The sequence below is a fragment of the Ptychodera flava genome, chromosome 3 (genome assembly GCF_041260155.1).
Source record: "Ptychodera flava strain L36383 chromosome 3, AS_Pfla_20210202, whole genome shotgun sequence".
Taxonomy (NCBI): domain Eukaryota; kingdom Metazoa; phylum Hemichordata; class Enteropneusta; family Ptychoderidae; genus Ptychodera; species Ptychodera flava.
Window position 1 is genome coordinate 18742089 of NC_091930.1, and position 288358 is coordinate 19030446.

Sequence of the window (288358 nt, forward strand, 5' to 3'; positions counted from 1 at the left end):
AATATTTACAAAAACATTTATTATTACACTTTGCACTTCTCGTTATTAGCACATGATACCGGATATTTGAATGAACACATCATTTGTTATGATCCGTGTGTTTTTCACAAATTTAACTGGTTTACATGATATCAACATAATTACGTACATGAAAAATAAAGTAAAAATAAAATATTTTAGGACAGAAATGCCTTAAAGTATGGAAACAAACTGAAAGGTCTGCTCGGAGAATGGCAGAAAAACACAAACTTCTACTACAGAACATACAGGACAACTTGCGTCTTCTACGTCACTAAACACATCGCATAATTCTTGGTTTCATGGGAACACCTACAATGTGACTAAAGTCGAGAATCGGACGGAAAGATAAACCATGCTGCATTGCAGCATTTTGGCTTGTTGTAAATATTGTTACAAAGTCAAAAAGTAGACAGCTGTCTTCCTACAGCAACTTGGATGACTGATTTCGCTATTCAAATGTTTACGAAAACTGAATCAGATAATCGACGCATGCAAATTTAAACGTCTGTTCATCACACTTCTTCTTTGGAGCTTTTGTCGCTGGACATACAAGCAGTGCGCATGCCTAAAGTCTACATGAAGGAGCTCGATGGCGGTCATTTTGTGAAGTGAACAATTTACTCCTATAGTGACGACATAAACGCAAAAATGTCGTATCCATGTTATAAAACTCACATACACCTTTCTTGGTATAAAAGTACAGCAACATGACCAACTCTTATAAATTAAAGTCTTTGATAACTATAACGGATTTGACTGTTAGGTGACAACCTTCCCATAAAAAATATTTCACAAAGTTTTGGAAGAATGAAACAAAGTTTGACAGATTGCGAAGGATACTGAAATGTATACATACAATACTCTGTACCATGGGTGCGTGAAGACTTTGTACAAAATATTACAGCCAGATCATCTTGTAAATCACGTGACTAATTAATATTGTGTGTGGTACTCTGAAACACTGCGGTGACACCTGCTGTAATGTGCATACTATCTACAATATTGGTTATTTACATATCACTTACATATCATTTACATATGATTTACATACAGCTCAGATACAGCCTATATTATTGTACAGCAATAACAGCAACAGCAGTTGTGTGGATATTTGGGGAAGTACACCTTGTGCTCGTAGCCATAGACCCAAAATTTTCCAGGCTTTTCTTTCCATGTGTAGGAAGCCTCAGACACTGGAACTCCGCGGAGGGCATGTTTCTGTAAAAAAAAATATATATATATATGTAATAAATATTTGTTGAAAAGGTTTAATAGTGTTATATTTTACAAATTTCTTCTTTTAACAGTTGATCTTGGTGTTAATAATGTTGTTTTTAGATTTGATTTTTGTTGCCAGATAGCAGAAACTAGTGTCCCCATGGCGTTTTCCGTCATGGGGAGCGCCCTCAGGCGACAAGTGATATGTATACGCAGACTATGAATACAAGGGAATGGTTTTACAAATGTCACTGGGTGAGTCCGGATTTTATCATGTAACCATGGTTTTTGATGGGACACGGAGCTCGATCTCCCATCAAATTAGAGTGATTCGACATCGGACGTACAAACTCAAGTTCAACTACACAATGGTGCATACCTGTTTCAGTATACGTTCACTGGTCCATTTCGTTCTGTGTTTCTCCACCAACTTTCGTGATATGTCGTTGATGTCTTGTACAGGGAACGTCGTGATGGGATTGACCTGTAAGATAAAAAACACACCCAGGGATGGTTTGTTGGCATATTTTTTTCAATTGAAGATCACATTTCTGCTCATATTTCAACCTTTGCATGAGAGAGAGAGAGAGAGAGAGAGAGAGAGAGAGAGAGAGAGAGAGAGAGAGAGAGAGAGGTGCGTCTTACGATAAGCATGGACATACTTGTCGTAGAACCATACATTATAATGTTCCAGTGTGTTTTGCAGTTGACAGAGTACATGAATATTCAAGATTGATACAGAATCATTTGCATAAATTTTAATACCTACTCAATGATGATCAATATAATTTGCTAAAATTATGAAGGATGGAGCTTTTGAGCATCGGAGCTATTTGAAGGAAATCATCTGTAAAATTACAAGGCTGTCAACAGACTATATCACATCACACTCACCATATCACCCTCAATGCTGTACAGATTTTCTCCTTCGACGTCACGGACCAGGTTGTTTGGTAAAGCCGTTTTGCCTTCGATTTGGTCATCGTTGTGCACGATACTGCAAAACAAAACAATATTCCCTTAGAAAACGTGTAACCTAGACTCATTTCACATCTCTAAAATATGTCGTCGTCAATGATCTTTAATGTTTGCTCTCAGCTCTCAGTTAATGTGACGTTTAGCATTTGAATTTTTTACAACGTACAAGACGCACTCACACACAACGGTAAGAGAGAGAGAGAGAGAGAGAGAGAGAGAGAGAGGTGCGTCTTACGATAAGCATGGAATGGCTTTTTGTTTGATTCTAGAGCATCTTGTAATGTCAACACACATGATCAGTATAATATCGACAAACGAAAACTTACTATTTTGATTTGACGACAATGTAAAATCTGAGTGGTTTGTAGCCTTCACAGACTGAGCATGTGATCACCGCGTGACCATTACAGCGAAAACATCTGTTGAATGCAAAAGACAACACAAATTCAGCAACAGTGTTTATGAAACACACCGTACTTACCATGATAGAGGTTAACGAATGACATAGTATAGGGTTATTCACAAAATACTGGGATCAATATCCGGGTACGTCGTGTAGCGAAGCGTACGATGTACAAGGACATCAATCCCAACATTTTGTGAACCTTTTTATTCGAATTTTACCATAAAAATATCTAAATTAAAGACCGGGGTTTTTTAGGATGCCCGTCAATCACTGCACTGAGCGGAATGAGGACAAAAAAAACCCACTTCAACACACACAGCGCAGTGCACATTATATAAATCGTAGTTCATCAGGATAATTTCACTCAAATTCACTGGTTTAGACTGACCATACTGCGTAATGCACTGAATATTTAGATGTATATTTATTGTGGAAAATGTTAAATTGCCTTTTCTTTTCCTCATGTTCCAAGTAACGATGCTATGAGGTACAGGTCAAATAGATTCAAATAACACCAAATTATTGTACTCCGCGTCCTTTGATACCGACTCGGAAACTCACTGTACGACAAACTCCATAGGTTACAGACGCCGAATCTGAGTTCTGTGCTTCAATATTATAGATTGGGAACTTTTCGTCTCATACGTTTAAAAAGAACGTTGACATACAATTCTTAATTATTTGAGCCCTGTCAGGTGATTTGTTCATGACGTCCATATAAGGAAATATGTAAATGATCTCATCTAAAATTCTCACATTCGTTTTCCCTTGCCACTGCAGTGTTGACAAGTCTCTTTCTTCTTCATATTGCTGCCTTTACACTTTTTACATCTGACTTTTCCCAGTCCCTTGCATCGGTAACATTTGCAAAAACCGCGGCCGTTGCAGCCATGGCATACCTTAAAGATAAACAAGTCAGTAGAACCAATCAGAAAAAATGAAATTTCATACATCTTTAAAATGATATACGATTAATGGCGATTTCCGTAGTGTAACTAAGACACACTTTGGAGTAGCATTCGTCAGTTCGAACACGAGGCATGCTGAAAGATATGTCGACATGCTCACAGAATGAATGTTTACATCTGAATTTTTTGTTGTACAATACTTTTAATTTAGATATCTTTCGAGTTGCCTCTATTAAATTTGTATGCAGTATATTCGCACAGACAGTACAGACAGAGTCTCAACTGTGTTTGATATTCAGCGATGTTCGACTCGGAGCCCGTCTTTCAAACGTTTGTTGACCCTCTGGATAAGGCTCTTTTATCTTATAGACAATATGTCATAACTATTGTTCGGTGAATGGGGACAAATCCACGTATTTTTTAAGGTCTGCGTTACAGATATTACCTCTCAATTTTTACTGACATCTCAAAGTTTAATGCAGAGATAATACTTTCTTTCGCACACAATTCGCATTAAAGTTTAGTTCGCATATCTGAGTTGAAAGTTTTAAAATTCGGCACAAGTTTTCGTAAGGAAATTTCTGCGCCATTCTCTTTTATAATCAAGAATAAAATTAGGAGGAATCGTGTGATTTTGTGAAAACAGAATTACCTACAGTTTACCGATATGAGAAAAAAAATCAGTTTTCGATTTTCTAAAAAACAAGATTGGTTTGTAAAAAAAACTTCTTTCATTCCACGGCCCTCAAACGGAAGACAAGAAATATATTGTAAAAAATCGCAAAAGTTTGAAAAAAAACAGTCCCCGGTGAGTATTCCACCTTAATATTCAGTATTGAGAGAGTGATGACTTGACTTACATCCACAGTTGAAGTGTAAGGCACATTGACGACTTTCTCGTGTTCATAGAACATGCTATCTGGCGGTATATCCAGGTTCCATACGGCTGGAGGTCCGACAGTGCCAGCTCTCTCGATGTCCTCCCCTGAAATAGATTATTAGATCGTGAAGGAGACGAAAGAAAGTCTGGATATGAACGATAGAGGACTCGCTACTACCTCCGTGGTCTGTGGCACGGGAGTTCATCGGAACATGGCGTCAGTCGAGCTTGGTGAGGGTAAACTGACACAAAATTTCAATGTCCAAAATTAAAATGCTAATGGCAAAATATACAATGATTGAGTCGACAGGATGAACTACAAAGAACAGACCAAGAAAATGTTGATGGGTTACACTGGTAAAGGAATTACGGTAAAAATGCAAAATGTTCAAGTATCAACTTTGTATTTTATCTAGATTTATCGAAACGAAGAGTTGTCCGCTGTTCTGAGAACGTAGAAATAGTGTACTGAAAGAAAAATGTTGAGGAAGGTGAGTGGCATTGAATTATTCCCAATTATTGCTATTTAGACCCTCCCTCCCTCCATACCTCCCCTTCATGGCAGTGCTACTTTGCCATGCCTATATCTTAAGTTTCTACCAAAACTTAGTTAAGCGTTCAATTTGCAATCAGTTGTATATGAACACGTAAATTTTCAGTGACATATTTGTTCATTCGAATCTGTGCTTTGTACATTTATACCAGAACTGCTAACATATGAGGTAGAATCGAAGATTGAAATTTGGATGGAATCAATACATGGTGCAGGCATTACACGACTGCATGATATGAGGCTCACCATGATTGGGTAAAACTGGCAGAACCTCTCTCTCTGATTGGTTCAAAGTTTAACGATGGTCCAATGTAATTGAGTAATAGCCGAGTAACAGGAAAAAACGACTTACATGATACGCTGATGACGGTACAACAGATTCTATCGTCATCTCCTTGGCTGGTTTTTTGCCATAGCAACAGTGACTTTTCACGTGCTTTATCAACGCATCTTTTGCAGAATCGTCGTCAATATCTGTCACCCTGAAAAATCGTAGAAACAGTGTTAATTTAAGTCTTGGAGCGGAACGGCCACACACAATCTCCGACTCGTGTACAGGAAGTGTACTCCAGTTTGATGTGGCTACTCCCGTGTTGATGTCTTTATGGGTAGTTTCATTTCTAAGAAAGACAAAGTTATCGCGTATGCTCCTTGAAAATAATTTGATTTCAAGATAAAGATAGTTACACTTACGAGGTAAAGTTTTCCGGAGCAGTCTTTACGAAGGCGTTTGGAGCCGGCGGGACGACCGGTTTACCTGTGAAAATATTACATTATAGTGTTATTGTGAATATCATACACGGTATTGCCACTTTAGGAAAAATACCGGTACGTTCTCCGTTAAGGTAGAAAGTGCCACGAAAATTACAGTTTGACACTACTATCAAACTCTCCTCTGGCTGAACTTTAAAAAACTCTCTTTCAAAATTAAGAATAAAATCTGCGGTTACCGTCCAATGTTCCAGAATCTTCACGTTGAGTCCGCATAGACATCAGGCCAGCAAATAATTGATAAAAAATCGAGTCATAATATTTGTACTATTCCTTGGTCGAATTCTACCTAGCGAATACATAGGAATAACTAATTAGTGTCGGTCCCTTTTAAAAATTATCATATGCCATAACAATGCGTATTAAAATGATGAAAAGCTTATGTATGCAAGTCAAATACACTAAAAAACTCAAACATACAAACTTGAAACACATAATTTTTGTCAAACTTTTAGATGTAACGAAAATCTGGTCCGACATCCAGAACTTCACTCACCACAAACTTTGTTGCGGACATGCGCAGACCAAGTGCAGGTAACAGTTTAAAATCTCATCTGCATATAAGCATTTTAATGACATCTTAGATAAAGCCTGCAGTGGAATTTTCAATAGACAAAAGCAGAGAAAGAAAAATTTAAAGAGAAAGAAATCAAAATGGTTTGACAAAAATGTGATGCAGCAAAAAGGGACCTAATAGCAACAGCTAAACTATTAAATAAAGCTCCATATGACAGTCAGTTAAAAATGATCTATTATACAAAGAAAAAGAAGTTTAAAAAACTTGTTAAAAATAAGAAATTGCAATTCTGGCAAAGCAACTTAGACAAACTAAACAGTCTACATGCTAACAATTCACATGATATGTGGAAATTGATCAAGTACTTAAAAAATAATGATAAAGATAATAATACTGGAGATTGTGTCTCAGCAGCAACATGGATGGATTTTACAAAAATTCTTGCTCAATTGAAAATGACAGGTATAATGATTTCCAACAGCAAATTATTGATAGTTTAACATCTGAAGAAACTAAGAATCAGGCTAATCAGCAGCTGGATAAGTCAATAACAACTAATGAAGTGTTATCAGCAATTATATTTAAAAAGTAAAAAAGCAGCAGGGATTGATGGGTTTTGTATAGAGTTGTTAAAACATGGTTCCTCCTTTCTCTGTAAACCCTTAGCTAAATTATTTAATGCAGTTCTAGACACATCCAACTTTCCAGACATCTGGAATACAAGCATTATGACACACTTATTTAAAAAAGGAGATAAATATGACCCAAAAAATTATAGTGGCATTTCTGTTGGAAGTTGTGTAGGAAAAGTTTTCTCTTACATTCTAAATGAAAGGCTAAATAGTTTTTTAGATGACAATCATATTATACATAATAATCAAGCTGGATTTCGCAAAAACCATCGCACAATAGATCACATATTTACCCTGAAGACAATAATACATAAATATATTAACAATAAGCAGAACATTTATGTTTGTTTTGTTGACTTTGCTAAGGCTTTCGACTGGGTATGGAGAGTTGGTCTTTTTCATAAACTTCTCAAAAATAACATTAATGGCAAATTATACAGACTTATAAAACACATGTACACCAACACAAAAATACACATCAAAACAAATAATTTTATCTCGCCCAGCCTGAAAGTTGAAAAAGGAGTAAAACAGGGCTGTGTTTTAAGTCCTAGTCTGTTCAATTATATGTCAATGACTTGAAAACAAATCTAGACAAAGTAGATACTCAACCACCAGTGTTGAATAATACCCCAGTTAACTCATTATTTTACGCTGATGACCTTGTTAATCTCTACTTCAAAAGAAGGTTTGCAGAGGGAGTTAAATACACTACACACATTTTGCTCCAATTGGAAACTTGATGTTAATTTACAGAAAACCCAAGCAATTAATTTTAGTAAATCTCCTTTGATAGATATACACTTATTTAACTATGGTAGTACATGCATCAAATCTGTTAAGAGCTATACATACTTAGGACTGACAATTAAATCAAATGGCAGTTTTAGTGACACAATTACAAATTTGGCTGATAAAGCAGCAAAATCTTTGTATAGTTTAAAAAGGGTTTTATTGCACAACAAAAAGATAAAATTTTCCCTACATCTATTCAATGTTTTCATTAAACCTGTTTTACTGTATGGCTCAGAGATTTGGGGACAAGATTTCATGGATTACAAGAAGTGGGATAAATCAGCAATTGAAAAAACTCACCTCAAATTTTGTAAGAACATTTTACAGTATAATAGACAAGCTTGTAATGCCGCTGTGAGGGGTGAACTAGGACAATTCCCACTTCTACTTGAGATCAAACTTAATATTGTTAAACACTGGCTTCATATCGTACAACTGCCACATTATAATCTCGCTAAAGAAGCTTTTCTGGAGCAAATGGTAAACAACACTAACAATAGATCCTGGTTTAACTGTTTAAGTGCTTTAATTAAAGACAATGGAATGGACTTTCTCCTTGATAAAGCTCCATCACTTAAACACCACAAAGTTATAACTGGATTAATGAAAACAAATTTAACAAACAATTATGAGGTCTTTTGGAAAAAATTGATCACTGATGAAAATAGTAAACTAAGAATGTATGCCAAAATAAAGCATAATTTTAGATTAGAACCCTACTTAACACAGTTACAAGGTGAGAAAAGAAAATTACTCACCAAACTTCGCATTAGCAATCATGATCTAGCAATTGAAAAAGGAAGACACACTGTTCCAAAAACCCCAATTACTGAAAGATACTGCAATCAGTGTAACACCAACAGTATTGAAGATGAAACACACTTTTTATTAGTCTGTCAGAAATACAAAGTCCAAAGAAAGAACTTTTTCAGTAAAATCAACTTCCCAAACGACAATACTGAAAATCAGCTTATTTCTCTACTAACAAAACAAGAGTTATCTTTTAATGAACAACTTGCAGATTATATTTTTACTTTATATAAACAAAGAAATACCTAGCTATATTTATTATTAGCTACTATTATTATACTGTAATACTTTATCTTTATTGAAGAAAATTTTAACTTATTTTTGTATCACACTTTTATTGCCACAAATGTGATGTAAATCCTATATTTACAAGCAAGCAATAAAATATTATTATTATTATATAAGAGAACTCACTTTCTTTGACTGAGCTAAACTCACATCCGGGTATCGACTGCAAAGCCTGGTTCATCGGATAAGATGGTTCAATAGCATTCTCGTTGTCTTAAACCTCGGTATCAGGAGCGTCAGCTCAGTTGAAACTCGGGGTTTTTCGGTTCTGCACCTGGGCGCTGCCACGCTGTAATGATAGCGAGGACAGAGTCATTCAGATCGCATCGCCGTAAAACGCAGCGATTTATCATTGACGTATATATAGTACATATATAGTATAGTTTTCCAACTTTTGCAATACCTCGCAGTCTTTTTGCGGTCGCGTATATTACTAGGCACTACCTAACGTAAGCTTACATAGTATACATGATATACTGCATTTTTAGTCAAAATTTAGGCCTAATGGAACAAATTGTGCGTTTTTAAACAAATGCACGAAGGGATGACTTGTCGAAATCGAGGTCTGGTGTCGGGTTTTTATCTGAGACATGAGAAGACGACATAAAGTAAAAGATACGTCCATCGTGCGATGTCACTGAAAATTATGATAAAAAATAGAGAATACAAACAAAAAAAACCCCACAAAATGTATATATATGTCAAAACCCACGCCGTTTTATTCTTTGTATTTTTCACTTACGTTCTGGCTGCTTTGAGGGCGCCATGTCGGGCGTGGCTGATGTGTTTTGCAGCGTTTGCCAGTCACCTTGTGGATTTAGGGTCGTTCCATTATAAGCAGAGGTTGGAGGAGGCGCCTTCGGTGGGGTGAAGTCGTCTGCGCTGTATCCGTCACGTACCTGTAAAGAAGAGATTACAAAATATTATTTTAGTTTATCATCAGGAGGCAATGTTTGTTGTTTTCTTCCCCAAATTCTTATAACTGAAATGCAATTTCATGGGATTTTGAAAGACTGTCGATCGTACAGAGAGAATGGGGCCTATGGAATGGCAAATACTTTGTACTTTAGAAAGACAACCGATGTAGGCCTAACTTTTGATATTTTCAATATTTGTGTTCTATACTGAACCGATTGCATTTTAAATTTTGCTGCTTACGCTATGTGGGAATGTTATAATACACCGTTTACAATACGTTCATGCCAACATATGTATTCTAGTCCGGACCAGAATCCATTCAGCAACAATAATTCTAGACGTTATATACGTAAGGCAGTGGTTGGCAAGCTTGTCATGGGACATTTCGACGTTATCTGGGGGACAGCAGATCAACTTGTATGAGAGAGCGTGTGTGTCAGAGATGGAGCAAAAGTTTAGAAAACGTATCGGCTGATGGCGCTTTTCAAAACCCTATGTTAAGGGAAAAGTATAGGGAAATGCATATTATTGGACCAAATAATGAAACTATTATCAAGAATTGCACTTATTGTCTGGAAGGCAACCAATTTTCTTCAAGAAAGCATGTGACACTAACTCAAATCGCTTCTCAAATTGAATTTATTTGTTTCTAACAATATTAACATTTTGATAATGAATGTAAAATATTGCTTTAAGTTATTGTAGTGTGTAACTAAAACGGAGAGAGAGAGAGAGAGAGAGAGAGAGAGAGAGAGAGAGAGAGAGAGAGAGAGAGAGAGAGAGAGAGAGAGAGAGAGCGTTATTTAGAATTTTACAGTAATCTGAAAGTTTTAGATTTGTGATGTAGCTGTTTACCTCCCGATGTTAATGCATGAATATTGTTCGAAATATAAAGTCACAGTTTCTTGAATTTTGCAAATGGTTATTTTCAAGAATATTATGATCTTTGTCATGTACTTTAGCTCAGTAATATTCATTATTACACCCTTAGTATAGAGAATACAACGACGTGTGGCGTTTCGAACCAGGAAATTTTATCATGGCGACATTTGAATAGTTACGTCACAGAGATCATCTTGCAGAGTCACTGTCACAAATGACTTCAGTGAAGAGAGAAAATGATCAGACATCAAAATGGAAACAAAATGGTAGTAGACTTTCCTGTAACCTTTTTTGCGAAAAATGGCCACTCAAAAATTATTATGAGGTTAGAGTTCGGAATTTTGCCGAATATTTCGAAAGCCAACTTCCCTACAAAGCGAGTTGCTACCGGTGTCAAGATCGAATCCGAAAGAATATTTACAAAATTTAAAACAAGAATGAGGGCGTCATTTCGAAGCGTGTCCACACACAGGATGAAAGAACAGTTAATAATTAATGTGACCATGTGACAACTCAAACTGACACATAAATACTGTTTTTGCTGAGTACCAGAGTTCAGATCCGCTTCACAAGCGCAACGACTCACTGCCAATACGTTGGGACAATATAAGTAATGACGTTGTAGTCATATGCAGACACAATAAACCAGACTCAGCTTGGTACACTGAACCCAAGATACAATTCTGAACTTCAAGGAACACTTGGAACCATTTAAGTCGTGTCAACAGCCAGTGTTGCAGGTATGTTGTATTCTAACCAATTAAATGATCGAAGTCTCTATGTTTAGATGAAAGCCAGTGTGATACATAGACATAGAGCATTCTATAAAAGGCATGGATTTTACGTGTATTGCTCTGTACTTTGATTGAACTACTACTAATAATATTTTTGAGTAAACGATAGTTTAGACACGTGTGTGAAGACCTACACATAACCGTCAACATACATAGTTTCACAAAACAGCTGAATGACATTAACTATTTTCTTAATTTAGAACATTATTTCAGTTTTAATTTTAATATTTTTGTTCATGTGAATTAAAAATAGCGGGCAGGATTACTTCATCTGTCTCCTCTGCGCCATTTCTTTCTTATTCGAATGATGGAACAATCTTTTGAATTTAAATTTTATTTTACACTTCACGGAAATCTTCCACCAAACCTATCTTGTGCGTTTTCTTGATCAACATGCTCATGACTTAAATAAAGTTATTCGTATAAACATGATAGAAATGAATTATGTCACATCAACATTTATTGTTCAGAGTGAAAAAAGATAATATTAGAATATTAGTAGTTAAATGTTTAAGCCAGGCTTTTGTTCAATGAGAAACGGTGCATAGTGGCTCATCTAAAGCTCAACACAGTTACGAAATAATTTTGGAATTACCTGAAATCAAACTATTTCAACTTTGTTTTTGTTGATACCTAAATGTGCACATCTTGATAACCGAAGAGATATTGTCCATGTCCAACTACATGAACATAGTGATCAAAGAGGTTGAATGAAGTCATAACGGGAAGGGTTGATCTCGCTGAGTTGTTTGCGTTTAGCCACTAAGTCTTGTACATTTTTTGTTTCTGTCTTGTGTTTCTCCTGGTCTCTTCTAAGAATTTTTAATTGACGAGATTTTGATCAGAGAACAGCTGGTTTTTATCTGATTGGCCACACTAGATGTTACCTCAGTCCCTCCACACACCGGTTGGGAAACGCCTGGGTCCCTATTCTTAAGATGCGCCGTATTGTTTGATAAGATATCTGTGTTTGTAATTGTAGGGCTTTATTTTGGTTTGAATACAATCCATCCCACAACAAAATAAACACCACATTTCATGTGATACCTGTCGTTAAAGTTTATTATCAGGCACAATTTAGACTTGGGTCACGCATTGAAATACAGGCGAGCTACCGTAACCGCCATTTTGTTTTACGGAAACAAAACAACAAAACCAAATGTCCGACCTCTCCAAACCTAATCGATTGTTCATTTTTTGAAATGGTTGATACAGGCTTCACATATTAGAATAAATATCAGTCGTTCTCGGTAACAAATGTTCGAAAAAAGGACGCGACAAAAGTGATTATGAAATATGGATTCCAAACCGGTGTGTGGAGGGACTGTGATGTAAACGTTGTTGTGAAGTTAGCGATGAATTTATTTGAAAGACTTAAGTAGGTAAAGGGGCGTGTAACTCCTGTCTTTGTAATGGTTTACCATATCCATGGCGAGTAGGATTTGTTTGCGTCCACACTTTCATACTTCATGGTCGATAAAGCCTTTTCTCTGTCTCACAACACATATGGATGTATGTCACACTGATAAGTGTCACTAGGACGATATTGAAGATATGTGTCATCATATATCAGAGAATCAAAATATTTTATACAAGAAAGTATGCATAGCTGTTCGCCAATACACAAACCTCTGGTTAAGGGTAGAATGCACCTCAAGGACACATAATTTGGCTCTTAAACTTTTCCAGTTCTTTTCTGACCTACTAATATTGTGGGGGTTAATTTTAAAGCGCTTGGTGTAAGAAAACGTTTCACCGTCTTAATTTCTCAAAAACAGAAAATATTATTATTGTCCACAGAGTTAACACATGGATGGCTGCCATTTTGAATTTCAAATATCGTTAAATCTTTGGTAATTTGTTTAGTACCAAATTTTGCACGGTTACCCCCGATTTTTATTCTTGCCTTTGAAAAAAAAATTGTTGAAGGCTTTCTTGGGGAAATTTTAAGCAAAAATTTAAGTCTTTCACTTCCGAGGTGCATACTACATTAAGTGGTCAAAACGTGTGAACACTTTAGATTATGACATTATTTCAGACAACGAGCTCTTTGTTCTATTCAAGCACCTGAAACGTTGCCAGCATTTTATTGGGAGACAAATATTCTGCAGTGACAAACATATCGTCACAGGTTCTAATGTACATGTCTGCACGATTGTGATAAGTGGCCTGGGGGCTCTGGCTACCAATAGTTGTTCACTGCTCTTGGGAGCATAGGCATCGCGTGACATATGGTACACTGATTGTGATTGGTTTAACTGACTAACGATGTTCAGTGAGTTTTTTGGAGGTAAAATCTTGGACATAGTAAAACAGTAGTGTAGTCATTACATTTCATAACCGTTATTGCACGTACCCTCACCTTTGACCATCCTTGTGAACATTACATTGACTTTGGGTAATATAGATTCTACAAATGCCATAACAAGGCAGTACACTAAGACACACAGACAACTTAAGGTAAGACACAAAAGAAACGGGCCAAAGGAATGTCACGGGGAAAATATAACTTATCTTAATTTCCATCTCAGTTTCTTATTCAGCCCAGTAGGTAGTTAGTAAAACCATAGGGGGTCCAATCTCCGATGATGACGATGATGATGATTAAATATTTAAAAATGAAGATAAATAAACATATATTTGGACTCAGTAAATTTGTGTTATTGTTGTTGTTATTGTTGTTGTCGTTGTTGATACTATTTGCAGAAAAGAACAAAGTATGCGCTGCAAATTTCAACACAGCCTAACTATACATGTGCGTCGCAAATTCAATACAGCCTAACTATACATGTGCGTTGCAAATTCAATACAGCCTAACTATACATGTGCGTTGCAAATTCAATACAGCCTAACTATACATGTGCGTTGCTGCCTAACTATACATGTGCGTTGCAAATTCAATACAGCCTAACATTACCCAAGGGGTGTCACTTCATTGCCACACACTTTTTTTCGATCGCCAAAAATGCACCTAGCATGCATCGAAATCGGTAAAATTCGACGTAGGGTCAAAGCACATTAGTCCTTCTCAATAATACTCCAACATTTTTACCTCTTACCGATGAAAAGTCGAGAAATCAGCAAGTTTTTCAGCGTATCTGGACGTCTCTTACATTTCAGATTTAAAAGGCGCGGCAGTGTATTGAGTCACGTGGGCGCTTTTCAAATCGAACCAATAGCAGAGCTCGCCAAAATGCACCAAGCAAGCATCGAGAGCGGTAAAATTCGATGTAGGGTCAGAGCCCGTACTGAACGAATGGGCCCAGCGTGAAAACCCGGCAGTAACGTAAGTTTCTCACGTCTTTGGAAGACTATGGGTGACACTGTCTGCGTGCGTCTGCATACGAAATTCTGGTAACTTTAACAGTTCCAGTTCACCCGCAGCAAGAGATCGTTCTTTCCAAAGATGTGAAAAACTTACGTTGCCTCCGGGTTTTCACGCTGGTCCATTCAGCTCTGCTATTGGTTCGATTTGAAAAGCGCCCACGTGACTCAATACACTGCCGCGCCTTTTAAATCTGAAATGTAAGAGACGTCCAGATACGCTGAAAAACTTGCTGATTTCTCGACTTTTCATCGGTAAGAGGTAAAAATGTTGGAGTATTATTGAGAAGGACTAATGTGCTTTGACCCTACGTCGAATTTTACCGATTTCGATGCATGCTAGGTGCATTTTTGGCGATCGAAAAAAAGTGTGTGGCAATGAAGTGACACCCCTTGGGTAATGTTAGGCTGTATTGAATTTGCAACGCACATGTATAGTTAGGCAGCAACGCACATGTATAGTTAGGCTGTATTGAATTTGCAACGCACATGTATAGTTAGGCAGCAACGCACATGTATAGTTAGGCTGTATTGAATTTGCAACGCACATGTATAGTTAGGCTGTATTGAATTTGCGACGCACATGTATAGTTAGGCTGTGTTGAAATTTGCAGCGCATACTTTGTTCTTTTCTGCAAATAGTATCAACAACGACAACAACAATAACAACAACAATAACAACAAATTTACTGAGTCCAAATATATGTTTATTTATCTTCATTTTTAAATATTTAATCATCATCATCGTCATCATCGGAGATTGGATCCCCTATGGTAAAACCAGTCACCATGGAAGCTAGAAGATTATCAGGGTTAAAGTAAATCTTTACCAGTGTGTGTATGTTGGCTATGATGTGGTTATAACGTCCTTGTCGTAAGAATAAAATGAAATATGGCCGAGTCGACCCTGGTTTCAGTCACAAATGACCGATTTACTTTATGACAGACATGGTTGGCAAATTAGTATGGTTAGGGTTGGTCTTTGTTCAATTTAGTCTCAGTGAGAGTTGATCTTGACCGTGTTGATTTTGGTCGAGTTGGTTTTTGGTCAAGTTGACCGTGGATGTTCGGAACCTTGCGCATTATGGTCATTACCCGCATGGAGGGCATAAATATCTCATTACTTCAGCCACTCGCGAACAAAATGGATTGGGATTAGCTTAAGATCATGAGCTCTGCCGGACCAAGTGTATCAACTTGACTTAACTCTTGTATAGATAGAGTATCCAAGGGACACATGGACCTTGAAAGGTAATTAGTTCGTATCACGAAATTACTATTTATTTTACTCTACATCGAATCAAAATCATATATGGATGTAAAACCATCAAAGACTTCTTCCACACGGACATAATAGTATGTTTATAACAAAACTAATGACTTTGGCTATGTCATCTACACGTGAATGATTGTGTGACAATCAAAGGCAAAAATACACAAACGGGAAATCTCAATTACTGTAACATTTTAGATAGGCTTCAGGGCTGGAAATTTATTTTACGTGAGGAGAGAGCGTCGTCTTAAATGCCACTTTTTAATTTTAGGTGGCAAAAGATATGACTAGTCATGCTGTAAGGGCCTGACCTTGTGGCTACCTAGCTAAAGAGTGTACAATGGTACTAGCTATATCTACATATCGAAGTACGTTTAGAAATGAGGTGATACAGTGTTTGTTCTAGGTCAACTCTTGGTTTACCGGAGTCACTTCTGGGTAGTAACAACCTTTATTTTGAGTATTCAATTGTCAGGACATAGAAAAAATTATGTACATTTGAATTATCGCCCCAATTTTGCAAATGCAACCAAGCTTCGTGAGACCTTTGACAAACAAGAAAAAATGATTGGTCGATCCGGATGTTATAACTTGACCTGAAATTCTTTTTGTTGGAGAAACGCGTTTTTCTCGTTCATCCTTTCTTGACCACGTATTGTGAAAGTTCAAGAAAAAATCTACTTAACCTATTCACTCTTCAAATATTAATGTTGTTATCTTAGCCAAGGATTTGGTCTACTCACAGACTGAGGTTCAATAATGCAGTATGATTGAATACTGACGGTGTCTTGACTAGCCGAAGTGTAATGTTTTGTAGAAAGGAGGTAAACGGTTTTTATACCTTGCAAATTTGTTCATTACTTTCGGTGTAATTACTTATTCGATGCGAATTTCTTCTTCGTCATTTGCAAGGTAATATTTCAGCGGCAATTCCTGACTTTCACTAAAATGTAAACTGACGATTGATTTGTCGCTTCGTCACAAATCGTACGTCAAGCGCGGCTACTTGTCGCATAAATAAAGTGGGCCTCAGGCCGATTTTAATCGCATTCTGCGAAAGTGATGACCACAAGCATGAACATCAGTCATTCAATTTTAAGAATGGCACAATTGGTTTCAAGTAAGCGGTCTCTTATAATGACCCAGGATGCCCACCTAACAAGTTCTTCTAACACTCCGTAAAAATTGCCTAACTTTTCTTGAAAAAGATGTCCTCACATAATCTTACAGTAGAAGATGATAAATTTTTTTGGAGAAAAATACACGATATGCTAAGCTGTGCTTTTAAACTTACAGAAAGCCCACTTTTCTCTGGTCTTTCCCATGAGCCTCGCACACACGATAAGCCTCCCCCCCCCCCAGTGCACCATAGACAAAACCGCTGATTGCTGCGCGCAGTTTCATTTCCGAAAACAGCCTATTTTTAATTCAAAATCGTGATCGATCCTAGTTTTCGAGCATGCTCATCTTGTTTAGATACACAATGTGCTAAGCTGCGTTTTTAGACTTATGGGAACATTTCGCTTCTGGCATTGTGAATCTCGTTCGATACATAGCGGCCGCCGCGTGGTATGCATAGAAAAGTAGGCATACCACGCGGCGGCCGCTATGTATCAGAACACACGGAACTCTGCATTAACACTGCCCTGCTCCTCAGAGCTAGGTCTAGAATGGGATGTGAAGTTGTCAGTGAAAGAGAATTCGGAATAGAATGTTGAGTTGTGAAATGAAATTCAGAATCGAATGTGGACTTGTCAAATGAAATTCAGATTGGCATAGAGAATTGTGGAATAGAAAACGGAATAGCATGTTGTGTTGTGTTGTGAAATGAAATTCAGAATCGAATGTGGACTTGTATAATGAAATTCAGAATAGCATAGAGAATTGTGAAATAGGATTCGGAGTTGCATGTCAAGTTGTAAAATCAAAGTAGTATTTTTTGCATGGACTGGACACCATAACCTGTGGTTTGGGACAACCAGCTATAAAAGTCGTCAGGGATTTTCCGGCCACTTATAACTGAACAGAAATCAGGCATCCTACAAATGGTGACAGTCGTAACTCATATCTGTTGCAACTTCGGGGTCGGAGGAAACAGCTGGAGGGTGAGGCTGGTCATTTACCAATGGCCAGTCTGAGATAAATTGCACCCATATTGCCTACCGAGCTATGAAACAGTGAATTCAATCTCCTACTGAACACAAGCCTGTCAACATACTCTTTTCGATTGTGCTATTTGATCTTGCTGATACAGACACTGTAAGGGAACCTGTGAAGGGTTTAGTGAATAAAATAAAACATGAATAGTATGAAACCGTCATTGACCAATTTATTGTTACGATAGCAAATTCCTCAACTCTTATTTTTAAGACGAGAATGGAATTTTAGTATGTTTATGGTGCAATTTGGTTCAGGAGGGGGTGTGTGCTTTCCGCCTTGAGATATTGCTGTTTTTAATTACGAGTAGTGTCAACCAAGCATTTGCCAAATCATAACTGTTGCTGAAGCCAATTTTTCAATTTTAATTTGAAGACGAAAGCTGTATTTACGCATTGTGAATTATGTTCTTGGGGAGATGTATTCTCTCCTCATTTAGATATGGCTGTTTTCAATTTCAAGGGACGCCAAGAAACTCGATTGTTAACGGACCAGTGTAAGTGCAAGAAGAAAAATTCAGTGAAATGATTCAAGGGTATAAATGGAATAGCAAATCAATTCTACTGACAGAAATATTAATTCCGCCGGACTTCGGTTCAATAAGGAAATAGAACTTTATGCTGCTCAACATTTTATCTGAATAAAATGTTTTCTATATTTGATAAAATCATTCTTGAAATTGTAACTTGTAAAGGAAAGCATAAATCCGGCAAACATTTTATTACTTCTGCATGTTTCTTGTGAGACGATATTCAGTATGAACACATCTTTGAATATTATTCATTTTATTGCAAGGGTAACGTGCTTTATCTACGACCACCTTTACAAATTAGGTTTGACTAGCAGTCAAGTTGAAAGTAGAAGATATAACTGTGTCGAACTTCTACATTAGGTGAAAGCGTTTCACCTATATAAATTTTGTTACTCTACGAACATCTGATATGACGAAATATCAATGCGGTACACCCACCTGTAAATTTACCAAGTTCACAAAATCTAAATAATTGTACTATAGGTTATAAAACACAAAGTCATTAAACAGCGGGCATTAAATTTGCGGTTTTTATTAATCGGCTATATGATGCAGCTGTCACGCGGCTTGTCCGAAGCCAAGTCTCATGAACTCTTCCCATCAACTGCCTGTTTGCAACACCTTTTCTCCACCGACACTTTTTCCGCCTGAAAAATACCAGCTTGTGCTCAAAACCTCGATTTACCTTGACTGCTCCGGAATTTCCAACAAAATAGTTGCCACGATGCAATACCACGTTACCATATGGCGTAACATCATGCTCCAGTATGATACTTCAAACAAATTGCATCATGGCTCCAGACATGAAAGACATGTAGCTCCATGAAAAGGCAAAATACAGACAAATTCACACTAATAAGTTGACTGTATTATAGAATAATACACGTGAATTCATGTGAATCCACATGAATACGGGCTTACTGAATACAAACAATGGATTATTGACTGTATTCATCTGTATATGCACTCTTCAGCTAAAATACAGGCAATAATCCATGCAAATATATAAGTATTATTGGGTTTTCATGCAGTGAGACATGTAGCTCCATGTCCATCTCACAGCTATATTCGGTCGAAAAAATATTAATCGGCGTATCAGTTCTCAGTTCAATGATGTAATGCCCCTGTATAAAGTAAAATGAAATCATTGCAGACATGAATGTGTAACTCTTGATATGAAACTTTTCATATCTGTTCTCAAGTTATGTTTAATTGCCATTGTAAGTCTGGACAGCTTTGCAAACGCTATGCACTATTCGTACCAATTGTACAGTTCAAGCATAGTGAGGGATGGAGGGACTACGATTCAGTGTAAAAATCACCTGGTCACGACTTTTGGCGTACAATGCACAAAGCCTGATACCTATCTCCTAACGCTGCAATCACAATGTTGCAATAAGGAATAAGTAATATGTATATTACTAAGTTAAAAATAAAAAAATTAGCAGACGATGATTCGACAGAATTCCATACATGTGAAAACACGCTAAGAGGAACAGGTGTGCTGATTATTATCATGCTTGGTTGACACGACATATATCCTTTACTAAGTTAGAATGTTTGTTTTCCCCGATGTCAATTCAGGTCATCAGATATTGGCGCAGTCACTGACTGTAAACAGTCGCTGAGCAAACAATCAATATTTGCTTATCAAGGTATGTAAGAAATGTATTGATTGAATATATGCAGTGCTGGTTACCTGCATTCTTCGTCAGAACTAGAAGGTCATACTGAGATTGATATAATTATGTTAAGGTTTTTTTTATGTTAAGATAAATACTTCTAGGTTTCAATCATAATTTGCAATGCAAACATAGGAAATGTTGCTTTGTAAATTTTATGTTCCTGAACAAACCAATTTTAGGAGGCTATCATTACAACATGTGTTACACCTGTGGCCACTTTACTATTGCTAGCCTACTTGATACAGTCAGAACTTCTGTTTGTATAAAGACAAATCAGACCCTGCCAAGGGTTGTAAATGACAGCTAACGATTGACACCCTGTGTTTAACATTGAGACACACGATATCGCTTCCATTCATGAAAGCCTCTATGCGATAATTCGTTTATTGAGGCAACACACTTTTATGAAATCACTGCACAAAGCCAAATACCTATGTCCTAGCACTACAATCACAATGATCCAATGCAGACAGTGTGTCTGGGGAAATTGAAATCGACTGCACTGGTTTTCATACTAACTTGTCTGAACAAGACTTGTACATGGACCCGTGCACGGTAAATGTTATATTGTACCTCAATCTTGAACACAGGGTGCCAAACGTAAATGCTCATTTACAACCCCAGCCTGTTTTGCTTTTTTACAAACAAAATTTCTGACTGCATCAAGTGCAATTTTGAACAATTCTATAGCATCACATATGAGCGTGCACTACGTATATGCAAAGTATAGCCGAAACGTCTAAAACACCTTGAATATTTTCCTGCAATCAAATCAAAAACTCTGTTAGGCGTAGAAGTTTGTAAGTCTTACAAATAGCTTTAAAAAGCTTAGTGAACAGGATTCTTCGCCAGCTGCAGGAAACTTGAACATTGATAAGACATCAATTACGGTTAGAGACATATGCCATATGTGTTGTGGTAAGGTGTCTGTCAGAATTTATTCTTCGTGAATTCTATTTCTAAGATTATTTGCATTTGCATTCCCTACAAAGCTATGCATCAGCGATGTTCATCACTTACTGAATCGCTGCCCGCCAACAAACGTTTATCTGTTCATTTAACCTCACTGAGGTAGACACTTTATCTGAAGCATTGTAAACTGTACAAGTCATTTAACCTCCCTGAGGTAGACACTTTATCTGTAGCATTGTAAACTGTACAAGTCATTTACCTCCCTGAGGTAGACACTTTGTCTGTAGCTTTGCAAACAGTGTGTGAAATTAACTTGAAATGCATGCTGGTCCGAAGGACCAATAGCCAAGGGAATCTGCTGGTCCTTCTTGATGTATGTTGGTCCAACAAAAAAACTGTCAAAAAACCCTTCAAAAATGTACTTTCAATATAAAATAGCTGATAACATGGTACATTATCAGTCTCTCCTACTCTGGTGTTGTTATATAACATTGATACAACTAAATTAACAAATATAAATACATTTTTTTGCTTAATAATATATGCCATGACCACTGTAGGTATCACCAGAGCCAGATCTCTATGGGAAAAGGTTTTTATAGTTCATCCCAAAATTAACATGGGGAAAAAGTCTTTCAGTTTTTATTCCAAATTAATATGAAAAAAATTCTTTCAGTCCTCATTTCCAATTAACATGGGAAATAGTCTCAGTTTTCATTTCAAAATAAACATGGGGAAAGTCTTTCAGTTTGCATCTCATATCTCTACTAAGAACAAGTCTTCAGTTTTCATTTACACCATCAGCTATTTCAAACAGATCATGGCATCATCATTCTCAATATAGCTAGTCTTTAAACTCAAAGTCAGATTCATATTCTAATTCTACATAAGTGTCCTGATAAGCACACTCAGTAGCAACTGCATTGTAGCATCTGCCTCCATTTGCACGGTTTCCTGTTCCTGAGTAGATGTAGATGCAGTCACTGTCACAGCATCTGTCAGCACAGGCGCTCCTTAGCTGGGTAGTCTGCTAAGTAGATGGATTTTCGGATCGATCTATTGATCCCGTAGTCGATATGCCCGCCACTGTAGTGAGTATTTAGGTTGCAGTGGCGGGCATATCGACTACGGGATCAACAGATCGATCCGAAAATCGATCTACTTAGCAGACTACCCAGCTAAGGAGCGCCTGTGTCTGTCAGCAACTCCTTTTTGACGTCGAGTGAAGCCATCCAGACAAAATCTTTTTGTGGACGGTTATTCATACATATGGCAGGGGCATTACGGAAGACCGCACTATTCATTTTTTACAGTTTTACCTCAGCTGTGGCGGTTTGCGGTTCTTAGCGTGTTCCACGGTGATGTTATGAACCTCTGACTGACTGTGCGAGGCTAAATTCGAGTGTCTAAAGTTGTTAGTGCCAACCACAAACTGACCCTTAGAATAAGTTGAGCAAGCAGACCGACAAGATATGCGGCTACCTTATGGGCAGAGAGATCGCCGTATGCTCATCGGCATGGCTCTATCAATTAACAACCAGTCGCGGAACTCATTCTGCCATGCATGCTGAAAAGATCGCGGTTTTTGTCTTTCTCGATGAGGCAAAAAAAGTAAATTCTGCTGTTCCGATAAAATGGTTTTCAAAAACAGGGTAGGTAGGACGGTAGGGATTTTTTTCCAAAACATTTTCATTTTAAAATATGCAATTTTCAGGGGTTCGGGGCGATCAAACACTGGCCACAACATTTCCAGAAAAACGTATCATACATATAAAAGGAATAAAAACATAAGAGACACCCTCGTTCAAGCAAAACTCAAGTGCCAGGTAACGAACATGTTATTTTACGGGTTTTTTCTTTCTCATTTTTGCTTCCGTGTTTACGTAGCTCTAAAAAGTTTAGGGTCGGCAGGCAAAAAATAGGGTAGGTCGGGTAATCGGGACAGCACAATTTTTTTCTTTGGCCTCATATTCCCTTCGTGCCTGTTGCTTCTCCTCGTCGTTTGTTTTTGTATTCTTCTTTGGGGGCTAACATCTTTCAAAAAACGCCACATATTGGTAGGGCGATCTGCAACAGCGTAGTCACTGTAGTCAGGTCGCGCACGTGTGACAGCAGACTTGCGAGACCTATGACCTTTCTAACAAACTTTGTCAGTATCAAGAATTGTGATTGGTCAAAATAACAGCCTGCCTTTGAAATCGGCCAATTACGTGCGTTATTTTAAAAATGTTTTAAGCTGTCGCGGCTGTCGTTCTCTGTCCGAAGAGTTTGTAATTTGTTGCGTATTGCAGTAGCAAAACTTGGAAAAACACTCATGCAAGAGGGGTTCGGACCGACAAATAGTTGGATATATATAGGCAAACAAATTCGGTTTTCAAAATTATTATGTGAATTTTGCGCTGGTCCAAAGGACCAGTGGTCTGGAAAAACTGCTGGTCCGTCGGGAATTCTGTTGGTCTCGGACCAGCGGACCAGCGTTAATTTCGCACGCTGATTGTAAACTGTACAAGTCATTTAACCTCCCTGAGGTAGACACTTTGTCTGTAGCATTGTAAACTGTACAAGTCATTTAACCTCCCTGAGGTAGACACTTTATCTGTAGCATTGGTAAACTGTACAAGTCATTTAACCTCCCTGAGGTAGACACTTCATCTGTAGCATTGTAAACTGTGCAAGTCATTTAACCTCCCTGAGGTAGACACTTATCTATAGCAGTGTAAACTGTGCAAGTCATTTAACCACTTTATCTGTAGCATTGTAAACTGTGCAAGTCATTTAACCTCCCTGAGGTAGACACTTTATCTGTAGCATTGTAAACTGTGCAAGTCATTTAACCTCCCTGAGGTAGACACTTTATCTGTAGCATTGTAAACTGTGCAAGTCATTTAACCTCCCTGAGGTAGACACTTTATCTGTAGCATTGTAAACTGTGCAAGTCATTTAACCTCCCTGAGGTAGACACTTTGTCTGTAGCATTGTAAACTGTGCAAGTCATTTAACCTCCCTGAGGTAGACACTTTATCTGTAGCATTGTAAACTGTGCAAGTCATTTAACCTCCCTGAGGTAGACACTTTGTCTGTAGCATTGTAAACTGTGCAAGTCATTTAACCTCCCTGAGGTTGACACTTTGTCTGTAGCATTGTAAACTGTGCAAGTCATTTAACCTTCCTGAGGTAGACACTTTATCTGTAGCATTGTAAACTGTACAAGTCATTTAACCTCCCTGAGGTAGACACTTTGTCTGTAGCATTGTAAACTGTGCAAGTCATTTAACCTCCCTGAGGTAGACACTTTATCTGTAGCATTGTAAACTGTGCAAGTCATTTAACCTCCCTGAGGTAGACACTTCATCTGTTGCATTGTAAACTGTGCAAGTCATTTAACATCCCTGGGGTAGACACTTTATCTATAGCAGTGTAAACTGTGCAAGTCATTTAACCACTTTATCTGTAGCATTGTAAACTGTGCAAGTCATTTAACCTCCCTGAGGTAGACACTTTATCTGTAGCATTGTAAACTGTGCAAGTCATTTAACCTCCCTGAGGTAGACACTTTATCTGTAGCATTGTAAACTGTGCAAGTCATTTAACCTCCCTGAGGTAGACACTTTATCTGTAGCATTGTAAACTGTGCAAGTCATTTAACATCCCTGAGGTAGACACTTTATCTTTAGCAGTGTAAACTGTGCATGTCATTTAACACTTTATCTGTAGCATTGTAAACTGTGCAAGTCATTTAACCTCCTGAGGTAGACACTTTATCTGTAGCATTGTAAACTGTGCAAGTCATTTAACCTCCCTGAGGTAGACACTTTGTCTGTAGCATTGTAAACTGTACAAGTCATTTAACCTCCCTGAGGTAGACACTTTATCTGTAGCATTGTAAACTGTGCAAGTCATTTAACCTCCCTGAGGTTGACACTTTATCTGTAGCATTGTAAACTGTGCAAGTACCAAATAACACCGATAGATAACACAATATTTGGATTTGATTTACCTAACATGTGGTGCTTCCACAGTAAAAACTGTAATATTATCGTATAGTGACGTCTTACAGCTTGACAGGTGCATGTGGGTCTAACTTTTTGTAGAAGGGAGGTAGAAGGTTCCTATACATGTAAACTCGTCCATTAGCTTTTGGTGCAACTACTTCTTTGATGCCAACTTCCTTAAATCGCAGGCTAGACAATCTTCCATAGGCAATTCCTGAATTTTGACATGTAGTAAGCTTCAAAGAAATTATATTTTGAGTCTAATCATAATTCGAAAGCGTAGCTACTTGCTGTTAACAATTCACCATATGCCCATTTTATTCGCATTTAGCGAGTGTGAACACAACTTGCATCAACATCGCTACTCCATATTAATTCTACACATGAAAAGTATTTGACAATTATTTTCAATAAATTGTCCACTTGCATAATAACCGTGGACGACCACTACACTAGTAAATTCATCTTCCACTCCGTAAAACGCTGTCTATTCAAAAACATTGGTGTCCTGATGAACGGTCCGGGGAAGATGAAGAATTTCCCATGGGTCAGTTTCGTTAATTGTGTTATTTAATTTTGTTTAAGCTAAATTGTCTACAAATTTCTGTTTATCTTTTCTCTATTACTGTTCTGTGTTACGATGTGTATCGATATAATGTGTAGGTATATTTCATATAGAATTTTAATTTATCAAAGCTGAGTGTTAGCATGATTGCATAAAAGCTTGGCCCGATGGTCATTTCAGGGCCACTGGATATTGACCAAGTCTCTGAGTGTAAGCGATTGCTCAATGCAACACTCAATTTAGTGATAAATATAAAATACCAGTCGCCTGCATTCTTCATCAGCTGTAAAGTCAGACTGACTTTAGGTGTAGATGGTTAGTGTGTCGCTCTGTTTTAAGAGGAGATACCCTTTAAAATTGCGCGCAATAGATTTCAGCTGACTTGTTCACAGAACAATCCACAACCCCACAAAAAATCTTCACAACTTATCAGTTTCGAAACGCGCTTTGATTAATGGGGTGTGACTCTCAACTTAAGTTTCACTCACCAACACTTCCGTTTTCGAGATACGCACTCGTCAAAGACCAAGAAAGTAGACCATACAACAAAATGTATCTTTCCCAGAAGAAACTTCTCATTTTTTCAAATCCTGAAGGTGTGGTTGAGAAAAGAGAGCAAAGGCGCCTGGACATGATATTTTAAGCTTAGAATCAAAGTTTACTTCTCCCTGAAACTAGGAAATTGCCGATTAATGACAAAATCCTCCCTAAGTCGACTTAGTATATTTTATATCTGACAGCGTTTTATTGTCAGCATATTAATGTGTAAACTTTGCAGCCTTCTGAATACGTAAACTTGACTTTCGCGTTCCCCCATAGTAAAATGGTGTTCAAGCTTAAGAGCTCCTTGTCCACGCAATTGATTGTGAACAAGTAGAGTGATCCACCATCGGGTACTAAACTGACGTCCTTCCATTAACTTGCACGGTAAAGACATTTTGAATGATTTGTGGTGATATTTGTGGCTCGGGTCAACTAGCTATGGAAGGTCTCCAGGGACTTGCCAGCGGTTGATAACTGAAGAGTGATAAAGCATCGGAAACACAATCAGAGTGATAAGCAATACCTGTTTTCAACTTCGGGGTCAGAGGGCGTGTTCATTTATCAATGCCCAGTCTGGGATAAATTATACTGTATTGCCTGTCTACCGAGCTATGCAACGGTCGACGAAATCTTGTCGATCGTGTACCTATATCTTGCTGACACAGATACTGTATCGTAAGATTATAAATCTATAGTAAATGGCATAAGAATTATCAATGTGAACCGTCATTTAATACCAAATCTTTGTTGCAACTCTATAAAAGTTTAGGTGATATTTTAGTCCAGTGACATCTGTGTCTGTGTATGCATTTCTCATAGAAATATTGCCCTTTTCAGTTGGTGAGTGACGCTGTGAAAATCCACTAAACTTAACATTCACAGTCGGGCATTTTCCACTGACTGGTAACCGTGCAAGCCTAGACAAAGAAGAGCACTTCAGTGGTAAAATATTTAAAATGCATAAAATGTGCAGCAAATCACTTCGACGGCATAAACATTAATGCCGCCAGACTTTCGGTTACAAGCACGAAATAAAACTTTATATTGCTGAAAATTTTATCCATCTTTTTTACAAAGCCGAGAAGGGTTTGTAATAGTTGCACACAAAGTTTTACGTGTTTGATAAATTTTTTACACGGATTGGAATTTGTAAAGAAAATTGTATTCCTTGCAAACATGTTATGATATCTGCATGTTTCATTTTCATACGATTTTTAAAGTGATCACTTTTGGAAATATTTTTCCCTTCATTACATAAGAAACATGCTTGCTGAATTACCACCTTTACGAATTGGCTTCGGTTATTAGTAAAATTGTTTGTAAAATTGTAATTTTGGACGACCTTCGACATTAGATGAAAGCGTTTCACCGGTGTAAACTTTGTGCTACTCTACAAACATCTTATATGTGTAACATCGCTTGTAACATCGCTTCAAGACACGACTTTGGCGAACATATACACACTCAACTCAACACATATATCTACACACTATGATCACTATGAGGAAAACAACTTTATAAGGAATCAGTAAGCGTAAGTTACCAAGTTATAGATAAAGTTTAGCAACTGATGATTCGACAAGACACATGACATGTGAAAACGCGTTAAGAAGAACAGGTATGCTTGTCGTTACTTGGCTTGGTAGACATGACATGTAACCAAGCTCAGGTTAGAATTCCCAGCGTCAATTCAGGTCGTCGGATATTGGTACAGCGCTAGCCACTGACTGTGAACAGTTCCCCGAGTAAACAATCAATGTTTGCTTATCAAGGCATGTCAGAAGAGTATTGATTTAATACACAGTGATGGTTACCGGTATTCGTCGTCAATACTCACATTGGTATGATGTTTAGACTGTTAGGTTTGAATCTCAATTCACATGAGCATAAAAACTGTCACTTTGTATCATTTACGTTTCCTAAACTTCCCTAATTAGTAGAAATCTTCAACCAATCTCAGATGTGTAAAAGGAGGATATGATTTGGACACGTGTCTGTGTTTTTTTTCCATCCATCCATCCATCCAAATTAAAAGAAGATGTTTCGACTATCTGCAACTTTTGACAATTTTTCTCGGTATTATTGTTCGTGTATCAACTATAGTACGTTAATCTACTTCATATGGAATTTTGTTTTAATAAAGCTGAGTATTAGTACGCTTTCCGAGTTCGCTCTGTTGACATCATGAAAGCTTTGCTCGATGGTCACTTCAGGGCCACTAAACGTCAGTTTCGTACCAAATGATGGATCCTCTAGTACGAAACTGACGTCCTTCCATCAAATCGTTTGGCGAAGGCATTTGGAATTAACGGGATGTATATTTGTGGCTCGAGTCAACTAGCCAGGAAAAGTCTCCAAGTACTTGTCAGCTGTTGATAACTGAACAGTGATTAGGCATCGGACAAACAGTCAGAGTGATAAGTCATATCTGTTGCAACTTCGGGGTCAGAGGGGGTGGTCATTTATCAATGCTGAGTCTCAGATAAATTACACCTGTATTGCCTACCGAGCTATGCAACAGTCGACGAACTCTTCTCGATCGTACTATTTGACCTTGCTGATAAAGATACTGTAATGTAACGCGGTGAAGGTTTAGTAAATGGAAAAAGAATTTAACAGCACGAACCCGCTTTTTACCAATTTATTTTTCCAGAAGGAATTTCCTCAACCCTTATTTCAAACTTTGAAACTTTGGTGTGATATTTCAGTCCAGTTGGCATGTGGCTTGGGTTGGATGTATGTCTTCCTCATAGAAATATTGCTGTTCTAAGTTGTAAAATGACGCTGAGAAATTCGATTATACGTACACTGAATACTTTTCAAAAGACTTGTGAACGCGCAAGGCAAGACAAAGAAAGACACTTCAAGGGTGAAATGTTTCATAGGTATAAAGTGTACGGCAAATCAGTTCTTATGGCATAAACATTCCGACCGGCCTTTCAGTTACTTTATCAAGAAAGAAAACTCCACGTTGTTAAAGATTTTATATATCCTTTCATACAGCTGAGAACGATTAACTGAATCAGTTAAATACAAACTTTGAAATCTTTGATAAAAGTATTATACAGTTTGTAATTTGCAAGGGAGTGTGTAGCTGGCAAACATATGTATATCCACATGTTTAGTTGTCATACAATTTTTAACATCAATACGTCTGGAAATATTATTTCTCTCATTGCAAAGAACATGCTTATCACTTTACAAAGTAGGTTCGGTTATCAGTAAAAATATGAGTAATTTAATTTTAGACGGACTTCAACATTAGATGAGAGCGTTCCAATGATACGAACTTTGTAGTACCGCTACGAAAGTTTATGTGAAGCAATATCAGTACGGTATTGTAGCTGGTAAACTTACTTATACCAAAATATCTAAATACTTTGATGTTGTATAGACATTTTGAGCACAAACTGAGTGAAGGCTCGAGACAACTTCGAACAAAACGGTTGCCATGAGGACATGTCCAAGGTTTCACGTTGCCGTCCCAGTCCATACTTCAAAGAACTTGCATTATGGCTCAAAATACAAATAAAGTGTTGCAAAATTCCTATCTTTCGACTATTTTTGAGAGCAATAATAACAAATTAATTGGCATATTTGTTCAATAATGTGAATGAAATCATTGCCGACATGTAGGTCTAAGTGACTCTGAATATAAATCTTTTGATATCTACTTGCAAGTAATGTTATGTTGTAAGCCTGTACAAAGCTGTTCGGACACTGTTCGAAGAAGTGTAACGCAATGCAGATGGCACAGTTCATGACAAGCACAGTATAAGGTAGCTCTGGAAACGCAGCTATCTGTTGGCGGGGTAGCGTGCGTCGCTATGCGGGTCAAAGGTCATCCCCGTCACGGGGTTGACCTTTGACCCGCATAGCGACGCACGCTACCCGGCCAACAGATAGCTGCGTTTCCACAGCTAAGTGTAAGGTGAAGAGACTGTGGCTCACAGTAATATCGCTAAGAAGTGACTTTCGGCGGACATGCGCGCGCACATACAGCCCGATAGATATGTCCCCACACTGCGATCACAATGATGAAATAAATGTTTATTAGAGATTAGTAGCTTGTAAGTTTCCAGGTTAAAAATAATGCTACTAACCTATGATTTGACAGAATTTGATACATAGTAAGAATGTAAGAACACGTTAACAGACGCAGGTGTGGTTGTCTTTATCAGGTTTGGTTGACACGACATGTCACCTTGGCTAGGGTAGAATGTTTATTTATTCCCCAGGTCAATTCAGGTCATCAGATATCGGCTCAGTCGCTTACTATAAACAGTTACCCAGGCCAACAATCAATGTTTGCTTATCAAAGCATGACTTGTCAGGAATACTAATTTACTGTAGAATACGCCTCAAGGACAAAATAATATTCTTGCATATAGTCTAAGGTACACATCAAATTACTATGTTGCCCAGGGCAATATGAAATATTGTCCAACATATTGCTCATGGCTAATTTCAGCTCTCTACAATATATCTTTGTACTATATAAACTAATATACGCATTTACAAGCACAGCTTCAAAAATGTTCATTATACGCAAGAAGTCATGCTTGATAAGTGCACTACCTCGTTGTACTCTACAATTACAGCAGAAATTACTGTTACTACTCCTTCAGAGCTAAGAAGTATCTATGCACAGATTTCCTCCAACCACCCATGCGTCATTCTCGCTTCAATTTCGTGTAGTTGCCAACCAGAGAGCGATCTAAACAAACATCCCAGGGCCCAGCTGGTTGTCGATGACCCGTCAGGTGATCGGTCAGAGCGATAATACAACCGCTTTGTCCATGAGTGGCTCGTTGAATCTACATCTAGCTTGCCTACAAAATTATTTGGTAAACATTATGCTTCCATTAAGTGAGACCCAGCGACAAAATCTGATTAGTATCTACACAGATAAACGTTGAATATTAAACGGATAACATGTACTTTAGGCTGCGTTCAATAAAAATGGTAAAGGGGGCCTGGATAAATCACGATGGGAATCTTTTTTTTCAGATCCCTCCTAATACCCTAAAAATTTTCATGTCCCCGTCTGTATGATCAAAAATGTTTTAAATCCCCCAATTATGCATATAGTCACATATTCATTAGGAATGCACGCAGAGTTAAAATAAACATATATCACATGTGTGATTTCACTCATTTTTTATTTAGTAGAGAAAAAGTAACTTTCATATGTTGTCAGACAATTTCTACACGTATGATTGAGTGAATGTGTTTTGTGCACTCAGTACACTTACACAATAATAAAATGATTGTTCGGAAGATACGCGATGTTATATTGCTGGAGATATAGACTCTATAAATCTTCGTTCCTTTGGATGGAGACGATGAATTCGAGAACATTTTGCTGGTCTTGTGCGGTAGCCAGCAAACAGAACACTAGCCAAGAAAGTTTGAGCGGCTAAACGCCAGTGATTGGCGGGCTATGACGTATATGTCACATGTCTGGTGACGTAAAAAGCAGCTCGAAGACGGCATGGGGCCGGACGCGACTTGTGTACAGTCGAATTTCAAACTTTCTGTTCCGACGTTGTGAACGTCGGAACTGACTCAACCATCACACCGTCTAGTACGGGTGAGACTCAGGAACATTTAGAGAACATTCATATGTGGTAAGAGAGACAATTTCTGACAGAACGATCCATCGAGCCCGACCACGTGTGGGCGAGTGACGTAGCTACGAGTGAAAGGACAGACCGGAAGCTTCGGCGCGAGTGGGAACTCACCAGCCTGTATATGGAACTTCTATGCACCTTCAACGCTACGCCGCGCTACCGGACCGGACGTCAGGAACAGTAACGATCAGGTTTAGTAGATATACACGCTTGTAGGACAACAAAGATTCTCGTCCTTCGAACTGTGTAAACTTTGCCTACAAATCCGAGCTTTCGGCGGAATCGAAATCGTGCTTTAATAATCACACACACACGAGTGTAAGTCGATTTTGTATGAGTGATTCTTTGCCGCTTGGAGGGACGTTTATAGTTTGGATCGTGGGTGAAATTGGTTCGAAAAGTGGGCGATTGTTATTTCCCTACAAGAAGGCTTAGAATAGTATGAGTGTTTGTACAAGTTGTCTGACACTGAAATACTGTTGTATTAGTTTGATAGAACTACAACTGAGTTCAGGTTGACGTTTAGTGTTTACTGAATTTTACTGAACTGTTGCATTGTTCGAGTATCAGTTTAGAGTTAAAGCCTCACTGCTATAGGCTACTTTTATTTTCTGTACACTTGTAAAATTACTACAGTGTGTTAAAACTTTGAGATAACTTTTATTTGCCATAGTGACCGAAATACTGTAGAGTTGTCACTATAACATTGCTGACTTTTGTGAGTGTGCACCATATGAACAGAGAACTGGTGTATTTCTATGTGTTATGAGTAAAGCCAGTTTAAAGACATTAAGGCGTACTAGCACATAGCTATCATATTTTCAGTGTTATTCAAGCAAATTGTGACATCACGGAAACAATTTCTTTGGTGTGTTACTGTCAGTCTTTGCTATACTTGTTAGCGAGTTGTCAATCATTGTACAATACGGGGGTATCTGCGAATACCCGCTGTTGTTGTTGATTTATTCTTGGGTAATAAATATTGTTGTTGGCGGAACTGTTGTGCCAACTGATATGATTGTGAGATCGCTTGTATTGTACATTTAGAAGTAAATACCACCTATCTGAGCGAACTATCGCGACCAGGTTAAGAGGTCTCAGTGGAACGAAAGTGAGGAACATTTTAATTGTCAGTTTAGGCACAGACTTTCATGCTGTTTGACAATATACTTTTCTTATAGTCACGCCTAGCACAACTCAAACAAATTTTTGTCAACTCTCAGGTGTGACATATAAATGGCGCCCAACGTGGGGCATTAACTAACAAAAAGGTTGTGCCCAGTATCCAGATCAGGTGGTAAACAGTTGATAAGAGAATTATTCAACCAGCTTTGTCTGTTGTTAAGAATATTGAAATTTCATAGCATTATCAAGTGTATAGTATTACATAAGTTTCAAAGTAATTTACTGTAAGTTGCATGCTCTGTATGTCACTGTGCGTGTGGCTTGTATTTGCAACTGTGATTTGCACAACGACTAGAATGGCATCGGATGAAACAACCCCTCGTTCGTTGGGCATGGCTGGCCGGGGAGTGAGGCGCTTGCCAGGAGTGTCGTCCGTCTCTTCAGCAGATACAGCAGTCGGTAGGAGAGCTGGCGAGCCACAAGACTTAACAAACATAGAGAGAGAGATTTCACTCAGGCTGGAGCAAGAGAAACAAAGATGGAGAGCTGAAGAGAGTGAACGGTTAAACCAGGCAAAGGAGCAATGGTTGTCGGACGAAAGACAAGCAAGAGAGGTTTGGAAGACAGCCATACGGGAAGAAGTAGAAGAGAGGTATAGAAAACAGGAAATTGAACGGCGTGATTGGGAGCATAGAGAACAGTACAGGTGTGTGAAGGAAAACTGGGATGCTGATGATGGAATCGGTGGTGGGGTAGGAGGAGCTAGTGAGGCTCAGAGTGCGCCTGCGCGACCAGACCGATCCAGATCGCCCAATTTCACGCCTGCTACAGGAGAGACTCCGCGCTCCAAATTAACAAGGCCAAGTAGAGAGTACAATATACCCACCTCTTCACGTCAAGACTTGTTTGAAGACGAAATTGCTCGCCTGGACAGTGCATTAGAGAAGGAGAAGATGACCATGGGCCCGTATGGTAAAAAGTGGCAAACTTCTGACGCTACCCCTGCGACTTACAGAGACAGCGATGGTAATTATACAGCGGTGTACTTGGGGGACAAACACAAGTTAAGTACATTTTCTGGTGATGTAAACCGCAAGTCTGATGTAGACTTCCAGACATGGGAGGGGGAAGTCATGACGTACATACATGGAAATAAAGAGTCTGCCATGTCGATGTTACGAACTATCAGAGCGTCGTTGAAAGGCGGTGCGGTCCGACTAGTTGATGGAATGGGACCTACAGTCACATTTGACCAAATGTTGAGAAAGTTACGCAAACGTTATGGTAATGTGCAATCAGCAGAAACGCTGCTAGCGAACTTTTATAGTAAGGGTCTTCAAAGAGACAATGAGAGTATAGCCGACTTCGCTAACCGCTTGGAGGAGGAATTGAATAAGGTACAGCGAAAGGGTGGTATACCCAAGTCAGCGATGGATGAACGGCTGAGAAGCACATTCTGGAGAGGTTTGCGAGACGAAGGCGTTAGAGACAGTATTCGTCATCGCGTAAGCCAAGTTAATGATTTTGACGAGATGGTAGGGCTTGCACGAGAGGCTGAGGAAGAAGTCCGCGAGCGAAGACAGCCCCGTCCTTCGACATCGCGTTCGAGATCAGCTGCTACCCACCAAATGATTGCCGATGAAGAAGAGGAGATGGCAGACAACTCAAAGAGGACACTGCTTTCTGAAGAGGACATCGTAGACAGTGCAGCTAGAGAGTTTGCCCGACAACTTGAGCCATCTCTGAATTCGGTTGTGCAACGCTTGGGACATGTTAGAGACGAAAGTTAGTTCTACTTCGGGGTATGGCACACAGGGTCCAAGCTCTGCTAGCAACGCCAACCAACCCAGACTTAAGCAACAAAAGGATAGACAGTATGCGGCTAGCCCCAGGACGCCTCGACGCTGTTTCGGATGTGGCAATGTTGGCCACCTGGTACGAGACTGTCCAAACCCCAAGCAACAGAACTCAACATGCTACCGCTGTGGAGAGGAAGGACACTTCTCCAGGCACTGCCCACAAAATACAAAAGACAGCCCTAAAGAAACATCGTCAGCATCTGGCAAGTCAAGTAAACAAGGCCCAAAAGTCAAACAAAAATGTTCGACCAGAACATGACCACGTGCTAGGTATCACCGCAGGCGGTTACAACGTAGAAAATGGTATCATGCATCAAACGGAGATGACAGAACGACACCGTCGGATGTAGACACAACTGACCAAACCCTGCGGATGATGCAGACAGATATACGCCGCAGAGTGGTTGGACCAGCATATGAAGAGGCGATTGTAGTGGATGGCCATGATGCCCGCTGCCTCATGGACACAGGTTCGCAAGTTACTACTTTGAGCAAGTGGTTTTATGACAAACACTTTTCGGACCGCCCACTGGAAGCATCAGCTGATGATTTGCGTATACTTGGAGCCGGTGACCAGGCAGTTCCAGTATTAGGGATCCTGGAAGTACAGGTGAGACTGCCGTCAGCGATATATGGCGTAGAACAGACGATGGACGCCCTGGTGATAGTTGTCCCCGACACCGAGTATGGAGACCGGATACCCATAACACTTGGCACGAATGTGTTAGAACCATGTATGCGAGCTGCGGCAGTCATCAGAAAATCAAATCACAATAAAGTTGACAAGATGTCCGTCCCAGGAAGACGAGCGTATGACAGAATTCAGTCCAGGTACCGTTTTGCTGGCAAGGATGGCCATGTGGGGTCGGCACGTGCTCTTCTGAAGAGACCAGTTACGATTCGCCCGGAAAGTAGCGTAATCGTGACCGGCAAATTGTCAGGCGCAACTGCGAATGATGAGTACATGGTCAGCGTTGAACCAGCATTGTCACCCAGCTGTGCAGCAACGGCCAGTCCAGTTGTTACAGCGATGCGTTGCCAAGTGGATCAGTCTACAGTTCCTGTCAGGTTATACAACGGTAACAACCACAACATAACAATCAGACCTGGCAGTGTTATCGCGGAAATCAACGCAGTAACAACTGTAGAGAGTGTCCCTATGAGTAGACTTGATGCAACCGTTAACAGTATACAGGCTGATACCAACAGTGACTCATGTGATGATATTAAAGGCACTACTATAAAGGGTGTCAAGTTTGACCTAGACCCAGTATTGTTGTCCAAAGAACGTCTTGGAGTGGTGCGTGATTTGTTTCGTCGGAATTTGTGTACATTTTCTACTGGCGACACAGACCTCGGGAAGTGTGACCTAGTGAAACATCGCATTAGACTCACAGACGACATACCCACACGAGAAAGACATCGTCGATTGCCGCCAGCAAAGTACGCGGAGCTTCGCCGATTGATACAAGACATGATGGATTGTGGCGTCATAAGGGAGTCCAACTCGCCGTACGCAGCGCCGATTGTCTTAGTTGGGAAGAGAGACGGGACAACCCGGCTGTGCATTGATTATAGACGTCTGAACAGCAAGACAATCCGGGACGCCTACGCGCTTCCAAGGATCGAGGAAAGTATGGAATGCTTGAAGGAGCCGACTGGTTTTCCACAGTTGACCTCAAGTCGTCCTACTGGCAACTATTGATGCACGAAGATGATATCGAGAAAACAGCCTTCGTGACTCCGGTTGGGCATTACGAATGTCTCCGTTTACCCATGGGGCTGTGTAACAGCGCTAGAGCTTTCAGCGTGCAATGGAGAAGTGCCTTGGAGACTTGGTTAACCGCTCGTGTATAGTCTACCTTGATGATATTGTGATATTTGCTTCAACGTTTGAGGAGCACTGCCAGCGTCTTGATGAGGTACTCAAGCGGTTGAAGAAGCATGGGTTGAAAGTGAAGGCTTCTAAGTGCCAGTTTTTCCGGCGAGAGGTAAGCTTCTTGGGACACATTGTGTCACATGAGGGGGTGAAGACCGACCCAGCGAAGACTGAAGCGATTAAGACCTGGCCTGTACCCCGCAGTGCTAAAGAAGTCAAAGTTTTCCTTGGAGTGTGTGGCTATTACCGCAGATTCGTAGAAGGCTTCTCCAAAATCGCAAAGCCCCTGAATGACTTGACCACAGGACTCTACGTAAAACACAGGACGAAGGGCGGGAAGATGGTACGACAGAAGCCACCAGAATTTGTGTGGACAGAGAAGTGTCAGGTGGCATTCGACACCTTAGTTGAGCGTCTCACAAACCCACCCGTCCTCGCATATCCTGATTACTCACTGCCTTTCGAGCTGCACACTGACGCGAGCCTACTCGGGCTTGGAGCAGCACTATACCAGGTACACGAGGGAAATGTAAAGAGAGTGGTGGCATATGCCAGTCGTGGGCTCTCGAAAAGTGAGAGGAAATACCCAGCCCACAAGCTGGAGTTTTTAGCGCTAAAGTGGGCTGTGACGGATAAGTTCTCTGACATGCTGCTAGGCCGCCATTTCCTGGTATTGACTGACAACAATCCCCTCGTGTACGTTACCACCAGTGCCAAGCTAGATGCTACTGGACATCGTTGGATGGCAAGGTTGGCAGATTATGACTTTCGGATTGAATACCGGCGTGGAGCACTCAACAGAGACGCAGACGCGCTCTCTAGGAAACCACAGTCGGGATACTCAACAGATGCAGAAGGATGTCCTCACTGGCTCGATTGGGTCCCTCCAACCCCTCAAGAAACGACAGTAATGAGCAGCCAGATGGTTGTGGCAATTCTTGAAAGTAAACTTGTCCCCATGGTACCAGCCATGGAAATTATCGGCAAAATTCCTAGATGTAATGTCCAGACGTTAGCTGACATGGTTCCAGAAGGTACTGCAACATTACCCACCATTAGTCGTGCTGAATGGAAGGATCTACAACTGGCAGATCCGACGATCGGCGTGATATACAACTATGTCCAAAGAGGTGAACCACCTGACCGTCAGCAACGTGCGTCAGAGACTCGCCAAGTGTCTGCAGCATTGCGAGAATGGAAGAAGTATCGGTTACGTAATGGTGTGCTCTACAGGCAAAGAACAGAAAAGAGCGGTAGGACAGTGTACCAGCTATACTTACCACCCAGCCAAAGAGAGACTGCCATAGATGCATTACATGACGAGATGGGTCATCTGGGCCAAGAACGTAGTATAGAACTGATGATGAGGTCACGATTTTACTGGCCAGGTATGACAGATGACATCATCAATAGAATCTGTCGATGTGAGAGGTGCACACGCCGGAAGATTGCAGCTGGAGGTCGTGTAGTTGCTCCCTTGGTGCCGATATTGACAACGATGCCCTTAGAGTTACTGTGCATAGACTTCCTCTCCCTTGAGCGATCAAAAGGAGGATACCAGGATATCTTGGTCATGACGGACCATTTTACTAAATATGCCATAGCAGTGCCGACTAGAAACCAAACTGCCAAGACAACTGCGAAAGTCTTGATGGACACATTCTTGCAGGAAGTCGGCATCCCAAATAGGATCCACTCCGATCAAGGGAGGAATGTCGAGAGTCGGTTGATTGCTCACCTTTGCACATTGTTGGGCGTGAAGAAGTCGCGTTCGTCCCCATACCACCCTCGAGGCGCGGGAATTGTGGAACGCTTCAATCAGACGTTACTAGGCATGTTAGGTACGTTGCAGCCAGAACAGAAACAGAATTGGGCTCAACAAGTCAAAATGCTGACTCATGCATATAACTGCACAACGCATGAGGTCACAGGTTATTCCCCCTGGTATCTGATGCATGGACAACACCCGAAATTGCCGATAGACTTATACCTTGGGTTAGAGCCTACTGATGAAGCAGAGGGGACATATGACCAGTACGTGGAGAAGCTGCGAAAGGACTTGCAAATGGCCTACAGGATAGCGGGCAGCAGAATGGCAAACAAGGCACAGAAGAATAAGTACCTGTATGACAAGAAAGCAAAAGAAGCTGAATTGGAACCAGGTGATCGTGTGTTGGTGCGCAACGTGTCTATCCGAGGCAAACAGAAGCTTGCTGACAAGTGGGAACACAGTCCTTATCTAGTCGTGAAAAGGGTGAACCCTAACATCCCAGTGTACGTACTGAAGCCAGAGTTTGGAGGGAAGCGTAAGACAGTCCATCGTAATCTACTGATGCCCTGCTACGCACTACCAGCAATTCCTCCAGACCGCCCTATGCGCATACCAAGGAGACAACCCTCTAGGCCATATACCCGCATACAGAATCCGACTAGACATACAGATAGAGCAGCTGCAGAACCGAGCGACGCAGAAAGTGAAAGTTCTTCCAGTGATGGAGATTGGGCTCAGAGAATAAGAGTACGACGAAGTAGTCCAACAAGACCCACAGAAGTACAGATACCAGAAGTCAATTCACCCGCACAAGAGTCACATTCTGATGGTGAAATAGAAGGCATCAGTCCACCTCACGATCAGCAACAGAACGAGTCAACATCGTCAGACAACAACCTAAACAGCGAAGTGATGCTACCTACCCCACCTGGTGATGATGTGGGAATGGCAGTTACAGACGTTCAACCAGACAGTGCAGCTGTGATGTCGTGTGGTACTGACAACGACAAGAGTGCTGAGTCTACAGATATGCCAGACACCCAAATCAGCAATCCAACTGTGAATACGACTGCCCAGAGTGATGCAGTGAGTTCCGTGCACTGCGAAGAAGATGTGGTGCATGTTACCAGTCAGGCGTCGGAACCAAGTCAACATGGTAAGGATGTACCTGATTCCCCTAGCGTCAAGGTTGGAACGGAAGTAGCAAATGACACAGCTACAGAACGGCGGTATCCAGCAAGAAATCGACAGAAACCACAGTATTATGGCTACAGTAATACAAGATATGTCGTCGACCAAGGGTTGAATGCAGAAGCACCAGTGTTTGTGCCAAACAATGAATTAGTGGGATGCGAACCACTTCAGATGCCTTGCTACCCTGTGGTCCAAGGGATTAGAACGAGAATAGAGTTACCTGGTCTGAGAAACAGAGAAGTGTACAGTCATCAGCTTTTTGCGAGAAAGCTGGCTGCCATGAGAAATTCTGAGAGAAAGCCAAGTTATGTTGGAGTCTGCAAGAGGGATGAGATTCGTCGCATGCCGACTTCACAGCCAAAGCCACCTATTTTGGGAAACAGTCCATATCTATCAGACTGGCGATATATACCATTACCGACAGTCAGCCATGGACGACTATAGAGCTATGTTACCAAACAATTTTAAGTTATGTGTGTGTAACCATAGACAATTTTTATTTTTTTATTTTCTTTTCTGATTGTATATATATACTGTATACAGGTACTATACGTACCTACCTAACATGAATGAGTAACCTGTGTTGCGAGAGTGGGTACAGCGCCACCAGTGTCAGACCTTCACTGCTGAGAATCTCGCGATATCTGGCGAGATTCATTAAAGAGTTTGACTTGCAGACAAACTGCACATTTTCTGTGTCTGCCTCATTGATATTTCTTTTCAAGCTTTTGACAGCAGTGAACGTTGTGGTCGAGTAAACTGTAGATGTATACTCTCCTTTATTTTAACAGGTATGTTTGGTATAATATTTCAGTGATTTTGCCGAGTTTTGCTCAGTTGAAAGTTTGGGATGAGATCGCCGCCCATGAGGAGACGCGCCATGTGTTTCATGAGCTATTTTTAGCCACTGTGCAAGTGAACTGATGATGTGTCGATCGATGCGTCTAAAAGACTTATATATAGTTCTCAGTCATTGAAACGGGACAAGTGGCTCCGGCGATAGATGTAAACAAATCGTCTCCAGTGTTGTTAAAGAATCATAGCTCATTTCTGTTTGTTATTGAGAAAAGGCCTTGTAGTTTAGTGTAGTATAGTGAACGTCGATTCTGATCAGCTGTTCGTTTTTCATGCATGTGTTGAAACAGTACGCCAAAGTTTTCATGGCGTTGCCTTGTTGTAAGAGATCGATGATTTTAGAGATTCATTAAAGAGTTTGACTTGCAGACAACTGCACATTTTCTGTGTCTGCCTCATTGATATTTCTTTTCAAGCTTTTGACAGCAGTGAACGTTGTGGTCGAGTAAACTGTAGATGTATACTCTCCTTTATTTTAACAGGGTTTCCCCTTACACTGGCTACATAATTTGGCGCCCAACGTGGGGCTCCGTTGCAAAAGTGTTGCAGTACACAGGCATATGGTGCCCTATGAAGTTTATTATCTCCATGGTAACTCCTGTCAACTATTAAAGTGAACCACAAGTTATACGTCGCTGAAGAGAAATAAAGAGGTTTGAACTGAACTGTTGCTGTGCTAGTTGAAAGTACAAGAGAGACTCTGTATACTGTATATATTTTGTTTTCTTCTACGATAAATACCTGCTCAATATCTGATTGACATACTTGTGTTTTTACAAGCAATGATGGATACCCCTCCACATACCTGTACACCCAGCGAATTTAGAGCCCTGTTGGACCATACGGTTTATATTAAGGGCATTGCAGGGAGTGCTACATGTGAGGAGTTGAGTGATTTCCTGTCATCTGTTGGTACAGTCAGCCATATTGTCTGGCCAGTCGACCCAGAGTCAGTTAGTCGTAGTGACCATGCTTTCTGCCAGTTTGCTGACAAGGCCACAGCTCAAGAAGCAATTGTGAAACTTAATGGCCGACTGTTCCTGGGTAGCAAGTTGACAATTACTAGGGTGCCGGTCAGTTTGTATGATAGACTCCGATATGAGGCTACACCATCAGCATCTAACACCATACCCAAGACAATGAGCAGCAATATGACATCAAATCCAGTTGTCACGCCAACCAGGTACACACCCTGTCAAAAGTTGCAGTACGAGAGTGAAGTAACCAATGCCGTTGAAGTCGACCAGGCCGAATTAAACCGCATGATCAAAGTTCTGCGTAAAGCTGGACATGAAGTAACCCCTGTCAGTCGGCAACCTGGTATAGGAGTCAAACCAAAGTACGGTAGCCCAGCGGTGTCATGTCCAGTTACAACTGACAAGTCTACAGTCATGCTACCAGCTGCATTGTTTCAACCGCCAAGAATTTCAACTTTTTCTGGTGACCCAAAGAATAAAGGTGACTCAGACTTTGAGTCATGGAAATACGAAATTGAGTGTTTGCAGAGAGATGGAACACATAGCAGGGAGACGCTGGCCACAGCAGTTAGGAAGTCACTGCGCGGAGATGCAGGTAGAGTTGTGATGCACATGGGGTTAGATGTAACCATTGAGGCTATCCTGGAAAAGTTGAGTGGGATATATGGTGTGGTTGAAACTGGTGCTACTCTACTACAGCAATTTTATAACAGCAAACAGGAAGAGAAGGAGACAGTGGCTGGATATGGATGTCGCCTTGAACTGGCAATTAACAAGGCCAAGGAGAGAGGTGGTATAGCAGCAGTGGCGGTGGATGAAGCTCTCAGAACTGTATTTTGGAAGGGTTTGCGTGATGAACGAGTGAAAAATATTGCCAGACATCGCTATGATAAGGCAACATCGTTTGATGAGTTGCTCCGCATCGCCCGCCTAGCAGAACAAGAAGTGAAGGAAACATTTGCGTATGCCAAACCTGCACGTGCTGGTATCTCCAATCAGACCATTGTCCCTGAAAAGGCAAATGCTGTGAAGGAGGACTCAGTAGTAAAGGAAATTCAGCAGCACATGCAGTCTTTGTCAGCCAGACTTGACAGGATGGAGGGTAATGGTACGAGTTCAGACGCTAACCCTCAAGACATGCCCTCACAGCAGGGTCGTGGTAGAGGTAGGCAAAGAGAAAGAAATCTGCCTGAACAAAATGCTGGCACAAGAAGGAGAGGTAGAAGTCCAGAAGGTACTGGCCGCATCCGGGGACCTGTAATTTGTTACAGATGTGGTCAGGAGGGACACATAGCCAGAGGTTGCCGAAATCCCAAGATGGTGGACAACGCCCCTTCTGTTCCGGAGCAATCTGGTCAGTTAAACTCCCAGCTGCCTCCACCGGCGGGCGGGTGGTAGGCAGAACCAATGGGCAAGCCCAAGCAAACGTCATCGTTCACCGTCAATCAGTACTCAACCGCATTGTGGGTGATCCTAATGAAGAAAATGCATTCATTAATGGGGTGTGCTGCCGCAGTTTAATTGACACTGGTTCTCAGGTAACGACGGTCGGTGAATCATTCTACAAGAACAATTTGTCGTCATGCAAGGTACATCCCATTGAAGAGCTGTTAACCATAACTGGAGCACAAGGTCAGGTGGTGGAATTCCTGGGATACATAGAGGCTGAGATCTCTTTCCAAGAGATGTCTTTGGTACTGATGAGACTTACAGTGTGCTGGTGCTGGTTGTATTGGATACAGCTTACAACCAAGAAGTACCATTGTGTGTTGGCACCAACCTCATTAACTTGTACAGGAAGAGTTCCAGGTTGTGCAAACAAAAGCCTTCATCTGTCCAAAGTTTGAGGATATCAGCTGCTGTCCAGGATGATTACAATCACCTTGATGCCAGGGACAATTTCTGTGGTGAAGATGGTAATCTTGGTGTGGTGAGAGCCCAGCTGCGGTGCCCAGTTAGAGTTGAGCCTAACAGCGTTATCAACATTATGGGTAAACTAAATCGGGCCCTCAGGGAGACGAATACATTGTTACTGTCGAACCCAGAGGGACGAGGCAGTTTCCAGGTGGTCTTGTTGTCAACCCATCAGCCCTAACTATGAAGTGTACCGGAAAGAAATGTAGGATACCTGTGCAATTGCAGAACTTTTCTAACAAGACAGTAACTGTGAGGCCAGGGAATGTGATTGGTGAAGTTCATGCTGTTACGTGGGCCGGATCACCTTCACAATACCAGCTTGGGATTCAGCAACAGATGACGGCCGCCAGACAGGATAGTAATTGTAGTGATCACCTGGGTGCTAATGTATCACTGGGCAGCAATATAGACTTACACCACTTGAGTGCTACTCAATATCAGCTGGCCCAAGAGCTACTAGCGAGGAAGTCTGATGTATTCTCAAAACATGACAATGATCTTGGTTATTGTACAGCTGTACAACATGAGATACCACTCAGTGAGACCCATCCTATTCGTGAAAGACATCGCCGCATACCCCCTGCCATGTATGATGAAGTGAGGTCCCTCCTCCAGGGTATGTTGGCAAGTGGGGCCATACGCGAGTCAAGTAGCCCATGGGCAGCCCCCATTGTGCTTGTCAAGAAGAAAGAGGGGTCAATTCGCCTATGTGTTGATTACAGAAGGTTGAACGCCAGGACCGTCAAGGACTCCTATGCCATGCCAAGAATAGAGGAGAGTATGGATGCCTTGAAAGGAGCCAAGTGGTTTTCAACAATCGATTTGAAGAGCGGCTATTGGCAGATTGGAATGGCGGACAAAGATAGACCAAAGACGGCCTTTACCACACCCTTTGGATTCTACGAGTGCAAACCGTATGCCATTCGGGTTGACCAATGCTCCAAGCACGTTTCAGAGGCTCATGGAAAAGTGTATGGGAGACTATAATCTAAAGATATGCCTTGTGTATCTGGACGATATAATCATATTCTCATCCACTTTTGAAGAACACCTTCAGCGGCTTGAGGCAGTCTTTGATCGTCTCCAAGAGTATGGGCTGAAGGTAAAGGCATCCAAATGCCAACTTTTCAAGAGTCAAGTAAGTACCTTGGGCATGTGGTTTCAGGAGATGGAGTAGAGACTGATCCGGACAAGGTTGAGGCCCTGAAGACATGGCCTGTTCCGAGGAGTGTCCACGAGGTCAAGTCTTTCTTAGGTTTTGCCGGTTACTATCGTAGGTTCGTCCCAGGTTTTTCAAAGATAGTGAAGCCATTGAATGATTTGACAGCTGGACTCCCAAGCAAGCGCAAGGACCGAAGAAGAACCAAACACCCATCACTGCCTGAGTTTGTGTGGACAGACCAATGCCAGACTGCTTTCAATGACATCATCCACAGGTTATCAAACCCACCTGTACTTGCTTATGCTGACTATGGCATCCCATTTGAGCTCCACACAGATGCGAGCCTTAATGGTCTAGGTGCTGCTCTATATCAAGAACAAGATGGCAGGAAGAGAGTTGTTGCATATGCGAGTAGGGGTTTGTCTCCAAGTGAAAGAAACTACCCAGCTCATAAGCTTGAGTTTCTAGCCTTAAAGTGGGCAGTAACTGACAAGTTCCACGATTACCTGTATGGGAACTCATTCAAGGTAGTTACTGACAACAACCCTTTAACCTATGTAACAACCAGTGCAAAGTTAGATGCCACTGGTCATCGATGGCTTGCCGCACTTTCAACGTATAACTTCAGTCTTGCTTACCGACCAGGAACAAGAAATGCTGATGCTGATGGCCTATCTCGCCGACCTCACACTCCTAACCAAGAGACCGACTCTGACTCACTTCAAGATACCCTCAGTCGCTATGAGACAGGAGGGAGTGAAGTGCCATGTGAATCGGTAGAGGCTGTGTGTCAGTCTTATATGACTGCAAGGATCCCCTTGGTAGAGATGGTTGGTTGTTCAAATACAGCAGTACCCGAGACCATAGATTGTCCCCCAACACTGCCAGGAAGTGAATCTTTACCCACACTGACTAGGGATGAGTGGGTGGCTGCACAGCAAAGAGACCCCGCCATTCAACGCATCGTCATCCTCAAGGAGAGTGGGAAACTTCCAACCAGAACAAAACGGAAGACTGAGAGTTCAGAAGTTCAGCGCTATCTCAATGAATGGCAGAGACTCAGTTTCAAGAGCGGTGTTTTGTACAGGAGTCGTATTACAGGTGATGGCAACAAGGTGCATCAACTAGTACTCCCTAGACAGTACAGAGCCATGGTCCTCAGAGGTCTGCATGATGATGTTGGACACCTTGGTAAGGACAGAACACTAGACTTGGTGAGATCTCGCTTCTTCTGGCCTTACATGGCACATGACGTTGAGACTAAGATCAAGTCATGTGAAAGATGTGTGAGAAGGAAGATGCCCCCAGGCGCAAGATCAGTTGCTCCATTGGTGAACATCCAGACCAGTCAGCCAATGGAATTAGTATGCATGGACTATCTGACCCTAGAAGAATCAAAGGGAGGTATATCTAACATTCTGGTGATCACCGATCACTTCACACGCTATGCAGTCGCAATCCCAACCCAGAACCAGACCGCACAGACTACAGCTAGGCATCTTTTCAACAGCTTCATGGTGCATTATGGGTTTCCAGCCCGGTTACATTCAGACCAGGGAAGAAACTTTGAGTCTGAGGTCATTCGACAACTTTGCCAAATAACAGGAGTCCAGAAGTCAAGAACAACCCCATACCACCCTATGGGTAATGGACAGACAGAGCGTTTTAACCGTACATTGCTTGACATGCTTGGCACCTTGGAGGAGCACCAGAAGAAGGACTGGAAATCATATGTAGGTCCACTTGTGCATGCATACAACTGTACTACCAACGATTCCACTGGCTATGCCCCCTATTATCTCATGTTCGGACGCCATCCCAGATTACCTATCGACGTGTACCTTGGATTGGAACCTGAGGGCGATTCGCCAAATACATATGGTGAATATGCTCAGGACCTCAGAGACCGACTGGATTGTGCATACACGATTGCATCAAAGGCAGCTGCAAAGAAGTCCTCATACAACAAGAAGAGGTATGACATTAGGGCAAGGGGAGCTGTGTTGGAGCATGGTGACCGGGTTTTGGTGAAGAATGTAAGCATACGAGGGAAACACAAGATTGCTGACCGATGGGAGAGAGATGTGTATGTAGTGGTTTGCAAGACCAATCCTGACCTCCCTGTGTATGCAGTCCGGCCGGAGTCTGGGGTTGGAAGAGAGAGAACTCTCCACCGCAACCTACTGTTACCATGCTTCTCATTGCCCTGCCCATCTGAGAATCAAAGAGCAAAACCCAAGGAGACTGTTGATTATATGAGATCAACAAACAAGGCAGAAGAATCACAGGATCATGGTACAGTTTCGTCAGACTCGGATGGTGATCAGGATGTTCATTTCGTCCCAGTCTATCATGCACCACAGGAGAGGGTACTCGAACCTGAAGAGGCATCAGACCCAGATAATGTTCCCCAAGAGGAGAAACAGGCCATGGTTGGGAAAAAGCCCACATCAGTGGTTAGTGGTGTCAGTCCACAAGGGACTACTTCAGATACACTTCCGATTGAGAATCCCTCACTACCAGATGTACAATGTGTTGTTGAGAACGAAGTGAGCGGAAGTTTGGAGCCATCAAATGACCCGAGTCTACAGGAGGATGCTGAGCCACACAAGGAATTTGAAATTCAGGAGGAAGTACACTTCGAACCCATGCAAGAAGTAGAAGGGGAACCCTTAAGGAGATCAAAGCGGACAATACGACCACCAGATCGCCTGAATCTTACTCAGGTTTGCAGTAAGCCAGAGTGGATGGTCAAAGCAGATTACCTCACATCTGTGAAGTTTAATGCCCAAGGTGACTCTGCAGAACGTCTTTGTGCCGCGTTGATTGACATTGTATCGAACGGTTAATCCCTGACTGAATTTTCTTGTGAATATCGGGACGATATTCCAGAAAGCAGGGGAGTGTGTAACCATAGACAATTTTTATTTTTTTATTTTCTTTTCTGATTGTATATATATACTGTATACAGGTACTATACGTACCTACCTAACATGAATGAGTAACCTGTTAGCGAGAGTGGGTACAGCGCCACCAGTGTCAGACCTTCACTGCTGAGAATCTCGCGATATCTGGCGAGATTCATTAAAGAGTTTGACTTGCAGACAACTGCACATTTTCTGTGTCTGCCTCATTGATATTTCTTTTCAAGCTTTTGACAGCAGTGAACGTTGTGGTCGAGTAAACTGTAGATGTATACTCTCCTTTATTTTAACAGGTATGTTTGGTATAATATTTCAGTGATTTTGCCGAGTTTTGCTCAGTTGAAAGTTTGGATGAGATCGCCGCCCATGAGGAGACGCGCCATGTGTTTCATGAGCTATTTTTAGCCACTGTGCAAGTGAACTGATGATGTGTAGATCGATGCGTCTAAAAGACTATATATAGTTCTCAGTCATTGAAACGGGACAAGTGGCTCCGGCGATAGATGTAAACAAATCGTCTCCAGTGTTGTTAAAGAATCATAGCTCATTCTGTTTGTTATTGAGAAAAGGCCTTGTAGTTTAGTGTAGTATAGTGAACGTCGATTCTGATCAGCTGTTCGTTTTTCATGCATGTGTTGAAACAGTACGCCAAAGTTTTCATGGCGTTGCCTTGTTGTAAGAGATCGTTGATTTTTGAGATTCATTAAAGAGTTTGACTTGCAGACAACTGCACATTTTCTGTGTCTGCCTCATTGATATTTCTTTTCAAGCTTTTGACAGCAGTGAACGTTGTGGTCGAGTAAACTGTAGATGTATACTCTCCTTTATTTTAACAGGGTTTCCCCTTACACTGGCTACATGTACACCGCTTCCACTTACCGATTCATGTACAGGTGTGTGTGCCATGTAGCTACTATGTAAAGAGGAGCCTCTTTGTATTTCAAGGGGTCCTACCACCAGGTGTGTTCGGTGGGATTCTTGCCCTGCTGCGTTGTTCCCGTACACGCTATCGTGTAGCGTAATTGCAAGATTTCAAGTTGACATTTATCCTTCTCATATGGCTTCGCAAGTTGGGGGACAGTGTGACATATGGCGGAGAGATAGTTGGCCATGGTATGAGTCGGCGACAGAGTACCAGAGATGTGTTGGTACGGGTTGGATGTGGAGGCGTGTTAGAGATTGGTCAAACAAATTATACGCAGCATAAATATAAAGACGGCGGCAACCTGTCATGTCGCTAGCCTGCGTGTTTGCCAAAGTCTATGTGTGGTTTTGTTCTTTTGTGTTTACAGAATTTCTTACAGTATTCTTTTTAGGAGTAGTCAACACTGACTGGTTGCAGCAGAGGAGCCAGTCATTCATTACCCTATATGGCTTCAGTCTCTTTTGCTTGCAGGGTTAGCAGTGTAATGTTGTAGAGTCACCCCAACAGTGCCCACCTGGATTGTCCTTGGATGACCCTTGGTCATATCTGTGAACATTCGTATTATGTAACTGTTCTACTGCATGTATTTACACCTCACCCCTGAGAGGGCTTACCTGGTATACCTTATATACTAGGGTGGTTACTTGTAGGTAGGACTTCTAGATTGTCAAGGAAGAGCAAACACATCCTTATTAGACCGCGATGTAATAGGTCCATATTAAGATGAAGTTTAGCTATTGTAGTCAAAGCCACTGTAAAGAGTTGTGTGGTACATATTTCCATGTAGGGGCAGTTCCAAGGAGGGTTGTTGGCATGTCTCCTGATCCCTTACACTCCCAGTCGGCCGATTATAGACCGATGGTGGAAATGGAGGATAAGGGATGACATGCTTTGGGGAGGGAGGGTATCACATGTGTGATTTCACTCATTTTTTATTTAGTAGAGAAAAAGTAAATTTCATATGTTGTCAGACAATTTCTACACGTATGATTGAGTGAATGTGTTTTGTGCACTCAGTACACTTACACAATAATTGTAGGATTGTTCAGAGGATACGCGATGTTATATTGCTGGAGATATAGACTCTATGAATCTTCGTACCTTTGGATGGAGACGATGAATTCGAGAACATTTTGCTGGTCTTGTGCGGTAGCCAGCAAACAGAACACTAGCCTAGAAAGTTTGAGCGGCTAAACGCCAGTGATTGGCGGGCTATGACGTATACTATGTCACATGTCTGGTGACGTGAAAGAAGAAGCTCGAAGACGGCATGGGGCGGACGCGACTTGTGTACAGTCGAATTTCAAACTTTCTGTTCCGACGTTGTGAACGTCGGAACTGACTCAACCATCACACCGTCTAGTACGGGTGAGACTCAGGACATTTAGAGAACATTCATATGTGGTAAGAGAGACAATTTCTGACAGAACGATCCATCGAGCCCGACCACGTGTGGGCGAGTGACGTAGCTACGAGTGAAAGGACAGACCGGAAGCTTCGGCGCGAGTGGGAACTCACCAGCCTGTATATGGAACTTCTATGCACCTTCAACGCTACGCCGCGCTACCGGACCGGACGTCAGGAACAGTAACGATCAGGTTTAGTAGATATACACGCTTGTAGGACAACAAAGATTCTCGTCCTTCGAACTGTGTAAACTTTGCCTACAAATCCGAGCTTTCGGCGGAATCGAAATCGTGCTTTAATAATCTCACACACACGAGTGTAAGTCGATTTTGTATGAGTGATTCTTTGCCGCTTGGAGGGACGTTTATAGTTTGGATCGTGGGTGAAATTGGTTTGAAAAGTGGGCGATTGTTATTTCCCTACAAGAAGGCTTAGAATAGTATGAGTGTTTGTACAAGTTGTCTGACACTGAAATACTGTTGTATTAGTTTGATAGAACTACAACTGAGTTCAGGTTGACGTTTAGTGTTTACTGAATTTTACTGAACTGTTGCATTGTTAAAATATCAGTTTAGAGTTCAAGCCTCACTGCTATAGGCTCCTTTTATTTTCTGTACACTTGTAAAATTACTACAGTGTGTTCAAACTTTGAGATAACTTTTATTTGCCATAGTGACCGGAAATACTGTAGAGTTGTCACTATAACATTGCTGACTTTTGTGAGTGTGCACCATATGAACAGAGAACTGGTGTATTTCTATGTGTTATGAGTAAAGCCAGTTTAAAGACATTAAAGGCGTACTAGCACATAGCTATCATATTTTCAGTGTTATTCAAGCAAATTGTGACGTCACGGAAACAATTTCTTTGATGTGTTACTGTCAATCTTTGCTATACTTGTTAGCGAGTTGTCAATCATTGTACAATACGGGGGTATCTGCGAATACCCGCTGTTGTTGTTGATTTATTCTTGGGTAATAAATATTGTTGTTGGCGGAACTGTTGTGCCAACTGATATGATTGTGAGATCGCTTTGTATTGTACATTTAGAAGTAAATACCACCTATCTGAGCGAACTATCGCGACCAGGTTAAGAGGTCTCAGTGGAACGAAAGTGAGGAACATTTTAATTGTCAGTTTAGGCACAGACTTTCATGCCGTTTGACAATATACTTTTCTTATAGTCACGCCTAGCACAACTCAAACAAATTTTTGTCAACTCTCAGGTGTGACACATACATTGCGTAATTCTGACGCGGATGCTACACACTACCTCTTATCAACAGGTTGAAGAGCCATATAACTAGCGGTAGTCCAAAATTGATTCATTTTTAAATGCATTAGTGGACTTTTTGGATTTATCAATCCAAGCCGACTTGGGTTTACCCAACTCTGGTCAGGTCAATGACAACATCTGAAAAGCACACAAAACGACAATCATGAGAGAGTATACAAATTGTGTACTCCTGGATACACACTTTGCCAAATTGGAAAAACTGGCACAGTGACCTACCCCATTTTTTTCAAAATTACAAGACATATACAACTTAGTTAGCAATTTAAAAATTTAACAAAATTGACAATACTGAGAGATGAAAACAATCGATCATATAAATGTTTTAATCTCATAAATTCTGGATGTTATAATGGCAAATTTTTAAAAAATAAATTATTCCTTTTAGTCACAATTGTTTTCATTTAAATTAGAGTCTTTACTTTTGTGTTATTGTACGATGAGATGTGAAAATTTCATTCACTGCATCATAGACCCTGGAGCAAGACTGCATGAACTTAAAATGAATGGTTTTATATATTGATTTTAAGTTACTTGAGAAAAACTGTGACCTTTCATCGTAGATTTGTACAGAATCAAGCATGCTCACTCCATCTTTTTTCTCAAATATTTGATTATTCTCATAGGCCAGAATTCAAAAATCCATGGTAATTTTTAAGTCTCCTGTCTTCTGTGTGTTGCTAACACTGTCACTGCGGGTATGCTGTGACAGTTACACAGTCCGTAGGCAGCAGCAGGGCAGTAGCTGTTTAACTTTGTATTTTTACAATATTTTTGCTTTGTTTATACAACTGCGTTCTTGTACTAATCCCTTCAGCATGTTGAATTGTCCAGTATTCAGCTTGCCAAGAGAGCCTACGTGTACCATGCATTTGTAACATTGACCAATAACTTTCAGTCTGAACTCTAATTCAATTATCACCAATATTTAGACAATGAATTATCACCATATTCAGATAAACTGGCTTTGTTGACAAACGGAATATTGTGTTTTTCAGCATGCCGTAGAGAGACACAAAGAAACTGTATTTGATACATTGCAAAATATTGAAAAAAATTATCAATAGTTGCAGCTCCTGATCTATTACAAGGCCAACTTATTGTTTTTACAAAACTTTAATGGCATTCATACATATTAAGATTTTTCGAGATTAGATGCGACAAAACGGTTCTAGATTTTGTTAAATTATTACTATTATTAGAACCATTGGACGACATCAAAATGTTGGGAGCCGAAATATTTTCAGGTCCTTCTATAGGTAGAGCAAAACTTTCAAGTACCCCTTGACTACCCCAAGAGTTTTGAATCCCCATGAATTCCTCCAGCCCCCCACCACTTTTTGTGAACGCGCCCTTAAGGTTCCTATATGCAATCATCGACAGTTTCAGACTTTTATTTTCTTCTTATTTGAAGAAGTACCAAACCCTAATAAAGTAAAAATTTTCTGAAAGCCCTGATATAGGGAAATTCGGCCGTGCACAGCTGCAGTACAGTCATTATTTACATAATAGTCACGTGACAAGTGTTTTGCTGAACCTTCCAAAAATCGGTTTGGCGAACGCGCTGCAAGATTTACTGTTGAAATTGAAAAGCCTTTGTAATATCCTTCAAATCCATGTCTATTTTTTTCTCCGAGTCTCCATTCAGATTATATAGCGCGACAATTTCTATTCCTTTAAAGCACCTTCAGTCTGACTGAATAAAAAATCAAAGGCATATAGAGAAAATCCCAGACATTTTGAAGGATATAAACAAGGCTTTAAAAATCAGTTTACATTTTTAATATATTTAGATGTTCTTAGAATGAATATTGAACTGATGCACTTATTATCCAACTCCATATGAAATCACAGATGTGTTTATAAAATGGATATTGATCGATTTGTTATATCCCATATTTAGGATGTGATCTGTTCCTAAAAATGTGAGTCTCAAATTGTATCTTATGTTCTGTAGGATAGTTTTTTTGCTCCAAACACCAGAAGGAAAGTATCGGACCTGAACATGGGTACGAAACGTTTAAACTTTTGCAGTACTAAGGACATTTTCAAAACTACAGTCAGGTTATAGTAGTTTTGTATAGAAAGAGTACTACCAAGAATGTTTGTTCCCTACAAGTAACGGATTGAAGTTTCGGGAATACTTTTTTTGCCAGTACTATACTATCTTTTCATGTAAAGGCATTACATTTCTGTAGTTGATATGCTCTCTCAGGAAAAGTTTATTCAGTGTTCATTGCTAATCTTGATTTCACATCAGCTGTGCAACAACGCAATTGATAATGTACTGAGTTGACATTTTTCTTAGACGTGTTTTTTTTTAATTTGACGTACCGTTTAGCCCTGCTTGTCCCTGTGACACGATGGCGGAAGTTGTAGCAAGTGGAAGTGGCTATACTGGTGAAAGAGAGAGCAGAATAAAAAAGAACGACAATGGTGAAGAGAGTGACGATGAGGGCAATAAGAAAGGCCACGATAAAGACAGGGAGGTTGGTGTGGGACAGAAAGTACAGGTAAGTTTGATGGACGTTTTCTTGTGAGAAAAAAGTAAGGGGGAGCTGCATGTTGCCATCAAAGTTTTTTCAACGCAATATTTCTTATCAAAGATGACAAGGAAACCCCCTAATACTATATATTTTCAAAAAGCAGAGGCTCTAGTGTTTAATATGGTAGCAGTAGTTTACTCAAAGGATGAAGTGGATGTATACTATGGGTAAAAACCTCAATTATGGTATTAACGATAATTAATTTCAGTAAAAAACTTGACACGATGTTATGAAACGTATTTTGCATTATCTATCATCGTTCTAATATGGCGAGGGTTAAAAGATCAATACTCAAAAAAGTGATTAAAATCATAATAAGCAAAATTAAAATGCCTCTTATTCAAAATGTAAGAACTTAATCGCCAAACAAAATAGTAGTTTTGTTATATAGTATTAAAAAAACATAATGTGAAAATTTCACAAATTTGACCCAGCAAGAGTGAAGTTAAATTCTTTGGAAATTTTGAAATTGGGAGGAACAAGAAGCCAGGAAATCCGGTGATTGCATACATATGCATATTAACACTTCTTTAACCACGCAACTTACGACTGCTTAACAGGCTAAAAGGCTAACCAAACCAGTATTTTAATCTTGTGTTAACAAATTAATTAAAATTGAATGAATATTTTAAAAACGTGATTTTTGAGCAAAATATGCTGCGTAGGGTGCAGTGCCCCCTTAATCGACATATAACTCACATAACACCTCCTCACATTTCTGGCCACTGGGAGTGTTGGATCGACGGTGTGGGTTAATCGAGCCCTCACTCTCAGAAATCGTCCCACATTCTGTAGTATATATTACGCTTGCTCTGATTTGATGATAAACAGCCTTTCGTTCCAAGCGCAAATATTATCCAATGGCACGATGAGTAACAAAGGACTGGAACAACAGAGTAAGCAGATCAGAGAACGCGGGCAGACGACCGTGAGCGTTGTCGATTTTTGATAATATTGTACATTGTTGGTTACAGACTCAAAAAGCGCCCGGATATTCAAACTAACTGGCGAACATAGGCCACTTGGAACATATAGCCATTTTTGTGGAACATCTCCTCAGTAGCAGAAGTTGAGGTATCAGCAGTCGAACTCGCCAAGGAGTTCGCGTTAGTGACACGGAATATTAGATGGCCACGAGTAGGATAGTCGCTCGTACAGTTATAATAAACATTTAATGTTTCCAGTGTGACTTTAACGCGTTTTGTTGTCATGTGAGAAAAAGAATCTCATACACCAAGGACCTGGGACACGAGGTTCAGGTGAGTGTGAGACAAAATATCCTCAACTCGTGAGAGAAATCTGATCCCAGGTCCTTTGGGTGTGTGATTCTATGAATCTCAGCCTAACGGTACCTTTAGTCTAATGGGGAATTTCTTAGCATTAATAAATGTTAAGAGTCACTGACTGTACCACAAACGGCTATGACATTACAAAGCTGACACTTACATTCATTTGTAGTTGGAATCGTTTATTTTCTCGTATTGGTGATTTGCTTTACTCCAGTGAATGAATCGGAGCAGCCTTATATCAGTAATTTGATATCAGATCCGCACCAATGAAGTACCATGTACGGCCGTTCTGTGAATTGTGTCTGCTTTCGAGAGGCATGCACACAGGTGTCTCTGAACTTTCACTTTTTGCGCTTTCCCGAACCTGTGGTTTTCACAGCGTAAATGATGGACTTCTTCGATTGTAACTGAATTGGCGTCGAATCAGAATGAACAAAATCGTAAAGACCAGTCAATTTGATGTGAAACAGTCGTTAGGCGACATTTGCTTTGGTTCACATAGGACAGCGGAACTTCTCGAATGCCCATGTTGATATCCTTGCATGCATTCTTAACTATGTTTTCGCTTACTAATCTCAGGCTATCACTGTATTTATGTCTCGTACGATTCAATATCGGTAATAGGTGAAAATCTTACATGTAATGAAGTATCCGATCAATATAATATAACAATGTGTTAGCCTAGCGGCCTTACAGTGATGATGTAGCTTAGCTTTGATATGACTGGGCAGTAACTTCCTTTGCAGGCGGATGTACACAATAATTTGATGCAGTGTGAAGCATGTAGCAAAGGTCGATAAGTAAATGATTATTGCTTTTGCATTTAAGTTTTGTTTCCGGGGCGATTTGTAAATCTGATTTTAGAGCACAAATAGGAGAAAGCAGAATCAAAATTTGAGCGAAAGACGCCTCCAGCACCTGGGATCGAGCATTGTTGCGTATTTGGCAATAGCAGTGGAAATTATGCAGACGATAAAAAGTGAAGACGCCAATATGGAGAGGCGCAATCTAAATTTTTTAATGCAGCTCGAAAGGATTATATCCATTCTACAGGGTCACACTGCTTCTTTAATTATCTCGTGGATGTTGCGATCATTTCGAGTGATATTTAAACTTTGCTTTTGCATTAACCTCCTATCCTAATTGAAGGGCATGCTGTAGAACTGGCATTACCACGACTTGCGCTCTCATTCGATGAGAATGACGCACCGACTTACCTGGCATACTGATCTCACAATGTCCACTTACAGCTGTAGAAGCGATTCGTATCGTTCACTTTCGCTCTATGAATCATGTTCGCATAGCCCTGACTTGAAACATGCTTCAGTACTTACAACTAAATGCACAGTTGTAGGTAAATGTTGACAAATAAAACTAAAATAATCCGAGGTCAATGTATAATAATATTTGCCTTCTTCTTATAACTGTCAATTTTAACGTCATTTTATATGGGCACGAATAGCTACAAACACATTTTTGCAAGTAATTTTTACTGATGGTAATCCTAAACATGTCACTGATCAACAGCAAAAAGGAGAAGACATCCACTATAGGAACAAATTGCGAGACTAGAGCGAGAAAATGACGCTTTCTCGCAATTGGTGAGAATCCCTTGTCATTCTGATGCCACCAGTAAGAATTTTTGAATTCTCACTGGTGAGCAGCGAGAAATGCACTGCTTGGTGAAAGAACAGATTCTCATCGCTGAGAATGGAAATTCTCACAAAGCACTGTGAAAATGGTAATTTTATGGTGAGAATCAACCAGACTCGTTGTTCATTGGTGAGAATTAACCAGATTGATTCACACAAGCAAACAACAAGTCTGGCTGATTCTGACTAATGAATGGTGAGTCTGGTTGACTTTCACTGTAAAAATTACCATTCTCACAGTGCTTGGTGAGAGTTTTCATTCTCATCGGTGAGAATCTATTTTCTCACCAAGGAATACATTTCTCACTCTCACCGGTAGCAGTGAGAATGACAAGAGATTCTCACCAATTGCGAGAAAGCGTCACTTTCTCGCTCCAGTCTTGCAATTTTTTCCTATAGTGATCTCAGTCGCATGATATGTAAAACTAGTGTGCTATATGCCTGAAGTCAAAATGGCAATAAAATTACATGATACTGCTTCAGCATTAAATTATTCATATCAATTCAAATCATTATGTAAACCAGGCGATATATCTCCATGATATATTATTATAGAAATAACAGGCGCCTCGTCCGTTAATTTTTGGCTTTCCTCTCGCCCGAGCCCATAAATAAACGTTAATGGTCAGCGCGGAGTCTGTTATTTCAATTATATTATCAAGGAACCCCAAAAAACCGTCAAAATTTACGAAAATTTCCCGTGCGAACGACAACGGGGCCCCAGAACCTGTCAGTAGTGTGCGCGCTGCAAAAATTTTGCAAATCCGGAGATTTAAAAAAGTGCTCAAACTTGGCCCACAAATGCTCCATTTTATTTTGTGGTTGATTATGATCTTTGTACAAATCACAATTTTCGTTTTTAGCGTTAAAATTGCTACGGTTCACGATATTATTTATATTAACGGGCATCAAACCAAACCATTACTGTGTATTTGTGGGCAGTCACGTGGTTTAGCTAGACCAATTAGGGCATGGTAATATAATATACCATATTCCATATTGTTCTGATATCAGTTTTGACACAATAATACAAACAAATTGGCTCTATTATAATTGTCTATTTCACGCACACCTTCATTAATTATTTATTTGGAAACATCGTATTCTGACGTCTTGATTTATAATTTTCTTCATAGAGAATTGATCCACACCCAATCCGGCCGGCAGCTCTCCTTGTACTAGACAGATGGGACTCTCCGATCCATGGAGGCATTGCAGCTGCATTGTATCTAATCGTCAGACTACTGAAAAAATGGGGGATAGTAATTTACTGTACAATTTTAGAAGCCGACGCAAAAACAATCCGTGAAGCTGCACATTTGGAGTGAATTTAATTTTTCCTGAAAGAAAACGTGAATACGAAAACTTACGACCAAATTATATATGGCTTGTAGCACATGTCGCTTTCTTCCCACATTTGAACAAAATTAAAAATTTGAAATTGTTTTCGGCTTCGGACTAGTCTCCGCATCAATCGCCCTTAATATTAAGGAAAACGTTTTATCCAGTGCAAGATATGTTCATGTCAATGTATGGTGTCCGGAAGAAGTACCCAGCAACATGTTCACGTACGATAAAGAATTCATTGAATCGAATTACCAATGGTTGGATCATCAAAACCTAAACGCTGATCTAGTATTGTCAATTGGTCGAAAAACATTTGAATATTTCGACGACAGATTCGACACAGAATTGAACATGCATATATTGCTGTTACCACTGCCAGATATCAGTCATTCGTAGTTCATACCTCTAAGAAGATACCACGTACACGCAATTTCCAAATTTTGACTCCGATCGAAAACTGTTACGCATCAGATATGGCACACTATGATATACTTCCATATTCCATGAATTTAGTGGAAGAAAGCTACGATAATTTCGGGAAAGAAGGACCACCCAAGTGGAAAATCATGTGCATGAAAAAATATGATGACAAAACTATCAGTGACCGTTTAAAACCCCACGCTAAACTCAGGATTCGTAGCCAAGGCTTTACTAAGGAAAATTTTCCAAGTGAAGTCGATTTTTCACACCTCATCATACTACCGCCTCTTTCGATAAATTCGTTAAATGTTACTCTGACAACAATAGCCAGGGGTAAACCAATCATTGTTCCCTTAGCGTCAGAAAGCGACTATTTCATCGAGAAATATTTTTCTGATTTTCATCACAACATGGTTGTTGACATGCGCAGCAAATCAGACGAGTTGAAGGAAAAAATAGTCGATGTCATTAAAAACTATGCAATGCATCTGAATTATGCCTCCCGGGTCAGAGATATCATGAAGAATGAGGTGATGAAAGAAGTACAGGAAACGAACTCACAATTGTTCGATTATATTCAACAATACGTTCAGCTGCCAGAAGAATCAACCGGCCATCTGTCCAGAAAAGGTAGGAACATCTCCTTTCTAAATAGGTGCATACACAGACGCAGTTGCGAATAATAATATCAGCAATAAAAATTTTCTGGTCTACAAGCTTGAAGAACAAATGCACTGTGTCTACGCACTCGTAATGCACGCCCCGTGCAAAACATGACAAATTTACGTTTGTCGAGATGGCAAATGAACAGAGTGACAAGATTTCTTCGATAAAGTTCACTCTGTGTTTTTTTGTACTCAGTCTTCTTTTCTGTCTGGCTTTCCATTTCTGGAATATGTAGATACCGATACCACAAGGACAAGCACTTTTCCATCCACTTCAATGCAAGCTATTGTAGCTGATCAAAGTTCGCCTGGACAAACTAGGAAACCCGGTACGTGCATATGAAAACAAAGTGAAGATGCTTTTGGTAATATTTTTTTGTGAAAAATACTGAACCAGAGAAGACGAAAGGTTGTTATTAAACCAAACAGATGTATTTGAAAATCACAACACAAAATGTACCTTTTAAGTTCCAATTTTAGAGGCAGCCATTGACCATAAAATCTTTTATACAGCCATGGTAATGAAAAGGGCGTCTCTGTAACAACAACTATCCGTCTAAAGGCGACTTTTCCGGGAACCTCAATATATTGACCAATAAAATAGTGTATTAAAAGTGCAACGACTTGCAAACATGTGATTGTAAATAAGGTTTAGCAACATTAACAAGTATACAAGTATAGCAGAACACAGATACATCGTGCATCTCAAGATGTCACTTGTCCCGGGCGAATTTACCTTATAGTAAACTATGTTAAGGCAGCGAGTTCACCCCATCCTAGAATTAAATGGATCACGGGACTTTCTCTTGCCTTTAGGTTCCCTTGAGGTTCAAGTTGAAACCTCTTATGGTAGTGCAGTTGAAGGTTCATCTATGGCAGATGTTACAGAAAGATTTCATAAAATCGAGGGCAGCAGACCCGTGACCGAAGGGACAGGTAAAGTTCTGAGCGACACACACAAAGATGTCGACGTGGAGAAAGTTGTAGAAGGCTGTCTGCGATACGTAACTAAGTGTGGGTCATTAGAAGCACTAGAAGCCCTGTGGAGTGAGTATATCAGTGGACGACTGGACAAAACCATCCATTCTACAATCATCACACCAACACTACTCAGCAAGATTCACGCTCACTACCTAACCCTTGATATCTACATTCCAGTACAGGAATATTTACTCTGTAAGAGAGAAATACCGCTATTGACAGGTAATGACTCCATTTACAGTTTGTTGATTTTGATATGTGGATCATATAGTAAGAAACCGTAATTTAATCGGCTCATGTTTTACTATCAGCTCTTAATTATAAAAGTTGACAACAATAAACAGGGACATCCACATGTATTTCTGAAATATAAAAGCATTCGCAATTCTTTATTTCATTGACCCACATACTTGTATCGCCAAATCCAAGACACTAACATGGACCTTGTGTAAAAGGAGCAGGGAGCCTATTAATTCGGTTAGGCAGCAGTACACCTGCATGATCAATGCTCTCAGACACTGGGAAACCGACAACATCCGGGCGATTGGGTGACAGGATAAGACCGGAAGCCATGAGGACAAGCCCTTGTTAAATTCAAACAAATCTGAGCGACTGAATTGCCAAGCACGCCCCAAAATTTGTATAGTTCGTAGTTGTAGAAAAAATTAAAAATCCGCTATTTCGACAATTTGTCTTGTCAAGTTGTCAAATCATAATATTCACATCGGATTTTCACTACATAAAAATGTTGAATTGTTTAGAAGGGGGAAGTATTTCAATTACAAATGGTTGCTGACTGTTTAATCAAACTGTAAGAGAGAAAAGTATCTTGAACATGTGTTTTTGAAAATTTAATAACATTTTACTTTTGAAGTGAAACGAGCTGCATCAAACGTCGAAAGGTCTGTGGATGAAAACATTTTGCAACACAATCACCACGACTAATTGATTCAAAATCTGACACAGAAATATTAGTGACATACATGTATTGTCTTCAAACTGCGATCAAGAAAAACTCATCACAGCTAGTTTGTATGCCCTATAATTATCAGCCCTAATATCATTTTTCTGTCACAGCTGCACATCTCTGTGTTTGCCGGGTCATCTTGGCCAAGACAGTTTTAGCAGGGTCAGTTTTTGGTTATGTTTGTTTTGTGTAATTAGGTTTTGGTCGCGTTTGATTTGATCCTTTCGTGACTCCGATACATATTCTGGCGTCTCATTTTACTGTGTGCTGTACATATTTCTCAAAAGGTTCCGAGAAGATGCCACTCCGTCGTTGCAGTGTTGCCGCAATAACTGAACTCAAATCTGGACAGCCTAGGAATGTTGACCGAAACCATACTGTGGACTGTCTAAATCTTGTACTTTCGCAAAAACAAATACGCGACGGTCAAAACCACTCCGGATTACTGTGTAGAGATGACCTCCAAATTCCGGAATTACATCACCATAGAATGACTTTTGTAACGAAACGCGACAAAGTACGACTGGATGTCCATGTCCGTAGAGGAAAACTGAGGGAATCCTTCAGTAAAAAGGACAGAGTCGACTCGACTTTAAATGCTGAAGTCACTTCTATAAGTGGAAGTATGAATGAAGCAGTCTCGGACTTCGTACATCTGAAAATACACTCCAGCAAACACTCAAAACAGCAAAAAGCGGTCCTACACGAAGCCGGCCAGAAACTGCTGACGCAGAGGGAACACGTCACTAACCAGGCTACACCTCTGAAGGAAAAGAGTGAAGCCAGAAATGTAGTCATTGGTACGTTACAGAGTGACTTACAACAAGTCCATCAAGGTGAGTTATTTCCTTCATTTGTCATACCACTGTATTAATGTAATTTATAAATATTTCACAAAAAATGAACATCATTCACGATTTCATCTTATGTAAGGGACTGATCAGTTGCTTCAGCGGGGGGGGGGGGTGGAAGCAGTGGATAAGGTTTTTGCGGATATCAAAAGTGGCTAACCCTATTCTAACTTTTTACAGAAAAGTACAAAAGATGCAGTATTTCCAGCACATACACATCGTTATCATAAAAGAAGCAAGCATGATGCAATTTACTTGAATGCACAACACACGATTGCCAACATTTTGTTGTTATATTCTTTACTTTCTCTGTCAGACAATTATCTAAAGTGATGTTAAAACGTTTGAATTTACATGCCACTTTTTCACTCTTTAGTGGGTCTTATTCAAAGAAAACTCATGGAAAACTGAGGATATTTTTAGATCGGTTTATTACACATTAGCAGTTATTGGGGCTTTAGTATAATCCGTGGGAATCTGTTCATTAAATATGCAAATTAGAACTACCTTTCATGTCACCCTTAATAACTTTCACACCTGATATATCTTGATGTGATCAACATTTGTAGCAAAGCTCATCAAATTGTGCACAGTCGTTCTCAATGCATATCCCTTTTTCTAAAATAATTATGCAAATAAGCAAAAGTAAGCATACCACACCCACCAAAAATTAATCCATTGTTGCCATTTGCAAACTGAATCAATGTACCAGATTTGATACTGATCAGATGAGCCTTTTTTGAGATATCGAGCACACAGACAGACAGACAGACACACGATAGACAGACAGACATCGCTGCGACATTAGCTCACATGTGAACACATGAGCTAAAAATACAAATTTCCATATTTCTACAGAATTTAAACAAACCTGAGATAGGTCATTCCCAGGGAACTAAGTTCCAAATATTAAAGCTGTCTGACCAGCAGTTGTGAAGAAAATCTTTAAAGATTTTTTGACCAAAAATGACAATAACTGCCTTAAAAATTCAAATTTGCATATTTCATCACAATTTGAACATATCCAAGTTAGGTCATCTCCAGCAACTTTTTGACCAAATATCAAAGCTGTGAGCAGCAGTCATGAAGAAAAAGAAGATCTTTTACCAAAAACAGCTTTTTTGAGCTAATTTGCATATTTTCAACAATATCAAAAAAGACAAATAGTTTGTCATAATCATATTGTGCATTTACTCAGCAAGTATAAAGTCCGTAAGTGCTGTGTTTCTCAAAATATTTTAGTGGACGGACATCCTCACAAACGGGTATACATACATACATACATACATACATACATACATACATACATACATGTATGCATGCATGCATACATACATACAGACATACATACAGACTTATGACGCATGACGGATGGATACCTATCCCAATAGCTTCTATAGACTATAGTATATTGTAGTATAAAATGATTTGCTAAGCATACTCTATAACTATTAAAGACTGTATTTTATCCATTTTCTGTGTAACACTGCTTAGCCCAATTTTAATTGTTGTTCTGAATTTAAGGTAGAACATGCTCCGGGGACACATAGTCGCGCTCAAATTTTTACAATTCTTTTCTGATCTACCACTTGTGGGGGCTCATTTAAAAGTTCTTGGAGAAAGAAAAACTTTTAGTGTCTTAGTTTTTCGAAAATCCTAATGTAATTTTCTCCCAGAGAGTTAACACAGGAATGCCGGCCATTTTGAATTTCAAATATCATAAAATGTTGGATTATTTATTTCGCTAATTCCAAACTTGCAGGGTGACCCAAGATTTTTATTTGGTAAGAGAATGGTTGAAATTTTCATTCAGGAAAGTTTGAACAAAAGTTCAAGTCTTTCACTTTCGAGACACATACTGCCGTAAAGGGCGATAATTGCATATATGATAATTTTGTTTTTCAGCATTCATTTTATCCTGTCAATGAAATAGTTTTCTTGTTCCCCTCCTTTAGGACCTTGAATCATAAGCTGTTACTGTACATGTATAGTTAGCAATTATGGTTGATCCATGCACTGCAGACGTAAATTGAATTTTCAAAAATAACCTTGCTGGTGACAGCATATGCAGGCAACAGACAAATAATCTGTATTTCACTAGGTAATGTACAATGTAACACAGACATTGTTTGAAATGTGTTGTGACCAAGATAATACACTGACTTGGATTTAAGTTCATGTAAATCCTCTGTTTTTAATAACATCCCTCCAGCTTTTAAAGTCCATTGTTAAAGCAAGTTCAAAAAAATTGTTTTCTTGGAATGCACTACATATTAAGTGGGTCATGCGATTGCTTGATTACTACGCACACACATTCAGTGTGTTAGATTTGCAGAATAAAATGTGAACATGTGGCTGCACAGTGCAGTGAAGAATAATAGAATCCCACACCCAACCCATTGGGGTGTGGGATTATTTTTCTCACGTCCCTCCAATATCTTTAGAAAAATGCACTTTATTGTGGTAGTTTTATACTATCGGAAAACAGTACCCGATTGCTCTTGTTTCATTTGTATTATTCCGCACAGAAAAATGAAGTTCCTTTCATTGATGTGCATATCAAACACGTTAACATGTATATTACCGATATGGCAATTTTGTTTTGTTGGTCAGCCACAAAATTCTTCAGGTCATCCGAAGAAAATGTTGCGAAACAGCTCTAGTGGCCATCAGTTGATGACATTGCGTGATTGCTGTCGTCTGCTACAGCCTCGTGTGCAGATGGCTCGCTCATTGAAGTCTTTCGCTAACTGTATCGCTGTCAAGTTAGTTCTTCTCCAGGAAATATGTCGGCGAGCGTACACAGCCGGTAGGTTTGTAATGGCCTGAATTCTCCCGTTACAACATAAAAGCGGTCATCCTCCGTGTATTTGTTGCCGACGCTGACCGTACTCAAATCTAGAACAACCTGTTCACTCTGCGGTTCAGTCGTCTGTCAGCTATAGTGCCAGTTGTACATTACGCGACGTTTTATTCGTCAAATAATTCGTGCAGGGAACTGGGCGCTAAGCAAAATCGACCAATCAACATACGTTTCACATACGAGGTGTTCGTTCACGCAACAATACAGAGTGTGAGAACAAATTGATCTCACACTGGTGTTCTCACACTCCAAGCGCACTTGGGACGTGAGAAGTCATAGTTCAGAATTATTTCATGTAAATTTGCTGTTTTGCACTGATCTCTGTCAAACTATCAATTTTGGAACTTGATTATTGTGAGATGTATTTTTACAAACAGTCTGATTGCGTCAGATTTGTGTCAAGTTTTCCCTCTGTTAAATTTCCCTGTGTTTATTGTCCCAAAGTGTGCAGTATATATATATATAGAGAGAGAGAGAGAGAGAGAGAGAGAGAGAGAGAGAGAGAGACAGAGAGAGAGAGAGAGAGAGAGAGAGAGAGAAGAGAGAGAGAGAGAGAGAGAGAGAGAGTTGGGTATTGATGGGTCCCTGGGACCCAACCCTGGTGAAAATGTGGGGTCCCACATTTTATGCAACGCAACAGCTCACAAACCAAACTCAGCCACAACCAAATATTACAATGCAAAAATACATGGTACATTTGAAATCACATTTATTAATTCAAGACATAACTGAGGAACTCTTTTCAACATATTTCTATTTCACAAGATCATTTCAGTACACTTCATGTAAAAGCCTTCCTCCTAGCTTTCTTATCATTAAAGTTTGTGACAGCTTGTACAAAGTTGAAATGTTGAATTGATCTAACCTTCAAGTGAAATCTTCATAAGTCTAGACAAGTGAGCTGATGGTAGACGCTTTCTTAATGCAGACTTAATCCTATTCTGGCAAAAGAAAGCTCACTCACAGGGAACACTGGATAACGGTATTACAATAGTAATTACAGCTAGAGTACAAAAATCTGTATCATCTTCCTTGTACTGACACATTAACAATCTACAAAATTGCTGGAAAGAAAGGGCCCTATGGCAATGCAAAAGATACTTAAACTCAGTGAAACTATCTGTAGCCCTTTCTCTATCTATTCTACCACTGAAATGAATTAAAAGATTCTCAAACTCTGCACTAGCATAGGAACAATAGCTGGGAGGTTTCTGAAGGTACCAGTACAGACTGGGGGTTGAACACTGTGTCAAAACACTGCAAAATATCCATATCATTATGTGGAAATCTGTCAAATAAATTACAAACCAGCTCCTCAATATAAGTACTGCACAAATAATCACTATCAAAATGTCTTCCTGTTGATCTCAGCTCTTTTCCCTTGTACTTGAAATCATGACAATCTTGCTTGAACTGAGTGAGATGTTTCATCATAGATGAATTAGCTGACACATTCTGAAGCAGTGAAGTAGCTATCTGAACAATTAGCTTTAACCCTTTTCCTGCCAAGTAAATATTTCACCACCAGGTCAAGATGGTTAAAATTTATGAATGAAATACAACATATTCCATATGGTGTATTTTAACATAACACTGTACATTTGAAAGCTGTTGAAAAGATAAATACTGTAAACTTGATTTTTTTGGACAAAAGATGCTATAACAGACCAAGCCAAGTGGGTGAAAATACGTCATGTTTTGGCTGAATACCGCTTTTCACTGACTTGGCTGATGGGGATTTGATCCTGTCTGGCATGAAAAGGGTTAAAACTGACAAGTCTACCTGATCTCTCTGAAATAACTTACTGAGATTGGAAACCACTGGAAAAACATCCATGAGTATAATGCAGTGTTATACCACTCTCTGCCTCGTGCCCATTGTTCTAACCATGCTTTCTAATTTCCATAACCGAATATTTTATTATTACCACCTGGCTTTCTTTTGTTTAAAAAATGTGCGATTTACAAGTTCTTTTGTTTATAAGTGTCCGATTTACAAGTAAATCGGACAGTTCTTTTGTTAAAAACTGTCCGGTTTACTAGTAAATCGGACACTTTTAAACAAAAGAACTTGTAAAATGGACACTTTTTAAACAAAAGAAAATCACGTGGCGGCGAGTAAAAAAACATAGGGCCATTGTCCCTGAAGCTACTATAGACATGAATACAAAATTAAGTATTTCCTGACTGTATGAAATTATCTCACTAAGGTCATCCTAGGGACATGTAAACCAAATATTAAAGCTGTCTGACCAGCAGTTTTGAAAAAACAAGCGGCTCAAAAGTTGACAGAGCTCTGCTGTGTTATGTAGAGAATAACCTTTCGTGACACATGTATTGACGAAGATGGTGGATATCTTTGATAGCTCATTTCAGGATGGCCTGACCAAAATGGAAAAAATTCCGTAAAAATACAGATTTGCATATTTCATCAGACTATATTAGTCTATAATAGCAAATAAACGAGAGTTAATTACATTCTAATTAAAGTAAACAAGACTTGCTTAAATCAAGATTTACGTCATAAAAAAACAGCATATCTGTCAGGTTATAAAGAATCTTGAGCTGATTATCTTTTAATATCAGTATTTTCATCCTATTAATCAAGCACATTTTAACTTTCAAATTAACATTATAAGTAAGTTCTGTCGAATAAGTTGAGACTGTACGTACTCAGAGAAAGCACACTGAAAAGACAAATGTTTGAAACTTAAGAAGTTCAAGGTCATCAAAAGCATATAAATAAGGAATCATGTTACACTTTCATTGCACTGTTTACATAGATTGCATAACTGCTATAAATAGCACATGAGGAATCTTACAGGCCAGCTTTACCATAAAAACCCTATCACTTTGACCACTCTTTAAATTGACCACTCTATTTTTTTCCTCAAAAAGTAATCTTATTTTATCCTTACCAAGTCAACCATAAATGGAAATTAGAACTTACTCTATCTCTATTTATTTGACCACCCTATCATGACAAACTACTATGAGCAATTTCTTTAGGATAACATAAATGGTGGTTCAGAATATATCAAAGTTGGGATTCAGGAAAGTTGCCTTTACATGTTTTAATCCTCAATTCACTATGAACTGTCAAAAAAAGTTGAACTTTCTGATAATTCCACACTATAATTATTTTGGCTTTGATGATTTCCTAATTAATTCAATTATTTAAAATCATATTCATTATTTTTTTCTGGGTGAATTGATAGGGTTTATACAGTACAAGAAATACATACAATGTAAGTCAAACTTTGACCAAAAATGACAAAAAAATTCCTTAAAAATACACATTTGCATATTTCATCACAATTTGAACAAATCTAAGTTGGGTTATCCCTAGGGACCTGTATACCAAATAACAAAGCTGTCTGACCAGCGGTTATGAAGAAGAAGATTTTTACCAAAAACACCTTTTTTGGCATTAATATGCCTATTTTCAACAATATCAAAAAATTAAAAAAAATAGTTTCTCAAAATCATATTTTTCATCTACACAACAAATATCAAATCAGTAAGTACTGCGGTTCTCAAGATATTTGAGTGGACGGACGCCTCACAAACGGACATACATACATACATACATACATACATACATACATACATACATACATACATACAGACTGACGCCGGACGCCGGACGGATACCCATCCCAATAGCTTCTATAGACTATAGTCTATAGTAGCTAAAAACCAAATGCGAAACATTAACCAGAAGGAATTTATTTCACCATCAAGTAAAGAATAAAGACACTTTAAAAGAATCACCGGACTGAATTAATTTTGCATGACTGTACATCTCAAAATCAATTACAGGTCACCGTGAAATAACGGTATTGATTGCAAATGTCACTTCTGTGTTAGGGTTATTGTTATCATGATCATTCGAAGCTGAAATTTAAGACTTCAAAGTCAGTTGTCAAACACTGACTGTGGAGATTTCAGTCGCCTTTGGTAAAGTTAAATCTTGCTATAGGAAACACACACGCAGTACCACAGTCATTGTGGATCTATATACATATTGTTTTTTGTACTTGCAGTTTCTGTTGCGCCTTTCTCTGACGTGGCCGTGTAGCTTGGTCTTCCGATTGTGGCCGTTAGCACTGGCGTGACAGGGGACTTTTTTCCATCTTTGGCTTTGGTAGTTGAAGTGCACCGGATAGAGCCTTCATTTGTACTTTATCCGCCATATCGAACTACGTAGAGCGACTCGGCAATTGCATGTATGCTGCTCAAAGTTTTCGACCTAAATGAGCAAAGCGTGACTCTAACGTCGATCTGCAAACACGTTTTTAATTCATTCAACCAACCAATCAAGCAAATTCATACAATTCAAATAAGACCAGGTGCTCAACCACGTCATCGCACTACAATAGCAACACATGTCAACTTTGTTTTATCCAATCATGGGTTGTTTTTTTATACTTTCGTTCAACAAGGTGTCAAAACGCGTCAATGTTTTCCTGCCAAAGTTTCAACGTGCACTGCACTAAAGTTACAAATAAAAACTTTCGGCGTGCAAACAATGCTCTAAAACTCGGCAAATTCGTGGTATAACACGGTAAGCGAACTCGTAGTCAGCGGTTTACCTATGCATAGATACAAAGCTGTGACTTGTGATTTCTGTTAGCAAGCCCTTAGCAACAGAATTGTTACTTTCAGAATAAGGCGAGTGAATCAAACATTGAAAAGGAACAAAGTGTTAAAGACTTTCATCGTCAACAGTTTGAAAGTGTGAGCCACAAGTTCCTTTTGTTCATGAAATTGCATGTTTGATCGCTCTGCCGACCTTTGATGTTTTACATAAAATTATCAAAACCCATCAACCTGATAAAAGCAAATTGAACTTTCATTCACACACGCAGTACCTCATATCTATCTATCTATCTATCTATCTATCTATCTATCTATCTATCTATATATATATGAGGTATACATACATACACGCACACGAACAGAACTAATTTGGGATCATTGGATACTGAATTAATGTCAGTTTAATCTACAAATATAAGCTCATATGCCTTTCTATTTAAGCAATGAACTTGTTTTTATGAGTACTTTGTAATATTGCAACATTCAGACATAGGGCATCCAAAACTTTTTGAGAAATTTGAATAATATAAAGATCCAATTCTCCAAAATCAGTTCCAATCGTATTTAATGGTCATATCATATTTTGATGTATAATGCTAACTTATTGCAAAAACATAATTATTTCAATTTCATCTCCACCTAAAACCACAAACATGTCCCTTTTAGGGTCGATGTCAAAAGCTCAATGTCTGACAAAAAGCTTAATTCTTCAATCTTTGCTTAAACACCCCCCTCCCTAGACTGAAAGATTCTGTCGCGTGCGGGCGCTCTGGTGCACTGCGACCTACGACCCTTTGTAAAGAGTCGTAGGTCGCAGTGCGCCGGAGCGCCCGCACGCAACGGAATCTTTCAGTCTACCCCCTCCCTTGAAACTAAATTGATGAACTTTGATCAGAGGCTCAAATGATAGGGTTAAGTGCATTTGAACACATTTTGATGCACAGTCCATCAAATACAAAGGTGAAGTATGTAATGGATGGCAACTGTTTCAATGCACCCATGTACTACACTGGTAGCCTCCTGGTACATCAAAATCAGCGATACAATATATCATACAAGGGTAAAGATGTCCTCTTGTAATACTGTATTGCATTTAATATATGCCTATCATGGATATCAAGTATTTGCGAATGAAATCACAAAAATTGTATGGAAGATATGTGGGAGAGGTATGTGGAATAAATATTTCTAAGCAACAACAAGGGTCCATGTTCCAGCTTGTGTTCCAACAATGTCCTCTTGTAACACTGTTACAGTATTGCGTTTAATATATGCCTATCATGGATATCACGTATTTGTGAATGAATCACAAAAATTGTATGGAAGATATGTGGGAGAGGTATGTAGGAAAAATATTTCTAAGCAACAACAAGGGTCCATGTTTCAACTTGACAGGAGATCATTTCCCCTCGTGACACTGGGTAAGTGGAAGTGAGCTCAATGCCCCTTGTCAGGGAATGTACCCTGACAATGCAGTGATCAGTGAACATGAAGTGACTAATCTGTGAACTTGCACTGATCAATTAGTGTACATGCACCGACCAATCAGTGTACATGCACTGACCAATCAGTGTACATGCACTGACCAATCAGTGTACATGCACTGACCAATCAGTGTACATGCACTGACCAATCAGTGTACATGCACTGACCAATCATTGAATATACACTGACCAATCAGTACACATACACTGACCAATAAGTGTACATGCACTGACCAATCAGTGTACATGCACTGACCAATCAGTGTACATGCACTGACCAATCAGTGTACATGCACCGACCTAACAGTGTACATGCACTGACCAATCAGTGTACATGCACTGACCAATCAGTGTACATGCACTGACCAATCAGTGTACATGCACTGACCAATCAGTGTACATGCACTGACCAATCAGTGTACATGCACTGACCAATCAGTGTACATGCACTGACCAATCAGTGTACATGCACTGACCAATCAGTGTACATGCACCCACCAATCAGTGTACATGCACCGACCAATCAGTGTGCATGCACCGACCAATCAGTGTACATGCACCGACCAATCAGTGTACATGCACCGACCAATCAGTGTACATGCACCGACCAATCAGTGTACATGCACCGACCAATCAGTGTACATGCACTGACCAATCAGTGTACATGCACTGACCAATCAGTGTACATGCACTGACCAATCAGTGTACATGCACTGACCAATCAGTGTACATGCACTGACCAATCAGTGTACATGCACTGACCTAACAGTGTACATGCACTGACCAATCAGTGTACATGCACTGACCAATCAGTGTACATGCACTGACCAATCAGTGTACATGCACTGACCTAACAGTGTACATGCACTGACCAATCAGTGTACATGCACTGACCAATCAGTGTACATGCACTGACCTAACAGTGTACATGCACTGACCAATCAGTGTACATGCACTGACCAATCAGTGTACATGCACTGACCTAACAGTGTACATGCACTGACCAATCAGTGTACATGCACTGACCAATCAGTGTACATGCACTGACCAATCAGTGTACATGCACTGACCAATCAGTGTACATGCACTGACCAATCAGTGTACATGCACTGACCTAACAGTGTACATGCACTGACCAATCAGTGTACATGCACTGACCAATCAGTGTACATGCACTGACCAATCAGTGTACATGCACTGACCAATCAGTGTACATGCACTGACCAATCAGTGCACTGACCAATCAGTGTACATGCACTGACCAATCAGTGTACATGCACTGGCCAAACAGTGTACATGCACTGACCAATCAGTGTACATGCACTGACCAATCAGTGTACATGCACTGACCAATCAGTGTACATGCACTGACCAATCAGTGTACATGCACTGACCTAACAGTGTACATGCACTGACCAATCAGTGTACATGCACTGACCAATCAGTGTACATGCACTGACCAATCAGTGTACATGCACTGACCAATCAGTGTACATGCACTGACCAATCAGTGTACATGCACTGACCAATCAGTGTACATGCACTGACCAATCAGTGTACATGCACTGACCAATCAGTGTACATGCACTAACCAATCAGTGTACGTGCACTGACCAATCAGTGTACGTGCACTGACCAATCAGTGTACATGCACTGAACAATCAGTGTACATGCACTGACCAATCAGTATACATGCACTGACCAATCAGTGTATGTACACTGAGCAATCAGTGTACATGCACTGGTACATACACTGACCAATCAGTGAACATGCACTGACAAATCAGTGTACATGCACTGACCAATCAGTGTACATGCACTGACCAATCAGTGTACATACACTGACCAATCAGTGAACATGCACTGAACAATCAGTGTACATGCACTGACAAATCAGTATACATGCACTGACCAATCAGTGTATGTACACTGACCAATCAGTGTACATACACTGACCAATCAGTGTACATGCACTGAACAATCAGTGTACATGCACTGACCAATCAGTATACATGCACTGACCAATCAGTGTATGTACACTGAGCAATCAGTGTACATGCACTGGTACAGTCACTGACCAATCAGTGAACATACACTGACCAATCAGTGTACATGCACTGACCAATCAGTGTACATGCACTGACCAATCAGTGTACATGCACTGACCAATCAGTGTACATGCACTGACCAATCAGTGAACATGCACTGGCCAATCAGTGTACATGCACCGACCAATCAGTGTACATGCACTGGCCAATCAGTGTACATGCACTGACCAATCAGTGTACATGCACTGACCAATCAGTGTACATGCACTGACCAATCAGTGTACATGCACTGACCAATCAGTGTACATGCACTGATCTGATAACCAGTGAGTATGCATTGACCAATCAGTGTAAGTCTTTCACTTTTGAGGCACATACTATCTTAATAAATGAAACTTCTGGTGTTTTAGCCAAACATTAGACTGTACTATATCATTCAGCATGGTGAAGCTGGTTTATTTTGCTGAGTCACTTTCCATCAATTTGAACTGGTTTCAAGAGGAGGAATTTTTTCCCGTGATTAAACATGCATGTGTATATAATGTCAATATACTACTACAAACTATTTTATTAATACTTGGACAATTGATCATACATGTCATCACAAAATATAAAATAAATTACGGGGCTTTCACTCAAAATTTTGGGTTTGGGGGATGTGTGTTTATGGAGACTTCTTGTCAGGGGCCAGGTGTTTTTAGGTGATTTTCAGGACTTTGAGACAAATTCATTGAACACCCCAACCCTTCTTTTAACAATGAAATGTCCCTTACCTTGATTTGTCACCAACCTTTGTCTGAAACTTCTTGTGACTAATTTTCTGTGCAAAAAATAGTCTAAGAATTAAGACAGTCCAGACCCAGTATCTAGAAACGACACACAATCCATACACCAGGTGTAAACATACCTTGAAATATCTGAAAATGAGGAGAAAAACAGAAAGAAGTGACTTTGGATCACATTATGTATTTAGAATCTGTATTATATTTTTGACTAATGGACAAGAAATTTCCAAAATAAGCAATAGCTTATGATTGGTAACAGACTTTTATTAGCAACTCATGGATATGCCAATATGACATCTGGTCACTCATGAGTTTTAAATATAAGTGCAGATAAAATAACTGATGATTATGATATTAAAATTTGACAATTTGGTTTCATTGTAGTGTACTAGAATCATCCTTTCTAAGGTTCATATAATGTACATACAATATTTTGTTTACAACAACAGCAAAAAGGAATTATTCACTTTAGTAAAACTACTGATCCTATCTTGTCTGTGTGTCCTTTGTACAAAACTGTTAATCACTATGTGTACTTCAGGACTTGAAATACCTGGTAGAACCGTGCACTATGTATGTCTATCTTACCTTTGTGTAGGGTTAGATCACACGACTGATGTACCCACAGTGAATGTTGACAATAACTAGCATACATTCAGATATGGGACGCCATGGACCAGTGGTTAGGGTCCCTTACGAAAGACCACAATTTGCCACAAGTTTGCATTCCTTACTTGTTACAAACTTGATACAAATTCTGACATCCAAACAAGCACCAATCTTGCTAGTCAGTTATATACACTTTGATTCAAGAATAGGCTAAGTTTGCAGCAAGTATGTGTGGAAAGTGTGATGAACATTGCACCAAGTTTGTACAGAGAATGTAGAGGTCATTTTGTTTTTGTTTGTATTGAGTGTGCACCAAGCTTGGAGATGCGCGGGGGAGGGGGGGGAATTCAATATCTGGGGCATGGTATCTGTTGCCTTAGCAACAGCAGACATACTGTTGCCCTGGTAACATTTCAGGGGATTTAGATGATTGTAATTCCTGACAGCGTCTTTTTCAAAGTAATGCTCACACAACATGTGGTACATGACATCATCGTGCTGCTACTCCCCATTGTATTGTAAACAAATGATTCTCTCTAAACTGGCTTATAAAGTACACTCTTTAGATATGTTTACCTTGTGTGCAGCACATTCTAAAATTCACCTTCAAGTCATGTATCCAGATGCTAGGTTTGAACATCTATGAAAAAGTTGAGAGGATATTACTACATCCAACACGCACTCACCCCTATGACACATTCAACTACACTACACTGTAAAAAGAAAAAAACTTCTCAGACAATAAATTTGTTAACTAAAAACACAATATATTACTGTAGAATACAGTATCTCTACTGTCATAAACATACAATCTTTGTACTTTATACTTAAAATGAGCTGTAAAATATATTCTTTTTGGCATATATGTACAGTACACTATAATTCAAAAATTCCCTGACAATGGAATTTACATTGAAAAATGGTAATTCTGTCTCTTTAACCCCTTGACTACCTATGGCGCCGGATATATCCGGCGCAATATTGAATTACCGTATACCTTGAGTGCCGGAAATATCCGGCACAGTTAAATAGGCGTATTTGCTTCGTTTTTGTCGCTAAAAATCCCGTAATTTCGGCGTCGGCACGCAGCGCAACTAAGACTGATGTATTCCGATCTGGCCTGAATGTGATTGCGCCCCCATACGTCCGAGTATGGCCAAAATCCGGAAGCAAATGTCGTGACCCATGACCTCGACCCTGAAAGGTCAGGCTGATCACAGAAGCGTCGCGCTGATTGTTTACAGTTTTCAGAAGTACGGACGATCGCGAAGATGTTTATGGGTTTTTTTTAATGAAATGAAATGTTTATTTATTGAAAACAAATGATTTATATGTAAATATGTTCTATTAACAGCAATATTCGTGAATGAAACTAGAGGAAATACAATTTTTTACTATAAGCCAGTGAAATTTATAGCAGCCATATTATCAATATGACTGGTCACATGACTGGTCATGTGTTTGGTCATGTGATATGTTGTTCCCTAAAATGTATTTTTAAATATTGTGAATTATTTTTTGATAAATCATAACCATTTTAGATGCATGTTTCTGCAAGAAAGACATAAAGCAGGTGTTTACAAATATAAAATGTGTTGATTTCAAATACAGAATCATGTCAGATGCTGATGTTTATGGTTCATTTACTCTGCCTTTTGTGAGAAAAATCTCAAATAGGTACATGATAACATCTATAATAAAGTAAAGGGTAGTTATTATTACATATATGTAAAGACAATGCCATGAAAATTGCAACTGTATTCAAATTTGCGTCATTTTATGGATTCAAAACACGTCCTGATGCTTCAAATATTCATATTCTTTGCCAACTCTGGTCACATGATGTGTCGTGTGATCAGACACGTGACCTGGAAATACAAACTTATGTATGAAAAAGTGGGAAATTTCATGCTGATTCAGAAAATATATGGTTTATTGGTACTTACTTAATTTTTACTCTAAGCAGTGTTCTGCAATGACCACACCTCAATTTTATCAATATTTACATAAGGGCCCTGGTATATAGGAATACATTGGCCTTGGTAGTCAAGGGGTTAAAGAAGATCATACCGATCACAATTTTTTTCAATGTGTACCAAATAGAAACTGAATAGTGAAAAAATATTATGTTAAAGTCTCATAGATAGTTAACTATAAAAAACTTATTCAAAACATTTTGTAATTTTTGTGACATATACTTTTGTTGACGAATAAAATTCACTTTAAACATTTCAAAATACCTTTCCGATGGAATGTACATGGAAAACATGAGAGTTTTAAGTTAATGTTGTATTATTTACATGTTCAAATCAAAACGCAAAATCATGGAAAAACAATGTCCATAGCTACAAAAAAAATAAAAACTTCCATGGAGTATGTGATGACCTTGACTTAACAGCGATATTTGAACAGACACTTACAGTCCAACTTCAAAAAGCAAACAACTAAACACAACCAAATTCCACATCACTTGGATGATAGATTAGTTCCGCCGAGTCCAAACATATTTCTTCCACCATTAGATACTGACAACTGTGACGAAAGTAACTCTGCCATGTCCGATTTGTCCAATGCACAGCATGCATGCAGTGGAGTTTCTATCATAAGTCCCAATGCAATGATCGATACGGACAGTCTCACTTCTTGTCATCATGATGTTCTAAAAGGACAGTGGTTGGTTTGAAATAGTCCTCTGTGGCATGGAAAGTGTCAAAGCAGCGAACTCTAGCTTGAAACTTAACTGAAATCCCGCGGAATTGTCCAAGGCCATTTGAGTGTATAACGGACATCCATGATCTACTGAATGTGTTTAACTTACATGAACTCTCGGTGTCGAATGCAGGCAATGTCCTTCAATTTCAAACAACAATTGTACTCCCAAATCTCTTCTTTGTTCCCTTAATCGTCCGATGATAGAAATAATCTACAATTTCTCCCCAAAACGGCGGGTAAAAAACGTTGTAAATTTGACAGCTGAAGCAAAGCATGACTTCCTTAGTGGTACTGGAGTTCAAATGCTGGTGTTGGCAAAACTAGCCAATCAGATGTCTCTTTTCACGACATGTGATCTTGTAAGGTTGAAGTTCGAATACATAATTAGCTGTGTGACCTGTGACCTCGATGCTCTCATTTATCGGAAATGTCAGTTTTCTCGAGAAGTGGGAGAGTATATTACTTTTTGACCAACTTTTATGCACTTGAAATCAATCATTTGAAGACATTTGGTGTCAGCTGGGATCCATGGTCTTTGGACATGTGTAATAATGCAAGTAACGATCATGATTTATAGCCGTGACAATGACTTCCCTGCTCTGAGCATCACACTGGTATGACAGTGTGAATGTGTTTTGGCGGACATTTGACAGGTATACTTTAAGTGGTTACGACTAGTAAACGGAACAAAAAAGTCTTTAACTGGAATTCGAGTACCATTTTGGATCCTTATCATTTAAATTATGTCCAAGGAAACTGTTTGAAAAAATGGCAGCTGAACTAAGTTTTAGTTGACTTTTGATGTTTTTCATTCATGATGTTGCAATAGTTTGATCATGGATTTAGCTATACCTCCATGGTTTGATAAATTTGTACATTCCACGCGTAACCTAATTCATGTGTTTAACAACCGAGAGTATTTAAAATTTTTAAATTTAAAAAAGAATTAATTTAAAAAAGAATTAATTTGTCATTTGTACAATGAACACAGGTTACCGTAGTAGTTCGATCATTGTTTCAGTTCTGTGATAAAACAGTGCCACGTGGGACAGCTAAAAAAATCTGAAGTTCGTACCAAACTTGATATGTATTTCACATATATCTACAAGCTTGGTACAAATTTCACAACTACCATGGTGAAAATCCCATAGTGTGTACCAAACTAGTACAAACTTGGTGCATATTTCACATGTTCAATTAAAGTGTGTATCAAATTTGTAACATATATGTACTAATATGTAGCAAGTTTTGATCTTTCGTACAGGGTAACAGACTCACTATCAGAGGATGGTGTGTTCGAGACCCGGTTCGGTAGGTCCAGAGTAATAGACTCACTGTCGGAGGACGGTGAGTTTGAGACTCTAGGACAGTGTTGTGCCCCTGAGCAAGGCAATTTACTCCTCATTGCTCCATGAGGATGGAGGACTTATAACAAAAGAAAAAAGAAAAGAAAAAGATACTTACCTGAACATGCTAAATCATCCTCCTTACGCTGACTTTGACTGGCAAATTGTAAATGAGTTTTGAAGATTGGACAAATTGACAGCGTTGAGTCCACATGCCAGACACAAATGTTGGATAGACAAATCCAGACTGAAAGATTCTGTCCAGTATGGTGCTCTGTGATCTCCAACCCTCACCACAACTGAAAATGTAGTGTGGAACATCACTTTTCGAACGAAATCAATCTTATTGGTACCAATCAAATGGTATGGTTTTACTGACAACATATTTGGGTAAGATGACTGCCTACATATTGACTTCCTGAGTGGATCAATGATAACATACTTTGTTACTAAGTTAGCAGACTCAATAACCACTAGAATTAAGCTAAACTTCAGGGTGTGTTTTGAGAAGCCTGTTGAGTTAGTTGTGCAAGGTACTTCATTGTTTTGAGTTCACTGTGGAGACTTTGTACACTAAATGTTCATCCATGGTTAGGGTTGGAGTTGGCAGAGTACCAATACCACTGAATCTTTCAGTCTACATGGGGCTGCAGTCTGCAAATGAACTGTGGTGAAAAGACAATCAACACACAGATGATAAAAACATGGCTGTGTGGTCCAAGAATACAGAAGGTGGAAGTCGAGTTAAATTATGAGATGGATAACCATAGATATGTAACAGACAAACTAAACTCCATACCCACATTGTACATATCATATCAGGAAGGAGGTACATGACACAAAACCTGACAAGTGCTGTGACATTGTTTGCACACAACTATTTTGAGCCCTGTACTGATACAAATTCTAACTTGCAACTTACCTTTTTCAGTTGGTGTGCATCTGATAATTAAAGAAAGCAAAATCAAAACAAAGATAATGAATGAAATTAGGTTGAAAATTGAGAAAATTAAGAAATAAAACAACATTAAAAATACACAAGTATACGGTAGTTCTCTTTTTGGAGGATGTGATGGCCCTGAAAAGGGCCGTTTGGTTTGTGTGTACAATATGTACACAATATAAAATTCCAGGTTCATTTGAACCCAAAGACATCTTCACCATGGCAACAGCTACCAGGGAGGTCACGTTTAGAATGGATGACATCTTCATTGTCTGCTCTATGTCTTCATATCTTCATAAACTCTGACATCTTCCATGTCATCCAACGTGTCCAATTAGGTACTTCACCATGGTGGTTGGACTTGTGACGTCATCTCCCAGTCTGTCAGTCACACTGATTTCACTGTTGTACTCTTAAAAAATGCTGCCTTCAATAACCTGTGTAAAACATAACGATAATCTGGGTTAGTTTGGAAAGAAAGAGATGTATGAATGATTTCAGCTACAAGTTAAGTTTACATTGTTTATGCAAGTTATCTTATTCTGCGTATCATATTCTACATATGATCACTTTTCAGTGAAGTGACAGAATTGACTAAAATGCAACATATTAATGAAAACCTGTACAACACAACAATTTGAAGTATTCAGAAAGAATTCCAAAATCCAGGCACTTAGAGTCAGGATGATCATGATAAAAAATCTATTCACGGTTTACATTATGACTAAGAAAATTTAATTTGATATTCCATTCTGGAAGCAGAAACACGGAATTGGATTGAGAACAAAAATGCGAAAGTTTGGTGACTGAAAGAAAATCAGAGATGCAAATAAAAACATATATCAATGGCAATTTTTGACAATATTTGAAATAGTACTGGATAAGGAACATAACAATTTATCAACTTATTGCATGAATGACGCACTTGTACAAAACCAGTATACCAAAAATCACATGCCACAGTTACAGTATTCAATGAGTGTGAGACTGTGTGAAGGAGAGCTGCAGTACCTTGCACACAAAAGTGTTGGAGAAAGGCAGAGACAGACAGAGTAAGATGCATACAGTAACCGTTATAGCAAGATACAGTGTCACATTGACAGGCAGACCTTACATGTGGATACATTGGGTAGAGTTGACTTTTCAGATCTTCAGATTCAGATCGTCAGATCCTCAGATTCAGATCCTCAGATCTCAGATTTCAGATCCTATAACTTCAGATGCAGATTCGAATTTACAAGCCTTTTACAATACCGTATTAATAGTATGATTGCAATATTAAATTTAATAATTTGAATATGACATGTACAAAGCAGTTATGAAAAAAAACCAAGTCTACGTAAACGTTTTCGCTCAACAAGCTCAACGAACACGGGTCTACAATTACAGATTAGCTAATTTGCTTCTTCCGACCCCTGAATTCTGATTTATCCCGGGGTAACTGGCCTCCAACATGGATTAGTGATATTCCCTCGCCATCAATATTACGAACGATGGTAAAATACGGACTGTCGATAGCCAGCATTCACATGATCGTCGCGGTCTTGATCGTTCGATCGCGGGTGTGGTTTATCTCACAGGCGCTCTTTAGCTGGGTAGTCTGTTAAGTAGATCGATTTTCGGATCGATCTATTGATCCCGTGGTCGATATGCCCGCCACTGCAACCTAAATACTCTCGTGAGAATTTAGGTTGCAGTGGCGGGCATATCGACGACGGGATCGATAGATTGATCCGAAAATCGATCTACTTAACAGACTATACCCAGCTAAGGAGCGCCTGTGGTTATCTCTACGAGGGAACGTTCACGTGATGACATAACAAGTGGAGTCATTGCGCACCCTGTCTTCGACTGGTGACGTTCTGATTCTGAGATCAAAGTTTTTAAGTTCAAGATTCGAAATAGAAATAAAATAATTTCTAAAGCCTTTTCAAATCTAAATTATATTTTATATATCAGTATATTACATAAAACTTTGAAAATTGTGAAATTTTAATTCCGAATCTGCTTCTGAAGTTATAGGATCTGAGGTCTGAGATCTGAGGATCTGAATCTGAGGATCTGAGGATCTGAATCTGAGGATCTGAAAAGTCAACTCTACCGGATACATTGTGAACACCATACTAGAGATTGTGAGAAATGTTCACACAATGTGATTTGATATGACAGTCAGTCAATTCCATAATCTCCAGATAAAAGCTACCTATGGAACCTCTTATATCATAAACAAAGATTGTTTCAATTTGAAATGAATTCTTTAAATGGCCAATGGAAAACTACACAAATTACAACAACATTGGACTTGTAATATTTTCAATATCTGTAGACTGACTCTGAGGATATTTATAAACTAGAGAAAAATTAAATGTTCGAATTCAAACATAAGAAAATTTGAGTGTGGCCTACAAAAAATTACAAATAAACAATATTGAGAAATCAATGTTTCCAACATTAGAGGAAATACATCAAAAAATATAATTATTTCAATTTCATCTCCACCCTTATGTACATAACCAACAGTAAAGGGACATTATTTGTATCTTTGATTTTTTTTCATTTTTTCGATGACTGAAATCCCCGGTCAAATCAATAGGAGACCTAAATTGTGACTATGGACGGCTTCAAGGATATGTAAAACCACCTTCTTGCTCTTTACGGCAAGGTTCAATGTTGGTAAGGGCGTCCGCGCGATTTGAACCAACCGCCATGATTGAACCCCAGCACATACCAATATTACTACGCATACGTCAACTATCAAAGTACAGCTAGAACGCTCAGCAGCCGACACCTACACACTAACTTCAGCACAATGCATATCGATGAGCTCACGTCGCATAAACAAATGCACGTCTCACAAACTACTATCAAATAGTGACATAAACAGGGCATTTGCTTGTAAGTTTGATTTTAGTATCGATGATAGGGACTGTGAAACAGAAATAAGACCATAAATAACGCAATTGGGTCGATGGTAAAACTAAAACGATGTCAGATTGCTGTGGTGATAGTGAAACACTGTGCATTTGATCGTTAGCAAATCTTCGGCAACTTTTAAGATTTTTTAGGGCATTTTCTTGCCATTACGTTGGTTTGTTTTACAAACACGACATGATCACTTGTTGAACTTGGAAACATCGGACTCGGACAGAACAGTGCACGGTGTACATGTAGCATCGCTGATATCTGTGACATCGTGCGGAGCGGGTACTGTACTGTCGATTGATACTGCTCGCGATGGAGTCACCTCTTGACACACAAGATCTGTTCGAATGTTGTTATTCACAATGCATCGTGTAATTATTTGTATCAATTGAATCGCATTTCGAACCAAAAGTGAGTACATCGCAATGACAGCTGTAGAGTCAAACGTAGCCAACACACAAACAAACAATTATGGAAACAAAATGAAAGCATCTGAGATTAAATAAAAAAAACAACAAAAATACAATAACACAGCTACACAGATGCTGGGTATTGTAATGACACTAGACCTGAGAGGATAGAAAACAAAATTAAATTTCAGTTTGGCAGACAAAAAAACAATTCCGTATGGCCAACAAAAAAACAACATAAACATGCAGTTATAAATTTGAAGTTTAGATTATTTCTGTATATTTAGGGTCACAGAGTATTGACAAAAGGAAACAGATATTGGTTAACACGATACAATTTGAAGAACTGTCAACAAATATGTACACAGTAGGTTTATATACCAAAAGCTTAATTTATGACAAAAACTTAAAAACAAAAAAAACTAAAACTATATCATGAGAACTTTGTGAAGCAAGGTATTTCAAATATGAAACAGGAAGACACAGATTGGCAGTTCAGGCAAATTTGGATGAGAGAATCGGGGAAAAAATATAGAAAATCAAGAATAAAATTTGGGGAGTAAAAACTAAAACAAAAATTGTCAAAAGTAAAAACAACAGCAAACGAACAAAAAAACACTGTATGTATCTGTGATTGACATCAAAACAAAACAATTTACAACATGGCAACTATGCTTAGACATAAGCTAATCAACAATACAATTATACAGTAACATAGATACCATGTAAATACAGAACAACTGGTAGAAGACAGAACATAGAAAACAAAACTAAATTTCAGAATGGCTGACAACAAACAACAAAAACAAGCAAACATTTGAAGCACAGATTATTTCTGTAAATTTAGGATCACAGATAATAAGACAAAAATTTACAAAACAAAATTTGCAAAACAAAATTGACAAATATGTACACATTAGGGCAAATGTGCACAGCTTGATAAATATTGAGAAGAACTTGGAAAAAAAAAACAAAATAAAACTATGGCATAAACAAATTACCGGTAGTGACTGCAAGTATTTGAAAACTGATAAGTGAAAAAGGTTTAGAGAGAGACAGATTGGCAGGTCAGGGAAATTTTAGTGAGAAAACTTGGGGGAAACAGATAACACAAAACCAGAAATAAAATTGAGGAGAATGTTGAAAAACATTTGGTAGCGTTCATAGTAACGGTAAACAAACAAAGAAACAAATAAACAAATGAAAAAACACATTGTATGTATCTGTGATTGAGGTCAAATACAACAAAAAACCATTTACAACCTGGCAACTCTCTCTATAAAACATGAGCTAATCAGCAATACAATGACTTACCTTATGGACTGAAAATCACAATATTATCAATAAAATGCAAATATGTTGCCATGGAAACATGTGAGTTACATCAACATGTATTTGTGATTGAGGTCAAAACACATCAAAACAATTTACAACCTGGCAAACATTGGTAAAACATGAGCTAATCAGCAATACACTTACTTACCTTATGGACTGAAAATCACATTTCCATCAATAAAATGCAAATACGTTGCCATGGAAACACGTGAGTTACATAACAATGTAAGGAAGTTGTTCCTTTAAATGTTCCATGTGTTTGTGTAAACCAAAGAAGTTTGCATTCAGTCAAAATTTGTGAGATCTGAAAATGTTTGACTTCATAGAAATTGTAGTTTGCAATTTGACCTTTGACCTTTGTTTATGTTTTTGTTTTCCCTAGGCTATCCGGTCAAGGGGAGTGTCCTTGAAGTGTTTGGGTCAAGATCAATGCCAGGACAATTTAATAACCCCTGGGGAATATACATCAAGAAGAACGGTCAATGGGTTACATGTGATAGTGATAGAGTTCAGGTTATTGATCCAATCCAACTCTGCTGTGATCTCATCTTACAATTCCATGCATTCCCGAAGTCATTTGATCCATGGAATGTCACAGTGGATGAAGACAATGACCAATACTTTATGAGTGACCGAGGGAATGGCCAAGTTGTGGTGAGTTCTGGACAAAGCAAGATTTTAAACTGTTTTGGACGCAAAGAAGGAATTGATCCAACCGGTATCTGCTTGAGTCCTGATGGTTTTCTATTCATTGGTGACTTGAATGGATATGTGAGAAAATATAATAAATCTGGTGAACACATTGCAAGAACTGAAAAAGGACAAGTCAGAAATCCCTATGATCTGATTGTGAATAAGAAATGTATTTTTGTATCAGATTATGGCAGGAAATGTGTTCATGTTTTGAATCACCAGATGCAAAGTATAAGAGACATTGGCAAGGGACACTTAGAGTATCCATGGGGTTTGTGTTTTGATCACCAACAAGATGGCATATATGTTTGTGATTACAGTGGGGATAGAGTGGTTCACTTCAATTGTGATGGTGAATTTCTCAGCTATAAAGGTCAAGGTCAGTTAGAGGGACCCCGTTACATTGCACTGTGTAAGGATAATCCATACAGATTAGTTGTAACACAGTTTAGCTGTGTTAAAGTGCTGTACATATAAGCCGACATGACACCACATCATGTCAACTCTGCAGGGATATCTCTAGTGAAAATCTACAAATTTTCTGACAAATTTTACACAACTCATTGCAACTGGCAGGCTGTAAATCTTTATTTTTGAAGGTACTTTGCATATTTTGTACTTTTGGATCAAACATTAATTTGGCATCTTGGACAGACCAATTCACCCAATCTGATTAAAATCAGATGTAGAGTACGGCGACGTCTATACACAGCATTCTCTTGTTGTTGAGAGGTGACAGCAAGAGAATACCGCGTAAGTATAGACGTCGCCGTACTCTACATCTGATTTTAATCAGATCGCAATTCACCCAATGTTTTGGAAAATTGAGTATTTTCTGATTTTTCTAACAGCAGCCTTTTGCAATTTTATTTTGAAATATTTGTCAGACTATTTTTTTGATTTTCACAGATGTGTGCATGAGTGTACAGAAACATACATAGAAGCAGACATGACAATATAACATGTCAAGTCTGCAGGTATGTTTCTGGTGAAAATCTACAACTTTCCAGACGAATTTTACACAACACAATGCAACCGACAGACTGTAGAGATTTAATTTTATTGGAAATTTGAGCAATTTTGGTTATTTCAGCTAGATTTTGGATCAGAAGATAAGTTTTCATTCATATCTACCAATAACTACTGAACTTTGATGGAAAACTGATTCACATCTGAACATTTTTGAAGTTCAGAAAATTCTGCCCATGACAGATATGATCTCACGCCATGGGCGCAAAGGCGTAGAAGTGCGCTAACAGTGTTGCATTGTGTTGGTAAAACTTGTCAAAAAATTGACAATTTTCATAGACATGTATGTGCAGAAACGTACCTTGTGATTCCGATGCCTTTAGCGACTCTTACAATCCTAGGATTTCCTGAAATCGGGAATGGTTTCCGCAGTTTACGGTAATTTTCACGGAGAGGACACAACTGTATCATTCAGACTGACTGACTGCCATGTTTGAACTGAACGGACCAGCGTGCAGTAATCAGTTTGCACAGCGCCCCTTGCGGCCTGCCGCAAGGGGGCGCTATGACCAATTACGCTAGTACATCAGAACTCAGTGACTGAGCGGACTCAGTGACAGTTGGCGTAGGCTGCCGCAGACGACCCTGTTAGGCGTAACTTCTTCTCTAGTTTTGCTGAGCAAAACAGACTGACTTTTCGACATATTTACCATCTATGTACGTTAAGCTGCTGTGCAGCTAACACGGAGAATACAGGTAAATTTGATGAGAATAGGCCTACACTAATATTGTTTGCGTACGGTAAGTTGAAATGAGAAATTTAGACACCGATTATGGCCGCAAAAAGTGATACAAGTATTTTTGATTTATTTTCTTGAATAAGAAATAAAGTTTACAAGTTGAATATTTTAATGTAAAGTCACTCAAATATGTACATTTGTATCTCCAAGCAAACAATATGTTGCTCTGTGTATGAGTACTTGTAAATAAAACTTTGATGAATGCGAAACAAACCTTTGATTGACTTGTTTTATTTTTTTCGGATGTATTTGACCTTGTAGTTTTTAGAGTTCATCTGACGTACCATTATCTTCAAGAAAGCATGCACATATAGGAAATACGCTTACAAACTATATTTTGATTTACTTCGTAACATACTTGGCGTTCCTATTTCGATCTCACTGGCGACACAGGAACGAAAGTCTGGCATCCACTTCTTCCCTTCTACAGATATTGGAATGGGTCTCGATTTCTGGTAACTCTTTGGAGGGGGGGTCATGGGAACTGCGGTAAAAGGTCGTATGGGACCCATACGACCAATGTAAAAACTGTATCCAATGTACGTTAACGATTCAAGTTGATGAATGTTAAAACATGTTTGTCACAATGAAAATCGTAAAATCTGTATTTTGTAGCTTTGCTGACGTAATGCATCCAGATGCTGTGCATGAAATATACATTCTTTTTCAAATAAGAAAGTCACACATGCGCAGTTCCGACTACCCCAGCCCACCCTTCAATCCCCCCACCCCGAATAATTCTGCTATGTCAATGTGTCGCCGGTAAATTGACAACCATATTTTAAACGATATTGCAATTTTTTGGAAAACAAGAAAATCAGACACAAATTGACTCCACGAAGAAAAGAAAAACATAAATTAAAGTTATAGCTCGTACTTGTAAAAATTGTTTATAATATACGGAGAATATTTTATCAGATATTTATGAATGAGTTATAACCGAATCGCCAAAGCTAATGTGTGTTTAATTTGGGACTTTTTCCATGTTGAATTGAATGGCAAAATTATACTTTTGATTTACTTGAAAAATTGCTAAAAATTGCCACTCTTCTTACTGCTTTTCAAAATAAGCTGTGAATGGTAAGACAGGTTCGATTGAAAGAACACTGTCCTTGGGGCACTGAGGTACTGTCTGAAAGGGATCAAAATTCCATGTGATTCAAAGAATTATGAACTCAACATGCCAGCCATTTTCAGACTTTTTACTTCTTTTGTCATCAGTCGTCAGATGTATTGTTTTCAAAATTGGTCATTCATATTGATTAAAATGATATGACTGATGACGTTGAAGGTGAAAGTAATGCAAAGTAATTTCAAAATTTTGTCTTAATAGAAGATTTTTCATTTAATCAGTTTGGTGATTGTTTTCAATTATTCGATCAACTTTAACATCAACTCAAATGCGAATATATCCAGCTTTAGATGCAAAAAGTGCTGTCCATGTGATGTATCAGGATCGATGAGCAGTAGCAATAACGGTGAGTACATAGAACTCTAGAGGGCGTGCTAAAGTGTCGCCGTACTTTCCATTCGTACAGCAAAAGCTGCAAAGATTTCTCGTTGAATTGTTAAGCATGTTCTAAAGCGTGATGGTGGAATTGACACAAAAACCAAAGACAAAAGGGAATTTTTTGAAATTTAACACTAGAGGAACAGAAAGGATCATTTTGTAGCACCAAAAAGTTTATATTTGCCAATATTTCATCATATCCAAAACCAAGATTCACACTGAGAATTTGAGAAACTTTAAGTCTCCTCATACTGCCATTCTAGTAAATGAATTACGTTCCACTCAATTCATTCATTAATGATGGATCAGCAAGAGGTGGCAGCTTTAGCTAATTCCAATGGCAGCTTTAGCTCCGTAGCCCCGCCTACACACTATTTATTAATGCCAAGTATCAAATTTTACGTATGGCGAAGACGTCAATTTCTCTCTATACTATCGAATCGAGAGAAATTACATTTTTTGTGTCCATGTGTGAAAATCAACAACAACAATAGCTACAACTAACTGGTCCTTGTTGACACTGTGTTACATACTGTTTAACTGAAATAACTCGTAGGGTAATTGCAGACCAACATGAAAGAGCTAAGAAGGGTTGGACATTTATTATCATCAAAGGGGCAGTTACTGTCTTGGCATTATTGTCTTGTACCTGCCACGGCAGACTGAAAATCTTTTTCAGACTTGATGAACTCTGTCAACACCGGGCAATTCAAACTACAAAGTACAAATTCTACAACTTTGCTTGTAATTTGGCGGCGGGTGATTTTCTCCAAATCACAGTCGTAAACTTTTACCATTCTACGAAATGAAGGGCCAAAGTGTCAATTAACAAAGTAAAGAAAAAACTCCAAAGTTTCTATTTTATTAAGGGTTCAAAGGTCAAAAACTACATGTAGCGAAATTGGATATGTGTCTATAGCTTTTCATAAAAAGTGTACTTGTATTTTTCAAATTTTGATTCCAACACAAAACGCTTCTAGATAACCTAGAGCTGTTTTATTCGACCTGATACAGCGAAGCATCTTGTATGACTACAAAAAGTGTTGTGAAATCACCAGTTACATCACCACAACAAAACTTGGCCCGGCGTTCTTCATATTTACCAACTCAGCTTCTTCAAATCGATAAATCATGCAAATTGGAGCATCTTTGATGTAAATATTACCTTCACTGTACCCTATGTAGAAGTATTTACAATGTATTTGCATTGGATGAAGAGGGCGCCACCCTGGATTGCCGTATCTGTGGTCTAAACCGGCGGACTTTGCTGAACGTATGGTTTGGGTGTCGTTATCACTCTGATCTTGAACCTTATCAAATTCAAATACTGATGTAACCGTTCGCAGAGAAAATAATAGACCTGAGACGTCCATTGACGATATACAAATGCGATTGGTGAGTTCTTCAGATAGAAAGGCTCGCCAGTCTTGCTCATCTCGGTCTATGAGGGCGCTGCACTATACTAATATCAACTATTATAGTCTGGTGCCGAAGCACAAAACCCAAAAATTCGGCCCCACAATGGTTCTCGGTGGTTTCTGTATCTTCAAAGCCTACTGAATCAGGATCTGCATGATGCCACCCTGGCACCCTTGGGCATTTTAATATATTCAAGATGGCCGCCAAGATGGCCGCCAAATATATAAATGGTGATATCTCAGCTCTGTGAAATGTTATCAAAATGATGTTAGTGTCGTATGCCAGGTAAACAGGGCCAAGGAATTCATTCTTACATTGTCGAACATGTGCAACCCTTAATTTGCATAAAAATCCAAGATGGCTGCCAAAATGACCTCAAAAACAGGTAAAATGCCATATCTCAGCTCCATGAGAAGCTGTTGGAGTCATTGTGGTCTCCTTTGCCAGGCAAATGGGGCTAAGGAACTCATATCTTTCATTGCCTGATATGTACAACCCTTAATTTGCATAAAAATAATCCAAGATGGCTGCCAAGACGACCTCAAAAACAGTTAAAATGTCATATCTGAGCTCAATGACTAGCTGTTGGAGTCATTTTGCTCTCCTTTGCAAGGTATATTGGGTCAAGCAATTCATATCTTTCATTAGCTGACATGTGCAACCCTTAATTTGCATAAGATTTGCATAAAAATCCAAATATCTGTTTAAGTGTGTAACAAATCATATCTCTATACACTATGCCACTGATTTTGGTGTCTTTCGGCATGTTTTACGGGACAAAGAATAGGTATATTTTGTTATATTTGCTGTAAAATCAACCATGATAATCTAAAATTGATATTTACAATCCAAGATGGCTGCTAAGCTGGTTTCCTCAACAAATATCAATTTATATCTGAGCTGAAATTGCTTCCTAGAGACTAATACATTTAGGTTTCAAGGCAGAAGGATAAGTGTCTTTCGTTATATAAAATGTAAAATATTTCAGCAAAAATGCACAAATGAAAAGCAAAAATGACCACCCAGTATCAATTATGGCCACACAAATGGATGCCACAAAAACATTGAGTCGTATCTTAACCAACCAAGCAATCTTGAGACCTATTTTGTTGTGTTTGGTCAGGTTTTATTGGTCGCAGGTTTTTCATTAATTGTTTTCTGAGCTGGAAAAATCTTACTTCTAATGGAAGGATTTTATCCCACATTGCCGCTATAATGGTTTCATAAAACATTACAACAAGATTTATCTAGCATCTTCGACACAAGGTTGTATGTGATTTGATCCATTTGAGAGGTCATTGAATTCACATTTTCGTTCATATAAATTGTCAAACCATCAAAATTAAATTATAATGAACTGTAACTTTCCATACAACGTGAAGGGTCATTTTATCATTTGTCAATCAACCACAATAAATGAGCTTCAGTTATTCGAGGCGAATTTGCTGAGCATGCTTTTGCACTTGCAGAAAAGTTACTTGTTTGGTCATCTTTGAGCCATCCTGAGTCATCTGTCTTGTTTATCTTTGCACCAATTTAGTCACTCAGGTCAATTTCAGCAGGATCTTTAATATTGCTGCCCTTTAAATATATGACCGCAAGTGGGTGTGGCAGAGTCATTCTATGAATACCTTTATCATTGCGGGTATGGTTTTCTTATTTGACAATGACGACCAGGTTTCATGTCATCCGTCAGACGTTGTACCCTAAGCTTTGCAACCGTCATGCTGCAAACAAGTGTCTAGTTTCTGCTTAAGTGTCATTCATAGGCAGCAGGAATACCAACCTCTTGCATTTGGCACCAATTCAGAACACTTTGAGCGGTTTAATTGCATTACAAACACCAAATTATGTTAGATTTAGTGAGGTGTGAGTTGCATCTTTGCCAATCAAGCATTCTTTAAGACCTATTTTGATGAGTATGGTCATGTTTTATTAGTCGCAGAATTTGAATATCTTGTTATCTGACCTGAAAAAAACTTTCAAGAACATTGCAAACAGGGAGTTTATCTTTTAATGCTTATAATGGTGTCAAAAATATTACATCATGTCTCTATTTACTAAGTAGCTTGTGAGACAAGTTTTGCGTCTTTGGATACATTTTAAGGGTCAATTGTATATATAATACTGTTCAATGCAACTTATATATCAAAAGTGAAGTCAAAACATCATCGATCCCTACAAAGAGTTGCAAAACAGGCATGTAGCCTTAACTTATATTATCATTGCTCATCTTTGAGATTGATTCTTAATATTTGGCGGCATGCTAGGTATCGAGGAACTCACTTTTCCCATTACATGAACTGTTTACCTACCATTTATCAATTAAATGAAAATATGATCTCCGGAATAGCTGCCATATCATATAATATGTAATACTTCAGCTGACTGAGTATTTAATGAAATCTATTTTGGTGGTATTTGGTGGCACGTTTATAATAACTTATCTGTAACAATGTACCAAAATACTAATTTACAATTTTTCAACCAGAACTGTAAAATTCGGTAAGATTCTTTCACAAAATCATCCTTCATCGCTTTTGTTATTTGCAGGGCCGTTAATATTGACAATGCTTGTTATACTATACTCACAGAAAATACAGATGTCACAGCCAGTTGAGTTAAAGAGCATCTGTAACTTCCTGTGGAATATGAAGGGTCACCTGCATATCCATTAGGAATGAATGTATGCACTTCTAGGGAGCTGGTTAGCCTTGACTAAAGTAAAGTAAGCCTCTATTGAAGTCGTATACCAATTTGGATCTTGATCATAAAGTAGAATAATGATTTTGCAAAATTAACAACAAAAGAGTATTAGATAAGAGATAAATATGAATATCTATCTATATATTTTACTTTTTTCATTTTTTCTTGTCTACGTTTATATGTATGTATGTGTTTGCCAGTTGTTATGCCCGTTATTTTTGCAGTTTTAGTGTGTTGTGGCTCCCAGGGCTAGCATGTAGGCCACTTTATCAGAACAAGACACAGCATGGGCACCTAGCAGTTGTAGCTCTTTGTATACATACATACATTTTGGTTGTCGGTATGTTTCTTATCATAGTCCAATAAAGCTGGCACAAGCCATCAAAACAGTACAGGTTAGTCTGCAATCCATCTATTGGAGAAGTGATGTGATAAGAAACACGTCAGCACTGTTATGTACTTTCGGTTCATTCCGAGACACAAGGAAAATTGCACATGTTTATCAATATAGACATTTTTATGTCAGGTAGTGGATTTGGACTAGTGATGAAGGTTGCTTTCGGAGGGGAAAGGTGTCTATATGTTTAATTATAAAAACAACAACAATGCAATTAAAGATTGGATAATTGGACTGCAATTAAACTGTTAAAAGTGCTTTGGATGTGTGCCAAGCGCAAAACATTTATATTCTTGATGCCCCTATGGCAGAAACAATAAAATTGTTTGCAGCATGATGATTGCAAAGCTAAGGGTACAACTTTAGAGGGATAACATGAAAACAAGAACAGAAGAAAAGAAACTCTGCGACCAATATGAAATGTATTAGTCTCTAGGATGTAGTTTCAGCTAAGATATATCTTGATATTTATTGTGGAACAAACCAATGTAGGTCTCAAGAATGCTTGGTTGGTTAAGATGCGACTTAATGTTTTTGTGGCCATAGTTGATATTGGGTGGTCATTTTGGCTTTCAATGAAATATTTTACATTTTATATAACGAAAGAAACTTATCTTTCTGCCCTGAACCCTTAATGTATTAGTCTCTAGGATGCAATTTCAGCTAAGATATACCTTGATATTTGTTGTGGAAACCAGCTTTGCAGCCATCTTGGATTGTGAGTATCAATTTCAGATTTTCATGTTTGATTTTACAGCAAATATAACAAAAGATACCAATTCTTTGACCCGTAAAACATGCCGAAAGACACCAAAATCAGTGGCATACTGTATTGAGATATGACTTGTTACATACTGACATCTTGGATTTTTATGCAAATTAAGTGTTGCACATGTCAGCTAATGAAAGATATGAATTGCTTGACCCAATATACCTTGCAAAGGAGAGCAAAATGACTTCAACAGCTAGTCATTGAGCTCAGATATGACATTTTAACTGTTTTTGAGGTCGTCTTGGCAGCCATCTTGGATTATGTTATGCAAATTAAGGGTTGTACATATCTGGCAATGAAAGATATGAGTTCCTTAGCCCCATTTGCCTAGCAAAGGAGACCACAATGACTCCAACAGCTTCTAATGGAGCTGAGATATGGCATTTTACCTGTTTTTGAGGTCATTTTGGCAGCCATCTTGGATTTTTATGCAAATTAAGGGTTGCACATGTTCGGCAATGTAAGAAATGAATTCCTTGGCCCTGTTTATCTGGCATACGACACTAAAATCATTTTGATAACATTTCACAGAGCTGAGATATCACCATTTACATATTTGGCGGCCATCTTGGCGGCCATCTTGAATATATTAAAATGCCCAGGGTGCCAGGGTGGCATCATGCAGATCCTGATTCAGTAGGCTTTGAAGATACAGAAACCATCGAGAACCATTGTGGGCCGAAATTTTTGGGTTCGACCAAAAATCAGGGTTTCGGCACCAGACTATTAGAAGCAGTCACTCTATGTGAAATGTTATATAAAATATTCTTCATGGGATTGAAGCCACCCTTTACTATTTTTAACCAAATACAGGAAGTTTGCTCTTTCCTTTCTTACATAATGTTATCATATCGTTTTCTTTACTCTCAGAATTTAAATTCTCTTGTATCCTTTCTATTTAATTTGTTTTCTTTAAAGTAACTTTGTCTTGAATTTTCGTCTGAGTGGAGAATACGGCTCCTATCATTTTCATTTCATAAAATACATATTCTTTTTTTCAAAAAAGCGATCACACCTTCTGAGGTTTGGGAGACACATAGAATTGTTGTTTGTCTACGTAATGGGAAGATAAACACACGATTTCTTGATGTAAACGAAATAAACATTTACTTAAACATCCGTTTGTCTATGGTAATCTCATAAGTACTACATTTTAATTTTGTTTATATGACGTCACTAGGTCGCCATTTTACCAAATGATCCTCAAAATTTCAAAGTTGCAGACAGCGTATTTGGTGAATTTGATAATTGTCCATCTTTTTAGGGTAACTTAGAATTCTTTTTAAAATGTATTATTTTCAAAATCTCAAACGGATGCATGCAAAACAAAGTGCCATGCGATTCCTGGTGGCAGAGCAAGAGGTCAGTATCAATGTGTTATTTGTATATTGTGAGTGAATTCATCGCCATGAAATCTGAAGACGAGTCGAGGTGTCTATCAAGGCTACGGTCAGCATTACTCAGCACCGGAGTGACAGAGACCAAGAGACTTGAAGAAAGTACAAACATAGAGTTCCTTTATTTACAACAAATAATCAAATTTCATCACGTGTGTGAGTGAATAGAAATAAACTGGAGACAGATTTCATTTTGGTGTACGTGTGATAAGATCAAAATAGCAGTCAACATTGCCTTGGAGAAAACAATACTGAAACCGTCGAAGCTGCCCTGGGTTGAAAACATTAATTACACGACAAGTTTCACTAATAAACATCACCTTCTCATCTATTTTCCAGGTTGATCTGCTCCCGATACGCTGTAACTTTATCTATGTATAAACCGGAAACACGTTTTCAGTTCATCAGTGAGCTGTTTTACCACTGATAATCAACAAACTCTTTAAAAAGAAACTATTGTACAAAATGACACGATTCATAGAGGAATATTACGCCCCATAGCATAGTATTATTGACCATCAGTAAAATATTGAACCGATGTAAATGAACAACACAGAACATCATATGTGTGATCGTAATCTCTCACAGACACACGTGTAATTATATGTTCATGTATAGAAACTGATAATTTCTTCTGCTTTAGTTTTTCAAGCTCCTCGTATACAAAAAGGCTTTCAAACAGGACATAGTTAGTTTGGCATCATCTTTGATCAATGAAGCGACATACGATGTGTAATTACAACATTGCAGTGTACAAAGGTGACAATTTGGAGTGGTAGAAATACTAAAAAAATGATAACACACAAATTTCTACTCCGTTTCTTGATATAAAATTTACATTCTGATTTTTTATGTAAAATATTTACAAAAACATTTATTATTACACTTTGCACTTCTCGTTATTAGCACATGATACCGGATATTTGAATGAACACATCATTTGTTATAATCCGAGTGTTTTTCACAAATTTAACTGGTTTACATGATATCAACATAATTACGTACATGAAAAATAAAGTAAAAAATTAGGACAGCAATGCCTTAAAGTACGGAAACAAACTAAAAGGTATGCCCGGAGAATAGAAGAAAAATGCAAACTTCTACAACAGAACATACAGGACAATTTATGTCTTCTGCGTTAACGCATATGCATAATTCTTGGTTTCATGTGAACACGTACGCTGTGACTAAAGTTTGCGAGAATCGGACGGAAAGATAAGCCACGCTGCATTGCAGCATTTTGGCTGAATGTAAATATTATTAAAAGTCAACAAGTAGACAGCTGTCTCCCCACAGCAACTAGGATGACTGGTTTCGCACTATCTATACAAATGCTTACGGAAGCTGAATCACACAATCTATGTAGGTAAATTTAAACGTTTGTGTATCACACTGCTTGGGCGCTGTTCTCGCTGGACATATACGCACATGCTTAAGGTAATATGCACCTCGAAAGTGAAAGACTTAAACTTTTGCTCTAACTTTCCTCAAGGAATCTTTCAATCATTCTCTTTCAAAATCAAGAATAAAAATAGGGGGTCACCGTGCAAATTTTGGTACTAGAGAAACAAATAACCCAAGATTTACTGATATTAGAAATTCAAAATGGCCGCCATCCCTGTGTTAACTCTATGGCGAAAATAAAAATTTCGAATTTCAAAAAACTAAGCCGGTGAAAAGTTTTCTTTCACCAAGAGCTTTAAAATGAACCCCCACATGTGGTATATCAGAAGAGAACTGTAAAAGTTTGAGAGTCCGAATGTCTGTCCCCGAGGTGCGTTCTACCTTAAGTGCTCGATGGCTGTTTTTGTACATTTAATTAACTGACATATTGAAAGTGCAGGAATATTGTATACAAGTTATAAACAACAGATACACATCTCTTGGTATATAAGTACAACGATATGACCAGATCTTATAAATTAAAGTCTTGATAACTATTGTGCAAAAATATAGGTACCAGGGTCTGTTCACCCTTCATATTGAATGCAGTCATCAAAACACACTTGGAGTCAAACAATAACACTCCAATCGCCGCTGATCTTAAAGATAATATCTATGTTGATAATGTCATCTCGGGTGTCAACAAAACTGCGGAAGCTACGAAATACTACACTGACGCAAACTCTCTCATGAAATCCGCTGGATTTAACCTTCGCTCGTGGTCATCGAACAATGATGAAATACGCAAATTAGCCGCTAAGGACAAAACTCTGGAAACGAACACCAACGTGGGTGTTCTCGGAATGCGCCGGTTAACGGACTCTGATCAACTCGCTTACGCTAAGAAAAAGGATGTGAAGAAATCGGACTATCTCGCGACAAAGCGCGAAGTCACACAAGTAACAGCAAGTTTATTCGACCCCCCTCGGATACCTTTCACCCGTTCAAGTGAAAGCGAAGACATTTATTCAAGACATATGGAAGAGAAATTTAGATTGGGACGAACCGCTAGAAATAGACCTCGCAAATCGATGGAAACACATAGTATCGGATTTCAACGCGAGCACCGAAATCAAGATCGACCGTCGTTATTTCGCCGAGAATACGAGCGCCGATCATGAACTACACGTATTCGCAGATGCCAGCTGTAAAGCTTACGGTGCAGCCGCATACCTTCGCCGCGGTGACCAAACGTCTTGGTCATGGCAAAAACACGCGTCGCTCCAATCAAGGAATTAACACTGCCCTGCCTCGAACTTATGGCAGCATTAGTTGGTTCTAGACTACTACGCTTCGTTTACGACGCCTTGAAAGACAAAGTCAATATCACAGATCGTACGCTGTGGTCGGACAATCAATGCGTTATACATTGGATAACACGAAGAGACAAGAAACTTCCGGTATTCGTTGCAAATCGAGTCAAAGAAATTAGAAATGTGCCATGCACGATCAAATATTGTCCAACCAAGGACAATCCAGCCGATTTATTGACACGTGGAATCTCAACCCGTGAGTTAGAGAAATCCAAACTCTGGTGGCAAGGCCCACCCTGGCTAAAACAAGGTGATTGGCCTATCTGTCCTGTGTTTGACAGCTCAACATATCATGTATCTACTGAGGAGGATGTCGGTACCCTCAGTGAGGATTACAATAAGCCTAGTGATGACAGAAGCAAACCTTCTGTAAACGGAATTCAATTAATCATAGACGTCAACAGATATAGCGGTCTCACGAAGTTACTTCGCGTAACCGCATTAGTCCTGCGTTTTATCTCAAACCTGAAACAAAAGGCAACTCGCAAAACCGGACTGACTGATAACCGCTGACGAGCTCAATCGCGCTGAGATAGAGTGGATTAAAGATGTACAAAGACAAGAATTCGCCGACATCGCAAAGAAAATACGCGATAACAAGAAGAAGACGTTGCTAAGCAGACAACTCGGACTGTTTACCGATAAAGACGGCATTCTACGTTGTGGGGGGAGGCTACACAATGCTCCCCTGGACTTTGTGACAAAATTCCCAATTCTACTACCGCCAGCCCATCGGTTCACCGATCTCGTGATTTTGAACGCACACGCACGCGCACTTCACTCTGGATTACAAACAACGATAACCTACATTCGACGACGCTTCTGGATAGCCAAGATTCGCCAGACCGTGAAAAAATTGCTAAGAAAATGCGTCACCTGTCGGAAAACGAACGGCAAACCTTATCAAATACCGATACAAGCTCCGTTGCAATCGTATCGCGTAAACGACGCCCCTCCCTTCGCAATTACTGGAGTGGATTTCACCGGAGCGCTATTCGTTAAATCGCCTAACGGTAAGGAAACAAAAGCCTACATATGTTTGTTCACCTGTGCCGTGACTCGCGCCGTTCACCTCGAACTGGTACCTGATCTATCTACGGGATCATTTCTACTCGCCTTTCGACGATTCGCAGCAAGACGCTCGCTACCCTCGAAGATGATTTCGGACAACGCCTCTACTTATTTATCCGCCGCCACAGGCGTTCCTTAGCTGGTTAGTCTGCTAAGTAGATCGATTTTCGGATCGATCTATTGATCCCGCAGTCGATATACCCGCCACTGCAACCTAAATACTCACGTGAATATTTAGGTTGCAGTGGCGTGTATATCGACTACGGGATCAATAGATCGATCCGAAAATCGATCTACTTAGCAGACTACCCAGCTAAGGAGCGCCTGTGTCCGCCGCGGATGAAATACGGAAATTATTCTACGCACCAGATGTGAAACGCTATTTAGCTAATCGACGCGTACAATGGTCCTTCATACCTAAACGCGCCCCTTGGTTCGGAGGTTTCTGGGAACGCATGATCGGACTGACTAAAAACGCGATAAAGAAAGTACTCGGTCGCGCCTTCGTTACATTCGACGAATTGAACACTATTGTTACAGAGATTGAAACCATGTTGAACGACCGACCTCTCACGTACTTGTACACGGATTCTGAGGACACGACGCCCCTATCACCGTCTCACCTTCTGCAGGGACGACCACTTACAGGCGTGCCACACCCACTATACGACGACGACGAACTTTCGGACCCAACCTATGGAAATAGCAGCAGCTTGAACAAACGGTACGTACGCATTGCTCAATTACAAGAACAATTCTGCCGTCAATGGATTTCAGAATATCTACCTGCTTTGCGTGAACATCACAAATTAAACGGAACTACCAACAACACAAATCAAGGTCGGAGATGTTGTTCTAGTTCACAGTGACACTGAACGACGAATGCATTGGCCATTAGCCATCGTGGAGAAATTAAACTACGGAAAAGATGGAATGATACGATCTGCGGAAATCAAGACTACGACCGGACTCACTAATCGTCCTATTGTGAAACTTTATCCCCTCGAAGTGAAGGCAGACACTTCTACATTGTTACCAAGCAGCAACAATGACACGGACACAATTCTGCCTGACACTAGTAAAGGTCAACGACGTTCTACACGTACAGCAGCAGCCATCGCACGTTGTAGGATACAAGACCTGAACACTATGTGAACTCTATATATCGGACAATATATATTGGACACTATTTAATGGACCCTATATACTCATATATACTCACCATATGATATCTAGTCATTTTACTAAGTATTTCGATTACTTTCAATTTTTGCATTTTCTCGAGTTTTAGTTTACGATGATTTTTCGAAGACTGTTAGATTACAACCTTGACATAAAAAAATATTTCACAAAGTTTTGGACAAATGTAACCAAGTTGAAAGTTTGCGAAGGATACTGAAATGTATATATCTTTCTACCATATCCAGGGTGCATGAACACATTGTATTACAGCTAGATCATCTTGTAAAACACGTGACTGATTCATATTGTGTGGGGTACTCTGAAACACTGCGGTGACACCTGCTGTAATGTGCATACTATCTACATATTGCTTATTTACATATCATTTACATATCATTTACATGTGATTTACATACAGCTCAGATACAGCCTATATTATTGTACAGCAATAACAGCAACAGCAGTTGTGTGGATATTTGGGGAAGTACACCTTGTGTTCGTAGCCATAGACCCAAAATTTTCCAGGCTTTTCTTTCCATGTGTAGGAAGCCTCAGACACTGGAACTCCACGCAGACCATGTTTCTGTAAAAAAGCAAAAAATACATATACGTAATTAAATATTTGTTGAAAAGGTTTAATAGAGTGTTATATTTTACAAATTTCTTCTTTTAACAGTTGATCTTGGTGTTAATAATGTTTTCTTTTTAGATTTGATTTTTGTTGCCTGATAGCAGAAACCAGTGTCCGCCGCCAAACCCCCCCCCCCTCCATTGCGTTTTCCGTCATGGGGAGCGCCCTCAGGCGACAAGTGATATGTATACGCAGACTATGAACACAGGGGAATGGTTTTACAAATGTCACTGGCTGAGTCCGGACTTTATCATGTAACCATGGTGTTGGATTGGACACGGAGCTCGATCTCACAACAAATTAGCTTAATTCACCGTCGGACGTACAAACTCAAGTTCAACTACACAATGGTGCATACCTGTTTCAGTATACGTTCACTGGTCCATTTCGTTCTGTGTTTCTCCACCAACTTTCGTGATATGTCGTTGATGTCTTGTACAGGGAACGTCGTGATGGGATTGACCTGTAAGATCAAAAAACACACCCAGGGATGGTTTGTTGGCATATTTTTCTTTTAATTGAAGATCACATTCATGCTCATATTTCCAAATTTGAATATCATAAGACTTTGTCGAAGAACCTTACGTCATAATGTTCCAGTGTGTTTTATACTTGACAGATATATACAAAGCAAGATGTAAAGAACATGAATATTCAAGATTTACACAGAATCATTTGCATAAAATTTAAACATCGAAACAATGCTCATTGATATAATTGCTAAATGAATACTAATCAATCTCGCACAAAGAGCGCAAATACATTGTATTTTTGGAATTTTAAAACTGTAAATGAAGATTGCTTTCCACTAATTAAAGATGACGTGATGAAATACACACTGTGTCGATAAACAGCATACTGATTGATGAGATAGAAGTAGAACAAGACTGTTCTAAAATCTACACATAAACGGGAACACTACAAATCTAATTGAGTTCCAGTAAAATTATGAAGGGATGGAGCTAGTAAGAGTTGGAGCTCTTTGAAGGAACTCATCTATAAAATCTATAGGCTGTCAACAGACTATATCACATTACACTTACCATATCACCCTCAATGCTGTAAAGATTTTCTCCTTCGACGTCACGGACCAGGTTGTTTGGTAAAGCCGTTTTGCCTTCAATCTGGTCATCGTTGTGCACGATACTGCAAAACAAAACAATATTCCCTTAGAAAACATGTAACCTTGATTCATTTCACATCTCCAAAATATGTCATCGTCAATGATCTTTAATGTTTGCTCTCAGTTACTGTGACGTTTAGCATTTGAATTTTTTAAACATACAGACGCACTCACACAACAACGGCAAAAGAGAGAGAGAGAGAGAGAGAGAGAGAGGAGAGAGAGAGAGAGAGAGAGAGAGAGAGAGAGAGAGAGAGAGAGAGGTGCCTCTTATAATAAGCATGAATGGCTTTTTGTTTGATTCTGGAGCATAGAAATTGTAATGTCCACACACATCAGTATAATATCGACAAACGAAAACTTACTATTTTGATTTGACGACAATGTAAACCTGAGTTGTTTGTAGCCTTCACAGACTGAGCACGTGATCACCGCGTGACCATTGCAGCGAAAACATCTGTTGAATGCAAAAGACAACAAAGTCAGCAATAGTGTTTATGAGGGTGACCATTAGAGAAGTACATGAGAGAATGACAAAAACTAGGTTTTCACAAATATACCAGGATTAATATACTGGTACATTGTGTAGCGAAGTGTACGATGTATGAGGACATCAATCCCGACCATTTATGAATAACCTTATTATTATAAACCTTTTTAGTCAAATTTTGCCTCTGATGACGACTCAGAAACTCACTGTACGACAAACTCCATAATTACACACGCGGGTTTATAATAATCTCAGTTCTGTGCGTCAATATTATAGACTGGGAACTTTTCGTCTCATACGTTTAAAACGACCGCTGACATACAATTTTTAATTATTTGAGCCTTGTCACGTGATTTGCTCATGACGTCCATATAAGGAAATATGTAAATGATCTCATCTATAATTCTCACATTCGTTTTCCCTTGCCACTGCAGTGTTGACAAGTCTCTTTCTTCTTCATACCGCTGCCTTTACACTTTTTACATCTGACTTTTCCCAGCCCCTTGCATCGGTAACATTTGCAAAAACCGCGGCCGTTACAGCCATGGCATACCTTAAAGATAAATAAACAGTGAGTTGAACCGATCAGCAAAAAGGAAATTTATTAAATGTATCCCAGTCAAACTTTTTCAGATATTTGCCAAAATATTTTGATGAAAAACTTTAGCCAATAAAATGAAATGTCCGTTTGGTACAAAATTATCAAAAAAGTAACAGAAAAATTCATAGAAAATGGTAAAATATTGCACAAAAAGTTGGCGGGAAAATTATAGCACTCAAAGACTTAAAGACACGCCATGCTCACAGAATGAATGTTTACATCTACACTGTTTGTTGTACAATACTGTTAATTTAGATGTCTCTCGAGTTGCCTCTATAAAATTTGCATGCAGGATATTTGCATAAACAGTACAGACAGTCTTCGAGTTTTTAAAAAACAAGATTGGTTGGTAAAAAAAAATAAGTTCATTCAACAAACTTCAAACAGAAGACAAGAAAGATACTGCAAAAAAACGTAGAAGTTCGAAAAAACAGTCCCCGGTGAGCATTCCACCTTAATATTCAGTATTGAGAGAGCAATGACTTGACTTACATCCACAGTTGACGTGTAAGGCACATTGACGACTTTCTCGTGTTCATAGAACATGCTATCTGGTGGTATATCCAGGTTCCACACGGCTGGAGGTCCGACCGTGCCAGCTCTCTCGATGTCCTCCCCTGAAATAGATTAAATAGATCGTGAAGGAGACGAAAGAAAGTCTGGATATGAACGATAGAGGGCTCGCTACTCTCTCGGTGGTCTGTGGCACGGGAGTTCATCGGAAAACGGCCTCAGCAGAGGTTAGAGTTGATAAACTCAAACAAAATTTCAATGTGAAATTAAAATGCTCCTGGCAAAATGTACAATGATTGAGTCGACAGGACCAACTACTCTGATATCCTTTAGAGAACAGACCAAGAAACTGTTGATGGGTTACACTGGTAAAGGAATTACTCTAAAAATGCAAAATGTTGAAGTATAAACTTGGTAGTTTATTTATGTTTATCGTCCAAATACCTTACCTTTGTATGGTGCGAATAAACGAAGAGTTGTTCGCTGTTCTGAGAACGTAGAAATGGTGTACTGAAAGAAAAGTGTCGAGGAAGGTGAGTGGCATTGAATTATTATTCCCAATAATTGCTATTTAGAACCTCCCTCCTTCCCCTTCCAATGTGATTGAGTAATAGTCGAGTAACAGGAAAAACGACTTACATGATACGCTGATGACGGTACAACGGATTCTATCGTCATCTCCTGGGCTGGTTTTTTGCCATAGCAACAGTGACTTTTCACGTGCTTTATCAACGCATCTTTTGCAGAATCGTCGTCAATGTCTGTCACCCTGAAAAATCGTAAAAACAGTATTAATTTAAGTCTTTGATCCAGTCATGGAGAGGCCACACACAATCTCGTGTGCAGGAAGTATAAACTATTCCAGTTTAATGTGGCTACTTCCGTGTCGATGTCGTTATGGGCAGTTTCATTTCTAAGAAAGACAAAATAACAGAAGTTATCGTGTATGCTCCATGAAAATGAATTTTTTCAAGATAAAGATAGTTACACTTACGAGGTAAAGTTTTCCGGGGCAGTCTGTACGAAGGCGTTTGGAGCCGGCGGGGCAACCGGTTTACCTGCGAAAATATTACATGCACCATTTAAGCTGTTCTATCATGTAGCTGTATTATTACGGAGGCGGCATTATTTTGGTGCGACACGCGTTTATTATTTGTCTGACTGAAACCTCCCCATGCAGTCCCACTGGATAATTGTACCTGAGTTAACATCTCTTGGTAAGAACATTTCTATGAACTAATTTAAATATAAATATAAAATCATGAAAATAATGTCAAAAGTTGCAGCTCATGTACCTTTAAAATGGCACTTATTATAAGAAACTCGAACATAAAAACTTGACACATCCTTTTTTGTCAAACTTTTAGATTGTATCAAAAGATCTGGTCCGACATCCAGAACTTCACTCACTACAAACTTTGTTGCGGACATGCGCAGACCAACTGCAGGTAAGAGCTCAAAATCTCATCTGCATATAAGAGAACTCACTTTCTTTGACTGAGGTAAACTCATATCCGGGTATCGGCTGCAAAGCCTGGTTCATCGGATAAGACGGTTCAATAGCATTCTCATTGTCTTCAACCTCGGTGTCAGGAGCGTCAGCCCAGTTGAAACTCGGGTTTTTCGCTTCTCCACCCGGGGGCTGCCACGCTGTAATGATAGCGCGGACAAATTTATTCAGATAGCATCGTCATATAAAAGTACGGTTATTCAACCCAAATCGTGATAAAACCATACTAGATAGCAGAAGCGAGAACCTCTTCATTGAATTTCTAGCAATCCAACATTACTGTCTTTTGCAATAGCAGGAAACGACGGCATACTTCACAGAGTGTTTTAGCGATCGCGTATATTACGGAGGGAACGGACTACATAGCACAGGCTCTTGACTCAGTGCAGGCGAATTGTCAGCCGTCACTGATGCATATTGCATTGAGTCAAGAGCCTGTGCCTAAGTGTGCACTAGCCACTGCATTTCCGTTCAAATTAAATGAAGACATAGTGCGCTTTGTCGAAATCTCGGTCTTGTGTGGGGCTTCTATCTGAGACATTTGTGTAAGACATTCGAGTAAGAGAAGACGATATAATGATTTGTAGACGTGCGAGGTCACTCAAAATAACTGTAAAGGACACAGGGCAAACAAATATACAAAATTTATGCAGAATCCAAAACCATTCACTTACGTCCTGGTTGCGTTGAGGGCGCCATGCCAGGCGTGGCTGGTGTGTAAATCTGCAGCGTTTGCCAGTCACCTTGTGGGTTAGGGGTCGTTCCATTATAAGCAGAGGGTGGAGGAGGTGCCGTCGGTGGGGGTGAGGTCGTCTGCGCCGTGTCTGGCACCGTACCTATAAAGAATAGATTACAAAACATTATTTTGTCACCTGCAATCTCAATATTGTTTCGTTTATCATCAGGAAGCAAGGTTGTCGTTTTCTTCCATAAAACACATCATTAGTAAAATTCTCATAACTTAAATGCAATTCTTTTATGGAGATGTTGAAAGACTGTCGATCGTATTGACAGAATACGGCCTATGGCATGGCGAATACTTGGTAGTTTAAAGGGACAACCGCCGTCGGCCTAACTTTTGATATTTTCAATATTTGTGTTCTATACAGAACCGATTACATTTTAAAAATTTGCTGCCTACACTATGTTGAAATGTTAAAATGCACGTCTGTAAGCACAATACACGTTTTCAATACGTTTATGCCAACATATCTATTCTACTCCAGACCAGCATCGATTTAGCAACAATAATTCGAGACGTTATGCACGTAAGGCAGTGTTGACAAGCTGGACACGAGACATTTCGACGTTATCTGGGGACAGCAGACCAACTTGTATGAGAGAGCATGTGTCAGAAATGGAGCAAAAATTTACAAAAGGTAACGGCTGATGGCGCTTTTCAAACTCTAAGTCAAGGGAAAAGTGTAGGGAAATGCAAATACTACCAAAATACCAATTAATGAAACTATATCAAGAAATGCACTATTCATTATTACACCCTTAGTATAACACGATACAACGACGTGTGGCGTTTCGAACCAGGAAATTTTATCATGGCGACATTTGAATAGTTACGTCACAGGGATCATCTTGCAGAGTCAATATAACAAATGACTTCAGTGAAGAGAGAAAATGATCAGACATCAAAATGGAAACAATAAAATGGTAGTAACACTTTCATGTGACCTCTTTGCGAAAAAAAGGTCACTCACAAATTGTTGTGAGCTTAGAGTTCGGAATGTAGCCGAATAATTCGAAAGCCGACTTCCCTATAAAGCGAGTTGGTGCCGGTGTCAAGGTCGTATCCGAAAGAATATTTACAAAATTTAAAACAAGAATGAGGGCGTCATTTCGAAGCGTGTCCACACATAGGATAAAAGAACAGTTAATAATTAATGTGACCATGTGACAACTCAAACTGACACATAAATACTGTGTTTGCTGAGTACCAGAGTTCAGACCCGTTTCACAAGCGAGGCCACTGCCAATACGTTGGGACACTATCAGTGATGACGTTGTAGTCATCGAATTCTGGATTATCGCCTACACATACAGACACAATAAAGCAGACTCAGCTTGGTACACTGAACTCAAGATACAATTCTGAACTGCAAGGAACACTTGGAAAATTTAAATCGTGCCAACGGCCAGTGTTGCAGGTATGTTGTATTCTAACCAATTAAATGATCGAAGTTTCTTTGTTTCGAATGGTTGGTCGATCGAGATGAAAGTCAGTGTGATATATAGATGTGGAGCATTCTATAAGAGGCATGGATTTTACATGTATTGCTCTGCACTTTGATTGAACTACTAATAATATTTTGATTAAACGATAATTTAGACACGTGTTTAAAGACCTACACATAACCGTCAACGAATACATAATTTCACAATACAGCTTACCCTTTGAGCGCCAAAGTCAACTTTTGTCACATTTATAAAATGTACCCTACTCAGATTTTTGCCAAAATTTTGATGAAAACCAGTAACCATGAAATGTAATGTCCGTTTGGTCCAAAATAGTCAAAAATAGTACAGAAAAATTCACAAGGAGGGAAAATTACAGCACTCAGCGGGTTAATGACATTAAATATGTTCTGAATTTTAGAAACACTCTTACAGTTTCACTTTTGCTAATTTTGTTCAATATAATTAATAATAGCTTACAGGATTACTTCATTTGATTCCTCTCAGCAATTTCTTTCTTGTTCGAATGATGGAAAAATCGTTTAAAGAAAGTTACATTTATTGTACGCTTCATCGAAATCTTACACCGAACCTACTATTTTATGCGTGTTCTTGATCATCGTGATTATGATTTAAATAAAGGTATTTTTATGAATATAATAGAAATGAATTATGTCACACCAAATGTATTGTGTGGAGTAGCAAAAAGTAAATATTAGAATTTTAGAAAAGTAATTAAAGATTTAAGTCAGGCGTTTGTCCTATAAGAAACCCTTACTCCGCCATTGGCATCCAGTTGCAGTGCATAGTGGCTCATTCAGATTTGAACACCGTTATGAAATAATTTTAGAATTACCTGAAATCAACAGTTGTATGTATGTGGTTTTATTGACACCTAAATGTGCACACTTTGATAACCGAAGAGGTATTGTCCATCTCAAACTACATGAACATTGTGATCAAAGATGTTAACGAAGTCTTAATGGGAAGGGTTGATCTCGCTGAGTTGTTTGCGTTTAGCCAATTGTACATTTTTTGTTTTTGTCTTGTATTTCTTCTGGTCTCTTCTAAGAATTTTTAATTGACGAGATTTTGATCAGAGAACAGCTGGTTCCGGACGTTTTAAAGATAATTTTTATCTGATTGTCCACACTAGATGTTACCACAGTCCCTCCACACACCGGTTGGGAAGCGTCTGGATCCCTATTGTTAAGATGCGCCGTATGGTTTGATAAGATATCTGTGTTTGTAATTGTAGAGCTTTATTTTGGTTTGAATACAATCCATCCCACAACAAAATAAACACCACATTTCATGTGATACCTGTCGTAAAGCTTTATTATCAGGCACAATTTAGACTTGGATCACGCATTGGAAGGCAGGCGAGCTACCGTAACCGCCATTTTGTTTTACGGAAATCCAAACAACAAAACAAATGACGATCTCTCCAAAACCTAATGGATTGTTCAGTTTTTGAAATGGTTGACACAGGCTTCACATATTAGAGTAAATATCAGTGGTTCTTGGTAACAAATGTTTGAAAGAAAATCGCGACAAAGATGGGTATGAAATAAGGATGCCAAACCGGGGTGTAAACGTTCGTTGTTGTAAAGTTAGCGATGAATTTATTTGAGAGACACAAGTAGGTAAAGGGGCGTGTAACTCCTGTCTTTGTAATGGTTTACCATATCCATGGCGAATAGGATTTTTTTACGTCCACACTTTCATACCTCATATCATGGTCGATAAATTCTTTTCTCAGTCTCAAACACATATGGATGTATGTCACACTGATATGTGTCAATAGGACGATATTGAAGATATATGTCATCATATATGAAAGTGTCAAAATACTTTATACAAGAAACTGTGAATAGCTGTTAACAACACACAAACCTCTGGTTTAGGGTAGAATGCACCTCAGGGACATATAATTTGGCTCTTAAACTTTTCCATTTCTTTTCTGATCTAATAATGTGGGGGTTCATTTTAAGCTCTTGGTGTAAGAAAACGTTTTACAGTCTTAGTATGTCGGAAACGGAAAATTTTATTTTTCTCCATATAATTAACACAGAGATGGCGGCCATTTTGAATTGCAAATATCGTTAAATCCTTGGTAATATGTTCAGTACCAAATTTTGCACGGTGACCCCCCGATTTTTATTCTTGCTTTTGAAAAAAAATGGTTGCAGGCTTTCTTGGGGAAATTTTGAGCAAAAGTTTCAGTCTTTCACTTCCGAAGTGCATACTACGAAAATGTAGTATGCACTGTACTGTGGTCAAAACGTGTGAACACTTTAGATTATGACATGATTTCATACAACGAGCTCTGTGCTCTTTTCGAGCACCTGAAACTTTGCCAGCATTTTATTGGCAGACAAATATTCTGCAGTGACAAACATGTCGTCACAGGTTCTGATGTACATGTGTGCACGATTGTGATGAATGGCCTGGCATAATATTGTACCACACGGTCCCTGGGGCTCTGGCTACCAATAGTTGTTCACTGCTCTTAGGAGCATAGGCATCGCGTGACATATGGTACACCGATTGTGATTGGTTTAACTGACTAACGATGTTCAGTGAGTTTTTTGGAGGTAAAATCTTGGACATAGTAAAACAGTAGTGTAGACATTACAATTCCTAACCGTTATTGCACTACCATCACTTTGACCATCTTTGTGAACATTACATTGACTTTGGGTAAGATAGATTCTACAAATGCCATAACAAGGCAGTACCCCGAGACACATAGACAATTAAAGGTAACAAACGATGCCAAACAAACAGGCAAATAAACTTTCCATCTCAGTTTCTTATTCAGTACAGTAGGTAGTTAGTAAAACCAGTCACCATGGAAGCTAGAAGATTATCAGGGTTAAAGTAAATCTTTATCAATGTGTGTGTGCTGGCTTCGATGTGGTTATAATGTCCTTGTCGTTAGAATTAAATGAAATATGTTTGAGTCGCCCCTGGTTTTAGTCACAAGTGACCGATTTACTTCATGACAGACATGTTGGGCAAATTTGTATAGTTAGTGTTGGTCTTTGTTCAATTAGTCTCAGTGAGAGCTGATCTTGACCGTGTTGATTTGGTCGAGTTGGTTTTTGGTCAAGTTGACGGCGGGTTTTGGAACCTTGCGCTATATGGTCATTAACCGTATTCTGGAATGCATATCCCGTTACTTCAGTCACTGGCGAACAAAATGAGTTGGGAGTGGCTAAAGAACACGAACTCTGCCGGACCAAGTCTATCAGCTTGACTTAATCCTTGTACCCACTAAACATCACAGATTCTTGCAGTGTTTCTTGGAGAGACTATGTGAGGCCCAAAGCCGAAACTCGGCAGTTTTTTACTGCTACCCTGGTTCAGCCATCTTAATCAGCGTCAAACTTTGGCCCCGATAGAGTTTCCAAGGAACACATGGACATTGCAAGGTATTGAGTTCTATCACGAAATTGCTATTTATTTTACTTTACATCGAATCAAAATCATATATGGCTGTAAAATCATCAAAGACTTCTTTAAATTTCACACTGACATAATAGTATGTTTATAGCAAAACTAATGACTTTGGCAATGTCTCTGCATTTGAATTGTTTTGTGATCATTAAATGAAAATATACACTTAAACCGGACATCTTAATTACTGTAACATTTTTATATAGATTTCTATTGCCAAGGCTGGAAATTTATTAAACGTGAGGAGAAAGCATCGTTTTGAATGCAACTTTTAATTTAGGTGGCAAAAGATATGATTAGTCATGCTGTATGGAACTTTCGGGACTAACCTTTCTGCTGTCTAGCTGAAGAGTGTAAAGTGGAGATAGCTATATTTGCATGTGGAAGCACATTTAGAAATGAGGTGACACAGTGTTTTGAGCTTGGTCCACTCTTGGTTTACCGGAATCACTTCTGGGTCGTAACATGCCTTCATTTTGAGTAGCCAATGTCAGGACATAGAAAAATCTATGTACATTTGAATTATCGGCTAATTTTGCATATGCAATCATGCTTCGTGAGAACTTTGATAAACAAGAAAAATGATTGGTCCATCCGGATGTTATAACTTGACCTTATTTGTGTTGTTGTTAAAAAACGCGTTTTACTTTTTTCATCCTATCTTGACCACGTTTGTGAAAGTTCAAGAAAAAATCTACCAAACCATTTAACTCTTCAAATATTCATGGTGCAAATTTAGCCCAGGGTTTGGTTTATTCACAGACAAAGATTCAATAATATAGTACGACTGAATATGGACGGTGTCTTAGCAAATCAATTCTCATGCCGTAAATAATAATTTCGCCGAACTTTCGGTTACGATAAAGAAATAGAACTTTGCGCTGCTCAACATTAAATAAAAAGAATTGTATATTTGATAAAAGCATTCTAGAAATTGTAACTCGCAAAGGAGAGCATAAATCTTGCAAGCTTTTTTGACATCCGCATGTTTCTTGTGATACCAGATTCAGAAAAAACACATGTGATAATATTCATTTAATTGCAACGGAAACGTGCTTTATCTACGACCACCTTTACAAATTAGTTTTGACTATTAGTAAAATGAAGTTAGTCGAAAATATAATAAAATATAATATAACATTAGGCGAAAGCGTTTCATCGATATAAATTTTGTTACTCTACGAACATCTGATGTGACGAAATATCAGTGCGGTACAGTAGCCTATAAATTTACCAAGATCAAACAATATAAATAATTGTATGATACATTATAGAACACAAAGTCATCAAGCAGCGGACATTAAATTTGCCGTTTTTAACATTTTCCCTTACATAGTGAGGGACTGTCGGTTCTTACATACATCAATGCTTGTAAAATGCTGTCAAATGGATAAATAAATTAAGTCAATAGCGATTATTTCGAAAGACTATATGATGCAGCTGTCAGGCGGCTTGTCCAAAGCTAAGTCTCGTGAACTCTTCCCGTCCCTCGCCTGTTTGTCACACCTTTTTCCACCGACACATTTTCCGCCTGAAAAATACAAACTTGTGCTCAAAACCTCGATTTACCTTGACTGAATGATAGCTCCGGAATTTCCGACAAAATAGTTGCTACGCTGCAATATCAGTTTACCATATGGCGTAACATCATGTTCCAGTATAATACTTCAAAGAATTTGCATCATGGCTCCTGACATGAAAGACGTGTAGCAAAATGTCTGTCTCACAGCTGTATTCGGTCGAAAAAATATTAATCGGCGTATCAGTTCACAGTTCAATGATATAATGCCCCTGTATAAAGTAAAATGAAATCGTTGCAGACATGAATGTGTTAGTATCTCTTGATATGAAACTTTTGATAATCTCTTTGAAATTATGTTTAATGCCATGGTAAGTCTGGACAGCTGTTCAAACACTATTCGTGAGGCTGTTGGACAGTATCGATGGTAAAGTTCAAGCACAGTGAGGGGTGGAGGGACTAAGATTCAGTGTAACATCACTTGGACACGATTTTTGGCGAATATGTTCACAAAGCATAACATTTAGCAAACGATAGTTCGACAAAATTTCAGACATGTACAAAAAAACACACTTAGAGGAACAGTTCTGCTGATTGTTACAGTGTTTGGTTGACACGACATATAAGCTTTCCTAGGTTAGAATATTTATTTGCCTCGCCGTCAATTGAGGTCATCAGATATTGGCACAGTCACTGACTGCAAATATTCACCAAAGCAACCAGTTAATGTTTGCTTATCAACGCATGTCAGAAGTGTATTGATTTATTATATATACAGTGCTGATTACCTGCATTCTTCAGCAGAAGGTCATACTGAAATGGTATCATGTTAAGATTGTCGCTTCTAGGTTTCAATCATAATTTACAATGCAAACAGAAGAAGTGTCGCTTTTCTAAATTTTTTGTTCCCCAAACTTTCTTAATTAATAAATCGCACAAATCTTCAACCAATTTTAGGAAGCTATCATTACGACACGTGCAGAATTATCTCAATTACTGGGGCGCTTGTTCAGATACAGGTTTTACACGTACGTCCGATGTGTTTTATATTTTTTCTACAACAAATAAAAGACGATTCTTTCACCATTATGCAAACTATCAAATCTTGGAGAAACAGCTAATACTTCTATGATAATGACAGACGGGGAGTCATATTTTAAACACAGAGAAAAACACTATGTCGAAAGCTGTTTAATTCATGTAATTTCAACTTAAAACCAACCTTTGCTTTGGTCTGTGAACTGGATGTGCTACTTTTCCAAGTAAACACGTGTAAAGGTCTTCTGCTGTCAGGTTATTTTAGATTTAAATATTTAATTTTGAAATTCAAAATTGTGCCTTTACAGTTTTCGAGAATGCCAAAGATGCTTCACAAATGTATATGTACTGTATACATGCAAACAATAGCAGAAACGTCTACAACACGAACATTTTCCTTCAATCAAATCAAAAAATCTGTTTCACGTAGAGTCTTACAACTGGCTTTAAAAAACCTTAGTAAACAAGGACTCTTCGCCAGCAGCAGGAAACTGAACATTGATAAGACATCAAGTAAATGGCCAGAGACATAGCAATAGATGTTGCTACAAATGGGTCTTTCAGAATCTGTTCTTTATGAATTCGATTTCTAAGACCAAAATTTACTCTTGCATTCCCTACTAAGCTGTATGCATCAGCGATGTAAATCTCTTACTGAATCCCAGCCTGCCAACAACGTCGATATGATCATTAAACCTCCCTGAGGTAGACACTTTAACTGTAGCGTTGTAAACCGTGCAAATAATACCAGTAAATAACAACATTATTTTGAATTACCTAACATGCGATGTTTGCTTTCCAGTAAAAGCTGTAGTATGATCGTATAGCGACGATGTCTTAAAGATTGGCATTTGCATGTGGGTCTTGTAACATTTTGTAGAAAGGAGGTAGAGGGTTCCTATACATGTAAACTTGTTCATTAGTTTTTGGTGTATTTGGTTTGAAGCGAATTTCTTTTAAATCCGTGGCTAGACAATCTTCCATAGGCAATTCCTGAATTCACTTTAAGTAATCTTCAAAGAAATTATATTAGTAGCGTCATCACAATTCAAAAGCGTAGCTACTTGCCGTCATAACAATTCGCCATAAGCCATTTATTCGAAGTCAGCGAGTGTGAAGAAAACTAGCATGAACATCGCCACCCAATATTAATTTCTACACTTCACAGCATTTGACAATTATTTATAAGGAATCGTCCACCACTACAATAGCAAATTCATCTTCCGCTCCATAAAAAGTGCTTAACCGCTGCCTATTCAAAAACATTGGTGTCCTGATGAACGGTCCGGGGAAGATGAAGAATTTTCCTGGGTCAATTTCGTTAATTGTGTAATTTGTGTTTCCGCTACATTGTCTGCAAATTCTGTCAATCTTTTCACTATTATTGTTCTGTGTTACGATGTGTATCGATATAATGTGTAGGTATATTTCATATAGAATTTTAATTTATCAAAGCTGAGTGTTAGCATGATTGCATAAAAGCTTGGCCCGATGGTCATTTCAGGGCCACTGGATATTGACCAAGTCTCTGAGTGTAAGCGATTGCTCAATGCAACACTCAATTTAGTGATAAATATAAAATAACGGTAGCGTGTTTTCTTCATCAGCTGTAAAGTTTCAAATTGAATGTATCTGTAGATGGTTCATATAGCTCTGTATTAAGGGGAGATACCCTTTAAAATAGCGCGGAATAGATTTCAGCTGACTTGCTCACAGAACAATCGAAAAAAAAACCTTCACAACTTAGCAGTTTTCGAAACGCACATTGATTAATGGGATGTGACTGTCTACGTAAGTTTCACTCACAAACACTTCCGTTTTTGATTTACGCACCCGTCAAAGACAAAGAAAGTCGACCATACAACAAAATGTAACATTCCCAGAATAAACTTCTGATTTGTCAAATGCTGAAGGTGATTCCATTGTTAGGAAGAGAGAGGGAAGGTGCCCTGGACATGTCATTTTAAGCTCAGAATAAATCCTCCCTAAGTTGACTTAGTATATTTTATATCTGACAGTGTTTTATTGTCAGCATGTTAATGTGTAAACTTTGCAGCCTTCTGAATATGTAAAACATGAATTTCGAGTAAAACGGTGTTCCAAGCTAAAGAGCCCCTTGTCCACGCACTTTGATTGCAAACAACTAGAGTGATCCACCATCGGGTACTATACTAACATCCTTCCATCAACTTGCACGGCGAAGACATTTTGAATGATTTGCGGTGATATTTGTGGCTCGGGTCAACTAGCTATGGAAGGTCTCTAGGGACTTGCCAGCGGTTGATAACTGAAGAGTGATAAAGCATCGGAAACACAATCAGAGTGATAAGTAATACCTGTTTTCAACTTCGGGGTCAGAGGGCGTGTTCATATATCAACGCCCAGTCTAGGATAAATTACACCTGTATTGCCTACCGAGCTATACAACTGTCAACGAACTCTTGTCGATCGTACAACTATGTCTTGCTGACACAGACACTGTATCGTAAGATTATAAATCTTTAGTGAATGTCATAAGTCATTATCAATGTCACTATCAATGATACTATCATGTCATTATCAATGTGAACCCGTCATTTAATACCAAATCTTTGTTGCAACTCTATACAAGTTTAGGTGATATTTTAGTCCAGTGACATTTGTGTCTGAAGGGAATGTATGCATTCCTCATAGAAATATTGCTTTTTTCTGTTGGCGAGTGACGCTGTGAAAATCGACTAAACTTAACATTCACAGTCGGGCATTTTCTAAGGACTCGTGACCGTGCAAGCCTAGACAAAGAAGAGCACTTTGGTGGTAAAATATTAAAAATGCGTAAAATGTCCAGCAAATCACTTCGACGGCATAAACATTAATGCCGCCACAATTTCGAATGCTAGCACGAAATAAAACTTTATATTGCTGAAAATTTATCTATCTTTTTTGAAGCCGGGAACGGTTTTGTAATAGTTGCACACAAAGTTTTACGTGTTTGATGAAATTGTTACACAGATTGTAATTTGTAAAGGAAATTGTGTTCCTTGCAAACATGTTATGATATCTGCATGCTTCATTTTCATACGATTTTCAGAATGATCACGTTTGGAAATATTTTTTTCCTTCATCGCATAAGAAACATGCTTGCTGAATTACCACCTTTACAAATAAACTTCGGTTATCAGTAAAATCGTTTGCCTATTAATTTTGGACGAACTTCGGCATTAGATGAAAACTTTGTGCTACTCTACAAACATCTGATATGTGTAACAGCTCTTGTAACACCGCTTGGACACGACTTTGGCGAACATATAAACACACAACTCAACACGTATGTCTACACACGATGATAACAATGATGAAAAAAAATCCTTTTAGGAATCAGTAATGCGTAAGATACCAAGTTAAAGATAATGTTTAGCAACTGATGATTCGACAAGACACATGACATGTAAAAGCGCGTTAAGGGGAACTGGTATGCTTGTCGTTACTAGGTTTGGTTGACATGACATGTAACCATGCTTAGGTTAGAATTCCCAGCGTCAATTCAGGTCATCGGATATTGGTACAGCCACTGACTGTGAACAGTTCCCTAAATAAACAATCAATGTTTGCTTATCAAGGCATGTCAGAAGTGTATTGATTTAATATACAGTGATGGTTACCCGTATTCGCTGTCACTATTCACATTGGCATGATGTTAAGACTGTTATGTTTCAATTACAATGTACATAATCACAAAAACTGTCATCTTGTAAAAGTTACGTTTCTTAAACTTTCCTAATATAGTCGATTTGAAATTTCATGAACCTAGAAATGTTCTTTCCTATGAAGTTTTTTTGCTGATTTGCATTCATTCGGGTACCTGAAACAATTTTAGCTTGGTTGCCCAAAAATTAATGTTGGGCAATTCTCGTAATTTGCATAATCCAATATGGCCGCCGGATTTTCACTAAAATTTCACTTTTGACCTAAAAGTTCTTTCCTATAAAGTTTTTTTGATTACTTGCATTCATATGGGTACCTGAAACAATTTTAGCTTGGTTGCCCAAAAATTAATGTTGGGCAACTCTTGTAATTTGCATAATCCAAGATGGCCGCCAAATCATCTCTAAAATTTTACTGTTGACATAGGAATGTTCTTTCTTGGGAGGTTTTTGGTAGACTTTCATTCATTTGGGTAGTTGAAACAATTTTAGATTGGTTGCCGAAAACAAAATTGTTTAGCAACTCTCATAATTTGCATAATCCAAGATGGCCGCCAAATCATTTCTTAAATTTAAGTATTGACAACACAATTTCCTTCTTATGAAGATTTTTTGATGATCTGCATTCACTTGGGTACATGAAACAAATTTAGATGGGTTGCCTAAAATTAATGCTAGGCAACTCTCATAATTTGCATAATCCGAGATGGCGACTGAAGGTCATCTCTAAACTTTAACTTTTGACCTTGAAATTTTCTTGCCTAGGAGGTTTTGGTAGATTTTCATTCATTTGGGTGGTTGAAACAATTTTAGCTTGGTTGCACAAAAAAATAATGTTGGCAACTCTCATAATTTACATAATCCTAGATGGCCGCCAAAATCATTTCTAAAATTGAACTTTTGACCAACAAAATATATGTTCTTTCTCATGAAGATTTTCGCCGCTTTGCATTCATGTGGATTCTTGAAAGAATTTCAGCTCGGTTGCCAAAAATTTATGTCGGTTAACTCTCGGAATTTGCATAATCAAAATGATATGATGTGTAATGCCTCTCTTCTTGTGTATTCATATGTGTTGTAACCATTTCTGATGTTATTTGGTAGTCAACGGTCAAATCCACAGGTTAAAGGATAGATTAAGGTTAAATTTGACTTTTGGATCGACAGCAGTTGGAAACAACAACTTGAACATTCATGATTCACTTTCTTCTGATTTTCTTTATGTGAAAACTGTTTTACATGTCACAAGAACTCAATCTCAAAATTAAAAACGTGTAAAATAACACAATAAAACAATAAATGTTATTGTTGGGAATGAATTTTTAAATATTTGTATGCTCTTACTCATAATCGGGATCAGAAGACCATCTCCCATTAGTATGGCTCTAACCATCTTCTTCGGCATCCTCATCATCCTCTTCTTCAACATCATGGCCTATATTATCCTCATGGTCATCATCACTAGCCTCCCTAATATCCTCTATGCCAACATCCTCCTCATCTGTTGCTTGAAAAACTCGTCTGTTTGTGTATGGATTGTAATGTTGCAGCCACCTATACAAGAGTAGCTACAGTATGATGTGCATGACAAATGTTCTTTGTGGCAGTCACATGCCTCGGCTGTGGTTTACATTGACACTGGATCAATTAACCCAGGCAAGGCTGGTTTATCTGTAGCAATGACAGGAACAGTAATACTGTCTTACACTTCCCATCCAAATTTGGGATATAAGCTGACCCTTCTTGTGGAGCTTGCATGATGGCCTGCTGCTTTCCCCAACATTTACTTGTAAATGGACCTTCAGCATGTGCTGCAGCAGTTTTGCCATTGTTCGACGAAACGCCATCATTTTAGGGCCTTTCTCCTCTTTGGTGAACAACCAGTCATGGACATTACGCTTAATATTTGACCTAGTACCTGTTGGAGATGTGTGCATTTCATGTCATAGAGGCTAGGCCAGACCTTGTCTGTCAGCATTATGCAGGTTACTGGAATGCTATCTCTGCTGATCAGTTTGATGAGCAGATCGGGCAAGAAGCTCTCATGGGTATGACACTCTTTGTTGAAATTGTATATGAGTGGATTGAAGGCTTCCCTATCACTACATATGTATCAGACTGGGTGGACCATGTGTACTCTTCATATTCACCACGCCAAAAGTTTCAGAAACAGCACAAAGAAGAGTTGAAGCAAAAGATCGACTGCCCTCATCTACACCATCCTGTTACCGGCCAAATTGCGCCTGCTGTTGTAAATGTTGCTGACTCGATTGTGATCGGTGGGAAATAAAGAAGAAAAAGTACATAGCCAGTCTTCCTGATGGGTTTTACAATCTTATCAGTAGCCCCATCAAGAGACAACGTTTGTTGTAAAGAAAAAAATGAAGGATAATAACGTCAGGCTTGTAGTTGACGTTGAGAACATTTTCTCGGATTATTGGTGAACTCAGTCAGCAGTCTGAGGCAGATGATGCTAGAGCCTCCACTTACCTTTGTACGTGTGCTGTGCCTTCATCACTCATGGATGAATATGGATATTGTTATTGTGGATGTTTCACAACAGTTCTATCATATTGTATGGCCCACAATGGGGCAGTCTCTCAGATGTAATCACATCTATCCAGGGCCATATTAGTCAATGCCCAACCACCACTGAGAAGTATGTTAAGTACGTTAGGATGGCAGAATCCTAGATATCAATGCAATCTGTACTAACCTCGGACCAAATGTCTGCAACTCCTTGGCATACATGCCCTCAGAGCGTATGACACAAACTCATATCCAAAGGCAAATGCAAGATTAGTGCAACAAAAACTTTGCTGGCAAGAAACTACCCAGATTTGGTTGATGTTCTGGTTGCGGTAAGCACCACAGAGGCTGGTTTGCTAGAGACAGCAAAACCCTTCTTTTTTGGAATATATAGTCAGCAGCCAGGGCTTTTAGGCTGTTTACCAAAGAGAAGAAAGGCCCTGAAATGATCTTGCTTATTCTTCCAACAATGGCAAACCTGCTTCAGCACATGTCGAGGGTCATTTACAAGTAAATGTTGTGGAAAGCAGCAGGCCATCAAGCTCCGTAAGAAGAGTCAGCTTATATCCCAAAATTTCGGAGGGAATCGTAGGACAGTATTACTGTTCCTGTCATTGCTAAGGATAACGAAGCACTGCCTGGGTTAATTGATCAAGTGCCAATGTAAGGCATAGGCTCAGAAGTGTGTGACTGCAACAAAGAACATTTGTCATGCACATCATACTGTAACTGCTCTTGTGATTGCTTCAACAATCCATACACAAACAGAAGAGTGTTCAAGCAACAGATGAGGAGGATGTTGGCATAGAGGATATTAGGGAGGCAAGTGACGATGACCATGAGGATAATATAGGCCATGATGTTGAAGAAGAGAATGATGAGGATGCCGAAGAAGATGGTTAGAGCCATACTATTGGGAGATGGTCTTCTGATCCCGATTATGAGTAAGAGCATACAAATATTTAAAAATACCGCAATTATACGGTGTCGCTCAAATTTGATCAGAATTGGTATATACCAGTATGGGTTACCAATGATCAACAATAAATGTTGTTTCTATCTGTTCAGTGGAGGATAATTCTACGTTGATGTTATGACAATGATTTCTGCACAGTACAACCAGAAAAACGACAAGAAATATTTAAACTAGAAAAACAAGAATGACAAAAGTAATTAAGGTCTAACTTTAGGTACTGGAGGTCAACTTTAGCAACATGCATATCAGAATCAAGCCCCTCTTAGTTTAGTATAAACGGTCTTCCCCCATCTACTGTCTATGGTTGCAGCTGGTCAGTTAATATGTAACAATTCATAAACAATGACAGGAAATGAGTCGAGATCAGTGGAGTTTGCCTATTTCTCAATGGCTGCTGCCTCCTGTACATTTGCAGGATTTCACTTTTCTTACCTCATTTGCACATTTTTGACACTGATGTGTTCATTTGAACAAATTCACATCTCAAACCCTGCATCTACCTGTACACCAAATACTGAGATGGTAGCTTTGGCAGTATGGGAGCCTTTGTGTGTGACGGACATACATCCGCACATACCCACAAATATACAGACATGCAAATCAGATGCAAATGAACTGATTCAGCTCATAACCTCACATTGGTAAACCAAATGTGAGCTAAAAATTCATTCCCAACAATAACATTTATTGTTTTATTGTGTTATTTTACACGTTTTTAATTTGAGATTCAGTTTTTGTGACATGTAAAACAGTTTTCACATAAAGAAAATCAGAAGAAAGTGAATCATGAATGTTCATGAAGATTTATTTTATTTCCAATTGTGGTCAAGTAAAAAGTCAAATCTAAGCTTGACCTGGCCTTTAGCTTGTGAAATGGACATTTGGCTAACACAATAACATCAAAAATGGTTACTACACATATAAAATACCCTAGAAGAGAGGCATTACACATCATATCAGGACATGACTGCCAAAAGTGAACTTTTAGAGGTTACCTTAAGCGGCCATCTTGGATTATGCAAATTACAAGAATTGGCTAGCATTAACTTTTGAGCAACCAAGCCAAAGTTGTTTGAGTTACCAAAATGAATGCAACTCAACAAAAATCCTCATAGCAAAGAATATTACATGGTTAAAAAAGTTAAATTGAAGAGATAATTTTTGCGGCCGCCATCTTGGATTATGCTAATAATGAGAGCCGATATTGATTTTTTGGCAACTAAGAGGAAATTGTTTCAACTATCCAAATGAATGTATGTCAAGAAAAACTTCATAGGAAAGAACAATTCAAGGTCAAAAGTTAAATTTTAGAGATGACCTTCAGTCGCCATCTTGGATTATGCAAATTATGAGAGTTGCCTAGCATTAATTTTGGGCAACCTATCTAAATTTGTTTCATGTACCCAAGTGAATGCAGATCATCAAAAAATCTTCATAAGAAGGAAAATTGTGTTGTCAATACTTAAATTTAAGAAATGATTTGGCGGCCATCTTGGATTATGCAAATTATGAGAGTTGCTAAACAATTTTGTTTTCGGCAACCAATCTAAAATTGTTTCAACTACCCAAATGAATGAAAGTCTACCAAAAACCTCCCAAGAAAGAACATTCCTATGTCAACAGTAAAATTTTAGAGATGATTTGGCGGCCATCTTGGATTATGCAAATTACAAGAGTTGCCCAACATTAATTTTTGGGCAACCAAGCTAAAATTGTTTCAGGTAGCCATATGAATGCAAGTAATCAAAAAAACTTTATAGGAAAGAACTTTTTAGGTCAAAAGTTAAATTTTAGTGAAAATCCGGCGGCCATATTGGATTATGCAAATTACGAGAATTGCCCAACATTAATTTTTGGGCAACCAAGCTAAAATTGTTTCAGGTACCCGAATGAATGCAAATCAGCAAAAAAACTTCATAGGAAAGAACATTTCTAGGTTCACTATTGGAGGTATAGGAGTGTCAAATGGACTAATTCAAAAAAGCAGAAATCTTCAAGCAATCCAAAATGTGTAAAAATGATTTACTATGATTTGATTTACTATGATTGCCATGGAAAAAAAAAAACATGGCAAGAAAGGGAAGGAAGCCTTAAAGGCTTATATAATCCCTCATTCTGTTAATATGCTGGTCCAGTCTTATTTTAAAGTTACACACAGTTTTGGCTTGAATAACATGCTCAGGTAAGTCATTCCAGTGGGATACAGTCCGTTGAGTGAAAAAATGTTTCCTAGTGTCCAATCTGACGGTTGATTTGGCAAGCTTTAGTGAGTGTCCTCTGGTTTTGCTTGAATGGGCAAATGTAAATAGTTTGTCTACAGCTACTTTATCCCATCCTTGTAGAATCCGAAAAACTGAATCATGTACCCACGACGACGTCTTTCCTCAAATGTAGTTAAGTTCAAAGCCTTTAACCTGTCTTTATAACACAAATGCTGCAGCTCTGGTATTAACTTGGTAGCTCTTCTTTGTATGTTTCAAGTAGATCTATGTCCTTCCTGTAATATGGGTTCCAACATTGAATTGCATACTCCAAGTGTGGCCTGACAAGAGATTTGTATAGTTTCATGATGATATATTTTGATTTGTACGTTATGTTCCTTTTAATCATTCCAAGTGTTCTGTTAGCTTTCATTGCTGCTGCTGCACATTGATTGCTTGGCTTTAGTGGGTTATGAATTAAAACACCCAAGTCCTTTTCTTCTGTTGCAACTTTCAGCCGAATGTCATTCATTGTGTAGTCATATGCTGGATTTGTTCTGCCAATGTGCATTACTTTACACTTGTCAACATTAAAGGCCATTTGCCAATCAGAAGACCATTCTGTTAACTTAATTAAATCCTCTTGGAAATTGTTCTTATCATCAATGGAATTTACAATTGTACAGAGTTTAGTGTCATCAGCAAACTTCAACATGAATGAATTTACAGCATTGTCAATGTCATTAATATAGATCAAAAACAGAACTGGTCCCAACACAGATCCTTGAGGAACACCACTTGTAACCGGTAACCATTGTGATTCCGCTCCTCTTAGTACTGTTCGCTGATATCTATTTGATAGCCAATTACTTATCCAGCATCCAATATGTCCTGTGATACCATGGGCTTTCAGTTTCGCAGCCAGTCTTACATGGGGAACTTTATCGAAAGCCTTGCTAAAGTCTAGATATGCAATGTCTACTGGATCACCATCATCAATAGCCTTTGTTACATAGTCTAAAAATACCAATAAATTTGTCACACATGACAGACCAGAAGTAAATCCATGTTGGCTGTCCTTAATAAGTGTAAACTTTTCTATGTGGTTGACTATGGAATCTCTAATTCGTCTCCAGAACTTTACAAAGAACAGCTGTAAGGCTAACTGGTCTGTAGTTTCCTGCACTGTGTTTAGGGCCTTTTTTGTATATCGGTGAAACATTTGCTCTTCTCCAAGCCTCTGGGATGACTCCATGCTTCAGTGATAGATTATAAATGACTGCAATTGGTGATGAAATTTCTTCAGCAAGTTCCCGTAAGACTCTTGGGTGGATGCTATCTGGACCTGGAGTTTTGTGTGGATTTAGCTTCATTAACTCTTTGTATACATCATCAGCTGTTACAATAATGTCAGTTAGCCAGTCGTTTTCATTCGTAAGAAGTAGTTTTGGCTGTGGAATATTACTGGTGTCTTCTTTGGTAAAAACAGAACTAAAGAAATTGTTCAATGTCTCAGCTGTTTCCTTATCTGAGTCTATCACTTTGCCTGTATTGTCCTTTAATGGTCCAACAGTGTCCTTGGTTTTCTGTTTCCTTCTAATATATGAGTAAAAACTTTTTGGGTCCTTCTTTATGTTACCACATAGTTTTCTTTCGAAGAGGCGTTTTGCTTGGCGGACCTCTTTATTTACTCTTTGCTGTAATTGTTTATACTCATGATAGTCACTATAGTCCTTAGTGGATACATATCTCTTCCATACATGGTATTTCTTCCTTATACATTTTAATATCTTCCTATTCATCCACAGCGGTCGTTTACCTTTCTTCTTATGTTGCAATGGAGTGAACTTATTAACAGTGTCTTGAAGTTTAGCATGAAAACTGTTCCAGCACTCCTCAACATTTTCATCTTTAAAAAGAGAGTCCCAATCAACATTTTTCATGGACTGCTTCATGGCTGCATAGTCTGCTCTGTTGTAATTTAAACCTCTAGATGAGTTTACAATGTTAGGAAGACTTACTATTGTGTTCCAAAATAATATTGAATGGTCACTGGTTCCAAGATGGTCCCTCACTTCAACCTCATCCACCATGTTGTATAAGGAGGTTAAGATTTCGACACTGATAAATTCTTTGTCTAGAGACAAAGAGACACAGCTGTTACACCTCCAGAGTTCTGTGGGGTTTTGAAATCAATCTATTCATCCATCCATGCGAAATAAAAACAGATTCTCTGACCATCTGAAACTTTCGAAAAGTTTTCTCGGTATTATTGTTCCATGTATTGACAATAATATGTTGATTTTAATTCATCAAAGCTTAGTGTTAGTACACTATGCCGAGTTCGCTCGGTTGACAGCTTGAAATCTTTACTCGATGGTCACTTTAGGGCCACCAGACGTTAGTTTCGTACCAAATAAAAGATTATTTAGCAGGAAACTGACGTCCTTCGATCAACTCGCAGGGCGACTTTTCGAATTATCGGGATTTATCTTTGTGGCTCGGGTCAACTAGCCAGGAAAAGTCTCCAGGCTCTTGTCAGCTGTTGATGACTGAACAGTGATTAGGCATTGGACAAACAGTCAGAATGATAACTCATACCTGTTGCAACTTCGGGGTCAGAGGGGATTGTTCATTTATAATGCTCAGTCTCAGATAAATTAAACCTGTATTGCCCCCCGAGCTATGTACTAGTCGACGAATATTTGTCGATTGTCGATTTGGTCTTGCTGATAAAGATACTGTAATGTAACGCGGTGAAGGTTTGGCAAATATATTTTTTTAAGAATTTAAAAGCGTGAACCCACTTTTTACCAATTCATTGTTTCAGAAGAAATTTCCTCAACTCTTATTTCAAACTTTGTTATGATATTTTAGTCCAGTTCGCATTAGGCTTGGAGTTGATGTATGTCTTTTTTTGCAGAAATACTGCTGTTAAATTTCAGTTGTAGAGTGACACTAAGAAATTCGATTGTACGTACACTGAATACTTTTCAATGGACTTGTGAACGCGCAAGCCTAGACAAAGAAGGAAATGTTTCATAGGTAAACAGTGTAAGGCAAACCAGTTTTTATGGCATAAAAATACGAACCGGTCTTTGAGTTACTATATTAAGAAAGAAAACTCCACGTCGTTAAATATTTTGTCTATCTTCTAAAACAGCTGAGAACAGTTTTTTGAAACAGTTGAATACAAAATTTGAAATTGTTAATAAAAATATTATACAGCTTGTCATTTGCAAGGGAGTGTGTACCTGGCAAACATATATATCCCCATGTTTACTTGTCATACAATGTTTAACATGAACACGTCTGGAAATATTATTTCTGTCATTGCAAATAACTTGCTTATCACTTTACGAAGTATGTATAGTTATCAGTAAAAATACCAGCAATTTAATTTTAGACAGACTTTAACATTAGATGAGAGCGTTCGATCGATATAAACTTTGTAGTAACTCTACAAAAGTTGATATGACGCAATATCATTGCGGTAGAGTAGCTAGTAAATTTACTTATACCAAAATATCTCAATACTTTGATGCTGTAGATATTTTGAGTACAAACTGAGTGAAGGCTCAAGACAACTTCGAACAAAACGTTTGCCATGAGGCCATATCTAAAGTTTCACGTTGCCGTCCCAGTCCATACTTCAAAAAACTTGCATTATGGCTCAAAATACGAAACACGTGTTGCAAAATTCCTGTCTTACGACTATATTTGAGCGCAATAAATACAAATCAATCAGTATCTTTGTTCAACAGTAAAAATAAAATCATTGCAGACATGTAGGTCTAAGTGACTGTGAATATAAAACTTTTGATATCTGCTTTCATGTTATATTATGCTGTAAGCCTATACCAAACTGTTCGGACACTGTTCGAAGAAGTGTTACGCAGTGCAGATGGCACCGTTCATGACAAGCACAGTGTAAGGTGAAGAGACTGTGGCTCACAGTAATATCGCTCAGAAGTGACTTTTGGCGAACATGCGCGCGCACACACAGCCCGATAAGTATGTCCTCACACTTAGATCACATGATGAAATCAATTTTAATGAGGGATCAGTAATTTGTAAGTTTCCAGGTTAAAGATAATGGTAGTAACCGTTGAATCGACAGAATTAAATACATAGTAAGAATGTAAGAACACATTAAGAGACGCAGGTGTGATTGTCTTTAACAGTTTTGGTTGACATGACATGTAACATAGGCTAGGTTACAATGTTTATTTATACCCCAGGTCAATTCAGGTCATCAGATGTGGACTCAGTCGCTCACTATAAACACTTGAACAGGCCAACAATCAATGTTTGCTTATCAAAGCATGACGTGTCAGAAATGTATTGATGTACTGCAGAATACGACTCGAGAACATATATCCAGGCATATAGTCTAAGGTACACATCAAATTACTATGTTGCCCAGGGTAATATGAAATATTGTCCAACATATTGCTCATGGCTAATTTCAGCTCTCTACAATATATCTTTGTACTATATAAACTAATATGCGTATTTGCAAGCAAAAACGCTCTAGGACTTCAGAGATGTTCATTATACTTAAGAAGTCCTGCTCGATGAGTGCACTGCCTCATTGTACTCTACAATAACCGCAGAAATTACTGTTACTACTCCTTCAGAGCTAAGAAGTATCTATGCAGCAGATTTCCTCCAATCCACCCATACTTCATATTCACTTCAATTTCGTGTAGTTGCCAAGCAGAAATCGATCTAAAACAAACATCCCAGGGCCCAGCTGGTTGTCGATGACCCGTCAGGTGATCGGTCAGAGCGATAATACAACCGCTTTGTCCATGAGTGGCTCGTAGAATCTATATCTAACTTGCGTACAAAATTATTTGGTAAACATTATGCTTCCATTAAATGAGACACGGCAGCAAAGTGTGGTTAGTCTCTACACAGAATATACGTTGAATATTAAACAGACAACACGTATATAGTTTAATCGTACTACTCAACCACTCAGTCTATCTTGCTGCAGAACCTAAACACTTGATTTCGATGTACGAACAAGGTGCCTTCTGACGTTACAATGCTCCTGCTTTTTCTTATTACAACTTTTCCAGATGTAGAGCAAGCACTGTTCTAATGGTTACACAAAGAAAATTCTGAACCTTGAAGTCGGAGAATCCCCAGGTAACAAGAAATTCATAGACAAGTTTTAGGAATGATGTAGACTTAGTTCAGTCACATAAGTTTTAAGTGGGTCTAGAAATGTATCATGTGGCTGAATATCAAAGCGGTGCAAGCCACAATAGTTCGGCTTTGACTATCAAAGATTCTCTTTATATTAACAGTTAAGGCTATTTACAGTTAAAGTTCAAGCTTTAAAATAATATAGATGCAAAGAAACGTTTTAAAGGAAATGTAAAGATTTATAAAACATTTAGATGTGGTTGTTCTACAGCACTCTTGCACATTTGGTCAATTTTTTTAAATATTGAGATCAACGATATGTCTACAATATCTGCGTTCACTCAAGCATGGAGAGAGAGAGAGAGAGAGAGAGAGAGAGAGAGAGAGAGAGAGAGAGAGAGAGAGTCTGTTTATCCTTGATTGCGTTCGTCTTTTCCTTCCTCATGAGCAAAAAATGTTCCATATCCAAGGTACAAAATTTGTCAAAGCGTTCCTCGTCTAAAGCAGAAGCAGTGTTTATCTATGCTTCTACATAATTATTATGACATTGTAATAGAGATTGATATTTCGAACTTAAAACACAAAAACGTAACCATTGTTATAACATTATCACTCTACGTCTTGTTTTATTTTTGTTTTTATGGGTTGGTTAAACATTGAGTTTTCTCTACACATTGAATAGAGCTTTACAGTTGTATATCGTCGTAATGGTCCGGATAACAAGCATGCCTTATATAAAAACAACTTAATTGAAACAATGCATTATTGAATTATGGAGAATTATGCACGACACGAATGTCACTTGATCATTTTATATAGTGCAATAATGTCTTAATCATGATCATTGTAGATATTCCGACAACTTGTCAAAGTTGATGGCATATTCAAGAGTTAAAAGAAGCTATAGTCAATCTTATTTATTATTAATATGAAATAAATGAAATGTTATTGGTTATTAAAATTATTAGGTAGAATATTAAAATAGGTTTCTTATATAGGAATATACATGAATATTAATATGAGTTGATCGCTAAAATGCCATTTTTCTTTCTATCAAGTACTTCAAAGCAATATTCCTTTTTTTCGCCGTAAACAATGCGGCCATTCAATTATTTAATTCATTGGATTTAAATTTGATGATTGCAAATATCATTTAGTCTATACATGTGATCTGACTGAAGTGATAATGTGTATTCGGTAATTTGGATTTTAGCTAAATAGATTTATCTATTGCCTGAATGTCATATTCGATTTTGGCGGGAATTTGGCTGAAGGGTGTTTGAGGGCTAAGTTCGTTGCTAGGTGATGGTTACAGTATGGCAAAATGCAACACTAAAAACAAATGTCGAAAAGTTTCAAAGTTTAAAAGATTTATACATACTATCGTATGCAACTACAGAGCCTTGTTGGTGGTGGTGTCTGCTTCGTTCAGCAGTCATTTGCAGTTTGTTTGTCGGCATTGATGTCGGCAATATAAAGCTTAGTGTATGGGGAAAAGGAAATATGGCGAGGACTGTTATAATCGTCGTGTAAATTAGCTTTCTCGAAGCCTTGATTCAATTTGATTAGTCATATCAACATAGCTACTAATACCGTGGATGCCATGCGTCCACGTTATGTGTCGGGTGCCCTTGTGCCCCTCCCCTAACACTGATCGTACATTGACCATTTGCTATCGTCTTTGCTCGTTAAAGTAGCCCGGTCCCAAGGGAATGGCATCGTGGCCATCAAGGCAGATGACATGGTAGCATGTGCAGTATTACAATGACTTTGTTCCATCTTGGTAACATTTGGAGGTTTCAACACCCTAGCTCTTTTCAAAGGCTGCTTGACTGTTTTATGTAAATGCATTGCATTTCAGTAGTTGTCATGCTCTCTTTAAAATGATTATTCAGCGTTAATTGTCGATCTTGAATTCACATTGGCAATGCTACAACCTAATTAACGATATAAATTGATATTATTCTCACAAGTGTTATGTAATTTGACGTACTGTTTAGCCCTGCTTGTCGCTGTGACACTATGACGGAAGTTGTAGCAAGTGGAAGTGGCTATACTGGTGAAAGAGAGAGCAGAAAGAGAAAGCATAATAATGGTGATGGTGGAGATAGTGATGATGAGAGCAATAAGAAAGGCCACGATAAACACGGGGAGGTTGGTGTGCAGCAGAAAGTGCAGGTGAGTTTTATATACGTTTCACATAACATGTAAGCCGTTGGCGGAGAAGCACAACCATCTCACCATAACGAAAGCCTTTAAATAGACTGGTGGGAATTTCGTACTAGTAATAAGAGTGACTGTACCATAAATTTCTATGACATTACAAAGCTGACACTTAAAATTCATTTGTAGTTAGATTTGTTTATTTTCTTATATATGCGATCTACTTTAATCCGATGAATGAATCGAAGCAGCCTTATATCAGCAATGAACATACAGTGTATATCCGTTCTGTGAATTGCGTCTGCTTGCAAGCGGCCTATACACATGTGCATCTCACTGTTTACGCTTTCCCAGACTCGTCCTGCGATCTGCACGTAATTTTCAATTGGTAAAAAATTAACGTCTCCAATAGCGGAACTTTTTCTCTGAAGTATATGCCTGTGTTGATATCCTCTTGCAAATTCTATGTAGTTTTAACGCCCCGATAGGAAAAAAGTACAATCAAAATTTTAGTGACAGAGGTCGCATGGAAATTCGGAGCCTGGGACCGAGCATTGTTTGTTAAGGGGATACGTGGTATGTATATTTGGCTATAGCAGTGAAAGTTACACAAACGTGAAGACATCGATATGGGGAGGTTAGGCACAATCTAAATGAGTTTAAGCATGTCTTAAAGAAAATAATTTGCACCTGTTTGCACTCCTTTATAATTATCTCCTTGTATTAGATAATTAACTGTAAATTATGGCACCGATATTGCTATTATTCCGGGTGCTCTTTCTACTCCCTTTGTCTTTCCATTACCCTTCTGTAATTCTAGTTGAGAAGCTTGCTTTAGCATTAGCATTAGCATTGCTTGCGCTCCAATTCGTTCAGAATGACGTATCGCCGTGCCTGGTACAGTAATATAGTACAATTTCCATTTACAGCTGTATAAGCAATTTGTATCATTCAGTTCGCTCTATAAATCTTGTTCGCACAACTTCAGTACTTATACCAAAGTGCATAGTTGTAAGTAAATGTTGACAAATAACATCACCAAAATTTAATTCCAAAGAATCATATCAATCTCCTTCAACACACTGTTGCAACAGTTCTTAAGACATTTTGCAAGTAATTGTCATTGATGATGGTCGGTCCTAAACTTGCCACTGATAAACAGCAAAAAGGAGAAGAAACTTCAGTAGCATGATAGGTAAAACTAGCTGAAGTTTAAAATGGCAACAAGCATACATGATACTGCTTCATTATGAAATTATTCATATCAAATAAACCAGGCAATATACCTCAGTGCTACATCATTATACCCTATTTCACACCGTGTTTTCTAACGCAACATGTTACTCGATAGTGATACTGTATTTCACACACACTTTTGTTAAATTATTTATTTGGAATTATATTATAGCTTTGTCAATACCAGTGAATTTTGTGACGTCATATCCATACATTATTACTGATAATGTATTCCATTATTCAGCATTGCGGCCCCACAGCGAGCAATTTTTTTTTGGAAAACGAAAAAAGGACTGCGCATTTAAAAGGAGGGAAAATATCGGATAAACCATGTAATACACAAAACTATAAATCTTGATAATCGTGCACAATATTGATAATAATGTCTTACTGTACGATTTATCACATTTTTTGAGTCCTCGCGCACGCATTTGTCGTCTGTCTGGCTGGCGCTCAGCATGCAGTCCCCGTCCGATACGCTGGTTGTATTACTACGTTTGTTTACAACATGGTTCGCTTCGTTGCCGTATAGGTGAAACAGAACTCAGTACGTTTGCAAACTCCTAGACGATACTGGGTTTGACACATGGCATATTATGCATGTCAGTGGCCATGTAAACGATGCAAGCGTGAAAGGCTACTCGAACCAGCCGTAAACGAGCCAACAACGGCAGCTTGCTGTCATCATGGATGTAAAAAACCGGAAGTGTCTACGGACATACTACGGAGCCATTCAAAGTCTCGGTCCAAGGTCAGCTACTACCAACAATCATGACGACCGTGGACTCTCCGTTGATCTAACATCTCGGCCACCTAATTCTGATGCATCGACTGTAATCGGAGACAACTTTCATTCATCGTTTTTTCTCCATGTCTGTGATTTTACCTTGCCTTGTTCTCGATATCGCGACGGTACCGAAACCCTCCAGTATGTTTGTCAACTGTACCTTTCAAGCACCCGTTTACGTCAAGTTCTGTCGTTCGCCGAAATAAAATAGCTCTTCTCAAGAAGCCATCGAAAATTCAATTTATAGACACAATTATTATTGAAATATAAACATTTGAATAACAATGTTGAACTCTGTTGATATCGTTAGCAATGAATGCTGTACTACTAGCAACATAATAATGATCGTATTGATCAGCTGATACCATGCAGCTCGCTGATCATACTGATGTCGATGCATGAACATTCCGTTTTCTTCATCTCTGGCATTTCACCGTGTCGACTTTTTGAATGGCATGATATTTAAAGGTGATGTTTCAAGTTTGATATAGACGGTAGGGATGCAGTTACTTTTCATTTCCTTCGAAAATACATCGTTTTTCAATTCAAAATGAACCGTGAAAGTGCTGGTCATTTTTTGTGCTGAACGTGCGTGTTCAGTGCAGTGCACTGTGCAGTGTGGAGTCAGGGCCGATCATGCTGGACGACGCTCACTGGCTTCAAACTCAGTTTAAATTTCCTTTTTTATTCGTTTTCTACAACTACAAATTCACTGGCATTGCCAAAACTATAAAATAATAGCAATAATGCACCCCCTCCCGGCCCATAATGGACTCAAGCAAACTTTGCACTTCATAATGTACTCGGCTTCGCCTCGTACATTATGTCGTGTAAAGTTTGCTTTCGTCCATTATGGGCCGGGAGGGGGTGCATTATTGCTTTGGAAACATTGTAATATGACTTCTTGATTTACAATTTCTGTTTTGCCTCGTAGAGAATGACTCAAGACCTAATCCACCCGGCGGCTCTTCTTGTAATAGACAGATGGGGCTCTCCGATCCACGGTGGCATTGCAGCTGCGTTGTATCTAATCATCGGACTGCTACAAACATGGGGATTTGTAATCTACTGTACGGTATTAGAAGCAGATGACAAAGTGGTCCGCGAGGCTACGCGTATAGGAGTAAATTTAATTTTTCCTGAAACAAAACGCGAATATGAAACATTAAGACCAAATTATCTCTGGCTTGTAGCCCATAACACTTTTTTCCCAAATTTGAACAAAATTGAAAATTTGAAATTTGTTTTTGGGTTTGGACTCGTTTCGGCTTCTATCGCCTTCAATATTAAAAAAGATGTTTTATCTGCTGCTAAATATTTCCATGTCAACGTGTGGTGCCCAGACGAATTACCCGACAACATGTTTACGTACGATAAAGAATTCACTAAATCGAATTATAAATGGCTTGATAACCAAAATTTACATGCTGATGCGGTATTATCAATTGGTAAAAAAACGTTTGAATTTTTCCAAGACAGATTTGGTTCACGATTAACCAAGCACATAATGCTGTTACCACTGCCAGCAATCAGTCATTTCGAAGTTCAAACCTTTAGCAACATACCGCAAACACGAAATTTCCAAATTTTGACTCCGATCGAAAACTGCTATGCATCGTATATGACGCATAATGATATACTTCCATATTCCATGAATTTAGTGGCAGAAAGCTACGATAAATTTGGCAAACAAGAACCACCGAAGTGGAAAATTATGTGTATGAAAAAATATGATGATAAAACCGTCAGTAAGCGTTTAAAACCCCACGCTAAACTCAGGATTCTTAGCGACGGCTTTACTAAGGAAAAGCTTTCAAGCGAAATTGATGTTTCACATTTAATCATACTACCACAGCTTTCGATAAATTCTTTAAATGTGACCCTGACAACAATAGCCAGGGGTAAACCAATCATTGTTCCCTTAGCGTCAGAAAGCGACTATTTCATCGAGAAATATTTTCCTGATTTTCATCACAACATGGTTGTTGACATGCGGGGCAAATTAGACGAGTTGAAGGAAAAAATAGTAGATGTTATCAAAAACTATGCAACGCATCTGAATTATGCCTCCCGGGTTAGAGATATCATGAAGAATAAGGTGATGAACGAAGTACAGAAAACGAACTCAAAATTGTTCAATTGTATTCAACAATACGTTCAGCTGCCAGAAGAATCAACCAGTGATCTTTTGAGAACAGGTAAGACCCTCCCCTGTCCAAATAGGTTCACACACAGACATATTTGTGAATAATCATATAATCAATCAACATTTTCTGGTCTACAATCTTGAAGAACAAATGCACTGTGTCTACGCCTAATGAAAAAAATATGTACGTTTCTCGAGTTGGTGAATGAACAAAGTGACGCTGCGTAATTTTAAGTACAAGATTTCTTCGATAAAGTTCACTCTGTGGGTTTTTTTTGTACTCAGTCTTCTTTTCTGTCTGGCTTTCGATTTCTGTAATATGTAGATACCGATACCACAAGGGCAAGCACTATTCCATCCACTTCAATGCAAGCTATTGTAGCTGAACAAAGTTCGTCTGGACAAAGTAGGAAACCCGGTAAGTGCATGTGAAAACAAAGTGATAATTCCTTTTCACATTCGTTATATATGTTCTTGCATTAAATTCTGAACAAGAGAAGACAGAAGGCTTTTTATCGTAAAGCAAATAGAAAATCACAATTCATGAGTAAAGTATAAATTTAATTTAATTTCCACTTCTAGAGGTAGCCGAAGCCGTAAAATCTTTGAATTCGCCATGCTAATGAAAAGGCGTCACTGCAACAACAACTATCCCACTTTACGCGTACTATTCATTAAATTTCTCTCGTATTGACTAAAAGAGTGTATCAAAAAGTGCATCCACTTGCACATATGACAGTAATCTATTTTGGCAAGAGTCATTACGTGACCATGGTGTTAAGTTGTTCTTTACAAAATATTATCATTCAGAAAGTATTGACAGAGCATATATACATTTCAGAAAGTCAGCTGCCAAGGGGTAATTTACCCAGCATCATCGTAAAGGATTTTAAGTCAGTGATTTCACGCCATTAAAGAATTAAATTGATCTGATTTGTTAGGTTCCCTTGCGGTTCAAATTGAAACCTCGTATGGTAGTGCAGTTGAAGGTTCATCTATGACAGATGTTACAGAAAAATTTCATAAAATCGAGGGCAGCAGACCCGCAACCGAAGGGATTGGGAAAGTTTTGAGCGGGACGCACAAAGATGTCCACGTGAAGGAAGTTCAAGGGGGCTGTCTGCGATACGTGACGAACTGTGGATCATCAGAAGCACTGGAAGCCCTGTGGAGTGAGTATACCAGTGGACGACTGGACAAAACCATCCATTCTACAATCATTACAACATCACTACTCAGCAAGATTCAAGCTCACTACCTAACCCTTGATATCTACATTCCAGTACAGGAGTATTTACTTGTAAGAGGGAAATACCGCTATTGACAGGTAATGACCCCTTTACAGTTTGTTGATTTTGATATGTTGATCATATAGTGAGAAACTGTAATTTAATCAGCTCGTTGTTGGAAGTTATTACCAATTATGATCTCTGAATAATAAAAGTTGACAATAATAAACAGGGACAAACACATGTATTTCTGAAATATAAAAGCATTCGGATTTTTTTATTTTATTGGCCCACACACATGTATTGCCCGATCCACGAAAAGTTCGGCGTAAATATCAACAGTGATAACAGTACATACGGAGGTATTCTCTCCTCAGCTAACACTTTCGCCATCTCCAAACTACAAAAAGCCTTATTGTGCAATAAAAAGACATTAACACAGATCTCTGTGTAAAACAAGTAGTGAACCTTATTTTATAACGAGCCTTAGCAGGCATGTTACCGCACACCGCACAGGTTAATTCGTAAACCTGCATGCTCCATGGAGCTCTCAGATGCCGGGCGACCGACAACGTCCTGGCAGTGGGGTAACAGGCCATTCCCCGAAGCCACGACAAGCCCCCTGTTTATTACAAACGAATTGCCATGCAAGCCCAAAATTTGAGTTGTCCTTCGTTGTGGAAAAATTCGAAAAATCCACTATTTCGACATTGCCTTGTCAATTTGTCAAATCATAATTTTCACATCGCATTTTCACTCTATGAAAATGTTGTTTACGAGAGAAGAATTTCAATAAAAAAGTTACTGACTGTTTTATCATACTGTACCATAGAAAAGTTTCTTGAACAGTGTTTTTGAAAATTTAATAATATTTTACTTTTGAAGTGAAAGGAGCTGCATCAAACGTCGAAAGATCTGTGGATGAAAACATTTGGCAACACAATCACCGCAAGTATCAAAGTTTGACACAGAAATATTAGTGGCATACATGTATTGTCGAAGTCTTCAAACTGCGATCAAGAAAAACTCATTACAGCTAGTTTGTATTCCGTATAATTATCACCCCGAATATCACATTCCTGTTACAGTGCACGTCTATATATGTTTTGGCCGGTTAAGATCGGCCAAGACATTTTTAGCAGGGTCAGTATTGGGCTATGTTTATTTTGTGTAATTAGGTTTTGGTCGCGTTTGATTTGATCCTTTTCTGACTCTGATACTTATTCTGGCGTCACATTTTTCTATGTGCTCTACACATTCCTCAATAGGTTCCCAGACAAGCCCACTCCGTCGACGCAGTGTTGCCGCAATAACTGAACTCAAATCTGGACAACCTAGGAATGTTGACCGAAACCATACTGTGGACTGTCTAAATCTTGTACTTTCGCAAATACAAATACGCGACGGTCAAAACCACTCCGGATTACTGAGTAGAGATGACCTCAAAATTCCGGAATTACATCTCCATAGAATGACTTTTGCAACGAAACGCGACAAAGTACGACTGGATGTCCATGTCCGTAGAGGAAAACTGTGGGAATCCTTCAGTAAAAGGGACAGAGTCGACTCGACTTTAAATGCTGAACTCACTTCTATAGGTGGAAGTATGAATGAGACAATCTCGGACTTCGTACATCTGAAAATACACTCCAGCAAACACTCAAAACAGCAAAAAGCTGTCCTACATGAAGCCGGCCAGAAATTGCTGACGCAGAGGGAACACGTGACTAACCAGACTACACCTCTGAAGGAAAAGAGTGAAGCAAGAAATGTAGTCATTGGTACATTACAGAGTGATTTAGAACGAGTTCATCAAGGTGAGTTATTGACCCAATTTTTCATACCACCATATTAATGTAATTTACAAATATTTCACAGAAAATGAGCAGTATTCACAATTTCATCTTATTTAAGGGACAGATCAATTGCTTCAACAAGGGGTGGAAGCAGTGGATAAGTTTTTTGCGGATATCAAAAGTGGTTGACCCCTAATATATATATTATATATATATATATATATATATATATATGTGTGTGTGTGTGTGTGTGTGTATGTGTATGTGTGTGTGTGTGTTGTGTGTGTGTGTGTGTTTGTATGAATGTATGTGATGTATGTAGATAGATAGATAGACAGATTTAAACAGTTATTCTGGTGGTTTTTTTTTATTTTCGACATGTCAGTTGTAATATGGAATTTCAAAGTGTCAATTTACAAGTTTGAATACAGTATTTGAATGAGCTGTGAATGTATTCCATACTTTCTATATGTATAACCAGATGTCAATCACTGTAGTACATAAATGGATGTCCATCACTTATATCAATGAGAAAATAGCACTACTCAAAAACCTAAGTGGGTTTTTAGACTGTTGCAAGCCATCCAATTACATCTCTTGAGAAGCCCCACTGAGCTATTTCTATAAGTCATCCTCAGGGAACTATTTACCAAATATCCAAGCTGTCTGACCAGTGGTATAGCAGAAACAAACGAGCTAACAGCCGATAGAGCTCCACCGTGTTATGTAGAGAATAACTATTTGTGACACATGTTGATGAAGAAGGTTGATATCTTTGATAGCTCATTTCGGGATGGCCTGACCAAAAATGGCAAAAATAGCTGCAAAAATACAAAACTGAAGATTTCATCAAAATTTCAATATATCATATCAAGATAAACCCTAGAAACCTATAAACCAAGTATCAAAGCTATCAGATGGATAACTTTTCGGAAACAAAGTTTTTGACCAAAAATGGGAAAAATTGACCAAAAATATAAGTTTGAAGTTTTCATCACAATTTCAATATATCACACTGAGACAACCCCTAGAAACCTGTATACCAAATATCAAAGGAATCAGACAAGCAGTTTTTGAGAAACAAATTTTTGATCAAAAATGGCAAAAATTACCCCAAAAATACAAAATTGCAGATTTTATCACGATCTCAATACATAATATTAAAGCCCCAATAGCTGCAAATTTTATGCATTATTTTCATGATTTTATTTTCAAACTGCAGTTGGTTTGTGTAAATGAGCTAACTGAAGGGCATGTATCACTGCTGACTTGGACCATACCTACACGTTTCAACAGATTAAATAATAAACCGGTTCCACACTCATAATATGGCACCCTACAGAAAAGTACAAAAGATGCAGTATTTCCAGCACATACACATCGTTATCATAAAAGAAACAAGCATGATGCAATTTACTTGAATGCACAACACACGATTGCCAACATTTTGTTGTTGTAGTCTTTACTTTCTCTGTCAGACGATTAGTTTTTGAAAATCGCGGGAAATCTAAAGTGATGTTAAAACGTTTGAATTTACATGCTCACTTTTTCACTCTTTAGTGGGTCTTATTCAAAGAAAACTCATGGAAAACGGAGGATATTTTTAGATCGGTTTATTACACATAAGCAGCTATTGGGGCTTTAGAATAATCCTTAGGAATCTGTATACCAAATATCAAAGCTATCAGACAAATAGTTTTTGATAAACAAATTTTTTAACCAATGATGGCAAAAATTGCCCCCAAAATACAAAATTGTAGATTTCATCATAAATTGAATATATATCACATTTTGATCATCCCTATGAAGCTGTATACCAAATATCAAAGCTATAAGACAAGTGGTTTTTGTGAAACAAAATTTTGACCAAAATGACAAAAATGCCTTAATCAGATATGAACTGAAAATGCTCACGTGTTTCATTATATATTGCAGTTATGTGTAAATTTGAACCTTTGCCACATGTTTTCAACTTCATTGAAAGTGTTATGATCAACATAATTAACAATATTCACCACTTTGGTCTAGTCAATTCAGATAAATATCCCTTATTAGGAAAGTTCAGTAAATATGCAAATTAGGAATTGGCTGAAGTAAAAATGCTTAATGACTTTCAAGAATGTTGTATTATAGTATCTTCAATATATGTAGCAAGATTCATCAACTTTGGTCGAGTCAATTCAGATATATATCCCTACTTAAGAAATTTCATTAAATATGCAAATAAGGAATTGGCTGAAGTAAAACTGCTTATTGACTTTCAATAATGTTATATTATAGTATCTTCAATGTACATAGCAAGTTTTATCAACTTAAGTCAAGTCAATTCAGATATATATCTCTACTTAGGAAAGTTAATTAAATATGCTCATAAGGAATTTATTAAAAGTAAACATGCTTAATGCCTTTCAATAATGTTATATCATAGTATCTTTAATGTACATAGCAAGTTTCATCAGCTTTGGTCATGTCAATTCAAATATATATCCCTAATTTCAAAAGTTCATTAAATATGCAAATTAGGAGTTGGATGAAGTAAAAATGCTTAATGTCTTTCAAGAATGTTGTATCATAATATCTTCAATATATGTTGCAAGTTTCATCAACTTTAGTCCAGTCAATTCTGATATATATCACTGATTAGGAAAGTTCATTAAATATGCATATTAGGAATTGGCTGAAGTAAAAATGCTTAATGACTTTCAATAATGTTAAATCATAGTATCTTCAATATACATACCAAGTTTCGTGAATTTTTAAAAAGTGTAAATTCAGATAAATATCCCTAATTAGGAAAGTTCATTAAATATGCAAATTAACAACTACCTTTCATGTCACCCCTTAATAACTTTCAAACCTGATATATCTTGATGTGATCCACATTTGTAGCGAAGCTAATCAAATTGTGTACAGTCGTTCTCAATTTATATCTGTTTTTCTAAAATCATTAATTATGCAAATAAGCAAAAGTGAGCATACCACACCCACCAAAAATTAGCAGGTTCTTGCCATTTGCAAACTGAATCTGTGTACCAGATTTGATTCTGATCAGATGAGTTGTTTTTGAGATATTGAGCACACAGACAGACAGACACACAGATAGACAGACAGACATCGCTGCGACATTAGCTCATGTGTGAACACATGAGCTAAAAATACAAATTTCCATATTTCTACATAATTTGAACAAATCTGAGATAGGTCATTCCCAGGGATCTAATTTCCAAATATCAAAGCTGTCTGACTAGCAGTTGTGAAGAAAATCTTTAAAGATTTTTTGACCAAAAATGAAAATAACTGCCTTAAAATTTAAAATTTGCATATTTCATCGTATTTGAACAAATATGAGTTAGGTCATCTCCAGCAACTTGTTGACCAAATATCAAAGCTGTCTGAGCAGCAGTTATGAAGAAAAAGAACATCTTTTACCAAAAACAGCTTTTTTGAGCTAATTTGCATACTTTCAACAATATCAAAAAAAGACAAATAGTTTGTCATAATCATATTGTGCATTTACACAACAAGTATAAAGTCCGTAAGTGCTGGGTTTCTCAAAATATTTTAGTGGACGGACATCCTCACAAACGGGTATACATACATACATACATACATACATACATACATACATACATACATACATACATACATACATACATACATACATACATGCATGCATGCATGCATACATACATACAGACATACATACAGACATACAGATATACAGACTTACGACGGATGACGGATTGATACCCATCCCAATAGCTTCTATAGACTATAGTTTATAGTAGTTAAAAATGATTTGCTATGCATACTCTATAACTATTAAAGACTGTATTTTGTCCATTTTCTGTGTAACACTGCTCAGCCCAATTTTAATTGTTGTTCTGAATTTAAGGTAGAACATGCTCCGGGGACACATAGTCGCGCTCAAACTTTAACAATTCTTTTCTGATCTACCACTTGTGGGGGCTCATTTAAAAGTTCTTGGAGAAAGAAAAACTTTCAGCGTCTTAGTTTTTCGAAAATCCAAATGTAATTTTCTCCAAGAGAGTTAACACAGGAATGCCAGCCATTTTGAATTTCAAATATCGTAAAATGTTGGATTATTTATTTCGCTAATTCCAAACTTGCACTGTGACCCAAGAGTTTTATTTTGATTTGGTAAGAGAATGGTTGAAGTTTTCATTCAGGGAAGTTTGAACAAAAGTTCACGTCTTTCACCTTTGAGACACACACTACCTTAAAGGGCAGTAATTGTATGTATGATAATTTTGTTTTTCAGCATTCATATTTTCCTGTCAATGAAATAGTTTTCTTGTTCCCCTCCTTAATGATGTTGAATCATAAGCTGTTCCTTTACATGTGTAGTTAGCAATTATGGTTGATCCATGCACAGCAGACATGAATTGAATTTTCAAAAATAACCTTGCTGGTGACAGCATATGCAGGCAACACAGACAAATTATCTGTATTTCACTAGGTAAAGTACATTGTAACACAGGCATTGTTTGAAATGTGTTGTGACCAAGATAATACACTGACTTGGATTTCAGTTCATGTAAATCCTCTGTTTTTATAACATCCCTCCAGCTTTTAAAGTCCATTGTTAACCCTTTGCATCCTGACCCCCTGGTACTCTATGATGTCATTGGACATTTCTGTCCCAGCTGGGTTCAAAGGGTTAAAGCAAGTTCAAAACAAATTCTTTTCTCTGAATGCACTACATATTAACTGGGCCATGCGATTGCTTGATTACTACGCACACATTCAGTGTGCTAGATTTGCAGAATAAAATGTGAACATGTGCAGTGAAGAAATCATAGTTCAAAATTATTTCATGTAAATTTGCTGTTTTTGCACTAACCGCTGTCAAACTATCAATTTTGGAAATTGATTATTGTGAGATGTATATTTTTACAAACAGTCTGATTGTGTCAGATTTGTGTCAAGTTTCTCTGTTTAATTTCCTGTGTTTATTGTCCCACAGCAGACACAGACACACACACACACACACACACATAATATATATAGAGAGAGAGAGAGAGAGAGAGAGAGAGAGAGAGAGAGAGAGAGAGAGTTGGGAATTGATAGGTCCCTGGGACCCAACCCTGGTGAAAATGTTGGGTCCAACATTTTATGCAACGCAACAGCTCACAAACCAAACTCAGCCACAACCAAATATTACAATGCAAAAATACATGGATACATTTGAAATCACATTTATTAATTCAAGACATAACTGAGGAACTCTTTTCAACATATTTCTATTTCACAAGATCATTTCAGTACACTTCATGTAAAAGCCTTCCTCCTAGCTTTCTTATCATTAAAGTTTGTGACAGCTTGTACAAAGTTGAAATGTTGAATTGATCTAACCTTCAAGTGAAATCTTCATAAGTCTAGACAAGTGAGCGATGGTAGACGCTTTCTTAATGCAGACTTAATCCTATTCTGGCAAAAGAAAGCTCACTCACAGGGAACACTGGATACTGGCATTACAACAGCAATTGCAGCTAGAGTACAAAAATCTGTATCATCTTCCTTGTACTGACACATTAACAATCTACAAAATTGCTGGAAAGAAAGGGCCCTATGGCAATGCAAAAGATACTTAAACTCAGTGAAACTATCTGTGGCCCTTTCTCTATCTATTCTACCACTGAAATGAGTTACAAGTTTCTCAAACTCTGCACTAGCATAGGAACAATAGCTTGGGATTTTTCTGAAGGTACCAGTACAGACTGGGAGTTGAACACTGTGTCAAAACACTGCAAAATATCCATATCATTCTGTGGAAATCTGTCAAATAAATTACAAACCAGCTCCTCAATATAAGTACTGCACAAATAATCACTATCACAATTTCTACCTGTTGATCTCAGCTTTTTTCCCTTGTACTTGAAATCATGACAATCTTGCTTGAACTGAGTGAGATGTTTCATCATAGATGAATTAGCTGACACATTCTGAAGCAGTGAAGTAGCTATCTGAACCTTTGGCTTTAACCCTTTTCCTGCCAAGTAAATATTTCACCACTAGGTCAAGATGGTTAAAATTTAATGAAATACAACATATTCCACATGGTGTATTTTAACATAATACTGTGCATTTGAAAGCTGTTGAAAAGATAAATACTGTAAACTTGATTTTTTTGGACTAAAGATGCTATAACAGACCAAGCCAAGTGGGTGAAAATACGTCATGTTTTGGCTCAATACCGCTTTTCACTGACTTGGCTGATTGGGATTTGATCCTGTCTGGCATGAAAAGGGTTAAAACTGACAAGTCTACCTGATCTCTCTGAAATAACTTACTGAGATTGGAAACCACTGGCAAAACATCCATGAGTAATGCAGTGATAAATACAAAGCTGTAACTTGTGGTTTCTACTAGCAAGCCCTTAGCAACAGAATTGTTACTTTCAGAATAAGGCGAGTGAATCAAACATTGAAAAGGAACAAAGTGTTAAAGATTTTCATCGTCAATAGTTTGAAAGTGTGAGCCACGAGATCTTTTTGTTCATGAAATTCCATGTTTGATCGCACTTCCGACCTTTGATGTTTACAAATTATCACAACTCATCAACTGATAAAAGCCAATCGAACTTTCATTCGCACACGCTTGTACCCCAATATATATATATATATTATATATATATATATATATATATATATATATATATATATATATATATACATATATATAATATATATATATATATTATACTGAGATTCTAGGAACTTGTAGTTGTCACTCTACAGGCTGTTTCATGCCCTAAGCAATCATCAGGAGCTGATGATTGCTTAGGGCATGAAACAGCCTGTAGAGTGACAACTACAAGTTCCTAGAATCTCAGTATTACTGCCCTGCAGAAATGCATTGAGCACTATACTTTGCCCGCATTGACAAGCAAACCATTTTCATATATATATATATATATATATATATATATATATATATATATATATATATATATATATATATATATATATATATATATATATATATAGTCAAAAGTAGTTAAACAGTTTAAATTCACTCGGATGGAAATAAATACAGCAATGATGTAAAGTAACGTCATGCAAGTGCAAGCAATAGATCATTATGGGTTCTCTATGATTGTGTCATATGAATGATGAAGATATGACATCAGCAGGATTAGTTTATAACAATTAATATACAGCAAAGAAATAACATCATCAAAATCTCCTAGGTGTTCATCAGTTATTTACCAAGGCGACTGTTTCAGGGATTTGAAAACAATACAGTCAACTGCCTTGGCTCCCCAAGCAGTACTGATCAGGTACCACCACACCTTAAGTTATTCTGAGTCTTATGTTATATATGATGTATTTCGGTGTTACATTGAATTTTTCAAAAAGTTGAGGATGTCTTGACATAGCTTTATGAAACTGTCTGATAATTTTAGGTTGTCCTCCTCCTTGAGACAACTCCTGTTGTACAGGCTGGCAACTCTTGGAAGAAAATCTTCTATTAGAAGTGTTGCGCGAGCAATGCGAAGATTCTGACAATACAGTGCCATAAAAAATATACGAAGGGATATATATATATATATATATATATATATATATATATATATATATATATATATATATATATATATATATATATATATATATATATACACACACACACACACACGAACGGAACTAATTTGGGATAATTGGATACTGAATTAATGTCAGTTTAATCTACAAATGTAAGCTCATCTGCTTTTCTCTTTAAGCAATGCACTTGTTTTCATGAGTAATTTGTAATATTGCAACATTCAGCTATAGGGCATCCAAAACTTTTTGAGAAATTTGAAAAATATAAAGATCCAATTTTCCAAAATTAGTTCCAATCGTATTTAATGGTCATATCATATTTTGATGTATAATGCTAACTTATTGCAAAAAATATAATTATTTCAATTTCATCTCCACCTAAAACCACAAACATGTCCCTTTAAGGGTCGATGTCAAAAGCTCAATGTCTGACAAAAAGCTTAATTCTTCAAGCTCTGCTTCAACACCCCTTCCCTTGAAACTAAATTGTTGAACTTTGATCAGAGGCTAAAATGATAGGGTCAAGTGTATTTTATCACGTTTTGATGCATATAGTCCATCAAATACAAAGGTGAAGTATGAAATGGATGACAACTGTTGCAATGCACAAATGTACTACACCTGGCAGCCTGGTACATCAAATTCAGCGATACAATATATCATACCAGGGTACAGATGTCCTCTTGTAATACTGTATTGCGTGTAATATATGCATATCATGGATATCAAGTATTTGCTAAGGAAATCACAAAAATTGTATGGAAGATATGTAGGAGAGGTATGTAGTAAAAACATTTCTAAGCAGCAAGAAGGGTTGATATGTTCCATTGTGGCAGGAGACCATTTCCCCTCCTGACATTGGGTAAGTGGAAGTGAGCTCAATGCCCCTTGTCAGTGAATGTGACCCTGACATGAAGTGACTAATCTGTGAACTTGCACTGATCAATTTGTGTACATGCACTGATCAATTACTGTACTTGCACTGATCAATTACTGTACATGGGCAATCTAAGGTATACGGTAGTATGAACTAATCCTTTTCTGTGACAAACAAATTAACCAATCAGTGAAAAAAATCAGGGAATATACACTGACCATTCTGTGGTTAGTGAACACATACTGACCAATCAGTAAATATGTAATGACCATTCAGTGATAGTGCACTGTCAAAACAGTGTACATGCACTGAATAATCGTCTTACATGTGTTGACCAAACAGTGTACATGTCCTGACCAATCAGTGAATGTGCACTGACCAATCTGTGTACATGCAGCTGACCAATCAGTGTACATGAAGTGACTGACCAGTGGATGCACGACCAATCAGTGTACATGCATGACTGACCAATCAGTGTACATGCACTGACAAATCAGTGTACATGCACTGACCAATCAGTGTACATGCACTGACCAATCAGTGTACACACTGACTGACCAATCAGTGCACATGCACTGACCAATCAGTGTACATGCACTGACCAATCAGTGACTGCACTGACCAATCAGTGTACACACATGACTGACCAATCAGTGTACATGCACTGACCAATCAGTGTACATGCACTGACCAATCAGTGTACATGCACTGACCAATCAGTGAACATGCACTGACCAATCAGTGAACATGCACTGACCAATCAGTGAACATGCACTGACCAATCAGTGTACATGCACTGACCAATCAGTGAACATGCACTGACCAATCAGTGTACATGCACTGACCAATCAGTGAACATGCACTGACCAATCAGTGAACATGCACGGACCAATCAGTGAACATGTCATGCATGGACCAATCAGTGTACATGCACTGGACCAATCAGTGTACATGCACTGACCAATCAGTGTACATGCACTGACCAATCAGTGAACATGCACGGACCAATCAGTGTACATGCATGACCAATCAGTGCACACGCATGACCAATCAGTGTCACATGCACTGACCAATCAGTGTACATGCACTGGACCAATCAGTGTACATGCACGACCAATCAGTGCACATGCACTGACCAATCAGTGTACATACATGACTGACCAATCAGTGTACATGCACGGACCATCAGTGTACATGCACTGACCAATCAGTAAACATGCACTGACAAATCAGTGACATGCACTGACCAATCAGTGTACATGCACTGGACCAATCAGTGTACATGCATGGACCAATCAGTGAACATGCACGGACCAATCAGTGTACATACATGTACTGACCAATCAGTGAACATGCACGGACCAATCAGTGCACATGCACTGGACCAATCAGAGCACATGCACGGACCAATCAGTGAACATGCACGGACCAATCAGTGCACATGCATGGACCAATCAGAGCACATGCACAGACCAATCAGTGTACATGCACAGACCAATCAGTGTACATGCATGGACCAATCAGTGAACATGCACGGACCAATCAGTGCACATGCATGGACCAATCAGTGCACATGCACTGACCAATCAGTGTACATGCACTGACCAATCAGTGTACATGCACTGACCAATCAGTGTACATGCATGTACGACAATCAGTGATCATGCACGGACCAATCAGTGTACCACATGCATGACCAATCAGTGCACATGCACTGACCAATCAGTGCACATGCATGGACCAATCAGTGAACATGCACGGACCAATCAGTGCACATGCATGGACCAATCAGTGCACATGCATGAGACCAATCAGTGCACATGCACGGACCAATCAGTGCACATGCATGTGACCATCAGTGTACATGCACTGACCAATCAGTGCACATGCACTGACCAATCAGTGCACATGCATGGACCAATCAGTGCAACATGCACGGACCAATCAGTGCACATGCATGTGACCGATCAGTGCACATGCACGGACCAATCAGTGTACATGCATGTGACCAATCAGTGTACATGCACTGATCTGATAACCAGTGAGTATGCATTGACCAACCAGTGTAAGTCTTTCACTTTTGAGGTGCATATTACCTTAATAAATGAAACGTCTGTTGTTTTAACCAATTATTAGACTACTATATTGTTCAGCATGGTAAAGCTAGTTTATTTTGCTTAGTCACTTTTCATCAATTTAAACTGGTTTCAAGAGGGGGAGTCTTTTCCACTAATATTAATGTGTGTACCATTAATGTCAATATACTACTACAAACTCTATTTTATTAACACTTGGAAAATTGATCATGCATGTCAACACAAAATATAAAATAAATTACGGGGCTTTCACTCAAAATTTTGGGTTTGGGGGATGTGTGTTTATGCAGACTTCTTGCCAGGGGCCAGGTGTTTAGGTTATTTTCAGGACTTTGAAACAAATTCATTGAACACCCCTACCCTTCTTTCAATAATGAAATCTCCCTTACCTTGATTTGTCACCAAACTTTGTCTGAAACTTCTTGTATCTAACTTTCAGTGCAAAAAATACTCTGAAGAATGTAGAGAGTCCAGACCCAATATCTAGAAACAATACACAATCCATAAGCCAAGTTTAGAACATACCATGAAATGTCTGAAAATGAGAAAAAAACAGAAAAAGTGACTTTGGATCACAATATGTATTTAGAATCTGTATTATATTTTTGACATAAAGACAATAAATTTCGAAAACAAGCGATAGCTTATGATTGGTAACAGACTTATAGCAACTCATATTCATCTGGTCACACAAAGGTTTCTGTTTAGATATGCTCATGGATATGCCAATATGCCATCTGGTCACTCATGAGTTTCTGTTTAGATACGCTACAACTGCATTTTAAATATGAGTGCAGATGAAATAACTGATGATTATGATATTAAACTTTAAACTGACAATTTGGTTTCATTGTAGTGTACAAGAATTGTCCTTTCTAACATTCATATTATACATACAATATTTTGTTTACAACAACAGCAAAAAGGAATTATTCACTTAAGTAAAAGTACTGATCCTATCTTGTCCGTGTGTCCGTTTGTAGTATACTCTTAATCACTGTGTGTACTTCAGAACTTGAGATACCTGGTTGAACCCGGCATATGTTGGTCTATCTTACCTTTGTGTAGGGCTAGATCAGAAGCGTTACATGTATGTGGACCGGTAGTTTGTAAAAGTGTAGTTTCTGCTGTGAGTTTATGCTACGTTCCGACGTACTGATACATAGCCTTAAGGCTACGTATCAGAACATCGGAACGTAGCATAAACTACACTTTTACAAACTATCCGGGTCCACATAACGCCTGTGGGGTTGATCACAAGACTGATGTACACACTGTGAATTGACAATAACTAGCATACATTCAGATTTGGGAGACACCGTGGGCCTGTGGTTAGGGTAACGGACTCACTATCAGAGATGGTAAGTTCAAGTGCCCAGTTCAAGACCTGGTAGGTCCGCAGTAAATTTACTCATTGTCGGAGGACGGTGAGTTTGAGACTCTAGCACAGTGTTGTGCCTCTGAGCAAGGCACTTTACTCCTCAGTGCTCCATGGGGATGGTGGACAGATAAAAAAGAAAAAAAGAAAAAGATACTTGCCTGAACATGCTAAATCATCCTTCTTACGCTCACTTTGAGTGGCAAATTGTAAATGAGTTTTGAAAATTGGACAAGTTGACAGCGTTGAGTCCACATGCCATACACACGTTTGGACACGTTTGGATATACAACTTCATGTGTGACTTGGACTGAAAGATTCTGTCCAGCATGGGTGCTCCAATATCTCCAATCCTACAACAACTGAAGGTATAGTACATGGAATATCTGTTCTCAAACAAAATCTTGTTGGAACCAATCAAATTGTATGGTTGTAAATTTATTGACAATATATAGGGGTAAGATGACAGCCTACATATTGTCACCCTGACTGGATCAGTGATAACACACTTTGTTACTATGTTAGCAGACTCAATAACCACTAGAATTAAGCTAAACTTCAGGGTGTGTTTTGAGAAGCCTGTTGAGTTAGTTGTGCAAGGTACTTCATTTGTTTGAGTTCACCACGGAGACTTTGTACACTAAATGTTCATCCATGGTTAGGGTTGGATTTGGCAGAGTACCAATACCACTGAATCTTTCAGTCTACCTGGGGCTGCAGTCTGCAAATGAACTTTGGTGAAAAGACAATCAACACACAGATGAGAAAAACATGGCTGTGTGGTCCAAGAATACAGAAGGTGGAAGTTGAGTGCAATTATGAGATGGATAACCATAGATATATAACAGACAAACTACACTCCATACCCACATTGTACATATCATATATCAGGAAGGAGGTACATGACACAAAACCTGACAAGTGCTGTGCGATTGTTTGCACACAACTATTTTGAGCCCTGTACTGATACAAATTCTAACTTGCAACTTACCGTTTTCAGTTGGTGCACATCTGATAATTAAGAAAGCAAAATCAAAACAAAGATGATGAATGAAATTAGGCTGAAAATTGAGAACATTAAGAAATAAAAAATTAGAAATACACAAGTTAAGTATACGGTAGTTCTCTTTTTGGAGGATGTGATGGCCCTGAAAAGGGCCGTTTGAGTTTGTGTGTACAATATGTACACGATATAAAATTTCAGGCTCAGTTGAACCCAAAGACATCTTCACCATGGCAACAGCTACCCAGGGCTCCCGCTAAGTCACCAAAATGATTAGCCAACTCATTAGCCAAATCAAAAATCTTTTAGCCATTTTGAGTAACTTTTAGCCAGTTTATGATCTCAAGTGTGGCAACAGCTTTCTCGTCATTCAGGAGTCCCTAATTTTACAAATCAAGATGTTTTGTATGAGTTCATGATGGTTTTTACATTAACGAAATATGTGTTTAGTTTTGCATTTATAATCTGTGTTTTTATGACATTTCAGGGATAGAAATCCTTTCTCATTTTTGGTGGTAAACTTTAAACACCAGAAATAAAATTAGGTAGCAATTGAATTCTAAAAATCTGGTAGCAATGTTAAGTGTATATTACAAGAGGTACAGATGAATATTTCTGCCACATTCAGTTAGTATTCACAGTATGATGAGCTTGTCATAAGTTACAGGCTTTTCATGTGGCAAATTTATGCAGTCTTCCATAACCTAAATGTTTGAGCCACACAAGTAAAACAATTTTCCATGCAGAAGACAGCATTTATGGTATAGCACAATGGCAGTGTAGATACGATTATTGTGGTATTTAAGGGCCCGGTTTTACTTGTATATCATAGTTGTGATCAAGCAGGCTGAAATAGCATCTTGAGTATAAGTACTTTTCTTGAGACAAAAAGGGCTGGGCCAAACAAAACTCTTGTAAAACAAGACACAACGATATATGTTCATTTAAATTACTCACTGTTTGAGGGCATTCATTGTTTTAATGATTATGATAACATTTTAGCCAAGATATATTTTCATTTGATATTTTGATATCATCAAGAAATGTCTGGTGATGTTCACTTCTAGATTATTAAACTGGTGGAATCTACAAAAATATTAAAATCATTCAGAATCACATAATTTCTTGTATAAGTTATAGCAGTTTGAAAGTAGGCCGAATGGGAGTCAGTCAAGCTGAATGCCAAAGGCAGCAAAATTACCTTTCACCTATTGGACCACCCTAGGTGGTTTCTTGTGAACCATTATTGTGTAATTAGGGGGTCTTCATGAATGACATCACATGATGAGATGACCTAGACTTGACCTTTCAGAAAACCTCAGTTTTTCTCCTTTTCTTTTGTATTATGGCTCCGTTTGTGAAAGTTTCCTTTGAAATTATGGTTTTTACTATCAAACTGAGTAGTTGCAGGCCAAATTTTGATACAGCAAAGTAGGTAAAACTTTTGATAGACTCAAGGACGATCCAGGACTCACAGAGGCAAAGCAGGCCTCAGTGTATTCATGGACCTTACGTTCATGATGTATTGTAGTATCGAACAGCAACAATGTTTGTTTTACGTACCAGGGAATTTGTAACTTTGTAGAAAGGAGATTAAACTGTTTCAATACATTGCAACTTTGTAGGAAGGAGGGTAAACTGTTTCAACATCTTACAACATTTTATTGTTAGGTGTAGTTTTCTGTTGAGGAGGTCTAAGAATTCAATAGCCACTACATTAGCCAAACAGGAATTTTTGTAGCCATTTTTAACTTTCTTTCGCATTTGGCGAATTGGCGAATAGGTAGCGGGAGCCCTGCTACCAGGGAGGAGGTCACCTGTAGAATGGGTGACATATTCATTGTCTGCTGTATGTCTTCATATCTTCATAAACTCTGACATCTTCCATGTCATCCAGCGTGTCATAAGTCTTTCACCATGGTGATTGGACTTGTGACATCATCTCCAAGTCTGTCAGTCACACTGATTTCACTGTCATAGTCTTCACAAATGCTGTTTCCAATAACCTGTGTAAAATGTAAGGATTATCTGGGTTAGCGTAGACAAACAAATAACGATTTGTGATTTTATACACAAATTTACATTGTTTTCTATGCAAGTTATCTATTCTGTGTATCATATTCAAAGTAAATGATCACTTTTCAGTGAAGGGACTAATTTGCCAAAAACACAACATATGGAAACTGTACAACATAATAATTTTGAGAATTCAGAAAAGAATTCCAAAATCTAGGCAATTTAGAGTCAGGATGATCATGATAAAAAAGTTATCACGGTTTACATTATGACTAAGATCATTTAATTTGATATTACATTCTGCAAGCAGAAACATGGAATTTGATTGAGAACAAAAATGCAAAAGTTAAGTGAGTGAAAGAAAATCAGAGATAAAAATAAAAACATGTATCAATGGCAATTTTTGACAATATTTGAAATAATACTGGATAAGGAACATAACAATTTAAAGCATTATTGCATGAATAACACACCTGTAAGAAACCAGTGTACCAACAATCACATGACACAGTTACAGTATTCAGTGAGTGTGAGACTGTGTGAAGGAGAGCTGCAGTGCTAGAAATACCTTGCACACAAAAAGTGTTGGGGAAAGGCATCTAGACGGATAGAGAAGATAGCAACAGTAACAGCAAGATACAGTGTCACACAGAGAGGCAGACCTTATATGGGATACTATAGATTATGAGAAAATGTTCACACAATGTTTTGATATGACAGTTAGTCAGTTCCACAATCTCCTGATAAATGCTACCTGTGGATTCTCTTATATCATAAACAAAGATTGTTTCAATTTGATATGAATTTTTGTAAATGGCCAATGGAAAACTACAAAAAGTACAACAACAATGGACTTGTAATATTTTCAATATCTGTAGACTGACTTTGAGAATATTTATAAAATAAAGAAAAATGAAATGTTCAAATTCAAACAAAAGAAACTTTGAGTGTGGCCTACACAAAATTACAAAAAAACAGTATTGAAGAATCAATGTTGCCAACATTAAAGGAAATATAACTGATTCACTTTGGTTTAGAGTTGACCAAAATTTATTTTAAATCAACAAATTATGTTGAAGATACTTAACACAGTACATAACCAACATCAAGGGTGGCACAGCAGTACATTGAATTAGGATAAGTTGTGATGTAGGAAAAATAAAATATTACGTACAAAAGGATGAACAATAGCTTATAATGTGAAAACATCTAACAGTAACACAAGTTAATGTTAATCTTGGAATGAAGGTATAATACAGTGAATGATTGTGAACATACTCTGGCAGATACCGAAGGTTTAAAACAAAAATATATTTCAGCATGGCCAACACAACAAGCCAACAAACAAATGAGTGAACATTGAAGCAAGGCAAATTTAAGGTTACACATTATTGAAGAAATCAAAATCAAAATGCTGAACAAAATATAATTTGCAAAATTTTTACAAATTTGCACACATTGCAGGAAAGTTTGATGAATTTGACAAAAACTTTAAAAACAATAACATAAATAAGCAATAGTTACTTTTCACTTCAAAAACACAGAACAAAGATGGATTCGACAGGGAAATGTGGGTGAGAGAGTTTGTAGAAAACAAATAGGAAAAAGGACAATAGACTTTTCAAGAAGAATTAAAAAGTGTTTGTAGAGTTAAGAGTGGCCAACACACAAACAAACAAATAAGAAAACAAAATGAAAGTATCTGAGACTACATCAAAACAACAAAAATACGATAACACAGCTACACAGATGCTTGGTATTGTAAACACACTAGACCTGAGAGGATAGAAAACAAAACTAAATTCAATATGGCCGACAAAAAACAATACCGTATGGTCAACAAAAAAAAACAACACAAACAGATATAAATTTGAAGCATAGATTATTTATGTAAATTTAGGGTCACAGAGTATTGACAAAAGGAAACAGAAAATGGTAAACGAAATTTGAAAAACTATTGACAAATATGTACAAACTAGGTTTAAATACCAAAAGCTTCATTTATTTTGACAAACACTTGAAAGCAAAAACAAACTAGAACTATATCATAAATAAATTTGTGAATCGAGCTAGGCATTTCAAAGAAGGTCAATCAAGAATAAAATTTGGGGAAAAAATATTAAAACAAAAATTTGTCAAATTAAAAACAAAAGCAAACAAACAGAAAGCACTGTATGTATCTGTGATTGACGTCAAAACAACAAAACAATTTACAACATGGCAACTATGCTTAGACATAAGCTAATCAACAATACAATTATACAGTTACATAGATACCATGTAAATACAGAACAACTGGTAGAAGACAGAACATAGAAAACAAAGCTAAATTTCAGAATGGCTGACAACAAACAACAAAAACAAGCAAACATTTGAAGCACAGATTATTTCTGTAAATTTAGGATCACAGATAGTAAGACAAAAATTTACAAAACAAAATTTGCAAAACGAAATTGACAAATGTGTACACATTAGGGCAAAATGTGCAAAGCTTGATAAATACTGACAAGAATTTGGAAAAAAAACAAAAAAACAAAATAAAACTATGGCACAAACAAATCAGTGACTGCAAGTATTTGAAAACTGATTAGTGAAAAAGGTTGAGAGAGAGACAGATTGGCAGATCAGGGAAATTTTAGTGAGAAAACTTGGGGGAAACAGATAACACAAAACCAGAAATAAAATTGAGGAGAATGTTGAAAAACATTTGGTAGCGTTCATAGCAACGGTAAACAAACAAAGAAACAAATAAACAAATGAAAAAACACATTGTATGTATCTGTGATTTACGTCAAACACATCAAAACAATTTACAACCTGCAACTCTCTATATAAAACATGAGCTAATCAGCAATACAATGACTTACCTTATGGACTGAAAATCACATTTTTATCAATAAAATGCAAATATGTTGCCATGGAAACATGTGAATTACATCAACAGGTATCTTTTAATTGAGGTCAAAACACAACAAAACAATTCACAACCTGGCAACCATTTGTAAAACATGAGCTAATCAGCAATACAATGACTTATTGACTGAAAATCGCATTTCCATCAATAAAATGCAAATTAGTTGCCATGGAAACACGTGAGTTACATAACAATGTAAGGAAGTTGTTCCTTTAAATGTTCAATGTGTTTGTGTAAACCAAAGAAGTTTGCATTCTGTCAAAATTTGTGAGATCTGAAAATGTTTGACTTCATAGAAATTGTAGTTTGCAATTGACCTTTGACCTTTGTTTATGTTTTTGTTTTCCCTAGGCTATCCGGTCAAGGGGAGTGTCCTTGAAGTGTTTGGGTCTGGATCAATGCCAGGACAATTTAATTGGGCCAGAGGAATATACATCAAGAACAACGGTCAATGGGTTATATGTGATGGAGACAATCATAGAGTTCAGGTTATTGATCCAATCAAACTCTGCTGTGATCTCATCTTACAATTCCATGCATTCCCAAAGTCATTTGATCCATGGAATGTCACAGTGGATGAAGACAATGACCAATACTTTATGAGTGACCGAGGGAATGGCCAAGTTGTGGTGAGTTCTGGACAAAGCAAGATTTTAAACTGTTTTGGACGCAAAGAAGGAATTGATCCAAGCGGTATCTGCTTGAGTCCTGATGGTTTTATATTCATTGGTGACGACAATGGATATGTGAGAAAATATAATAAATCTGGTGAACACATTGCAAGAACTGAAAAAGGACAAGTCAGTGTTCCCTGGATCTGATTGTGAATAAGAAATGTATTTTTGTATCAGATTATGGCTGGAAATGTGTTCATGTTTTGAATCACCAGATGCAAAGTATAAGAGACATTGGCAAGGGACGCTTAGAGTGGCCCTGGGTTTGTGTTTTGATCAGCAACAAGATGGCATATATGTTTGTGATTACTATGGGCATAGAGTGGTTCACTTCAATTGTGATGGTGAATTTCTCAGCTATAAAGGTCAAGGTCAGTTAGAGAAACCCCGTTACATTGCACTGTGTAAGGATAATCCATACAGATTAGTTGTAACACAGGAACACTGTGTTAAACTACTGTACATATAAGCAGACATGACACCACATCATGTCAACTCTGCAGGGATATCTCCAGTGAAAATCTACAAATTTTCTGACAAATTTACACAACTCATTGCAACTGGCAGGCTGTAAATGTGTATTTTTGAAGGTACTTTGCATATTTTATACTTTTGGATCAAACATTAATTTGGCATCTTGGACAGACCAATTCACCCAATCTGATTAAAATCAGATGTAGAGTACGGCGACGTCTATACTTACGCAGTATTCTCTTGTTGTTGAGAGGCGACAGCAAGAGAATACCGTGTAAGTATAGACGTCGCCGTACTCTACATCTGATTTTAATCAGATTGCAATTCACCCAATGTTTATGGAAAATTGAGTATTTTATGATTTTTCTAACAGCAGCCTTTTGCAATTTTATTGTGAAATATTTGTCAGAATAATTTTTGATTTTCACAGATGTGTGCATGAGTGTACAGAAAAATACATAGAAGCAGACATGACAATATAACATGTCAACTCTGCAGGTATGTTTCTGGTGAAAATCTACAACTTTCCAGACGAATTTTACACAACACAATGCAACCGACAGACTGTAGCGATTGAATTTTATTGGAAATTTGAACAATTTTGATTATTTCAGCTAGATTTTGGATCAGAAGATAAGTTTTTATTCATATCTACCAATAAACACTGAACTTTGATGGAAACTGATTCACATCTGAACATTTTTGAAGTTTAAAAAAACCTGTCAAAGACATCTCTCACGCCGTGGGCGGTAGAGAGGTGCGGCGCGTTTACACAGTGTTGCATTGTGTTGGTAAAACTTGTCAAAAAAATTGACGATTTTCACAGACATGTGTGTGCAGAAACGTACCTTGTGATTCCGATGCCTTAAGCGACTCTTACAATCCTAGGATTTCCTGAAATCGGGAATGGTTTCCGCAGTTTACGGGAATTTTCACGGAGAGGACACAACTGTGCCATTCTTACAGACTGCCATGTTTGAAATGAGCCGACTAGTATCCAGTATCAGTTTTGCATACTGCCGCAAGGGGTCGCTATGACCAATACGCTATCAGAACTCAGTTCCAACTGAGCTCCAACTGAGCGGACTTCACTGTGACGTGTTCTTACAGTTGGCGTAGGTTGCCGCAGACGACCTTGTTAAACGTAACTCTTTTCGTTACCAATTAACAATAACGTCTTCACTAGTTTTGCTGAGCAAAATAGACTGACTTTTCGATATGTTCACCATCTATGTACGCTAAGCTGTTGTGCAGCTAACGTGGAGTATACAGGTTAACTTGATGAGAATAGGCCTACATAATCAAAATAAAGAACATTGTAAATATTTTTTGCGTACATTAAGTCGAAATAAGAAATTTAAGCACCGACTATGGCCGCAAAAAGTGATACAAGTATTTTTGATTTATTTCTGAATGAGAAGTAAAGTTTACAAGTTGAATATTTTAATATAAAGTCACTAAAATATGTACATTGCTATCTCCAAGCACACAATATGTTGCTCTGTGTGTGAGTACTTGTAAATAAAACTTTGATGAATGCGAAATAAACCTTTGATTGACTTGTTTTATTTTTTACGGATGTATTTGACCTTGTAGTTTTTAGAGTTCATCTGACGTACCATTATCTTCAACAAAGCATGCACATGTAGGAAATACGCTTACAAACCATAACATACTGGGCGTTCCTATTTCGATTTCACTCGCGACACAGAAATGAAAGTCTGGCATCTACTACTTGCTTTTCCTACAACGATGGAATGGGTCACGGTTACCGGTGACTCATTGGAGGGGGTGGGTCGGGGGAACGTATGAGATCGTATGAGACCCATACGACCAATGTAAAAACTATAAGGTACGTTGGCGATTCAAGTTGATGAAAGAATGTTTATTATAATGTAAATCGTAAAATCTGTATGTTGCAGCTTTGCTGACGTGATGCATCCAGATATCGTACATGAAATACATTCTTTTTTAAATAAGAAAATCGCACCCCCCCCCCCTCCGGGCAATAATACTGCTGTGTCAATGTGTCGCTGGTAAATTGACAACCATATTTTCAACGATATTTCCAATTTTTGGGAAAACAAACAATCAAAAGACGAATGAACTCCACAGCGAAAAGAAAAATATAAATTAAACTCACAGCTCGTACTTCAACTTGTAAAAATAGTTTTTCAAATATTTTTAATCACTGAGAATATTTTGTCAAATATTTATGAATTAGTGGTAACCGAATCGTAGAAGCCTTTAATTTTTGTGTTTTATTTGGGATTTTTCCGTATTTCATTAGATGACAAATTTATACTTTTGATTTACTTGAAAAATTGTAAGTTAAAAATTGCCACTCTACACTTCTTCTTGCCTTTCATGAGTTCTCAATGGTAAGACAGGTTCTATTAAGAACACGTCCTCGGGGCACTGGGCTACTGTAAAGGGGACAAAATGCCATGCCATTCCAAGAATTATGAACTCAACAGACAGTCCAACTTTCGATGTTTGAGTACTTGTGTCCTCAGTCGGGTGTATTGTTTTCAAACTTTGTTGTTCCATAGATCCTGATACTTTCGATACTGCTTCAGGGTCTGTGGTTGTTCATATTGATTAAAACGATATGACTGATGACGTTGAAGGTGATAAATGTAAATAATTTATAGAATTCTGTCTTTTGGTCTGTCATCTAAAACAAGAATTTTCCCTATTCAGTTTGCTACTTTTTCAATAATTCGATCAAAATTAAATAACAACTCACATTAGAATATTTCCAGCTTTAGATGCCAAACGTATCAACTCTACTGAGATATACACTGTGTATGTGATGTATCAATACGCACTGTGTATGTGATGTATCAATACGCACTGTGTATGTGATGTATCAATACGCACTGTGTATGTGATGTATCAATATGCACTGTGTATGTGATGTATCAATACGCACTGTGTATGTGATGTATCAATATGCACTGTGTATGTGATGTATCAATACGCACTGTGTATGTGATGTATCAATACGCACTGTGTATGTGATGTATCAAGATTCACTCAGTATACCGAACACATGCAATTAGTGGGTGGTAAAAAACATTGGTTAGTCTGAATTCCATAAAGGGTTCATTGGTCAAAAATCAATATGTGATGAAAAGGGTTCAAAACCGCAGTATAAAGCTTTCAAATTTGAGTGTCCCTGGAGAGAGGGGCTTCTGCATCTTTCCCTGAAATTATTGAGGCCTACTTATTTTTTCAAATGATCATAGAGAGCACGATTTTAACACAAACGCTTCTATATAATCTAGAGTTCTTTGATTCAGCCAGTTACAGCGACTCTGAAGTATCTTGTACGTAGTAACTACAACCACCACCAGTTACATCATCACAGCAAGACCAGGTCCGGTTTATTCATCAGCCGCTTCCAATCGATAAATCATGGACTGCGCAGCATCTCTGATTAAAATATGACCAGGTAAACGTTCAGTATCCATTGTAGAATTTGTTTTGAAAAAGATAAATTTATTGCAATAAAGTGGCAAATGAAACAAATCTACCTGTGAATGTATCCAGCGATATATTTGTATTTGATAAAGAGGACGCCACCCCGGACTGCTTCAAACAGTCAATGCAGTACAGCACCCTCACAGACAAAGTTCAGATAGACTCACTAAACGAACCTATTTGAAATATAACTTCGGAGAGAGCTTAGAATTCTTTTAAGATATCAGTTATTTCCAAAATCTCTAATGGACGACAATCATGGCGCCATGCGATTCCTTGCGGAAGAGCAAGACGCCAGTATCAATGTGTTATTCAAGTTATTTGTATATTATGAGTAAATTCATCGTGATGAAATCTGAAGCGAGTCGAGGTGTCTTTCTAGGCCACAGTCAGCATTACTCAGCACCGAAATGACAGAGACCAATTCAAGAGACTTGAAGAAAGTACAAACATAGAGTTCCTTTATTTACAATAAGTAATAAAATTTCATCACGTGTGTGAGTGTATAGAAACAAACTGGAGACATATTTCATTTAGGTGTACGTGTGATCACTTGAAGATCAATGCAGTCACAATGCTCTAATTTTCAAAGTTATGAAATTCAACATTGCCTTCGAGCAAACGAGTACATTAATTACACGACAAGTTTCACTAATAAACATCACCTTCTCATCTATTTTCAAGGTTGATCTGCTCCCGATACACTGTAACTTTATCTATGTATAAACCGGGAACACGTTTTCAGTTTATCAGCACTGCAAATTCTTCTGGATTGAAATTTCAGAACACTGTCTTGTATTTATACCAATTAGGTTTGCGGGCAAGCTTATGTGTCTTTGAGCATGAAATACTGATTAATATCTTAACCAGAAAACTTATGGTTTGTGAAAGGCTCTGACCTGAGGCGAAATTAATGGTTTGTATTCCACCCGACAAGATCACTGTGCAAAAATTGGTCATCATTGGTTTGTTGACCAACTAAACCTATTCTATGATCTGGCGGGAATTTATTCCATTTTGAAATAGAGATTATTATCCACTGCAGCTGTTGATTTTTTGACCGTTTTTCATGACATGCGGGATTGTCCCCTGGTTTGAAAATATAACAAGTGAAGCCACACTCGCAAAGTGCGAATAAAACTCATTTGGCGAATTTTTATTTGATAGTCATTATATAGCCATGCATGCGAATTCAAATTTTCGACCCGAAAAACGGTTTGGTTGGATCGATCACTCAATTGCGACCGCCTTTCTGCACTGTTACTTCCGGGTTCTGGAAGCGACCCGAGTACTCTGTTCAGAATGGTATTAGAATGCAAGTGGTGAGCAAATGCACTACCCAGAGCTCTCTGTCTAGCTGAATTTTACCGCCGGGCAAGTACTAATTGTTGGTGCCTACCAGCCCGACGGGTTAGCGTAGTTTAGGAGAGTAGCAAAGTCATTCGGCATCAAACGCCATGGAGTAGGCTACTATTAGTCCATTTGACACTCCTATACCTCCAATAGTGAACCTAGAAATGTTCTTTCCTATGAAGTTTTTTGCTGATTTACATTCATTTGGGTACCTGAAACAATTTTAGCTTGGTTGCCCAAAAATTAATGTTGGGCAATTCTCGTAATTTGCATAATCCAATATGGCCGCCGGATTTTCACTAAAATTTCACTTTTCACCTAAAATGTTCTTTCCTATTAAGTTTTTTTGTGACTTGCATTCATATGGCTACCTGAAACAATTTTAGCTTGGTTGCCCAAAAATTAATGTTGGGCAACTCTTGTAATTTGCATAATCCAAGATGGCCGCCAAATCATCTCTAAAATTTTACTGTTGACATAGGAATGTTCTTTCTTGGAGGTTTTTGGTAGACTTTCATTCATTTGGGTAGTTGAAACAATTTTAGATTGGTTGCCGAAAACAAAATTGTTTTGCAACTCTCATAATTTGCATAATCCAAGATGGCCGCCAAATCATTTCTTAATTTAAGTATTGACAACACAATTTTCCTTCTTATGAAGATTTTTTGATGATCTGCATTCACTTGGGTACATGAAACAAATTTAGATAGGTTGCCCAAAATTAATGCTAGGCAACTCTCATAATTTGCATAATCCAAGATGGCGACTGAAGGTCATCTCTAAAATTTAACTTTTGACCTTGAATTGTTCTTTCCTGTTAAGTTTTTCTTGACATACATTCATTTGGATAGTTGAAACAATTTCCTCTGCAAAAAATCAATATCGGCTCTCATTATTAGCATAATCCAAGATGGCGGCCGCAAAAATTATCTCTTAAATTTAACTTTTTTAACCATGTAATATTCTTTGCTATGAGGATTTTTGTTGAGTTGCATTCATTTTGGTAACTCAAACAATTTTGGCTTGGTTGCTCAAAAGTTAATGCTAGCCAATTCTTGTAATTTGCATAATCCAAGATGGCCGCTTAAGGTAACCTCTAAAAGTTCACTTTTGGCAGTCATGTCCTGATATGATGTGTAAGCCTCTCTTCTAGGGTATTTTATATGTGTAGTAACCATTTCTGATGTTATTGTGTTAGTCAAATGTCCATTTCACAAGCTAAAGGCCAGGTCAAGCTTAGATTTGACTTTTTACTTGACCACAATTGGAAATAAAATAAATCTTCATGAACATTCATGATTCACTTTCTTCTGATTTTCTTTATGTGAAAACTGTTTTACATGTCACAAAAACTGAATCTCAAATTAAAAACGTGTAAAATACACAATAAACAATAAATGTTATTGTTGGGAATGAATTTTTAGCTCACATTTGGTTTACCAATGTGAGGTTATGAGCTGAATCAGTTCATTTGCATCTGATTTGCATGTCTGTATATTTGTGGGTATGTGCGGATGTATGTCCGTCACACACAAAGGCTCCCATACTGCCAAAGCTACCATCTCAGTATTTGGTGTACAGGTAGATGCAGGGTTTGAGATGTGAATTTGTTCAAATGAACACATCAGTGTCAAAAATGTGCAAATGAGGTAAGAAAAAGTGAAATCCTGCAAATGTACAGGAGGCAGCAGCCATTGAGAAATAGGCAAACTCCACTGATCTCGACTCATTTCCTGTCATTGTTTATGAATTGTTACATATTAACTGACCAGCTGCAACCATAGACAGTAGATGGGGGAAGACCGTTTATACTAAACTAAGAGGGCTTGATTCTGATATGCATGTTGCTAAAGTTGACCTCCAGTACCTAAAGTTAGACCTTAATTACTTTTGTCATTCTTGTTTTTCTGGTTTAAATATTTCTTGTTGTTTTTCTGGTTGTACTGTGCAGAAATCATTGTCATAACATCAACGTAGAATTATCCTCCACTGAACAGATAGAACAACATTATTGTTGATCATTGGTAACCCATACTGGTATATACCAATTCTGATCAAATTTGAGCGACACCGTATAATTGCGGTATTTTTAAATATTTGTATGCTCTTACTCATAATCGGGATCAGAAGACCATCTACCATTAGTATGGCCCTAACCATCTTCTTCGGCATCCTCATTATTCTCTTCTTCAACATCATGGCCTATATTATCCTCATGGTCATCATCACTAGCCTCCCTAATATACTCTATGCCAACATCCTCCTCATCTGTTGCTTGAACAACTCTTCTGTTAGTGTATGGATTCTTGCAGCAATCTTCACAAGAGCAGTTACAGTATGATGTGCATAACAAATGTTCTTTGTGGCAGTCACACACTTCTTAGCCTGTGCCTTACATTGGCACTTGATCAATTAACCCAGGCAGTGCTGGGTTATCCTTAGCAATGACAGGAACAGTAATACTGTCCTACGATTCCCAAAGTTTGGGATATAAGCTGACTCTTCTTATGGAGCTTGATGGCCTGCTGCTTTCCACAACATTTACTTGTAAATGACCCTCGACATGTGCTGAAGCAGGTTTGCCATTGTGGAAGAATAATCAAGATCATTTCAGGGCCTTTCTTCTCTTTAGTAAACAGCCTAAAAGTCCTTGCTGCTGACTATATATTCCAAAAAAGAAGGGTTCTGCTGTCTCTAGCAAACCAGCCTCTGTGGTGCTTACCCGCAACCAGAACTATCAACCAAATCTGGGTAGTTTCTTGCCAGCAAAGTTTTTGTTGCACTAATCTTGCATTTGCCTTTGGATATGAGTTTGTGTCATACGCTCTGAGGGCATGTATGCCAAGGAGTTGCAGACATTTGGTCCGAGGTTAGTACAGATTGCATTGATATCTAGGATTCTGCCATCCTAACGTACTTAACATACTTCTCAGTGGTGGTTGGGCATTGACTAATATGGCCCTGGATAGATGTGATTACATCTGAGAGACTGCCCCATTGTGGGCCATACAATATGATAGAACTGTTGTGAAACATCCACAATAACAATATCCATGTTCATCCATGAGTGATGAAGGCACAGCACACGTACAAAGGTAAGTGGAGGCTCTAGCATCATCTGCCTCAGACTGCTGACTGAGTTCACCAATAATCCGAGAAAATGTTCTCAACGTCAACTACAAGCCTGACGTTATTATCCTTCATTTTTTTCTTTACAACAAACGTTGTCTCTTGATGGGGCTACTGATAAGATTGTAAAACCCATCAGGAAGACTGGCTATGTACTTTTTCTTCTTTATTTCCAACCGATCACAATCGAGTCAGCAACATTTACAACAGCAGGGGCAATTTGGCCGGTAACAGGATGGTGTAGATGAGGGCAGTCGATCTTTTGCTTCAACTCTTCTTTGTGCTGTTTCTGAAACTTTTGGCGTGGTGAATATGAAGAGTACACATGGTCCACCCAGTCTGATACATATGTAGTGATAGGGAAGCCTTCAATCCACTCATATACAATTTCAACAAAGAGTGTCATACCCATGAGAGCTTCTTGCCCGATCTGCTCATCAAACTGATCAGCAGAGATAGCATTCCAGTAACCTGCATAATGCTGACAGACAAGGTCTGGCCTAGCCTCTATGACATGAAATGCACACATCTCCAACAGGTACTAGGTCAAATATTAAGCGTAATGTCCATGACTGGTTGTTCACCAAAGAGGAGAAAGGCCCTAAAATGATGGCGTTTCGTCGAACAATGGCAAAACTGCTGCAGCACATGCTGAAGGTCCATTTACAAGTAAATGTTGGGGAAAGCAGCAGGCCATCATGCAAGCTCCACAAGAAGGGTCAGCTTATATCCCAAATTTGGATGGGAAGTGTAAGACAGTATTACTGTTCCTGTCATTGCTACAGATAAACCAGCCTTGCCTGGGTTAATTGATCCAGTGTCAATGTAAACCACAGCCCAGGCATGTGACTGCCACAAAGAACATTTGTCATGCACATCATACTGTAGCTACCCTTGTGTAGGTGGCTGCATGATTACAATCCATACACAAAAAGACGAGTTTTTCAAGCAACAGATGAGGAGGATGTTGGCATAGAGGATATTAGGGAGGCAAGTGACGATGACCATGAGGATAATATAGGCCATGATGTTGAAGAAGAGAATGATGAGGATGCCGAAGAAGATGGTTAGAGCCATACTAATGGGAGATGGTCTTCTGATCCCGATTATGAGTAAGAGCATACAGATATTTAAAAATTCATTGCCAACAATAACATTTATTGTTTTATTGTGTTATTTTACACGTTTTTAATTTTGATATTGAGTTCTTGTGACATGTAAAACAGTTTTCACATAAAGAAAATCAGAAGAAAGTGAATCATGAATGTTCAAGTTGTTGTTTCCAACTGCTGTCGATCCAAAAGTCAAATTTAACCTTCATCTGTCCTTTAACCTGTGGATTTGACCGTTGACTACCAAAATAACATCAGAAATGGTTACTACACATATGAATACACAAGAAGAGAGGCATTACACATCATATCATTTTGATTATGCAAATTACGAGAGTTAACCGACATAAATTTTGGGCAACCGAGCTGAAATTCTTTCAAGAATCCACATGAATGCAAAGCGGCGAAAATCTTCATGAGAAAGAACATATATTTTGTTGGTCAAAAGTTAAATTTTAGAAATGATTTTGACGGCCATCTTGGATTATGTAAATTATGAGAGTTGCCAACATTATTTTTTGTGCAACCAAGCTAAAATTGTTTCAACCACCCAAATGAATGAAAATCTACCAAAACCTCCTAGGAAAGAAAATTTCAAGGTCAAAAGTTAAAGTTTAGAGATGACCTTCAGTCGCCATCTTGGATTATGCAAATTATGAGAGTTGCCTAGCATTAATTTTAGGCAACCCATCTAAATTTGTTTCATGTACCCAAGTGAATGCAGATCATCAAAAAATCTTCATAAGAAGGACAATTGTGTTGTCAATACTTAAATTTAAGAAATGATTTGGCGGCCATCTTGGATTATGCAAATTATGAGAGTTGCTAAACAATTTTGTTTTCGGCAACCAATCTAAAATTGTTTCAACTACCCAAATGAATGAAAGTCTACCAAAAACCTCCCAAGAAAGAACATTCCTATGTCAACAGTAAAATTTTAGAGATGATTTGGCGGCCATCTTGGATTATGCAAATTTCAAGAGTTGCCCAACATTAATGTTTGGGCAACCAAGCTGAAATTGTTTCAGGTAGCCATATGAATGCAAGTCACCAAAATAACTTATAGGAAAGAACATTTTAGGTCAAAAGTGAAATTTTAGTGAAAATCCGGCGGCCATATTGGATTATGCAAATTACGAGAATTGCCCACATTAATTTTTGGGCAACCAAGCTAAAATTGTTTCAGGTACCCGAATGAATGCAAATCAGCAAAAAACTTCATAGGAAAGAACATTTCTGGGTTCATGAAATTTCAAATCGACTATATGAGAACTGTATTGCCTCACGATAGCACAAAGCAAACATAGAGACGGTTTCCGAGCCCAACCAAACTGACAAAAAGTCTTCATCAAGGTTTGAATTTAAAGAACGTATGCAGTTCCCGGATGAAGAAAACGTAGCTCAGAGAAAATATAGTTTGAATTTAATCTTGGAAAAAAGACAAACAATCAATACGATTTAGCGTCAAACATTTACGTCTAAATTCAACTGATGTGGGTCTAGTACTAGCTGTGATATCGCAGCGGTACTTTTGGCGTATAAGCTTATCGAACGCGCTCGGGTCATTGGGGTCATCGCCACAGTCCGATGACCCCAATGACCCGAGCGCGTTCAATATACGCCACAAGTACCGCTGCGATATCACAGCTAGGTCTAGTACATGTATCATGCAACGTAGCTGCAATAATTGTAGCCTTTGTTGTTGGTGCGGCTCGCGCCTTGCCCGGGGCAAGGCGCTAGCCGCACGACAGAAGCCCAATCCCCACCAACAACCAAGGCTACAATTATTGCAGCTACATGCAGCGCAGCGAGAGCAGCATACGAAATTACAGACCTTTCAAAGATCAAAATGAAAACAATGGCAGCAATATTAGTTGTAGTCACACTTAAATTTTTCGAATAAAAAAAATTCTTCATGTGGATCGTGCTGTGAGAGATGAATTCTCTTGTACCAAAAGAGTAAACAAACTTCTGTCGAGCTTGGTGGAGGCCGTATAACGCCGGGAACACACAGACCTGTACGCAGGGCTAAGTTCTTACCAGCGCGTATTTACTGCAATTATGAAGCGCGTATTCGAAGTGCGGCGGAGAATAACGATGCCGATGGTACGTTGCTATGACTGCCGTGTACATGAGCGCGGTGGCTGGAATGGAACTTGCACGATTGCGCACATAGGGTCATATTTTAAGCGGGAAGACTTGCCACGTTTGCATGTCATTTCCAAGTGACACACTGAGTTACACAACATGTTTAACTTTCAAGTTTCTCGACCTTCGTTGGACGGAGGGGCGGAGGCACGAATATGTAAAGAGGGTAAGAGGTCAATACGTAGCCCACTTTGCTTTCCACTGTTTGATACTTTACCCCTGAAATCATCATGAGAAAATGTTCATATTTACGATAATGAGTGTTAACATTCAGGTTTGAATAAGATACAGAAAAAATATGGTAATAACGTTACTTTATATTTTTGATCGGCCAAGTGTGGGAGCGTCTCATAACCTTTGACCCTGCATCCGCTCTCATAACATGATCAAGTACCATGACTATAAGTGCGATCAACCGCGCCTTTCAGTTGTTATTTCGCTTGCGGATGCCTCGGACGCAGGACAGTCACTGTGTTCTTCAAAACTATCCGCCCGCCCTTTGTACCCGGTATACGGTGAAGACAATGGCCAACTCTGGACCAAAAGCCCGCCTGACGCTAACAGTGTCACAGGAAGAGCTTCAGCTGCATCTAAAGGACAACCGTTCCCACAGACAGTTTTGAAAATTCTCAACGGTAAGTCACGATCGTCCGACCTCCATGACAGGCCCCACGGTATTATTTACAGTGTTCTCACTCTTGTTTCCTAAAATGTTGGTGTTCCATCATTTTATCGTCAACGCATAGGTAACTTGCAGCTGAACTTGACCGGGACTACAACACGATCTTAAAGGGTGAGTCCTGCCACATTTTGAGACTTTTTCGTTTGACTTGGGGCATATACTATAGTTCTGGTTGTCAATGAAATTGGTATTAATAAAACAAACATTTACACACAAACTGAAGCTTATTTGAGCGGTTTTTAGACGGTTGTATTATGTTATTTCGACGAAAACACGGGAAAAGTTGCACTTTTCGATTTCCATCATGGCGACATTTTCCGGAAATTGCCGAGCTCGCCCCGTTTTGGCGTAAGTAGCTGTGACGTCACTATAGAATGGGTGATGGTGACTTCGTGCATTGACTATGGAGATAGTGATAATTTCATGAGTGAAAGCAGTGCAACTGAGAATATCATCGTCACAGAAGATATGACAAAGCTGTTCAGAATTTACAGGCCTGCAAATTTTAACAGTCGGAACCTTAACTTAAACGAGAACAAAAGCGGAACTCTTGTTGACCGTCGCGTCAGTGACAAGCCCACCGAGACCACAGTCAAACACACCAGTGCACTACCGTACACACAACCGCAAGCTAACAAATTATAAATATGTCTGGAGTTGCCATCCCACCTTATTATTACTTCTCAACACAAATTGCCTCGTTCAAAATCTGTATAATAAAAATTTGAATTACACCATGACGCTTGTAGATAAACGTAGTACTAGTAGAGATCAAGTTGAAAATTGTCCACCGTTTTAAACACACATCTTTCCTATCATTCAACAGCTGGAAGTGGAACAGGCTGAGGGTCATGTTAGCATAAACACTGAAGGTAGTATTCTCGCCGCTAAATCTTCAGTTTGGCGTTATAAAATCTCACATGAACATTGGCACTTTTAAAAATACGTGACCGTAAAGACATGTCTAGCCAAATTCTCGGGAAGAGATACATTAAAATTGACATGATGTAAATATCGGGCACACTGGCACCCGAGGCCGGGCGGCTCAGCCGGCGTGATCAGCTACGCTTCCGCAGTTTTTTTCTTCATTAAGTGTCAGCGATATAAATCACAGTGTTCATTGTTTCATGACTGCGAAATTCTCAAAGAAGCTAAAATATTTTAGGGGAGACTTAGTCGAGCAGAAGGGAACAGATGACGACAACGCGACTGCTTCGTCAACAGTATAAATTCTTTGCTACACGTTGTGTCACTGTTACTGGCAGTGCCGTGCTGTATTATACACAACCTATCGTTCAGTCTCGCAAAGAGTCAGTCAATCACTACGTAAACTTTTTAGGAATATAAAATTAGATATCTCCAGGGATAGAAATACTTTTTTATTTCTCGTGGCAAAAGTTTGCCACCGGATATAAAATCAGGTGGCAATTATGAAAAATCTGGTGGCAGTTTAACACATCATGTGATCGGTATAATAAAACATTTTCTCATTGCTACATACTCTATCTAATCTATACATTCTTGAAAATATGGTGAGTATACATCACAAAAAGTCAACCCATACTGCAGGCCTCGAAAAAATTTTTTCAAACTTACTAACCGTGGGACACGTGAATTTCATTTTTAATGGCCGAGAGGAAAAATTACTTGCCCTAAATTTTGATTAACTGTACTAGTAATTTGTAACAGAGAGCAAGAGTTTGGCCATATGAAGTGAATTCAAAGAGGGAAAAAACAGATTCAAACATGAACTACATTCTTCTTAAAATGAAGGACTATTACCAAATCTGAAATGTCGCAGAAGAAATGTGAGAATACTTTAGTTTTTTTCTGTAGATTTGGCCAATGGCATCTAGAAAACATCTTTGAATTTGGAATTTTTCCACAACCAAATCCAAATTAAAATCTTTGCATAAGAGTAATAAGATTGTGTGAGTTACAATGTGCATGGCTGGCTGCTGCTCTTTATTATCAAGCGGAGATCACAAACAAATGCTCTGCTAGTGTTTATCTGCCAATGCATATGCACATGTACCATGTGTACATCTGCAACCCTTTTACCTGTTTACATGTTTCCTCACTGAGCACAGCTAGCCGTCTTTCAAAGTTTTATTTTGATAAATGTATTCGTCAAGAGAACAGATTCAAGTTTCGTTTTCGTTACTCTTCAGTGCAGATTTGTTTTCTGTAAGTGAGAGCCCGATCCCTAACAACCAAGGTCGCGTAATTTGAAACTGTCTGCATCTCACGCACTACGTATAGCTGCAATATGTGGCCTCCTTGGTCGACTGAGCCCGTTTCGATTACGATGTAAACTTGTAATTTTTCAACTGGGGGTTGGTTTACGTTGAACAGTAAGCATTGCCGAGATCCATGGCTTCGAATAAGTTTACACCCGCATGGTGCAATTACACTATCGCGTGAAGCCGATCGAGTGTCATACGACTCATACACTTGCACAAAGAGAATGGCAACCACTGTCAAGAGCATACCACTTTACGGCACACATACAAAACAGTGAGTTCACTCCGTGTCGTCGGAGAGAACATGTCGCAAAATCTAGTTTTACGACTTTTTGTGTTTTACAACAGCAAGAACGATTATTTTGCGATGTCGGGCGGATTTTCAAGGGTTTTCAGAAAAAACTTCTGAGAGTTGAAGGACTTACAATGATTGTAGGCGTGTACAGACCTAATGAAATACGTTTTCAAGCTTGAATTGTCCAGAGCTTTAACCGCTGGTGCACTTGCCCGTCGGACGGGAAGCATATTGATTTTACTTGCCGAACCTCTATTTTTTACATCCATGCCCGAACGCAAAATTCACTAGCCACGGGCGTCGGGCGATAGGAATTTTGAGCCCTGTACTGGCTAATGAATTGCAAGTATTTATTGTTATTTAATTCATGCAGGCTGCAGTTTGGCTTTGTTTTCAAAATGTCACAACATGCTTTTATCTTGTGCCGTATGACGGCATACGCGGCTATCACACAGGGCAACAACATGTCAAGTGTACAAAAGCTGCTGTCATCGATATGGAGATTAGCCAATCACAAGTTTGGATTCACGCTATGTTTTCATTTATGCCAAAATGTCGCAATTAGTTTGGGGGTTTTTTGGCTAATGAGTTTTTCCGCCGTCAGACAATGCGTACGCGTGTTTCCTTCATGTTCCTTCATTCAAGCCGTAGGATCGATGACATGATGACCCTAAATTTAGTGGCAGAAAAATACCACCAGAAAAAAATTTTGGTGGCAGATTGACAGTTTTTGGTGGCAAATGCCACCATTGCCACCGATTATTTCGATCACTGATCTCCTAACGTTACTAATTATAGAGTCACACATGCATGGGATCTAGTACTTGTATTCATTTATTTATTTGCAATCACTTTCGTTAAGCATCTGAACCGGCGATCAGTCTTCGGGGATGTAAACACGGCCATACTTCTCCGCGGCCCCCGCATCCTTGACATGTTTTGGGTAATCTGTCACAGTCTTGCTGCTGTTCTCGCTCTTGTCCACAGTTGATGATGATACACGCGTACACGCGAAGCTTTCTGGTGACAATGGTCGTACTGGTATGGCATTGCGATTACATAATCGATGTAGTAACTCCGGGAATTGTAAAGTCTATCTTACCGTACATCTGGCTTCCGAACCGTGTTAATTATAAGTCACGGCACTCGAAATGTGCACCGCAGAAAACGCTTGTCTGAATGCCTCTTTTCCGACCCTTTCTTGTAATTTTTGTCAAATGCGGCTAATACATCATCCTAAAATGCAATAAACTGACAATGGCTGCAGTTACTTCAGCCACCAAAGGCGTAACTTCTCACCATGTTGAAGCCACAGCGGTAAGCATTCGCTATGGCCGAGGTGAACACACTCACTCGTACATTCTATTAGTTACGTCATTTCCGGTGGCAATGCCCGCGAATTCCGAAACGACCCGAATGGCAGCTAACTTCAAAGTCGCACAACATATTGCATTTTAATAATATTTAACCGCGTCGTTTCATTGGGTTGATGCATTTATTTGATAAAGTGGGAATGGCAAAATCATATAGCATAGCTCATTTTAAGCAAAATTAACTTTGAATTTATGCGGGACATACACTTTAAGCGTCTTCGAATCTGCTTTGTTATATATCTAACACATTTCATGTCACCGTTTTACATATCCATCGACATTGTGTAGCAGAGGCCATGACTAAGGTAATTCCGTGAAGGAATTCATACATCATTTCACCACCACAGTAAGACAGACGGAGAGAAGATAAGTCGTTTTTTATGAGATACTAATTCATTTTGCCAAAAATTATTAAGTAGGTAGGTTTATGTGAGTAGAAGGCTAACAAAAATCAAATTCAACCTCGGCCAAACTTCAACTAGAAGGGATTTACCCGCCAAAATTCTTTTTCGCACCGATTGTGGTATCAAGTTACGATTGGGTTCGCATAAATGTGTGCCGTGTGTTTGATTTTCAAACGTCATTGTTATACTATACGTTTTACTATTTCCACGGCAGGAAATTTTCTGCGCAGCGGAAAAACTTGCAAGGTGATTATTCCTCAACAATTTCAGCTCTGCGGTCAGTAATGCAGAGCTGGGAGAGTGCTGAGAAATGTAATGGTAGAACATACGAAACCCTCTCATCTGCTCATCACACAGATGTCCCTTGTTTACACTTCATTCTAATTCAGTCTCGCAAGATTTATCTGTAACCAATGAAAGGCATTTGCCCGTCTTACTTACCCGCCAAAAGCGATTAAATTACTGCCAACGCAGTCATAAGGTTCAGTGTCTCATACTTCATGTGTTCAATCTCATTGGTCAACATGATAAAGCAAATTAAACTTGTTTCCTAATTTTATTTTTCTTTTGCAGATCAAAAGATTGATGGGCCTGATTTTCTTTCTTTACAATGAAATGACATCAATAACCTTTAGGCGATTCTCCCTTTGGAGAGAAAATGGCCATTTTCCAGTTCTTAGAGAAAGTTAAGGTAAGGTTAATTCCTTTCTCACCATAGCAATGTATTATACTGTGTATTCTGTAAGTGTCTTCTATCAAATGAATAATCTTCTCAGAGATGATAGGCCACCCTATCTAAATCCAATATTTACAGTATACTGTAACAGTTATCATAATTGATCATGCTAAACTAACCTATTTTGCGTTTAATCCAAGTTGATCATAAATTTATATGCAAATAATCAAACTTTATATTTGAAATATCAAAAAACTATATCATACAGAGAATTTTGTAAACTTTGTGATGTTCACATTTGCCTAATTAGCTCCGCTGTCATGAGCTTATCAAACAGGCTGATTTTCTGTCGTTGTCCATATGTCCGTCCATCATCCCTCAACAATTGCTTTCTCCTTTGCAACTGCAAGTCTGATTGCTTTGAAATTTGATATGAAGCTTATTTGTGATAACCTTGTTCAAATAAGTTGTTCAAATCGTAATGAAATTTGCACATTTTTGTTTTTAAGGCAATTTTCATCATTTTTGATTTAAAAAAATATTTGAAAATCTTCCTCAAACTCACTGGTCAGATAGCTTTGATATTTGCTACATAGGTCCGTAGGGATGATCTATTTCAGATTTATTCAAATAGTGGAGAAATATGCAAATTTTTATTTTCAAGGCAACTTTTTTCATTTTTGGTCAAAACAATTGTTTCACCAAAATCGCTCGTCTGTCAGCTGTGATATTTGGTATACAGGTTCAAAAGGATGAACAAAAAAATATACATTCACATTATGATGAAATTTACAATTTTGGGGCAATTTTTGTCATTTTTGGTCAAAAATTGTATTTCTCAAAAAGTATGGGTCTGATAGCTTTGATATTTGGTATACAGGTTCCTACAGATAAACTGAATGGGATGTATTTCGACATTATGATTAAATCTGCAATTTTGTATTTTTGCAGCTATTTTTGCCTTTCTTTGTCCAGCCACTGAAATGAGCTATCAAAGATGTCCACCTTCATCAATACCGGTACATGTCAAAAAAAAATTCTCTACAAAACACAGCACAGCTATATTGCCCGCTAGGTCGCTTTTTATACTACTGACAGCTTTACACAATGTTTTGTTTGCATATAAGTGAGTAAAATAACTGATACACTATTGCACAATATGGATGAGAACTTTTAAAAAACCAGGTGGACCCAGTGTTCAAAATTGTGTCAGTGTGGAAACCAACTACATGTCATGATACATTGTGTTCATTAATATTTACCATTTTCAGTATCCAACAATGAATGCCATCAACTTTATGTCCTATTTTCTAAAAGGGTTTCCCAAATTATTATGGAAAGATAGTTTGCAAAAATAGGAAGAAGCAAACACAATTGCACAATATGGATGAGAACTTTTAAAAAACAGATGGACCCAGTGTTCAAAATTGTGTCAGTGTGAAAACCAACTGCACGTCATGATACGTTGTGTAGGTGTGTGTATGTGCAGTGTGTCTCAAAGCGTAGCTGCCTATGACACTTGACCCACCGGAATGCACCATTCTTTACACATTTGTGTAATTATAGAGTCGCTGCCAGTGAAAATAGTGTCCAATAGGATTGCACGCGATGTATAAGTTTTTGGCTGTGTTGTGCGTGCAATGTATGTTATCCTATGTTTTGGTTTTACACCTGCCTATGCGTCAATCACAATCCATAAGCAACGATGGCATTACACAAATATGTTCACATATCCTCAATGTCAAATTATCTTCAGTTTCAAAGTAGCTGGATTCAATCTCAAGTGAAAACTGATTTAATTCCGCACACGTTGTGTTCATGAATATTTACCATTTTCAATATCAAACTGTGAATGCCGTCAACTTTATTTTCTATTTTCTAAAATGGTTTCCCGATTGATAATGGAAAGATAGTTTGTAAAGATAGGAAGAAGCGAAGGAGGAGAATAAGACATATAAGTATATAATTAATTTTGTATTACACTTTGTAATATGTTTTTCACTCACACAGCACTCTATCCTGTAGTCACTTCCTTCAGTACTGAACCATAGAGTTTAAATTATGTAATACAAACTACAAATTCAAAAGCATACATTTTCCCCAAACTTTTCTTCAGGAAACATTTCACTATACATACTTCAGTGCCAGGGGCCTCCATGGCAAGCTTGGTAAACATTTTACATACTGTTAAGATTCAAACAAGCCATCATTTGCGTATGAAGTTTGTGGGGGAAATTACATGTCAACTTTCAATGTTTACAAAAATATGTATGGCGAAATCTTCTTTTGCTCCGTGAATATCATCGTGATTGCTCATTAGTGATGAACTAGCGAATGTTTCAGAGTCCAAATACCTGAGCAAGAGGTGCATACATACTATGTATTTCAAGATCCAACATCTTTTCTCTGTACAGATTGTAGAGGATATGATATACATCATCCAGCAAAATCCAAATTCACCACAAGTAACCAGAGATGAGCTTCAGGCTGATTGGAAAGCAATTGAAGACAGTCTCATCAAGTATGGCTTGTTACAAAACATTGATGCCAAAGGTAAATCTTGTTGCCAGGTATTACAAGCATGAAAAACGGACATAATATGATAGACAGCAAAGCAATGACACGTAAATTGCTACTCTGGTACCTTAAAGGAAGTTTCATAAACAATGTACACATGAATGAATAGACACTACTTCAAGGTCTCTGTTTTTAGCTTCTATAGACTATTGTGTATAGAAGCTATTGGGATGGGTATCCGTCCGGCGTCAGTCTGTATTTATGTATGTATGTCCGTTTGTGAGGTGTCTGTCCACTCCAATATCTTGAGAACCGCAGTACTTACTGATTTGATATACGTTGTGTAGATGGTAAATATGATTATGAAAAACTAGTTTTTTTAATTTTTTGATATTGTTGAAAATATGCAAATAAGTGCCAAAGAAAGGCGTTTTTGGTAAAAAATCTTCTTCATAACCGCTGGTCAGACAGTTTTGTTATTTGGTATACAGATCCCTAGGGATAACCCAACAAATTGTGATGAAATATGCAAATCTGTATTTTTAAGGAATTTTTTTGTCATTTTTGGTCAAGACTTTATTTCATCAAAACCACTCATCTGACAGCTTTGATGTTTATTATACAGGTTCCTACAGATGAACTCAATATGATATATTGATTTTATGATGAAACCTGCAATTTTGTATTTTTGGTGCAATTTTTGCCATTTTTGGTCAAAAAATGTGTTTCTCAAAAACTACTGGTCTGATACCTTTGATATTTGGTATACAGGTTCCTAGGGGTTTTCTCAGTGTGATATATTGAAATTTGATGAAATCTTTGGGTCAATTTTTGCCATTTTTGGTCAAAATATGTTTCTCAAAAGTTACTCATCTGATAGCTTTGATATTTACTATACAGGTTCCTAGGCTTTATCTTAATGTAATATGTCCAAACTATGATGAAATCTTCAATTTTGTATTTTTGCAACTAATTTTGCCATTTTTGGTCAGGCCATCCTGAATGAGCTATCAAAGATATCCACCTTCTTCATCAATACATGTGTCACAAAAAGTTATCCTCTACATAACACAGCAGACCTCTGTCGACTGTTGCGTCACTTGTTTTGCAAAACTGCTGGTCAGACAGCTTTAATATTTGGTTTACAGGTCCCTAGGATGACCTTAGTGAGATGATTTCATACAGTCAGGAAATATTTAATTTTGTATCCATGTCTATAGTAGCTTCAGGGACTTTGGCCCTATGTTTTTAAAGTTGGAAAGGTTGGCATTGCAATAAATCTATCCATGTTTGCTTTGTTATTGAGTAGTACAGTATTGAGTAGGGTAGAATATTGTGCTGTACATAGTACATAGTTGTATAGTCAATGATTCATTGACTCTCTATTGCCTTATATTGTTTTACATTTCGATGCAATTTTGAGTCAAATGCACCTGAAATTTAAAATGTAATGACATGCAATATGCTGGACTTATGTAATATCATCAACAGGTTTGCCCTAGAATGATTGTATAAAAAGACTTTATTTTAATGATAAGATACATAATGCAAAATATTTTTGGCATTTACACTATAGGGATCAGAACATTGGCAGTTATCAGAGTGTTGGAGATCACCTTTGGAGGTCAAAGTGCACTTGGGAAGATTGTAACCATTGTTGATGTAAGTATCATATCTCTCAGTAATTCAATGTAATATGATAACTTGATAATATTGTGTCATGTTCATTATGCTCTTTGTCACTTTTGAGTAGCTTCTGTCACCACAGTAGTGGTTTAACTTAGTGTTCACATGCTGGACAAATTTAGGAACAAAGCCTTTCAGAGTTGTATAAAGAGCGTTGTCTTATGGTATACATATTTTTACCATGATTATTTTTTCTTTATAGGATGCTGGAAAACTTTCTGTGAAAGGAAGAAAAGATGGCAGACTACCTCGTTTGGGTGTTTTGGTACATGAGGAGAAGGTTAAGCAGTTTGTTATTTTCCTTGAAGGAATAATCTTTTGCAATGTTGAAAGCAATAATCTTGTTCTTGCACTCCTTTCTTATATGGGAGTGCATTTCCTGTGTAACTTTGACTATGCTCGAGCTGTAAAGAGTGCATGTCAGTTTTTAGAATACTTTTGGCTCACATCTAAAGACAAAAATACAATCCGGGGTTGGGTGAGACAGTTAGGCCTTGCTATTATGGGAAATGTGTAATTTGGTCATAGCAAGACAATGTCTTCTGAAAATCATGAAACATCAAAAGTAGGACTTTGTATGTACCGGTATGCCTATTTTTCAATGGCAGTATTAAGAAAACTTCATTTTTACTATTTTTTGCTTTGCTGTCAGAGATGGGAAGCTGATCAGATAAGCTGACTCATTCATGTTGTCTGTCCTCAAATTTAGTCTTCACTAAAACTGCTCAGATGACATTCACCATGTGATATTTGGACTAAAGCCACTGACAATGACTGATTTATAATATTATCAAAGGATAAATACCTTGCATATGCAAATTTTTTATCTGATTTTTTAGTGTTTTCAAACAGCCTCTTTTCTAATGTGGTTGGTTTGACAGCTTCTTGTCTGATACGGCTGGTCTTACAGCTTCCAAAGTCAATGTGCAGCTTCCTTGGGAGCCCTTATCAACTGTTAATGTCAAAATGTACAAAAAATTTGTACATGTACATGTGTTAGTATTTCTTTATATTGCTCAACTTACTTCAAAAATCATTGAAATTGTCCACTTCGAATATTTAGAAAAATGTTTTGGTAAATTTGCTACTTTCTCATAAAAGCATTTTCTCACGTAGTGTTTATCTGACAGCTCTCAAGTATAGCTTTTAGCTTTGTAGGGATGCTATTGGTAGGTGTTTGTTAAATTAGCATGAAAATAGATATTTTAACTTTTGCAAGTACTCTGACTTTTATGCAAATGTTGGTCACATTTGTATCAGCAAGTTTTTTGGTATTTCCTATGATAAAAATATTGTTGGTATACCACCAGTCCCAGGAACTCCTAATTCAGCAATCTAGCACTTGCATAATATGTTTGTTTGAATTTTTTTATACTTTTCCAACTTATTTTTGTGATCTTTTTCTCCAATACCAATTGCAATTAAAATTGATTTTGTTTCCAAGGATGACCTCACTATGTCCTCACAAGTGTTTGTCTGTTAGCCATGACATTAATTATACAGTCACCAAGGGTTATCCTAATGTAATGTGTATCGAAATTATGATAAAATCTGTAATTTTGTATTTCGGGTGCAATTTTTATCAGAAAAATTGGTTTTCATAAATTACTTGTTTGATAGCTTTGATATTTGGTGTAGAAGTTCCTAGTGTTTATCTTAATATGATATACTGAAATTATGCTGAAATCTGCAATTTTGTATTTTTAGGGCAATTTTTGCAATTTTTGTCACAAACTTTGTTTTTCTAAAACTGCTTGTCTTATAGCTTTGATATTTGGTATAAATGTTCTTACGGATGATATTAATCTAAGTCAAGGTCAGCCAGGAAAGTGTTATCTTTCCTGCCATTCAGCCTGAGCAGAGATGCTTGGCCTTTCATCCTAATGAGTCCCATATCTTTCTTCACCTTCAAACATATCAAAGGTTGTGAAAGATTTCCACCTTCGTCAAAACATATGTCACAAATAGTTAAATCTCTACACAATACAGCGGAGCTCTATCGGCTGCAAGGTTGCTTGGTTACAGATTTTTGTGAGATTAGCATATTTGTATTTCTTTGGCAGGTTTTGTGCCTCCATTTTGTTTTTGTTTTATGCACAAATACCAGAGAGCTTCTGTAGTTGTCGGTATCTGTATGTCTGTAAGTATGTGCAATGTGTGTCCGTCCACATCTAAATATGCAAAACTGCAGCACCTACTCTCTTAGTATTTGGTGTACAGGTGCACCCATGGGTGGAGATGTGAATTTGTTCGAACAAATATGTCAGTGTACAAATATCTAATGAAGTTATAAAGGGAAAATCCAATAAATTGGTCAAAATTCGTTTTCTCTGAATTAACTGTTCTGATTGCTTTGAACTTGGTATACATGTACCTAGAGGAAACCTTATTTGAATGTCTTCAAATTTTGGTGAAATTTTCTTATATTTGTATTTGTATTTTGGGGAAATTTTTCCAATTTTTTGTTAAAAGATCATTTTCTCTGAAATTGCTCATCTGATTGCTTTGAAACTTGGAATGCATGTTCTCAGGCGTTAACATTAAATATACTCACTCTGGCCTGCCACATCAAACCAAATGTGAGCCAAGTGTCATTGAAGCAATGTTTTCAGTTTCAAGTCAAAGAATTTATTCTTCAGAACTACTTATTTGACAGCCTTAATGTATTCTAGTCACTGGGAATGACCTAGTTTAAATTTGAGTGACAGTGTCATTGACACTATGTTTTGGAATCAGATGTTATTTTATGCCATTCATTGAACAGTTGGCCAGTATATTTTTTAAATTCTTCATCAGCACTTTCTCATTTTAGAGTCCTGTAGTTTTTTTAAATATTTTCCACATACAGCAAAACCTGTCTACCTCCACTTGGACTGGAATTTTTTTGAAATGATATTTAGGAATATTTGTCATTGTGCTGATAGGCAATGGACTTGAAAACCTCTAAAGTTTGACTTTTCTATTTAGGCAAAGTTGAGATAACACAGGTTTTGCTGTATTTTATTTCTTACCAAGGTACACTTGTTATTTGCGTACATATATATATTCAAATCATTATTATTATTATTATTATTAGCATAAATGTTTGTTAAGTCATATTTACCGTAATTGTAAAACTTTGTCAAGAATTTTCATTTTATCAATAATAATCATAATAACACTAAAAACATTTCTCTGTGTGATTTCTTTAACAGGTTACCACCATAGCCCTCTCCCTTTCACTGGACAAATGCCATTTTATTGGGGTTTCTGTAGTGTTTCTTACAGGATTATGCAGTTTGTCAGTGTTTAGTGTACCGGGTATATACATCAAGACTAAGTCATTTTAATCCTCTTTCTACTAAGTGATATTAATATCCAAGCTTTGTCTATGGAACTGATAGAAAGAGGATTAAATTGACTCTAAGAGGACAACAGACAGTAAAGGCGTCGTCAGTGCCCAATCTCTCCATGCCAGCCCCATATCCCTCCTTCCCCCGCCCAGCCCCGCCCTACCTAAAACTGGATGCTCTCCCGGCCTGCCGACAGACCACAAATGTATTATGGATGGCTTGCAAGCAAACCACATTCATGCCAGTCTAACAAGGAAGACCTGGCTTGCCTGTAAACTGATGTTTTTTGAATTTGGTCTAAATTCAAGCTTTTTTAGAGACATGTAGTGGATTGCCAGCAAACCAAGTCCTACACTCTGTGTGGTCTGTTAACTTGCCAGTCTGTTCAATCAAGTGGCCTGTAGGCAAACTGAAAACAAACCAAAAGCAAGCCATTTAGGGAAAATGAAGCAATCCGTTCAGCGACAAATAAGCCGGTACGAATTTAGCACGAATTTAGCTTGCCGGAGAGCTAGAAGAATTTGCAGTGAGTGAGCTGTTTTACCACTGATAATCAGCAAACTCTTTAAAAAGAAACTATTGTACAAAACGACACGATTCATAGAGGAATATTACGCCCCATAGCATATTTACCATCAGTAAAATATTGAACCGATCTAAATGAACAACACAGAACATCATATGTGTGATCGTAATCTCTCACAGACACACGTGTAATTATATTTCCATGTATATACACTGATAATTTCATCTGCTTAACAGTTTTTCAAGCTCTTCGTACACATAAAGGCTTTCAAACAGGACATCGTTAGTTTGGCATCATCTTTGATCAATGAAGCGACATGCGATGTGTAATTACAACATTGCAGTGTACAAAGGTGACAATTTGGAGTGGTAGAAATACTAAAAAATTATAACACACAAATTTCTACTACGTTTCTTGATATAAAATTTACATTCTGATTTTTTATGTAAAATATTTACAAAAACATTTATTATTACACTTTGCACTTCTCGTTATTAGCACATGATACCGGATATTGGAATGAACACATCATTTGTTATGATCCGTGTGTTTTTTACAAATTTAACTGGTTTACATGATATCAACCTAATTACGTATATGAAAAATAAAGTAAAAATAATATATTTTAGGATAGAAATGCCTTAAAGTACGAAAACAAACTAAAAGGTCTGCTCGGAGAATAGAAGAAAAATGCAAACTTCTATCACAGAACCTAGAAGATAATTTGTGTCTTCTACGCAAATAAACACAACGCATAATTCTTGGTTTCATGTGAACACGTATAGTGTGACTAAAGTCGAGAATCGGACGGAAAGATAAACCATGCTGCATTGCAGCATTTTGGCTGAATGTAAATATTGTTACAAAGTCAAAAAGTAGACAGCTGCCTTCCTACAGCAACTGGGACAATTGATTTCGCTATTCAAATGTTTACGAAAACTGAATCAGATAACCGACGCACTCAAATTTATACGTCTGTTCATCACCCTTCTTCTTGGGAGCTTTTGTCACTGGATATACAAGCAGTGCACATGCCTAAAGTCTACATGAAGGAGCTCGATGGCGTTCATTTTGTAAAGTTAACAATTTACTCATATAGTGACGACATAAACGCAAAAATGTTGTATCCATGTTATAAAAATCACGTACACCTTTCTTGATATAAAAGTACAGCCAGATGACCAAATCTTATAAATTAAAGTCTTTGATAACTATAACGGGTTTGACTGTTAGATGACAACCTTCACATAAAAAAAATTCACAAAGTTTTGGACAAATGAAATAAAGTTGATAGATTGCGAAGGATACAGAAATGTATACATACCAGACTACATACGATATTTACATGTTTGTAAAAATAGTACAGATAGATCATATTGTAAATATCGTGACTGATTCATATTGTGTGGGGTACTCTGAAACACTGCGGTGACACCTAGTACCTGCTGTAATGTGCATACTATCTACATATTGCTTATTTACATATCATTTACATATGATTTACATACAGCTCAGATACAGCCTATATTATTGTACAGCAATAACAGCAACAGCAGTTGTGTGGATATTTGGGGAAGTACACCTTGTGTTCGTAGCCATAGACCCAAAATTTTCCAGGCTTTTCTTTCCATGTGTAGGAAGCCTCAGACACTGGAACTCCACGCAGACCATGTTTCTGTAAAAAAAAGCAAAAAATACATATATGTAAATAAATATTTGTTGAAAAGGTTTAATAGTGTTATATTTTACAAATTTCTTCTTTTAACAGTTGATCTTGGTGTTAATAATGTTTTTTTTAGATTTGATTTTTGTTGCCTGATAGCAGAAACTAGTGTCCGCACACCCCCAATGGCGTTTTCCGTCATGGGGAGCGCCCTCAGGCGACAAGTGATATGTATACGCAGACTATGAACACAGGGGAATGGTTTTACAAATGTCACTGGCTGAGTCCGGACTTTATCATGTAACCATGGTGTTGGATCGGACACGGAGCTCGATCTCACAACAAATTAGCTTAATTCATCATCGGACGTACAAACTCAAGTTCAACTACACAATGGTGCATACCTGTTTCAGTATACGTTCACTGGTCCATTTCGTTCTGTGTTTCTCCACCAACTTTCGTGATATGTCGTTGATGTCTTGTACAGGGAACGTCGTGATGGGATTGACCTGTAAGATAAAAACACACCCAGGGATGGTTTGTTGGCATATTTTTTTTCAATTGAAGATCACATTTCTGCTCATATTTCAACTTTTGCATATCATACTTGTCGTAGAACCATACATTATAATGTTCCAGTGTGTTTTGCAGTTGACAGAGTACATGACATATTCAAGATTGATACAGAATCATTTGCATAAATTTTAATACCTACTCAATGATGATCAATATAATTTGCTAAAATTATGAAGGATGGAGCTTTTTAGCATCGGAGCTCTTTGAAGTAAATTAAAGTAAGCCTTTATTGAAATCGTATCCCAGTTGGGATCTTGATCATAAAGTACAATAAAGGTTTTGCAAAAAACAACAATGAAGAGTATATATATATATATATAAAATATAAATATCTATACATGAGGTCAACATATTACAGGTTCATAAATAGTTTACTTTGTTTTTTCATTTTGTCTTGTCTGAGTTTAAAACATGTATGTATGTATTTTCCCAATTCACATAGTGATGCTTTATCTGTCCTTGAAAGATGCTTACAAGGTCTTGTGTGCCTCTGAATGCGTTTTTACCAATGTTTAGTTTACTGAAAAATTTATATCTAATGTCTGTGTAGCCTTTGCAATGAAAAAGAAAATGTATCTCATCTTCTACTTGTTTGTTTTGGCAATTGGGCATGCTCTGTCTATGACATCAAGGTTTCTATATCTACCTGTTTCTATGTGTAGTATGTGTGCACTAATGCGTAACTTGCAAAGGGCTGATCTTTCATCTGGGTTTTTATAACATGAAGGTAGCTTTCGAGAGAGAAATCTTTTTGCAACTCTCTGTATGTGCGAAGTTTATTTTTATGGTGCCCTTGTCTGGTATCATCATGAATCAATTCAAATGCACATTTTTCAAATAGCTGTTTAACTTTTACATTGAAATTAGTTTTAAAACGTGTTTGTCATTTTCTATCTTTACATTCATGGCATCTCCAATATTTACGAGCAGCAACGATTGTTTAATTCCTGACACCCAATTATCTGTATGTGCATTGTCCAGTTGACAACCCAGATCATAAGCCTCACGAGTCAGTGTTGTATCTGCTTTCTTACTTATTTTTAACCAATATTTGACCATTTGTGTTATGCTCGAAACAATTAGAGGATATCTACCCAGTTCCATTAAACATGCTATGTTGGATGCTTTATTATTCACTTTAAGTATGTGCTTGCAAAATTTAATGTGCAACTTTTCAATTGTGTTTGTTAAGTTTGTGAGTATGGTTTTTGCATTTGTGCATATGTCCGCAGTCCATACTTCTGTACAGTATAGCAGAATAGGTTTTATCATGGCATCAAACATTTGTAAATGGACCTTAATTGGAATATTTGACTCTGCAAAGAGTAACTGTCTCAATTTAAAACATGCCTTCATAGCTCTGTTTTTCAAATCAATTTGTGCTCTGTTTAGTTTTCCTGTAATATTTAACTTTATGCCAAGGTAAGTATATGTTGACACATTTTCCAACTCATTACCATGTATAGTAAATTTAAATTTGTTGAAAATTTTCCCCGATTGTTGAAAACCATGATTTTTGATTTGAGAATGTTTATGCCTAAATGCCATTTTTCACAATAATGCCCTATTGAATTTATAGCATTCTGTAGCATTTTGAAGGAAATCATCTATAAAATTAATAGGCTGTCAACAGACTTTATTACACCTCACTTATTCAGCGTGCACTGCCATTGGTTAAACACGACTCACGTGACATGTAAAAGAACGTGATGATGCCCTCTGCGAATGTGATGATGCCCTCTGCGAACTTGATGATGCCCTCTGCATTTGATATTACATGGATGACGTCATTTTACTTACTGCGCATCCTTTCTGCGCAAAACAAATTGTCGTTCGCTTGTTGTACTTTGCAGTTGGCAACTTATGGCTGCGAAACGTCATGCAGAGCTGTCACCGGCACAGTTAGACGATATTTTGATGCAAGTAAACAGCAAACGAACGAAAATGGCAACAAGGAATTCAATTTCTGTGTTCAGCGACTATGCAAGCAACAAATTTGGATACGCCACCGAGGAGATCGGCAAACTTTAGCGGCAACCCTAGACTCGACACTGACAACATTTTACAATGAGGTCCAGACTCAGAAGGTGAACTGTACTCGAAGAAGTCTTTGTGTTTTTGTTTCTTTGCATGTTTGCTTGTTCGGTGTAATAAAAATAATAACACATGAGAGCTTGGGCAATATCAATGGTGGTAATGATCGAAATACTGATGATGCCCTCGCCTACGGCTCGGGCATCATCAGTATTTCGATCATGACCACCATCCCTTGGGCAGGCAATAAATCGTGATATTGCCCTCGCTCTCATGTGTTATTATTTAAATATCACATTACACTTACCATATCACCCTCAATGCTGTAAAGATTTTCTCCTTCAACGTCACGGACCAGGTTGTTTGGTAAAGCCGTTTTGCCTTCAATCTGGTCATCGTTGTGCACGATACTGCAAAACAAAACAACATTCCCTTAGAAAACATGTAACCTTGACTTATATATCATCGCCAAAATATGTCGTCGTTGATGATCTTTAATGTTTGCTCTCAGTTACTGTGACGCTCAGCATTAATTTTGAATTTTTAAAAATATACAAGACGCACTGACACACAACGGCCATTTTGAGAGAGAGAGAGAGAGAGAGAGAGAGAGAGAGAGAGAGAGAGAGGGGGAGAGAAATTGATTCGTTTTACAGTAAGCATAGCATGAGTTTCCGTTTGATTCTAGACCACAGAAATTAATGTCCAGACACATCACTACATATAAGATTGACAAACGGAAACTTACTATTTTGATTTGACGACAATGTAAAACCTGAGTTGTTTGTAGCCTTCACAGACTGAGCACGTGATCACCGCGTGACCATTGCAGCGAAAGCATCTGTCGATCGCAAAAGAAAACACAAATTCAGCAACAGTGTTTATGAAGGTGACAGCTTTGGTAAACACACCGTACTTACCATGATAGAGGTGAACGAATGACATAGTATAGGCTTATTCACAAAATACGGGTACATCGTGTAGCGAAGCGTATGATGTACAAGGACATAAATCCCGACATTTTGTGAATGACCCCATTGTTATAAACCTTTTTAGTCCATTTTTACCAGAAAAAATTGAAATTCGAGTTTGGTTTTGTCTAGGATGCCCGTCGTGCACTGCACTGAGCGGAATGGGAACGCGTCCTAAAGCGGACATGAAACAAAAAACTTCAACACACGCAGCGCAGTGCATGTAATAGAAATCATAGTTCATCAGGATAATTTCACTCAAATTCACTGGTTTAGACTGATCATTATTCACTTCGCGAACCACTGAATATTTAGATGTACATTTTTTGTAAAAAATGTAAAATTGCCTCTTCTTTTCCTCATGTTCCCAGTAAAGGTGCTATGAGGTACAGGTCAAATAGATTCAAATCACACCTAAGTTATTGTACTCCGCGTCCTTTGATACCGACTCGGGAACTCACTGTACGACAAACTCCATAGGTTACAGACGCCGAATCTGAGTTCTGTGCTTCAATGTTATAGATTGGGAACTTTTCGTTTTATACGCTTATAACGAACGTTGACATACAATTTTTAATTATGGCGTCCATATAAGGAAATATGTAAATGATCTCATCTAAAATTCTCACATTCGTTTTCCCTTGCCACTGCAGTGTTGACAAGTCTCTTTCTTCTTCATACCGCTGCCTTTACACTTTTTACATCTGACTTTTCCCAGTCCCTTGCATCGGTAACATTTGCAAAAACCGCGGCCGTTACAGCCATGGCATACCTTAAAGATAAAAAAGTCAGTTGAACCAATCAGAAAAAGAGTTTATTAAATGTACCCAAGTCAAACTTTTTCAGATTTTTGCCAAAATTTTGATGAAAAACTTTAGCAAATGAAATGAGATGTCCGTTTGGTCCAAAATTATCAAAAACGTTACAGAAAAATTCATAGATAATGGTAAAATGTTGCACAAAAAGTTTGGCGGGAAAATTACAACATTCAAAGGGTTAAAGACATGCCATGCTCATAGAATGAATGTTTACATCTGCACTTTTTGTTGTACAATACTGTTAATTTAGATGTCTTTCGAGTTGCCTCTATAAAATTTGCATGCAGTATATTCGCATAGACAGTACAGACAGTCTTCGATGTTTTAAAAAACAAGATTGGTTGGTAAAAAAATAAGTTTATTCAACAGGCTTCAAACAGAAGACAAGAAAGATACTGCAAAAATCGTAAAAGTTCGAAAAAACAGTCCCCGGTGAGTATTCCAACTTAATATTCAGTATTGAGAGAGCGATGACTTGACTTACATCCACAGTTGACGTGTAAGGCACATTGACGACTTTCTCGTGTTCATAGAACATGCTATCTGGCGGTATATCCAGGTTCCATACGGCTGGAGGTCCGACGGTGCCAGCTCTCTCGATGTCCTCCCCTGAAATAGATTAAATAGATCGTGAAGGAGACGAAAGAAAGTCTGGATATGAACGATAGAGGGCTCGCTACTCTCTCGGTGGTCTGTGGCACGGGAGTTCATCGGAAAACGGCCTCAGCAGAGGTTAGAGTTGATAAACTCAAACAAAATTTCAATGTGAAATTAAAATGCTCCTGGCAAAATATACAACGATTGAGTCGACAGAACTAACTACTCTGATATACTATAGAGAACAGACTAAGAAACTGTTGATGGGTTACACTGGGAATTACTCTAAAAATGCAAAATGTTGAAGTATAAACTTGGTAGTATATTTATGTTTATCGTCCAAATACCTTACCTTTGTATGGTGCGAATAAACGAAGAGTTGTTCGCTGTTCTGAGAACGTAGAAATGGTGTACTGAAAGAAAAGTGTCGAGGAATGTGAGTGGCATTGAATTATTATTCCCAATAATTGCTATTTAGAACCTCCCTCCTTCCCCTTCCAATGTGATTGAGTAATAGTCGAGTAACAGGAAAAACGACTTACATGATACGCTGATGACGGTACAACGGATTCTATAGTCATCTCCTGGGCTGGTTTTTTGCCATAGCAACAGTGACTTTTCACGCATCTTTTGCAGAATCGTCGTCAATATCGGTCACCCTGAAAAAATCGTAAAAACAGTGTTAATTTAAGTCTTTGATCGGAGCGGCCACACACAATCTCGTGTGCAAGAAGTATACACTATTCCAATTTGATGTGGCTACTCCCTTGCCATGTCGTTATGGGCAGTTTCATTTCTAAGAAAGACCAAATAACATAAGATAGTGTGTATACTCCATGAAAATGATTGGGTTTTTTTTAATATAAACACTTACGAGGTAAAGTTTTCCGGAGCAGTCTGTACGAAGGCGTTTGGAGCCGGCGGGGCAACCGGTTTACCTGCGAAAATATTACATGCACCATTTAAGCTGTTCTATCATGTAGCTGTATTATTACGGAGGCGGCATTATTTTGGTGCGACACGCGTTTATTATTTGTCTGACTGAAACCTCCCCATGCAGTCCCACTGGATAATTGTACCTGAGTTAACATCTCTTGGTAAGAACATTTCTATGAACTAATTTAAATATAAATATAAAATCATGAAAATAATGTCAAAAGTTGCAGCTCATGTACCTTTCAAATGACACTAATTATAAGAAACTCAAACATAAAAACTTGAAACACATCCTTTTTGTCAAACTTTTAGATGTATCAAAAGATCTGGTCCGACATCCAGAACTTGACTCACTACAAACTTTGTTGCGGACATGCGCAGACCAAGTGCAAGTATTCTAAACAGTTCAAAATATCATCTGCATTTAGAGAACTCACTTTCTTTAACAGAGGTAAACTCATATCCGGGTATCGGCTGCAAAGCCTGGTTCATCGGATAAGACGGTTCAATAGCGTTCTCATTGTCTTCAACCTCGGTGTCAGGAGCGTCAACCCAGTTGAAACTCGGATGTTTCGCTTCTCCACCCGGGGGCTGCCACGCTGTCATGATAACGAGGACAAAGTCATTCAGATCGCATCGTCATGTAAAACCACTGTTATTCAACCCAAACCGTGTTAAAACCGTAGACAGTAGAAGCGAGAACCTGTTCATTGAATTTCTAGCAATCCAATATTACCGACTCTGCTGACTTTTGTAATAGCAGTAAACGACGGCATACTTCACAGAGTGTTTTGCGATAGCGTATATTACGGAGGGAACGGACTACATAGTAGCACAGGCTCTTGACTCAATGCAGGCGAACAGCTAGCCGTCACTGATGCATATATTCTATCAGTGACAGCTGACGGTTCGCGTGCATTGAGTCAAGAGACTGTGCCTAATAGTGTGCATGAGCCAGTGCATTTCCGTTCAAATTAATGGAAGACATTGCGCGCTTTGTCAAAATCTAGGTCTTGTGTGGGGCTTCTATCCGAGACATTCGTGTAAGAGAAGACGATATAATGATACGTAGACGTGCGAGGTCACTCAAAATAACTGTAAAGGAAACAGGGCAAACAAATATACAAAATTTATGCAGAATCCAAAACCATTTTATTCTTCGTATTTTTCACTTACGTCCTGGTTGCGTTGAGGGCGCCATGCCAGGCGTGGCTGGTGTGTAAATCTGCAGCGTTTGCCAGTCACCTTGTGGGTTAGGGGTCGTTCCATTATAAGCTGAGGGTGGAGGATGTGCCGTCGGAGGGGGTGAGGTCGTCTGCGCCGTTTCTGGCACTGTACCTATAAGAATAGATCACAAAACATTATTTTGTAATCTGCTTTCTCAATATTGTTTAGTTTGTTATCAGGAGGTAATGTTGTTGTGTTGCTGTTTTCTTCCATAAATTAAAATTCTCATAACTTAAATGCTATTCTTTGACGGTGATGTCGAAAAACTGGCGATCGTATAGGCAGAATACGGCCTATGGCATGGCGAATACTTTGTACTATAAAGGAACAACCGCTGTAGGCCTAACTTTTGATATTTTCAATATTTGTGTTCTATACAGAACAGATTACATTTTAACGTTTGCTGCCTACGTTATGTTGATATGTTAAAATACTAGTTTGCATTTTTTATCAAGAATTGCACTAATTGTCTGGAAGACAACAAACTTTCACTCAAATTGCTTCTCAAATTGTATTTCTTTGTTTCTGACAATATAAACATTTTGATAATGAATGTAAAATACTGTTGTTCATAATGCTATTTCAAAATTTGCTCTAGCTATTGTAGTCTTTAACTAAAACAGAGAGAGAGAGAGAGAGAGAGAGAGAGAGAGAGAGAGAGAGAGAGAGTTATTTAGAATTTTGCAGTAATCTGGAGCATTGAAAGTATTAGACTTGTGATGTAGCTGTTTGCCCTCCGATGTTAATACATGCATATTGTTCGAAACGTGAAGTCACGGTTTCTTGAATTTTCCCATTTTTTTAAAGAATAACATTATTTTGTCATGTACTTTAGCTCATTAATATTCATTATTACACCCTTAGTGTAGACAATACAACTACGTGTGGCGTTTCGATCCACGAACTTTTATCATGGCGGCATTTGAATAGTTGCGTCGCAGAGATCATCTTGCAGAGTCACTATCACAAATGACTTCAGTGAAGAGAGAAAATGATCAGACATCAAAATGGAAACAATAAAATGGTAGTGAGACTTTCCTGTAACCTCTTTGCGATAAAAAGGTCACTCACAGATTGTTGTGAGGTTAGGGTTCGAAATGTAGCCGAATATTTCAGAAGCCGACTTCCCTAAAGAATATTTACAAAATTTAAAACAAGAAAGAGGGCGTCATTTCGAAGCGTGCCCTCTGATAAAAGAACAGATAATAAATAATATGACCACGTGACAATTCAAACTGACTCTCAAACATTGTGTTTGCTGAGTATCAGAGTTCTGACCTGTTTCACAAGCGAAACAACTAACTGCCAATACGTTGGGACACTATCAGTAATGACGTTGTAGTCATCGCGTTCTGCAGGATTATTGCCAATACATGCAGACACAATAAACCAGACAAAGCTTGGTACACTGAACCCAAGATATAATTCTGAACTGCAAGGAACACTTGGAACCATTTAAGTCGTGTGAACAGCCAGTGTTGAAGGTATGTTGTATTCTAACCAATTAAATGATCGAAGTTTCTATGTTTAGGAATGGTACGTTGATCGAGATTAAAGTCAGTGTGATATATAGATATAGACCATTCTATAAAAGGCATGGATTTTACGTGTATTGCTCTGTACTTTGATTGAACTACTAATAATATTTTTGATTAAACGATAATTTAGACACGTCTGTGAAGACCTACACATAACCGTCAACGCATACATAATTTCACAATACAGCTTAATGGCATTAAATATTAAATTTTAGAAACACTGTTTCAGTTTTCCTTTGATATTTTTGTTCAATAGAATTGATAATAGCTTGCAGGAATACTTCATTTGATTCCTCTAAGCCATTTCTTTCTTGTTCGAATGATAGAATAATCGTTTAAATTTAAATTTTATTTTACGCTTCACTGAAATCTTCCATCGAGCCTTCTATCTTATGCGTTTTCTTGATCATCGTGGTTATGACTTAAATAAAGGTATTTTTATAAATATAGTGAAATATTTAAGTCAGGCGTTTGTCCAATGAGAAACTCTTACTCCGCCATTAGCATCAAATTAAAGTGCATAGTGGCTCATCAAGGGTGAACCCAGTTACCACGAAATTTTAGAATTACCTGAAATCAACAATTTTATGTGTGTGTTTTTGTTGATACATATTGTCCATCTCCAGCTACATGAATGAAGTAATCAAAGAGGTTAAATGATGTCATAATGGGAGGGTTGATCTCGCTGAGTTGTTTGCGTTTAGCCACTTTTACATTTTTTTTTTGTTTTTATCTTCTATTTCTTCTTGTCTCTTCTAAAGATCTTTAACTGATGGGATTTCGATCAGAGAACATCTGGTTCTAGATATTTTGAAGATTACTTTCATCTGATTGTCCAAACTGGATGCAAACGTTGTTGTAAATTTAGCGATGAATTTATTTGAAAGACATAAGTAGGTAAAGGGACGTGTAACACCTGCCTTTGTAATAATTTACCATATCCATGGCTACATTAATGGATGAACCTCTTAGAAATATCGGTGACAAAAATCGAGCAATCTTTGAACCCGACAATGTCAAGAGCGATTAATACATGCTGGAATATGAAAGCATTTCAACGATTTCAATTTATGTAAATGCCAGCTAACTTAAGATCCATGACAAGTAGGAAAATTTTACCTCCATGCTTTCATGCTTCATGGTCGAGAAAGCCTTTTCTCAGTCTCATAACACATATAGATGTAGGACGATATTGAAGATATAGGTCAACATGTACAAAAGTATCAAAATATTTTATACAAGAAACTGTGAATAGCTGTTTGCCAATACACAAACCTCTGGTTTAGAGTAGAACGCGCCACGGGGTTAAACACTTTGACTCTAAAACTTTTACAATTCTTTTCTGATCTATTATTTGTTGGGGTTCATTTGAAAGCATTGGGTGTAAAAAAACTTTTTACCGTCGTAGTTTTTCGAAAACCGAAAATTTTATTATTCTCCATAGAGTTAGCAAGGGATGGCGGCCATTTTGAATTTTCAAATATCGGTAAATCTTAAGTAATTTGTTTCTCTTGTACTGAACTTTGCACGGTGACCCCCGATTTTGTTCTCGCTTTTGAAAAAATAAATGTTTGAAAGACTCCTTGGGGAAACTTTGAGCAAAACTTTACGTCTTTCACTTCCGAAGTCCATACTACATTAAGTGGTCAAAACGTATGAAAACTTAAGAACCTGTCATGATTTCATACAATGAGCTCTGTTTTTTATTCAAGCACTTGGAACGTTGCCAGCATTTTATTGGCAGACAAATATCCTGCAGTGACAAACATGTCGTCACAGGTTCTAATGTACATGTATGCACGACTGTAAAGAATGGCATAAAATTGTACCACACGGTCCCTGAAGCTATGGCTACCAATAGTTGTTCACTGGCTTCAGAAACATATATAGGCATCGCGTGACATATAGTACACCGATTGTGATTGGTTTAACATACTTACGATGTTTAGGGAGTCTTTTTTGAGGTAAAACCTTGGACATAGTAAAACAGTAGTGCAGACATTACAATTCCGTACCCTTCTGGCATGTACCACCACCCTTGACCATCCTTGTGAACATTACACTGAATTCGGCTAATATAGATTCTACAAAATCCATAACAAGGCAGTACGCACATAGATAACTAAAGGTAAAACACAGAAAGAAACAGGCCAAAAGAATGTCACTGGGAAAATATAAATAAACTTAATCTTAATTTCCATCTCAGTCTCTTATTCGGTACAGTTGGTGGTTAGCAAAATCACGCATCATGGAAGCTAGAAGAATATCAGGGGTTTGAGTAGGTCTTTACCAGTTTATATGCCGCCTATTGTGTGGACTATAACTGGGTTATCGTTAGAATAAAAATGAAATAAGGCCAAAACGGCTCTTGTTTCAGTCATAAGCTTAAGTGACCGATTAACTTTTTGACCGACATGTTGAGCATATTTGTAAGGTTTGTGTTGGCTTTGTTCAATTAAGTCTCAGTCAGAGCTGATCTTAATGAACAATTTGATTTTGGTCTAGTTGGTTATCGGTCAAGTTGACCGTGGGTGTTTTAAACCTTGCGCAATATGATCATTAACCGTATGCAGGGATACACATCCACTTCAGTCACGCCACTGGCGAACAAATTAAATTAGGGTTGGCTAAAGAACGTGAACTTTGCCTGACCAAATCTATCAGCTCGATCTAATCCATGTACCTACTACTCAACAAATCTTCTTGCAGCATTTCTTGGATAGTATATGTGAGGACGAACCTCGGCGGTCTCTTACTACTACCCAGATTCTGCCTTGGGCATCATCTTGCCATAGAAGCAACACATGGACCTTGCTCGGTATTTAGTTCGCATCACGAAATTGCTATTTAGTTACTTTACATCAAACCAAACTGGTGAAGCTTAGAAATATGTCACATGTGGCTGCAAAATCGTCAACGACTTCGTTCACATTGACATAACTGTATGTTCATGGCAAAACTAATGACTTTGGCAATGTCATCTGCATTTGAATTGTTTTGTGATCATTAAATGAAAATATACACTTAAACCGGACATCTTAATTACTGTAACATTTTAGATAGGCTTCTTAGTGCCAAGGCTAGTTGACTTTATTTTACGTTGGGAGAGAGGCAACATCCTGACTGCAACGTTTCTACTTTTAGGTGGCAAAAGATATGACTTGTCGTGTTGGACGGTTAATTCGGCCGTCTAGCTAAAGAGTGTACAGTGGTACCAGCTATATTTGCATATCGAAGCACATTTTGAGATGAGTTGACATAGTGTTTGATTTAGGTCAACTCTTGGTTTAACGGAGTCACTTCTGGGTAGTAACATGCCTTTATTTTGAGTAGACAATATCAGGGCACAGAAAGAATTATGTACTTTTTGATCGGCTAAATTTGCGTATTGCAATCATGCTTCAGGAGACATTTGACAAACAACAAAAATTATCCGGATGTTATAACTTGGCCTAACATTTTTTTGTGTTGGACAAACGCGTTTTACTCTATTATCCTTTCTTGGACACGATTGTGAAAGTTCATGGTGCCAAATTAGCCCAGCATTGTGTCTATTCACAGACTACGATTCAATAATGTAGTACGACTGCATGAATATGGGAGGTGTCTTAGCAAATCAATTCTCATGGCGTAAATATTAATTCCGCCGGACTTTCGGTTACGATAAAGAAATAGAACGTTATGCTTTTCACATGTTATATGAATAAAAGTTTTCTATATTTGATAAAAGCATTCTAGAAATTGTAACTCGCAAAGGAAAGCATAAATCCGGCAAACGTTTTATGACTTCTGCATGTTTCTTGTGATACGAGATTCAGAATAAACACATCTGTAAATTTTATTCATTTTATTGCAAAGGAAACATGCTTGCTCTATGATCACCTTTACAATTAGGTTTGACTAGCAGTAATATTGAAAGTTGAAAATATAATTTTGACGAACTTAAACGTTAGGTGAAAGCGTTTTACCGATATAAATTTATGTTACTCTAAGAACATCTGATATGACGAAATATAAGTGCAGCGGTACAGTAGCCTGTAAATTTACCGAGATCAACACTCTAAAATATTGTATTATGGATCATAGAATACAAAGTCATTAAGCAGCGGGCATTAAACTTACGGTTTTTAAAAATTTTCCTAACATAGTGAGGTACTGTCGATTCATACATACATCAATGCTTGTAAAATGCTGTCAAATTGGATTAATAAATTAAGTCAACCTCGATTATCTCGAAAGACTATATTATGCAGCTGTCAACCGGCTTGTCCAAAGCCAAGTCTTGTGAACTCTTCCCATCCACTGCATGTTTTCAACACCTTTTCTCCACCGACACATTTTCCGTCTGAAAAAAGAAACAACTTGATCTCAAAACCATGATTAAACTTGACTGAATGATAGTTCAGGAATTTCCAACAAAATAGTTGCCATGATGCAATATCACGCTACCATATGGCGTAACACTTAATGCACAAGTATGATACTTCAAAGAAATTGCATCATGGCTCCAGACATGAAAGACATGTAGCTCCATGTCCGTCTCACAGTTATATTCGGTCGAAAAAATATTAATCGGCGTATCAGTTCTCAGTTCAATGATGTAATGCCCCTGTATAAAGTAAAATGAAATCGTTGCAGACATGAATGTGTACGTAACTCTTGATATGAAACTTTAGAAGATCTGTTTTCAAATTATATTTAATTGCCATGATAAGTCTGGACAGCTTTTCAAACACTGTTCGCGAGGCTGTTGGAAAGTACCAATGGTACAATTCAAGCACAGTAAGGGGTGGAGGGACTAAGATTTAGTGTAACATTACTTAGACACGGATTTTGGCTAACATATGCACAAAGCCCAATACTAATGTCCTAACACTACGATCATAATGATGAAAACAATTATGGAATAAGTAATGTGTAAGTTACCAAGTTAAAGATAACGTTTAGCAAACGATGATTCGACAGAATTCCACAAATGTGAAAAACACGCTAAGAGGAACAGGTCTGCTGACCGTTATCGTGCTTGGTTGACACGACATATAACCTTTCCTACGTTAGAATGTTTGTTTTCCCCGATGTCAATTCAGGTCATCAGATATTGGCACAGTCACTGGCTGTAAACAGTCGCCTGAGCAAACAATCAATGTTTGCTTATCAAGGTATGTCAGAAATGTATTGATTTGATAATACAGAGCTGGTTACCTACATTCTTCTTCAGAAGGTCATTCTGAGATTGGTATAATGTTAAGATTGTCGCTTCTAGTTTTCAATCATAATTTACAATGCAAACATAAGAAATGTCGCTTTGTAACTTTTATGTTCCTGAACAAACCCATTTTAGGAGGGTATCATTACAACACGTATTACACCCGTGGCAACTTTACTGTTGGTAGCCTACTTGATACAGTCAGAACTTCTGTTTGTATAAAGACAAATCAGACCCTGCCAAGGGTTGTAAATGAGAGCTAACGATTGACACCCTGTGTTAAACATTGAGACACACGATATCACTTCCATTCATGAAAGCCTCTATGCGATAATTCGTTTATTGAGGCAACACACTTTTATGAAATCACTGCACTAAGCACAATACCTATGTCTAACACTACAATCACAATGATGCAATGCAGACAGTGGAAATTGAAATCGACTGCACTGGTCTTCATACTAACTTGTCTGAACAAGACTTGTACATGGACCCTTGCACGGTAAATGTTATATTGTACCTCAATCTTGAACATAGGGTGTCAATCGTAAATGCTCATTTACAACCCCAGATAGAGCATGTTTTGCTTTTGTACAAACATAATTTCTGACTGCATCAAGTGCAATTTTGGACAATTCTGTAGCGTCACATATGTGTGTGCACTATTTATATGCAAGCAATAGCCGAAACGTCTACAACACCTTGAGCATTTTCCTTCGATCAAATAAAAAAAATCTGTTTCATGTAGAAGTTTGCAAGACTTACAACTAGCTTTAAAAAGCTTAGTGAACAAGGATTCTTCGCCAGCTGCAGGAAACTGAACATTGATAAGACATCAATTACGGTCAGAGACATAGCCCATATGTGTTGTCGTAAGGTGTCTGTCAGAATCTATTCTTCGTGAATTCTATTTCTAAGATTATTTGCACTTGCATTCCCTATCAAGCTATGCATCAGCGATGTTCATCTCTTACTGAATCCCAGCCTGTCAACAAACGTTGATCTGATTATTTAACCTCCCTGGGGTAAACACTTCATCTGTAGCATTGTAAACAGTGCAAGTCGAAATAATACCGTAAATAACACAATATTTTTGGATTTAATTTACCTAACATGAGGTGCTTCCCCAGTAAAAACTGTAGTAGTATCGTATAGCGACGTCTTAAGGCTTGAAAGGTGCATGTGGGTGTTGAATTTTTTGTAGAAGGGAGCTAAAGGGTTCCTATACATGTAAACTTGCCCATTAGTTTTGGTGCAATCACTTGTTTGATGCGATTTTTTAAATCGTTGGCTAGACAATCTTCCATAGGCAATTCCTAAATTTTGACATGAAGTAAGCTTCAAAGAAAATATATTAGTAGCCTCGAAGTGTAGCTTCTTGCTGTCATAACAATGCGCAATATTCGCATTCAGAAACTGTGAACACAACTACAGCATGAACATCGCTACTCCATGTGATGTCCATTCTACACATTAAAGTATTTGGCAGTTATTTCCAAGCAATTGTCCCCTTTTATAATAACCATGGATGACCGATACACTAGTAAATCATCTTCCACCCGTAAAATGCTTAACCGCTTTCTATTAAAATATGGTGTCCTCGTGAACGGTTCGGGGAAGATGATGAATTTTCCTGGGTTGATTTTATTAATTGTGTCATGTGTGTTTAAGCTACATTGTCTGAAAATTCTGTCAATTTTTTTCACTAGTATTGTTCCTGGTTATGGCGTGTATCGATATAATGTATTGGTATATTTCACATAAAATTTTAATTTATCAAAGCTGAGTGTTAACATGCTTGTACTCGGTTTATATCATAAATGCTTAGCTCGATGGTCATTTCAGGGCCACTGGACATTGACTAAGTCTATAAGTGTAAACGATTGCAGAATGCAACACTCAAATACCGGGTGCGTGCATTCTTCATTAGCAGTAAAGATTCAGACTGAATTTATGTGTAGATGGCTCATATTTCGCTCTGTATTAAGAGGCGATACCTTTTGTAATTACGCGTAACATATTTCAGCTGACATGCTCACAGAACAATCCAAACAAAACTTTAACAACTTAACAGTTTTCGAAACACGCTTCGATTAATGGGATGTGACTGTCAACGTAAGTTAATTTCACTGATCAACAGTTCCTTGTTTGATGTACGCACCCACCAAAGACGAAGAAGGTAGACCATGCTAAAAATGTAACATTCCTAGAAGAAACTTCTGATTTTTCAAATGATGAAGGTGATTCAAATGTTAACAAAAGAGGAGAAATGTGCCCTGCACATGTTATTTTAAGCTCCGAATAACAGTTTACTGCTCCGCGAAACTAGGAAATTGCCGATTAATGACAAGATCCCCCAGGCTGACTTACACATATCTTATTTCTGACAACGTGTGCCAGAATGTTAATGTGTAAATTTTGTTGCCGTCTGAATATGTAAAACATGATTTTCGCTGCCCCCCCCTACTAAGGGAGTGTTCAGTTATCATGGCCGGGGGTAGGCCGGCAAATTCTTCCTTTGCACTAGTCCAAATATATGTGAACCCCCTACTCATTGCACAAAAAAATTGATGACCCCCTTTTAAGATGACAAAATTTTCATTACCCCCTATTGCTTGAGTAAAGCTGCACACATACACTAACACCTCTGGAGAGGGGGAGGAAGACTTACAGTTAAATTACTTCAGAGAATGCAATCATGCAGCGAACTATTTTTTTCTCCCAAAATATTTTTGAACACTAAAACTACTTTTGACATGACGGATACTAATGAAAATTCAGTAACCCCTCTGTGCTGTTTTGAAAAATACATCATCCCCCCTTGCAGTTTTCCAGTTTAAGGTGACCCCCGATTTGCTGGCCCACAACGGCCGTAGTAACTGATTGCTCCCTAAAATGGTGTTCCAAGCTTAAATGCCCCGTGTCTACGCAATTTGATTGCTAACAGCTAGAATATTCCATTATTTTGTACTAAACAGACGTCTTTCCATCAACTCGAACGCCAAAGACATTCTGAATGATTTGCGGTGATATTTGTGGCCCGGGACAACGGCTGTCTAGCTAAAGAGTGTACAGTGAAGCTAGCTATATTTGCATGTGGAAGTACGTTTAGAAATGAGGTGACATAGTGTTTGATCTAGGTCAACTCTTGGTTTACCGGAGTCACTTCTGTGTCGTAACAAGCCTTTATTTTGAGTGGCCAATGTCAGGACAAAGAAACATTTATGTACATTTGAATTATCGCCTAATTTTGCATATGCAACCATGCTTCGTGAGACCTTTGACAAACAAGAAAAAATGATTGGTCGATCCGGATGTTATAACTTGACCTTACATTTTTTGTTGTCAGAGAAACGCGTTTTACGCTGTCATCATTTCTTGACCACGTATTGTGAAAGTTCAAGAATAAATCTACTTAACCCATTCACTCTTCAAATATTCATGTTGTTATCTTAGCCAAGGATTTGGTCTATTCACAGACTTTGCTGCAATAATGCAGTATGATTGAATATTGACGGTGTCTTGACTGGCTGATGTGTAATTTTTTGTCGAAAGGAGGTAAATGGTTTTTATACCGTGCAAATTTGTTTATTACTTTTGGTGTAATTACTTATTTTATGCGAATTTCTTCTTCGTCATTTGCAAGGTTATATTTCAGCAGCAATTCCTAACTTTCAAGTAATGTTAACTGACGATGGATTTGTCGTTTCGTCTCAATTCGCACGGCAAGCGTGGCTACTTGACGCGTAGATAAAGTTGGCCTCAGGCCGATTTTAGTTGTATTCTGAGTGTGTGAAGACCACTAGCATGAACATCAGTCATTCAGTTTTAAGAATGTCACTATTGGTTTCAAGTAAGCGGTCTCCTATAATGACAGAAGATGCCCACCTCCTCACTGGCAAGTTCTTCTAACACTCCGTATAAATTGCCTAACTTCTACGTTCTTGAAAAAATGTCCTCTCGTAATGTAGAAGATGATAAAATTTTTCGGAGAAAAATTTGATATGAATATCTCGTTCTTCGTGTGTAACCTACATCATAACTGTTACTTTTGAGCTTTTTTAGATTTTTCTCCGTGTATTGACTTTGATTTAATGATCTACTTTATGTAGAATTTTGATTACTAGAGCAGAGTGTTGTGCGCTTTGCTCGGCTGGGCTTGGTTAACATCATGCAAACGAGGCTGAAACCACCGAACAATGCATAATCATTAAATCAGAAATTTAGTGATTTAATATGAAATACGACTTGCATGCGTGCATTCTTCACCAGCCATTTGAGTTATATTATATTCAGATTGTTTATGTTTTGCTCTGTATCGAGAATCGACCTTTTATAATTTCGTTCCATAAATTGTATCAGTCAGGTTCACAAAAAATCAACTAAAAAGTTTTCGAAAGTGATTTTAAAACATTTCATTCTCAAGGATAATTTATTCACCTGTCAAAGTAAATCACCACCAGTTTAAACCTCAATCAACGTAACGTGGGTATTCTGCACGTTTGTACTCGAGTTGACTTTGACTTTGTATCCACGCACTAATCAAACATAAACAAGTCGACAAATTTTACATAATTTGACATTTGGGAAATTTTGTAAATGCTGAAGGAGATTCACCTGTTTGGAAAAAAGGAAATATGCTTTGGAAGCAGGTATAATTCTGTGATATCAGCTGAGATATAACATTCCTGTTCTTTGAAACTGGGACATTACGGATAAATGACAAAATCCTTCCTGAGTCTTTCGCCCAGTTTAAGCGATGTATCCATTGCTTCGCTTCGATAAAGTTTGCATATGATGTGTGATATTGAGCGTACGTGCGTAAGTGCTTCACGAACTCCACAGCGTGAGGAGGGGTCGCAGTCAGAAAAATTGTAAGAACTGAGCTCTGTTATTGAACCAATGTTTTTTTGTAGATTGGGAATTTGGCCGAGCGATTTTGTCTGTGGCTTCTCCGCTAGGTAACTGGGTACCGTACGTTGTGACTTCGAACCCATTTGAAACCACGTATTGCCTAATAAATTGTCTCTGACGGTGTTTTATTGTCAGCTAAATGTAAAAATATATTGTCTTTTCGGAATATTTTTTTCATTAAATGTAAAACATACTTTTTGCGTTCCCCCAATACTGAAGGCCCGGGGTTTCACAGGCGGAAGTGTTCCTTGTCAACGCCATTCGATCGCTAACTTTAAAAGACTCCCATCATTTGATACGAAACTGCGGAAATCACGCGCCAGAGACACACTGGATGTTTTTCGGTGATACTTGTGGCTTGGGACAACTAGCTATAAAAAGACAAAAGTCGTCAGGGATTTTCCGGCCACTTATAACTGAACAGAAATCAGGCATCCTACAAATGGCAATAGTCAGAACTCATATCTGTTGCAACTTCGTGGTCGGAGGAAACAGCTGGAGGGTGAGACTGGTCATTTGCCAATGGCCAGTCTGAGATAAAATGCACCTATATTGCCTACCAAGCTATGAAAGAGTGAATTCGATCTCCTACTGAACACAAGCCTGTCAACAAACTCTTTTTGATAGTGCTATTTGAGCTTGTTGATACAGACGCTGTAACGGAACCTGGCAAGGGTTAAGTGAGAATTGAGAATTGATTGAACAGTGTGAACAGTGTGAAACCGTCATTGACCAATTTATTGTTGAGATAGCAAATTCCTCAACTCTTGTTTTCAAGACAAGGATAGAATTTTTAGTATGATGCAATTTGGTTCTGGAAGGGGTGTGTGCTTTCCGCCTTGAGATATTGCTGTTTTTACTAGTAGTGTGAACCAAGCATTTGCCAAATCATAATTGTTACTGAAGCGAGTTCTTCAAATCTAATTTAAAGACAAGGGCTGTATTTACGCATTGTGCATTATGTTCTGGGGAGATGTATTCTCTCCTCATTTAGATATTGCTGTTTTCAATTTCAAGGGACGCCAAGAAACTCGATTTTGGGGTCTACTTGTTTAACGGACTAGTGTAAGTGCAAGAATAAAACTTCAGTGAAATGTTTCAAGGGTATAAAGTGAATTAGAAAATCGATTCTCATGACAGAAATATTAATTCCGATGGACTTCGATTTCGATAAAGACATAGAACTATATGCTGCTCGACATTTTATCTGAATAAAATGTTTTCTATATTTGATAAAAGCATTCTAGAAATTGTAACTTGCAAAGGAGAGCATTTTATGACTTATGCATGTTTCTTGTTATACGAGATTCAGTATAAACACATGTGTGAATTTTGATGCATTCTATTGCAAAGGTCTACGACCACCTTCACAGATTAGGCTTGACTAGCAATAAAATGTAAGTCGGAAATTTTGGACGAATTTCAACATAAGGTGAAAGCGTTTCACCGGTACAAATTTGGTATTACTCTACGAACATCTGATATGACGAAATGTCAGTGCGTTACAATAGCCTGTAAATTTACCAAGACCAAACAATCTAAAAAATTTAATGATTAGACATTATAGAACACAGTCACTAAGCAGCGGGCATTAAATTTGCGCTTTTAACAATTTCCTAACATAGTAAGGTCCTGTTTTGATATCGGTTTGTACATAAATCAACACTTGTAAAAAGCTGTGAAACTAGCTTAATAAATTAGTCTCGATTATTTCGAAAGACAATATGCAGCATGATGCAACTTTCACGCTGCTTGCCCAAGCCAAGTCTCATTAGCTCTTCCAACCCACTGCACGTTTGCCACACCTTTTCTACACCGACACATTGTCCGTCTGTACTTAAAACCACGATTTACATAGACTTAATGATAGCACCGAAATTTCTAACAAAATAGTTGCTACGATGCAATATCAGTTTACCATATGGCGTAACATCATACTCCAGTATGATACTTCAAAGAAATTGCATCATGGCTCCAGACATGAAAGACGTGTAGCAAAATGTCTGTCTCACAGCTATATTCGGTCGAAAAAATATTAATCGGCGTATCAGTTCTCAGTTCAATGATGTAATGCCCCTGTATAAAGTAAAATGAAATCATTGCAGACATGAATGTGTAAGTGACTCTGGATATGAAACTTTTGATAATCTATTTTCAACATATGTTTAATTGCCATGGTAAATCTGGACAGCTTTTCAAACACTATGCACTATTCGTACCAATGGTAAAGTTCAAGCACATTGACTGGTGAAGGGACTAAGATTCAGTATAACATCACTTGGACACGACTTGTGGCGAACATATGCACAAAGCCCAATATCTGTGTCCTCACACTACGATCACAATAAGTAGTGTGTAAGTCACCAAGTTAAAGATAACGTTTAGCAAACGATGATTCGACAGAATTCCAGACATGTAAAAACATGCTAAGAGGAACAGGTCTGCTGACCGTTATCGTGCTTGGTTGACACGACATATAACCTTTCCTAAGAATGTTTGTTTTCCCCGATGTCGATTCAGGTCATCAGATATATTGGCACAGCCACTAACTGTAAAGAGTCGCCCGAGCAAACAATCAATGTTTCAGATGTTTGCTTATCAAGGTATGTCAGAAATGTATTGATTTAATGTATAGGCCTACAGAGCTGGTTACCTGCATTTTTCGTCAGAAGGTCATACTGAGATTGGTATTATGTTCAGATACTTACTTCTAGGTTTCAATCATAATTTAAAGAAGTGTCGCTTTGTAAATTTTATGTTCCTGAACAAACCAATTTTAGGAGGCTATCATTACGACATATGTTACACCCGTGGTCACTTTACGGTTGATCAAGCCTACTTGATACAGTCAGAAATTCTGGTTGTATGTAGACAAAACAGACCCTGCCAATGGTTGTAAATGACAGCTAACGATTGACATCGTGTGTTAAAAATTTAGACACACTATATCATTTCCATTCATAAAAGCCTCTACGCGCGCGATAATTCGTTTATTGAGGCAACACATTTTTATGAAATCACTGCACAAAGCCAAATACCTATGTCCTAACACTACAACCACAATGATGCAATGCACACAGTGTGTCTGGGGAAATTGAAATCAACTGAACTGGTTTTCATACCAACTTGTCTGAACAAGACTTGTACATGGACTAGTGCACGGTAAATGTTGCATTGTATCTTAATCTTGAACACAGGGTGCCAATAGTAAATGCTCATTTACAATCCCAGATACAGCCTGTTTTGCTGTTTTACAAACAGAATTTCTGACTGCACCAAGTGCAGTTTTGGACAATTCTATAGTCACATATGTGTGTGCACTATGTATATTCAAACAAAAATCTAAACGTCTACACATCTTGAATATTTTCCTTCGATCAAATAAAAAGTCTGTTTCACGTAGAAGTTTGCAAGTCTTACAAGTAGCTTTAAAAAGCTTAGGAAACAAGGATTCTCCGCCAGCTGCAGGAAACTGAACATTGATAAGGCATCATTCACAGTCAGAGACATATTTCATATGTGTTGTGGTAAGGTGTCTGTCAGAATCTATTCTTCGTGAATTCTATGTCTAGGATTATTTGCACTTGCATTCCCTACTAAGCTATGCATCAGCGAAGTTCATTCATTACTGCACTTGCATTCCCTACTAAGCTATGCATCAGCGAAGTTCATTCCTTACTGCATCGTAGCCTGCCAACAAACGATTATCTGATAATTTAACCTTTATGAGATAGACACTTTATCTGTAGCATTGTAAATGTGCAAGTCGCAAATAATACCAGTAGATAATACAATATTTCGGATTTATTTTACCTACCATATGATGCTTCCCCAGTAAAAACTGCAATATTATCGTATGGCGACGTCTTAAAGCTTGACAGGTGCATGTAGGTCTAACTTTCTGTAGAAGGGGGGTAAAGGGCTCCTATACATCTAAACTTGTCCATTAGTTTTTGGTGCAACTACTTTTTTGATGCGAATTTCCTTTAAATCGTTGGCTAGACAATCTTCCATAGGCAATTCCTGAATTTTGACATGAAGTAAGCTGCAAAGAAATTATATTAGTAGTCTCATCATAATTCGAAAGGGTAGCTACTTGCCGTCATAACAATTCGCCATATGCACATTTTAATTCGCAGTCAGCGAGTGTGAACATAACTAGCAGGAACATCTCAACCCAATGTTAATTCTACACTTTTACAGTATTTGATAATTATTTTCAAAGAATCGCCCACTTGTATAATAACCATGGATGACCACTACACTAGTGAATTCATCTTCCACTCCGTAAAAGTGCTTAAACGCTGTCTATTCAAAAACATTGGTGTCCTCGTGAACGGTCCGGGGAAGATGATGAATTTTCCTGGGTTACTTTCGTGAATTGTTATTGTTATTTGTGTTTAAGTTACATTGTCTGCAAATTCTGTCAATCTTTTCTCTATTATTGTTCTGTGTTATGGCGTGTATCGTTATAATGTGTAGGTATATTTCATATAGAGTTTTAATTTATCAAAGCTGCGTGTTTCGAAACGCGCTTTGATTAATGGGGTGTGACTGTCAACTTAAGTTTCACTCACAAACACTTCCGATTTTGATTTACGCACCCGTCAAAGACAAAGAAAGTAGACCATACAACAAATTGCCAGAATAAACTTCTGATTTTTCAAATACTGAAGGTGATAGAGAGAGGAAAGGTGCCCTGGACATGTTATTTTAAGCTCAGAATAAATCCTCCCTAAGTTGACTTAGCATATTTTATATCTGACAGTGTTTTATTGTCAGCATGTTAATGTGTAAACTTTGCAGCCTTCTGAATACGTAAAACATGAATTTCGCGTTCTCCCATAGTAAAAAGAGCCCCTTGTCCACACAATTTGATTGCGAACAACTAGAGTGATCCACCATCGTGTACTAAACTGACATCCTTCCATCAACTTGCACCGCAAAGACATTTTGAATGATTTGCGGTGATATTTGTGGCTCGGGTCAACTAGCTATGGAAGGTCTCCAGGGACTTGCCAGCGGTTGATAACTGAAGAGTGATAAAGCATCGGAAACACAATCAGAGTGATAAGCAATACCTGTTTTCAACTTCGGGGTCAGAGGGCGTGTTCATTTATCAATGCCCAGTCTTGGATAAATTACATTGTATTGCCAATCTACCGAGCTATGCAACGGTCGACGAAACCTTGTCGATTGTCGATTGTCGATCTTGCTGACACAGACACTGTATCGTAAGATTATAAATCTATAGTAAATGGCATAAGAACTATCAATGTGAACCCGTCATTTAATGCCAAATCTTTGTTGCAACTCTATAAAACTTTAGGTGATATTTTAGTCCGTCTGTGTCTGAAGGGAATGTATGCATTCCTCATAGAAATATTGCCCTTTCATTGGTTGAGTGACGCTGAGAAAATCCACTAAACTTTTTGTTCACAGTCGGGCATTTTCCACTGACTGGTGACCGTGCAAGCCTAGACAAAGAAGAACACTTCGCTGATAAAATATTTGAAAATGCATAAAATGTGCAGCAAATCACTTTGGCGGCATAAACATTAATGCCGCAAGACTTTCGGTTACAAGCACGAAATAAAACTTTACATAACATTTTATCTATCTTATTTATAAAGCCGAGAATGGTTACACACAAAGTTTTACGTGTTTGATAAATTATTATACAGATTGTAATTTGCACAGGAAGTTGTGTTTCTTGCAAACATGTTATGATATCTGCATGACATTGTTTCATTTTTAGACGATTTTTAAAATTATCACGTTTGGAAATATTTTTTCCTTCGTTGCATAAGAAACATTCTTGCTGAATTGCCACTTTTACAAATAAGCTTCGGTTATCAGTAAAATTGTTTGCCCATTAATTTTGGACGACCTTCGACATTAGATGAAAGCGTTTCACCGGTGTAAACTTTGTGCTACTCTACAAACATCTTATATGTGTAACATCGCTTGTAACATCGCTTCAAGACACGACTTTGGCGAACATATACACACTCAACTCAACACATATATCTACACACTATGATCACTATGAGGAAAACAACTTTATAAGGAATCAGTAAGCGTAAGTTACCAAGTTATAGATAAAGTTTAGCAACTGATGATTCGACAAGACACATGACATGTAAAAACGCGTTAAGAGGAACTGGTATGCTTATCTTTACTAGGTTTGGTTGACATGACATGTAACCTTGCCTAGGTGATAATTCCCAGCGTCAATTCAGGTCATCGAATATTGGTACAGCCACTGACTGTGAACAGTTCCCTAAGTAAACAATCAATGTTTGCTTATCAAGGCATGTCAGAATTGTATTGATTTAATATACAGTGATGGTTCCCATATTCGCCGTCACTATTCACATTGGCATGGTGTCAAGACTGTTAGGTTTCAATTTAATTTACGTAAGCATAAGAACTGTCACTTTGTAAAATTTACGTTTCTTAAACTTCCCTAATAAGCAGAAATCTTCAACCAATCTCAGATAAGTAAAAGGAGGATATGATTTGGACACGTGTCTGTGTTTTTTCTATCAATCCATCCACCCATCCATCCATCCATCCAATGAAAAGAAGATTCTTTGACCATGTGCAACTTTTGACAATTTTCTCAGTATTGTTGTTCCGTGTATCACCTATAGTATGTTGGTCTGAGTATTAGTAGGCTTTGCCGAGTGAGCTCGGTTGACATCATGAAAGTTTTGCTAGGTCGTCACTTCTGAGCCACTAGATGTCAATTTCGTACCAAATGATGGATCATTTGGTACAAAACTGACGTCTATCCATCAACTGGCATGGCAAAGACATTTCGAATTATCGGGATTTATATATGTGGCTCGTGTAGACTAGCCAGGTACTTGTCAGCTGTTGATAACTGAACAGTGATTAGGCATCGGACAAACAGTCAGAGTGATAAGTCATATCTGCTGTAACTTCGGGGTCAGAGGGGATTGTTCATTTACAATGCTGTGCCTCAGATAAATTACACCTGTATTGCCTTCTGAGCTATGCAACAGTCAACGAACTCTTGTCGATCGTACTATTTGATCTTGATGACACAGATACTGTAATGTAACGTGATGACGGTCTAGTGAATTGAATAAGAATTTAACAGTGTGAATCCGCTTTTTACCAATTCTTTTTTCCAGAAGCCATTTCCTCAACTCTTATTTAAAACTTTGTTGTGATGTTTTGGTCCGGTTCGCATTGGGCTTGGAGTGTACGTATGCCTTTCTCATATATATATATATATATATTATATATATATATATATATATATATATATATATATATATATATATATATATATATATATATATATATATATATATATATATATATAAGTAGTAAAGTAAACGTGGACAACTGGGATTAAGTAAGAATTTTACACCCATTTTATTCATTTATCTACATGAAGCGAAGGAAAATTTAACCATCCATGTAACTAAAGTGTGACCCTGACCTATATACGAACTCACGCATGCGCAACAGGGGTTTGGCGCAGCCTGAACTAAGCGGGGAAATTCCCTTCTGAGCATGTTTATACATGTACGGGAAATTCCGTGTGAGTCAACCGGGTCATCAAACTAGCCTATATAAAGGAGCCCCGTTGTCAGTCCGGCCGGTCGCGGAGTCTAGCTGATGTTGAACACGAAGTTCCTATCGGGGCGAACTTGTTCACCCGATAGATAAAATTTTAGTAATTTCCTCTGAACTTAAAATATGACGAAAGACCATTACTTCAAACAAAATGAGTCTTTCAGATGAATGGTACTGATATCTAAAGTGTTCACTCTTTTATCTCTACGTACAAATGTAGTTCCTAAGTCGTTCTCTATTCTATTCCCACCAACAAAACATTCAATACTCATTTCCCCTCCCCGATCTTTATCAATACTTATAATAATATCACAAGTTGTTCTGTTATCTGTTTTCATAGCATAATATCCAACCAAATCGTCAAATTCATCTCCAGTAGCTAACTTTACACATCTAATGAGAACTGTACCATGTTGAAGTATTTTCATATTATCAGTCATCTGTTGATTTACTGTCTGTAAAGTTAATTCAGCTGCCTCATCACCGACACTTTTAAGACCCAGTTTCTTTAAAGTTGTGTCCCAAAATAATCTAACTGGAACTCCGCTAGCTGTATACGAGCAATAATTCTCCCCCTCGTTTATCCACCTTCTTAGTGTATTATCTGCCTTCATTATTGTATTAAGAGGACTAATTTTAAGGTGAATCGGTATACCAAGAAGTGCAATGTATGGATTTGTAGGAGTAAGCCAACTACGAAAATCTAACAATTTATATTTGTTTACATTGCTATCAAAATAAATCACATTCGGAGTTCCTGGTGGTTCAGCAACACCTCCTGCAATTTCACTATCCAATATATCTAAGATGTTACGCGGCACATTATAAGGCATGAATTTCTGACTATCCCCATCCCATGTCAGAGCAAAAGGAGTAGAATCATTCGAAGCCTTTGTGGCGTCAATTACAGTTTCATCAATGTCTTTAAGTTCGGAAAATTCTACAGCATGCTCGTGGGGTGGCGCCGCGGCATTGGCTAAAACGAAATATTTTTCGCGGTCTTTATAACGAAGGACGTAATCCTTATTATGATTAGCAGCCATCTTAGTATTATTGTTAACTTTAACATCACTCAGATCTTCAAGCTCAAGATTTTGCATACGAATTGTACCTAGACCGAAGCCACTTGGATCAGACATACTCCGTAGGGACCTATATACAGTGAAAATTAAAATAATACCTTGTAATATACACAACCATGGCTTCAGCTATAGGAATGACAGTTCTCGGTGCTGTATTAAATGCAACGGCATTCACAGGAGGAAATATTATCGGACAAAAGCTTTCGGGGAATGGTGAGGCTCTTATTGAAGAGAAAATTAGACATGATAAAGCATTAGAAAAATTTGAACATGATCGCAACGTCTGGTCAGAAAAAAGATTACTACAGGCTGATTGGGAAAGAGAAAATCAAGCAAAGGATGCGCATGCTGCGGCAGAATTAAGAGATACAGATGCAGAAATCCTGGAAGAAGCAGAAGCGGTGCAAAGCAACTCTACGTCAGGCAAAGAAGTTCAATTCTCAGATTATTATCAGCCCAGTCCTGAGCAAAAGAAATATGAAATGATATATATTGCTGGAGGATTGGTCGTGGGATGGTTTATCTTCCGATAGGGTTCCTTCGGAACGCACCGGTAGGGGCCCGCTTCGGGACTACAATAATTCAATACAAAAGCTAATTGGCCAGTTATTGAAATCGATCATGTTCCCATCCTGATCTGTTATCCAGATACGCATTGAATTCATGTAATCTCCCCCTTTTCTCAATGGCATAGAAATTGCTCCGTTTTTAAAATCGTAAGTAACCTTTTCACTTATTTCTCTCGTATCCCGGATGGGAAGTATTTGTAAACAGTTCGATACTTTCCCCTGTATGTATCCTCCGGAGGCACCCGAACCAAATGAAACATAATTTCCAGTAACATCGACTACATCTGAATGAACTATATATTTAGTGACTGTTAAGAAATCCACTTTCTTCGGACTCATAGTACTTTTTATAACTGGGTTGTCCTCAGGTTTATCTGAAAAACCAACTACGTTGGCAAAGCTACCTGTAGCATTGAAATAAACTTTAACATCTTTAGCCAAAGTTAGATAAACATGGTTTGTCGGCAGATGTTTTCAAAATTAAATTTTTTGCTTCAACCCGATTGCTTTGTTTAACGTATCGATATTGTAGTTACCTGGACGTATTGATTTAGTCTTCTTCGGTTGGTCACCTTCTTGATATTTTTATTACATTATTTGTCGATGTTATGTTATGCCATGAATTATATAGTCCACACTCTAGCAGTCTTATCTTCGTAAACTGTGTCGTGTCAATACAAGGGTAAAAATTAACAGTGACTGGTTCACCTGTTTGGCTTTCAATCCAAATGATCATTGTTGTACGTTGTATGTATATATTACTAAGTATAAATGTTCGATGAATATTATTATTATTCCGAAGGTCCCATTACACAGTATAAGGTTCTGCAGGAATAATATTTTTCTGTTCAAGGAGATCTTTGGTTGCTACAGCGGCAGCAGTCGCACCGCCTAATTTTGCCAATCGAGTCAAATTTGGACGACTTGGATCGCCAACCTCTATTTTCAGAAATTTGCTGGAGATCATAAGATATCCCATCGCAAGTCCTGCGATTACAATACCATCGTACATTGTGTTTACAACTGTTTTAATATCCATGATTGCTGACTAGTATATAAAATAAAAATAAAAATAAAAAAATATGGGGAGTTAATCCATCTCATACAATGTAGAGGAGCTGGAAACCTCTCCCTCCCCCTCCCCCTCCCCTGTCGGAACTGTTCTGGAGGGAGCTGCTACGTGCTCTGTTTTTTTCGCTTTCTGGGGAGGATCTTTCCGGATGGGACAGGGGGTATGTCGAGCACGCCCCCAATATAGTCCTAATGCAGTCAATGAAACTCCCACAATTCCTAAAACAAGATAACATTTATTATACCAGCGTGAGCTATCGCGTGAGCTATCACACTGTTCTTTCATTGTAGGCGGTAGGCTTATACAGTTTGTCGCTACCGCATCACTCCCCTCCCCTCCCTCCCCCTCCATTGCTTTTAGTTTCTTCTCCTTGTTTTTCCTGTTCCATTCCGCTAATTTCTTGCCCGCAGCAACTCTCCCTGGATGCTTCGTCGGTAACGTCACTTTCTCTATGTTGCGCTGTGTCGGTGGTAGAGTCGTCCCTGACGGAGTCGTTGCGGTGTGGGCTCCGTCGGCGGGGCCGGAGTCGTTTGCTGAGTCGGCGAAGTTGAATCCATTTATTTCAGGTACTATATTAAACCCGATTTTTTAAAATTTAAATGTTTACCCGTAATTAAACCGGTGGAAATTAGAGCAATCAGGGGCCCCCACGTGTAAGCTATCCGTCCTGATAATCGTTTTATTTCACTGTTTAGAATAAAATCCTTTTTAAGATCAGTGGCATAGTTATCTCGATCATCGATTGGAACTACCTGACTTATTGCGCGGGCTCCTAGATCTATGAAACTTTGAGTGATATTATCACTTATAAGAGAACTGTATTTCGCTTCATAGACTTTAAATGCTTTATTCACCGTTTCATCTCCCCATTTTTCTACGTCAACAACTGAAATCTCCTTACCAAAAAATAACTTACTTTGACCACTTGCGATGACACAGAGTATTTTTTCACGTTTCGTCTCTATTATGGATCGAGCGTCTGAAGGCACCGAAGCCCCTTCGGAACGCGTATTTGCCGCTGCCGATGACTTTATTAAATTCTCCATTGTTTGCAGTATGTTATCTATTCTTAGTAAAAAATAAAAAATTCGTTTAAACCTGAATCCGAAATATAATATTAACATGGTCTGGAATGTTAGAATGATTCCGACAGGGATTCTGAAGTATGGAAAATTCTCCTCCATTAAAATCTATCTGTATATAGAAACACGAATCATGAGTACAGACTTATTCCCAGTTGCTTTTCAATTGAATAAGACGAGCGTACCGACAGTACAGCATGCTGATACCCCCCCTTCCAAACCGGACGGGGGAGTAAAACCTATTCTCATGGACTTAGAAATATATGTAACGCCGACAGATAAATTTACTTTTCATCCACGGGATATATTTAAAGATAACGTAATCACTCATAGAACAGCAAAAGAAAGTAATGTCTGGCTGAGCGGTCCAAACATGAAATACTGGGACCAGCAATTAAATTTCGCCGTATGGTGCAGCACTACTGGTTGCGGTATATCATTCGCCCATCTCTTTGATAAGAAATTTCCACCACAAATACGATCATTCTGCCGTTTCCATGTATATTTTACAATACGTCGTATTCTTCATGAAATGGGCGTTGCACTTCCAGACGATACCCCCACCTTCAAAGCGGGCGACAATCCGTACAATCTCGTCCAATATGAACTTCTATGTACTGAATTTGGAAATATAAGCCCAACGAAGTCCGACTTTCGATATCGAAAAGGTCAAAATAAAGGTCTTGGTTATGGATATGAATATTACACTAATCGTGGGCCCGTTAGACAGCCAAAAGCGATATACAACGGTCATGACTTTTTCCTCTCCGCCGACGGAGGCGTTTTCTATACACATACAATTTTTGGAAAGAAAAAACATGTACTGCCCGACAAAGACAGACCACACTATTATTTCTTCCGAAATGATGGATCGGAGGGACAATACAATAGTTTCATTCCTCTGAAGGGAGACTCGGGACTAACAAAGGCCGGTCTCGCTCGCCTCAACGAAAGTCTTGAAGCCTACGTATATTGCATACTCGGCGCACAAGCAAATATTCGTAGTACCATAGTGGGTGATACTGGCAGTGCACAGCAAGTCCGAAAAGAATTCGGTGTTCTCCTCGAAGATGAAATTCGCAATACCGACAAAGTAATCAGTTATCGGCGATATCAAGACACAATAATGAATACTGGTGTCAAACTTGATATGGCAGTTTCGCCCAATTTACTTCTCTTACCGTCTGAGATGGTCATTCTTTCGGGCCCGGCAATCTCGGGTTATAATAATGAATTGCAAACGCAACAGAATCTATGTCCTTCGGGGTGAACGGTGATATAAACACGGAAGTTCGAGAAAGTGCTGTACATGAGATGGAAGGAGGGAGGATCTTGTGAAGTGGCAAGACGAGCCCGAGAGTCACACCACCTCACAATGACACGACTCGGTCCCCGAAGGCCCTTCGGAACGCTTCGGAACGGGCAGCAGCAGTGACCGGCGCAGACCCTATTCATGAATATGGTAAAATTGGTTTGTTATCTTTAGCAATATTCATTACATTAATGTACAGTATATAGATCCGATGTATGCAACTGTACCATTCAACATGATTGTTACTGGACCGACAAATTCTGGCAAAACGGAATATGTAATGGATCTCCTCACCGGTCCGTACCTAGGAAAATTTGAATATATAGTTTTCATTTGTCCAACATTCATGAACAATAAAACGTATGATAAAAGATTCATTTTCACCGATGACAACGTGTTTGTATTTCCGGTCGGACTCGATGCTGTGGATGATACACTAGCCTTCGTACGGAACGAATGGGCCAGTACAAACACTTTAATAGTACTCGACGACTGCGCTGCGTCCAAAGATATGAAGAAGCGCAGTGACGTTTTAGTCAAACTTGGTTTCAGCGCAAGACACGACGGACTATCTGTCTGGGTTCTGACTCAACAATATACTAGTATTAGTAAACCATTCAGGGAAAACATACAGATGTTAGTACTTTTTTACACACCGAGCAAGACAGATAACAAGACTATTATTAAAGAATATGGAATGGAGGTGTCAGAACGGGAGGCCACGGACCTGGTCAGACAATTGAAAAGTAGGCCATTCAGTAAACTAGTATTTCATTTACGGCATCCGTACGACATAAAATTTTTCGTATAATATAGCAATTATGGAAGCTGAAGCCGAAGGTGACAACCCGAAGGAACTCTTAGAGAATTATATTACAACCCGAAAACTGGTTTTGGAGGTGTACAAAAATTGTATGACGCAGCACGGGCCAGCGGACTCCACGTCACTAAGAAAGAGGTGCAGGAGTGGTTAAAAACTCAGCTAACTTATAATCTACATAAACCGGTACCTCGTTCTCGTGGCGCGTTCCGAAGGGGCCGACGCGTTTTTGTAACATCGATAGACTCTCAATGGCAAGCGGATCTCGTGGAATTCCCTCCCCCATTCGCAAAAGAGAATAGAAACATTCGATACATGCTAACAGTAATCGATGTGCTCAGTAAATACGCATGGGCCAGGCCAATACAGTCAAAAACGGCTGATGATACGTTACAGGCGCTACAAGACGTGATTAAGAAATCTGGGAGAAGGCCCGACAAACTTCAGACAGATGAGGGGCGGGAATTTACTAATCAGAAAATGCAGGGTGGCTCCAGGAGTCAGGCATTCACTGGTTTCACACCTACAGTGACAAAAAAGCTAGCGTTGTTGAACGTTTTAATCGGACCCTCAAGACGATGATGTGGAAATACTTTACATATAAACAGACACGTTCCTGGCTCCCCATTCTACCACAACTTCTCGAGAATTACAATAACACCGTTCACGGAAGTATCAAAATGAAACCCAGGGACGTAACAGAGGAGAACGATTGGCAGGCATTTTATACACTATTCGGTCCTGAGTTGGCATCCGGGGAGCCAACCCTGAATTCAAGCCGGGAGAACGGGTTCGAATTACAAATACAAGACCACTTTTAAGAAAGGATATTTACCAAATTGGACAGAGGAGATTTTCGTAGTTTCAAAAGTGGTGTATGCAGCTGGACTAGGAACACCACCAGTTTACAAAATAAAAGATCTGAATGGAGAGGAAATACTCGGCACTTTCTACTCCGATGAACTTCAGAGCGCTGCTGGAGCCGACGAGCTGTACAGAGTAGAACGAATTTTGAAGACGAAAAAAATTAGAGGAAAGAAATATTATCTGATAAAATGGAAAGGTTATCCAGAAAGTTTCAATAGTTGGGAGCCGGAGGAAAATGTTATTAGTACTACGTAAGTACTTCGTAAGTTCCTGTCCATGGTACTACGTAAGTACTTCGTAAGTTCCTGTCCATGGTACTTGTCAAGTACTACGTAAGTACTAACGTAAGTATTTACGAAAGTTATTCAATAAGTACCATGAAAAAGTCTTAATTTCTTGAAAGCCGAAAGTGTCAGTTTACCACCTCGCTTCCACCCCCCACCTGGCCAAGTATTTATCATGTACTGTCGTAAGTAATGTTCACTTACTGCATCTTTTTCGGCCGTATGTGGATGAGGTGGGGGCCCCTCAGTTCCTCCGGAGGCACATATTAAGTTTGCAAGATCTTCAAAACGACTTCTCATGTTACCACAGTCCGTTCTCTCGAGTCCCCCTTTTTCAGCTTTATCTATAAGTTCTGGTTGAAGTATAATGTACACAACTGACATGAGCCATAGACAAGTAACTTCAAAGTCCGGTGTTACAGAACCGTAGGGTTTCATAATGTCAAGTGCTCGTAGGTCAAACGAAGCATTATAAGCACACACAGATTCACAAGCGTTAAGAAGTTTGTGTAGGTTCTTTAGTGAGACTCGAGGTTGTTCTAGTTGTTCTTGACCAGGTGGGAAGTACGCTTTTTCAAGTTCCTCCTCCTTGAAACCGTCTATTAAAAATCCCTGGCTCCGCCGCTCCATGCAATTCCAAAGTCAAAAGCTCGTGGATATTCTACTGGTCCGACTGTCTCGGTATCAATTGTTGGATTAAGTATATTCTTGAGAACGAGGGGGGTAAGAGCGTTCCGAATTACCAAACATGGAAGTCTGTAGTCGTGGCAAATTTCTAAGAAAGTCTGTTTGAACTTATTGTGAATCTCTTCTAGTTCTTCTAAGGCGGCTATTTCGTACGACCTGGCTCGAGTCAACACATTCCGTCTGCAATAATCCCAAGGCATATCTTTGAATATGATAATGAACTGGGTAAAATGGTCAAATGCTCTAGAAACAATCTTTTTTTCTTCCCACTCCGTGGAAACGCCCCGGATTCTAGAAAAAGTTAGATGTTGAATTATGGAAGAGTCACAAATAATGTAGCGTTCCGAAGGGGAGGCCTTCCCAGCCCGACATTGTAAACTAAGAGTATGTTCTATAAACTGATTCTGAAAATCGGCAATTGAAACGTGGGTGACACGCCCATTATAAAAGTCGGCAATGTTGCTGGAAAAACTAGTGTCAAATTCTGGTACGTGATACACCTCCGGTCCCTCCGCCAAATTTATTGCATCGTAACTCTTACCACTTCCAGTTGGTCCATTTATGAATATGTATGACATTTTGGGGATACTATATCATAGAAATTTTTTTTAAATTTTTTTTATTAAGATATATACGATAAGACAATGACAATCCTTTCTATTTCAGATGCAATAAAAATACTTGAAACCGGAGAAAACATCAAAATTGATGATGGAGGCAAATTAGTATTTGGTGAATATGTAGATCCTTTCATATACGTAGACAGTGAGCTAGAAGTGGTTTTCCCCATCGGACCTAAGTACGGTTCTAAAGATCCTGCTACATGCGATGGGGTGTGTGTCCGTTGGCAACCGAGTCTTCAAAAGTTTACTGATTTAATAATATTCCGTACCCTAGGTGAAAGTTTCGATGCATCTACTGCTAAAAGTTATGCTGCAAGCCTGGCCGCTCACTCCAAGAATACTATCGGAACCGTCACCGAAGGGAATCCTATCGGAACGACCTGCAGATTTTACAATCCATCTAAAGTGTATCAGAAGCGAGGGAGCGAGGGGTCTCAGCCAGTTGCGTATTTTAAATTTCGGTTTAAAAGAGGAGGAAACACTTCCGATTTCGCTACATGTATTGATATGGTTCAAGAAATTGACTGCGGTTTTAAAACAGTGAGTCCGTTACTACCAGTCCGAGAAAATCCTGCTATTGTACCTCGTAATATCCGAAAAGGTAGTAAGATAGAATTCTTAGCATTTAAACCGCGCTTAAGTAAGCGTGCTCTTTCTTTCACTGTTGAGAGATTAATATTTTGTGCTGCGCCTAATAAACCAGAAATTCAAGATGCGGAAGAACTAGTCGACTTAGAAAGATTAGGTGAGATATATAAACAAATAAATGCTGACAAAAATATTATAGTGGATTTTGATGACCTATCATAGAATAATTATTTTTTCATTTTAAAAATTTTTAGGATAGTATATATCATAAAGATTATTATGGCCCGTCGATTACATACAGCATTCAAGGGAGTAGTTTTACGAAAAGAATTTCCTGAAGTCAAGCGAGTCAAGGATATCGGGGAGCTGGTGGATATTGAAGGTATGGTCAAAGGGGTGGGAAAGATGTACTCTGTTTATACCGAAATGGAAGTCAAATTATCGGATCCGAAAACTGGTAATACACAATCGCGTTCATTGTATGTTAAATTAAATGATACATACACAAAAGATGTAAGAGGATCGGGATCGGATGTGGGGCAACAATTAATAGATCGCTACGATCGTATGCTTGATACAATTGAAAATGTTGAGGGTTCTGGTCTCGTTCTCGAGGAGATACTTAATTTTGAAGAATTCTAGTAGAAGTTTTACTCGGGGCTGGGCTGGCGCAGTCCAACTTCCCAGATGGTTAAAAAATAAGCATTGTGTTAGCGATCTGGTGCTACCTTCGGGCAGCGAGAACTGTTTTCAATACGCCATCGTAGCAAGTTTAAAGTTGGCCGACCCCGAGTTTCGTGAAAAGAAATGTGGTCAGGTAAGGAGAAAATGGAATACGTACGCTCCATTTATGGCTCTGACTACTGTTGGGAAGGTATTCCCTTTCCTACGCCCTCCGATCTGACTGTATTCAGGCGCTTCGAGCAGCAAAATCCAGGCATCAAACTTCAAGTATTTCAGATCTACGAGTCCGATCCCGCTCCCCCGTCCAACATAACTCAGTTATATAGTGGCGGAGCCCGTTCCGAAGGTGATAGGAATCAAATAGCAAATATCTTACTGATAGTTGGCGAAGCCCGAAGGTGCCACTTCATACCAATTACTGCGTTAAATCGCCTTCGTAATTCTCGTACTAATCGAAAGAATGAGCGCAGACAGAAGTGTATTTGTATGGTTTGTAAAAGAGGTTTTAAGTCAACAGAAGAATTAGAAAAACATCAGGTATACTGTGGAACAGACGACGCCCAGCCAGTTTTTCCTAAGGAAGTGTGTCAATTCGAAGGACATCGGAAGAAGGTCCCCGCCCCCTACGTCGTCTATGCAGATACTGAGGCAATTATTGAGAAGGGGACCGGCCGACACATTCCAATTTGTCTTTCGTATGTTATGGTGGAACGGGGGTGGGGCCGACCCACTGTTTATGGTAAAAGAACATTCACAGGTCTCTCCTGTGTTACAGACTTTCTAAAGGATATGAAAGAACGGGCTGAGAATTATTCGAAATCGTATTATTTGAAAATAAAACCAATGAAAGATCCTTCTAATTACGGCAATCCAGTCTGTATTGCATGTGGAGAGCCGGCAGGATACCTAGACGGTGATGATACTTTTTATTGTGAAAAGTGCCGTCCGTTGAGAACCATTCCTATCTACTTTCACAACCTCAAGGGATACGATGGTTCTTTTATTTTGAAAAGTTACATGAAATCGACGTCGGAGGGGGACCAGAGCCTAAAATCATAGCTAAGACGGGCAATGGTGGAATTATGGGTCTCTCGAAAACATTTATTTTTCACGCCTCAATTGTTGTCGATGGGGAGATGGAGATAAAGAGACGCCACTTTTCTATAAAGTTTATGGATAGTGCTCAGTTGATGTCTGGGTCATTGGCGAAGTTGGCAAAAACTGTGCCGGACCACGGATGGGCGGCAGTGCCACTTTCGTACCCGGACATTCAAAGAGCGAAAGGTTTCTTTCCGTATGAATATTTAGATTCTCCAGAGCGATTGGAAGAAGAGGAGCTACCACCGAGGGGCAAATTTTATAGCGAATTGACGGAAGAGGGGATTTCAGAATCTGATTATGAGCATGCATTGAAGGTATGGGACGAAGTTGGATGTAAGACGATTAAAGATTATATGGAATTCTATTGTGAGACGGATGTTCTACTTCTTGCAAATATATTCGAAAATTTCCGTGACACATGTTTAGAAGCGTACAAGTTAGATCCAGCCCACTATATGTCAGCGCCTGGCTTGACATGGGATGCTATGTTACTTTACACGGGTAATAAATTTGGGCTCATTCAAGATGCTGAGCAGATGACTTTCGTACAGAGGGGGATTCGAGGCGGTATCAGCCAGTGTAATATTCATTATTTACAGACAAATCATCCTGCTTACGCTGGCCCCGCCGGCGGGAATTACGATCCAGAGAAACCGGTGACCGAAATAAAATATCTCGATGCAAACAATCTCTACGGCTGGGCAATGAGTCAGGATATGCCTACGGGCGGACTTCATTGGATGAAGATAGAATGGAAAGAAGGGGGCGGAGCGGGGGGCGGAGCCGGAGGGGTGGAACCATGTCCCACCTTTCCACCAAGTTTTCTAGAAGTAGACTTAGAATACCCAGCCGAATTACATCTAGAACACAGCGATTTGCCATTAGCACCGCATCACTATGAATTTCCGAGGCAGGGCGGTCGACTGATTACAAGTGTGATGGATAGAGAGAGATATGTCTTACACTACAAGTTGCTGGAATTCTATCTTCGGATGGGAATGAGATTGAAAAATATTCATCGGGTGCTTGCTTTCGATGAAGCTCCATGTCTCGCGAAATATATTGACTTTAACACTAAATGAGGGCAAAGGGGAGGACAGATTTTGAAAAGAATTTCTATAAGCTGATGAATAATGCAATGTTCGGTAAGACAATAGAAGATGTTCGAAAGTACAGAGACTTTAAATTTGTTTCGGACTGGAACCCCTATCGGAACGGTTCCGATAGGGGTACGGATAGTGGTCGTAAAAAGATTCAGAAGTATAATCCAAAGATGAAACATATAACTTTCATAACTTCCGAAGAGGATGGCGATTCCTGCGACAGTGCCCTACTGGAACTGAAAACGGATGAGCATAGATATGTAAAACCAGTTTTCATCGGCGCCGCAGTACTGGAACTTTCTAAGCTGCTTATGTATGAGACGCATTACAATTACTTTCGGGTCAAGTTCCCTGGAATACGATTAGCCTACATGGATACTGACAGTTTTGTTTACAGTGTGCCAATACCCTCCCCGGACCCGACGTAACTTTCAATGATATAGTCCGAGAAGATGTGGAAAAGAATGGTGAGAAGTCTATATATGATACTAGTGGGATGAGTGGGGCCAACTTTCCGAAGATTAATAAAAAAGTGATAGGTAAATTTAAAGATGAGTTGAATGGTGAACCTATTCTTGATTTTGTCGGCATACGCTCGAAAGTGTATGCTTTTCGAACTCCACTTCGGAGACGAAAAAAAATAAAGGGTGAAAGATGTTTGTGTTAGAAAACATTTGAACTTTGAAGACTATAAAGATCTGTTTGAAACTGGGAAGGCCCGAGCAGGCACAATTTGTACAGATAGTACGGAAAAGGCTGGAGAAATCCGTAGTGAAAAGCGTAGTAAAATTATGATGGCGCCAAATGATATAAAACGTGTGCAGTTATACAATCCAGACACGGGCGAATGGCTGGCAGAAACATGGCCGATAGGACGGACGACGGTCATGGTCATGGTTAAAATTGTAAAGACTTTAATCTACTATTTTCAATAGAGACCAGGGCATCACTGATAACATAATGTGGGCAATATATTATCATTGTGAGCGTCATCGCCACCCCACGCGGTATCTTTCTTCAGGATCTCAAGTTGAATTCCGTCCTTTGTGTTCATTACTTTTAAACCATTTCCATGAAACTCAATATCTTTAAAACTACGCAGATCGATAAACAGACAGAATTTATTCTTCAAATAATCGGCCTCATCTATATCAATTTCACACCAATCTTTATCTTCAGCAAAATACCGTCGCACCTCTCGCCAAAATTGTCTTGGTATCATCTTCTGAGCGTACACTTTATTTGCAATGCCTTCAATCATTACAGACACAGATTCAATGGATGGGTTAAAGAAAAGTTCACTGTTCAGTTCTGACTGATTCTGATTTTTAGTGAAGAGTATAGCGATACCTCTAATGCTACGTCGTGGTACATTTATATTTTCATTGATAACCGTGTCCGATTCTTTGAATGGGATTGTTCTAAAATAATGTATATGCTCGTAAAGGTAACTTTTACCGTTGTTGTAATAACCAGCAGTTGACCTCGCGAGATCGAGGTCAGAAATTGTCTCGTATTCCATTTGAATGTTTTTAATTTATAATTGGTTGTAATCAGTTTATTACTGACAATTAATTGGGGGGCGGGTGCCAACGTAATTTCCCATTCATATGACTCCCTAACGCTTTTGGATATGCAACTCCATGACCTGTCACGAGGGGATGAGTGAGACGAATAGCATATTTTGTTTTATATGTGTCGAAAAGTAAATTATCGCCCACGACGGCGGCATCTGCATCGGCCGCGCCACTTCTCAATTTTCTTAGATTTTCGTTCTGAATTCCGTACAGTGTCATGTTCGATCTCTCCTTTTTATGTTTGAAGAGATCACGATAGCATTCAATGAGGTTATATTACTCAAATCGGAAAGTGCCTGGCCCTCAAATGTGAGTTTCATACGCTCCACCAAATTTTTTGCAACATTTTGTACTACATCGGGTAGTTCCACCTCCCATTACTTCGAGATCAAAAACCAGGTCGAAAGTATCTGGAACTAAGAGTACTCCGCTTTCTAACTTTGGACATCGTATGATAAGTGTCTGGCCTGGATCTGCCTCACTTGGATTATGAGCAATCACGTGATGAGTTCTTTCTGACTTTGTTCCATTCGGTATTCGGTTGGTGAAAGTCGGTGATAATGTTCTATCGTACCCCATTTTCGTGTAATGTATATAGTAGAAGAAAAAAAGAATTACATGTTAAAAAGAAAATTAATCACATCTTAAGTTTCACTTCGTGTATATAATAACTTAGAAGAAAAATTCAAAAATCACATCTTTACGTAAATATTTCCGTCTGCCTGAAAGATAAATCGATTGCCTGTGTCGCGAATCAATCGAAGAACCCAATATTCTTGGAGATGATGAGCCTCTTGGTCATCCTCAGTATCCTGGAATACAGCTATGAATTCTAGTCGCTTAAAGAAGTTAGTCTTTTGACATTCCTTCACGAAAGCTAATATGTTATGATATAGATTATCATCTTTGAGTCGGACACCTGGATTTGCTCGAAGGATATGTCGATTTACTCGTCGGAGTTTGCACCATTCCAATTCGACAGAGAAACCAAACAGGTCTTTATTTTAGAAAGAAACTTTGCAATATTCTTTTCACCAAACATGTTGATGCCATATTAATACATAATTTTATTTATAATGACTAATGTTAAACCAGTTAAAAATATCCATAGCTGTTCTCCGACAAATCCGACAACCGATCCTGCTGTTTTTAATAGAAAACTGACGAGGGAACCGATTAAACCTGGTATTGCAGCAGCACTTTTTGCGGCCAATGTTTTTAACCATTCGCCAAATTGCTTTACAATTTCTTTCGCTTTTGTATATACTTTGGGCGGACCTGAACCAGACCCGCCAGTTCCTGCTCCCCCTCCTCCCCCTCCTCCTCTAGTCACAGCCAGGGCAATTGTTGATATTGTCATTCCAAGGGCAGTCAGTATTGCAGCGATTGTTATACCATTTCGTTTAAATAATTCTGTCAGCTTCAGCCTGAGTGATAATTCTGGATCGGAAATTACATCACGAAGAGACCTAGTAGTAGCCAGACTTTCACGTGCCTCACTGATCTTACCATGTTCGTATTCAATTCGATTGTCAACTTTAGCTTCTCTTGTTATGAGTTCAGCTAGTAGTTTTTCAGCTTTTACTTTTGCTTGGGTGTGTTCTACAGGAATTTCCTCTAACTGTTTTTCAACTTCTCTTTTCTCTAGCCTTATTTTAACTTTTTCATTGTTAAGCTCACCAAGACGCATATTCGCAATCCTTAATTCATCATTAATAGCTCTATATTCTGGGTTTAGATTGTTCCATTGTTCGATTTTATTTTCAAAAGCTTGTATTTTATCTGCATTACCAGAAGCATCTCGCCGTAACTCTGTCAGTTCATCTTTGTATACACCCATGTCTTCTGGCGTCATCTTCTCAGCTGGTATTTTATCATTTTCCACATCTTTAGAATGTAATGCACGTCCCACAAATTCGGGCTCTCTATATTCATATACTTTCCTTACAAATTCGGATCCTCCTGCCTTCTTTTTTAATGTAGATTTCTCTAAAAATCTACTTCCTTTATCTGTTGTAACTCTGATTTTTTATAATACAGATCATTACCAATAATCTCAGCATTTAAAATCAATTCGGTTCGTGCATCCGTATTAGTAATCCTATATTTGTCTAAGAGTCCTTCAGCCATATCTTTTGTAAGTTCTCTTCTCTGTTTAATTAAAATATCCTCCTGTGGGCTAGCAAGGAAAGGATCGGCTTCTGCAAGAGCATTATCATCTTCTATAAAGAATGTTTCAGCAGTAGCGTCATCATCATTTAAATTTGCATCATCGAAAACCTGGAGTCCTATATTTTCTTCTCCTCCTTCTGCCATATTGTATTTCTATATTACTACAATTATTTTTTATCATCCCTTACATATACAGTAAAAATGCACATCTCAGTTGTTGAAAGCGTTGAACAATTGGCCGACTATATAGAAAGAACAAGTGCTGCATATCGACGAAGTTATAAATTAATGGGTCGAATTGATATGGCTCTCAATATTACTAAGGGAATTCTTGTAAGCTCTGCTGTAATAGCAGCAATTCCAACAGTTCCGGTACTGTTAGCCTTAACTCCTATACCAGGTGTTGTTATTGATGTAATACAAGGGAAAACGGTGTGTAGCAAAGAGACGAGAGAAATATAAACATTATTATGTGCAATATAAACAGCTGCTTACACAAATACAAGAAAAAGGCGCAACCCTTCGGAACGAGGAGGCTCCGGAGTCAGAACTTATTCAGAACATATTTCATCAGGCACTAGAAATACAAAAACAAGAAGGATTTAGTCCACCTCTGGAAAGATATTTAAGACATTATGGATTGAATGGATATGAAAGTTAGTTCGTACCGATAGGAACTTCGTGTTCAACATCAGCTAGACTCCGCGACCGGCCGGACTGACAACGGGGCTCCTTTATATAGGCTAGTTTGATGACCCGGTTGACTCACACGGAATTTCCCGTACATGTATAAACATGCTCAGAAGGGAATTTCCCGCTTAGTTCAGGCTGCGCCAAACCCCTGTTGCGCATGCGTGAGTTCGTATATAGGTCAGGGTCACACTTTAGTTACATGGATGGTTAAATTTTCCTTCGCTTCATGTAGATAAATGAATAAAATGGGTGTAAAATTCTTACTTTATCCCAGTTGACCACTTTTACTTTACTACTATATATATATTGCTGTTTCAAGTTGTAGAGTGATGCTGAGAAATAAGCTTATACATACATTGAATACTTTTCAATGGACTTGTGAGCGCACAGGCCTAGACAAAGAAGGACACTTAAGGCAGCAATGTTTCATGGGTATAAAGTGTATGGAAAATTACTTCATATGGCATAAGCATTACCACCGGCCTTTCAGTTAGTATATCAGGAAAGAGAACTTCATGTTGTTGAATATTCCATCTTACTAATTTTTTATACAACTGAGAACGGTTTATTGAAACCGTTTCATAAAAATGTTTTAAATGTTTGATAAAAGTATTATGCAGGTTGTAATTTGCAAGGGAGTGTGCAGCTGGCAAACATTTGATGATATCTGTATGTTTCCTTGTCAATATATTTTTGAAAGTGAACACGTCTGGAAATGTTATATCTCTCATTGCAAAGAACATGTTTATCACTTTACAAATTAGGTTCGGTTATCAGTAAAAAATATGAGTAATTTAATTCTAGAAGAACTTCAACATTAGATGTGAGAATTCCATCGATATAACTTTTATAGTAACTCTACGAAAGTTCATATGACGCAATATCAGTGGGTAGAGTAGCCGGCAAATTTACTTATACCAAATTATCTAAATACTTTTTGAGCACAAAGCAAAGGAAATTAAATGAACCGTTTTAACAGTATTACCGACAATACGAGGTGGTGATTTGTTATCGGTATGTACATACATGTATGTACATGTATGTAAAACTGTGTCAAATTATAAATCAAATCATTCAGTTAACCTCATTTTGTCCGAGGGACAATGGCTGTCACATGGCTAGTTCAAAGCCTACACTCTTGTACCCTCCAGATCGCTGAATTTCAAACCTTTTCTCCACTGATACATGAAAATATCTACTCCTGAAAGGCGGAACAATGCCAATAACCTTGATCACATTAACTGAATGATGGCTAAACACAATTTCGAACAAGACGGTTGCCATGAGGCCATTTCTAAAGTTTCACGTTACATAGGGTGTAACATTATGTCCCAGTCCATACTTCAGTTGAATGAACTTTTATTGTGGCTCAAATACGAAAGACTTGTTGCAAAATGCCTGTGTAACAACTATATTAGATTGCAATAAAAACAAATTAATCGGCATATGTGTTCAACAATAAGAATAAAATCATTGCAGTCATGTACGTATAATAAACTCTGAGTAAAAAAACATCATGGCCTGCTTTCAAGTTATATTACATTGTCAGCCTGGACAGACACTTTTCGGACACTGGTTTAAGCAGCAGTGTTACGCGATAAAGACGGTACCATTCATGAGTTTCTGGTGAAAAGACTGACTCAGAGTAATATCGCTCGGAAATGACTTTTGGCGGACACACGCGCACACATACAGCCCGATTGTCATGTTCCGAAACTACCATCACACGATAAAATCAATTTTAATATCAGTAATTTGTAAGTTCCAGGGTGAAAGATAATGCTTACCAACCGATGGTTCGACAGAATTTCATACATGTAAGAACACGTTAAATGACAAAGGTGTGAATGTCGTTAACAGATTTGGTTGACACGACATGTAACCTTGGCCAGTTTACAATGTTTATTTATTCCCCAGGTCAATTCAGGTCATCAGATATTCGCTCAGTCACTAACTATAAACGATTGCCTTGGTCAACAATCAATGCATGCTTATCAAAGCATGATTTGTCAGAAATGTATTGATTTACGGTAAAATGCGCCTCGAGAACAAATATATAGTACAAGGTACATATCAAATTACTATGTTGGCCGGGATAAAATGAAATACTGTCCAACGTATTGTTCATGGTTTATCTCAGCTCCGTAGAATATATCAATTTACTTTATAAACTAATATGCACATTTGTAAGCACAAAACCTCTAGGGCTTCAGAAATGTTCATTTTACTCAAGAAGTCATGCTCGATTCAAGTGCATTGCCTCATCGTGCTCTACAATTACCGCTGAAAGTTCTCCCCTTACTCCTTCAGAGCTGACAAGACTATATTCAGCTGATTTCGTCTAATCCGCCCCTATGTCATACTCACTACAACTTTGTGTGGTTGCCGACCAGACAGCGATCTAAAACACACATCCCAGGACTCAGCTGGTCGTCGATAACGCGTCGGGTGATCGGTCAGAGAGATAATACAACCACTTTGCCCATGAATGGCTCGTAGAGTCTATCAATCTGATTAAAATCATATGTATGTAGAGTACGGAGACGTCTACTTACGCGTACGCGGTATTCTCTTGCTGTCGCCTCTCACCATGACAGCAAGAGAATGCCGCGCAAGTACAGACGTCGCCGTGCTCTACATCTGATTTTTAATCAGATTGAGAGTCTATATAACTTGTCTAAAAATACTTGGTAAACATCATGCTTCCATTTAGTGAGACCCCGAAACAAAGTCTGGTTAGTCTCTACACAGAATATAAGTTAGTGTCTACACAGAATATACGTTAGTTTCTACATAGAATATACGGTAGCCTCCACACAAAATAAATGTTGAATATTAAATAGCTAATTTGTACTTTAAGATTCCTGCATACGATTACAGACACTTTAAGATTTTTATTTTTTTTTCAAACCCTAATAAATTTTCTGAAAACCCTGATGTAGGGAAATCCGACCGTGCGCAGTACTCTGTCGTTATTTTAGTGAACACGCTGCAAGATTTCCATTTAAAATATGTGCACTGACAAACCTTGGTAATATCCTGCAAATCCGTGTCTGCGATTTTTTCTCTGAGTCTCCATCCAAATTGTATTGCGCTACAATTTCCATTCATTAAAGCACCGTAGTCTGACACATACAAAAGTGCATAACAAAAAATCAAAGGCATATAGAGAAAATCCTAGACATTTTGCAGGATATATCGGAGGCTTTCGGAAGCCGTCATTATTTACGGTCTGGGGGTCGAAGGAATAAGGGGGGGGTCAGGTGTTGCTCAAAATGTGGAAGAAAGAACGGGTTACTCAATTTTTGGTGCAAAATGAATTGAAATACCTTTCAGATTGCATTATTTGACACATCAATTGCTCACAATTTTCGATACCAGAGGGGGAACCCCTTTCGTGCTCTCCCCTTGGGGTGTTCTAATAGTTTTACGTAGTTACAATACAAAGTGAGAAAACCTCTCAGATTGCACTAGACTGCACCATTGCAAACATCAATTTCTCAAAATTTCCCACGCACAACCCCGGCTTATACTTTGCCCGTCAGTGCCTCGCATGTTCTCCCCCTGTACTTTCCAATTCTGCCCTGTCAGATATCATAGTGAAAACTTTGTTATTATACCCATCCAAAAGTAGACAATAATATATGGTTGGATACTGAATATAGTGTGAGGTTTTATATCTACATTTTGTTGTGAGTTTGAATATCATTTTCATGGTTTCCCCTTTTTTCAACTGTCATGAAATAACCAATGATAATCTAGCAGGGTACAACAGGATTTGAAAGGTCTTTACTATTGCTGTATTTTTTAAATTTTTAAATATTTAACTTTTCTAAGTGGCGTGGAGTCAAAATATCTGTGTCAGTGAGGTTGGGGTTACTAAAATTCATGATTCATCAGACCCCCGAGCTGTAAATAATGACGACTCCGTCTCCCTTAACGTCACTCTACAGTTTTGAAATATTTAGATGCTTTTCGAATGAATATGGAGCTTATGTACTTAAGGTTATAATCCAACTGCATATGCAATAACTGATAGATGTGTTTTAAAATGGATTTTGATTGACTTTGTTATATCCCATGCTTAGGATGTGATCTGTTCCTACAAAATTTGAGTCTCAAATTGTATCTTATGTTCTTTAGGATAGTGCTTTTGCGCCAAACACACTGAGCATGTGTACGAAACGTTTAAACTTTTTGCGGTACTAAAGGATACTGTCAAGACAACAGTCCACTTACAGAAGTATGTATAGAAAAGTGTTACCAATAACGTTTATTCTGTACGGCTAATGGATGGAAGTTTCAGGAATTTTTGTTGTCAACACTATCTTTTCCTGTCAAGGAATTACTATAGTAGATCTGTTTTCTCAAGAAAAGTTTATTCAGTGTTTATTGCTAATCTTGATTTACCATCAGCTGTGCAACAACACAATTGATAATGTACTATAGGTTAATATTATTCCTACACTTGCAGTTTAGGCCTGATGCCCCTGTGACACTATGGCGGAAGGCGTAGCAAGTGGAAGTGGCTATACTGGTGAAAGAGAGAGCAGAACGAGAAAGAGCGACAATGGCGAAGATAGTGGCGATGAGAGTAATACGAGAGGTCACGATAAACAAGGGGAGGTTGGTGTGCAGCAGAAAGTGCAAGTAAGTTTGATGGACGTTTTCTTGTGAGAAAACAATTAATTGATATATTATCACATAACGTGTAAGCAGTTGGCGAAGAAGCGCGACATTTCAGCATAACGGTACCTTAGTCTTAGAATTATGTAATGATTATGAAATATGAGTTATATTGGCTGACTCTACCAAAACTGGCTATGACATTACAAAAACTGACACGGGCGGGTACTCTATGAAGCGGATTGTACCAAAATTGAGAGTGTACTCGCCTGCGAAGAGGTTCACATTATATCAACACCAGTTTTGTTTCCGCGGCGGCCTGTAAATCCGATTTTTAAGCAGTTTTAGGAGGAAGCAGAATCAAAATTTGAGTGACAGATCCATCAGCGCCTGGGACCGAGCATTGTAGTGTATTTGGTTATAGCAATGGAAGTTACGTAGACGATAAAAAGTGAAGACGCCGATGCTTTGGGCCGACCTTGGCGCCTCGGCCCAGCGCCGCCGGCTTAGATGGCTTGGTCACGTCCTCAGAGTGTCCCAAGATCGTGTGCCAGGGACTGCCTTATGATGGACTCCGCCTGGGGGGGGGGAGCCGGGGTCGGCCTGGGCCACCTGGCGCCGCGCGGTGATGGCTGGGCTGAAGGAGATGGGTCTGGCCTGGGGTGAATCACATCATGCAGCCAAGGATAGAGAAAGGTGGAGGCAACTCGTCATCGCCTTATGTCCCACCCGGGACGAAGAGGACTGAATGAATGAATGAAGGAGTGGAAGTTACGTAGACGATAAAAAGTGAAGACGCCGATATAGAGAGGCGCAATCTAAATGTTTTAATGCAGCTCGAAAGGATTATATCCATTCCACAGGATCACACTGCTTCTTTAATGATCTCCTTGGATTACATCATAAATTATTAGTTATGGCTTTGATGTTGCGATCATTTCGAATTATATTTAAACACTGACTTTGCATTAACCTTCTCTATCCTACTTGTATCATTGGTATTTCCATAGCCTAGACCCTATTCGTTGCTTACGGCCTACGTAACTCCGACCCCGGAGGCCCGGAGGCCGTAAGCGACGAATAGGGTCTAGGCTAGTATTTCCACGACTTGCGCTCTCATTTCATCAGAATGACGCATCGACGTACCTGGCCCACTGAATACAATTTCCACGTACAGATGTAGAAGTAATTCGTATCGTTCAATTTTGCTCTATAAATCATGTTCGCATAACTCTGACTTCAAACATGCTTCAGTACCTGTACTTAAGTGCACAGTTGTGGATAAATGTTGGCAAATAAAACCAAAATAATTGACGACCACGTATGATAATATTTGCTGCCTTCTTGATGACTGTCAATGTATGCATAAATGCACTAACAGTTTCAAAGGCATTTCTGAAAGTAATTTTATTGATGATGTCCACCCAAACTTGTCACTGATCAACAGCAAAAAAAGGAAAAGAAAAGAAAAGAAAAGAAACCTCAGTAACATGATAGATAAAACTGGTGTACGATATTGTTGAGGTAAAATGGCAAGAAACGTACATGATACTGCTTAAATATTAAATTATTCATATCAAATCATTATTTAAACCAGGCAATATATCTCTGTGCTATATTATTATATAATATAATATTTGCCGTCTTCTTATAACTGCCAATGTTGACGTTCATTTTTAAATGAGTAAATGCACGAACAGCTTCAAGGACATTTTTGCAAGTAATTTTTATTGATGGTCTTCGTCACTGATCAAAGGTAAAAATGAGAAGAAACCTCGGTAGAATGATAAGTAAAACTGGTGTACGATTTGGCTGAATGGCAACAAACATACATGATACTGCTTCAATATTAAATAATTCATCTCAAACTATCATGTTAACCAGGCGGTATACCTCCATGCTACATTCTTATATCCTATTTCGAACCATTTTTCCTGATTTAAGTTTCGACACGATAAACACAATAGTAATTGTATATTTCACGCACTCTATTGGTAATTACTTATTTGGAAACATTCCATTCTGACGTCTTGATTTACAACTTCTGTTTTGCCTCGTAGAGAATGGCTACAGACACAACCCATCCGGCAGCTCTGATCGTAATAGACAGATGGAACTCTCCGATCCACGGAGGCATTGCAGCTGCGTTGTATCTAATTATCGGACTGCTAAAAACACGGGGGATAGTAATTCACTGTACACTTTTAGAAGCCGACGACAAAACAATCCGTGAAGCTGAACGTCTTGGAGTGAATTTAATATTTCCTAAGAGAAAACTTAAATATGAAACAACTACGGCCGAATTATCTCTGGCTTGTAGCCCACGACGCTTTCTTCCCACATTTAAACAAAATTGAACACCCAAAGTTTGTTTTCGGGTTCGGACTAGTTTCGGCGTCGATCGCTATCAATATTAAAGAAACTGTGCTATCTGGTGCTAAATATTGCCATGTCAATGTATGGTGTCCGGAAGAAGTACCAAACAACATGTTTAAATACGATAAAGAATTCACTGACTCGAATTACCGATGGTTGGATCATCAAAACCAAAACGCTGACTTGGTATTGTCAATTGGTCGAAAAACATTTGAATATTTCGACGACAGATTCGGCACAGAATTGAACATGCATATACTGCTGTTACCACTGCCAGATATCAGTCATTTCGAAGTTAATGCCTCTAAGAAGATACCACGTACACGGAATTTCCAAATTCTGACTCCAATCGAAAACTGCTATGCGTCGTATATGGCACATAATGATATACTTCCATATTCCATGAATTTAGTGGCAGAAGCTATGATAAATTTGGCAAAGAAGAACCACCGAAGTGGAAAATTATGTGTATGGAAAAATATGATGACGAAACCGTCAGTGAGCGTTTAAAACCCCACGCTAAACTAAGAATTCTTAGCGACAGCTTTACTAAGGAAAATTTTCCACGCGAAATTAGTTTTTCACACCTAGTCATACTACCGCCACTTTCAATAGATTCGTTAAATATTACCCTGACAACAATAGCCAGGGGTAAACCAATCATTGTTCCCTTAGAGTCAGAAAGCGACTATTTCATCGAGAAATATTTTTCTGAATTTCGTCACAACATGGTTGTTGATATGCGCGGCGAATCAGACGAGTTGAAGGAAAAAAATAGTCGATGTCGTTCAAAACTATGCAATGCATCTGAATTATGCCTCCCGGTTCAGAGAAATCATGAAGAATGAGGTGATGAAAGAAATACAGACAACAAACTCACAATTGTTCAAACTTACATTCAACAATACGTTCATGTGGCAGAAGAATCAGTCAGTGATCTTCCGGGAAAAGGTAGGAACCTCTACTGTCTAAATAGGTGCATACTGATACATAGATATGAATAATCATATCAGCAATAAAGATTTTCTGTTCTAAAAGCTTGACGAATCAACACACGGTGTCTACGCATGCGATGCGTAATGCATATCACATGTGAAAACTGACGTATGTACGATGGTCGATATGGCGAATGAACAAATTGACGTTAGGTAACATGAAGTACAATATTTCTTTGATAAATTTCACTCTGATTTTTGTGATAAATCATTTTCTTCGTCTATCTTTCAATTTCTGGAATATGTAGATACCTATACTACAGGGATAGACACTATTCCAGCCACTTCGTTGCAAGCTATTGTAGTTGATCAAAGTTTGTCTGGACAATGTAGGAAACCCGGTAAGTGCATATAGAAACAAGGTCACTATGCCTTTTCAAATTGGTGATATGTTTATGCATAAAATTCTGAACCAGAGAAGACAGAAGGGTTGTTATTAAAGCAAATAGATGTATTAGAAAATCACAACACATGAGTAAAATAAACATTTAATTTAATTTCCCCTTTTAGAGGTAGCCGCAGCCGTAAAATCTTTGATACCGCCATGCTAATGAAAGGCGCACTGCAAACCAAACTATCGATATCCACCTTCACGCCAATTATCCATTAAATTTCTCTTGTATTGACAAGAAAGCGTGTATCAAAAGTGCATCCACTTGCACATATGAAAGTAATCTATTTTGGCAAGAGTCATTATGTGACAATGGTTGTGTTCTTTACAAAATATTATCATTTAAAAAGTATTGGCAGAACATAGATACATCTCTGAAAGTCAGCTGCCAAGGGATAATTTACCTAACATTATCGTGAAGGATTTTAAGTCAGTGATTTCACGCCATCCAAGAATTAAATTGAACTGATTTGTTAGGAAAACTTCCTATTGCCTTTAGGTTCCCTTACGGTTCAAATTGAAACCTCGTATGGCAGTGCAGTTGAAGGTTCATCTATGGCAGATGTTAATGAAAAGTTTCATAAAGTCGAGGGCAGCAGACCCGTAACCGAAGGGATTGGGAAAGTTTTGAGCGAGACACACAAAGACGTCGACGTGGAGAAAGTTGAAGAAGGCTGTCTGCGATACGTGACGAACTGTGGATCATTAGAAGCACTGGAAGCCCTGTGGAGTGAGTATATCAGTGGACGACTGGACAAAACCATCCATTCTACGATCATAACACCAACGCTACTCTGCAAGATTCAAGCTCACTACCTAACCCTTGATATCTACATTCCAGTACAGGAGTATTTACTCTGTAAGAGGGAAATACCGCTATTGACAGGTAATGACTCCCTTTACAGTTTGTTTATTTTGATTTTTGGATCATTAGTAAGAAACTAATTTAATCAGCTCGTCGTTGGTTATTATTATCAATTATGAACTCTGAATAATAAACGTTGACAAAAATAAACAGGGACTAACACATATATTTCTGAGATATAAAGCGTTCGCAATTTTTTTTATTATATTGGCCCACATACATGCATCGCCCGATCCCGGAAGTTCGGCGTAAATATCAACAGTGATAAGGGAACCTTCAGTAATTACAGGTGGGGGTGGGGTGGAGGGTCACTTTTTAGAAACCAGTTCAAGGGGGAGGGTCACTTTTAGAAACCTATCTTGGGGGAGGGTCACTTTTGACAGAAGCTGATTTTATGGCCAAAACTTTGATTGTCCTGGTAATATTTCCTAAATAGGAAATCATCAACAAAATACGTACACATTATAGACAGCCAATCATAGTCAATCGACATTTCGGTGAAATTGCAAAATCAAATTTTTTACACAACAATAGACTTGTAACCACTCTAGTCTAATCAAGAACACTAATGTGAATAATCAAGCTTGCATAAATGCACAGATTTATCTTATTTGGTACTGAAAACAATTGTTCATAGTTTTATCATAGACCTCCATGCATAGTGAATTGACATTTCGGTGAAATTCCAAAATCAAATTTCTTGCACAATCATTGACTTGTAACCACTCTAGTCTAATAAAGAACAATAATGTGAATAATCAAGCATACATAAATGCACAGATTTATCTAATTTTGTACTGAAAAAATACCGCAATTATACGATGTCGCTCAAATTTGATCAGAATTGGTACATACCAAAGATCAACAATAAGTGTTGTTTCTATCTGTTCAGTGCAGGAAAATTCTACGTTGATGTTATGACAATGATTTCTGCACAGTACAACCAGAAAAACAACAAGAAATATTTAAACCAGAAAAACAAGAATGACAAAAGTAAATAAGATCTGAAACTTTAGGTACTGGAGGTCAACTTTAGCAACATGCATAGCAGAAACAGCTAGTCCCTCTTAGTTTGAGCATAGACAGACTTCCCCCCTCTACTGTCTATGGTTTGAGCAGGTCTGTTAATATGCCACAGTTCATAAGCAATGACAGGAAATGACTAATTAGCTGTTTCAGTTACTGCCACCACTCCCACACATACTAGTTACCGTGCATACAAATAGGTTTAAGGTCAAAAATCTCTTACTCAGATGTGTGGGCTGTTTCAGTTACTGCCACAACTCCTGCACGTTTGCTGTATTTCCTCCTTTTCTTTCCTCATTTGCATATTTTGACACTGACATGTTCATTTGAACAACGTCACAACTCAACCCCTGCATCTACCTTTACACCAAATACTGAGATGGTAGCTTTGGCGGTATAGGAGCCTTTGCAAGTGACGGACATACATCCACACATACATACCCAAATACATACATATATACAGACGCCATCGACTCACCATATAAGCTCTTTTTGATATTATATAAATACCAAACATGAGCTAAAAAAATTATTCATAGTTTCATCATAGACCCCTATGCATAGTGAATCAACATTTCGGTGCAAGTCCAAAATCAAAAATCTCACACAACCATAGACTTGTAACCATTCTAGTCTAATCAAGAACATTAATATCAATAATCAAGAGTACACAAATGCAAAGATTTACCTATTTTTGTAATGGAAAAAAACTACTCATAGTTTCATCACAGACACCACTGATGGATAGTGAACCAACTTTTTAGATGAAATTCAGAAATCAATTTCTTGTACACAAGTGCACATTTACTTCCCAATTCAAGTGAAGTACATTTAAATACATTATCAAACATATATAATATACAGATATAGCATGTTTTGTGGGGGAAATTGTCAATAATTTGCCTGATAGACTCCATGTATTATGATTTGATATTTTTGGATGAAGCACTAAATCAGCCACATCTTGCCTTCTTATAGTTGCACAAAAATATGGTGACCCTCCCTCAAATGTATGAAATACTCCTCTTCAAAATTCTTGCGTGATAAAATGCGACTGTCCCTCCAAAAACACACCAGCCCTCCCCCCTGTTTGTCCCTAACATAACAATTGAACCTATTGTTATGTAAATTAGCTGAAACTGTTTTGTTATTTCCGGGGAGAATACCACAGTGGTTGGGGGGGGGGAGAGTCAAGTTTTAGAATGTCGGACAGGGGGAGGGTCACATTTTAGACATGAGGATAGGGGGTCACATTTTACGATACAGGTGTGCGCGAAATTCCCCCGGCCCACCGCCTGTAATTACTGAAGGCTCCCCAACTGTACACACGGAGGTATTCTCTCCTCAGCTAACACTTTCGCCTTCTCCAAACTACAAAAAGTCTTATTATGCAATAAAAAGACACTAACACAGATCTCTGTGTAAAACAAGTAGTGAGCCTTATTTTATAGTAAGGCTTATCAGGCATGTTACCGCACACCGAGCAGATTAATTCGTAAACCCGCATGCTCCTTGGAGCTCTCAGATGCCGGGTGACCGACAACGTCCAGGCGGTGGGGGAACAGGCAATGCCCGAAGCCATGAGGACAAGCCCTTATTTATTGCAAACAAATCTGAGTGACTGAATTACAAAGCAAGCCCCAAAATTTGCATTGTTCGTCGTTTTGAAAAAATTCCAAAATCCACTATTTCGACAATTTGTCTTGTCAATTTGTCAAATCACATCGGATTTCACTAAAAAAAATTGGTTGCTCAGACTGTTCTATCATAATGTTTGATCCTTCCTTACTCTAACACATATTCTGGCGTTACATTTTACTGTGTGCTCTACACATTTCTTAAAAGGTTCCGAGAAGATGCCACTCCGTCGACGCAGTGTTGCCGCAATAACTGAACTCAAATCTGGACAGCCTAGGAATGTTGACCGAAACCATACTGTGGACTGTTTAAATCTTGTACTTTCACAAAAACAAATACGCGACGGTCAAAACCACTCCGGATTACTGTGTAGAGATGACCTCCGAATTCCGGAATTACATCACCATAGAATGACTTTTGTAACGAAACGCGACCAAGTACGACTGGATGTCCGTGTCCGTGGCGGAAAACTGAGGGAATCCTTCAGTGAAAAGGACAGAGTCGACTCGACTTTAAATGCTGAAGTCACTTCTATAAGTGGAAGTATGAATGAAGCAATCTCGGACTTCGTACATCTGAAAATACACTCCAGCAAACACTCAATACAGCAAAAAGCTGTCCTACATGAAGCCGGCCAGAAATTGCTGACGCAGAGGGAACACGTCACTAACCAGGCTACACCTCTGAAGGAAAAGAGTGAAGCCAGAAATGTAGTCATCAATTGGTTACAGAGTGATTTAGAACGAGTCCATCAAGGTGAGTTATTTACCTCATTTATAATTTTTTTATAAATATTACACAAAAAATGAACATTACTTGATTTCATCTTATTAAAGGCACCGATCAGTTGCCTCACCGGGGGGTGGCGGCAGTGGATAAGTTTTTTTGCGGATATCAAAAAAGGTTGATCCCCTTTCTAACTTTCGAAAATAGGATGACTCCCCTGAGATGAGGGGAAAAAAGAACTCGTGAAATATATAATATTATGTAACCGGGTAATTAAACTGACAACTAAATTTAGCCAGATAATTAAACCCGACCCAAGTTCATATTACACAATCAACAAACCAGGAAAGAACGATTATCGTACAATTTGCGTCGCAGTTTATATTAAAGTTTATTTCACTACAGCTAAAATCTCTACTACTAATGATAATAATAATAAAAGAATAAAAACGCTGGTCTACAATGATTAAAACTAATAGCAGTATGACTGGAAAATAATTTCCAGGCGCAAAATCTAAAGTTCATCCACCATAATAAAGTTCCAGATAATTCTACAAGCGACCTAGCGGCCGATATAGCTCCGCTGTGTTTCTGTAGAGAATAACTATTTTTGACACATGTTGATGAAGAAGGTGGAAATCTTAGATAGCTCAATGCAGTGGCCAGAAAAAAGTAGCTAAAATAGCTGCAAAAATACACAATCGAAGATTTCATCATACTTTGAATATATCACATCGGATCATCCCTAATAACATGTCAACCAAAGCTATCTGATGAGTTGTTTTTTGGAGAATAAAATTTTCTGACCAAAAATGGCAACAATTGCCCCCAAAATAAAATTTGCAGATTTCATCATAATTTCAAAAGATCAAATTTAGTTCATCTATAGAAACCTGTATACCAAATTTCAAAGCTGTTAGAGCAGTTATGTTATGCTATGTTATATCTATTTATTAAAGTGTCATGTGTGGTCTTAAACAGCTTGGTTGCCTCACCACCCCCAAAAATGGAAAAAATTGACCCAAAAATTCAAAATTGCAGATTTCATCATAATTTCAATAAATATTATTTAGTTCATCTATAGAAACCTATATACCAAATTTCAAAGCTATCAGATGAGTAGTTTTGGAAATACACATTTTTTGACCAAATATGGCAAAAATTGCCCCAAAAATACAAAATTACAGATTTCATCAGAAATTCCATATATATTACTTAGCTCATCTGTAGAAACCTGTATACCAAATTGCAAAGCTATCAGACCAGTACTTTATGAGAAACACATTTTTTGACCAAAAATGGCAAAAATTGCCCCAAAATTACAAAATTGCAGATTTCATCATAATTTCCATAATTAAGGTGATCTGTAGGAACCTGTATACCAAATTGCAAAGCTATCAGATGAGTAGTTTTGGAAAAAACACATTTTTGACCAAAAATGGCAAAAAATTGCCCCAAAATACAAAATTACAGATTTCATCAGAAATTCCATATATATTACGTAGTTCCTCTACACAAACCTGTATACCAAATTTCAAATTTATCGGACCAGTACTTTTAGAGAAATACATTTTTGACCAAGAATGGCAAAAATTGCCTTAAAAAATGCAAATTTGCATATTTCTGCACAATTTGAACAAATCTGAAATAGATCATCCCTAGGGACATATGTACCAAATATCAAAGCTATCTGACTGGTAGTTTTGAAGAAGAAGATTTTTAAAGATGTTTTTACTAAAAATGACAAAAATTCCCTTAAAAATACAAATATGCAAATTTCACCACGATTTGAACAAATCTGACTGAAGTCACCCTAAGTAAACTGCATATCAAATTTCAAAGCAATCGGACAAGCGGTTTCAGAGAAGAAGATTTTTTTACCAAAAAACACCAAAAAATGCCCCAAAAATACAAATATGCAAATTTCACCACGATTTGAACAAACTTAAGTGAGGTCACCCCAAGTGAGCTGCATATAAAATTTCAAAGCAATTGGACTCGCAGAAGGAGGAGGCAATTGTTGACGGACGACGACGGACGACGACGGACGACGGACGACGACAGACGACGGATGACAACGGAAATCAACCTATTTGATAAGCTCTGCGTCATTGACAGCGGAGCTAAAAATGGCTGTTGTCTACGGTCATTCACTTTAGCTATTGTCCGATAGTTGTACAATGGTTTCTTCTTGAGTTGTAGGTCAATGTCCGTCCTGTTGCTATGACGATGACAGTCTATCCAATGGGAAGCTTACGTTACACCACAGTCGCTCGAGAGTTATTCAGCTCTGGGACTATTCGCCCCATAGACGAGTATACAGAAGCGAGAAATACCCCAAGTCTGGAAACAGAATGGCTATAAAAACCATGCCATGTCACATTCCGTGTCGATTTCACTGTGAAAATTAGCAAGTTCATCTATCATGCAACCGTCGACCGTTCCCTATCATTCTAAAAATTCATACCTGATACTTTATTTGATTCAAAAACGCTCGTTTCGTGTGATTTTCGGCCGAATTCGACGGACAACTCGCCAAAACCTGGGGGTGAGCAACATTCCGGTCACCTCTTGGGTACCTCCACTTTACTGACGTTGGCGCAGCCTACCCATGAGGGATGACTGGAATGTTGCTCACGCTTATGTTTTGGCCAGGTGTCTCTTGAACTTGGCCGAAAATCGCAGGAAATGAGCATTTTGTAAGCAGATGAAGTATCAGGTATGAATTTTCGTGTGATTTTCGGCCGAGTTCAGAAGACACGTCGCCAAAACCTAAGGCATGAAAAACCTTCCAGTCACCCCTCATGGGTATGCGGCGCTAACGTCAGTAAAGTGGAGGTGCCCAACGTCCACTGTGAGGTGACCGGAATGTTGCTCACGCTTATGTTTTAGCGACGTGTCCGTCGAATTCGGCCGAAAATCACACGAAACGAGCGTTTGTGAAGCAAATCAAGTACCAGGTATGAATTTTGAGAATGATAGGGAACGGTCGACGGTTACATGATAGATGAACTTGCTACTTTTCACGGTAAAATCGAACATCGAAGTTGACATGGTGGCAAAATCCCTATACGAAATAGCCATTCTGTTTCCAGACTTGGGGTATTTCTCGCTTCTGTATACTCGTCTATGGGGCGAATAGTCCCAGACCTGAATAACTCTCGAGCGACTGTGGTTACACACACAGAGTCCTTCCAGACGATCCTCCCTGGGGATTTGTTATTCCAACCCTGGTAGCAATAATCGAGTTGATGATTGACTCGAACAATTCCAGGCACTCCTTGGCTCTTCACTCAGGCCACACAATAGGAACACACGCAGTCTACCAGTAATTCATTAACTGGATCTCCTCTGTAAGCACAGTCATGTAAAAGACCAATGGCAATTATGTAAGCGTTTCCTTCTGTTTACACAATCTCATTCAGGATGAGACTAAGTCAACATGATAGCAAATACACTGTACAAAAATCCCATGAAACAAAGAACTAAAATCACAGAAAATTTCCTTCAACATCAGAAAATCCAAATTTCAACATGTTAAATAAAACGTCATTACTATCATAAAGTACTACTAGACCAAACTAAACTACAGAATAACAACTTAGAAACTTTTCCGCGTTAATTGGAAAAAAAAGGTCCTTCCACGTTTCAACTTGAGGGGTTGTCTCACACTTTGAGACTTTTAAAGTTAATTGTTTTCAATACCAAAGCCTTCAAATACACATACCTGTAAGCACAGTCATGTAAAAGACCAACCACGTTGTCTTGGGATTTTTTCTTGGCAGTAAAACGGATAATAATTCTAAGCGTGCGTCCACACCAAAGTACTGTCTTCAAGCAGTGAAAATCAGTAGAGCATTGCAATGCATTGTGCGTAAAGACGCTATCAATGAAATTCCTCATATGTGTCATCACACTCACTCTACACGCAGTAGATCTAATTACATGACTTACAATCGTAACCGGGGTTACATATATATATTATATATATATATATATATATATATATATATATATATATATATATATATATATATATATATATATATATATATATATATATATTATATATACGAGGGCTCAGTGAGCCTCGTGACGTATTGGACGAGCCGAAGGCGAGTCCAATACGTCACTCACTGAGCCCGAGTCCATACAGGGTCGTATTTTGTGTATAACCCTATTATTATACACCTCCCTCCATTAATCGTCCGTATAAACTAATTCTATGGTAAATTTTGAGGGATGCGGCACGCGCGATATGAGTGGAACGCGCGCGATTGTTGAAATAAAATTGCTACAAACCCCTGAAAATTTGCATATTACACCTAAAAATAGAACGTCCCATTCACAGCACGGGCACTCTGTGTTCTGAATTGATAGTCCGAATAAACTAAGCAGCTTATATGTAAATACGAACTTTGATGATAACTGTGTAAGAAATTTATAACAGAATGCCGCTCAGATTGAAATGCCGACTTAGCTACAACACCAGATCAAGGTCGGACGTGTCTACGTGAACGTCACAAGCGACCACATCGACCGCATTCTTTTGATGTTAAACGCCGCGGCGGAACGAGGCACGCAGATATACGCGTACTATACGTATAGTCTGGTGCCGAAACCCTGATTTTTGGTCGAACCCAAAAATTTCGGCCCCACAATGGTTCTCGGTGGTTTCTGTATCTTCAAAGCCTACTGAATCAGGATCTGCATGATGCCACCCTGGCACCCTTGGGCATTTTAATATATTCAAGATGGCCGCCAAGATGGCCGCCAAATATGTAAATGGTGAGATCTCAGCTCTGTGAAATGTTATCAAAATGATTTTAGTGTCGTATGACAGGTAAACAGGGCCAAGAAATTCATTTCTTTCATTGTCGAACATGTGCAACCCTTAATTTGCATAAAAAATCCAAAATGGCTGCCAAAATGACCTCAAAAACAGGTAAAATGCCATATCTCAGCTCCATTAGAAGCTGTTGGAGTCATTTTGTCTCCTTTGCCAGGCAAATGGGGCTGAGGAACTCATATCTTCATTGCCTTATTTGTACAACCCTTAATTTGCATAAAAATAATCCAAGATGGCTGCCAAGACGACCTCAAAAACAGTTAAAATGTCATATCTTAGCTCAATGACTAGCTGTTGGAGTCATTTTGCTCTCTTTTGCAAGGTATATTGGGTCAAGCAATTCATATCTTTCATTAGCTGAGATGTGCAACCCTTAATTTGCATAAAAATCCAAGATGTCAGTATGTAACAAGTCATATCTCAATACACTATGCCACTGATTTTGGTGTCTTTCGGCATGTTTTACAGGTCAAAGAAATGGCATCTTTTGTTGTATTTGCTGTAAAATCAAACATGAAAATCTGAAAATGATACTTACAATCCAAGATGGCTGCAAAGCTGGTTTCCACAACAAATATCAAGGTATATCTTAGCTGAAATCGCATCCTAGAGACTAGTACATTAAGGGTTCAAGGCATGAGGATTAAGTTTCTTTCGTTATATAAAATGTAAAATATTTCATTGAAAGCCAAAATGACCACCCAATATCAACTATGGCCAAAAAAACGGATGCCACAAAAACATTGAGTCGCATCTTAACCAACCAAGCATTCTTGAGACCTACTTTGTTTTGTTCCACAACAAATATCAAGGTATATCTTAGCTGAAACTACATCCTAAGACTAATACATTTCATCATTGGTCGCAGAGTTTTCATTTCTTGTTTTCTTGTTTTCATGTTATCCTCTAAAATTGTACCCTCAGCTTTGCAATCATCATGCTGCAAACAATTTTATAGTTTCTGCCATAGGGGCATCAAGAATATAAATGTTTTACGCTTGACACCAATTCAAAGCACTTTTAACAGTTTAACTGCAGTCCAATTATGCAATATTTAATTGAATTGTTGTTGTTTTTATAATTAAACATATAGACACCTTGCTCCTCCGAAAGCAACCTTCATCATTAGTCCAAATCCACTACCTGACATAAAAAGGTCTATACTGATAAGCATGTGCAATTTTCATTGTGTCTCGCCGGAATGAAACCAAAGTACATAACAGCCCTGACGTGCTTCTTATCACATCACTTCTCCAATAGATGGATTGCAGACTAACCTGTACCGTTTTGATGGCTTGTGCCAGCTTTATTGGACTATGATGAGAAACATACCAACAACCAAAATGTATGCATACAAAGTGCCACAACTGCTAGGTGCCAATGCTGTGTCTTGTTATTGTGCAGTGGCCTACATGCTAGCCATGGGAGCCACAACACACTAAAACTTCAAAAAAAAGGGCATAAAACTGGCACACACATACATATAAACGTAGACAAGAAAAAATAAAAAAGTAAAATATGGATGAATATGTAATATCCGCATATATAGATATTCATATTTATCTCTTATCTAATACTCTTTTGTTGTTGATTTTGCAAAATCTTTATTCTACTTTATGATCAAGATCCAAATTGGTTTACGACTTCAATAAAGGCTTACTTTACTTCACTGAACTTTATATATATCAGAAATCCGTTTGAGACCTTCCATATATATATATAAATATATATATATATATATATATATATATATATATATATATATATATATATATATATATATATATATATATATATATATATATATATATATATATATATTATATATAAAAGGAACGGTATTGTGAACAAAGATGGAAGGTCTCAAACGGATTTCTGTGAGTTCGGTTGGCTGAAAGATGAATCAGTCAAATCACTTTGCATTTAACTTTTAGTCAAGGATAACCAGCTCCCTAGAAGTGCATACATTCATTCCTAATGAATATGCAGGTGACCCTTCATATTCCATGCTCTTTAACTCAATTGGCTGTAACATCTGTATATTTCTCCGAGTTTAGTATAACAAGCAACTGTCAATATTAATGGCCCTGCTAATAACAAAAGCGATGAAGGATGATTTTGTGCAAGAATCTTACCGAATTTAACAGTTCTGGTCGAAAAATTGTAAATTAGTATTTTGGTACATTGTTACAGATAAGTATTATAAACGTGCCACCAGATACCACCAAAATCAATTCCATTAAATACTCAGTCAGCTGAAGTATTACATATTATATGATATGGCAGCTATTCCGCAGATCATATTTTCATTTAATTGATAAATGGTAGGTAAACAGTTAATGTAATGGGAAAAAGTGTGTTTCTCGATACCTAAAATGCCGCCAAATATTAAGAATCGATCTCAAAGATGAGCAATGATAATATAAGTTAAGGCAACATGCCTGTTTTGCAACTCTTTTTCGGGTATCGATGATGTTTTGACTTCACTTTTGATATATATATGTTGCATTGAACAGTATTATATACAATTGATCCTTAAAATGTATCCAAAGACGCAAAACTTGGTCTCGCAAGCTACTTAGTAAATAGAGACATGATGTAATATTTTTGACATCATTATAAGCATTAAAAGATAAACTCCCTGTTTGCAATGTTCTTGAAATTTTTTTATCAGGTCAGATAACAAGAGATTCAAATTCTGTGACTAATAAAACATGACCATACTCATCAAAATAGGTCTTAAAGAATGCTTGATTGGCAAAGATGCAACTCACACCTCACTAAATCTAAATTGGTGTTTGTAATGCAATTAAACCGCTCAAAGTGTTCTGAATTGGTACCAAATGCAAGAGGTTGGTATTCCTGCTGCCTATGAATGACACTTTAGCAGAAACTAGACACTTGTTTGCATCATGACGGTTGCAAAGCTTAGGGTACAACGTCTGACGGATGACATGAAACCTTGTCGTCATTGTCAAATCAGAAAACCATACCCGCAATGATAAAGGTATTCATAGAATGACTCTGCCAAACCAACTTGCGGTCATATATTTAAAGGGCATCAATATTAAAGATCCTGCTGAAATTGACCTGAGTGACTAAATTGGTGGAAAGATAAACAAGACAGATGACTCAGGATGGCTCAAAGAGACCCAACAAGTCACTTTTCTGCAAGTGCAAAAGCATGCTCAGCAAATTCGCCTCGAATAACTGAAGCTCATTTACTGTGGTTGATTGACAAATGATAAAATAACCCTTCACGCTGTATGGAAAGGTACAGTTCATTACAATTTAATTTAAATAGATGGTTTGACAATTTATATGAATGAAAATGTGAATTCAATGACCTCTCAAATGGATCCAAACACATACAACCTTGTGTCGAAGATGCTAGATAAATCTTGTTGTAATGTTTTATGAAAGCATTACAGCGGCAATGTGGGATAAAATCCTTCCATTAGAAGTAAGATTTTTCCAGCTCAGAAAACAAGTAATGAAACACCTGCGACCAATAAAACGTGACCAAACGCAACAAAATAGGTCTCAAGATTTCTAGGTTGGTTAAGATTCGACTCAATGTTTTTGTGGCATCCATTTGTGTGGCCATAATTGATACTGGGTGGTCATTTTTGCTTTTCATTTGTGCATTTTTGCTGAAATATTTTACATTTAATATAACGAAAGACACTTATCCTTCTACCTTGAACCCTAAATGTATTAGTCTTTAGGAAGCAATTTCAGCTCAGATATAAAATTTATATTTGATGTGGAAACCAGCTTAGCAGCCATCTTGGATTGTTAATATCAATTTTAGAGTATCATAGTTGATTTTACAGCAAATATAAAAATATATACCTATTCTTTGTCCCATAAAAACATGCTGAAAGACACCAAAATCAGTGGCATAGTGTATTGAGATATGACTTGTTACAAACTTAAAACAGATATTTCGATTTTATGCAAATTTTATGCAAATTCAGGGTTGCACATGTCAGCTAATGAAAGATATGAATTGCTTTACCTAATATACCTTGCAAAAGGAGAGCAAAATGACTCCAACAGCTAGTCAATGAAATATTTTACATTTTATATAACGAAAGAAACTTAATCCCCCTGCCTTGAACCCTTAATGTACTAGTCTCTAGGATGCGATTTCAGCTAAGATATACCTTGATATTTGTTGTGGAAACCAGCTTTGCAGCCATCTGGATTGTAAGTATCAATTTCAGATTTTCATGTTTGATTTTACAGCAAATATAACAAAAGATACCATTTCTTTGACCCGTAAAACATGCCGAAAGACACCAAAATCAGTGGCATACTGTATTGAGATATGACTTGTTACATACTGACATCTTGGATTTTTTTGCAAATTAAGTGTTGCACATGTCAGCTAATGAGAGATATGAATTACTTGACCCAATATACCTTGCAAAAGAGAGCAAAATGACTCCAACAGCTAGTCAAATTGAGCTAAGATATGACATTTTAACTGTTTTTGAGGTCGTCTTGGCAGCCATCTTGGATTATTTTTATGCAAATTAAGGGTTGTACAAATAAGGCAATGAAAGATATGAGTTCCTCAGCCCCATTTGCCTGGCAAAGGAGACCAAAATGACTCCAACAGCTTCTAATGGAGCTGAGATATGGCATTTTACCTGTTTTTGAGGTCATTTTGGCAGCCATTTTGGATTTTTATGCAAATTAAGGGTTGCACATGTTCGGCAATGAAAGAAATGAATTTCTTGCCCTGTTTACCTGTCATACGACACTAAAATCATTTTGATAACATTTCACAGAGCTGAGATCTCACCATTTACATATTTGGCGGCCATCTTGGTGGCCGTCTTGAATATATTAAAATGCCCAAGGGTGCCAGGGTGGCATCATGCAGATCCTGATTCAGTAGGCTTTGAAGATACAGAAACCACCGAGAACCATGGTGGGGCCAAAATTTTTGGGTTTTGTGCTTCGGCACCAGACTAGTAGTAACGTACGCTCGCGCGACCTGCGCTGTGTCGTTTCACGGTTATTACGAAAATACCACAAGGGATGCACGAGGACATTGGCGCAGCGTATAGCCCGACGCGACGTATCTCCATTGTATTAGTGGTTTATCTGGGCTATTTGCATTCTTTTCACCAGGCTATCATCGGCGGCTGTGGAAAAGCTTTTTACATCTTTCTGATCTATGGACAAATGTAAATTTCTTGCGAGGATTTGGGGTACATCGGGTAGTGCTCTGTTGTACGTCATAGGAAATACCACACGATTTTTGTTTTTCGCTTTCTTTTTTGGTTTTGCATATCTATTAAGTCTTGTCTATCTTTTTCTGTCAATCTTGCTGATTTGCTTCTGGACATTGGTCTCATAATATCCCCGGTGCATTAGTCTTTGGATGATTTTTTCTCGGTCTCTTTCATAGTAGTCTGGTTTAGGGCATATTGTCTTTGGTATTAAAGCTAATGCATATGGTATGCTCTTTAACACGCTTGGATGGTGGGCTGAATCTGCGTGCAGGTATTGGAATCTGTCTGTTGGCTTGGTGTACGTATCAGTTTCAATGAATCCATCTTTAATGCGGAGAGTAACATTTAAAAAGTTCACCTCACTCGTTGAATATTCTATTGTGGTTTGTATATTGGGATGTATAGTATTGGCTAACCTGTGGTATGCTTCCAGATTTTCTGCTCCGTGTATCCATATTCCCCATATATCATCGACGTATCTCCATTGTATTAGTGGTTTATCTGGGCTATTTGCGAGTAAAGTGCTCTCCCATTCTCCCATATATGTACAAGCATAATTCATTCCTAGGCGTGAGCCAATGGCAGTTCCCTCTGTCTGTATGTAATGTTTACCATTGAACGTGAAGTGATTGTTGTCAAGTACCAGTTCAATCATCTCTATGACATCTTTCGTTGGTGGCTGTCTGTTTATTCTGTTGTCAAGGGCATTTTTGCAGGCCTTTATCCCCTCTTCCTTAGGAACGCTCGGATAAAGCGCTTTTACGTCCATGCAGTACATAATGGTGTTTGGTGGTATGGTGGTAATGTTTTCATATGAAATGCAGATTTCATAATGATTTTCACACTTTGCAAAACAGAGTTTCAATTTGCAAAACATCCAGATAACCCTAATGTATATCTCTGATAATTGAAGTTATGTTTAGTTCTTTTGTCTGTATTTTGATAGGCAGAAAAGTAGTAATCCGGGTAGTAATCATCCTCTTTATTACTACTTTCATTTGTCCGTTGCTACAATTAACGTCAACATCAAATCATAGAGCCACATCCCTGAAGCTACTTAGACATGGATGGTACAGAGGACATACGTAGTATAATACAAGATATAGTGAGTGCAGAGGTCTCTTGGCAATATTTCTATAGTAGAAGAATTATTTCAGTAAGGATCATACATACTGCTATATACACAGACATTCATCATAGCCTGCATTCATGTCTAATCCTGTGTCTGAGTTATGCTTGGCTGTCCCCATGCTGTGATGATTTACTTAATCAATTAATGATCAGACAACTGTGTGTGTATCTTGATTTAACCTATTTGAAAACTAAGATACCAGTAATACTGGAGTCTGTATTCCAAGTGGGGTGCATCTTGCCATATGGAATTAATCAGATTTTGGGTTTCATCCGTGAAATATTTGCTTAAGTTGGTCCACTATATAAACCAGATATGAACTGAATGCTCACGTGTTTAAAATATGTATTGCAGATATGTGTAAATTTGAACCTTTGTCACATGTTTGCAACTTCATTGGAAGTGTTATGATCAACATAATGAATAATATTCACCACAGATTAATTCTAAATCCAAGTATATATCCCAAATCAGGAAAGTTCATTAAAATATGCAAATAAGGAATTTACTGAAATGTTCTCATTAAATATGCAAATTAGGAATTGGCTGAAGTAAAAATGCTACATGACTTTAAATAATATTGTATCATAGTATCTTCAATGTACAAAGCCTTAATTAGGAAAGTTCATTAAATTTGCAAATCAGGAATTGGATAAAGTAAAAATGCTTAATGACTTTCAATGTTGTATCATAGTATCTTTAATGTACATAGCAAGTTTCATCAAATTTGGTCTAGTAAATAAAGATAAATATCCCTAATTAGAAAAGTTCATTAAATATGTAAATTGGGAATTGGCTTAAGTAAAAAAGTTTAATGACTGTCAATAATGTTGTTTTATAGTATCTTCAATAGATGTAGTAAGATTCATTAACTTCGGTCGAGTCAATTCAGATATATATCCCTAATTAATGAAGTTCATTAAATATGTAAATAAGGAATTGGCTGAAGTAAAACCGCTTAATTATTTTCAATAATGTTATACCATAGTATCTTCAATGTACATAGCAAGTTTCATCAACTTTGGTCAAGTCGATTCAGATATATATATCTAATTAGGAAGTTTACTAAATATGCAAATAAGGAGTTGGCTGAAGTAAACATCTTCAATGACTTTCAACAATGTTAAATCATAGTATCTTTAATGTACATAGCAAGATTCAACCTATTTGGTCAAGTTAATTCAAATATAAATCCCTAATTAAAAAGTTCATTAAATATGCAAATTAGGAGTTTGATGAAGTAAAAATGCTTAATGACTTTCAATTATGTTAAATCATAGTATCTTCAATATACATACCAAGTTTCGTCAATTTTGATCAAATCAATTCAGATATATATTCCTAATTAGGAAAGTTCATTAAATATGCAAATTAGAGATTATCTTTCATGTCACCCCTTAATATCTTTCACAGCTGATATATCTTGGTGTGATCAACATTTGTAGCAAATCTCATCAAATTGTGTGCAGTCGTTCTCAATGTATATGTTTTTTTCTAAAATCATTAATTATGCAAATGAGCAAAAAGTAAGCAAGCCACACCCAACAAAAACTAATCAGTTCTTGCCATTTGCAAACTGAATCTATGTACCAGATTTGTGATTCTGATCTGATCAGCCGTTTTTGAGATATTGAGTAAACAGACAGACAGACGGACAGACAGACAGACCGACAGACACACAGACACACAGACAGACAGACATCGCTGCGACATATGCACGTGAGCAAAAAATGTCGTGCAACCTGGTGTGAACAAAGTGTATGGCTTATAGGTCGCCCATGCAGACTTGTACATCAAACTGCAAAGCTATCAGACAAGCAATATTTGAGGAGACGTTTTACCAAAATTGGCAAAAATTGCCCAAAAATACAAAATTAAGTATTACCAGACTGCATGAAATCAGAGCACTCCTAAGGGAACTAACTGTATACCAAATATTAAAGCTGTCCGACCAGTGGTTTTGCAGAAACAAATGAGTTAACAGCCGATAGAGGTCTGCTATGTCATGTCAAGCATAACTATTTGTGATACCTGTTGATGAAGAAGGTGGATATCTTTGATAGCTCATTTTGGGGTGGCCTGACCAAAAATGGCAAAAATAGCTGCAAAAATACAAAACTGAAGATTTCATCATAATTTCAATAGATCACATTAAAATAAAGCCTAGAAACCTATATACCAAGTATCAAAGCTATCAGATGGGTAACTTTTCAGAAACAAAGTTTTGACCACAAATTGCAAAAATTGACCAAAAATACAAGTATGAAGATTTCATCACAATTTCAATATATCACAGCAGTTAGATATATCCTCGAAACCTGTATACCAAATATCAAAGGAATCCGACAAATACTTTTTTAGAAACAAATTTTTTTATCAAAATGGCAAAAAATAGCCCCTTAAATACAAACTTGCAGATTTCATCTCAAGGAACCCATATACCATACCGGTATATCAAAGCTATCAGACAAATAGTTTTTAATAAACAATTTTTTAACCAGTGGAGGCAAGAAGAAGATGATTTTTTACCCAAAATAGCTTTTTTGAGCTAATTTGCATATTTTCAACGATATCAAAAAGAGAAAAAACAGTTTGTCATAATCATATTTTGCATTTTCACAGCAAGTATGAAGTCCATAGTACTGCAGTTCTCAAAATATTTTAGTTGACAGACATCCTCACAAACAGTCATACATACATACATACATACATGCATGCATGCATATACACATACATACATACATACATACATGCATGCATGCATATACACATACATACAGACATACATTGTACATACAGACTGACGACGGATGGCAGGCTAATACCCATCCCAATAGCTTCTATAGACTATAGCTTAAAATGATTCGCTAAACACACTCTAACAATTAATTCCAAACTTTGCACAGTGACCCCAGATTTTTATTGTTGATTTGGTAAGAGAATGGTTAAAAGTTTCATCAAGGAAAGTTTGAACAAAAACTTATATCTTTCACTTTCGAGCACATACTACCTTAAAGGGCGGTAATTGCATATATGATAATTTTGTTTTCCTTTATTTATTTCAACTGTTAATGAAATAGTTTTCTTGTTCCCTCCTTAATGATCTTGAATCATAAGCTGTTCCTTTACATGTATAGTTAGCAATTATGGTTGATGATGCACTGCAGACATAATTAACACATGCAGTGAAAAAATTACTTCATGTAAATTTGCTGTTTTCTGTCAATCTAACAATTTGAAACTTGATTCTTGTGACAAACAGTGTATGTCAGATTTGTGTCAGGTTTTCCCTGGGTTTACTGTTCAACAGTATATTATATATATATATATATATATATATATATATATATATATATATATATATATATATATATATATATATATATATATATATATATATATATATACAAAAATGTATACAATGTGCCCTCCCAGTTATCATCATAATGGCTTTATGGCAACCTTTGAACTTGGGCACAGAGAGTACGGTTACACATTGTTGAGGATTGAAAAATGGACTCACCAGAGCGCTCTCTAATGGCAGCACGTATCATGAGCGAAGCATACTGCCAACAGTGAACGGCCATTATCATATACCTAGATTCACGTACCCTTGTAAACCTATGGGAAAAGGCGCTCTTACAGGTGTGTAATAAGTTGCCGTATCACGGACCGGCACACTTTGCCCAAATAAGGTAGTGTGCGCGCTTTTTCGAACTTTTTCGTTGTCGTTGCTACGCGCGTTGCTATCCACGTACATTCCATTCGAAGCACGTCAGCGCGAGATTCGAACCCGTTTCTATGCGCTTCGCTCGTAGTTTTGAAACAAATTGTAGACAGTTCGAATCTTATTCCGATCAAAATTGGTTTAAAACAAGTGCTTGATAGCCTCCTCTCAATCTTTTGCTAAGAAAGTGTATTTTAACGAGCAGGATCAACTACTCATCTGCGCTCATTCTGTAGTGACATTGGCGTTCGCATAGAACAAGCTCGTGACGCGTTCCACAACAGAACAAATGACAACATCGTACATATTAATCCGCAAAGTTGCGTGGCTCATGTTTTTTTTAATTTACGCCCATAACTTTAAAAAATTTTTATGATAAATACTGAAACATATCACAAACGTTCAATAAGGTATATGATAAAATCTTTACGGCCCAGATAAGGGTTTTGCGGACCTCGGTCGTACGGCGTACGGGCCTCGCACGCTCGGGCCCTTCCGCCGCACAACCTCGGTCCGCAAAACCGTATCAGGGCCGTAAAGATTATTATTACGCAAGAGGCTGCCCAACAATCTCAGAGTGCTGAAAATGCTAAGCAGTGAGGGAAATACACAAAATGTATACAATGTGCCCTCCCGGTTATCACCATAATGGCTTTATGGCAACCTCTGAACTTGGGCACAGAGAGTACAGTTACGCATTGTTGAGGATTGAAATATGGACTCACCAGATTGCTCCAACGGCAATACATACCATGAGCGAAGCATAGTGCCAACAGTGAACGCCCCTTATATTACGCAAGAGGCTGCCCAACAATCTCAGAGTGCTCAAACTGCTAAGCAGTGAGGGAAATACACAAAATGTATACAATGTGCCCTCCCGGTTATCACCATAATGGCTTTAATGGCAACCTCTGAACTTGGGCACAGAGAGTACAGTGTATATACGGTTTATATACGGTTTATATAAATTTTTGAGTCCCACTTTTTATGCAATGCAAACAGCTCACAAAACCAAACTCATCCACACACACACAAACAAACAAATATTACAATGCAAAAATACACCATACATTTGAAATCACATTTATTAATTTTGGTGATAACTGAGGAACTCTATTCAACATATTTCTATTTCACAAGATCTTTCAAGTACACTTCATGTACAACCTTTCCTTCTAGCTTTATTATCATTAAAGTTTGTGACAGCTTATACAAAATTGAAATGTTGAATTGATCTACCTCAAGTAAAATCTTCGTAAGTCTAGACAAGTTAGCTGGTGTTAGACGGTTTCTTAACACAGGGAACACTGGATACTGGCATTACAACAGCAATTGCAGCTGGAGTACAATAATCTGTATCATCTTCCTTGTACTGACATATTAACAATCTACAAAATTGCGGGGAAGAAAGGGTACTGTTGCAGTGCAACAGATACTTAAACTCAGTGAAACTATCTATGGCCCTTTCTCTATCTATTCTACCACTGAAATGAGTTACAAGTTACTCAAACTCCGCACTAGCATAGGAACAATAGCTGGGAAGTTTCTGAAGGTACCAGTACAAACTAGAGGTTGAACACTGTGTCAAAACACTGCAAAATATCCATATCATTCTGTGGAAATCTGTCAAATAAATTACAAACCAGCTCCTCAATATAAGTACTGCACAAATAATCACTATCAAAATGTCTACATGTTGATCTCAGCTCTTTTCCCTTGTACTTGAAATCATGACAATCTTGGTTGAACTGAGTGAGATGTTTCATCATAGATGAATTAGCTGACACATCCTGAAGCAGTGAAGTAGCTGTCTGAACCTTTGGCTTTAAAACTGACAAGTCTACCTGATCTCTCTGAAATAACTTGCTGTGATTGGAAACCACTGGCAAAACATCCATAAGTAATGCAGTGATAAATACAAAGCTGTAACTTGTGGTTTCTGCTAGCAAGCCCTTAGCAACAGAATTGTTACTTTCAGAATAAGGCGAGTGAATCAAACATTGAAAAGGAACAAAGTGTTAAAGATTTTCATCGTCAATAGTTTGAAAGTGTGAGCCACAACTTCCTTATGTTCATGAAATTCCATGTTTGATCGCACTGCCGACCTTTGATGTTTGACATAAAATTATCACAACTCATCACAACTCATCAACCTGATAAAAGCAAATCGAACTTTCATTCGCACACGCTGTACCTCATATCTATCTATCTATCTATCTATCTATCTATCTATCTATCTATATATCTATCTATATATATATATATATATATATATATATATATATATATATATATATATATATATATATGAAAATGGTTTGCTTGTCAATGCAGGCAAAGTATAGTGCTCAATGCATTTCTGCAGGGCGATAATACTGAGATTCTAGGAACTTGTAGTTGTCACTCGACAGGCTGTTTCATGCGCTAAGCAATCATCAGGAGCTGTTGATGGCTTAGCGTATGAAACAGCCTGTACAATGACAACTACAAGTTCCTAGAATCTCAGTATATATATATATATATATATATATATATATATATATATATATATATATATATATATATATATATATATATATATATATATATAATATATATATTGTAGTGACTTACGAACTGATGAGATGTTCAGAGTCTACCTTATTTCCAATCCCAACATTTGATTGACGGCGACGTTTCGGTATGACTAGCACACCTTTTTCAAGCACTGATGATAATAAAAGCAGAACAAAGCATGGTTGTAATGCGCATGTCTGCATAGCAAATCATAAAAGTCACATGACAACGCTAATTTTGGATGCCTGATGGTTCATAGTCATTAAGTCCGTTTGGATACATTGTCCCAGCTCTTGAGATCCAAAGACTTTCCAGGTGTTTTGTAGTTTCTAGATCATTGCCACGAACAAGGCAGAGAATGTAGCTGAAAGAGCATTGTCTAAGATGGTATGTCCGGGTATCCTAAAGTGTGGAACGGCATTGAGCACTATACTTTGCCTGCATTGACAATATTAATATATATATATATATACACGCACACACACACACAAACGGAACTAATTTGGGATAATTGGATACTGAATTAATGTCAGTTTAATTTACAAATGTAAGCTCATCTGCTTTTCTCTTTAAGCACTTTTGCACTTGTTTTTTATGAGTAAGTTGGTAATATTGCAACATTCAGCTATAGGTATCCAAAACTTTTTGAGAAATTTGAAAAATATAAAGATCCAATTTTCCTAAATTAGTTCCAATCGTATTCAATGGTCATATCATATTTTGATGTATAATTCTAACTTATTGCAAAAAATATTATTTCAATTCATCTCCACCTAAAACCACAAACATGTCCCTTTAAGGGTCGATGTCAAAAGCTCAATGTCTGACAAAAAGCTTAATTCTTCAAGCTCTGCTTCAACACCCCCCTCCCTTGAAACTAAATTGTTGAACTTTGATCAGAGGCTAAAATGATAGGGTCAAGTGTATTTTATCACGTTTTGATGTACAGTCCATCAAATACAAAGGTGAAGTATGTAATGGATGGCAACTGTTTCAATGCACAAATATACTACACCTGGCAGCCTGGTACATCAAAATCAGCGATACAATATATCATACCAGGGTAAAGATGTCCTCTTGTAATACTGTATTGCGTTTAATATATGCCTATCATAGATATCAAGTATTTGCAAATGAGATCACAAAAATTGTATGGAAGATATGTAGGAGAGGTATGTAGTAAAAACATTTCTAAGCAGCAAGAAGGGTTGATGTTCCATTGTGGCAGGAGACCATTTCCCCTCCTGACATTGGGTAAGTGGAAGTGAGCTCAATGCCCCTTGTTAGGGAATGTACCCTGACAATTCGGTGATCAGTGAACATGAAGTGACTAACCTGTGAACCCTGCACTGATAAATTAGTGTACTTGCACTGATCAATTAGAGTACTTGCACTGATCAATTACTGTACATGAGCAATCCAAGGATATACTGTAGTATGAACTAAACCTTTTCTGTGACAAACAAATTAACCAATCAGTGAACAAAATCAGGGAATATACAATGACCATTCTGTGATTATATACCGGTAGTGAACATGTACTGACCAATCAGTAAATATGTATTGACCATTCAGTGATAGTGCACTGTCAAAACAGTGTACATGCACTGAATAATCGTCTTACATGTGTTGACCAAACAGTGTACATGTCCCGACCAATCAGTGAATGTGCACTGACCAATCTGTGTACATGCGCTGACCAATCAGTGTACATGAAGTGACTGACCAGTGGATGCACTGACCAATCAGTGTACATGTGCACTGACCAATCAGCGTACATGCACTGAACAATCAGAGTACATGCACTGACCAATCAGTAAACATGCACTGACAAATCAGTGTACATGCACTGACCAATCAGTAAACATGCACTGACAAATCAGTGTACACACATGTACTGACCAATCAGTGAACATGCACAGACCAATCAGTGTACATGCATGGACCAATCAGTGCACATTTACTGGCCAATCAGTGTACATGCACTGACCAATCAGTGTACATGCACTGACCAATCAGTGTACATGCACTGACCAATCAGTGAGTTTGCGCTGACCAATGAGTGTGACCAATTAGTGCACATGCACTGTGACCAATCAGTGTACATGCACTGGACAATCAGTGTACATGCACTGACCAATCAGTGTACATGCACTGACCAATCAGTGAGTTTGCGCTGACCAATCAGTGTACACACATGTACTGACCAATTAGTGCACATGCACTGTGACCAATCAGTGTACATGCACTGGACAATCAGTGTACATGCACTGACCAATCAGTGAGTTTGCGCTGACCAATCAGTGTACATACATGTACTGACCAATCAGTGTACATACATGCACAGACCAATCAGTGCACATGCATGGACCAATCAGTGCACATGCACGGACCAATCAGTGCACATGCATGTGACCATCAGTGCACATGCACGGACCAATCAGTGTACATGCATGTGACCAATCAGTGTACATGCACAGTGATAACCAGTGAGTATGCATTGACCAACCAGTGTAAGTCTTTCACTTTTGAGGTGCATATTACCATTAAATGAAACGTCTGTTGTTTTAACCAATTATTAGACTACTATATTGTTCAGCATGGTAAAGCTAGTTTATTTTGCTTAGTCACTTTTCATCAATTTAAACTGGTTTCAAGAGGGGGAGTCTTTTCCACTAATATTAATGTGTGTACCATTAATGTCAATATACCGGTACCACTACAAACTCTATTTTATTAACACTTGGAAAATTGATCATGCATGTCAACATAAAATATAAAATAAATTACGGGGCTTTCACTCAAAATTTTGGGTTTGGGGGATGTGTGTTTATGCAGACTTCTTGCCAGGGGCCAGGTGTTTAGGTTATTTTCAGGACTTTGAAACAAATTCATTGAACACCCCTACCCTTCTTTCAATAATGAAATCTCCCTTACCTTGATTTGTCACCAAACTTTGTCTGAAACTTCTTGTATCTAACTTTCAGTGCAAAAAATACTCTGAAGAATGTAGAGAGTCCAGACCCAATATCTAGAAACAATACACAATCCATAAGCCAAGTTTAGAACATACCATGAAATGTCTGAAAATGAGAAAAAAACAGAAAGAAGTGACTTTGGATCACAATATGTATTTAGAATCTCTATTATATTTTTGACATAAGGACAATACATTTTGAAAACAAGCTTACATATTGGTAACTGACTTGTAGCAACTCATATTCATCTGGTCACACAAAGGTTTCTGTTTAGATATGCTCATGGATATGCCAATATGCATCTGCTCACTCATGAGCTTCTGTTTAGATACGCTACAACTGCATTTTAAATATGAGTGCAGATGAAATAACTGATGATTATGATATTAAACTTTAAACTGACAATTTGGTTTAATTGTAGTGTACAAAAATTGTCCTTTCTAACGTTCATATTATACATACAATATTTTGTTTACAACAACAGCAAAAAGGAATTATTCACTTAAGTAAAAGTACTGATCCTATCTTGTCCGTGTGTCCGTTTGTAGTATACTCTTAATCACTGTGTGTACTTCAGAACTTGAGATACCTGGTTGAACCCGGCATATGTTGGTCTATCTTACCTTTGTGTAGGGCTAGATCAGAAGCGTTATGTGGACCGGGTAGTTTGTAAAAGTGTAGTTTCTGCTGTGAGTTTATGCTACGTTCCGACGTACTGATACATAGCCTTAAGGCTACGTATCAGAACATCGGAACGTAGCATAAAACTACACTTTTACAAACTACCCGGGTCCACATAACGCCTGTGGGGTTGATCACAAGACTGACGTACACACTGTGAATGTTGACAATAACTAGCATACATTCAGATTTGGGAGACACCGTGGACCTGTGGTTAGGGTAACGGACTCACTATCAGAGATGGTAAGTTCGAGCGCCTGGTTCAAGACCTGGTAGGTTAAGAGTAATGGACTCATTGTCGGAGGACAGTGAGTTTGAGACTCTAGCACAGTGTTGTGTCCTTGAGCAAGGCACTTTACTCCTCAGTGTTCCATGGGGATGGTGGACTGATAAAAAAGAAAAAAGAAAAAGATACTTTCCTGAACATGCTAAATCATCCTTCTTACGCTCACTTTCACTGGCAACTTGTAAATGAGTTTTGAAAATTTGATAAATTGACAGTGGTGAGTCCACATGTCATACAAATATTTGGATATACAAATTCATGTGTGACTTGGACTGAAAGATTCTGACATGTATTGGTGCTCCGTGATCTCCAACTCTTACCACAACTGAAGGTGTAGTGTGGAATATCTGTTCTCAAACAAAATCTTGTTGGAACCAATCAAATTGTATGGTATAAATTTATTGACAATATATAGGGGTAAGATGACAGCCTACATATTGTCAACTCCTGACTGGATCAGTGATAACACTTTGTTACAATGTTAGCTAGACTCAATAACCACTAGAATTAAGCTAAACTTCAGGGTGTGTTTTGAGAAGCCTGTTGAGTTAGTTGTGCAAGGTACTTCATTTGTTTGAGTTCACCACGGAGACTTTGTACACTAAATGTTCATCCATGGTTAGGGTTGGATTTGCCAGAGTATCAATACTACTGAATCTGTCAGTCTACATGGGGCTGCAGTCTGCAAATGAACTTTGGTGAAAAGACAATCAACACACAAATGAAAAAAACATGGGCGTGTGGTCCACAAATACAGAAGGTGGAAGTTGAGTGCAATTATGAGATGGATAACCATAGATATATAACAGACAAACTACACTCCATACCCACATTGTACATACCATATCAGGAAGGAGGTACATGATGACGCAAAACCTGACAAGTGCTGTGCGATTGTTCGCACACAACTATTTTGAGCACTGTACTTTTACAAATTCTAACTTGCAACGTACCATTTTCAGTTGGTGCACATCTGATAATTAAGAAAGCAAAATCAAAACAAAGATAATGAATGAAATTAGGTTGAAAATTGAGAAAATTAAGAAATAAAAAAAAATTAAAAATACACAAGTATACGGTAGTTCTCTTTTTGGAGGATGTGATGGCCCTGAAAAGGGCCGTTTGGTTTGTGTGTACAATATGTACACGATATAAAATTTCAGGCTCAGTTGAACCCAAAGACATCTTCACCATGGCAACAGCTACCAGGAGGAGGTCACCTGTAGAATGGGTGACATCTTCATTGTCTGCTGTATGTCTTCATATCTTCATAAACTCTGACATCTTCCATGTCATCCAATGTGTCAAAGATATTTCACCATGGTGGTTGGACTTGTGACATCATCTCCCAGTCTGTCAGTCACACTGATTTCACTGTCATAGTCTTCAAAAATGCTGTTTTCAATAACCTGTGAAAAATGTAAGGATAATCTGGGTTAGTTTGAAGAGAAAACGATGTACATGTGATTTTATACACAAGCAAAGTTTACATTGTTGTCAATGTACATTATCTTATTCTAGGTAAATGATCAATTTTCAGTGAAGTGACAGAATGCAACATATTAATGGAAAGCTGTACAACACAAAGATTTGAAGTATTCAGAAAGAATTCCAAAATCCAGAAATTTAGAGTCAGGATGATTATGATAAAAAATCTATGCACGGTTTACATTATGACTAAGATCATTTAATTTGATATTACATTCTGCAAGCAGTTAACATGGAAATTGATTGAGAACAAAAATGCAAAAAGTTTGGTGAGTGAAAGAAAATCAGAGATAAAAATAAAAACATGTATGATAGTTGACCAAAATTTATTTGAAATCAACAAATCATGTTGAAGATACTTACCACAGTACATAACCAACATCAAGGGCGGCACAACAGTTCATTGAATTAGGATTATAGTTGTGATGTAAGAAAAATAAAATATTACGTACAAAAGGATGAACAATAGCTGATAATGTGAAAACATCTAACAGTAACACAAGTTAATGTTAATCTTGGAATGAAGGTATAATACAGTGAATGATTGTGAACATACTCTGGCAGATACCGAAGGTTTAAAACAAAAATATATTTCAGCATGGCCAACACAACAAACAAACAAACAAATGAGTGAACATTGAAGCAAGGCAAATTTAAGGTAACACATTATTGAAGAAATCAAAATCAAAATGCTGAACAAAATATAATTTGCAAAAATTTGACAAATTTTTACACTGGAAAGTATCTGGAAAGTTTGATAAATTTTGACAAAAACTTTCAAAAACAATAACAAATTAGCAATAGTTTGCAGTTCAAAACACAGAATAAATATGGATGGGAAGGACAGGGAAATGCTGCGGACGAGAAAATTTATAGAAAACAAATAGGAAATAGAACAGACTTTTGGAGAATAATAAAACATAGGGCCAAAGTCCCTGAAGCTACTATAGACATGGATACAAAATTAAGTATTTCCTGACTGTATGAAATTATCTCACTAAGGTCATCCTAGGGACTTGTAAACCAAATATTAAAGCTGTCTGACCAGCGGTTTTGAAAAAACAAGCGACTCAACAGTTGACAGAGTTTTGCTGTGTTATGTAGACAATAACCTTTTGTGACACATGTATTGATGGAGAAGGTGGATATCTTTGATAGCTCATTTCAGGATGGCCTGACCATTGAAAGTAAGTTCTGTTGAATAAAGTTGAGACTGTACGTACTCAGAGAAAGCACACTGAAGAGACAAATGTTTGAAACTGAAGAAGTTCAAGGTCATCAAAAGCATTATAAGGAATCATGTAACACTTTCATTGCACTGTTTACACAGATTGCATAATTGCTATAAATAGCACAAGAGGAATCTTACAGCCCAGCTTTACCATAAAAACCCTATCACTTTGACTACTCTTTTAATGACCTCTCTATTTTTTTCGCAAAAAGTAATTTTATTTTATCCTTACCAAGTCAACCATAAACGGAAATTAGAACTTTCTCTATATCTATTTATTTGACCACCCTATCATGACAAACTATTTTAAGCAATTTCTTTTAGATAACATACAGGGCACAATAAATGACGGTTCAGAATATGTCAAAGTTGGGATTCAGGAAAGTTGCCTTTACATGTTTTAATCCTCCAAGATGGTAAGCATTTCACTATGAACTGTCAAAAAAAGTTGAACTTTCTGATAATTCTACACTAAAATTATTTTGGCTTTGATGATTTCCTAATTAATTCAATTATTAAAAATCAATTAATTATTTTTTCTGGGTGAATTGATAGGGTTTATACAGTACAAGAATTACATACAATGTAAGTCAAATTTTGACCAAAAATGACAAAAAAATTCCTTAAAAATACAGATTTGCATATTTCATCACAATTTGAACAAATCTAAGTTAGGTTATCCCTAGGGACCTGTATACCAAATAACAAAGCTGTCTGACCAGCGGTTATGAAGAAGAAGATTTTTTACCAAAAACGTCTTTTTGGCATTAATTTGCCTATTTTCAACAATATCAAAAATTTAAAAAAAATGTTTTCAAAATCATATTTTTCATCTACACAACAAATATCAAATCAGTAAGTACTGCGGTTCTCAAGATATTTGAGTGGACGGACGCCTCACAAACGGACATACATACATACATACATACATACATACATACATACATACATACAGACTGACGACGGACGCCGGACGGATACCTATCCCAATAGCTTCTATAGACTATAGTCTATAGTAGCTAAAAATTGTTTGTAGAGTCAAGCGTAGCCAACACACAAACCTGCGATTAATAAAACAACAACAAAAATACAATAACACAGCTACACAGGCTGGGGTATTGTAATGACACTAGACCTGAGAGGATAGAAAACAAAAGTTAAATTTCAGTTTGGCAGACAAAAAAACAATTCCGTATGGCCAACAAAAAAACAACATAAACATGCAGTTATAAATTTGAAGTATAGATTATTTCTGTATATTTAGGTCACAGAGTATTGACAAAAGGAAACAGATATTGGTTAACACGATAAAATTTGAAAAACTGTTGACAAATATGTACACAGTAGGTTTATATACCAAAAGCTTAATTTATGACAAAAACTTAAAAACAAAAAAAACTAAAACTATATCATGAGAACTTTGTGAAGCAAGGTATTTCAAATATGAAACAGGAAGACACAGATTGGCAGTTCAGGCAAATTTGGATGAGAGAATCGGGGAAAAAATATAGAAAATCAAGAATAAAATTTGGGGAGTAAAAACTAAAACAAAAATTTGTCAAAGTAAAAACAACAGCAAACGAACAAAAAAACACTGCATGTATCTGTGATTGACATCAAAACAACAAAACAATTTACAACATGGCAACTATGCTTAGACATAAGCTAATCAAAATATAATTATTCAGTTACATAGATACCATGTATATACAAAACAACTGGTAGAAGACAGAACATAGAAAGCAAAGCTAAATTTCAGAATGGCTGACAACAAACAACAAAAACAAGCAAACATTTGAAGCACAGATTATTTCTGTAAATTTAGGATCACAGATAATAAGACAAAAATTTACAAAAACAAAATTTGCAAAACAAAATTGACAAATATGTACGTATTAGGGCAAAATGTGCACAGCTTGATAAATATTGAGAAGAACTTGGGAAAAAAACAAAAAAAACAAAACTATGGCATAAACAAAACAGTTACTGCAAGTATTTGAAAACTGATAAGAGAAAAAGGTTTAGAGAGAGACAAATTTGGCAGGTCAGGGAAATTTTAGTGAGAAAACTTGGGGAAACAGATAACACAAAACCAGAAATAAAATTTAGGAGAATGTTGAAAAACATTTGGTAGCGTTCATAGTAACGGTAAACAAACAAAGAAACAAATAAACAAATGAAAAAACACATTGTATGTATCTGTGATTGAGGTCAAATACAACAAAAAACCATTTACAACACTGGCAACTCTCTCTATAAAACATGAGCTAATCAGCAATACAATGACTTACCTTATGGACTGAAAATCACATTATTATCAATAAAATGCAAATATGTTGCCATGGAAACATGTGAGTTACATCAACATGTATTCGTGATTGAGGTCAAAACACATCAAAACAATTTACAACCTGGCAAACATTTGTAAAACAGGAGCTAATCAGCAATACACTTACTTACCTTATGGACTGAAATCACATTTCCATCAATAAAATGCGAATACGTTGCCATGGAAACACGTGAGTTACATAACAATGTAAGGAAGTTGTTCCTTTAAATGTTCCATGTGTTTGTGTAAACAAAAGAAGTTTGTATTCAGTCAAAATTTGTGAGATCTGAAAATATTTGACTTCATAGAAATTGTAGTTTGCAATTTGACCTTTGACCTTTATGTTTTTGTTTTCCCTAGGTTATCCGGTCAAGGGGAGTGTCCTTGAAGTGTTTGGGTCAAGATCAATGCCAGGACAATTTAATACACCCTGGGGAATATACATCAAGAAGAACGGTCAATGGGTTATATGTGATAGTGATAGAGTTCAGGTTATTGATCCAATCAAACTCTGCTGTGATCTCATCTTACAATTCCATGCATTCCCAAAGTCATTTGATCCATGGAATGTCACAGTGGATGAAGACAATGACCAATACTTTATGAGTGACCGAGGGAATGGCCAAGTTGTGGTGAGTTCTGGACAAAGCAAGATTTTAAACTGTTTTGGACGCAAAGAAGGAATTGATCCAACCGGTATCTGCTTGAGTCCTGATGGTTTTATATTCATTGGTGACTTGAATGGATATGTGAGAAAATATAATAAATCTGGTGAACACATTGCAAGAACTGAAAAAGGACAAGTCATTCAACCCTTTGATCTGATTGTGAATAAGAAATGTATTTTTGTATCAGATAATGTCAGGAAATGTGTTCTTGTTTTGAATCACCAGATGCAAAGTATAAGCGAAATTGGCAAGGGACACTTAGAGAATCCAGTGGGTTTGTGTTTTGATCACCAACAAGATGGCATATATGTTTGTGATTACAGTGGGAATAGAGTGGCTCACTTCAATTGTGATGGTGAATTTCTCAGCTATAAAGGTCAAGGTCAGATAGAGGATCCCCTTCACATTGCACTGTGTAAGAATAATCCATACAGATTAGTTGTAACACAGTTGGATGGCTGTGTTAAACTACTGTACATATAAGCAGACATGACACCACATCATGTCAACTCTGCAGGGATATCTCTAGTGAAAATCTACAAATTTTCTGACAAATTTTACACAACTCATTGCAACTGGCAGGCTGTAAATGTGTATTTTTGAAGGTACTTTGCATATTTTATATTTTTGGATCAAACATTAATTTGGCATCTTGGACAGACCAATTCACCCAATCTGATGCAGTGTTTCCGCTGCCCGCTCGCCAAATCGCAAATGCGAGAAAAAAAGTAGCGTTTGGCGAGAAGATTTGGGCAAAAGTTAGCCAAACTTGCGAATCGAAAATTGCACTATGACGTCATCACTTTGTCTGTCCGCGCGCACATCGATGTCCTGCATTCAACTTGAGACGTCATGCTTTATCTCTCTACATCCCGACCTTATGCGTCAGGAGATCCTATTTGTAACACATACAGTATGAATAAATTGTAACGAAATAACTCACAAATTAATAGTACCGCATCTATATCATGACAAGTTGACTAAAATGTTGCGAAGTTTTGGGTTTGACTACGCGCAATGTGTGATAACTCCGTGCAGTGACAGCCATGTCATCGTCAACACTGAAGGATCGTAGTGACTGTGAAACTAAGCAAAAACGGCAAACTTTCCTTTTTGACTTTGGCTGCTCCACCAATATGGGGGGAACCACCCCTACAACACACATTCTACGCGCAAGTAAAGCTATGAAATGGAAAGAAAGATTATGATCAATGTACGAAAGTCGACCGTGAATTTGGAAAGGAAGGTAGCGGCATGCATACACATGGCATTTTTTAGAACGTAGAGCGAGTAAGGCACACCTGAATAGCGAAACTGTTCGTGGTGTATTGCTGCCAACAAGAAAATACCTTTACTGGCGTTAGAAACTTGTGTGAATTGCTTCCTTAAATATAAATTCGCGACAATTTTCATTGTATCACGGACCGTGGTGTATTGTGACGTGACATCGGACTTTCAGAGAAGGCGCTCGCTCGTCCGCTGAGTCGCCTAGTTCCGCATTCACATCGTGCAAATACGCTAAGTCTTGTCGCGATATTTGAGCATTTAACTTGATCGTCAGTGAAACAAAAAGATGTTTCTCCATATCAAAATGGTATATATTTGATATTTTACGGTTCTGTTTACATAATAGAGACGTGAACATTTGGATTTATGATCCGTGATTTCCGCGATCCATGGCAAGCTTGCTGTGAATACACACTGACGTCTTTGATGATGACCCCTGACCCGAGCGCCATTGATACGCTGTGCGCTGTCCGAGCATGCCGAGCGCCGAGCTTCGCTTGCTAAACTTCAAGCGTAAAGCAAATGTATTGGAAGTCTAAAAAAATGCACATATTTCTCAAGTCTGAGAGTATTTTACTTTCGAACTGCTACGAGAATGGATATCTGATTCGTTTGAAAAAACTAGTATGCTGAACCAGGTTTCGTGCCGTTGTCTGTAGCGATATGTACGGTATCGCACGATAGCGATTTCAGGTTTGTTACTGTTGCATACGCCTAACTTTGGACAAGTGTCGCTCGCGTGGTGTCGCTTGAAATTCGGACAAATTTTATGTTGTATGCGTGGATGATGTTGGCACCTTGTAATCTGAACCATAAATTGGTGTTACTTTTAGTATCCATAGTAGCACTAACAGGGTTTATTTCCGTCATTCTTACGGAAAATGCAGACAAATATTTATTTTTGCATATTAATGAGAAAGAAATGACGTCATTTGTGATCAGTGGTATCGGCTTGGCTAATTGAATATCTCGTTTGGCGAATAATTTTTTAGGGCTTCTAGCCAAATTTGCTACAAGATTTTGGAACCCAGGGGAAACACTGATATTGATTAAAATCAGATGTTGAGACAGCGACGTCCATACTTACGCAGCTCAGTATTCTCTTGTTGTTGAGAGGTGACAGCAAGAGAATCCGCGTAAGTATAGACGTCGCCGTACTCTACATCTGATTTTAATCAGATCGCAATTCACCCAATGTTTTGGAAAATTGAGTATTTTCTGATTTTCTAACAGCAGCCTTTTGCAATTTTATCATGAAATATTTGTCAGACTATTTGTTTGATTTTCACAGATGTGTGCATGAGTGTACAGAAACATACATAGAAGCAGACATGACAATATAACATGTCAAGTATGCAGGTATGTTTCTGGTGAAAATCTACAACATTCCAGACGAATTTTACACAACACAATGCAACCGACCATGGATGTAAAAATAGACAGACTGTAGAGATTTAATTTTATTGGAAATTTGAGCAATTTTGGTTATTTCAGCTAGATTTTGGATCAGAAGCTAAGTTTTCATTCATATCTACCAATAACTACTGAACTTTGATGGAAAACTGATTCACATCTGAACATTTTTTAAGTTCAGAAAATTCTGCCCATGACAGATATGATCTCACGCCATGGGCGCAAAGGCGTAGAAGTGCGCTAACAGTGTTGCAATATTGTGTTGGTAAAACTTGTCAAAAAATGACGATTTTCACAGAAATGTGTGTGCAGAAACGTACCTTGTGATTCCGATGCCTTTAGCGACTCTTACAATCCTAGGATTTCCTGAAATCGGGAATGGTTTCCGCAGTTTACGGGAATTTTCACGGAGAGGACACAACTGTGTCATTCAGACAGACTGCCATGTTTGAAATGAACGGACCAGTGTCCAGTAATCAGTTTGCACAGCGCCCCTTGCGGCCTGCCACAAGGGGGCGCTATGACCAATTACGCTATCAGAACTCAGTGACTGAGCGGACTCACAGTGACAGTTGGCGTAGGCTGCCGCAGACGACCCTGTTAGGTTAGGCGTAACTTCTTCTCTAGTTTTGCTTAGCAAAACAGACTGACTTTTCGACATATTTACCATCTATGTACGTTAAGCTGCTGTGCAGCTAACACGGAGAATACAGGTAAACTTGATGAGAATAGGCGTACACTAATATTTTTGCGTACGTTAAGTTGAAATGAAAAATTTAGGCACCGATTATGGCCGCAAAAAGTGATACAAGTATTTTTGATTTATTTTCTTGAATGAGAAATAAAGTTTACAAGTTGAATATTTTAATGTAAAGTCACTCAAATATGTACATTTCTATCTCCAAGCAAACAATATGTTGCTCTGTGTATTACTTGTAAATAAAACTTTGATGAATGCGAAACAAACCTTTGATTGACTTGTTTTATTTTTTACGGTTGTATCTGACCTTGTAGTTTTTAGAGTTTATCTGATGTACCATTATCTTCAACAAAGCATGCACATATAGGAAATACGCTTACAAACCATATTTTGATTTACTTCGTAACATACTTGGCGTTCTATTTCGATCTCACTGGCGACACAGAAACGAAAGTCTGGCATCCACTTCTTCCCTTCTACAAATATTGGAATGGGTCACGGTTACTGGTAACTCTTTGGAGAGGGGGGTCATGGGAACTGCGGTAAAAGGTCGTATGGGACCCATACGACCAATGTAAAACTGTATCCAAGGTACGTTGGCGATTCAAGTTGATGAAAGTTAAAACATGTTTGTCACAATGTAAATCGTAAAATCTGTATATTGCAGCTTTGCTGACGTAATGCATCCAGATGCCGTGCATGAAATATACATTCTTTTTTAAATAAGAAAGTCACACAGGCGCAGTTCCGACTACCCCAGCCCACCCTTCATTCCCCCACCCCGAATAATTCTGCTATGTCAATGTGTCGCCGGTAAATTGACAACCATATTTTAAACGATATTGCCATTTTTTGGAAAACAAGAAAATCAGACACAAATTGACTCCACGCGAATATATCCAGCTTTAGATGCAAAAAGTGCTGTCCATGTGATGTATCAGGATCGATGAGCAGTAGCAATAACGGTGAGTACAGAGAACTCTAGAGGGCGTGCTAAAGTGTCGCCGTACTTTCCATTCGTACAGCTAAAGCTGCAAAGATTTCTCGTTGAATTGTTAAGCATGTTCTAAAGCGTGATGGTGGAATTGACAAAAAACCCAAAGACAAAAGAGAATTTTTTGAAATTTGACACTAGAGGAACAGAAAGGATCATTTTTGTAGCACCGAAAATTGTATATTTGCCAATATTACATCATATCCAAAACCAAGATTCACACTGAGAATTTGAGAAACTTTAAGTCTCCTCATACTCCCATTCTAGTAAATGAATTACGTTCCACTCCATTCATTCATTAATGATGCATCAGCAAGAGGTGGCAGCTTTAGCTAATTCCAATGGCAGCTTTAGCTCCGTAGCCCCGCCTACACACTATTTATTAATGCCAAGTATCAAATTTTACGTATCGGCGAAGACATCAATTTCTCTCTATACTATCGAATTGAGAGAAATTACATTTTTTGTGTCCATGTGTGAAAATCAAAATCGCTCTTTCAACAACAATCATAGCTAAAACTAACTGGTCCTTGTTGACACTGTGTTACATACACACACTGTTTAACTGAAATAACTCGCAGGGGAATTACAGACCAACATAAAAGAGCTAAGAAGGGTTGGACATTTATTATCCTCAAAGGGGCAGCTGGAAGATAGACCACGTGGCATTATTGTCTTGTACCTGCCACGGCAGACTGAAAATCTTTTTCAGACTTGATGAACTCTGACAACACCGGGCAATTCAAACTACAAAGTACAAATTCTACCATTTTGCTTGTAATTTGGCGGCGGGTGATTTTCTCCAAATCACAGTCGTAAACTTTTACCATTCTACGAAATGAAGGGCCAAAGTGTCAATTAACAAAGTGAAGAAAAAACTTCAAAGTCTCTATTTTATTAAGGGTTCAAAGGTCAAAAACTACATGTAGCGAAAAGGGTTCAAAGTCCAGGGATATGTTTGTATAGCTTTTCATAAAGAGTGTACTTGTATTTTTCAAATTTTGATTTCAACACAAAACGCTTCAAGATAACCTAGAGCTGTTTTATTCGACCTGATACAGCGAAGCATCTTGTATGACGACAAAAAGTGTTGTGAAATCACCAGTTACATCACCACAACAAAACTTGGCCCGGCGTTCTTCATATTTAACAACCCAGCTTCTTCAAATCGATAAATCACGCACAGTGGACCATCTCTGATTAAAATATTACCTTCAGTGTCCATTGTAGAAGTATTAATTACCTTCACTGTACCGTATGTAGAATTTTTACATGTATTTGCATTGGATGAAGAGGGCGCCACCCTGGATTGCCGTATCTGTTGTCTAAACCGGCGGACTTTGCTGAACGTATGGTTTGGGTGTCGTTATCACTCTGATCTTGAACCTTATCAAATTCAAATACTGATGTAACCGTTCGAAGAGAAAGTAATAGACCTGAGACGTCCATCGACGATGTACAAATGCGATTGGTGAGTTCTTCAGATAGAAAGGCTCGCCAGTCTTGCTCATCTCTGTCTATGAGGGCGCTGCACTATATTAATATCAACTATTAGAAGCAGTTACTCTATGTGAAATGTTATATAACATTTCTTCATGGGATTGATGCCACCTTTTATTATTTGTAGCCACATGAATTTCTCTCTTTTCTTTCTTACATCATGTTATCATATCGGTTTCTTTACTCTCAGAATTGAAATTCTACTGTAATCCGTCTATTTTGTTTGTTTTCCTTAAGTAGCTCTGACTTGATGTAAACGAAATAAACATTTACTTAAACATCCGTTTGTATATGGTAATCTCATAGGTACTACATTTTAATTTTGTTTATATGACGTCACTAGGTCGCCATTTTACCAAATGATCCTCAAAATTTCAAAGTTGCAGACAGCGTATTTGGTGAATTTGATAGCTTAGAATTCTTTTTTAAAAAATTATTATTTTCAAAATCTCAAACGGACGCATGCAAAACAAAGTTCCATGCGATTCCTGGTGGCAGAGCAAGACGTCAGTATCAATGTGTTATTTGTATATTATGAGTGAATTCATCGCCATGAAATCTGAAGATGGGTCGAGCTGTCTTTCTAGGCCACAGTCAGCATTACTCAGCACCGGAGTGACAGAGACTAAGAGACTTGAAGCAAGTACAAACATAGAGATTCTTTATTTACAATCGAATTTCATCACGTGTGTGAGTGAATAGAAAGAAACTGGAGACAGATTTCATTTTGGTGTACGTGTGATAAGATCAATATAGCAGTCAACATTGCCTTGCAGAAAGCAATACAGAAACCGTCGAAGCTGCCCTGGGTTGAAAACATTAATTACACGACAAGTTTCACTAATAAACATCACCTTCTCATCTATTTTCCAGGTTGATCTGCTCCCGATACGCTGTAATTTTATCTATGTATAAACCGGAAACACGTTTTCAGTTCATCAGTGAGCTGTTTTACCACTGATAATCAACAAACTCTTTAAAAAGAAACTATTGTACAAAATGACACGATGCATAGAGGAATATTACGCCCCATAGCATAGTATTATTAACCATCAGTAAAATATTGAACCGATGTAAATGAACAACACAGAACATCATATGTGTGATCGTAATCTCTCACAGACACACGTGTAATTATATGTTCATGTATAGAAACTGATAATTTCTTCTGCTTTAGTTTTTCAAGCTCTTCGTATACAAAAAGGCTTTCAAACAAGACATAGTTAGTTTGGCATCATCTTTGATCAATGAAGCGACAAGCGATGTGTAATTACAACATTACAGTGTACAAAGGTGACAATTTGGAGTGGTAGAAATACTAAAAAATTGATAACACACAAATTTCTACTACGTTCCTTGATATAAAATTTACATTCTGATTTTTTATGTCAAATATTTACAAAAACATTTATTATTACACTTTGCACTTCTCGTTATTAGCACATGATACCGGATATTGGAATGAACACATCATTTGTTATGATCCGAGTGTGTTTTTTACAAATTTAACTGGTTTACATGATATCAACCTAACATGAAAAATACAGTAAAAATAAAATGTTTTAGGATTGAAATGCCTTAAAGTACGGAAACAAACTAAAAGGTCTGCTCGGAGAATAAAGTCGAGAATCGGACGGAAAGATAAACCATACTGCATTGCAGCATTTTGGCTGGGTGTAAATATTGTTAAAAGTCAACAAGTAGACAGCTGTCTTCCTACAGCAACTGGGACGACTGATTTCGCTATTCAAATGTTTTACCAAAACTGAATCAGACAATCGACGCACGCATGCGCAAATTTAAACGTCTGTTCATCACACTTCTTCTTTGGAGCCTTTGTCGCTGGACATACAAGCAGTGCGCATGCCTAAAGTCTACATGAAGGAGCTCGATGGCGGTCATTTTGTAAAGTTAACAATTTACTCATATAGTGACGACATAAACGCAAAAATGTCGTATCCGTGTTATAAAAATCACATACACCTTTCTTGGTATAAAAGTACGGCCAGATGACCAAATATTATAAATTAAAGTCTTTGATAAATATAATGGGTTTGACTGTTAGATGACAACCTTCACATAAAAAAACAATATTTCACAAAGTTTTGGACAAATGAAACAAAGTTGATAGATTGCGAAGGATACAATACTCTGTACCATATTTAGGGTGCTTAAACACTTTGTATAAAATATTACAGCCAGATCATCTTGTAAATCACGTGACTGATTCATATTGTGTGTGGTACTCTGAAACACTGCGGTGACACCTGCTGTAATGTGCATACTATCTACATATTTCTTATTTACATATCATTTACATATGATTTACATACAGCTCAGATACAGCCTATATTATTGTACAGCAATAACAGCAACAGCAGTTGTGTGGATATTTGGGGAAGTACACCTTGTGTTCGTAGCCATAGACCCAAAATTTTCCAGGCTTTTCTTTCCATGTGTAGGAAGCCTCAGACACTGGAACTCCGCGCAGACCATGTTTCTGTAAAAAAGCAAAAAATACATATACGTAATTAAATATTTGTTGAAAAGGTTTAATAGTGTTATATTTTACAAATTTCTTCTTTTACAGTTGATCTTGGTGTTAATAATGTTGTTTTTACATTTGATTTTTGTTGCCTGATAGCAGAAACTAGTGTCCGCACACCCCCATGGCGTTTTCCGTCGTGGGGAGCGCCCTCAGGCGACAAGTGATATGTATACGCAGGGGACTGGTTTTAATTTTACAAATGTCACTGGATGAATCCGGATTTTATCACGTAACCATGGTGTTGGATGGGACGCGCAGCTTGATCTCACAACAAATTAGCGTGATTCGACATCGGACGTACAAACTCAAGTTCAACTACACAATGGTGCATACCTGTTTCAGTATACGTTCACTGGTCCATTTCGTTCTGTGTTTCTCCACCAACTTTCGTGATATGTCGTTGATGTCTTGTACAGGGAACGTCGTGATGGGATTGACCTGTAAGATCAAAACACACCCAGGGATGGTTTTTAGGTACATTTTTCTTTTAATTGAAGATCACGTTTATGTTCGTATTTCAACATTTGTATATCATAAGACTTTGTCGAAGAACCTTATGTCATAATGTTCCAGTAATTTTCGCAGTTGACAGATAAATACAAAGCATATTCATGATTTACACAGAATTATTTGCATAAATTTAAATGTCGAAACAATGCTCATTGATATAATTGCTCAAGGAATGCTAATCCATCTCGCAAGAGTGCAAATACATTGTATTTTTGGAATTTTAAAACTGTAAATGAAGATTGCTTTCTAGTTAAAGATGACGTTATGAAATACACACTGTGTCGATAAACAGCATACTGAGTTGATGAGAGTAGGAGTAGAACAAGACTGTTCTGAAAAATCTATACACAATCGAAAAAACTACAAATCTAATTGAGTGCCAATAAAATTATGAAAGAATGGAGCTTTTGAGCATCGGAGCTCTTTGAAGGAATTCATCTATAAAATTAATAGGCTGTCAACAGACTATATCACATTACACTTACCATATCACCCTCAATGCTGTAAAGATTTTCTCCTTCGACGTCACGGACCAGGTTGTTTGGTAAAGCTGTTTTGCCTTCAATCTGGTCATCGTTGTGCACGATACTGCAAAACAAAACAATATTCCCTTAGAAAACATGTAACCTTGACTCAATATCACATCTCCAAAATATGTCGTCGTTGATGATCTTTAATGTTTGCTCTCAGTTACTGTGACGTTTCGCATTTGAATTTTTTAAACGTACAAGACGCACTCACACAACAACGGCAAAGAGAGAGAGAGAGAGAGAGAGAGAGAGAGAGAGAGAGAGAGAGAGAGAGAGAGAGAGAGAGAGATGCCTCTTACAATAAGCTTTTTGTTTGATTCTCGAGCATAGACATTGTAATGTCCACACACATCAGTATAATATCGACAAACGAAAACTTACTATTTTGATTTGACGACAATGTAAAACCTGAGTTGTTTGTAGCCTTCACAGACTGAGCACGTGATTACCGCGTGACCATTGCAGCGAAAACATCTGTTGAATGCAAAAGACAACAAAGTCAGCAATAGTGTTTATGAGGGTGACCATTAAAGAAGTACATGAGAGAATGACAAAAACTAGGTTATCTACAAAAATACCAGGATTAATATACGGGTACATTGTGTAGCGAAGTGTACGATGTACGAGAACATCAATCCCGACCATTCGTGAATAACCTTATTATTATAAACCTTTATAGTCACATTTTGCCTCTCATGACGACTCAGAAACTCACTGTACGACAAACTCCATACTTAACAGACGCGGGTTTATAATAATCTCAGTTCTGTGCGTCAATATTATAGATTGCATGGGATTCGTCTCATACATTAAAAACGAACGTTGACGTCCATATAACTTGAAGGAAATACGTAAATGATCTCATCTTAAAAATTCTCACATTCGTTTTCCCTTGCCACTGCAGTGTTGACAAGTCTCTTTCTTCTTCATACCGCTGCCTTTACACTTTTTACATCTGACTTTTCCCAGCCCCTTGCATCGGTAACATTTGCAAAAACCGCGGCCGTTGCAGCCATGGCATACCTTAAAGATAAACAAGTCAGTTGAACCAATCAGAAAAAGAGTTTATCAAATTTACCCCAGTCAAACTTTTTCAGATTTTTGCCAAATATTTTGATGAAAAACTTAGCCAATGAAATGAAATGTCCGTTTGGTCCAAAATTATCAAAAAAAATAGAGAAAAATTCATAGAAAATGGTAAAATGTTGCACAAAAAGTTTGGCGGGAAAATTACAGCACTCAAAGGGTTAAAGACACGCCATGGTCACAGAATGAATGTTTACATCTACAGTTTTTGTTGTACAATTCTGTTAATTTAGATGTATTTGAAGTTGCCTCTATAAAATTTGCATGCAGTATATTCGCACAGATAGTACAGACAGTCTTCGAGTTTTTAAAAAACAAGATTGGTTGGTAAAAAAAATAAGTTCATTCAACAGGCTTCAAACAGAAGACAAGAAAGATACTGCAAAATAACGTAAAAGTTCGAAAAAACAGTCCCAGGTGAGAATTCCACCTTAATATTCAGTATTGAGAGAGCAATGACTTGACTTACATCCACAGTTGACGTGTAAGGCACATTGACGACTTTCTCGTGTTCATAGAACATGCTATCTGGCGGTATATCCAGGTTCCATACGGCTGGAGGTCCGACGGTGCCGGCTCTCTCGATGTCCTCCCCTGAAATTGATTAAATAGATCGTTAGGGAGACGACAGAAAGTCTGGATATGAACGATAGAGGGCTGGCTACTACCTTGGCGGTCTGTGGCACGGGAGTTAATCTGAGCCTCACCCGAGGCTCAGCTAGTGTTGGTATAAAACTCAAACAAAATTTCAATGTGAAATTAAAATGCTCCTGGCAAAATATACAACGATTGAGTCGACAGAACGAACTACTCTGATATACTATAGAGAACAGACTAAGAAAGTGTTGATGGGTTACACTGGGAATTACTCTAAAAATGCAAAATGTTGAAGTATAAACTTGGTAGAATATTTATGTTTATTGTCCAAACATCTTACCTTTGTACGGTGCGAATAAACGAAGAGTTGTTCGCTGTTCTGAGAACGTAGAAATGGTGTACTGAAAGAAAAGTGTCGAGGAATATGAGTGGCATTGAATTATTATTCCCAATAATTGCTATTTAGAACCTCCCTCCTTCCCCTTCCATTTTATTGAGTAATAGTCGATTAACAGAAAATTCGACTTACATGATACGCTGATGACGGTACAACGGATTCTATCGTCATCTCCTGGGCTGGTTTTTTGCCATAGCAACAGTGACTTTTCACGTGCTTTATCAACGCATCTTTTGCAGAATCGTCGTCAATGTCTGTCACCCTGAAAAATCGTAAAAAACAGTGTTAATTTAAGTCTTTGATCCAGTCATGGAGAGGCCACACACAATCTCGTGTGCAGGAAGTATACACTACTCCAGTTTGATGAGGCTATTCCCGTGTTAATGTTGTGCATGCGCAGTTTCATTTCTAAGAAAGACAAAATAACGGAGGTTACAGCGTATGCTCCTTGAAAATGAATTTTTTAAGATAAAGATAGTTACACTTACGAGGTAAAGTTTTCCGGAGCGGTCTGTACGAAGGCGTTTGGAGCCGGCGGGACGACCGGTTTACCTGCGAAAATATTACATGCACCATTTAAGCTGTTCTATCATGTAGCTGTATTATTATGGAGGCGGCCATATTTTGGTGCGACACGCGTTTATTATTTGTCTGACTGAAACCTCCCCATGCAGTCCCACTGGATAATTGTACCTGAGTTAACATCTCTTGGTAAGAACATTTCTATGAACTAATTTAAATATAAATATAAAATCATGAAAATAATGTCAAAAGTTGCAGCTCATGTACCTTTCAAATGACACTAATTATAAGAAACTCAAACATAAAAACTTAAAACACATCCTTTTTGTCAAACTTTTAGATTGTATCAAAAGATCTGGTCCGACATCCAGAACTTCACTCACTACAAACTTTGTTGCGGACATGCGCAGACCAACTGCAGGTAAGAGCTCAAAATCTCATCTGCATATAAGAGAACTCACTTTCTTTGACTGAGGTAAACTCATATCCGGGTATCGGCTGCAAAGCCTGGTTCATCGGATAAGACGGTTCAATAGCATTCTCGTTGTCTTCAACCTCGGTGTCGGGAGCGTCAGCCCAGTTGAAACTCGGATGTTTCGCTTCTCCACCCGGGGGCTGCCACGCTGTCATGATAACGGGGACAAAGTCATTCAGATCGCATCGTCATAAAACCACAGTTGTTCAACCTAAACCGTGATAAAACCATAGACATACAGTAGAAGCGAGAACCTCTTCATAGAATTTCTAGCAATCCAACATTACTGACTTTTGCAACAGCAGGAAACGACAGCATACCTCACAGTGTTTTTTTTTGTAATAGCGTAATCACGGAGGGAACCGTACTACATAGCACAAGCTCTTGACTCAATGCAGGCGAACAGCCAGCCGTCACTTATGCAATATGCATCAGTGAAGGCTGGCAGTTCGCCTGCACTGAGTCAAGAGCCTGTGCCTAAATAGTGTGCATGAGCCACTGCATTTCCGTTCAAATTAATGGAAGACATTGCGCGCTTTGTCAAAATCTAGGTCTTGTGTGGGGCTTCTATCCGAGACATTCGTGTAAGAGAAGACGATATAATGATACGTAGACGTGCGAGGTCACTCAAAATAACTGTAAAGGAAACAGGGCAAACAAATATACGAAATTTATGCAGAATCCAAAACCATTTTATTCTTCGTATTTTTCACTTACGTCCTGGTTGCGTTGAGGGCGCCATGCCAGGCGTGGCTGGTGTGTAAATCTGCAGCGTTTGCCAGTCACCTTGTGGGTTAGGGGTCGTTCCATTATAAGCTGAGGGTGGAGGAGGTGCCGTCGGTGGGGGTGAGGTCGTCTGCGCCGTGTCTGGCACCGTACCTATAAAGAATAGATTACAAAACATTATTTTGTAGTCTGCTTTCTCAATATTGTTTAGTTTGTTATCAGGAGGTAATGTTGTTGTGTTGTTGTTTTCTTCCATAAATTAAAATTATCATAACTTAAATGCAATTCTTTTATGGAGATGTTGAAAGACTGTCGTTCGTACAGAGAGAATACGGCCTATGGCATGGCGAATACTTGGTAGTTTAAAGGGACAACCGCCGTTGGCCTAACTTTTGATATTTTCAATATTGGTGTTCTATACAGAACCGATTACATTTTAACTTTTGCTGCCTAAGTCATGTTGAAATGTTAAAATACTAGTCCACTAGTCTGCAAGCGAAATACATTGTTTACAATATGTTTTTGCTAATACATGTATATACATTCTACTCCGGACTAGAATCAATTTAGCAAACAATAATTCTGTACATTATACACGTAAGGCAGTGTTGACATAACGTTACTGCACTCTGCATTCGCTAAATCTAAATTGCAACGGAAGAGCGCATGAGTTCAAATCATCTCTCTCCATGAGATTTATCCTATCCCTTACTGCCTTGTCGTTATGTCGGATTAACTGAGATTCGAGGCTCAGCCGGGTCCGGTCAGGCCACTTTGTTACGTGACATGTGAAATAAAATGGTTTTGTCGTCGTCACTTTAGTGAAGATACATTGTAGGCTCCCCGAAAACACAAATTTCATTCTCATCTTCGGTTTCTTGCAAAATGACGCGGCGACGCGTTTTTTTATTGAACTTCTATTCTTCTATGACAAGATTCGACGTTCGACACAGAAAAAAAGGAACGTAAATGTTTACTAAGGGAGCCGTCATTATTCACGGCCTGGGGGGTCGGAGGACTGTGCACGTGAGGGGGTCACTCAAAAATTTAAAACTTCAAGGAGGGGTTGCTCAAAATGTGGAGAGCAAGAAGGGAATTACTCAATTTTTTGTGCGAAATAACCTGAGATACCTCTCAGATTGCACCATTCACACATAAATTTCTAAAAATTTTCTATGCAAGATGGGGACAGCCCCCCCCCCCCTGACACTTTCCCCCTCAGCCTCTCACGTGTTTTGCCCTGTACATTCAAATTCTGCCCAGTCAGATATCCTATTGAAAAGCCTTTCATGTGCGCTACCAATTCAAATTAATCAAATATTAAACTATATGGTAGGATACTGGTTACAGCCTGAGCTTTTATATCTGTATTTTGTTGTCACTTTGCATTTCATTTTGTTGGGTTCACCTTTTCCAACCGCAATGAGATAACTGATGATAATCTGGCAGGGTACATTAGGATTTGAAAGGCCTTTACTATTGCTGCTTTTTGTAAATTTTATTAATACATGTATTGGCATTTCACTTTTCTAAGTGAGTTAGAGAGAGGCGGTTTACTCAAATTCATCATGGTTGGAAGGGATTTTTCGAAATTTCGGAGTTTCCGATGAAATTCATCCAACCCCCTCCCACCAGGCCGTAAATAATGAAGGCTCCCTTACACCAAAGATCCTTGAGCGAGAGGATCAAGGATCCAATGCTTGCACTGCGCATGTGTAATTGTGACCTACACTCCTACAGCGTTGTTTAATCGATAATGAAGCTCGGCTCGGCAACGGATTATAGATTGCTATTGTTCTCTGTTCACAATGTACAATGCGCATGTGCAATCCTACAGAAAAGCGTATCGAACTGCTTTTTCCACTATGATTTTTTCAAGGGAACGTGAAACAAAACCTTTACTTTCTGGTCTTACTTATTACCGTCCACTTTGCAATCGAGCTAACCAAAATGCAGCAGGCCACTTTTGTTTCAATTTGTTGCATTACTCTGTCAAATGTCGTGTGCGACTTGCCATATATGATTACTCAAGACCCTCTTGGCACGAATCCATACGGGATCAAAAATCAACCATATGATATATTATGTCTACGACTCGTAGGTCAACACTGCAATCGATTTCGTGGTTGACTATTTGACAACAAACTAATAAACATTACACAATAGTACCCTGGTTTCTATTGCCTGTAGCCTGCCACTATTTTTTTCACATTGTTCACAGCCTGTCGACAGACAGTGAAACTAGCTATTGGCAAAATTACATCATTCAAACACGATTGGATCTAATTGGGACAATTAGATGGTGAAGTTATGTCGATTTAATCTGCAAATGTAAGCTCAGCTGCTTTTGTTTTTAAGTTAACACACTAGTGTTTATGAGTAATTTGTAATATTGCAACATTCAGCTATACGGCACCTAGCACTTTTGAGAAATGTTAAACATATGAAGATACAATTATCCCAAATTAGTTCCAATCATGTTTTCATCACCTTTAAGGGCTTAATCATTTCATGACAGAAACTCTCCCATTGAATGTTCAAGTGACCCCTGACCTCCTTGCATTCATTAGCCACAGCTTAGGCTATTTGAACTGACGAGATCAGATACGCAACTTTCAAAACACCACTGGCTGGTCTCTTTAAATACTCGGTTTAACTTCAACGAATATTTCATGTCCGTACGTCCTGGTATTTATCTATCTGTATGGCAAACGCCAGCATTTGCTACGTCCCACGCAATATTGCTATGCACTGATTTTTATTGTCGGTATTTGTAGAACTTGGCGGTATCTTGATAGTTCCGGTGGAATGCCAAGAGTTGTGGAAATTTACCACAATGGCCACTCTTCGTTCAACTTGATAATTTAAACATGGGTGTATCGATATCGTAAAATCAAAATATGTGATATAATTAAGATTTCAATGTGACTCAATATAGGCAGATATATGAAGTTTAGATCTATTGTGACTTTTTCGCGAGCAAAAAGTCATATAGAAGAATGGTATGTATTAACTATTTTTATCAAATGAGGTGTTATTTAAATGGAAAGCGTTTGAAGGGATGAAACAAAGTATTAGAAACACTTTAAATGAAAATTTTAAGAGACAGATATACCGGATGGCAGGAAATAAAGTGCTTTGACAAAGTTTAATGCCTCATTCAATACGTCTCCGCTCGATGCTTCATTTATTCGGAGCTGGCGGGAGAATGCCTTCAGGTACGAAAACGGTCAACAGAAAATTCGCAGATTTCATACACCGAGTGGGACTCACGTCTACAGCAAGTGTAAAGTTCATCCTAAACAAATTGAATACAGGCTTACAACCGCTTTGATAAATAGTGCGAGAGACATTGTACACAAAAGTACACTTGCTCAACATAATACATGTCCATAATACACATGTACATAATACATAGTACATGTACTTCATGAAACCAAAGCAAAACTGAATAGAAGTAGAGACGATATAAACCACAATGACGTCAACGCAAACACACCTTATCTCTTGACCTCACATGACCTGTGTCAATTAGTTCGTGGTACCGCTATCCGTAATAACGCAGACATCGATCTTAAAGAATTCCTCCCTCACCAACAAACAACGTAATGCCTGATGCTACAGTGTGCGTAGAAATGCACTGCCCCGTCCACAGTAAACATCGATTTATTTCTCTCCGCCCGCTTATTAGATTTAAAATTTGCCCGCCCGCAGAAAAGAACTGCGGACAGACACCTTTTTGCACGAACAGCTTAGGTGGCGGCGCCTGATAGAACCAATTGATGGTGATTTCTCACGTTTACTACACTGAACTGTTAGGAGGAATTATGCGCATGGAATCTTCATCCATTACCACTTCATACACTTTAAGGTTTTGCTGGTAACTTTGTCTTTGGCAATATGCTAGACGAGGGGTACCAATCTGATTGGCGGCTATACACACAGGGGCATCGCAAAGTTGTGGTTGATGGCATATTTTTTTTTTGTACTATCGTACGTAAGTGTATTCAGCATGGTCCTGACGAACAAATCTGTAGGTATTAGCTTAAAACTACAACAGCTCTGCCGTTACACAATCACAGCTTAGGTTACAAAAATAAAAGGCTCAATTCAAAACGTACCATACTTCAGGAAGTAATCGTTCATTGGCTAACAATAAAAAACAAACATTTTATCGGATGAAAGATAAAATCGTAAATACTTGAACGACTGAAAGCGCTGAAGACTTACATAATTATGCTGATATTATAGGATATTAATCGATGGTTATTTTACTTTGTCGTATTCTCGCGTTGTTCGCGTAGCCGTACAACATCGAGTCGAAGGCGAGAACGGCCCAAAAGGTGATATACAAATAACTTACACTTTCATTAATAACTCCGATCAAGTTGAAATTTTGATACACCGAATGTCATCTCTACCAATCCCACATATGGATTCAGTCAAGTGAACTTGTCAATCATTGATTGTCTCGCGCTGTCTCGATGCCAAAGCAAGTCCGTCATCCAGCGAGCAGGCCAGCAAATCTGTAATCAGAATTGTAAGCTTATTTTCGAATGTATTAATGAAGAAAAAGCAACAGAAAATCCAAACTGTTGTTCGTTATATAGGGAGGTATCGTATCTTACAAAAAATCTTAAGCTGACAATCTTAGTGATCCGGAAAAGATCTGTTCGATGGCACGCAGATTACTTTATTGCATGTTTTGTGGCCACAAAGCCGTTGCCCGCACCGGTCCCCGCCGGCGTCAATAGTCAATCCCAAGACTGGTGTTTATCTTTATGGCTGCAGCTGGCCAAACTTGCACATGTAAACTTAAGCCCTCTTTTCACGGCAACAAATGCATACAAACACGTGTTAAAATGTGCTGCGTGTAACAACATTCCTATTATATTTTCAGTTTTGTATATACATGCCGTCACCAACTTGATCATGGCTATCAGAAATACTTGTTAAAGAATCATTGCATTCCTTAACATTTTAGCATTCTTTCTGATAGTGATGATCAAGCTGATGTGAGTTCTTTCAGGAAAATGACTTTACGAAGTATACTACGTGTACCAATATTGGCATGCTGCCACTGAAGTTAGGTGAACCACAAGTAGGAAGATGCATTCTAACCACAAGTAGTAAGATGCATGCTAAACAAAAATTTGACCATTGTTCAGAACTCCATTTAGTGATGGGCTATAGCTGAGAAAGTTATATCTATCTAGTATTCAAGAACCAGATGCATAACAGTTATATTTGAAATAGAAACCGACAACTTTGGCCTTCTTTCCCATCGTCAACTTTTATGAATATTGAATGTGATGAACAGGAAATATATATGGAATTATACATGTAATTTTGCATTGTATTGTAATCGGTTTTAGTGAGTTTTTAATACGTAATGCATTTTGCTATATCAGGAGGCATAATACGTGCCATTTGTTGTCCTATAACAATGATGTAAATTTGGAGATCTCTTAAAACATACATACCTTAAACCTATAGTGTTTACTGACTAAATCTGATATCACATACCATGGTAAGTAGGTAAAAATACTCAATACAACCGCTTTTCTGATTTTGCATTTTTGGAAGTAAGACTGTCCTGGCAGGATAGGTGTTAAATGTGTGCATCAAAAATACATTTATTCTTTTGCTGTTTTTTATGTTTATGAACACTGAATTAACTTAAATTCATCCAGTATCCTCCAATAGTGAGATGCAACAAACCAACCATTACGTTTAGTGCAAGAAAATACAAGGGCAGGTCGAAGCCAGATGCGGTGTGTGCATGCAGTAACTGTATCATTACATATCGGCCAGTGTCTGATGATCTTTGTAAAGCAGAATACACATCGAGGGGGGGGGGGGGGTCTTCCTCCATGATACAGAATTCTTTGAAAATTGACGTTAAATGGAGCGATTTGGTGATACTTTGAACAACTGATACACGTGAATATTTTTGCATTCCGTTTTTTATTAATCACTGTTTGCATAACTCGCCTTCCTATTCATCACTTTTCGCGTAACCCCTCCAATGCTCCCGACCGGAGGGCCGTAAATAACGACTGCTTCCTTAGTCAGTAATCGTCACACATTTATGTAAATATTGACCTCAAATGGCCTGTTGAGTACACATTCACTCACGCATTCCTAAGAACACTGTACACCCATTTTCACCAGTGCATAAGTATTCAAAACCATAGGTTTGAATACGTTAGCATCATGTTGAGTACACAACGTAACAGTCGAAGGGGAAGCACTGACAAACAGGACAGTGTTAATAGCCACGAATACAGTCACCGTGACCGTCAGAGAATTGCAGCTGAAGTCGACGCCGCCATTGCCGGAGGAGCCATGGGAGCTTCCGCATTTGCAACTGGTCACCAACCCGACGACAAGGACACCAAAGGTGGCAAACAAGATACTGAACGCAGTAGTCAGGATGCTGCCTCTGCTTCAAGTCCACGTACCTCACGTAGAAATCGAAAGAAGGGTCGAAGGACAATCAAGCCCAAGTAAGTGTCTTGATATCAGGTATACGAGGTGAATGAACTGTAGCTAAGGCTTTAGCTTTTGTCACAAGTTCTACCATGGCTACCAAAGAATGATTTTATGCATAAACAGACGATGCGAGGCTGTACTAGGCACAGGCGCGTGAGGGCTGGGTAGTTTGTTTGATTGATAGATCGCCTTCTCGATCTACCAATCGCGTACTCGCTAGGGTAGAGGGAAGTACAACGAGTACAAGATCAATATTTCGAACAGCTGCAGACAATCGATCAATCAAGCGGACTGCCCAGCCTACAAGTGCCTGTGGTATAAGGGTACAGCATGACATCATCATCATCATACTTGACAGCTTTGAGCACGTCAAAACCTCTTGATTTATTTCATCGTATGATTATTTAGGCCTATCACAAACTTTCTGTACCGTGATTATATTGACGATCTTTGATTTATAAGCATTCATTCAATAGAAACTGTCGTCGACAGAGTGAGAGAAGGGCCACTAACTGGACCGTCAACAAACTCGATACACTTAAACCACAGTCCCTCGCGTATAGTAGAGGGACTGCTTGAACGAACTGGTCACCTGAAATATATTTTAAGGACTGGACAAAAATTACGGGGGGGGGGGATTTTCCAAAGTAATGCTGCCGACAAAGAGTGACCCTTCGAAAATGTTTTCACAAAGAATAATGACCTTCCCTAATTTGCTCAAAAAACAGTTACAAGGCTCTCCCTCTCCACGGACAGTGCGTCACAGTCAATGTCATTATATTTGAATATGATTTCTCATTTAACCACAGACTTTTTAAAGAATAATTTTAGCCTTAGAAATAATCCCCATTATGTAAGATTTCAACTAATTTCATGAAACAGAGATCAGATTTCACAATCAATAAAAACTACTAAATAGTCGCGCCAGCGGCTTACTGACTACGCATGCGCTTATTCATAATATACTATGCGAGTAACCGGAAGTGTACCCTTCTTTCTCAGTTGGGCGCCGCCATGTTTTTTTTTTTTGAGTACTCGTAAATAAACAAATACGAAACAAATTACTATGATTATAACATGCCTTTTATAAAATATACCTCTTTTATTAGCCAGTAAATGTTATTATACACCTTGTCGCTGATACAAAGTATCGTTGATATAGATAAACGAGAGAAAACTGTCGTGCACATGAACGGGGGCATACGCAAAGAATGCTGGGATTGAATTATAGAAGAGCGCCCCCTGTGTCAATAATTAGATTCAAAAATTGCAAGTTTTTTAGACGGAACGCCATAGTTTTCAGCTTGCAAGTGGAAGGTGGGCAGTGCGGTTACCATTGCAATGATAATGATTGCATAATACGTCCCTTGTTTATCGCAATAGGCTGTTATCATTGTAAAAATTGCCAATTTTTGTCCAAAATTTTTTACACGCTACAGAAAATCTATACCTGCCCTGCTGCAGCCTGTGCAGGGTTTGACGTCGTGTGTACGTGAACTGCTTTCATCAGAGGGAAACTGGGCATAGTTGCATATAAACGTTTATGAAGTAACAATTACAGTTATCATGAATCAATACAAATAACATTGCCAATCTTAACCCCTGGCGCGACACCAAGGGCTGAGCCTATATAATATTACTTGAAGTACAATAGACTTCAGCATTTAAAGGTGACACTAGCTGTATATTACCTGTATTTATATTTTTGCATCAAGTTGTGTAGTGGGCACTTGGAAGAAACTTATTTAAGTGTTAAAGTCAATATTTAACAATATATACACGTAAATTCGTAGACATAGCAAGCGTGTAGGGAAAATTATTAAAAGTTTACCACTAGACTCAAAGAGAAACGGTATTTATTGTGAAATTCAAATGTGAGAGTTTGTTGTTCAAATCTACACTTTCAATCACCCTATTCTAGTCAATTAGTATCATATCAATTGACAAACGTCTACAAATGCACAATTCATAGCTAGATTTGTGTTGGGAAATAGGTTCATAATTTCCCACAGACTGCTATGGTTACTGTATCAACGATTATGGTAGAAACCCAAAATCAAGTTTTCCTGTACCGACATGCACTTATGACCTTCCAATTTCACTAAAGTACATTATATCAATTATCAAACGATTATAAATTTACAAATATGGCTGGGTTATCAGGCAAAAGTTGTTAATATTTGTCCTGTAGACTCCCACGTATTATAATTTGATATGTGTTGAATTAAATTTCAAAATCACAGTTCTTGAAATGTTTGACCTTGCAGCCATCGTTGTTACCATATCACGACCCTTCCCAAATGTATATGCAAAATTTCATGATCCATCAAAACTGTGTGCACGGAAAATGTTGACTCACTCCCAAAAAGCACCGGCCGCGTGTCCCTGTAATTTCTGTCCAGTCCTGTAGCATGAACACTGTAGCAACAGTTTGTTTTATACTAATTTGAAACATATCAAATTACATATTACTGATCCTGAACTTAATCGGCTACAAAGATTTAAGGTAGCAAACAAAGTAAAACTTTCAAATAATTCCCTTTTGTTATCAAGAACAAAGTCAGGGGTAGCCATGAAAAAATGTAGAAAAAAATCGAGAATAGAGAAACAAGTTACCCAATATTTCTGGACACACTTGAAATTCAAAATGGCTGTGATCATTAGAGGCAATTAGCACAAAATTGTCGACTAGTAAACAAAACGAGAGGAAGTGTAGACGGCCATTGCATTGGTTTAACTGGATAAAATAATAGTTTAGAATCAAGGAAATAATTACAATTTAATAATATGAAATAACATTTTGTCAGGTTGCTATTAAAAAGCCCAATGCAAGCTCAAATTTAAAAACATAATTATTTTGCAGCACGGGAAACATCTTAACCATGGGAATAAAAAACCCTCCCATCATCATAAAATGATGTGAACTGTCTTGTAATGTTCAACGAATATCATATCATATAAATTGACGTGCATAATATTTTGAATAAGATTTGTCAAGACATTTCTGAGTAATTGGGTCTATATTGACTTCCATAGAAATAGACTTGCCATCACAAATTTAGAAAAAGACGGAAGATATCAGTAAAGGTACTAGTATTTGAAACATTGTGTACCGATTTCAGAGAATGGAAACAAGTGGAGAATCACCTTTCATTTTTGCAATAATTTTACCCTGAAATTCGGGTATTTGACAGAGTGGCCATATTTTGAAATCAAGAAGCCTCACCTAATGCTGTGTAAGAAAAGCATGACTATTCTTTGCTGTTTTCAAATTCACAAATCACACACTTCCTAGATTTTCGACCACTCCTAGCCATTTTAATGAACTCTCTGTCAGCTGATGATTCTTTTTGTCTTTTCCGCACCTGCACAGGAAACATATGGGAAATAAGGCCTTGATAGTTAGCAACAGATGGGGAGGTCCGATCCAGGGAGGAGTGACTGATGCTGTCCATCTGCTAATCCGACTTCTTCGTGAATTGGGATTATCGGTCTACTGCACCGCCCTCACGGCAACAGAAGCTGAAATAAAGGAAGCCAAAGAATATGGCGTTGAGTTGATAGTACCAGCCCCGATTCCAAAATACGAGGTTAGGCGTGAGATACCGGATGCTGATTGGCTGTATAACCACAAAAACTTCTTTCCCAATTTGAAGGAGTTAGCTAATGTCAGATTTGTTTTCGGGT

General features: G+C 38.1%; 4 protein-coding genes and 2 pseudogenes across 8 annotated transcripts; 3 read left to right on the top strand and 3 right to left on the bottom strand.

Annotated features, from left to right (window-relative positions):
• Positions 1-11134: 11134 nt before the first annotated feature.
• LOC139129688 (uncharacterized) lies at positions 11135-157236 on the top strand. 2 transcript variants are annotated; one of them, XM_070695362.1, is made up of 7 exons: positions 11135-11317; positions 53618-53789; positions 57900-59160; positions 59432-59524; positions 60012-60398; positions 61431-61979; positions 84436-86728. In XM_070695362.1, exons 3-7 carry the CDS (start codon positions 58584-58586, stop codon positions 85221-85223), a joined length of 2394 nt encoding a protein of 797 aa, XP_070551463.1. In that variant the 5' UTR covers positions 11135-11317; positions 53618-53789; positions 57900-58583; the 3' UTR covers positions 85224-86728. The 2 variants fall into 2 exon arrangements, with proteins under 2 accessions (XP_070551463.1, XP_070551464.1); XM_070695363.1 differs by lacking the exons at positions 61431-61979; positions 84436-86728 and adding exons at positions 136175-136723; positions 154906-157236 and having other exon boundaries at positions 11148-11317.
• Positions 100055-105469, bottom strand: LOC139129690 (protein SSUH2 homolog; annotated as a pseudogene).
• Positions 157237-167341: 10105 nt separating the features above from the next.
• Positions 167342-179973, top strand: LOC139129692 (uncharacterized). Of its 4 annotated transcripts, XM_070695368.1 has the most exons (5): positions 167342-167565; positions 172501-172618; positions 175018-175156; positions 176697-176782; positions 177009-179973. In XM_070695368.1, the coding sequence occupies exons 2-5, from the start codon at positions 172586-172588 to the stop codon at positions 177321-177323; spliced, it is 573 nt and encodes a 190-aa protein (XP_070551469.1). In that variant the 5' UTR covers positions 167342-167565; positions 172501-172585; the 3' UTR covers positions 177324-179973. The 4 variants fall into 4 exon arrangements, 3 of the variants coding, with proteins under 3 accessions (XP_070551469.1, XP_070551470.1, XP_070551468.1); XM_070695369.1 differs by lacking the exon at positions 167342-167565 and having other exon boundaries at positions 171762-172618; XM_070695367.1 differs by lacking the exons at positions 167342-167565; positions 172501-172618 and adding an exon at positions 172663-173622.
• Positions 179974-180677: 704 nt separating this feature from the next.
• On the bottom strand, positions 180678-224525 carry LOC139130240 (protein SSUH2 homolog; annotated as a pseudogene).
• Positions 224526-231760: 7235 nt separating this feature from the next.
• On the top strand, positions 231761-265565 carry LOC139129689 (uncharacterized). The gene is made up of 5 exons (XM_070695365.1): positions 231761-233027; positions 233320-233412; positions 233962-234348; positions 237199-237747; positions 264584-265565. The coding sequence occupies exons 3-5, from the start codon at positions 234018-234020 to the stop codon at positions 265372-265374; spliced, it is 1671 nt and encodes a 556-aa protein (XP_070551466.1). The 5' UTR covers positions 231761-233027; positions 233320-233412; positions 233962-234017; the 3' UTR covers positions 265375-265565.
• Positions 265566-271426: 5861 nt separating this feature from the next.
• Positions 271427-279467, bottom strand: LOC139128021 (protein SSUH2 homolog). The gene is made up of 12 exons (XM_070693891.1): positions 279407-279467; positions 278168-278329; positions 277437-277598; positions 276942-277005; positions 276586-276715; positions 276397-276457; positions 275929-276053; positions 275254-275396; positions 274755-274847; positions 274329-274431; positions 273667-273771; positions 271427-273285 (listed from the first exon to the last, which is right to left on the bottom strand). The coding sequence occupies exons 1-12, from the start codon at positions 279465-279467 to the stop codon at positions 273133-273135; spliced, it is 1362 nt and encodes a 453-aa protein (XP_070549992.1). The 3' UTR covers positions 271427-273132.
• Between the last annotated feature and the right edge of the window lie 8891 nt (positions 279468-288358).

Coding starts and splice junctions, on each gene's coding strand:
- LOC139129692 (XM_070695367.1), top strand. CDS start 173,587: ATGAGCTATCAAAGATGTCCACCTTCATCAATACCG. Junction 173,623..175,017: donor GTCCACCTTCATCAATACCG/GTACATGTCAAA, acceptor TTCTCTGTACAG/ATTGTAGAGGATATGATATA. Junction 175,157..176,696: donor ACAAAACATTGATGCCAAAG/GTAAATCTTGTT, acceptor TTTACACTATAG/GGATCAGAACATTGGCAGTT.
- LOC139129689 (XM_070695365.1), top strand. CDS start 234,018: ATGGCAGATGTTAATGAAAAGTTTCATAAAGTCGAGGGCAGCAGACCC. Junction 234,349..237,198: donor GGAAATACCGCTATTGACAG/GTAATGACTCCC, acceptor ATTTCTTAAAAG/GTTCCGAGAAGATGCCACTC. Junction 237,748..264,583: donor TTTAGAACGAGTCCATCAAG/GTGAGTTATTTA, acceptor TGTTTTCCCTAG/GTTATCCGGTCAAGGGGAGT.
- LOC139129688 (XM_070695362.1), top strand. CDS start 58,584: ATGGCACACTATGATATACTTCCATATTCCATGAATTTAGTGGAAGAA. Junction 59,525..60,011: donor TGGACAAACTAGGAAACCCG/GTACGTGCATAT, acceptor TCTTGCCTTTAG/GTTCCCTTGAGGTTCAAGTT. Junction 61,980..84,435: donor CTTACAACAAGTCCATCAAG/GTGAGTTATTTC, acceptor TGTTTTCCCTAG/GCTATCCGGTCAAGGGGAGT.
- LOC139128021 (XM_070693891.1), bottom strand. CDS start 279,467: ATGAAAGGCTTTTCAATAGGATATCTGACTGGGCAGAATTTGAATGTA. Junction 275,397..275,928: donor CTTACACGTCAACTGTGGAT/GTAAGTCAAGTC, acceptor TTTATCTTTAAG/GTATGCCATGGCTGCAACGG. Junction 273,286..273,666: donor GTGAACGTATACTGAAACAG/GTATGCACCATT, acceptor GCTTTTTTACAG/AAACATGGTCTGCGCGGAGT.